Below are 286,616 nucleotides of genomic sequence, written 5' to 3'. Positions count from 1 at the left end.
ACATACCTGCCTCACCATCCCCATCTCTGGCTGTCTTCTATGAGGCCTCCCCCGACCACCCACACCAGACAGGTACGTCACCCACTCAGGTTTGGCGCGCCTCCGTTCCCCAGACCTGCCCCCCCTGCTGTTCCTCGAATGTGCTGCATGCATGCCCCAGGGCCGATGCTCCTGCTGCCGTGTGCCTAGGAGGCTCTTCCCGAATGCCTCTGGTTTGCTCCCCTCGCTTGCCTCAGGTGCTTTCCAGGCAGAATCCCAGCCATGGACGCAGCAGGAAGCCGGAGGACTAGCTGGTGTGGGCGGCACAGTCCAGGGGGACACTCCCCGGGGCACTGGGCGGGGGGCAGGAAAGAGCGCCCAGGCCTCAGCTCAGATGCCCTCTTCTCCCTATTTAAAATGAACCACCTCTCTGGCTCTTCCCATCTCCTTTCCTGACTTAATTTTACACCACACCACTTACCACCAACTGGCATCCTATCTGGTTTTTAATTTTATTTTACTACCTTTCTATTTTAGAATTAAGGTTCCATGCTGGCAGGGGTTCCACACCTTCCCTTGTGTTTTATTTTGGAAAACTTCATCCCTACAGTTGAAAGACTAGTGCTTCAAACCCTCGTGCACTCCTTATGCAAACTCACCAACTGTTAACATCTTGAAAGGCTGGGAGCTTTGAAGCAAATGCTTTAGGGACACACACCTGGGACAGACAGCCTCAGCAGCCGCAGCTTCCGGGTGGGGCGTCCTGACTGCCCCCCACAGCAGTACGCGCCCAGGGGAAGGGCGCCGGGCACGCACACACTCATTACTAATCGTTGAACAGTTGAGAGTTTGAACTTCACCTTGACGGAAGTGATCGTGCAAGTGCCTTTCACCTTGCATGCTGATGTCCAGGCTCCGCAAAATCTTCAAATTGGCTCCTTGAGGTTGCGGTTATAATTCTCCCCATTCTTCAGATGGTGAAGCCAAAGCTCAGAGAAGTCAGGCCATTTGCCCAATGTTGCACAGATAGAAGTGGCTGAGCCCGAGCCAGACCCAGACAGACAGGAGTCCTAAGGCTGCGCTCTGAGCCCTGTGCTTCGTCAGCTGGCAGTGTCGCCTCGTCGCCGTGGGAGAGGTCGAGCAGCTCACCTGGGCCCTGCCCAGCACTGCCACTTCCCAGTGGGGCACCATGAGCTGGTGACCTCACTCTGGCATCTTACTAAGGCACCCATCTGCCCTTCCCACCTGCCACTCGCACCCCGTGCCGACAGTTCCCTTCCCTTCCTGGCTGGTTGACCTCAGTGTGCTCATGAGCTGATGCATCAGAGGGATATGTGTGTTTATTCTTTCTGGTATCTAAGGATAACATTTTTTCATTTTCATACACATCTGTGTTACATGTTCACCATAGAAACATTAGAAAAACCAGAGAAGCAAGAAGAAAAAAGACTATGGGTCATCCCACCACTTACCAATAACTATTCTGAATATTTAAATGACCTTCGTTCCTGCCTTCCATATGTTTTAAAAGCCTGCTTAGCTGCGTTCATTCAGCGTTTGTTCTTAGAGCTTTCCACGTGTTGTGCCATTTATCCTCACACAGGTCTTCGAGGTTCGCATTATTATAATCCCCCTGTCATGGGACTGAGGGGAGGTAAAGTGCTCAGGGTCACACAGATGTCAAGGAGAGAACTGTGATGCAGCCCCGGTCAGCCTGACGGCAGAATCTGTGTGCTAACCCACACAGACGCACACTCTCTCACACACACTCACTCACATGCATGCGTGTGTGCACACTGATGCAGAGATGGGGCCAACCCAGCTTCAATGACCTTTTACGTAATAATAGAACAGAAATGTATTTGCATTTCACTAAATAGAATTCCCTCTGCATTTTCAGGCCCTGCCTCTTAGGGTTGGCTCGCTAGATGAACGCCACCCCAGCGAACAACTTAGGTTCAATTTCTTTGTGCATATCCTTAATTATTTCCTTCTATAAATCCCTAACAGTGGGGAATTCAAGTCTCTGTTTATTCCTACTTGCCATTTTGGTGGATGATACTAAACCACCTTCCAAGAAAAGCTGAAGACATGTACACTTCCAAGAACTGTGTCTGAGCAGGATCGGTGAGGTTTTGAACAACCTTTCTTAACTGGGGATCTGGTGTCTTAGAGGCCTTTTGGCCAGTAGGACCCTGCAAGTATTCCAAGGAGGAATCTTCCAATTCCTTAGGAAACGGCCGGTGCTCCAGGGAGGAAGGAGGAGGGGTGGGATGGGGAGCTCAATCCTGCAGACTTCTCGAGGAAGCTGTTCCTTAGGGGGCATTTGCTATGTGTTTTGTCTTCCAGATTATTCTTGCGTGAAGGTTTATAAGGAAGGGAAAGAATTCACTCTGTCACTGCTGGGAATGAATTATGCCCAGATCACTACAAAATCTGTCTTAAAGCTTCCAAGATGACTTCAAGGGGGCGTGTTGCCGTGACTAGATGTGAACTCCTGAGCTGTCCCCACGTTAGAGCAGGGCAGGCAGAGGGGGCTGATCAGAATGTGCAGCCCCTTTGGCTGTGACCTGTAGCACCCCAGGTCCCTGGGTTCCACAAGCAGCCACACCTCCCTGGATTTCATGGTGGACCCCAGAGCCTTGCTGACAACCTGGCCCAGATAAAAGAGTTTCCAAAGAGCTAGCGGCTCATGGAAGTAACCCGGAGGAAGACAATGTGGTGCCGTGGAAAGGCCCCAGGTTTGGGGGGAACACACCTGGAGTCTTGTGGACCCAGGGGTTTGGGGGGTTGTCCCACCTCTCAGCTTCCTCTTGTGGGGCATGACTCCTACTTTGCACTGCTGTGACAGTGACAGGTGTTGATCTCCTGGGGCCCCACCATAAGCGGTACCCGGATCCATTTTTCTCTGAAATCAGGAATGGAATGAGTGTGGTCCAGAGCCAGAGGTCCCCCTGTTGGAGCAGCTGGAATGTAACTTCAGTTGCGCATGGCTCCTTACTCTGTTAGCTAGAATCGTCCCCCAAATCTCTCTCAATCCCCTACTTTACAGATGAGGAAACAGGGGTCTAAGAGTTCTAAGAGGGGATCAGCTGAAACCCCAAGCTCATTCTGTGTCTGAGGAGCCCACCCACCCCAGAACACCTTTGTACAAAATGGAGATTCAGTCCCTGACTTTGGCAGTGGGGCTGCAGCTCTTGCCTGGGGCACAGGGGTGGGGTGCAGGAGGCAGTGGTGGGGGGGGGTCAGCAGCTCTGTCGATGAGCCCCCAGACGTGCTGTGGGACAGCCCAAGCCCCCAGGAGACAACATTTAACTGCCGAGCTTTTTCTCCCAAAGAAAAGCAGTATTAGAGGAAGCATTTCCTCCAGGCTGTCTCACATTGGGCAAAACAATGGAATGGTTATTAATGTTTGAGATGTCATAAATTTTTTTTCAAATTATAAAGGAGGTTCTGCAAAGCAATGTCTGTTTTTCATAATTGGTGAGTGTTCCCCAGACGGCCATTCAGCCACCTTGAAAGTCAATGTTTTCACGACCCTTGACCCCCTTCTCACTGACGAGTGTCTCTCCTACAGGTCGCTCCCAGGATGAAAACAATAAAAGCAAATATATAACAGCACAGGCCCGAGGTTAATGTCTTTAACAAGATAATGTTACTTAAGGGAGCTGTAAAGCAAATCATTCCAAAATTCCATTTATTCGCTGCGGCCCCAACTGTATTTTGAAGCCATATGTATGTTCTGCCTTCGTGTCTGGCCGGGGATGGGCTCTGCTTGTGTGCTACTCATTTTTTTTAATGGAGGTGCAATCGACGTATAGTATTTATATTAGTTTCAGGTTTACGACATAGTGGTTTGACATTTGTCTGTGTTGCAAAACGGTCACCCCAGTAGTCACCATGTGCCACCTCAGAAACTTAGTACAGTGTTGTGTGAACATGTGACCATGCCCTCTCTCCATTTGCGTGTTGCTTTTGTGATCACGTGTCAGACCATTAGTTTAACACCCTGATCATTCAAAATCCCTAAAAGACAAATGGAAGGTTGTCCGGTGTGATTGGGAATTTCTGCACCATGCGAGTGTTGTTCCTGCCGGCTTGAGTTTTCTGGACTCATCGGTGCCCAACAATCAAGGGAGACGTACTCTCACGGGAATGGCTATTCTCTGTGCGAATGTGCAGTGGGATGCATCCACCCTCAGAGCCCCTGTCAGACACAAAGCCTGAGAGTGGCCACCGGAATGGTCAGCTCAGCAAGCAGGTGCTCGGATACCCGAGGCCAGAAGCCTGGCTCTGGGAATGGGAGGGTTGATGGGGACATTCAGGTTTCACCTGGACGAGGGCATCACGTGGACGCCAGCTCACACCCTGGTAGGTGTGATAAGATCCTCATTGGTGTATCATCTTTGCAACTGTGAAGCGCTGCTCAAGCCATGGTCTTCAGGGCACAGTCTCAGGGGCTGAGCATGGGGGTGTGGAGAACTAGAGAGTGGGTTAAAACTGGCACCATGGACAAGATCATGACCTCATACTCTCCTCTGTGTCATCGTGAGTTGAATACGGCGTAGACCAAAATGGGGAGCTTAATCCGAAGCTGGGCCGTGCAGTCACACATGGTATTGCACCTGCTGGGGTTGCTAAAACGAAAAGCATCAATAAGTGTAGGAAGAGTTGGTCAAGATGTGGGAGGGGAGGACAAGTCCAGGGCAGATGACAAGTGCCACGGGGGGTGCCCCTTAGGCCGGGAAATGCAGAAGGGCACCTGAGCTCAAATTGGAGTGGGGAGGTTTCCCAAAGCAGCTTAACTAGAGTTGAGACCTGACAGTGTCAGCCAGACACAAACGGGCCCAGCTCCAAGGGCAGGTGGGGGCCCTGCGGTGAGCAGCAGGCAGAGTCAGGGCCTGGGCTGGGTGGGCACGGTGCACGAGCTGCGGGTGAGCTCAGAGGGGTGCGTCACCCAGAGCGTCTTCTACAAACCCCGCGTGCAGTTCTGGGTCGTCATGGACATCAATCTAGGCCCAGGAAAATAGCAGAAAGCCAGCCCCAAGCTGAGGACTGTGGTGTTAGGGTCACAGGCAACTTCAAGTTTCTTCTCTGGGCTCTTAGGAATGTTCTAATGTTCCCCATAAACACCCATTGCTTCTGTAATTAGGATTTTTTTTTAAGAGCAACAGAGGGGGCTGTCTTGTGTCCATGAGCCCAACTTCACTTTCTGGAACCTTCCAACAGAATCTCAGGCTTGCCTTGATCTGTCTGTGAATGGCTGGTGACCCTTCTGAGCATCAGGTCTCATTTTTCTCATTTTAAAGGTGAGGAGGTCAGATTTTGAAGATCCACCATGCATTTTAAATTTCTTTTCATGTGCCCAGTTCTTAACAAGACTTCAAAATTAAAAACAAATTTTTTGAAGTACTAGGAGATTTCAGGATGACAAAAATATTAACTTCTGAATGTGTAAGATGCCTTCAAAAGCTCAAGGCAAACCCGAAGCAGATCTCCACCCAGCTCTGAGACCAGCCAGGACCTTCTCCTCCCACGAACAGAGTATTTTTAGAGCATTTTCAACCACTTTTCATGGAATCTCAGTTTTTCCCTCCCCCACCCACCAAGCACCTGAGGTGTAGAAATGAATTTATAACAGGAAGCCTTTGATTTTGGAGCCTTTATGTTTTTGAAGTCTCCAATGCAGGGCTGTAAAACAACCGGCTTGTTTTGAAGGAATGTCGCATTCTCCGCCCAGGGCCTGGAGCCGTGTCTTCCTCAACAAGGGAGGCAGGTCCCCAGGCAGAGAGCAAGGAAGCGCCCACCCGGTGGAGGAAGAGGGTTTCTGGCATGAAGTCCCTGCTCCCCGACTCCTACCGACTGTGCAGGGAGGCTCAGCAGGGCCTGCAGGCCTCCGTCCTCAGCCAGCTGGCTGCTGCCCTGTGCCGAGGGGGATCGGTGTGTCTCTGACTCCTCCTTCCTCCGTCCCCAGCACCTCAGACTGTAAGTGTTCCGTCAATGTAATAACTGTCTTTATTGGAGAAGGAGAGGAAAGGCCCTCAAGTTAAATGTGAGTTTTTATTGGAAGAGGCCCTCTGGTTTCACAAGTGCCAAAATGTGACCTGTGTGCATCTTAGAACTGAGCAAATAAAATAAAGAGCAGCTGAGTCCCCAGATGACTTAGGCCTGCCCGGCCACACTGCGCGCCTTCCCTGTGCATTCACACACTGCCTTCCTCCCATCCTGGGTGACGAAGAGGGCCCTTCCAGCTGTGTGGTGGCCTTGTGCAGAGTTGTGACAGAGACACAGCATCGCTTGATAAGCCTAAAATATTTTACGGAAGAGGAAACAGGTCAGAGAGGCTGAACGACAGGGACCCAGTAAGTGCAAGAAGCTGGGACTCACCTTCCGGCCAGAACGGACGTCAGGTCAGTGAACGACAGTTCACAGGCCAGTTTTTGTCAATAAAGCTTTATGGGAACACAGCTGAGACCACTCATTCACGTATCACCCAGGGCTGCTTTTCTGCTCCGAGGGCAGAGCTGAATGGTCATGGCAGCGCCCGCCGTCTGCCCCACAAAGACTAGAATATTACTATCTGCTCACATGGACAAAGTCGAGCCAATTTTAAAGTTATGATGCCACAGTTTCATGTGAACAGACCAGGGATCCCACGTATCAACAGTCATTTATTAGTGTGAGTTAAATGCAGTTATGGTATGTTTTCATACAAGGGCTCAGGGTCTTGAGAACTGTTTGGGGGCACTGGGAGAGGGCTCCCGCCTCGTGGAACCCCAGCTTCTCACAGGACATGTGTGCTTTCTCCTGCCTCCTGGCCTTGGCATGGAAGGTCCCTCTGCTGAGGCTGCCCCACCCACCCTGCCACTCACCCCATTCTGTCTCAGCCTGGCCTCCTTGGGAAGCTCCCTGGCGCCTCCCGCCTGGGGGCCCTGTTTCTGTCTCCTCAGCAGCTGGGCTCATCTGGACAATGACAGTCACCTCCCTGCCGCCCGTGCATCTGTTCACTGCCCCATTGTCCCTGTGGCCACCGCACTTTCAGAGATGGTGCAACAATGTTCCAGCCCCGCAGGCAACTTTGACATTCTCCCCATTAACAGGTCCTTTGAAACCCAGCAAGCATCTGTGACTGGCCACCAGTGGATGGCAGGGGTGACGGGTCTGTGCTTCCGTAGCCGTGTCAGGAAAGAGAAGGCGCCTCTCTGTTGCTTGCTGGGGTGCTCCTGAAGCTCTCGGCAGCTGTGCTGTGAGAGGGTCCCCCAAATTCGCCTCCAGAGAGCTCACAGGAGAGGGCTAGAGGCAACATGAAGAGGGAACCCCAGCCGCTGCCAGCTGTGCCAGCACAGGCCCAGCTCCCGCACTGCCTGCCCCCAGCCACCTGAGCCGATACTGTCAGCTGCGCCCTTCCTGAGCCCCGACCACAGAGCCCCTGGGGAGAGGTTGATGGAATCGTGACCTCAGAGGGTGACTGAGTGACCTTATTCAGATAGGGTTTTTATGGAGGCAATCAGGTAAAATGAGGTCATTTGGGTGGGCTCTAATCCCGTGGGACAGGTGTCCCTATAAGAAGAGGAAATTGGATACAGAGGCACAGCCGAGATGGGGGTAATGCTTCTCCAAGCCAGGGGAGGCGTGGGCTGGGTTCTGCCTCATGGCCGCAGAGGGCACTAGCCCTGCCTGGCCTTGACCTTGGACTTCCACCTCCAGAACTGTGGGAGAGTCACTCAGTGTGGGGACATTGTTTCAGCAGCCCTAGCAAATGAATAAAGGAGATAATAAAATGATTGTTGCTTCAGCGTGATTTGTTACATGGTGCCAGCAAGTTGGACTACCCACCCAGCAAAGCTGAGACCCCGTGAAGGCAGGAATCCCTGGCACAAGGCACACATTTAGTCAATATTTGCTGTCTGAGCGCATGGGCCAGTGAACAGACAGATGCCACTACCCTCAGCTCATCCCCCTGAGACCCCGCCCTCATGGCCCACCCCCCAGGGACTGAAGTTCTGGGTGCAGCGCGCAGGGCTACCCGCTGGAGGTGAGGTGAGCCTGGGAACCGGAGCGCAGATGCACACGGTGATGCATTTCCTGACAGCCCATGCCGGGAAAACAGGAAAATTGTGCCTGTGCATTTTTATGGGCAGCCACCATGAGATTTTGGAGAATGGAGGTTCTGGAAGCCAAACAATGTGTGTGAGTTGTTAAACAGCAAGTGGGAAGGCCATATGCTTTTGCATTCAAGTGAGACACACAATTGAATGGATGTTAAAGGCAGCTCCCATTGATGAAAAGGCAAAAGACAATTCGGCCGTCAGTTCCGGACTGTCCAGCGCACAGCCTGGAGCCCCAGGGGGAGCAGAGAGCAGGGGCCCCAGGGCTGTGACCTCCGACACCCGCCTCCAGGCTTGGAGATACCTGCCATCCACATGGAGGCACTTTTTGCATCTTTTTTCAAAAGTAGAGTACTCTCTTAAGGTTGAGCACTGGTATTTGACCTCTATGGGAAAGGTCTCAGGTCCCACCAGACACCTGTTTGGGTAATGGAATCAGCTCTCACGTAGCAGGATAAGGGGGTGGGACTCTCGAGAGTCCTGGATGGTGGCTTCGCCAAGACCACACAGCTAGTGGGGCTGAGCTGGGTTCTGAGCGCAGGCCCACCAGCCTGCGAGCCCGGATCTCATGCTGAGCGTACACCCAGGGGCCACAGCGTTGCACTGGCACTGCCCATTTGGGAGGAGCAGCTGGTGAGCACCTGTAGGATACCTGGGAGCTGGGACACCTGCTCGGCCACCAGCCGCTGCCCACCTATTTGACAGTGTTAGTTTAATTTAATTTGTTTGGTGTGTTGAAGTCACACAGTGACCTTATGCTACATTAGTGGCCCTCTAAACTTGAAAAGGATAATTGACTCCCAACCAAGCTGCTTCTATAAGCCAGCCTTTCATCTTTAACTTCTGTTTCCTTACGTTCTTTGTACACAGCCTTATGATATTCTTTAAATGAATGCACATGCTTTTTTTTTACTTATTAAATTATAAACATTGCACTGCTCTTTTATTTTCTCTTTTAGAGGCAGATTAACAGCTAGTGACGTAGTACATCTGCTGCTGGATTTTGTAGGTTTCTCGTTTCTCAGTTATGAAACTCTTGGCACAAACATTTCCACACCTAGACCTAGGCAGTCAGCTTGCTTATTTCCTTGGAATAAGTTTCTAGAAGTGACGTTTTACTAAATCAAGGTATAGGTCTACTCTTTGTAGTTGTTAACCTATTTTTAAGTCGTTTTCCAAAGGACTGTAAGATTCACAGTTTGCATTGGCAACATGGCAGGCTCTCAGAGTCACCAGGCGTCGCCAGCTCTGGGCACCCATGTCGTAAGAAACAGTCGCTTGTTTAACAGGTGTAGAGGCCCACAAATCTGCAGAATCAGATGCTGTGAGAAGCTGAAGCAGGACTTGGTACACCAGCGCCTGTCTCTTCCACTCTAATCTGCTTATTAAAAAGTCATTATTTTTTACTCGTATTTATTTATTTATTTCTCTGTGTAAGAAATGCTTTTCTTCAGCTCAACAGAACATGGAAGTCTGAAAAAACCCTGCCTTTTGCAGAGGATGTGAGCTGGCTCACAGCCAACAACTGGACTTCACCCTTGTAAATACCTCCCTTTCCCGTCAGGAGCCCAAGACAGGCCGCCCAGGACTCTGCCTGGAGAGGCCGGTAGGTACCCCTTCCATCTGCTAAAACTCAGTGGCCCTGATCAGCTATCAGCTGCCATCCAGGCAACCAGGCCCCTGAGATCATGAGCTCCAAGTGGAAGGGGGTCTTGTCTGTCTCCAGGGCCCAGCGTGGAATGTTCTGTAAATGTAGCCTAAGGAGAATCTTTTATGTTTTCTTTCACTTTTCAAACCCCTGGCAGGGTGAGTCCTGGTGAAATCTGCACTTGGCCAAGGGCTGCCCCATCCGCTCTCCCAGTCTGCCGCCCTCCGCTGCCCCTGGTCCCTCCGCACATCTCAGTCCAGCTCCTGGGTGTGGCTCAGGGGTCAAAGGCCAGAGGCAGGGGTTCTGGGCTGCCTGTCCCCCACAAGCCCACACCTCTCCTGCTTCCACCAACCCAGAGGGAGCAGGGTTTCCATACCAGGTACCTCTGGTGTGGAAGTGGGCGCCAACTGCATACCTCCACTCCCATCCCCACAGCCTCTGCCCAACCAGGGCCAGGCCGAGGGCATGCAGGTTTTGTGCAGGCAGCACGCAGAGGGACCCAGTTGGGCTCCAGCTCAAATCTGTGGAGCAGGGGATGAGATGAAGCTGGAAATACACTGCAGGAAAGGGGAGTGTGGTGAAGACAGTGTCTTTGGTGTGTGTGATTCAAGAGTGCGTGTGAGTGTGCAAATGGATGAGAGACTGCGTGCAAATATGTGTCAGGGTGTGAGGATATACAAATGTGTGCATCAGAGTGTGCTTCAATGTGTGAGTGGGTGTGAGTCTGTGTAAGTGTATTGTTGGGCACATGGGTGTACAAATGGGCATGTGGGTGCAAGTCGGGGTGTGTGTGCAAATGGATTGCATGAGTTGTGCGATGCATGAGTCAGGCTGTGTGTGTGTGACTGTGAGTATATGTGTGATCAGTTCATCTTTTAACTCGAACGATGCAAAACATTAATCATGCTTTTCACCTTAACTTCCACTGTGTGTTGGCTTGGTAGGCATTTGTCGTTAAGTAACTTTTCAACCCAAGCAGGGGGTTTAGAAGTGAACCTCACTTTTTGAAGCCCTGACTCCAGCTGCCCTGGGTGCTTTACTAGACTCAGCAGCGGATCTGGGGCCATTTCTGCCTTAACACTGATGTTTTCAGAGCAGGTTCAGCCTGGGGCGGGGTGTGTGTTCATGTCACTTGGGGAAAAGTGTGTGTTGCTGGATTCTAGGGGGCTTCTGTCCAGTGGAAAGACTGCCCCTGAGAAGTAGCATGTTTCCTGGGTGACAGACAGCAGCTTCCAAAGGAAAATGGGCTGCTTGGAGCAGGGTTAGGGCTTTCTGTGGGGGCGTGGCGACTTCTAGCACTTCGAGCTTGGGTGGTCTCAGGGTTCCAAGGCTCAGCATCCCTCTCACTGAGAGGTCCTCCCAACATCACACCCTCTGACTTGACTTCCGGACTGGGCGCTGGGAGGGAGGTGGAATGTGGGGCTGTTGGGTCACAAATGGGCTCAACCTGAAGGGTTCAGCCCATAAGTGTTGCCGGCATCCCTTGGTGGTGGTTGTGGAATCCTGATGCTGCGTGAACAAGAGACAGGCCCTACCCAGAGATTTTTACTGTGATTTTTATAATGAAAAAGTAAAGTTTGTGCAATGCTTACTCTGCATCTGTTGAGATGGTCGTGCTTTCGTCCTCCATTCTGGTAGCATAGTGTACTGTATTAATTGATTTGTGGATATTGTACCATCCTTGCACTCCACTTGGTTATGGTGTACGATCCCTCAGGGTTGCTGTTGAATTTAGCTTGCTAATATTTTGTTGAGGATTTTTATATCACCAGGAATTGTAATTTTCTTTTCTCACAGTGTCCTTAACTAGTTTGGGTACTGGGGTGATGTCGGGGTAATGTTGGCCTCATAAAATGAGTTTGGAGGTGTTTCCTCCTCTTCAGGAATGTACCTCAACATATTACAGACCATATGTGAAAAGCCCACAACTGACATTGTACACATTAGTAAGAAACTAAAAGCTTTTCCTCTAAGATCAGGAACAAGGCAAAGACGCCCACTCTTACCTCTTCTATTCAAAATAGTACTGGAAGTCCCAGCCAGAGCAATTAGGCAAGAAAAAGAAATAAAAGGTACCCAAACTGGAAAGAAAGAAGTACATTTTCTATTTGCAGATGACATAAGCTTATATGTAGAAAACCCTAAAGACTCAAAAAAACACAAAAAAGAAACCCCAACAACTGTTGGAACTAATAAATCAACTAAGCAAAGAATACAAAAACCAGTTGCATTTCTACACGTTAACAACAAACTATCCAGACAAGAAATTAGAAAAATGATCTCACTTGCAAGAGTATCCAATAGAATAAAATACTCAGGAATAAACTTAGTGAAAGGAGATGAGCGACTGACACTACTGAATACTGATGAAAGAAATCAAAGAAGACACAGCTACAAGGAAAGATAACCCTTGCGCATGGATGAAAAGAATTAATATTGTTAAAATGAACATACTACCAAATTGATCTACAGATTCAATGTAATCTCTACCATAACTCTAAAGACATTTTTTTCATAGTAGAAGGAAGAACAATCTTAAAATTCACAGGGAGCCACAAAAGACGCTGATAGCCAAGGCAATCTTGAGAAGAATAACAAAGCTAGAGGCGTCCGACTTCCTGATTTCAAAATAGTACAAAACCATGGTAACCGAAGCAATATGGTCCTGACATAAAGCAGACATGGAGGCCAATGGAACGGAATGGAGAGCCCAGAAATAAATCCACGCACTTACAGTCAACTGCTCTTCAGCAAAGGTGCAAACAATGCACAAGGAGGAAAGAATGTCTTCAGTAAATGGTGTTGGGAAAACTGGATCTCCACATGCAGAAGCCTGAAAATGAACCCTATCTCACATCACATGCAAAGATCAACTCAAAATGGATTAAAGACTTCAACTATAAGAGCTGAAACTATAAAACGACTAGAATGAAACAGGGAAAAAGCTAGTTAACATTGGTCTGGGCAATGATTTTGTGAATGTGACCCCAAAACACTGGCAACGAAAGCAAAAGTAGACAAATGGGATTGCCTCAGACTAAGACGCCTACACACAGCAAAGGAAACCAGCAGAGTAAAAAGACAGTCTATGGGATGGGAGAAAATATTTGCAAGCCATACATCTGGTAAGGGGTCGATATCTAAAATATACAGGGAACCCAAACAACTCAATAACAAGAAAACAATAACCCAATTAAAAAATGGGCAAAGGGCTTTAATAGCCATTTCATGAAGGAAGACATATAGATGGCCAATAGACACCTGGGAAGGTGCTCTCTCACTGACTGTCAAGGAAATGCACATCAAAACCCCCGGGAGATACCACCTCACACCTGTAAGCATGGCTAGTAACAAAAAGATACAGGTAACAAGGTGCTAGCTGGACAGAGAAAAAGGGAACACTTATATCCTATTGGTGGACATATAAAATTGTATAACCTCAATGGAAAGCAGTATGGAGGTGCCTCAAAAAGTTACAAATATAGCTGCCAAGTGATTCAGCAGTTTCCCCTTAGTGTATTTCCAGAGGAGCTGAAATCAGGATCTCAAAGATAGGTCTGCAGTCCCGTTCCTCTGCAGCATTCACAGTAGCCAAGATATGGAAACAATCTAAACGTCCATCGATGGATGAATGGATAAAGAAAGACAGGGCCGTACATATATGATGGAATATTTTTCAGCCTTAAAAAAGAAGGAAATCCTGTCATTTGCCAAGCATGGATGAACCTGGAGGACATTATGTTAAGTGAAATAAGCTAGACACAGAAAGACAAATACTGTGAAACTTCAGACTCACAGAAGTGGAGATGAGACTGTTGCTTGCCAGGGGGAGGTGGGAGGGGACAGGGGAGATGCAAAACTCCAGTTACACAAGGTAAGTTCCAGAGATGCTATACAACGTGGGACCTGCACTTAACAATACTGTGTTCGCTTAAGAGTTTGGTAAGAGAGCAGATCTCTTGTGCTCTTTCCACGATTAAAAAAAATTTCTCCCATGGGTTTTTTCAAAAGGATGATGAAAAAAAACTGGAGTTTGAAATGTCAGCAACGGTGATGTGCTTAGGAAAATTAAGTTAAGGCAACTTGATTTATTATCATGATGCTTTTAAACTATTAATATTAAGATTTAAGTGATGTTTACATAAAACTGTAAAGAAAAATATGTAAAACGTATGTATACTGGGAGGACAGCATAAAACACTCTAGGGAACGGAGAGATTAAGATCACATTTTGCACTTTTCAAAAGTGTCTCAGCTGTTTATTCTTCCCTATGAGTTTTAGAAAACGCCTGTCAGTTCCTCCGAAGGCTCTGCTGGGATCCCGACAGATGCCGGAGGCGTGGATGGTTAATGGGAAGGGGGACGGGAGCGCGGCACACTGGGGGCACCCCGCCCGCGAGCGGGGCCCACTTTTCATTTGTGTGGGTCTCCTTCCTCATCTTTGTGAAGTGTTCAGTTTCTCTATAAAAGTGCTGCATTTTCTTTTTAAAGGGCAATCCCCAGGTGATTTGTGATTACTGACCTGGTGTATCATGTCAGCCTTTGTTTCCACGTGTCTTCCAGTTGCTCTGCACCCCGGCCCAGGATGGCTGCGGCCCTGCGGGCGCTGAGCTCGCGCAGAGCAGCCTGGCTGTGTTTTGCCCCTGGCTTTGCTCATCAGGAATATTTACACACTGGCGCGGATATAAAAGGATGTGTGGCACTCTCCCCACAGTCCTGTGCGCAGCTCATTCGAATAGGGGGCAGGTTTTGTCCCCCTGGGTCTCAGGGACACCCTGGTAACCCGGAAGCAGCCCTTAGCCGCTGGTGGACAGGAGTCAGAGGTAGCGACCTGAAGCCTTCTGGAGGTTTCCAGCAGGGTGGGGCTCCAGTTGCCCAGAGGGTACGACCTACACCTTCCCTTCCAGGTCTCACTTCACTCCCCCTGACGATTTCCTGGCTTCCGAATACACTGTTTGCATTCCTGGCCTGGGGTCTGTTTTTGGGGCAGCCCAGAGGAGACAGCAGGGAATCATTTTCCCTGTGAATACCGCCCCCACAAAGGTGGGCTGGAGGGCGGGGGGAGCCAGGACTGCCCTGCTCTGAGGAGTCCCTGTGCTGGGGCAGCGCTGGCTCACACCTGCTCCTTCGGCGACTGTGTGGTCAGTGAGGGAGCAAGGGTGGGTGCAGGGCGGAGGGGGGGGCGCGGTGGCAAGAGGTGGGCAAGGATGGGTGGGTGGGTAGGGGAGGGAAGGTGGGAGGGAGGCGGGCGGGCAGGGAGGAAGACAGACAGAGGCAGAGGGGTGGAGGGCTGGGGGGCTGCTGCGGAAGACGGGAGGAACCCAGGTCCCCGGGCGCAGCGGCGTTCAGTTCAGGGGCTGACAGCAATTCCAACCGCATTTTGCGTTCCCCTGTGTCTCTGCTTACTTCCATGTCCTTCTTGAAAACATTTCTCTGGTGTCCGGAGATAATCACGCGCACACCACCCTTCCCAGAAACCACAGCACGCCAGGCCTCTGTCCTCCTGAGGACCTTGTTTTGTGGAGTGAGCAAAACAGAAACCTGCACAGCCGCAGAGGGCCGGGGGCCATCGGCTCTCAGCTGGGCTGGAAGGAAGGTGGAGGCCGTCCCTGTCAGCTGGTGGTTCCGACCCAAGTGCCTGATGGGGCATCCAGGGCATCTGCACAGGGAGGCTGGGGACCAGGTGCCCATCTTGGCGCTTCGGGAAGACTCCCTGTCCTGCACCCGCCCCGGCCGCCAGCTCAGACCCCAGACCACCGTCCCAAGAGGCAGGGCGGCTTGCGCCTGGGTGGAAGCCCCGGCCGGGTGTCTCAGCGGGGCACAGGGTCTGAGAGTTCTGAGGTCTTTTCCTGAAGGCCGAGTTTAATGACGGGAGGGAAGTCAGTGTGTGGCCGTGGCTTTGAAGCTGGGAAGTGAGGCAAGAACTCTGGAGGGACGAGGGCAAAGAGTCTGAGCAGGGACATGGGGAGCTGATAACTTCTCGTGGCCTTACAACTGGCTGAATAGCGAGATAATGCCATTAGCTGATGTTTGGGGCTTACTGTGTGCTGATGACGTGGGGTGACCTGTCTGACAGCTGCGCCGGGATCTAGTTGTTGGCAGGTTCCAGCACGACCCTCTTTGGTGAGTGCGGACCAGGGGCACAGAGAGGTTAAGTCCTGTGCTCCAGTCACAGAGCCAGTTCGCTGAGGAACCGGCTCCAATGTTGCTGATGCCGTTTACTGCAACGTTATTGCTCCTCGGCCCAGGGTCCATCAGACCCCACACCTTATCGCTGGATATGACTAATTTATTTCTTTGATCACTGCCTCCACTAAAGCCCCGTGTTCTACCCCCCCCCCCGAACCTGACACTGGAAGAGACAGCCAAGGACTGTGAAGATGCTTGTCTGTCCATGATGCCTTAGATAAGGTACAGAAGATTGGGAGGCTGGAGAACTAACCATCGGCCCTCCAGTGAACTGAGCGGTACCTCAAGTAGGTCACTGGTCCTCTCTGAACTTTGGTCTCTTCATCTGTGAAGTTGGGCATGCTTCATGACAGCAAGAGTTTTTAGCACTAAAATTCTAGGGAACTTCCCTGCATTTGCTAACCGTGTAAACTTCTGAATGCTGTACCGTCTTGTGCCTCTATATCTGCACCAGTCCAGCTTTAATAATAATCAGAATTTCTTTGTGAAGAACTCCATGTATCCTCAGTGCATAGAAATAGAGCTCATGCAAAGCCCGGTAGAGGATGATCCTCCTGCCGCAGCACGGACCCCGGGGGTTAGAGGCTCACACGTGGAAGTCTGTTTGCTGCTTGCGCAGCAGTCTGACACCCACTGGTTGGGTGTCTCTCCCGGGGAGCTTCCCTCCTCCCACCTGCAGGTCCCTGGAGGCCTCCCCACACAGCAGGTGGATGGGGAGGGATGGGCAAAGTTGTGTATGAGCGTTTCAGGGATCAGACCCGGAAGTGGTCCACGCCACATCACATCTACTGCCCCCAGCTCGGCCATGTGGTTACCCCCAGTTGCGAGAGAGGCTGGGCTGTGTGCCCCCGTGGAGAAGGGAAAGGACTTTGAGGGCAAGTTACCTGTGTCTGCCACAGAAATGACAGTTGCAAAGAGGACAGTGGAGCCGCTGCCGTGGGCCGCTGTCTGGAGGAGAAGAGAGAGTCGCCCTCACATGTTAGGGTCAGGAAAGTCTCAGGATAATCACCATGTGCATACATGTGCAAGTGTGTGTGTATGAAGGCATGTGTCAGTGTGCGACTGTGTGTGTTCCCCGAGAAACAGAAGCTTCCATGCCACCCCCTGGTTAGGAGGTGCAATCCCAGGGGGCAGAGGTGAGGGCAAGGAGAGCCATGGGGGGCCCAGTGAACTGACTGCCACGGGGCAGTAAGAGCAACTGATGGCTCAGGTTCAAGGATGAGCAAATGGGTGCAGCCCTGCATTAGAGCTGGGCTGCTCTCAGCCTTCCTGTCCCATAGGGACCACCTTCCTAAAGTCCCCATAAACAACTGCTTCTCGGGACGGTCCCTCCAGGAGGAGACAGGAGGGAAATTTAGCCACTGGCTTCTGCTCCCCGTCGGCCGTGACTCATCCCACGGTGTGTGTGCTCCTTCCTGGTCCTGCGCGGACAGGCCCTGGGCAAGTCCTCTGGCATCTGCAGCAGGCAGGGGGGTGGGGGTGCCTGCAGGATTCAGCCGGAACCCGCGGGAAGGTGCATGAGACAGGTGTCCCTTTGCCAAGCTCACCGAAACCAAGACTGGAGGGCCCCAAAACCCAGGGGGACAACGTGGCGCCTGGCACCTGGTGAGCCCACAATGGCATCCCTCCGGCAGCCGAGCGTGATGTCTGCCTTGCACTGTATCTGACCTCTTGAGAGTTTGAGTGTTTGCTGGGGAAAAAAAAAGCCATGCACACGTGACGCTCTGAGGCCGAGGCCCTGCCATCCTTCACCGGAATGATCCCGTCCATAAATGTAAATACCTTCCCCGTCCTCCCGGAGGCCCATCCTAGCAAGGCCTTGCTGGGCCCCTCGTAACCCCGGGGATTGCTGAAGCTTAGGTTCAGGGGTAATTTGTAGGGCTGCCTGACTCCCCGCACCTGCGGTAACTTGCCTGCGGTCTGCTCCCAGGCGTCCAGTGGAAACTGTGGGCCGGACTCATTCCGCGTAGGTGGGCAGCTCTGCGGCCTAAAGCAGGGGGCCTTCCGCATCTCAGAGTCTCAGGTGTTGCTTGGGGAAGTCTGCAGTGACAAATTTTTGGGGTGGGGGGTCCAAAGTCCGGCAGACACGGGAGGGGACGGCCACAGCCTCCGAGCACCATAATAATCGAGAGGGACCAGAACGAGCATGGGGCCCAAGCCGCTAAGTGGCCCAGCTTGGGGCCCTGGTGGCAGGTAATCATCCGAGTGACCTTGGGGAAGTCAGTCACTCTGCTTTCCCAGCTCCCTCCAGCAGCTTCCAAAGCCAGGGCTCACGAGGCTGTCAGATGGGCTCTGCCACCCCGGCATCGCGTGTGCCTCCGGCCCATTCCGCCTCCCGCTTGCCCACCCCGGAGGCGCTGTGGAGTCTGCCAGTGCCCGCCGGCTGTGCAGGCAAGTGGGGCCCCAGGCTGGGTTCTGGCCAGTGGATATGGGGAGGGGTGATGTGTGCCATGTCCAGCCTGGGCCTGGGACTTCCCCTGCCATCTTTCTCGAGTTCTCTTCCCTGTCCACTGACTGGGTGCTGAGGTCCAGTGGGAGATCCCAAGACCCTAGGAAATGGGTCTTGGGAGGACTGTTTGGAGCCGACTGCCCACCCCACGGTCCCGCAGGACTGTGGCATGAGAGGCAGTCTGTGCTGGGTCAAGCTCCTGTAATCTGGGAATATGTGTTGCAGCCATCGGCCTACAATGACTGATATTCACAGAGTGAATGCCACTCCCTCCCCCGTCATGACCACCTGTCTCTTCTCAGTGTCTGTGAGTCCACTGCTGTCTTGTTCATTTTGTTTCTTGCTTTTAGATTCCCATATAAGTAAAATCATATCGGGTATGTGTCCTTCTCCACCTGCCCGTCTCACTGAGCACAACACCTTCTAAGCCCATGTGTGTTGTCGCAAATAGCAGGATCTCTCCTTTTTATGGCTGAGTAATATTCCCTTGTGTGTACAGACCATGTCTTCTCTATCCATTCATCTGTGGCCGCCAGGGTTGTGTGGGCTCAGATGAGGCAGCCAAGGCCTGGCCTGGAGTCAGACAGGGGATGGTCGGGATTGGGCAAGGTCACGGGGGTGAAGCATCTGGAGACACCCAGCAAGCCCGCAGTGGGCACCCCACCAATGTCCGTGCCTGTCCCTGGGGGAGATGCTACCTCATCCCACCCTTCTGTCCCACCCGACTTGAGAGACGGGAGCAGCTGGGCTCCCTCATCCTCTCTGGATTCTGTCGGGCTCAGCCAGGGGGTGGGGGGGCGGCCTGGGGCCGATGGAGGACGGGAAAGGTGTCAGGGTCCTCCTTTCTCTGGCTCCCTCGCTGAGTTGGTGCAGCCTGGCTGCACTGTATCCCTCTCTGCCTCAGCTTCTCTTCCCCGCAGCTCCGGTGCTCTGCCAGCCCCTGGGACACCGTCTCCTCCCCGCGACCCCTCAGGCCTTCCCGGTGTGGTTTGTTCCCATCTGCTCACACCTCTGTAAAGTGTCCCCCTGATGCAAGTCTCTCCAGAGCGCTGGCCAACACTGAGCTCCTTCCCAGGGGACCTGCACAGGTGCCCCCGGTTGGCATTAGGCCAGGGTCTTGGTCAGAGCAAGACCCTCACTCTGCCTGAGCCAGCGGCAAAGGCACTTAGGAAGGGATACGAGTGAATTCACGGCATTTCCAGAAGGCTGTACAATGTGGAAATGAGAGCCTAGGAAATCATTCTTTGAAGTAGGCTGGGGGGCACAGCTTTGCCTCCAGACTATAGCACACAGGTGCACGTGTCTCGCCGGCTGACTTGCGTCACCTGCCTGCACCCCAGCCAACGGGGGAGCTGTGCAATGGGCGTTGGGCACGTCAGCATGTCGCCAGGTGGTCGGGGCCCTGGGCTGGACGCCTGCCATCTGCCTTTGTCTGCGTCTGTTCCTGCTCTGTCTGCACCCTTGAAGGCTGGACCATGGGATGCTCTGTATGGAGTTTTCCCTGCTCCCCGATCCTTGCTTTGGTTGAACTCAGCCAATGAAAACACCAGCAAGAGATTGAAGGTGAGAGAGGCGGAGATATCCATCTGCCTGGCTACGAGCTCACAGCAGCCTGTCCCTTTGAGAAGGGCACAGCTCTGCCCCTCTGGACAGGCCTGTCTCCACTGAGGCATCCACCTGGAGTTCAGGTAACTCGCCCCTCCCCCCTCAGTCGTGGAGGGTCTCGCAGCTCCTGTTTGTGCTGGGGCGCCACCCCATGAGGGGCTCCTTGGTAGATCACCCCCCCAGTACGCTCCTTCAGGTCCTGATTTGAGAGGACATTGGTTTCATGCTGGCACTCTGACACAGTGGACGAAAATAAACAGGCAAACAAGCAGGTGGGCAGACCGGTGCTCCCTGGGCTGTGGGAGCAAGCTCTCCTTCTAAGCCTCTGGGCTGGGTTGCATTGGGGCACCCCCAGAAAACATTCAAGTCCTAACCCCTGGCACCTGTGACTGTGACCTCATTTGGAAACGGGATGTAATCAAGTTGAGATGAGGTCACAGTGCAGTGGGGTGGGCCCTAGTCCAGTGAATGGCACATCTTTCTGGGAAGAGGGAAATTTGGACACAGACATGCACAGACGCAGAGGCCACGTGACCACAGAGGCAGTGACCGGAGCGATGCGGGCACAGCCAAAGAGCAGTAAGAACTGTTGGTAACAGAAGCTGGGGGAGAGGCAGGAAACAGATTCCCCCCTCTGGGTCCCCAAGAAGGAACCAGCCCTACGGGAGTCCCTGATTTTGAACTTCTGGCCTGGAGAGCTGTGAGAGTGCCTGAGAGTGGGGTGTGCTGTGCATCCCCGGAGGCGGGTCTGATTGGGGTCCCAGCTCCGTCGTGTGCAGGCTTGGACCTTGGGCCAGTTAACCTCCAGGAAGCCTCAGTCTTTACCTAAAGTGGGAAAAGTAATGATACTTGCCTTACGGATCACACTGAGGGCCCCAAGGGTCAGTGTGGGAGAGCTCTGAGCACAAGGCCTGCCTTGTAGTGGGCGCTCGATTAAAACTCCCAGGAGAACGTGTCTGCTGGTTGTTTTGATCCAGCCCAAGGCAAGGGGGGGGCTCACCCCAGCCCAGGGCTGAGGGACACTTTCTTGGGGGATGCAGTGTCTGAACTGAGGCTCAGACTGAGTAGGATGACAGCTGGAATTTGCTCAGAAACCAGCTCGAAGGGGAGAGGAGGACACGGAGGGAGCCTGGTAGGGTGGAAAGAGCTGTGCCCCGGCCTCCACATGCCTGGGGGGCCTGCCTCTGGGCAAAGGCCTCCCTTCCCTGCACCGTGATTTCCCACACCGGATGCGGGCTTTTAGGAATGATCCCTAGCACCCATTCCCTTCCTCATCCATGTCCTACGGGGCATTGGCTGCCCGGAATAAAGACTCGTCTCCCAGCCTCACATGCAGCCGCAGCCAATGGGAGGCGAAGTGTCCCGGGACACCTCTGGGATGTCTCCTTAAGAGGGAGGGGACTGAAGTGTCTGTCACGCAAGAGGAGCCTCTGGGGGTGTGATGACCATATGTCACGTGGGGTCCTGGCTGGAAACCTAAAACAGGAAAAGGACATTAGGTAAAAACTAGGAAAATATGAAAAAAATATGGAGTTTAGTTAATGATAATATATAAATCTTGGTTCATTAATTATGACAAATGTACCCTATGAATGTAAGGTGCTAATAACAGGGGAAACTACATGTGGGGTATATAGAAACTCTGTGCTGTATTCATAGGTTTTCTATTAATCTAAAACTGGTCTAAAAAATAAAATCTATTTTATTAAAGAGGAAGGCATGGCCTTTCTTCTCTCCTTCCAACCTGGGGTCAGAAACTTGGATGTGATGGCTGGCACTCAGGCAGCCTTCTTGGACTATACGGAGACAGGCCACACTATAGGGAGGTTGGGAGGAACCCGGAACCCTGTCAACTTCATGAAAGCACCACACCAGCCATGGAATAACTCCTCTATCTTCCTTCATGCTAAAGAATAAAATATTGTGTGTTTAAGCCACCATTCATTACTTTTGTTTGTTTGTTTTGTCTCATTCAGTGGAATCTAATCCCAGTGGAGACATCTTCTATCTCCTTAAATAACTTCAGACTGCAACAAAATTCCATTTGGGAAACTTTCCCATACAATGTGATCTTAGAAAACGCATCCTCCCGAAGTTCTATTAAGTGTTTGGTGGCGGGCCCACGAGATGCTGATTCACGGCTCCCCGGGTGAATGGGACAAGACAAATATGTTCCATTTCAACTCCTTAAAAAACAGCCAGACCAACCTGATACAGTTTGGTACTTTTCCACTTTGGGGGAGTTAGGATTTATGTCCCGTTCATCAAGATAACGCAAAGAGCCATGCTGGGTGTCTGTGGCCGCCGCCTCCCCGGGGAGCTCAGTCAGCCTCAGGAGCACACGTAGAGTGAAATACATACAATCCGTGCAACGTGATTTACTCCTGTCCTGCTGTCCTGATGTTTAAACGCATGTCAGATGAGCAGAAAACACAGCGGGAGGAACACATTAGGGTAAATTATTGCATCTGAAAAGAGGGAGTATCGTAAAAATGTTAAAAGAGAAAGTAAGTATTTATGACTCTAGTCGCTGGTAATTTTATCTTCCATTTGCCTCCTTGTGTGAGGTAATTAGAGCCTCTTGCACGGGGAAAGCTGCTTGTCCCGACGGGCTTGGGTGGGGCCGATGAGTGTCCCTGCCCGTTGAGTTGTCCTCTGTCTGGAGCGCCAAGCACACGCCATGGGAAGCTCTCTCTGGCGTGGGCAGGAGGGAGGTGGTGGCAGTTCCTGGCGGTGAGTGTTTCTGGTGGCGGGCACCTGGTATTGTGTCTCAGGGGCATCACCACGCTGGGTCCCAGCCTTGCGAAGGCCGTTGTACCCATCTTACTGATGAAGAGACTGAGGCCCCAAGCGGAACTCTGGCTGGGAAGGGGTGGGGTCTGCCCAGCGGCTCCGTCTTCTGACTCGTGAGCTGCGCCTTCCTCGGCCTTTCACTCTGTTAGACATCAAGTGTCTCCACAAGGCCAAGTTGAAAGAGTTGCTGCCATTTGCCTGCTGTTTCGGAAGGCGTGGTGCTGTGGGTGAGGATTGGAGGTGGTGGCTCAGAGGCCGTGGTCCTGCAGCCTGTTCAGGGGTGGTGTGCCATGCAACTCAGAGTCCCAGGCCTTCTGGGGCAGTGCAGCCTCAGGGCCGGGGCCTAGGAATCTGCATTTTAATATCTGCCCAGAGAAACGTCTTGTGGGCAAAGGTTTGAGACCCACCAGCAGGAAGATTAAGAATGCTGACGCGACTTGGCAGCCAGGAGACGGAGCAGCAAGCGCACACACTGCCCCCTGGGGTGATGGCACATCGCTGTGGAGCCTCAAGGAGGGCTGTGGCGGACAGGTTCAAAGCCCAGCCATGCCACACAGGCTCGGAGGAGCCACTTGCCTTTCTAAGGTGTTCTTGGCTTCCTTGGCTGAGACCACAGCGACCCGGGCATCTACCTCCCAGCTGTTGTGAGCATAGAGAGCTTTGGGAGAGCTGGTGCTCTTTGCCTCTCTTCCCCTCTCTTGGCATGGATAGTCTTCTAACATGCGGCGGGTTCCTCCCCAGGAGATGTGCCATCAGTCTGATTTCCCGGAGAAATATCCTTAGTGGAGCCCCCTTCCTTAGATGTGACCAGACCTGCTTTAACCACATATTCCCAGGTGTGAGGTCAAGCCAGAGAGGTGGTTTATCCACTCAGTGGGGCCTGTTGGTTGACAACTAATCGCAGGAGACCTAAGTCGTAGCCTCAGGTCCTTAAGGACACAGGCGTCACGAGTACCCCCTGTGGTACATAATCCTGACCCCGGGGCCGTCTGTGTCACACACGTGAGCGCAGAGCCGTCATCCTCACCATCATCCTCACCAGCATCGTTGCTGTGGGCGGAAAGCGCACATCCCCTAAATATGTGTCGAAACCTAATCCCAGTGTGATGGTATCAGGACGCGGGGCCTCCAGGAGGGGATTAGCACGTGAGCATGGAGCCCTCGTGATGGGATTAGTGCCCTAGAAAGACACCCACAGGAGCTCCCTTGCCTTCGGCCCCATGAGGACACAGCAAAACCAGCATCTGTGGACCAGGAAGCAGAGGCTCACCACACATCAGATCAGTCGGTGCCTTGACCTTGGACTTACAGCTGCTAGAATGGTGAGAAATAAGTGCTGTAGCTCATAAGCCCCCTATGGCATTCTGTTTCCGCAGCCCGAATGGACCAAGATAATCATCGCCACCACACCAGCTCACGTCACACCTCCCGTGAGCCAGCACTGTTCCAGGGGATTTACTTAACACAGCGACCTTATCAATACACAGCATTATGATCACCACGCCCTCCCTCCTTTTATGGGTGGAGAAACTGAGGCACAGAGAGGTTCAGAAACCTGCCTAAGAGCAGCCAGCTAGGAAGTTACGAAGCCCGACAGTTAGACTTCTACGTGTTGGTGCTTAACGTTTACTCCAACCTGCTGTGCAGGACAAGGGGCCTATGGAGGAAATTCCTGTTCATCCCGACAGAAGCATCTCAGGATGGTTGAACACACTCTGATTTTTGTCTTGTTCGTAATTTAGAATTTTTAAATTTCCATTTAAAGAATAAGCCCCTCAAATTATTGGACAAACAGTGCTTAGGCAAAAGCTTCCATGTTGAGCTGAGTTTTGTCTGAGCCTGTTGGCGGGTGCTACTCAGATGAGCCCACATGTGTCTTAGACCTGGGATCGGTTCCTATATATTGCAGAGTCGGATGGGGCTCACGGCTGAGGGCATTGGCGTCTCGTTCCTGGGGAGATCTGTGGGTGGCCTTTTGAGCATCGTTGCAGAACACACTGATTATTTTAATTTTCCCAAACTTTGCAGCAGAATTCTTGCCTATGAAGTACCCTTCTTGCCTTAAAGGTGTGTTGAAAGCCAGCTTCTGATCACAAGTCTCAGCTCTGCTGCCTAAAATAATACTCCAGGATGCTGGCAAGGGAATAGCATGCTTCCTGCGAGTGTTCAGTTCACATTCTCCCAAAAATAACACCAAGACTGTTAACACCTGCACTTCCCAACGCTTCCTCGCTAACAGCAGGGAGATTAATGGGTTCCATTCAGAACGGACCTCTCTGACCTCATCTATGAAGTCGGGGAACTCAGGAAATTGGTTGCTAATCCAAATCTTGATAATCCCAGGATTCTGACATTCTTTTCCTTCTCCCCGTTTGCAGCCTGAAACATGCCCCCATCTGAACTGAATTACAGCTTTCCAAGTTTTTATAAGACACTGAGCAGATTATTTCCTCACAAATAACTTCTAATATGGTTTGTGTGGATTTGTTGAGTGGGGAGCTCAAAAACGATGTGATTTAACAGGATGAGAAGTGGCCTGATTAACCCCAGAGAGTGAGTCTGTGAGCAGAAACAAGGAGACAAGGAGAAGGGGAGCAAAATGAGAAAGCTGCTGTGTCCCCGCCAGCGCGCCTGTGCCCGCTGAGCACGTCTCACGGGAAGGTGGGGCTGCCTGTCACGTCTCCACCCCAGGGGACCAGCAGGTTCCAGCTCCGTCCACATTTGTTCAGCCTTGGCCGCATCAGCCTAGTGAATTCTCTCTGCAACCTCCTACACTCGGTGGAGGCCCTTCACTGTGCAGGTCAGGCTAAGGAGGATGCCCCTGGGGGGATGGGATTTGAACTCAGGATCTGGTTTCCAGTGGAGTTCACTTCCTTCTGGTCAACTGCAAACACCTCAAGGGAAGGACCGGGTCTTATTTAACCACAGGTTTCTATTGCACAGCACACTGGCCCGGCACACAATAGGCGCTCTGTAAATGCTGGCTGAGAAATCAAAGGGCCTGTGCTTTTCCTGACCTCTCCCGCTTGCAGGGATCTCTCCATCCCCTCACCTGGTGGCGTTTCTGGTCTCTACAAGCCACCTGCAACTTGTGCTTACCTTGTATGTTGGCCAACTCTTGGAGAAGCACATTTATACCTTTAGTTTGTGTACAGGCAATATATGCCCATGGTAGAACATTCCAACGTTTAAAAAGGTTTACAGTGAAAAGTTTTTTCTCCATCTGACAATTGTCCCCAGTGTGGTGGTCATTAATGCTGCTCGCCACCTTCCAGGCACACACGGATCTGCATTTCCGGGCCCCCCCTGCGGCTGAGGGGATCGTGTGGCAAGCGCTGACTGAGGAGCAGAGATGACATGTGTTACTTCCAGGCTGGAGTAGATGACTCTCAGGCCTGGGTCTCCAGAGCTCTTCGGTCTGGCGTCCAGCAATGTCTGAGATGTGGGCACTCCATCAGCCTCGATCCCTGAGAGATGTATGAGCAGAGAACACCTGTTGTCCCACAGTCCATGGCTGCAACCTTGCACGAATGAGAAATAAACCTCTGTGACTTAAGCCACTTTGATTTGGGGGCGCTTTGTTAACCACAGCATGCCTCAGCCTCTCCCGACTGACAGACCCAGCCTCTGGGCCCCCCTTCAAGAGGTACTTTCTTGGGTGTCCTTCCAGGTATAACCCACACATAGACAGGAGCATGCAGAATGGCGTACAGTTTAAGCTGCTCTGTCTCGCTTTTCTTTTGTCACATAATAGATCTTGGAGATCCTCCCCTGTCCATATATAAGCATGTGCTTCATTCTCTTTTAACAGCTAAACTACATGCTATTGAAAGTATGTATTTAATGTATTTAAATGGCACCCACTTATTGGGCATTTCATTTCTAATCTCTTCCTACCGCACACAATTCTGCAGTCGACCTCCTTGCACGCGTGTCGTTCCGGACTCCTGCGACGATCTCTCTGGAGCAGTCAGATCCTGTGCTTCTCCGTGTGCAAAATGGGAATGATTCTGGGTCTTGCCTGAGGAAGTTGCTGTGTGGGGTTAGATGCTTTAGTACAGATGAGGTGCTATAGCTTGTAGCAAACACTTTATGAATAAATAAATGAAATATGTAGAGGTAAAAATAAATTCTACTCTTCTTCTTATTGACTTTTGGGTAAACTAGCGAGATAAAAATAGGCAAAACAAAGATCCTAAATGGATCACATTCCGTGGAGAAAGGGACGGAAAATGTTAGTGTCATGTCATGATGCATGACATGCTGCAGAATCAGCTAGTGAGCCACACGCAGCAGAATTCCCTCCGTCTGTCCATCCCCCTGCTCATCCCCTCCTCGGACAAGCTTTGTTTGAGCCTCTGCTGCGTGTCACCCACTGTGCCCGGGGCAGGGAACCCCTCGGTGAATCATACCCAGGAGCACGGGTTCTAGTTATCCCCACTTCACCCCAGAGTCAAAAATAAACTTCATGTTATTTCACGTCACCTGAGAATTTCTCCAATGCTACTGCCTTCTAACAGGTACGTGCGACCCTCATCACTGCCCGTTTTAGAACATTTTATCCCCTCAGCAAGAAATCTGGTCCCCTTGGGTAATCGTCTTCCCATTTCCTCATCTGCCCAACACAGTCAGCCATGGACCTGCTTTCGGTCTCTCTGAATCTGCCTCGTGTGCATGGAGTCATAGCACGTGTGGCCTTTTGCACCTGCCTCGGCACACTGCTGTCAAGGTCATCCCTGCTGGAGTGTGAGTCAGCACTTCATTCCTGTTTGCAGCTGAATAATATTCCACTGTGTGGTGGGACCACGCTTGTTTATCCACTCCTCAGTTGACGGACATTTGAGTTTCTCCCACTGTATGGCTACTGTGGATTATCCTGTTATGATTATTTGAGTACAGGTTTTTGCGTGGGTGCATGTTGTCAGTTCTCTTGGGCACGTAGTCGTGGGGGCAATTGATGGGTCGTGTGTGACTGTACCTTTAAGAGTTCGAGGACCTTCCAGATGGTTCACCCTGTTCACATTCCCACCAGCAGTGTAGGAGGCGTCCAATTTCTCTGCCTCCTCACTCGCCCTTGTTATTATCTGACCTTTTAGAATGACTTCTTTTTCCTGCCCTGAATCCTGAGCAGACCAGGATCAAATTGAGGCACAGCTTCATACCCAATAAAGCCTGCTTCCGGATGTAGTGCCCCTGCCGGCTGCTGAGGTCTATAAGGTGGGACAGTTTGCAAAGCGTCTTAGATACCACGACTCATACTATCCTCCCGGTGTCCCTGTGGGTCAGGCAGAGGAGGTGTGGTCGCTCCTGTCTCACAGATGCAGAGAACGGGGCCTGCACAGCAGGACCAGAAATGCAGGGCTTCTGACCCCAGTCAGGGTCCTCTCCGCTGCACCCCAGGGAGCCCTGGGGGGACCCGCCACCACTCTCTAATTACTCAGAGGAGACAGAGCAACACAAGGCTGCCAGGTTAACACATTGGCTTACTCGGAAGTTTTAAATTAGTGCTGCTAACAGTTTGGTGGCGACCAGGGAGCTGAGCAGCGAATTCCAGCAGCGACGGAAGAGGTCATGCCACAGAGGCCCATTCACCGGCTCTATTGTTCAGCCTCTCAGGGCCCCAGCCCGTCACAGGAAATGCACGGCACGGTGAAGGCCGTGCTCGCCAAGCCTTTGAAAGCAGTTCCTCCTGCCAGCGAGTTCCTTACGGGAGTCACAGTCCACCCAGACTTCCCAGGGCACTTTCTGCAGCACAAAGAAAGAAAATATTTTGGGGACCAAAAATGGCACTGAGGTTGATACTCCACACGGGAGGTGAAGACTCACTGATGCCCCCACTTTGGGAACAAAAAGTAAAGCTGGAAACTGCATGAACACCCAGCAGGAGTTTTGGTTAATAAAACATGGCCTGTTGATGAGATGTGATCCAACCATCTGTTGAAAAATCTTATCTTAGAGGAATGCCTGGTGGTGGCCTGGCAAAATGTTCATGGCGTGAGCAAGTGAGACAAGCAGGTGGCCATAAAGCAGAGGCTCTCCACTGGGTGACACGCCCAATGACACGTGGCCGTATCTGGAGATAATTCGGGTGTGGTGACCTGGGTGACCTACTGGCACACGTGGGGCCGAGGGACGCCACTGGACATCCTGCAGCACATGCGTAGCCCCTCGCCACAAATAATCCTCATGGCAGGTGCCACTGGCATCAAGTCACCAATCCTGCCATGTGGCATGCGTCGTGGGGTCCCCATTTTTGTTGAATAAAGATGTCATATCTGATCAGAGGAGTGGCCACCAAAACATATAGCAGACTTCTTGCACAAGGGAAAAGGTGGACTGTGTGCAAGTGTTTGGCCCTTCTGCAGTTTCCAACCTCTTTAAACAAAAACCATGTATTACATTGCAACCAGTTTAAACAGTTCAACAAAATTAAATGGTGATGATTATAAATCAGAACGGCCCTGCTGATGACAGGCATCTGTGTCTCGTTTCTCAAACGCAGTCTCGCCTGCTGACGACCAGCCCAGATACGTGGTCTCTCTGGGCCCTGGCGGCCCCCCTGCGTGGCCGACTCTTTATATTCACGTTCCCCCTCTTCCCTCTATAGTTGTTCCTCACTTCAAATTCAGTTTAGCAAATGTCACTCAGGCTTCTGCAGTGCAGAGACATGTTGTAGGAGCCGAGGCTCGAGAATTGGAAGAGGGACACGCGTGGGCTGCCTACAACCTGAGAGAGGGGCTGCCATGGGGCAGGAGAGCTGCGGGCAAGGGGCTCAAGCCCCACATCTGTGAACCAGGCCTGGCAGTCGTTAGTCATTTCAAGGGGCTGTCGGTGAGGAGTAATGAACTAATGGGAGTAAATATCTGATACATTGTAGGTCTTCGGCAAATAGTATCATATTTCCCTTCAGGGTATCATACAATCGTCCATGGCAGTGCTTATTTTCGATATAGTTTAATTCATGTGTTCATTCATTAATTCAACAGATATTAATATATATGCCTGCTCTGTGCCAGGCACTGTTATGGTTGCTGACCGGTCAGCAGTGAGGAGACCAGTAGTCCTCTCTGTATTGGTTGTCTATTATTGTGTAATGAATTATCTCAAACTAAGTGGCTTAAAACATTTATTATCTCATAGTTTCTGGGGGTCAGGAACTCAGGAACAGCTCCGCTGGTCTGTTCTGGCACTGAAGGTGTTGCACCAGGGCGCGGCTGGACTGTCCACAGGGCTGCTGTCTCATCTGAAGGTTCAGCTGGGGCCGATGATCTGTCAGTGGCGATTCCCCAGCTTTACTGAAGATCGCTTTATACCCAGCACACTTCGTCCACACTGAGAGAGTAGTGTGCCAAGTGTGGCGGTCGTGTGCACTTATGTAACCACCATCATGATCAAGATACAGAGACTTCCAGAGCCCAGAGCTCCCTCTACCCCTTCCCAGCCGAGGTGCACCCCTCAGTTTGGCCCTAAGCAGCCACCAGCCAGCTTTCTATCACTGCTGACTACTTTCGCTGTCCTAGAATTCAACCTAAATGAAACCAGACAGCCCACACTCTTTTGAGTCTGGCTTCTTCAGCTCCGCACAGTATTATAGAGGTTCACTGTATTGTTACCCACCAATGGGTTTTTGTTTTTTTGTTTGTCTGGTTTTCAAAAATTGCTGAGTGGCATTACATTGTCTGGATATATCACGATTTGTGTATCCATTAGCCTCTTGGTCTCACTATTCATGACTGTTTTCTATGATTTCCCTCTTTCTCTGTCACTCTGTCTGGTCGTAACAACAGATATCCTGTTATTGAACCAACTCCACCCTTTTCCACGTAGCAATGATGCCACCAGGCTCCCCCTTGAGGGTGGGGTTTGGGTGGACCGCACAGTCCAAATGCATCTCTAAGGGTATGTTGGAGAAGCTGTGACAGAAACCACATAACCACAAACTAAAATACTTCCCTTCCAGCCTTTGAGGAAAAGCTTGCCAGTCCCTGATCCACGCTGCTTTTGTGCCTCAAGACCAGCATTAAAAAGATGAACTAAGATAGAAATGATCCAGGTGTGAGGTTAAATGTTACCTCCTGGACCTTTGGTCGGGGTTCTGTGTGACATAAAATGTCCATCTACGATGGGTGGTAAGTCCTCACCTCTGAGTGTCGCACAGCAGAGGGCGGCCCATGGGTCACTTCAGCAAGCTGGACGTGTCCCTCCCGGGTTAGTTGAGCGCTTTGTCGGGGCAGGCCCCAGGGCTCCGGGGTCACCACTTTGCTCCTAGGTACCCCCTGCTCGGCCTGAGCAGAACAGCACAGCCTGTGGCGGAAGCACATGGACGGTGGTTCTCACATCTGGGTGAGCACGGATGCCCTCAAGGGCTTGGTACAAGGCATTTGCCCAGGCCCCACTCGGGGAGCTCCTGATTCTGTGAGGCTGGCCTGGGGTCTGAGACTTGGCATTTCCCGCAGGCTCCTGGGGACCCCTCTCTGAGAGCCACCGCTGTAGACCATAGAGTTCTAGAACGCCTGGACTCATGGTGGCTGCTCATGATCTCACTATGCCTCCCTCTGATGTGAATTCTCGTTCAGTATATATATTTGACTGGACTCCCCCTTTGCTTTTAAAGATGCATCTGTTTTGAAGGAAGTTTAGTATCACCGCTGTGAATAGAAAGTATCTCTTAACAAAACAGAAAGTAACTAGAAAGAGAAAAACTCGAGTCCAGGCTGGGTGCCAGCGCCAGCCTGCTCCCTCGGGTCGGGGGCGGGCGGCGGGGACTGCTTGCTGCTAGAGGGGTTTAAGGGCACGTCCGCGTCACAAGGGGGCTTTCTGCTGGACGCGGTCAGAAGGGTGGAAAGAGGCCTTCTCTTCTGGGGGAAGGAAACGTGTTTTTCAGGGTGTGGGTTGATCTGATTCCGTATTGCCATTGTGTGCTACTGAATGTCACCTGTGGGACCTGCCCACACTGCAGGGCCTTGGAGTGGACGATTTCTGGGAAGGGGACCTGCCCACTTGTTCCCTGTGGCAGCCCCGCCCAGCCCCGGGCCTGGTGCTGGAGAAGTCCTCGCTACAGACCTCCCGTCCTGGGGTGGGTGACAGTGGGCCCATGGTACTTCTCCGGGAGGGGCACTGCTCCCTCCAGCGTTCCTGGTGTCCTTGTGAGGAGGACACCTGGCCTGGGGTTGCTCTGATTTCTCTGTGACCAGGAGGCCCGGGGCCCCCCACTGCTCCTGTTTCTGCTGCATCTGCCATCCCACTGAAGGACGGGGCATCAGACCCTGGTGGGACGGTGAGGGCCTATTCAGTGGGTGACTGTGGAGAGGTTGATAAAGGGGCCATTTATGAAGGCCTGGGCGGCATCCCCAGAAACTAGGGGAAGCCTTTCGGCACCCTGGGACAGAGGGGACAGAGGTAATGGTGGAAGCGGAGAGAGGAGCTGTGCGGCAGGCCCCAGCGATTCCAGCTGAATTCTTTCTAGCAAGTTGATTGTGACTTTGCCGCATGGGGATCTCGCCTCGGCAGTATGTCAGGGACAGTGGCTGGGGCTGTTGAATGGACAGGAAAGGCCCTCCGGGAGGAGAAGGCAGGCAAGCGGAGAGGCAGATTGGTCTGGATACAAATTGGGAGTAATTGTAATATGAAGAATAGCAGCTAAGGTTTTCTGAGCTTTCGCTTCTCATGGATTAGTAGCTTTAACCAAAGAGCAACCCCCTGAAGTGGACACTCTCATGGTCCTGTTTGACAGAGAGGAAAACTAAGACTTGAAAGAGGGTAGGGAGCCAGGCCCAAGTGGCAGAGCCATGGCTGGGACTCGCCTATTCCCAGAGCCCGTGTGCTTGGCCACACCGTGGCACCTGGTTGCCCAGCATCAAACCCTAGATCTGCTCTTGGGGAGCATGCCCAACTCTCCATGGGTTTTGTTAAAGTCTCTGGGTCCCAAACTGGGACTTAGGTCCATGCTTACTAAGTCCTGTATTCCATGGAGCTTGCCTCAAGAATTCTTGGAAATGTGTACAATTTGCTGTCTTCTTTCCAAGTTATAAAAGTTCAGCTAATGGAAAGAGTGGACTCAAAGAATAAAAAAAGCTCTGCAACCTCAGGGGAGCTAACTAGCATTGCTGTCTTGCCTTCCTGACAGAGGTTCCTGGAGTTTGTAACATGTCACCTGGGTGTCAAACAGCACACGTCAAACCCCAGGGGCCTCAGCCAAATCGAGCAGCCCGGGAATGGAGTCAAGGAAGAGAAGGAAAGGTGGAAAAGTGCAAGCCTATGGGTGCCAGAGCGCAGCTCAATCAGAATCAACTGGCAGGATGCACAATGACTGATGAGAACTGACCAGATGCAGAGGTCTCTGCTAAGCACTAACAAATACAGTTTTTCCTTAATCTGTCCAGAAATAGAATTAGGTCTAAAATATCATCCCCATATCCCCATGGTACTGAAGGTGAAGAAGCTGAGGCTCAGAGAAGCTGTGTAACTCACTTAAGGCCACACAGCTGGTGCATTAGTCAGGATGGTCAAGGTTCTGCTGCAGTAACAGACAGCCCCAAAATCTCAGTGGCTTAAAAAGATCAAAGTCTACTTATGCTCATGCCATATGCTCACTGTGGGTTGTGGGGACATTGAAATCACTCAGGGACCCAAGCTGAGGGAACAGTCACCATCTTGGAGGCAGCTGGTAGCTGGGACAGCAGGAACAAGACAACTCTGGTGGGTCCCCTGCCAGAAATTAAGTAGTGTGGTCCAGAAGGGTTGCACTCACAAATCTTTGGCCAGAACTAGTTATGTGGTCCAGAAAGTGCAATGTGCATAGAATCTCAGAAGGAAAATTGCAGACACTGGCAAAAGTTGCCCTGCAGTACCAGTAACTACCATTGTTAGCTAAGAGGTGGACCTGAATCTGAACCCATCTCTGTTTGACTCAAGGTCACACTGTGTGGCTTCTAAAAATGTGGGCTCCCAGAAGTCACTTTCATGCAGCTTCACAGGGGCCCCACCTCAGCCCCTTCTGCCTTGAATATACCAAATTATCTCATTCTTGTTAAGGGAACAGTCATGTCTCAGCAGACTTGTGGATACAAGCGTAACTCCATGGGGCCTCAGCTTTGAAAAAAGCTTATCTCACTTGCCATTATATTAAGCCATTGAATGTACAACAAATTTCCTCCCAAGATAAAAACAAAATCCTTTCAAGATGAGGACAATTTCCCAGGGAGTGAATTTCTAATCCATCCCATGGATGAATCAGTTTCAGGCTTGGCTGCTGCAATGAAGAAACCCATCAGGATAGTGGTTTACACCACCGGAGACCTGTTTCTCTCTCAGCTGTGGGCAAGCCAGGGTGGCTAGGCAGCTGTGCTCCACAAGGTCATGCAGGGATCCAGGTCCCTTCAGTCAGCCTTCTGCTCTGTCATCTCCTGGGGTGATGTTCTTGCCCACAGGATCGAAGCTGACCCTCCAGCACTGTATCTGCTCCAGCCACCGCAGGATGAATGGGGAGCAGCAGTTCCTCCTCTGGGAACGATGTGGCATTGCACACCCTCTTGGTGAGAACATGGGCATGTGGCCACACCCAGCTGAAGGGGTAGGAGGGAGTGGACTTTCTTTCTTGGAAGCCGTGTGTCCTCATAACATTTTGGGAAGAGCTATTATTACTAAAAGGAAGGAGGGAGCCCTGCCTCCCCCTCATCACTTCCACCTGAGTCTCCTGTTGAACCTCTCTGACACCAAATTCTCATCAGCCTGGGTCTCCTTCCTGGCTCACTGCCTGGCAGGGCATCTCCCAATCCTCTATGCATCTCTCGATGGTGTCTTAGTCGGCTCAGGCTGCTAACGGGGACACTGTAGATTGGGCAGCTTCGACGGATGTTGATTTCTCACAGCCTCTTCTGGAGTCCGGAAGTCCAAGAACAAGGTGCTGGCATGGTCAGTCCCCGGTGAGGACTTCCTCCTGGCCTGCAGCCCGCTGCTTCTCCCTGTGTCATCACATGAGATCTCTCTCTCTTCCTCTTCTTATAAAGCCACTAATTCCATCCTGGGGGCCCCACCCTCATACTGTCATTGAACCCTATCCACCTCCCAGAGGCCCCACCTCCAAATACCACCTCAGCAGAGGTGAGGATGTCAACACATGAACTGAGGGGACTCCAGTCTGTCCATAGCAAGGAGACTCTGTGCATGTGACACCCAGGTCCAAACCGCGTTCAGCTCCACTGCCCACGGAGGCCCCGCTGTGCCAGGATCCTACAAATGCACCACGACTCCATTGTTCCTTGAAGATTAGTTGCTGTTTACATGATTGATTACATGGGCAGAGGAGAGGAATGGAAGCCAGCAACCCTGGGGACCAAATTCCACCCTGGCTGATGAATAAACCTCCTTTTCAAGCCCAGCCCCAGAGGAGCAGATATATAGGAATGCAAATTTGTTATAATCCAATGACCAGCTCGCTGGCAGTTCCAAATATCTTGAGGGCTTCCCAGCCCCTTCCAACATCCCACTGCCAAATCAAACAAACGCATCCACTTGGTGAATGTGCACCCAGACGTCCAAGGTGTAAAAATAGAAGAGAAACCAACCCCGGCCCCCTCTCCCAGAGCAGCCTCTCCCGGGGCCGGCCAGGAAGCCCGGGGCTGGGTGAGACGCTATTCATGGGCTCCACCTCCAACAAGACTTGGGAACCTATTTTGGGGGGATAAATGGCTGCTCAGAAAGGTTCCCACTTCTCTGTGTAAATGTGATTTCACACTCTACTCAAAATGCCCCAGGAACTTTCAAACTAAAAATGGGCACTCAGACAGGCTCCCTCAATGAACAGCTCCTTGTGCCTTGGCAGTGGGAACATTTGAAAAATCACCTTTCTTGTCCTTTCAGGAGCTCATCTGAGCAGGCCGGTCCCCCAAAACTGAGCTGAGCACATGCTTGCTCTTCCAGCCAGATCGCCCATTCCCTGGTCACCTCCTACCTTTGCTCATGCCCCTGGGAATGCTGTCCTCACTGCTCCAGAGTCCTTTTTCTGCCTTCCCAGCCTGGCTCAAATGCCACCTCCTCCTGGAAGCCCTCCAAGGTCACCCATTCAGCTCATTCTCATCTCTTGTCCATGTTTGGCATCATCCTTGTTGTTCCACGCAGGACAAACTGCTGGACCAATGCCTGCTGAACTTTTGGGAGAGGTGGGCTATGCAGACTCACATCACAATCATGGAATCCAGGACCAGCTCACTGTTAGCTAGGTTATCCTGGGCAAGTCATATAACCTCTCTGTGCCTCTGCCTCGCCACTGGTAGGAGGGTGAGGCCCTGAGGCCCGGTGTGTGTGTGTTTCAGCTTGTAGTCATGCTGTAGTCCTTGTTCAGTGTCCTCTCCTTCCCCTGTCCTGGGACTGAGGCCCCCCACGGGAGAACATGGCCCAGGATGAGGCAGGAGGGTGTGGGCTCGACAGTCAGGCCTCCTAGGGCTTTGGGGTCCAGGTGAAGGACTTAGGACGTTATCCAGGGAACAAGGCAGACCTGGGCCAGGGAGTGAGGCACCCAGAACTATAGCTGGGAAGGTTGCGGGGGTCTTTAACCTGCTGCTCACACGGCTGCCGTGAGACTGGAGCCCAACCCTGAATGCAGAGTGCCAGGCATGAGCCCCACCCTGACTCGCTGCTCCTTGAACCCCTGCTCACTGCCCCTGATGCTGAGCAGACCCTCCTCACACATCTGCTGGGTGGACAGAAACAAAAGGCCTTGCGCTCTGAGCGGCCAGGGAGGAACGTGGCTGGCTACTGGCCAGAAGGCAATGCCAGGCTCCTTCTGGAGCATTCCTTGGCAGAGGAGAGACTGCACTGTTCCTGGTGCACATAAGACAGAACCCTGACATTTGCTAGGCAGATGCCCAAGGACCTGGGGAGTCTCTGAACTCGGGAAGACCACTGTTTCCAAGGCCTGCAGCTTCAGTGAGGCCCAGGGGAAGAAAGATAAGGTGGCAGGCCCTGGCTGCTCGGCCTGGTGAGGCTGTGCAATCTGGGGCAAGTCCTTTATAGTCTCTGGCTTCCCCATCTTGGTTTAGTCTTCCTCAAAGCAGGCCGTGTGATGAAGATTTGAGCAAAGAGTTTTGGGGGAGGTGGTTGCCATAATCATGGTTGGGGCTGTTTCTGCAGGACGTTCATTTCTCAGCCCTCAGGCCTGCCTCCTGGGCATCAAAGTGGCTGGGGGCACTGACTCTAGGTCAGAGAGGCAGCCACTGGCCCTGGGGGTCAGTTCAGGGTGCATGGGATGGGTCCAGGTGAGGGCTAAGAGTGGGCACTAAAGTTATCTGCGCCAAGCAGAGTAAAATAGGATCAATCTCAGGATTAGTGTGAGAATAAATGAGATAGTATGTCAGATAGGCAAGATGCTTAACAGCGAGTGAGAACTCAAACACATTAGCTGGTCCTGATTTTGAGTTTTGGCGAGTCAGTTGGGTGGCTTGCTCTTACTTGGAAGGTGAGCATTTATTCTCTCCTTAATGGGCCCCTGGGAGCTGGCCCACCACATGCATTCTCCCCTTAGGTTTCTTGTAGCCCCACCACCTGCCCCAAGGGCTGGGCTCTGCACCCTGCTGGGGTTCCCCTGACATACTTTGTAAAGAGCCTCTTTTTATTAGACTCCCCTCAGCTGTCTCCTGGACCCCTGACTGGCCACTAGCTCTCTGAAGCATGCAGACCACTTGTCATTCGTTATGGCTGCCCAGCACCCTATTTGTGTTTGGGGAATCTCCCACCTTTTGCATTGTGAAGGGAGGAGGCAGAGCGCACGAAGGAAGGAGAAACTCCAGGCAGTCACCATCCCAGCCTCCCTGAAGCTAGGACGTGAGCACGTGACCTGGACCCCACCGGGCTCACCAGCACAGGCCGTTCCTGTCCATGTGACACTGTGCAGGAAGGAGTCGAGTTTCCTGGGCCTCTTGCTCATCTAGCAGTCTGACACTGCTGGGCTCCTCGGTGCCACTCAAGGGCCCAGGCTCCTTCTACCTTGTTGCTCTCCCACTGGGCGGCTGGAGTCCTCTGCCTTCAGCACGTAGCCTGGAAAGACCACAGGGCCCGGTGACGGAGGCCTCTTCGGCAGCCAGACCCTAACATCATGTTCTATTGACAAGAACTGGTCACAGAGTCATGTGGCCCTACCTCCTTGTCCGGTGAGCTGGGAAGTGTAGTTCCCAGCTGGCCGCACCTCTAAGCAGCGACTCTAACACGGCAGGAGCCACACACTGAGTTGGTGGCCTTTGCCAGGCCTGAGCTGATGAGAACAGAACAAGAGCCCAGAGGCAGGGGGCCTGGTTCCATCAATCCCCCCAGACATGGGTTCTATCTATGCAGCAGGGGCTCAACACAGATCTGAAGGGCCAAAGGAATGGAGAAAGCCACCAGGCTCTGTTAAGTCCAGGGAATATTTCCAGGTTGTTCTGGCTTTTCGGAGAGCATTGCGGTTCTCCAGTCAAAAAGGAAAAAAGAATTGGCTGGATGAAGATGCCATTTTTCTCTAAGACAGTGGAAGGAAGCATTTTGACTGCTGTCCAGGATGTCCGGGGCTGGGCCGACGGATTCCTTTCCCGGCCAGGCCTCGTTCCCGAAGGCTGTGTGTTTATGTGGAAGAGGCCTGTTTCTGCTGCAAGACAGGTGTTCTGAGTGCAGCCGACGTGATACGGTCGGAGACCCGGGTCCTGCACTAGCTCGGCTGCCTGGAAATTGATGGCTTTTCTTGTTTTTCTGGTGGGAACTGGGAGTTTCCCAGCTAAAGGTAACACAGCCTGTGGAATATTATTTCCTGAGAAGCCCTGGATTTCCCCCATATTAGTCATTGTAGAATGTATATTATTTTAACTTTTGGAGTAAGACTTGGGTTTTAGACCACTGCAGGCAGAGTGGGAGATGGCCAGGAGGGCCCGTGGCTGAGGACTCTGGGAGGGGCTGTTCTGTAGTCCTCCCCTGGGGACAGTAGGGTGCTCCCGAAGGCACAGACAAGCCTTCTCCAGGTCTGGGACTTGGTGACTTCCTGGAAGCGGGCCACAGGCCGCGTGGGGGTGGACTAGAGGGAGGGGGCTCCCGACAGTGCCTGGCTCCCAGAGGCGCTCAGTAGGGCTAGGGGGTCTCACCGGATGACTCCTGTTCTGTGCCAGGCACAGGCGATGCCCTGGAGGTGGGGTAGACAGGCAGTGTGGCTGCCAACGGTAGGCACCCACCAAGTGTTACAAGCCCTGAGGAAGTGAGGCGCGCTCTCGTAGAAGGGCTGGGTCCCTGAGGGTGCGGGTTTTCCAGATGAGAATCAGGATGCATGAGAGCCAGGGTCTGGAGGCTGAAAAGGGCAAGTGTCCTCATAGAGCAGGGCCCTCCCCTCTTGGCGCCCTTCTGCCCCAGCCCCTGCTGCAGCTCTCCATGTCCAGCTGAGCTTCTGACTGCCTTGATGGAGGCCCCAGGCAGCTGACCGACCGCTGGCGCAGGCCGGGAAAAGGCAGTGAACTTGAGTGTCCCCTCTTATCGGTGGGAGAAGGCTGAGGGAAGGCGGAAGGCAGTAGAGGCAGCCGGGGGGCCATCAGAGGTGACCTGCCCTGCTGGACGGAGACCAGCTGTGGGGACAGCCAAGTGCAGCCTGGCCGGGCCCTCACTGCAGCCTCTGAGCCCCCTTTCCTGTGGGGGTCCTGGGGTGGGCTGTGAGCAGATGTGCCCCTCTGGGCGCTGCCACCTTGGTGCCCGGGAAAGGCCAGTTGGCAATTGACAGGGAAGGCAGGAGAGGCTTGCCAGGTGTTGGAGTGCAGGTCCTGCAGTGCCTGGGTCCAAATCCCACTTGTGGTGCCCTAGCTGTGTGCCCTTGAGCCAGGCCTTCTGCAGCCTCAGTTTCCCCATATGAAGCACAGGGTTAATAGCAGTCTTCCTGACGGATGGCGGAGGTGACAAGGGAGCCACATGAACGCTGGGCATATCTGAGCCCCAGTTAAGCTCTTCTCTCTGACGTGCTGATACTTCAGGGTCCCCCATCCTCTGGTCCCACCTCTCCTCTTTCTTTTTCACCTCTCTCCCCATCTTTTGCCCTCCATTCAGTCTCCTCCTTCCCTGCCTGGCACCCTAACCTCAGGACTGAAGTCCCTCCCAGGGGGCTAGTGACAACATTAGGTGCTCCTGCTTCTCCAGGGTTGGTCTGAATCCTCTACCCCGGCCAGAGCAGGGGCGGGTCAGCAGGAGGGGCTCAGCTGGCCCCAGCCGCCAGAAAGGCCCTTCACACCTGTTTTAGAAAGTGCTGCTGAGTCTTAAGGCCCAGATCAAAAGTCACCTCCTCCAGGAAGTCCTCTCAAAGTCCCTCAAGCAGCAGGCGGCTGCCTCTCGTGCTCCCCTCCAATGCTCCACATGGGTGTGAAACCTGACCCCTGAAATTCTGCCTATCAGGCTCCTGCATTCTCTTGCCCGCGTCCATAACAACAGGCGGCTCTCAGATATTCTGCCACTTAGTTAAAACTCAGGTCAAAGGAGGGACCGCAAACCCCAGCCCCCTTTGTACCTTGGGCCAGCAGAACACCGGAGACTAGATTAAAATGACCAAATAAATACAAAGGGAAAACACCATGAAAACATCAAACATAAGAGGATCCTATGCAAGCAGCTGTGGTCCCTTGTCTTCTGCCCGATCAGCTGTGGCCCCAGCCACGTGTGAAGCCGCCCCTTCTTTGAGAGCCATTTCTTCCACCCCACACCTTCTTTCACCCCTGGTCCGTCCTTGCCATTATTCTGTCATTCTGTTCCTTTTTTTCTATAGGAAACGTCGTCAGATGCAATTTATTACTTGTTGAGCACATGCGATATGCAAGCCAAGTGATTTACACGCAGTAACCCTGATAGATTCCAGGGTTGCACATGGCTCAGGCTCAGTATGAAACAGATTTCTAGGAAGCATTGTCTGGCCGCAAAGAGTGAGGAATTCTCACTTTTATTTCAGGGGTCAGCCGACTGTGTCTCTGTAAAGGGTCAGGGAGGAAACAGTTTTGGGCTTGCAGGCCATATGGTCACAGCTGCTGAGCCCTGCCAGTGTCATGCAAAAGCAGCCAGAGACAACTCATAAATGAATGAGCATGACTGTATTCCAATAAAACTTTATTTGTAAGAGCAGACAGCAGGCTGGGTTTGGCTGTAGTTTGCTGGCCTCAGCGTCATATAGGTTTGTCGAAGCCAATCACATTGATGCCGGTTCATCCCCAGCAGCAGCGCACCTCGTAAGATCTTCTCCCCCACTGCCAGTTTTCTTTGGGGTTCTCACAGGTGGGACCACCCAGCACCCCATCCGACCCCACCCATGGGGTTTCTCCTTCCATCCGTCTCTCTCTCATGCGGTCTCCTGGCCTTTTCCATGCAGACCCGGGTGGCCTCTCTGTCCCTCTCTGAGTCTCTCACACACAGGATTTGAGGATGAAGTGGGCCCTGGGGAGGTGGGGCTCTTACAGGTCGATCTGGTTGTCCTCATCATGGCTCACTGACTCATCCACTCACCCGACCTGTGCCGGGACCCAGGATGGCTACTGCTCTTTTAGACAAGCGTGAATGGAGCCCAGGCAGCTTCTCCCTGTCCTTCAGAGCTCATTTCCTCGTATCCTCTCCTCTCAGGGACTTGCATCTGCGGCTGAGGAATGAGCCTCTGTGATGGCCACATCCCAAAGCCCTCCTGGGAGCCCCCAGTTGTACCCCACAGGATACCCCTTCCACCCGACTGCAGACCAGCAGCCGGAAGGCGAGGAGTTGCAGCCAAAAGAGGTGGTAGGGGTGCCTGGGGACTGAGTGGGCCACCCGGCGCCGTAGGCCCCTCCTGTGGTGCTGAGCGCTGGAGTTCTCACCGCTTGGCACTGGTGTTTGCCGTGGGCCGGGCACTGTGCACAGGATGAGCCTCACACCGCATGGTGGCTCTCCGGTCTCAGGCCCAGAGAGGCCCAGGAATCTCAGTGTTGTAGACTGGGGCTCAAACCCTCCCAGGCCTCTGCCACAAGCCCTGCCTGTAGTAACTCTTTGGGTTGGATCGTGTCCCCCCGTTCACGTCCCTCCTGGAGAGGTGGCCTTATTTGGAAATAGGATCATTGCAGACGTGATTAGGTAAAATGAAGTCACTCCGGAGCATGTGGGCCCTTAATCCGAGATGATTGGTGTCCTTATAAGAAGAGGAGACACACAGAGACAGGTAGGCAGGGCAGACGGCCAAGTGACGGCAGAGGCTAGAGGGACGAGTCTGCGGGCCAAGGAGCGCCAAGCGCCGCCGGGGGCTGAGGGAACGGCACGGAGCAGAGTCCTCCCGGGAGCCTTCGGGGCAGCGCGGCCCGCCCACCCCCGGCTCTCAGACTGCGGGCTTCGGGGACTGGGGGAGAGTGAACTTCTGCTGTCTGAAGCCTTCCAGTCCGGGGCCCTTCATTATGGAAGCCCCCATCACGTGGGGTCTGGCTTCCCAACCCTGGTCCACAGTCACTCCAGCCCCCAGCAGGGCCGTGTGGCAGCTCAGCCTTGGGGGGAGGCCAAGGAGACCGGAGAGGCTGGCACTTGGGGCCTTCAGCCTCTCGTGGCATATCCCGAGCTTGATCGTGGGACTGAAAAAGGGGCACAGAGAATAGGAAAGAAAGACAGAAGCCAGAAGGGAGACAGAGCTGGGAGAAAGGGAGACGAGGGAGAGACAGAGACAGGCAGACGCAAGAGGGTCACAGGGAGAGAGAAGGCAGGGCTGGAAGTGAGGCTGGGACAGAGGGACAGACACCCAGATGGGTAGGAGTCGTTGGAAGGTGACTGAGGGAGAGACAGGAAGAGCACAAGACTGGGCAGGGGGCACAGAGGATGCTGAGTGGTAGACCAGAGCGCGGCAGGGGGGGAGGGGACAAAGGAGACGCAGGCCCAGGTGGGGAGAGCGCGCCCTTGCTCAGATCGGCCGCCCATCCGCTCCCTTAGAGCGTCCTTCACCGCAGAGACACCCCCGCTGCACCACGCGTCATGACCGCTGCACGCAGGGCCTGCAGACCCTGTGCACGGGAGGGTGCAGGGCCACAGACAGAAGGGCCCCGGCACACAGAGCTCACTCTCAGCCCCAGCCCCCAGAGCTGCAGGCTCTGTGCATTCCTGCTGGGGCGCCGTGAGCTCCCCACCCGATAGCGGGACGCGGTTAATGTTCTCCGGCTGGGTTTTAATTAGGCATTTAACTGGAAAGGGGCGAGGCCTTCACATGTCCCCACAGATCAGCTGCCAGCTTTATCGGGATCCCTGCAGGACACTGCAGGGAAATGTCTCGAATGACAGAGGAGGAGGAGAAGGGCATGTCAGTTCCCTTGCCCCACGTTTTATGGGAATTGGGAAAAGTATCTCAGCTCAAGGGGCTTCCACAGGGAGGACCGGGCTTTACATTAAGCAGAATTTAACCCCAGAGCTTCCCCAGTTCCTTCTGTGACACATGGGCCTGGAGGGGGCAAGTCACTATGTCACTGCAGCCTTCGTGGCTTGCAGACATCAGGAAGCCCGCCTCAACTGCACTGAGTTGAAAAACAGCATATTGGCTATTGCCTGAGAAGTTCAGGCGGGTCCACCTTCAGGTCCCACTGGATCCAGGTGCCATGCTGTGATCAGCAAGCTCTCTCTCCTTTCCTCATCTCTGCTTTCTTCTGTGAGAAATTCGTCCTCACACAGTCCCTCCCCAGGGGTGGCAATGAGGATGGTGGGTGGCTCCCCTCCTCCTGCCGCCTCAACAGTCCTCCAAAGCCCCCTTCATGTCCCAAGCGGACTCTTTTTGGAGGGTCCTGAGCAAGATATGCTATGAGCTGGAGGCAGGACGGTTCCACCCAACTGCACAGCCTGAGATTGGGAAGGGTCCCCATGGAGAAATCAGTGAGTCAGGGGGAGAATGCAAGCATGCACCTGTCGGGGCTGAGAGCCCGCCCCAGGCCATGCAGCTGCTCTGGCGGGTGAAGTGTCAAAGCACTTCCAGGCTGTTTGTGGCATGTTGCGCCATCTGAGTCCTTCCCCCACCTGGACACCTTGATCCTCAAGTTTGGGTTGCACAGCTGAGGTTTCCAGGAGACCAGTGTCTGCACATGATGGTTTCATTTCAGAACATCCCCCAGAATTCAGGGACCATCAGAACCCTGGGGCTGAGAATGAGCTGGTGGCCTGAGGAGGATGGGGCAAGGGAGCTTGGGCAGCCTGCCAGGCAGGTGGGTGCTGATATTGGGCAGTAAGTAACCGCAGCAAGGGTGGGGCTGTGTGACGTTAGGGGTGGCCAGTTCCTGCCATGCTGTGTCCCCGTCCCTGGCCACGTGTGTGATCCTCACCGCGTCTTCGTTGTGGGCTCCATGAGGGACATCAAACATCAGGGAGACACCGGGGATGTAGGTATCAGAGCCAGTAATGACATCCACGTCCGTCTTGACACAAATTGCAGGGGGCTGCCTACTGCCCCGTCTTTGACTTGGGCTCTGGGGATGAGGCTGGGGCATGGGGGTAGGGGTTGTGGGGGGCATGCTGCAATTTGTCTCCCCCTCGCCACCTTCTCCTCCCTGCCTCTGGACCTTCCAGCACACTTCTCGCTGTCCCTGCTGACCAGGGAACCGACCCTAGCATCCCCGAGACCTGCAGCTTCTGCCCTCGGGACAGTGCCTTCTGTCGGGAAGGGGGAGCCTCCAGGCTATTCAGTCAGTAGTTATAGGAAACAGTTCATGCCCTTGTCCACCAAGTCCATCATCTGTGTTATTTCTGGTTATTTTTGGTGGATTGATTTTTCTTCTCATTATAAGATATTTTCCTGACTCTTAGCACACTGGAAAATTTGGATTGGGTGCCTAATACTGTGCATCTTACCTAAACTTGGAATCCTGTGTAATTCCTACACAAGACCTCAAGCCATGTAGACCACTGAGTTCACCTAAGTCAACAACTAAGTTAATTGCCTTTTGGGGGACCAGGCAGTTTTGTTTTGCTATAAACATTCTTGAGCTTTGTTCCGGGACACAGTTAGGCTACTTGGAAGCAGCTTGATCCAGTCAATTTTGTACTGTCCTAAAGTGGCTAACTGAGATAATTACTGGAGCATCTAGGATGTACACCACAACATAGCCTAAGATTTGTTTTTTTTACAAATAAGAAGGCAGGCAATCAATTTGCATTTTGAAACTCTACTATGTGTGTGACTCTGAATTCACTTATTCTCAAATCTAGAATCGGCTATGATAGTACCCTTCGGGTATTCGCTGAGCTCATGATCTGGGGGTTCCTTTTGCTGGTCAGCCAGAAACCCAAATCATAGCCATCTTTCGCCTGCCTGCTGTGGGCATGATGCCACAGTAATTGTCTCTATTGTCACTGAACCAGCCACCTCCATCTTTTGAGTATCCCCGTGTGCAGGGCATGTAGTGGAAGGCATGGCTTCTCTCCGGTAGACCAGAAGGTGGGCCCAGCCGCATGTCACAGGAAGGAGAGGACTGCCCGACAGCTGCTTTCCAACAGCATAGAGACGGACGTCACCTCGCTCCGTGCAAGGGGTGTCCTGCAGTCCTGGGCTGGAGTCAGCAGGGCTGCATGCACAGCGTTTATCACACGTGGAAAGCCCTTATGTCCCAAAGCCTGTCTGAATCTCACAGGGCCCTTCATTTCTGTTAGCCACCTCTTTGCCTCTCTGCTCCTCATGAATTGATTCAGTCCTCATTGCTTCCCTGTGCAACTACTATTGTTACAAGTGTCACTCTGCAGATGAAAAAGGTCCAGGGAGGGAACGTGTACCCAAGGCAGTGCCTGCCAGCCAGTCGGGACGGAGGCCGCGCGAGAGGTCTGCCTCCGGGGCCCCTCTCTCCTGCACCATCCATCCTGCCTCTTGCCGAAGTGAGTCACAGGGAGGCCTCCCGAGAGCCAGGCGCGGTGGGGAGGCCCCCGCCCCAGCTGCGTGCTCATCAGATGCCGCATTGTAAAAGACCGCTTGGCAAAAGGCGGGCAATAAATCCAATTACTCAGAGCGCACCCTCTGCAATCAAAGGCATTGTCTAAGGGGAGCAGCGCAGCCGCCTCTCCAAGCTGGGCTCAATTAGAAGCCGCCAGGAGACTCCGTGACACGGGGACGGGGCTCGGGAACCCCACGAGCACTCCGTGGGCCACGTCTCCCTCTAGGTCCCTGCCTTCTCTCCAGGCCCCCTCCACCGGCGGTGGCCCCCCGACCTTGGTTCTGAGGGGCTGCAAGGAGGGGACCTGGCTCAAACGACACCCTGCCCAGAAACCACAAGTTTATGAATGCCAGAAGTTTCGCTCGCTCAGGTCAGGCGCAGAGCTTGGCTGACGTTAGAGAAGACATTTTTCTCTGTCAGGCAGCAGAACGCAGCACAAAGAGGCCAGCTGCAAGGCCTCAGAGCCCAAGTCTCTAATTAAAACAGTGGAAACTTAGATAACTTCACCAATCCGTCACTGCCGCCACTGGCTGTCAGGGGAGGGGCCTCGGGGTGACCCCCACCTTTTGTTTATATGCTGAGGGGGTCCCTTCGACGGCATGTGCGTGTGCGCGTGTGCGTGTGCGTGTGTGTGCGCACATGTCTGTGCGTGTGCGTGTGTGCGCGCGTGTCTGTGCGTGTGCGTGTGTGCATGTGTGTGCGTGTGCGCGTGTGCGTGTGCGTGCATGCATGTGCGTGCGTGTGCTTGTGTGTGCGTGCGTGTGTGCGTGCGCGCGCGTGTGTGTGCGTGTGTGTGCGTGTGCATGCATGCGTGTGTGTGCGTGTGCGTGTGCGTGAGTGTGTGCGCGCGCGCATGCGTGCGTGTGTGTGCGTGCGTGCGTGTGTGCGTGTGTGCATGTGCGTGTGTGTGCGTGCGTGTGCGTGCGTGTGCATGTGTGTGCGCGTGTGTGCGCATGTGCATGTGCGTGTGCGTGTGTGTGCGTGTGTGCGTGTGTGCGTGTGTGTGTGCGTGTGCGTGCACGCCCCTGTCCACATCTTCTCTTCCCCTCGCTCTGCCCTTTCTGATTCTCTCTTCTTCCTCTTCTTGCTCTCGGTGCATAACATCTTCAGACTACTGGTCAACCACGAGCAGAGGCGTTCTTCCAGCAGTGATTTTTATTGCCTCTCTGAGTTTGAAGAGACATCACTGTTCCACCTGATTTTATGCAGCCCCTCGTTTAATTTTCCCGACAACCAGGAGAAGTGTTTTTCTCAACTGTCCTACAAAAGAGGAAACTGAGGCTGTGTAAGCTGGGCTCCCGGGGCCCGGGACCCAGCCAGGGGCTGAGCGGGGGCTTGAACCCAGCTCTGTGTGACTGAGGAGACCTTGCTCTTCATCCCTGCCAGATCCGGCCTCGGCAAGGCCTCTGCCCCCCCCCGGGTTCCCCGCCCTGGGCCAGAAATCCAGGGGAGAATCACGGGGTGGTGTGATGCTCACAAACACAATCTGCTTCCCTTACCCAAAACGGCACAGGTTAGGTACCATGAATATCCCTCTATTTATATAAAAAAGAGGGAAATGGAGGCTTAGCTACTGAGATAGACAATGTGGGCCAGCTCCTAGCTCCCTGACCCAGAACCCCCTGCACCCACACCTTTCAGCCTGGAGTTTCCTCTTCAGAGCTCCGCTGGCAGGTCCTACGTCTAAGCCGAGCTGAGCTCCCTCGTGTCAGGCAGAACAACTCAAGTGTGATCTGCGTGATTTCACAAGGTTTTAAGTCTTGGGAGGAGACAGTAAATAAACAAATTGACGTGTGACAAAATGTGGGTTAGAGAGACATGTAGCACGAAGTGGAAAGCAGGGTAGGGGCTGCCAGTAAATGGGGTGGTGCCCGCTTGTGTGGGGTGGTCAGGGACAGCCTCTGGGAAGAGGCACCAATTGGTGTCATGAAGGAAGTGAGCGAAGGAGCCACGGGGATATGTGGGAAAAGAGCATCCCACGCAGGCAGAACACAAGGGCCGGTGGTGGTTACCATCATCATAGTCGCCACGGTCACCACGGCCACTACTACCACCACCACCAGCACCACCAGCACCACTGCCACCTCCACCACCACCAAAATCACCACCACCACCACCACCACCAAAATCACTGCCGCCACCATTGCCAACACCAACACTGCCACCTCCATCCACCATCACCACATCCCCATCCCCACCATCACCATCATCACCGCCACCACCTCCGCCACCTCCACCACCTCCTCCACCACCACCACTACCATCACATCACCACCAACACCTCCACCACCTTCACAACCACTATCACCTCCACCACCACCTTTACCACCATCACCACTGCCACCACTACCATCATCACCATATAACTTAGTTAATTTTAAGTGTACATAACTTAATCTTTAATAATGGCAACCTTTCTAATTTTATTAACATCTAATAGTGCTTGCAGGCTAGTACAAGTTGGTTCCAGCCCTCCACTGGATAGTACTGTGATTAGTCCCATTTTTCAGATGAGGACCGTGAAGCACAGAGAAGTTAAGTAACCTACTCAGGGTCACAGGCTGAGCCAGGATTCAAACCCATTAGTTTGGCTTCAGAGCTTAGCCACTGGGATGAAAACCACCCAGTCTCCTAGGGTTGAATAGTAATGCATATAATGCAAACTTAGACGAATGCCCAACATTTAGTATGTGTTCAATCAATATTGGCTGCTATTTGTTTTGTTCTTGTCAATATGAGCTGGTGATCCATAATTGCATCAAACACAATTTCTGTCCTTGATGAACTGACCACACATGGGGGTGAGACATACCTGCAAGATAGAACAGAGGCATCTATAGCTCATATACTGCAGGGGAACAAAGGAAGAGTTGATCACTTCTTTGGGACAAGGAGGACTTTATGGTGGAAGGACTATTTAAGGTGGGTTTTGAAGGATGAGTAGGAGTTCACCAGGCAGTTTAATGAGTCAGGTGGATGAGCCAAGTCACATATTTAGCTAGAGGAGCCTTTTTTCTAGTTGCTGCCCCTTACCCTGATCTTTCTTGTCATGAGAGGGGATGCAATCTCCATCACCAAGTGGGGTCTCAGGGACTTGCTTGAGAGGTGAGACCCTCACACCTTCAAGTCTTACCTTGCCTGAGATTGGTTGGTTGCATCGCCCCAGGAGGTTTCTGGACTGAGGCAGGGAAGCCTGGTGGTTATGAGTGATGGGCTCTGGGTGACTTTGTGAGGCTGAGCACATCAGGTAATCTCGCTTCATCTCAGTTTGTCCATCCATAAATGGGGAGCCATGAAAGTTCCTACCTTGCCAAGCCACACAAGGGACATGAGACAATGTTCTCACATTTAGCACAGGGTACGGGAGAGAAAGTTCTCAAAACAAGCCAGCCTCAGCGTGCAGACCAGCCCTGGGAACAGTCAACGGTCCACACGACGCACACCTGGAAAGGTGGTTTGGTGTGTCAACCAGGTGAGCTGGGGTGGCACGTGCACCGAGCAGGGAACAGCCAGGGCGCAGCAGTGCCCACCCAAACGCAGCCCTGCGGCCCTGCCAAGTTGGTGTGGGCGTCAGGAAGTCAGGGGCCGGCTCAGAGCCGGCTGTCATTGTGCCTCGTCCCACAAGGTATGTGCATTATGGGCAAAGCTGCCGCGCGCCCCCCACCCTCAGCCCTTCCTTTGAACTCTGACAGTAATTTCACGTGTACATGTGGCTGCCAAGCCAGCGTGTCTGATGTCTTTCCGGCTTTTGTAATGTCATTTCCCGTTGGGGATGGGGAGATGGGTTATTGATGTAGAAGAGTTACTTTAGGCATAAAATTCCCAGTACAAGCAGACTCACATGAGCGGACCTTTGGATTCGGCTCTTGGGGGCAGCTCAGTTGTGGGGCTTTGTCGTTTCTCCTCCTTCCTCCTGGTTGCTTTGGGGTTTATCCATTTGGAGACAGACACCAAAGGCCAGGTCGGCATCCTCAGGAAGCACTCAGCTCCCTGTGCATCAGTGTGGCTTCCAGTTGAGAGTCAGACGTAAAGAGAGAGCAAGGACTCACAGACGCAAAGCCCACGTCCTCTCTAGGAGTGGAAGCGTTTACAGCGAATGTGACACAACCCCATGTGATTGATGCGATTAGTACCGAACCGCACCGCGCAGCTTAGTAGGATATGCACTCCAGAGCAGGGGGGCAGCAGGCATCTTTGGAAAGGACCAATAGGAAGTATTTTAGGCTTCATGGATCCTAGTGTCTCTATAAAATTACTCAGCTCTGCCGTTGAAGCAGGAAAGCAGCCGCGGACAGTACATGAAAGAATGGGTGTGGTTGTGTTCCAATTAAACTTCATGTGCTCTCATGAAAAACCTCCTGTTTCTGGTGGTGTGAACATGATCTGGCTGTAGTCGCAGGCCCGTGAGGCGTGGTTTGCCCAGCCCTGGCCTGGAACACTGGTTTAGGAATCAGGACAAGCTCAATTAAAATCCCGGTTCACTCCTCGCTGCTCCCTGTGAGGAGGAGGCCCCTGGGAGGTTATTTCACCTCTTGGAGCCCCGTGGCACTGGGTGGTGGAGAGGCTGACTGGGTGATGCGTGTGACGGGCCGAGCAGCACCCAGAGGGTAGGCGAGCTCATGGGCATGCCCCTGCGGAGGGAGAGGGGCAGGAGGGGCTGGGGTCTCCGTGGGAGGAGCGGCCTGTGCTCTAGACTCTACCACTCCACCGCCAGCCTGGGTAACCTGGCAAATCCTTGCCCCTCCCCGGCTTCAGTTGTCTAACCTGGCAGGTGAGGAGGCTGGACTTGGTGGAGATCAGGCTTCCCTTCCACCGGTGCCTCTGGGATGCCGCCGGGCCCTCTGTGGTACCGACTCGGACGGTGGGCGCTAGCTACACTGGTGCAGTCTCAGCCACTGGGGCCCAGCCTGGAGTCCAGGGCTGGTCATCCGCAAACCCTGACTTGTTGGAAAGCCATCGGCAGATGCTCTGTCGGCCACCCATCTGTTCTCGTGTTCGTGCACAAACTCCCGAGGCGGCGTGTGAACCACCTGGTTACCAGATAACCAGCAGGCAGGGTTACCAGATAAGCGTGCTGCCCTCCTAGGACTCACTGTCATGAGAAATCTTCTTCTGCGGGAATAACTCTGGTCTGGCTGTGGTCTCTGCAGTGTGCCGCTGAAAGATATGTCTGCATCCTAACCCCCTGTGATCCTGTGAATACCACCTAATTTGGAAATAGGGTCTTCACAAATGTAGCTAAGGATCTCGAGATGACATGGCCCTGGATTAGGATGGGCCTAAATCCTAGGATGCACGTACTTATGAGAGAAGAGGCAGAGACACAGGGGAGGCCAAGCAGGGATGGAGGCTGAGATGGAGGGACGCGGCCACCTCCAAGGACACCTGGAGCCCCCAGGAGCTGGAGGAGGCAGGCAGGACCCTCCCTTGAAGCCTCTGGCAGGAGCATGGCCCTGCCCACACCTGGATTTTGGACTTCTGGCCTCCAGAACTGGGAGAGAGTAAATTTCTGTTGTTTAAGCTCCAGTTTGTGGTCATGGGTTGTGTCCACCCCAGGAGCTGATCCCGTCACCAAGCATGGCTTTTCTGGGGACAGTCAGACTAGCTTCTTGCTTGGAGTCAGTCAATCCTTCCACATGACATCCACGTCCCTTGAGGAAATGCCATCTCCTGATAAATGGGAGCGTTTTTTCAGTAGAGGCATCACAGGTCCAAACTTGTTAATGAGGTTCAGTATTTCATTTCAATGCCTGGGTCAGTGGATGCAGGAAGGATATTCCAGATTCTGAGTGACATGTGTGCACTGTGAGTTCAGCCAAGTACGTGCTGAGTCAAGAAGAGAGCGCCCTGTGTGTCTGCCCATGCATTCATATTTTTTTATTTGTTAGGGATCAAAAAATAAGTTTTAAAAAGTCATAAAACTTGCACAGTGCAATGTAAAATATAAGCTGATACAGTAGATTATAACCAGTTAACTCCCCATATTGCATCTCGCTCCATTTGTCCTTGTTTTGAGGTAGGTTTGGGCTTTATCGTTTATTCAGTTTTGGTCAGCGAATTCTTATCAAGTAAGCCTGGAGACTCAGGGAGCCCATCTGATTACTCCAATTTGGAGAGTTTATTTAGTCTTCAAAGCTGCCATTTCCTCATTTAAAAGTGGAGCTAGTGCAGGGGACCCATGGTTGCTGGTAAGGTAAAGGGGGGCCGAGTCTGAGGGCGTCTCGTGCCGTCCCCGCCCCATAGGTGCCTCATCCGTGTCCTCTCCTGCTGCCGAGTTTAGGATGGAGGACAACGTGGCTTTCCACAAAGACACAGGTGCACCTGTGCACCAGCCCCCTCGTGACGACAGTCCCTTGAATCCTTTGAAACTTTTTCTGATAACAGCACCTCCTTCTTTGTTCCTGTGACACTCCGGGCAGCTGGTCGGAGCCCGAGATCGTCAGCATAACCACTGCCCAAACCAGCAAAGCTTGACCTCAGAGCACTCTGACTTTGGTTCATGTGCAGTTTCTAATAGTCTTTGTGAAATTGTGAAAACAGCTCCTGGGCCCCCATGAATTCTGCTCGGAATGACGGAGAGGCGGCCGGTCCACCTGCTGGCCTCTTTCCCCCTCCCTCCCCGCTGTCCCTCTTCATTCCTGCAGCCAGTCACCCTGCTATAATCGAGTGTGCCACAGGGCCCCCACTCCCTAAGTCACCCGTTCCCCCACCCACTTGTGCAACAAGTCTTTACCAGGTGGACACTTTGTGCCAGGCCTGCATTTGGCCCTGGGGCCGCACTGGATATGCTATGGCCTGCTCTTGTGGGATGCATCCTGGTCCTGGCAACCAGGTGAAAGCCTGTGTGCAGTGACCCACGTTTCAGACCCCTGAGATGGGAAGACAGCCGGGAGGGCAGGGCTAGGGGAGGCGGGCACGAGTCATGGAGGTGGAGTCGGAGCTGGAGCTTGAAAAAGCAGCTGGACTGTCAAGTGGGGAAGGGTGTTTCAGACAGAGGGACCAGCTCATGCCAAGGTGAGGACTGGCAGCGTACGAGGAGCTGGAAGCTGGGGAGTAGTTTGCGGAGGAAGGATGCATACCTGTGGGCCAGGAGAGGTGGGCAGGGACCGGCTGGCACACGCCTAGTAAGCCACCTCGATGAGCCCAGGGGTTTCCCACAGAATCTTTTAACAAGGCTCTTGGCTCTGAATGTGGAACCTGCACACATAGCTACAGGGGCAGCTATGGCGGCACCAGCCCAGGTTACAGAAACCAGACTCTCTGACTTGGCACAATTAAAAAGTTTCTTCCAGCTCTGCCCCATCTAAGGGAGGAATCCCCCCACTGGCCTCGGTGGGAGCTCGCCCCTGTGGTTGCAGTCATCAGGGGTTTCCTGCGTGCCCCCCAAGAAGCCCAGGTTTGCTGCAGGAATGCGCGTGGGGAAAAGCGGATCTGGTCCTCCCGTGCGAAGCGCCCCAGGTGTGTCTCCTGACGGCGGTGTGCGTGCAGGCAAGCAGCTGAGGTCGGTGCCTGAGGGCGGTGCAGGGGATAGGGGGGTGGTGAACCGAGACGCAGTCACAACCACAGCCTTGGTGGTGCCATGGGGGTGCCCAGCCTGAGCGGGCCCTGCAGAGGTGTCCCACTAGGGCCAAAAGGGCCAGGTCCTCATCCAGGAGGGGCTGACACAGGGTGAGGCATGACTGTGATGGCCAAGCAGTATCTGGGGACGAAGTGCCCGGATGGGTCGACTCGGAAACTGAGACTGGCCTCATGGCAGCAGAGCCTGGATGGCAGCCCGGGCCGTCTCCCCCTCCCCCACCCACACAGCTGAGCCTGAGCATCAGCCCTCAGATTCCACCATGGTTGTGAGGCACCAGCTCTATCCCTCCAGCTAAGGCCTGGGGCTCTGCCAACCCTGCACTCACTGTCTGTCTCAGGCTCTGATCTGCTGGGGAGAGGGTCCAATTGGTGCCGAGTCCTCACTGCGCCATGGGGCAGATCCTTTGGGCCAGGACACCTCCACGCTGGCCAGGGAGCTGCCTGGATGGCTGCATATGAATCAGGGGCTGGCTGCCGTTCTGCATCAGGAGCATGCTCAGAGGACGCCCTTGAGCTGGACAAGGTCACAGACCACAGGGCGCTTTAGGGACGGCGGGTGGTGTGGGGCGCGTCTGACGCTAGGCTGACCTGGTACCGTCTTCCAGAATGCAGGTCCCAAACTCCCCTTGCTGACTCCAGAAACAGCCAATTCCCTGCACTTAGAAGCGGCTCACACTTCATACCTCTAAGGAATAGATTGCGCATCTGCACATCAGCAGAATGTTGCCTCCCTGAAATTTGCCAGATCTAGGAAGCCACCCTACATGTGCCCAGTCCCAAGTTTGAGGCCAGTGTAGCAGAGTCAGCAACAGCCACCAGCTGTTCCATCCGTGTTCTTGGCCCCCGAGGGTCACGCCCGTGAACTGGGTATGTAATGCATGTTGCTTCCAGGTGGGGGCATCAGAAGGCCCTCAGGTAACTCTTTTTGGCCTCGCCTCCCCACCCCCTGCTGATGATCAAGGTGGTCACAGTCTCCAGATGGTGCAGCTACTCGGCCGCCCCCAGGACGTGGGCAAGAGGGAGAAACAGACCTGTGCTGTGTTAAGCCACAGGGATTTGGGGCTTAATTGTGCCCAAAGCATAATCTAGCCTATCTGGACTAACACGGAAATGGGGGCCAGAAGGGGATGTCGCTGTAACAAAAACGGAAAACATGCAGCTTTGGCTCAGCCGTCAGACGTGACAACGAGGACAGGTACTGGATTCCAGAAACAGGGAACCTGTGACGTGTGGTGGCAGAATGTTTGGGGAAACCTGCAGTTAATCTGGATGCAGCTCATATGCATGATGAACCTGCAGTTCCAGGGAAAGAGGTCAGGACATAATGCAAAGAGTGTGTGCTGCCTGGCCACACTTCGCAAAGGACACTAAAAAAAGAGGCGAGTGGGAAAACAGCTCGTTTGCAGCAAAATGAAAGGGAATCAAAGGTCTTGCGATGTTGAAAAGCCAGCTGTTTCTCAACCCCAACAACACAAAAAGCAAAGTCGGAAGAACTCTGAGAGACAAAGATCCTGGAAAACCTTTTCAACTGATTCTAACTAATTAAGGTTTCTTGGGGGCCAGGTGCAAACTAATGGCATGGTACCCAGTGAATCCATTCTGTTGAATCAAATGACTCCTAACAGAGATCAATGGTGAGAGCCTCCTGAAGAAGCCCAGCAACTTCCAGGCAGCCCCCTTTTGGTCCAGAGAGAGAAAGATGGAGGACAGAAAGCAAAGAAATATGTCCGAGCACTTGTCTTGAAATGTGCTGCAGTCATGTTTCCTGGCTCATGAGATCAACTGCGATCAAATAGCTAAGCCTGCTGGGTTTGTTTGGAAGAAAGCTTGGCCCCCTCAGCACTGTACAGGCAGAGGTCAGCTGAGAAAGCCATGCAGCTCCCCAGTGAAGGGCAAGGGGGAGCCCTCCAGGGGCTGTGGGGGTGCTGGCAGTTCTGCTAGCATGTGTCCCCACTCCAAGGTGGCACGTCCAGGGCTGCCCAGCTGCCTGTGAGACACGTCCTAGGCCAGTTCCTCTTTCTGAAGGAGCTTGCAAATGGGCATTCTCCCATCCCTGCCCCCCATGCCCCCGTCTCCGCATGCCGCGGGTGGATGGAAGGCAGACGACCTGCCCTTTTAGTCTGGGTGCTCCACTGAGACCCTCCACACCCATCATCGAGACCAGCAAGCATCCCCTCGAGGTCCTGGGCTTTGAGCTGAGGTGGATCCCTAGTAGGACCTCCAGGATATCTTGATGGAGGGGGATTGGATATGTTGTTTGTATGGGAGGAGGGGACAGAGGGGGCATTTAGTGACCAGAGGGCAGACTGTAGCTGAGATGGCAATGCCCACTGTTCCATTTACCTGCTGCCGTGTAACAAGGGACCCCAATGCTTGTGGTTTGAAATAACTCATTATTATTACCATACTGTCCTCTTTTGTGGGGCAGGAATTCAGAAAAGGCCCCGCAAGGTTGGTTTGTCTCTGTCCCGTGATGTCCGGGGCTCAGCCAGAGAGACATGGGCAGCTGGGGCATGAATAGCCGGCGTCTCGCTCTCTCCCTCTCCAGTTGGCAGTTGGCAGACTTGGGCTTCTACACGCACACAGCCTCAGGGAAGCAGGGCTTCTTGGCCATGTCAGGGCTTCCAAAGGATGGAAGGGGGACTTCCGTCCCCTTAAAGGCCAGGCTGGGAACTGGCGAGTGTCCTTCTGCTGTTCTCACTGGTTGAGGCGGTCAGGAGCCCACTCAGGCTCCAGGGCAGAGCCGAGGGCCCCATTCTCAGTGGGAGAGTGTCCGAGTGCCAAACATGTTCTCGGTTGCCCCCTATTTCACCCCCTGATGGTCAGCAGCCTTTGGGCTGCCCTGCGGTTATTCTGTGGAACACACGGCCTCAGTGCAGCTGTGGCGGCTCCACCCCGGGTCCTGGGCAGCACGTGGGCCCTGGGAGTCACCTCCACAGCCCTCCCTTTCCAGGGTCCAGGTGGCAATACAGAGGAACGAAGCACAGATGCCCCGTGGAGGAAACTGGAAACCATGATACCGAGAGGAGTTAGATTCAAGAGGCCAAAAAAATCAAGTGTTTGATTCCATGTCTAAGAATTGTCCAGAAGGGGCAAATCCCCAAGACAGAAAGATTCTCAGGGTGATGGCTACAGACTGGGGGGGGTTTCTTTTGGGGTGATGAAAATGCCCTAAATGGACTGTGGCGATGGCTGCACATATTGATAACCACTGAATTGTGCAGTTACAAATGGCATTGCATTGGAGGAAAACTACTGAACAAAAGGATTGACTTCTTTTTAAAGATATTATCACAGCCTTCATTGCATCCTCCCTTTGGGCCACCGGGGAGCATGACAGTCACAGGATCTTGGGCTTTGGGGGCCGTGGCGGCTCCATGCTAGCTGTGTGGCCTCGGGCAGGCTCCTTCACCTCTCTGACTCTGGCTGCTGCATTTGCATGAAACGGGCTGATAACAGCACCTACCTACACATACAGGTGCTGTGTATGCGACGTAAACACAATCGGGCAGGTCAGGGTTCGACCGCAGGTTGCTCTCAAGTGTGGTGTGTATCGTGCTGGCTGCTTTCGTCGTTTATGGAGGTGAAGATTGAGCCCAGAGAGGTGACAGGATTCTCTCAGGGACACAGATGCCAGCCCTTCCCAGCCTCGCTGCTGGATTCCGGGCACCAGCCAAGTTGGCGAGTGGGGCCCTGGCTGACCAGACCGGCTGCATCTTCCCCGGGGTCCAAGTCGGGCTCAGCCGTGGGCCTGGTGTTCTCGTGATGCGGTGCCAGCTCTTCAGCAGGCCTGCCGCTGTGGTTTGCAGAAATGAATGACATGCTGATTACTTAATCCTAAAACAAGGAGAATTTCCTCTTTTTTAAGGGGCACTGACAGGAAACTGGCAGTGTTGCAGAACTGGCCACATACGTCTAGGGCTCCTTTCTGGTGGGCAGAGGGAGGTGCGGGCGAGGAAGGGGGGCTGAAAGGGAGTTGCGGCTGGCCATCCACTGTGTCTTGCTCTGGAGGCTCGTCTGTCTGTGCTGGGAAGCCACCCTGCGCCACGTGCTGGGCCTCCTCCTCCCAGCCGTGCTGCGTTCCTGTGTCCCTGTGGGAGCCTGGAAATGCTTGTGGGGGCTGCTTCCCTGGTGGCCAGGTGCCTTCCAGGCTCCCAGAAAGTCAGGGTGCACAAAGGAGAATGGTGGCGGCCATCCACAGCAGGCACCCTGAGCTGGGGAGACCTCACCGCCGGACTTCGCTTCCGTCACTCACTGAGCATTCTCCCACTGGTCAGAGACCCACTGCACACCAAGGGACCCATGCCGAGCGCTGGGGCAGTGCTTAGGGGGAGGCCAGACAAACAGGCACAGCCCTGTGGAACGCGGAGTCGGGGGCACTGGCTCAGGACATAGCCCCGCCATCCCAGGAGGAGCAACTGCCTCGGGAAAAATGCAGACATTGGGGCAGAGTCTCTCAAATGCTTTGACTACAGTGCAGTGGGGTGAGTGGTGTCCCCCAAAAAAGATATTTCCATACCCCAACATCCAGAACCTGTGAATGTGCCCTAACTTGGAAATAGGGTCTCTGCAGATGTGAGTAAATTAAGGATCTTGAGATGAGGCCATGCTAGGTTGGGATGAGCCCTAAATCCAGTGAGCATGTCCTTATAGGAAAGCAAAGGGGGATGTGACCCCAAGGCCCAGAGAAGAAGGCCATGTGAGGACAGAGGCAGAGATGGAGGGACACGGCCACGAGCCTCGGAAGCTGGAGGAGCAGGAAGGGTCTCCCCAGGGCCTGAGAGGGAGTGCAGCCCTGCCCACTCTGACTGCGGGCTTCTGGCTGCAGACTGTGGGACCGTGATTCCTGTTGTGCTCAGCCCCCAGGTTGTGGTCATTTGTCACAGCAGCCCCTGGGCCCTCCCGGGCCCAAAGAAGGAGCTCCATCTCACACCCCATGTGGCAGATGTACAGCCCAGGGCTTGCCGATGGCGGCTGCCCACCTGCCCCTGGCCTGGGGCCTGCTGCCCACACCCTGCCTGGGGGTCCTAGGCTGCACGGGGCTCGCTCCTGGGAGGCAAAGCTGGGGAACCAGCCTCAGCCCTCGACAGGCACGAGTGGCCGGGCAGCCCCCCAGCATCCACCGCGTGCTGGCTCGGCTGCTCCTGTCTGTCTCCCTCACCTCTTCCCAGCTCTTCCTAGGGCCCCCTTCCCCCATCAAGTCCTGGACTGAGGATCTGTTTCGGGGGTGACCTCAGCAGGACCGTCTATGCGCACTAACTCCACTTCCATCATTACAGTGGCACCTGGGGACAGCGCATGCTGGAGCCCGCCTGGCTCTGGGTTCAGAGGTGCCATGTCGCTACCTTGAGGTCGGTGAGGTGGGAATTGGGCTCCATGGAGATCAGCCCCTGGCCACATGGAGAGCCAGCCTGGAGCTGGGCCAGCACAGCCCTGGCACCGGGCTGGGGCTGAAGTAAACCAGCACGCCACCCTCCCTGCACCCCTGCACGTGCTGAGTGACGCCCTCCGAGCCCAGCCCGTGCCACCCTAACCCGAGCCTTGTTAAGCTGCCCCAGCCATCGTCGGTGTGGGACAAGCAGGCCGCGCCTGGTGCTTCAGCACTGTTCCCCTCACGTGGGGGTCGCAGAGCCAGCCGTTGTGGCAAATAGGAGTAGGTGACAAGAGGTGACATTCCCTGGGTCCCTCCAGCCTCACCTGAGCCACTGCCCACTCCCGCCCCCAACTCCTGCCTGTCACCCTGCCACCGCCCCCCACACCCTCCAATCTCTGTATCTGGTTAACACTACTTGCCTGTTGGGCTGAAATGCCCCCTCTCTGCCCCCTCCCACCAGGGAGGGCCCCCCGCCCGGTTCTGTGAGCTCTCCTGGTGCAGGGATGACATGAACAAAGAGAAATGTCTGGACCAGTCATCTGCTGAGAGGGCAGGCCGTGTCAGCCCGGGCATGGCCTCACTCAACCCTTGCTCACACTGGCGCCTGGCCCACGACCAGCCGCTGGGAACAGCTGTCAAGTGAAGGGATGATCCTGAAAACGCCAGTGAAAGGCAGCGGCTTTCCAATCCCCCAGGCATGCCCAGCGTGAGAGCGGCACTGTGCCCAGGGGCCCAGTCCGTGCCTATGCAGAGGACGGAAATACAGCTTCTCGGACTTCCTTGCCCTTATCTGGCCTTTGATTTTCTGCCCTAGCCATTTGTGCTGGCCTTGGCTGGCTGTACTGATCTCACAACCTGCTGCAGAGTGGGGCCCCACAGTGAGAGGGAGGCTGGTGTGACGGGGCAACATGTGTAAGTGTTCCTCCCCCTTCTAACTCCATATGAGAGCGCTGAGGACCCCACAACACGGCCCCCCGGGGTCACGCGGCCAAAACAGCAACCAGGCTCTGCCTTCCGCCCCCGCCGCCCGCATCGCCCCTGCTCCATTCCAGAGACTGGCTGTAGACTTGAAGGCTGGAAGGACCCAGCAACGGATGGTCTGGCCCTCATATTTTCTGTATTTTTGGAACAGCAGACTGAAGCTCAGAGAGATGGAGTAGCTTGCCTGGAGCCACTCAACTAAATGGCCAGTTGAGGATTCAGTCTTGCCTCAGGGCCCCACTGGGTCTTGAGGCCCCAGCCCTGTTCCGTCCTTGAATCCCTTGTGGCGGACCTTGAGCCTGGCTCCGGGAGTGCTTTGTGGGCACGCGCTGAGTGGGCAGCTGGGCTGCCCCCCACATGAGCTCTCTCCTGCTCTGGCCTCTCTGTGTGCCGCCTCCTGCAGAGCAGCTGGGGGCCTTCTCGGCTGCACACAGATCTCGGCTTCTTTGACAACCGAAATGCCTGGTGCTGATTGACAAATGAGCTGGCACCTGAGCATCTCAAGAGGAGTAATGACACCGAGTGTGGGCCTGAGGGCCGGCGGGGCAGGCCAGATAAAACAAAAGGCCAGGATGGTCTGGGGGCAGCCTGCTAGGCCCGCCGGCTCAGGGTCTTCATGTGGAGTGGGGAGTCAGCCACTCCGAGCTAAACCTGGGCCTGCACAGGCGCGCTGGGTGGTCCTGCCGGCCGCTTGTCAACTCCTGCTTCTCCCACACCTCGTTGCCCTTCCTTGGATCCTGCTGATGTGACAGTTCCCTCCCGTCAATCACTCAGCAACTCAAGTATTTATTAAGCCAGACATTGCCCTGGGCTTGTAATAATAACAAGGGCAACGTGGACACCAGTAACAGTAAGGATCTTAAAGACTCCCTGTTTTTGAGCATGACTGGCATTCATAATTCATCTAATCTTCACACTTTTTGAAATAGATACCATTTTATCAGTTTTTACAGATGAGAAGCCTGGGTTACAGAGAGGTGAAGTGATTCACCCACTGCCCTGTAGTGAGTGCAGGAGGCAGGATTCATTAACTCATGCGCACATCTGTCTGGCTCTAGGCCAGTGAGCGACACTTGTGTGGCAAGTCCACAATTCTTGCCCTCTAGGCTTTCCTGCTCTTAGAAACAGACACAAAAAGAAACAGTTTGTTTTCTTCCACTGGCCACAGTGACACGTGCAAGTGATAGCTGGAAGTGTGGCAACCATTCTGTGATGCTGAGGAAGAGACTGCCGTGCTGAGGATGGAAGAGCAGCAACAGGGAAGAAAAGGCGCTCTTGACGATGACACTGAATTAACCAGTCCTGGAGACACTGAACCGCTAAACATCTTTTCTGGCAAGACAATACATTTTCCTTGTATAAGCTGCCTTTGTTTCATTCCCGCTACATAGATACAATTCCCTCCTATCCGATTCATGGACTGAAAGGGGAAATACCGTTGGGAGTATCCTCCTGCGGGGGATCTTCCTGACAAATGTAAGTGCTCAGTAAGTGGGGTTTATCATGACAACATAGATGGCGGTGAGGATATCGGTGAAAGTTTGGCTGACGGTTCTGCTTTCCCTGCCAGTCCTGGACACCTGACTTTTAGCGGATGAAGGCAGTGGTTCTGACCCCTTTGCATTCAGGCTTGAACCACATGATCTCAGGAGAGGCAAAGGATGACAGGAGAATTGCTTTGGGTTGATTCGGAATGCCGGGGGCTGCTCCTCCACGCCTCAGAGTAGCTGCCAGACGCTGAACTGCAGCATGCGCGGGGCTCCAGGCTGGGCATTCACTTGTTCATACCATGTCCTCAAACCCATCCCATGAAGTAGGTATTGTCTTTATTCTCCTTTTACAGGTGGGGAAACTGAGGCCCAGAGATGTTAAATGATTACTCTCAGATGACACAGGAGCAACTGGTGAAACTGGGTTTGAATTCAAGGTTGGCAAACTGTTTAATCTGGAAAGTGAGGGGAAACAGGTGCCCTCATCTGCGCCCACAGGAGGGCATGTTGCTGTGGTCTTGGAGACGGCCACAGGCAACACATGCACAGATGTGGCCCAGAAATCTTTCCTCAGAAAATCCACCCCGTTGCAGGAAAAGCTCCAGTGTGTAAAGATACATTTACAAGGATGTCTGTTACAGCATCATACGGTGTGGAAGCAAGAAGACCCAGACAATTCACCAAGCAGCCTGGACACAAACAGAGCATCCCTCAGTGGGGCGGTGGGGAGGTCCCAGCACGTCCCAGCCATTGGCATCAGCAGTCACCAGAGAAGGAGGAGACGGAAGCATCAGGGGGGCCATCGTGTGAGGAGAGAAATAAGCTGACATGCAGGGTAGTGCGTGTGAGTCACTCTCACTCTGGTAAAAACCAGGGATGAAATCTCCATCCGGGCATGTGTGGTTGATTGTGTAGGAATAAGATACATGTGGAAGGCAACATGCAGACTGTTCACACACAGAGGGGGCAAGCAAGGTGAGCGGGGGGCATCCCGAAATGCTCCTCTTAAAAAATGCATGGTCAGTGTTTAAACACATGGAGAAAAATGTTTAGAGAAACCAAAATGGCCATTTCCTGAAGTAAGCGGGATGCGTGTGTGGTAGGCAGAATCAGGAGGGCTCCTGACCAGCCCCCAGCCCCTCGGCCACACCTCTGTGATTCTGTCCCCTAGGGTGTGGGCACAGCCTGTGACCTACTTCTAACCAATAGAATGTGGCAAAGGTGGAGGGATTTTGCAGAAGTAATTAATGTCCTTAATCAGTTGATTTTGAGTTGATCTAAAGAGTCATTACCTTGGGTGGGCCTGGCTTAATTAGGTGACAGCCTATTAAAGAGAGACTGAGACCCTCCCCAGGGTCACAGAGTCTCTCTCCTATTGGCCTTGAATGCAAGTAGCCATGAGTTCCATAGCTGCAAGAAAAAAATTCTGTCCAAAACCTGAGGCTGTTCAGAAGCAAATATTTCCCCAGTTGAGCCTCTGATGAGCACAGAGCCCAGCAGACACCTAGATTCAGCCTCCCAAGTGAGCCCCTGAGTAGAGGACCCTGCAAAGCTGTGCCCAGGCTCCTGACCGTCAGAAACTGTGAGATAATAAGTATGTGTTGTTTTAAGTCATGAAGTTTGTGGTAAATCATTACACAGTAATAAGAAAATAATGCAATGCCCATGGCTAGCAAACTGGAATGGTACTGAAGGGCATAACATACCAAATCCAAGCCTGGCCCCTCTCATCCCCCACATCACCATGGGGTCCCATGCCCTGGGGGCCTCAGTGGTGGGGACAGGGTTTGTCTTCAGGTCTGCGTATGTGATTTCCCCCACTTACCACAATAGAATATGTACACACCTTGTTTTAAACAAACGGTGCTTGTTTTCATTTAACAATGCATCTTACAACCTTTTTTATTAGCTCCCCCAGGCCTCCTGAATTCTCTTTCTTTAGTGAAAATGGGTCTGACCAGATCTTTCCCCCCTATTTTTTCTGGAGAGAGGGACCACAGGGAAGCAGTCTTCCCCATTCTAATTTCCGATGGATGAAGGTTTGGCAGAACCGTGGGTAACTCTGACTGTCAGGTCTCTGAAAATGATTAGGTCAGCTAATGGATGCTTAGAGCCTATAAAATTCATGAGGCTGTCAAATCATTTGCAGGCATGGCAAGGATGAGCCATAGAAGGGTTGGCAGCTGCAGGGCCTCCTCAGCAGAGGAGGAAGATGACGACACTTTATGGAGGCAGGAGACCGAGGAGTGAGTGGCCCCACGCTGCTATTGGGGTGTTTTGGCAGTGTGAATGTATTTCATTGGACTTTTTTTTATTATAAAAGGAATATATGATTCTTTAATAGGCCCAACAATTCAGAGGTAGATAAATAAAAAGATGAGCTAGGAATTTGCTTAGAGATATTCTGGGGAAAGTGCAGCAAGGTGTGCATCTAGATACACCACCAAGAGCAAGCAACTCATACCACAGGTAGCAGTGTGGGTGGATCTCATGTGCACAATGCTGAGCAAAAGCAGTCAGAAACCAAAGGACACTCACGCCCAGATTCCATTTGTGCAAAAGCATAAAAGCTGGCAAAGCGAACCCCCATGCCTAGAAGTCGAGACGGTGACCCCCGGGAAGAGAGTTACGGAGGCAGGAGAGCTTCTGGGGCTGGCACTGTCCGCTTCTCAATTTGGGGGCTGGTTACTGGCATGTTGTTGGTAAAAATTCTTCCCGCTGTTCCCCTAGGATTTCTGCACTCTTCTGGAGCTGTGTTAGACTTTCATGGGAGGCTTTACAGGGGATACCTCTTGTCATGACCACCCATGACCACGTTTGTAATTCAAACACAGCACACTGTAACATTGTAACAAGACAATACATTTAGAAATCCAGCAAAAATGGTTTGTGAATGATGCCAGGTCAAAAATGAAATCATTTCATTTTAAGAAAATGTTTCAGGAGGCCTGCAGGAGCTTCTACGAGAGTTGGAGGGTGGAAGGCTAAACGAACTCTGGGCCGCAGCCCCTCACATCTGCAGGGCATGCAGGACAGGAGGAGGCCGCATCCAGGAAGCATGGGTTTCCTAGCAACGACCACCCGCGGACACCTCATTGGCCAGAAAGGTGTCACATGACTTACCTATAGCTGCAAGAGAGCCTGGGAACCTACTCTTTTGCTGAGTTCTGTTGGTAAGAGAGGACAGAAAGGATCTGAGTGTACATAGAACATCTTTTCCTCCACCCCCATTTCCAGGGGGTCACCGGGATGAAGAAAGAAGGAGCCTTCTTACTGGAAAGCGGGATCTCCTAGGCCTGAGCCTGCCTTGGCCGGCCGCCCTGCCCTAGTATTTATCTGCTCCAACTCAGGGTCATTAAGAATTAAGGCAATTATGGGCAATTAAGAAGAGGCGGAAGAGGAAACGGCCATGTCTCAAGTACTTCCCATATGCAGGGCAATGTGCCTCTCTCAGGGCCGAACCACATCCCGGAAAGTGAGGAATTGTCACTCCATTTCACAGAGGAGGCAGCCCGAGGTGAGGGCCACCCAGCGGCAATGGTAACTGGGGCGGTCACTTTATGCTGGGCATTGTGCAAGCCGTGCGCCTCACCAACAGCCATCTGGGTACAGCTCTGGGGCGGGAGACATGCACCAGCGAGGAAGCCCAGAGGGGCTCAATCACGTGCTCACCGTCAACGGAACTGACCCGGATTCTATGCCTCCGAACCCTGGCCCTTGCTGCCAGATGCAGGTCAGCAGGCCCAGGGTTGAGGCCAGTGACCAGGGCAGTCAGGGGACTCTGGGAGGAAGCTGGGGTCTGAGAGGCCGAGGAAGTTGGCCAAGCCAGCACAGTTGGAGGTCTGCTGGATGCCCCAGAGCAGGCTGTCCCCGCTGCACCCCCTGGACACAGGGTGTCAGCTTTTCCTCTCTGTCCACCCACCCTGCATGGAGCCCAACCGAGCCTCTCTTCAGCCCCAGGGGCCCTGGAGCCCGGGTTCTGTGCCAGTGAGGAACTGCACATTTCCTGACACGGCCCATCCTCAGGAGGCATAGGGGCCGCCCAAAGGGCTTCCCTGAGTGACCTGGGCTCTGAGTTCGCAGCGAGGACATTGCACACCTGTTAGGCTGCCAAGGCCCAGGTGGTCACCTTGGCATGTGTGATGCGTGGACGTCCACGTGTGTGGCTCCTGCCGCCCCCCAGGGCCCTCGTTGCCGAAAGAGCCTCTGAAGCCGCGAGGGAGACCATCTGCCTGTTGGCCGTGCTCCGGACATTCCTGGCTAATGAGAGAGCCTGGAAAAGGCCAGTTTTCTTGCTTCACTATCTTCACTCCTTTTCCAAAGGACCCCATTTCCCGCCAGCGTCCTGCCCTGGCCCCTCCCGGGTTGACACGGAATATACAAAGAAGACGGTGCTTTCCAGGATGATAGATGGGCCCCTCACTGGGGGCCCCTCTGTCTCTATGAGACCCCGCTCCTCAGGCCAGGTACTGCTGGGGTCACGGCCCTGGAAAGGTTGCCAGAGGTCAGATAAGGATGATGCCTAGTCTATCAGTGATTCCTCTGCTGGACAGACCCCTCATGATGGGACTGCTTGAGGAATTAGTGAGATTGGTCACGGGGGTCTGAGGAGGGGGCGGGGTATTGCTGGCTGAGGTCACAGGGTCACTTTGGCTCAGTGACTGAGTGCCTTCGGGTAGAGCATATGTTCGGCGGCTGCACAGTCTCCAGGCTGTATGAAGAAACGAGGGGCAGGCACCCTCAGTTCAAGTGTAGCATAGTGCCCAGACCATAGTAGATGCTCAGCAAATAGTAGTTGAAGGAGCACATGCCCCAGTGAATGACCTTGCCTATGACTTTGAGTGGTGCACATAAACTGCCTCGGGACTGCCTAGCATCCTCCCCCTCCCCTTGGTCAGAGCACTCTGACTCTCTTTTGAGAGGACTTATTTCTTCCAGTAAATAAAGTCCTGTACAGTTGTGGGGTCTGGCCCTCCCCGAGCCACGGGGTGGGCCGGTGACTCACGCTCAGGCAGCAGGTCCTTTCCCTGCCCAGAAACAGGACTGCACAGAGGGCAGGAAGTGGAAAGCCCTGCAGGGTCCATTCCAGCGGAGATGCCCCGGAGGTGTTTCTTGGCTGAAGAACCGCAGAAAGATGTAGTCCGCCTTTCTGGGAGTAGGGAGGGGTCACGGGCTGCTCTCCTACCCTCTCCCTCTCCCTCTCTGGTATTCATTCATTCATTCACTCATTCATTCAGCAAGCACTGGTTATCCCCCGCCTCCCCAGGCTCCACATCCTTCAGGCCCTGGCAGAAACACAGGGGCAAGTGTGAGCCCCATGGTCCTGTGGATGATGGACAGGTGACACGCACTTAGATGGCAGAGGGGCCATCTAGGAAAGAATGGCTGTCCAGGTTCAGGGAGCAGGTGTGGGGGCTGGGGTCAGGGTGAAGGGAAGAGCAGGGCCGAGCCAGCGATGCCCGTCCCCAGGAGGCCCTGTCCCGGAGTCCTGGGGCGCGAGGCAGGTGGGGCTGTGGGGACGGGGCCCGGCTGCAGCTCTGGGCTCTGTGTTCTGTCCCTGAACAGTGGGACCTTCGTATGGAGATGTAATGAAAAAGCATCGAGAGGCCCATGGGTGCCTGGATCTAAATCTCCCCACCCCCCATTTTTGCAAAGCAGAGGAAGCGGGCACTTTTTCACACCCAGTCTGGCCTGAGCACCCATGGGAAAGAATCCTCTCTAACTTTGTTTTCTTCAGGCATAAGCAACCCTTTCAGAGGAGATTTTCTTAGCCAGTTTTGTCACGGGCCATTTTGTGTCCCTGGGGTTGTGGAGGAGGGCTAGGTGCTGGGTAACGGGATCTGTGAACTCACTTCCGTGATAATTATCAACCAGCCCTCAGTTCCCCCGGGGACTCCTGGGGACCCCGGGGGGCGATTCTTGGAACTGTCCAGTTTGCTCCGTTGTGTTACAGAAAGTGCAACGCCGGAGGCGCTCTCTGAAGAATCGAGATCTGAAACTGACATTATCTCACTCGCTTATTGTTGGCGCTCGTGGGCATTGCACCCCTGCCAAGGGAAACATGTCAGACTTGTATCAAGTTCCTGAAGGTCGGAACCTTCAAGACTGGTGAATTTTGGTCTCATCTTAGGAAAAACTCATAATGTAATGCCAGGACACGGTGAATACTTTAAATAACTTTACACATTAAGTAGGAAACAAAAAATTAAAAAAAAAATAATAAAGAGATCGCTGGTTGAAATCCCCCTGCCCCCCCAAGGGTCTAGAAGGCTGAGGAATGAAAAACAAAATGCAGCAAGATCCCTCACAATGCCAGGCGGGCTTGCTGCTCTTTCTGCTCAAAGCAGTCCTACCCTCCACCTGTCAGCATTTTACTTAATCTCTTTTGACCCAGATTAGATGCCTGGGCTCTGTGGCCCCTCCCCAGATCCCTTCAGTCCAAATGGGTTCTCTTCTCTGCAGACTCACACTTCTTTGTTCTTTGGTATATGGTGATTGTCAGGATTATTTAGGTCTAATATCATGGTTATTTCTGGGCACATCTGTCTCCTTCGCTAGACTCTTAGTTTCCTCATGGCAAAAAGTTGTGGGTCTGCATAGCCCTGGGAGCCTGGCATATTGCCAGGTCCTTGGCCGGAGATCAGTACCTACTTGTCTTATTAATGAATTAGCTAATTTAAAAAAGTGGTGTCCTCCATATTTGAGATAATTGTACTGGCCCCCACAGTCAGTGTGCCCCTGCGTGTTTGCACCCATGTGTGTGTGTATGTCTATAATTTAAGGAGATGGAGTTCACTTGCAATCTCAAAACACATAAACCATGAGAATGCGCAGTTAAAAGGCCAATCAGAAATCATTTAGAAGAAGAAAGATCGATTTCCAGGAATCTGGAATGAGTTAGGTGCTGTAATTAAACATAAAATTTTACTCTGAACTTCCTGGCAGCCAAGACAAAATGGAAATTATTCAGGACCATCAGCGTCTTCCTGTTACTCAGTTCTCGGAGAGCTTTAAGGAGTAGGTCCCTATTTAAGGTCGGTGGACAATGCTTTGGACTCCCATTTTGTTAAAGATGCAAAACATGAGTCACATATGAAAATCAGAGGTCGTCCAGAGGCGATGGGAAGAGGAGCAGGGCGCCCAGGGACAGGGGGGCTTCAGGTCTTTCCAGACCAGTGGCTCTTGAAGCAGGTCATGTAGGAGTCACAGGGACTGCTGGCTGCAGGGAAGCCATCCCCCTGCTGCAGGGCAGTGCAAGGTCCTCTTGCTGGTGCACCTGTCCTGTGCAGGCAGTGTCGCTTGGTCACTGTTTCGCTCCACAAGGTCATTCAGGGACCTAGGATCCTTCTCCATGTGGCCCTGCACCCCTGTCACCTCTGTGGTCCTCCTCCTCCAGCTGATGGTTGGGGAAAAGGAGAAAGCACCGGGCACACCCACCTCTGAGCCACTGGGACTGCGAATAACTCCCGTCACACCCACTCGCGTGTTCCGGGGCCACCTTAGATTCAAGGAACTGAGAAATATCATTCCCAGCTCTGCAGATGCCCCAAGGAGCAACTCCTCTCAAGGAAGAGGGCCCACAAATATGCATCAGAACCTCCAAGGTAACACTTTGAAAACCGAAATGCTGAGTCCAGGCCCAGAGGTTAAGGCTCCCTGGGCCCGCGTGGGCTCAAGCATGTGGATTCTGAAGAGGCTCATCTTTCAAAGTGTCTCCTCGGATTGCTCTGCTCCGCCATCAGACTGGTCCGACAGTATGCGCTGGGAAGGATGGTTCTCTCCCAAACTCATGTCCTTCCTGGAACCTCAGAATGGGGCCTTATCTGCAAATAGGGTCTGTGCAGACATAACCAAGTTAAAGTGAGGTCACGCTGGAGTGCGGAGGGCCCCTCACCCAATATGCCTGATGTCCTTGTAAGAGGAGAAAACAGAGACACACGCATAGGAGAAAGGCCACGAGCCAGTGGAGGAGGCCGCACTGCACGAGCCAGGGAGCGAGAGGACTGCCCGCGACAGCCCGGAGTTGGAGGAGGCAGAGGATTCTCCCCCGGGGCTTCTCAGGGGACCGCGACCCTGCTGGCACCCCAAGTTTGGATTTGGGCCTCCAGAGCTGTGGAGAAGGTTTCTGTGGTCCAAGTCCTGCATGACAATGGGGGCAGGGCAGCCCAGGGGGGGCAGAGTTTCCTGAGGCTGCTGCCCAGCAGCAGGTCGGATGCTGGGTCGGAAACCGGAGACCAGGCAGCCAGACTGGGTGCCCCCTGCTCTGGCCGTGAGGACCTAACAGTGCCTTCCCACATGTAGTTGCCTTCCTCTCCTCCGTAAAACAAAAGGTATGGGCATCCTCAAAACGCAGACCATGGACACCGGCAGCAGAAATGCCTGGGAATTTTGGAGATTCAGATGCCTGGGCTCCCCCTGGGGCCCTTTGAACCAGAATCGCCGGGGGTGGGCAGGGCATCAGACTGTCACAGGGTCCTGGTATAAGGTGGTCAGGCACCCGCTCTACCAAGAAATTCAGGGGCACAGCGCCCATGATTATGGGGATGCAGTTCCCTGAAATGCTCCATGTGGATAAACTAAAAGGATGCCCTGATTATGGAGCCACAGGAGAAACCTCCTATTGTATTAGAACAACAGCGAGGGGCCTCGCCAAGCAAACCTGAAAAGGTGCTAGATGTAGACTCCATATCCAGGCAAACAAGTTCCTAGTAAACAAAACACACCAAAGCCAGTGGAATCTAACTCCTTTTTTTTCTGGAACTTCCTTTCTCCAGAGCAGACGGTGGCCATGTGATGTCATTCATCTCTCCCATTCCTGGATTATGGGGTGCTTTTGCCCAGTCTTTATAGTTAGGATTTTTTTCCACGCCAGTTGGGAAAAGATTGCATTTCCTACCTTCCTAACTTTATAGTCAGAGAAAGAAATCATAAAGAAAAAGGTGACTACATTTGACCTTGTGAAGTCTTTCTATCCGCCCATTGCAAAATTAGAAAGTAAACAAAAATTGGGAAAATGTCGGCAACATCTATGAAAGATGGCCTGCCTTCTAATCAGCTTCTAGAAGACTGGGAAAAGGTTAGTTGTCATGAAGGGCTAATACAAATGACGATTCTTAAGATGCAGAAGACATGCGTATGCCAATCAAATCAAAGCAATCACCCCAACAGGCAAAAGGCAGCAGACGTTTCGAGGAGGCCACGGAAGAACTCCAAACGGCTGGCTCACACAGAAACGCCCGCCCTCCTAGCAGTCTGCACAAACTGAGACACAGCTCTTTTCTTGTTGGCCTGCCAAACTGGCTAAGAGGTTTTTAAAAATGGTAATATTCAGTATGAGATTTTTGTTCTGAAAAGTACTCTTACCACATATTGCTGGTGGTAACTGATACAGCCTTCACGGAGGGCAATTTGACAAAGGGTACTGGATGCCATGAAAGTACACCCCCTCCCCCTGCAGTCATTATACCTGCAGGAGCTGGTTCAAAGGGAATACTCGAAAGGCTGTGTACATATATTCATCACAGCATTATTTATATATTCTAGGGAAAAAATGATAGTTACATCCTTAAGTAATAACCAGGAACTGGGTAAATAAATGCTTTAAGTCATGCTCTTAAAAATATACTTAAAGGGTTAAGCAGATACAGTTATAGGACAAACAAAAATAGGTGACGAGGCAGTACGTGGATCATAATTTTTAAGTTATGTCTTTTATTTATTGTCCTTGGGAAGAAAAACACTTGAAATGAGTCCAAATGTGCCTCGACAACCCACTTTACACACTCAGGTTGTTAGGAGTGAGCTGCTTAGAGACACTTGAGAGGCCATTGCTGTGTGTGGTTTCTATTTTAGTTTAGGTGCTTGTATGTTTTTCAGGGTTTCTACAATGAACAGGTACTGTTTTTATTTAAAAAAAAAAAAAACAACCCAGATGTGTGAACTCCTCCATCTCTATCTGGCCCCTTTCTTCGGATCTGCCTGGTGGTTGGGGGCTCAGGGGCCCCTAAACACAGACCTGGACTTCTGAGGTCAGGTGGGGCAAGGAGGCTGAGAGTTGTTGCTTGATGGCCGAACAGACACCTAGGAAGGCCTCCTGCTGGGCCGCGGACCGAAGGCGGTGATGCGGCAGCTGCTTGCTGGAGAGGCTTGCAGGCGAGGCCGGCCCCTCCGCCGCCCTCGGTTCTGCGGACAGGGTGGGTTTTCTGGAATGCAAGCAGGAAGGCTCAGCTCACATCGTGATTCGCAACAAGAAATACGTGGCTCGCCCTTCCCCGTTCCTGGAGCAGAGCTCCTCGGGCCTTTGGGGTTTCCTGAGAGAGGAGAGGATCGAGGTGTCTTTCGGTGTGCGGCTGAGGTGGCTTCCAGAAATGCCCTGGGTCACCTGGCATCTGAAGGGGGTGGGAGCCGCCTTGTGGGACCGAGCCCCCGACCAGTGGGATTGACACGCCAGGCGGGTGGTGTCAGGACTGGGTCAGTTACTTGGTGGTGTGAAGACCAACACCACACACTGGGCCTCTGAGGAGTGTTGCTCCGGGGCATTGATCCGTCCTTGGTCCGCCAGGACACCTGGGCTGCGCCTCTCAAATAAATGTGATGTTAATGGGTTAGGATCTAGAAGCCAAGGTGGGGACCTGGGAGAATCAGAGTGGGAGAATCAGAGGTGACAGGGCAGGGAGGCGACGCTCCGTCTGTTGTAACTGCTGTGCCGGTCTTCACACCACTCCTGGGGACAGAGACTCTGACGAGCCTGCTTTACAGGTGAGGACACAGGCCTGAGTGGCGCAGTAGATGTGGCAAACAGGACTTGAACCTGAGGCTGACTCCAAATGCCCTGTTTGTAACTGCCCGACTGCCCGCTGACCGATGACGGGAATGAGCACCAGGACCTGAGGGCGGGCAGTGCCCCCAGTCCCGGAGGGCATCGCCTCGGTGTGGACAGATGGCTGAACCTGGGAGCCCCAAGTCACTCCCTGGAATTGTGAGCTGGGGCTCTTCTGGGGAGGTGTGGACACCTGCTCAGGTGCAGAGGTGGGTTGGCGGCTCCTGCCCCCAGAACCCGCGAACGTGGCCCTCGGGGGAAAAGGGCCTGTGCTGATTCAGTGGAGGCTCTCAGGGTGGGACCCTCGGGATTACCCAGGTAGATGCTGGCCCCATGACAACTGTCCTTAGACACAGAGACACAGGGAGGGGCCGTGCGAGGGTGGAGGCAGGGGACCCCGGAGCCCCCAGGAGCTGCAAGAGACCAGAAGGACCCTCCCCTGGAGCCCCTGGAAGGAGTGGCCCCGCCCCCACCTGGATGTCACGCTTTAGCCTCCAGCAGTCAATTTCTGTTGCTTAAGCCCCTGGACACGAAGACAGGAGGAGACCCAGCAGTTCCTGTGCCCTTCACATCTCTCTGGGCCGGGTTGTCCCGGCTCTTGGTGCCCAAGGAGAGAGTTGCGTCTGTGTGCGATGACGCTGGGTGAGGCTTCCCGCACGGGGTTCATGGGGCCAGGCCTTCCCGCGCCCTGCCTGCCTGCCGGGACCTAGAAATAGCTCTGGCCGCAGCGCCCTTTTTTGGTTAATGGATTGGACTTACTGAGCCTGCCACTTAAATGGCTTCACCAGCCGGGAGGCCAAGGGGAGCCCGGCTCCCTCTCCCTGCCTCTTCTTATCATGATGGATCGCCACTCCCGAGTGAGATGGGAACTTAAAAATGCCTTGCTCTGCACAGCTCCGGGCAATGCCCTGCTGGTTTTACTAGCAAATCCAGGGCCATAAACTTTTAAAAATAGGCCCAGAGCTGCCAGTGTTGTCAAAAGAGACTCTGATTTATTGAGGTGCACTGTCATCCTTGTAGATGGTTCTGGAACTTGCCGGAAAGATGCACCACTGGTTGTACCGGTCATGAGTTTTGCCCCCAGTTCTTTCTGTCCCTCCACAGCTCTTAGTTTTCTCCCCTACAAAGAGAAGGTGTCATCTTGAGGACTTCCTGAGTACTGTCCATGAAAGGCAAACACGCGGTGCCCTGTAAATGCTTCCCTGATGGGTTGAGCTGAAGAGGTAATAACCACTCTTTGCAGGTAGCTAAGAGGAGCCAGTTACCCAGGAGAAAGCAATGTCTCTGATCGCGTTTTCACGGAGTGTGTTGGAGGACAGCCTCTGTAAAGGAGGTTTGGGAGAAAACAACCAAACAAAAGGGAGGTGGCCCGTGCACCATCCTAAGAACGCTGCTGTTCAAAGTGTGTTTAGCCAATTCTATTTGGGTCCCAGTGGAAAATAAAATTTGCCAGGGATTCAGCTGACCCCTTTACAACTGAAATCAGATCCACTAAGCATCGTGAAAAGGCAGAGGGCGTCCTCACCACCTCATTTTCTCTTTTATGGAGGCAAGAAAAGAAGGTGTCACTTGTGTCCCCACTACTTAGGGCAAATCCCCATCACACCTGGGGGACAACTCTCAGATTTTTGCCATGCGTATTGTGTGCACACTTAAGGTACAGTCTGCATTCTACATGGCTGTTCGTAATCCTCCCCAGCTCAATATATATACTGAACTTTTTTGCATGCAGTACATATTTTGTGGCATCATACGAAGAGAATAGGGTCTTAGTGTGTGGACATAGCATAGTTCACTTGACCAGCTCCCTATTGTTGCCTATTTGACATAATAATCTGATAAGGGACTAATTTTTCATTCTAACAAGTTGACAAGGGGCAGATTCTTTTTCTTGTAGTTTTTTCCCTTTACACTGAGTATGCAGACCACATTTGAGACCAGTTTTTGTCTTCCTGCTGAGATTAGATGTGGTCGACAGGGCACGTTCCCTCACCAAAGTGGTGAGTTCAAGGCTGTCATTTCAGAGCTTTCCAGGCAGGGTTTGGAGCATGCTGGGGGCAGAGTGGCATGTGGGGTTGGTCCAACAGACTGTGGGTCCATGGGAAACTAAAAATTCTTCACCTGATGAGAGGAGGAACAGCATTTCTGAAAGTGGGTTTCTGTGTGTGCAGCAAAAGCCCCAAACAGAGTCTGTCCTAGACAGTTGGCCATAAGGCCCACCCCCTCATGGAGTATATCATGCAGGAATTGCATGTGGCTGCTACTAATGGAAATCTCCCAAACAGTGGGTGAAACACACCCAGCATATTATTTTTCTCAAGTGTGGAAAAGTCCCAAGATGGCAGCAGATGGCATGGGTCAGTACAAGACTGTCAAGAGTTGAGGCCTTTTCAGTTTTCTTGGACTTTCCTTTATGCTTGACTCATGGCATCAAGATGGCTGCCCCTTGTCCACCATTGCACCTATGTTCCAGGCAGGAAGAAGGGGGAAAATGAAGGTCAAACACACAGACTCTCTCTGAATGTTTTGGGACTCTGCTTGTGACTCAGTGGCTCAAATTATGCCACCTGATCATACCCATCTACAAAGGAGTTATTTGTAAGGTCGTGTGCCTTCAGGAGGACACAAGGCATGCCCCTGAGCACACAGTAGCCCATTGGGACCCCCATCTGTTGCTGTGGCCTGCTCTGCTTTCTGGGTACCCATTGTTCTCAGCCACCATCTCTGATCCCCACTTGTCCGCTAAAGGCAGCCTCTTACATTGGCATGGGGGTGCCAGGAGGGTTCCGGTGCTCATTTGCTGGCTGCCTTAACAAGGCACCACACACTGGGGTGCTCCAACCCCAGAGCTTTGCTCTCCCACACTTCTGAAGGCCAGAAGCCCAAGACCAGGGTGCTGGCAGGGCGAGGACCTCCGGAACCGAGTGGAACAATCTGTGCCCGTCTTTCTCCCCACACCTGGAGGTCTGCTGGCAGCCTGTGGCATCACTTGCCTTGTAGAAGCACTGCCCTGCTCTCTGCCCCATCTCCACATGACGTTCCCCTTGTGTGTGTGTGTGTGTGTGTGTGTGTGTGTGTCTGTGTCCACATTTCCGTTTTACAAGGTCCCGGATCTTTTGGATTAGGGACCCACTAACTCCAGTGTGACCTCATCTCATCCTAACTAATTACATCTGCAATGGCCCTGCCTTCAAATAAAGTCACATTCTGAGGTCCTGGGGTTAGGACTTCAGTATGCAAATTATGGGGGGACACAATTCAATCCACCCCTACGCTCCTGCCTTAAAGGGAGGACAAGGAAGGCAGCGCCCCACCCGGGAAGCGGGCAGGAGTCCAGGCCGCTCAAGAAGAGGCGGGGAGTGTTCCAAGCAGAGGGGACAGCAGCGTGCAGGGGTCCTGCAGCCCCAGAGGACAGGAGGTGCCTTCTGGAATGAGCAGGACAGCAGGCTCGGGGAGGAGGCATGGGGAGGGGGCGCGGGGACTGCGAGGGCGAGCAGTTTGCACAAGACAGGCACGCAGCGCAAGCTCATTCGTAAAGTCACAGGCACGTTCCTATGTACCCAGGGCAAAACGGCAGGAGGAAAGGTCCCAAAACGTTCCCGGCACGTTTCCTGGGTGGCGTCGGGCCAGCACCCAAGGCTCGGGCGTCCTGGGAAGCAGGGTGGGCTCTCTGGCTCCCTAGACCACGCTGCTCCCACGAGGATGCCTTTCCCAGTGCGCGACGGCCTGGGCTGAGCAATTACAGAAACTTTTAAAGGCTTATACAGCACCCCTTCCAGAACGCTTCACTTCAGCCGTCCTCGTAAACAGATTGTAAAGACGCAATCAGCCCGGAGCCCACTCGGCTGTGATGATCTGATGTAAGCCAGGCACTGATTTATATGCACCAGTCCAAACAAACATACCTGTAGACCATCAAACTGGAATTTCTTCCATACTTTCTTCTTACGCATTAAGGAACCGCTTTATTCCTCTCTTGCTGGAGGGAAGCGATATATTTATTTTGCGGAAGAAGAAACGCGGAGTGCGAGCTGCCAGGTAGAGTGGCGGGGAGCAGGGCTGAAGGCTGGGAGGGGGCCAGGGCTCCTTTACAGGCAGGGCCGACTCCCACCTGAGGCGCTCAGCAGGCATCACGTCCGGTGTGCTTCATGTTTAAATACTGTGCTTGTTATGTGCCAGGTGCTGGTCTGAGGCTCTGTGAATATTCATCAGGGACTCTTCGCCCCCGTTTCAGGGATGGGTAAATGGGGGACCCGGAGTGTCCATGTCTCCCTAACAGCGAGCTGGGTTTCTGGGTACCTCTGCCTTCTCTCACCACTCTTGAGCTCTCGCGATTCGGGTCTGGATTCGAGTCCTTGGTTCTGGCCCGTGAGAATGTCTGACGGACACGCCGCCTTTCACCTGCCTATTCGCCTCCCCCTCCCCTCCCCCTCCCTGCCCCCTCTTCCCCCTCCTCCTTCAAATGCCATTCCTGCCGTGCCCATGGGTATGACACCGTTGACTCCAGTTCCTCACCACCTCTACCCCCATGTCTTCTGTCATGTGACCTCGCAGCTCCCCTGCCCCAAAGGGACACAATCTATTTCCCCTCCTCTAAAGTTTGAGGTCATCCATGTGATTGCTTTGGTCATTAAAGTGAGGTAGGAGGGACAGCATGCCAGTTCTGAGCCCAAGCCTTAAGGGACCTTGCATGTTGTCCTCTTGTCCCTCTGCCACCGCCGGGAGAGCAGCATGCCCAGGCCAGCCCACTCGTCCCAGGGGCCGGAGGGAGACGGTGGAGCAGAACCCAGCTGAACCCAACCTGGGTCAGCCAGCTTTCAGCCTGCATAGATGCTTCTTAGCACTGCCGAGCATCTGTGATTGTCACGCAGGGTTTTGAGACATCGTAACTGCTGCTGTTCATTGTAGAAAATGCAAAAGATTCAGAGAAGTGTGAATAAGACAAAATCATGTGGTTTTGCCACCCAGAGGTAGTTTCTGTATTTTCTTTGGCATCTTGTCTTCCGTGCTGTGCCCTGGGTGTACACAGATGTGTCTGTGAGTTCACAAAATGAGATGGTACTTGCATGCATATCTCTTCAATCCCAGCTGCCCCTTTCCCAAGCCTTTCTGTCCCTGATAGTTCCAGAAGGCATTTCTTGCCCTCTGCGCATCCTCAGGACCTTTGCACATGCTGTCCCTTCTGCCTGGAAGACTTCCCACTTCCTCTTGAGCTGAGCCAATTCCTGCCCATCTCTCAGGTCTTACTCTGCTTGGATGTCACCTCCCTGACCCTCTGGCCACACTTACCTTAGTTTCCTGCCTTGTTTGTTGTGTCTGGTCCCTTTCCCAGACTGTGAGCTCTGCAAGGGCAGGGCTATGTTGGTCTTTTCAAGTGTTCCCGGGGCAGCAGCCAGCACACAGTAGGCATACATTTGTGAGATGGAGTTGTAACATGATAATATAATGTGACATTGATGGGACATGATCCTGCAAGCGCTTTATCCCACCAGTTTTTCAATGGAAAGTTGTCCTGGGCTTTAAGAGATGCTGGGCATTTCACTGGACTAGAAGATATTTCTGCCTGTTTTCTTGAGCAAGAGCCTGAGAAGCACTCATACGAGATGGTGGAGCTCTCCCCAGATGAACAGCTCTGCGGCTGTGCCCTGGCGTCCCCCGCTCCCAACCGTCTTGGCTGCCGACTCTTGCCGCCTAGAGCACCGTGCCCATCATGCTGCCTGTTCTGCTCAGTAAACTTCACTGGCTCCCTAGTTTCCTGCAAGAGTGTGTTGCCAGGCTGATCACTTGGACAGAAGGTCGGAATGGAGTCCTGGTCAAGGCAGAGCCTGGGAGGAGAAGAGATGAGCAGGGCCGTCTTGGCCCCTTGGTGCCTGGCTCCTGGCCTGGGGTCCCTCTGGGGCGGGTATTCCTCGAGAAAGGAAACAGCCCTTTTCTTCCTCGCCCACCAGTGCTGGGGGCTTGCTTTGCTGGAAAAATGACTGGCTGCCTCCTAAAGGCTCCTGCCTCTGTGCCAGCGGTCCCGCTACCCGCTCGGGGTCCTGAGCACAGCGGAGCTGGAGCCCTGGGTCGGCTCCGGCTGCCCCGCTCAGGCCCCGGTGGTCCCCCCTCTGGCTTTCGGGAGGCATGCACCTAGCTTCCACTGGTCTCACCCTCATTGCTCCTTAACTGGCAACCCCTCGGATCACTGAGTCTGCCTTCCTGGCAGGAGGCTGCCGTCTGCCTCTGACATGTTGGTTTTCCTGATCCCCACACCTCTGAGGGGGAGCCGTCTGGTAGGGGGGTCAGGGCTGGCTTGAACGCGGGCTCTCTGCGCAGGTACTGGGGCCTTACCCGCAATCTCAGTCTTTTCACGTGCTTTCACAGGTCACATGCTTGCCCATCACCTGGGGATCTTGCTGAATGCAGACTCCGGTCCTGGGATGGGCCTGAGACTCCTGTTCCTATCAGGAGGTGGATGCTTCAGGTACCCCGTTACCCACTGAGTGCCAGGCTCTGGCCATCTCCCAACCACCCCTATCCGCACTACTGTGCTTGGGACGTCCCCAAAACCACACAGGGCTGCTCTGCCAACCACCCCTGCCTCCGTTCTGCCCCACCATTGTGGCTCAGAACCAGTCCCAGACCCCCCACACACAGACGGGCTGCATGCCAACAAAACCTTATTTACAGAAACAGGTGGTGGGCTGAATCCGGCCCACAGGCAATAGAATGCTGACTCCTATTATAGACAGATTATTAGCAAACCACTAAAAATAGCGGAGTAGGAGCAACCTAATGTCACCATGGGGAGTCACAGGCCAAGCTTTGGGGCCGTCTGGGGCTAAGTCTCCCCAGAAGCACACCCTGACATAGGATTTGAGCACAAGGAGTTTATTGGGGGATTGAACCTAAAAATCAGTAATGGGAGACAGGGAAGGGAGGGCCAATAAAAGGAGCATTATCAGGAACGTCCCCGCCACGAGCCCAAAGCTCTGGGGCCCCTGGGACACCGCGTCGGCCACAGGACAGCGCTCTCCCTCCGAGGGGGTTGCATCCAGGTGGTCCCTGTCCCTCGTTGCTGAGAACGGCTTTGGTGGCCGTCACTCCAGCACTTCTGTGCGAGGACAAGCATGTCCCCAGAACAGGCAGCCTCCAAGAGGCGCAGGGGTCCCAACCCGCAGCCTTGTGCATGGGGCGGCGAATACTTAGGGAGCATGGTGGGCCCTGGATGTCCATGTGGGATTCCACAAGAGGAGAAGGGAGCTGCAGGAAAAGTGTATATGGTGCGATGCTATTTCCGTTCAAATAACTCATATGTGGGTATGTTTCTACCCAACAGAGAAAGTCTGCAAGGTAGCAGGCATGCACACCATTTAACAAGCAGCAAGCGCGCCTGAGGATGGATGGGTCAGGCAGAGAGGCGCTCTCTTTACCCGCTCCGGCCTGTTTGAATTGCTGGAGGGGGTATGTGCTGTTCTTGTAAGGGAAAAGCCGATGAAACATTCCGGGGATGCTATAGGAAAACAACCAGTGGAGTGGCTCGCGGTATGAAAACAGTATTACGTTAATAAAGTCGGCTGTGAAGCAGTCTGCTGCATACGAGTCCACTTCTGCATCGCTTTGCATGTGCGTGTATCCGCCGCATGTGTCTGTCTAAGCATCCATCATCTATGTACCTGTCTAGGGAAGAGAGAGAGGCTGAGATCTGTGTTTGAGAGGACATACACCAAAATGTGAACTGTAGTTTTTAGATTCTTTTGGGGTTTTTGCATGTTTAGATTTTTCACAGTAAGCATTTGACTCATGTAAATTCCAAAGTTAACTGGCCCTTCTGCTCGGGCATCTGGGCGTGTGGGCATCTGAGGGGCACCCTGGGAGCAGAGAGTGAGGAGATGCTCTGGGTGGACCAGTGCCACTTGATGGGGCCCTTTTGGAGGCTGCGTGCGGCTGTGTTCCCAGCCCGTGGCCCACCCATCTCAGCTGTGTTTCCCCTGCTCTGCTCTCTGCGGGAGGTGGCAGGGGGTGGGGAGGAATGGCGTCTTCCAGCAGAGCTTGTGATAGGAGAAGAGGATGGAGGCCCCAGGGCTGGAGGAGGGCAGGTGGGATGAGGGCCATCTCCTGCGCCCACACTGCTCCGCAGGCTCACGGCTCCCCCCGAGGGGCTCCCCCTCCTGCACCTGTGATGCCCCAAGGACCGTACACCGCAGGGCTGCGGCACCTCCCTCTGTGGGCCCCTCCTCGTCAGGGCCTGGCTGGCTCCTCTCTGTCTGTGGACCTCTGCTGCCCGGAGAGGCCTCCCTGGCTGCTCTGGCCGCCCCATGCCCCCACATCAGCCTCTGTGACACGGCCCTGCCCACCTTCCTCAGCACTGTCACTGCCGTCTGGAACCCGCTGGCCCTTGTTTTGTCCTCCCTGTGGTTATCTGCCCGCCACCAGCAAGGGCGAGGGCCTGGCCTCAGGGCCACACCGTGCTCCCAGCGCTGGGGTGAGTAGGCGCTCCACGAGGCTCAGCTCCCGTCAGATGTCTCTCCTCCCCGTGGGTGACAGACCCCGTGGGGGCGGCTGGGGTCTCAGCCCCACAAAGGAAAAAGATGTGAAAATGGGGAAGCCGGCCCCGCTTACACTTCCTGCTCCAGTTCAAAGTCAGCCCTGCCCCTGGAACTGCCCTTACAAGTTTAGATTGTTCCAGAACCCTGCTGCTGACTGTTCAAACGGCTCCCAGCTGCTATCAGGAAATAGCTCAGGAAGGTCTCCGTTAAACACCGAGAAACTGAGATGCAATCAGCCGGGCTGGAATTCAGGAAAGAGCTGGCTCTGGGGGTTAAGAAAGAAAGAACATGTTTCAGGGCCAGGGGAGGTGGCCCTGCCAGCCCAGGCCTGCTCTCCTTCCACCTGTCAGGCCAGGCCACATCCGCCTGTCCCCGTCCCACCATCACAGCAGGAAGCCACGGGCCTCCAGCCCGGGTGCGACCCGGCCTTGCTGCCTGGCCTGGACCCCGCCACTCGTGGACGAGAACGTCCTATGATGGCTACTCCTTTCCGTTCACTGGCATCAGCCTGTCATCTTTCAGTTGTGGTCTCGAAGGCCAAACATGAACCAGGATTTTCCATTATGGTTGCAATTTTGGCTTGTAATTTTATCACTTGAATCTAAATCCACTTCAGAAATGCCATAAACTAATTGTCACTGAATAAACTGAAACTTTTGAGGAGTTTATAAAAGTGATTTAATGAAAAAAAAAGAAGGGAAAATAGAAAACAAATGTTGCCCACAGAGCTGTTGGCAAAAAGGTAAAAACTCTCTGTTTCTTTTGAAAGCATGCCCTCGCCCCGGTGGGGCCCTGCCCGGCTTCTCTGCTGTTTGTATTGGAGCCCGCCGCGAGGATGTCACGTTCGCCCCGGGGAGGCCAGCTCAGGGCGGCGGGGGCGGTGGGGATGAGGCCATGAGTCGGGGCAGCCCAAAATAACCTGGCAGGGATCAGATCAAGTCTGACCCAGCAGCATGAATCTCATTTCCCTGACTAAAACTACTACTAATAACAGGGTGATTGCCGGGTTAAGTCAATGTGAGTTAATTACTAAGCTGAGACCATTTTCACAGTTTCTGCAGCTAAACACTTCAACGCGCGTTGTCAGTTTACGTTAGGCAATAATCTGAATGACTACCGGTTAGCTGTTTCACTTCATTCATATTAAGAAACAATATACAAAGGGTATAAAGTGATCAGCTCTGTTTATGCTGAGGAGGAGAGTCATCAGTCCGGCTCACAGGCGCAGGGCAGAGGGAGGGATTGTTCCTGGCTTTTGATGGGCTTCTGCTGATTGTTTATGAATGAAAATCTTTGGAGAAACTTCTCAACACTGACAATCTGGGAATGGTCGAGAGAGCAAAGCCCATCAAAGTGTTCCCAGCACAGAACAGGGAGACGGGAAGTCTTCTCCTGGGACGCCTGGCTGGCTAACGAGAGAGTCTGTGAAACAGGCAGGATTTTCTGGGTCAGAAGGGTCAGGGTTTGGGACCTGTTGGACTCCTACAGGAAGAATCTAGCTGGGACCCCTGAGGGCTGGATTCCAGCATTTTCCATGACCACCATGTGAGATAGGGGGTGGGTGGGTTGTGGAGTGCTGAACTTTCTGGTTGGCCAAGGAGAGTGGGATCCAGGCAGGGACTGACCTTCTACCTGGGCCTCAGAAAAACCTAAGAACCTCTTGGCCTCAAATCCCAGAAATATCAGGCTTCTGGGAAAATGAGACACATGGATGTCAGAAATTAGCCTGCTGTTTTTAGGGGTGGTGGCCTCTCACATGTTTGGGGAAAAACAGCAAAAGAGCAAAGCCTGTAAAAAGCAAAAATGTCTTTAGGTAAACCTCCTGGAACCCAGCTCTCTGGGGATGGACCACTGGGTACAGGCACTGGAATATTACTCAGCCGTAAAAAGGGCAGGCATCCTGGCACAAGGATGAGCCTAGAGAACATTGTGCCAAGTGACGTCAGCCAGTCACAAGGACAAACGCTGTGGGGTCCTACTTACAGGATGTCCCCAGAGCAGTCAGAGGCAGAGACAGAAAGGGAAGGTGGTCACCAGGAGCTGGGGTATGGGTGGGAGCCGGTGCCTATTGGGGACAGAGTGACTGCCCTGGAGATGGTGGCAATTGTGCACAGCCACGTAAGTGCACTGTGCCCCTAAGCTGCAGGCTTGCACAGGAGCTAAAACGGCAAATTTTATGTTGTGTATCCTTTCCAGCAATGAAAGAAAAACAATATAAAATAGGTGTGGAGTTGAGATGAAATGATGCATGTCAGCAATTTAGGTTGGGTAGTGAATCGTAGGCACTCATATATTCAAATCATCCTCTTCACCATCCTCATAAATACTTGGGAGATGCTTCATGAGGGAGGGGGAGAGAGAGGATTAACTCCTATTATTGACCAACAGCAGGACACGCCTAGAGTCAAGTAGAAAGGTAGTCCACGTGATCCCATTTGCAGGATAAAGTTGATGAGCCAGGTCTTTAAAACTCGTGAGAATCGGCAGGCTGGGCCCCATTCCGGAAGTCAGAACTCCTCACGTACTGGCGGGGCATCTGCTACATTCCCTAAAGCCCAAGTCGTGACCCACCCGACATGTGCTGCCCGTGAAAGGACAGGACATGGGGCCCCCTCCTGTGTTGCCCTCTTGGGTTTCTAAGATCGAGGCTGTCTTCCAAACACTTGAGCTTTGCACCATGTTCCACAGTGCCTGGGGGCACCGGGCGAGAGCCATTTATGGAAAAGGAGACGGAGACAGCCTGGTCCTCGCCTGGCGTTGCCAGGGCTGTCCCCATCTGGGACACCTGGCCTGAAAGTAGAACTTTCCATTCAGGTTTCCAGATCACCAAGGGGCATAGCCACTTAACGGCCATGTGTTCTTACTAAAGTGCTGCTGATTCGGGTGGGCATTGCCCAAGCCCGGGAGGGGAGGGTGGCCATGCTCTCTGGATGTCCCCTCCTCTGATATCAGTGCCAGGGTCATGGCTGATGGGTGAGAATCCTATAGACGGCTTCCCAGGGAACAGCGGCTCCCTACCCAGGCCTTCCCTTCGTCCCTACTCCCTCCCTCTCCCCCTGCCCTTCCCTTTGGCCTGGAAGAATGTTCTGGGCTGCTGCCAACAGAGAGACCCAAAGCTGGGCACCCAGTCCAACTTCTGTGTTTACTGAGGAGCTAAGAATCCCTCTCTTGGAGGAGAAAGAGCACAAGTTTTTTTCTTTTTTCTTTCATCATAAATATACTCACTTTACCTGTAGCTCTTAAGAGCCAGCAAAGGCCAACTCACTCCTCTGAGGCTTGAGGAGGTTCCCAGGATGCAGGGTGTCAGTGTGAAACCCCGGCCAGTCCCAGGCAAGTGGGACCAGTCTTCGAGTCTCTGGAGCTTCTCCCCCAGCTCGAAACAAAACCCTACAGCCCCTCTGAGCCTGGGCTGTCCCTGGCGCCCCTGTCTGCTCCGACCCCTAATAGGATATCTGGCAGTTAACAACAGCATCTGATCTTATCACCTCCTTCTCTGGCAAGCCTGGCTCCTCAAAATAACTTTTATCTGGAAATAAAATAATGCAATTAATGTCCTGACTGTCTAATGCCCTCTCGGGCGACCTCAGCTCTAATGATTTAATGGGTATCCTCCGCCTGCTAATTACCCGGAGCATTTATTAAGACAAAGGCATGTAGGTCGAAAGCCAAAGCCCGGGTGGACAGGGACCCGCTGGGCGAAGGGAGCCCCTGGGCCGGGGCTTGGGTCTGTGCCTTCCCTGCTTGGCTCTGAGATGGCTGCGCTCCCCACACCCCACCCCTTCCCGGGGCAGGAAGAGTGCCTGCCCCTTGCGAGTGCCTTGACAGCATTGACGTCACCTAAGAATTTTCTTTTTCTGGCTCACACTCTGGCATCGCCCGGCTGAGAGGCTCCAGGGAAATCGTAAACCCTGTTGAATGGCACCACGGTTAACAGCCTGTCCTACTGGAACACGTTGCTGCGTTTGTCTTGTAATGTCAAAATGAACTTGCCGGGAAGCCGTGCTGTTGCCCGGTTTGGCTCTCTGGGTCCCTGGGGGAGGCGGGTCGCAGGGTGGGAGAACCGAGCAAGCCCTGGCAGGTGCCCTGCACACCCCTGCAGAGCCACCCGACCTGCCTTGCCATCTATAAAACCCTGCTGCTGGGACTCACGGCAGACCCTCTCGGAACTGCCTCCGTGGCTCCGTGAGTACTTCGAGAACCTTCTTTTCCACACTTGGGGCTGAGTGGGTCACACAGGAAGCCCTGGAAGAAGATGAACTGAGCTACTGGTTGGCTGTGTGACTGCAGGGAAGGCCTGTCACCTCTCTGGGCTTCCGTGTCCATGTCTGTGCAATGAGGGGAGATGGGACGAGTCAGGGATTTCCGACTTCAGTTCATCCTGGGGTCTGACTTTCTCTAGACACCTTCCCAGGAGGTGACATTTGTAAAGTAGCTGAAAGTTGAGATGTATTTGAGGCAGTGGGCTGGTAGCCTGGCCCCTCTGCCCAGAGCCCCTGCCACCTTCCTCAGGGGGTGTGTGGGGACCTCCTCACCGTTTGATGAATGCATCGTAAATGCTCTCCAAGCGGGATTCAGGCCTGTGATTCTGCATCCTGTGATTTGTCAGCCCCCTGCCTGTCTGTGTGCCTGGTCCCCTGCCTCTCCCTGACTCCCTCTCCGGGTCCGTCACCCTCCCTGGTGACCATTACCCCCTTTCTCTCTCTGTATCCATCTGCTTCTATCCAGCTATCATCCATGTCTTTAATGTTTCTTCATTTGTTCCCAAACTTGAACCTGCCCGAGAATGCCCTGCTGGTCCTGCTCAGACATGGGTTTCTGCCCTTGAAGTCTGGCTCGGAGGTCTGGGGCCATCACAGTCAGAGTCCAGGGGATGCCGATGCCCCAGGCCCTGGCTCACACTGAGGGTGTTCCCGAATCTTCTTCTGCCTCCACTAACACACAGGGTGTCTTTGTTGATTTCAAAAGCCAACTGTGTAAAGAAGAGCAACCGTACTATTTCTTGCCTGTCCCCAACTCAGAAGCAGACCTTGTGCTTGTCACACATTGAAGCTGCTTTTCTGCGACTGGAGGCCTGATAGCATTTGCATCATAGGTCACTTGCATTTACTCAGTGGATTATCTTTCCTCCTTAGGGTTGGTGCATAAAACTCTAACCAGTTATAGTCACATTAAGTGTCCCCATCCCGCAGGACCTGGCCACATGCCGCCCTGGGTCGCATCCTGCAGCGTTCCCACACAGGACGTGGGCAGAGATGTGCACCAAAGTGTTGTTCACGGTCCATCCCTGGGACAGTGGGCAGTAATGGGGTGCCAGTTACAGATAGTGGATTGGGTCCACCCAGCACCATGGATGACCTTAATTCTGGCTGAGGGGAGAGAAAAAGGAGAACAAGACATTTAAGACAAGACCATGCATGCAAATTGCCCACAAAATGTTGCACAAGGACAGACGCAGACACAACACATCAGAACAGTTGCCTGTGTGGCGAGAGGGGACAGAAGTGGGAACCCAGAGAGAGGGGGTTCTAGAGAAGAAAGAGGAGAGAGGAACACGATGTACCCCCCAACCGCCACCAGCTGTGAGGAGCTCAGCCCTCTGTGCCTGATCAAACTAAAGAATCAGGAATAAATAAACATGAAAAGTGGAAACCTGAAGATGAAAACGTTAGCCCTGGGCATCCGCAGACAAGTACGAGGACTCCTTTCTCCGCAGACGTTGCAGCGTCTGTGACTTCCCGGTGTCCCTTCTCATCAGCTGGGCTGCCTGCCGCCTGCGCTCCCGTCCTGTCCGCCTTGGTGTTGGTGGCGGGCTGGGGCGGGCGGGGAGGGCTGCAGGCACAGGCGGAAGAGAGAGAAGGAGACAAAGGAGTGTTTCTTTTGTCCTCTTCAGCCCCCTCGCGATCAGTAACGGGGTGGGACTGATTTTCTTCGTGCGGCGACCTCCCAGCCTGTTTGTGGGCGAGCTCACGATGGAGACTCGTGGCCCTTGGACCAGCTACACGGGATCAACCAAGGCCCACGACTAAAACCACACCTAAATTCCCTGGGCTCTCTGGGACTGGGGCTAAGGAATCTGAAGGTCCTTTTCAAAAAAAGCATTTTTTCCTAAGCTTTCCAGGTGTTGGGGGTGAAACCCAAAGGAGCCCGCCCAACCTGGGTGCCCAGGTGCCGGGATGGGACTCCCCTGCGCCCCCTGGTGGCGAGGACGGCGGGCTCGCAGGTGGTGGAGGTGGAACCACCCACCTTCCATCCTGGAAATCGTGCCCTTGCCCCCAGCCCCCCAGGTGACACAGCTCACGGGCCTGCCGGTCACTGCATTTGACAGTCTCCTGTTGTCACACGGGCCTTTCCCGAGTCCAGGGGGGTGGCTTGCACGGTGGAATTACAGACGCTGTGGCCCAGAGAGGGTTTGCAGGAGCCCTTTTAGCACCTTTCACCCCATCTGCCCAAGCCTACACCCAGGTCCGCTTCTCGACCCCGACCCTGCTCAGAGGCCTCTCCGGCCTGCACTGTGGCAGACGGGAAGGGCGCTGGCACTGGGCCGCAGCACCTGCGCGGGGAAAGGCTTCCCGTTGCATCTTGGAGGGCAGAACCTCCCCGCGTGGGGGGGGTGGGCACCCGGTAGACCATGGGAGTCGGCGGGATGTGCAGCCCCAGCCGTCCTCTGGGCATCGCTCTGTGTGATGGCATGGCCGGCGCGGCGCCCCACTGCCTTCAGGCACACTTCTGCTCCGGCACCCCTCCCTGAGCGGGACTCCTGGCCACGCTTCCCGCACCGAAACTCCCTTTGAGATTAGTGGGGTTTGCATGGGAACCCACAGACTAGCCCCACTCGTCTGACTCCCATCTTTAGCTCTTCCTGCAGCCTGGGAGGCCAGGGAGCAGCCCCTACAGCCCGTAAGGCGAGCCGGAGGGAGGGGGCAGACCAATGAAAACCAGAGAGCCAAGGAGAGCGGGGCAGTGGTGCTGGCAAGGGGGGCAGGGACCGGAGAGCAGGGGCTCCAAGCTCGCTCCGCACCTGAGCCTGGTCAGGGGCTGCCCAGCCCTGCTTGATGGCCCTCTGCGAGGATGGGCTGCCTGCAGGGCTGGGTCAGGAATGCAAGTGTAAGCTGAGAACGCCTTCTAGAGAATCGCCATTCCCCGGGGCTGCCATTCTGGCTCCTGTGTGGACAGAGCTGTGTTCTGGCCGTGGCCGTGAGTGTGTGCTGGGCACCTTTGTCCTGGGGACATCAGCAGCGGGAACCTGCTGGGGAAGTCCTCCTCCCTGGAGAATGTCTGTTCACAGTCGCTGAGCGGGAGCTGCAGCAGAGGGGGCAGGGAGGGTGGTTCGTTCTCTCATTCATTCAACAAGAATCATGAGCTCCTGCAGGTCCCAGGAGCAGCTCTCTGCACTGGGGACACCGTCCAGGACCCCGGGAGGCTTCCTAGGGCAGGAGACTCCCAGCGGCGTAGGCTGTTTGCAGGCACTGAGCTCCAAGGAGAAAAGTCAAGCAGTGTAGACAGGAGGTGGGTGTGGTGGACAGTCCACAGCCTCTCTGACAGGTGCCATCTGATCAGAATGGGGTGGTGGCCATGACTAAGAGTCCAAGATTTCTGCACACCTAGAGGAGTGGGGCACAGAGATGGCCCAGGGCTGGGTGAGCAAGGGGCCATGGGGCAGAAGGGGGCAGCAGGGGACATCAGGGGTCAGCACAGGGCAGGGAGGGGAAAGTGGGGTAGTGTGGGGCAGTGGGGCAGAGGGGGTAGGGGGCAGCAGGGAGCAGTGTGAGGCAGCAGGGGGCAGTGAGGGCAGGGGGACGGCAGGGTGTGGTGGGGAGGTGGGCAGGGGGCAGCGGATGATGGGGCCTCTGGGAGGCCTGAGTGCAGGGAGGGTTCAGGAGGGCTCAGGAGGCCCAGGAGCAGCAGGGGCCTGGGGCCCTTCCCAGGGCCTGGACTGCAGCGCACCGAGGAGGGCTAGAGTCATGCTGGCTGTGGGCCGCCATGGCAATCCTGGGGAGGGCACCCCGCTAAAGATGAGACTGCGGAGGAAGAGCCTTTGTGGGGGGACAGAGGGAGAAGGAAAGGCAGAGGAGCAGGGAAGGGAAGGGAACCCCAAGGTTTTCTCTGGAGCCTCTGATGAGGGTCCCCATCAGCAGCAGTGGGAAAACTTGGACAGGGCAGGCTTGGGGAGATGGGGTGGGGCGAGGGTGGTCAGGGCCTCGGGCTCGCAGGGGACCTCGTTCAGCCACGGGAGGGTAAGGGAAGGTGCAGGGACGTGTCCTGGCCTGGGCAGCAGGATTCTTCAGTGCTGTCCTGTGGGGTCCCGAGCAGAGGTGCCAATTATATATCCGTGCCCGGCCTCACACCCAGGACGGAGCACAGGGCTGGCATTGCACCCCTGAGATGGGGCATGGGGCTGGGGCTGCGCCCCTGTCTGGGCTCTTGCTAACTCCTGGAGGCCCTCACAGCTGGGTGCGGCCCTGAGTGGGGCCTGGAATGCCAGGCTTGCATCCCCATCTCCCTGCTGCCTGGGCTTCCAGTGTGGTGGCCCAAGGGACTTTGCATTTGCCCCTGTGGCCTTCTGTGAAGGCACCGAGCCCCCAAACCAGGTAAAATTTTCATTTGCAGAAGGACAGGAACTGGACAGTCAAATGAACATTGAGATATAAAAACTTAAATATATTTATCTATAAATACACTCATTTCTATATTATTCATAAGTATATAAACTACATATGACATTTAGTATGTTACATATTCTATCAATTTTATTACAGGAGTATTAATTATAAATACATTTATAAATTACATATTTACATTTTAGATTTGTAAATACAATTTTTGTAATTTAATTATTATACTTATAAGTCATAACTGCAATACAAATATCTTATTATATCATTATAAATTTGTTATATAATTATAAATCTATACTATGTAAATATGTTTATACATAATAAACTACATTTATAAATTACAAATGCTATTTTATAGAATGCAATTTTTTTCTATAATTATAGCTCAAAAATAAATGTAAATGCATAAATATATATAAAATGCATACATAAATGCATGTAATTTTCAGAGGAGCTCACGCCATACCTACCTAGATGGTAAGCCTCAGGCAGGCAGGGATGTATCTGTCTTGTCCATCAGCACCTGACCCCCCAGCAAGGCTCTTTTAGTGACTGTTAAGTGAATAAAAGGCATTTTTTAGTGGAGAAGCTGTGACCTCACAGGCTGAATTCTGTCCGTACCCAGGCATGCGTCCTGTGTCCCCGGCTGATCCGAGTCAGTTGGGAATAGCCTCTCACCCCCGCCCACCTAATCGCAATGTGAGGGTCTTTCTCAGGGTCCCTGTTTGTGGGAAAAGCATGTAAAATGGTCCACAGGAGGTTTATGAGCCCTGGCTAGTCCCCTGCAATGCCCCAGATAAGAGACTATTAAAATGTAAAGGAGAACTCCCCCTGGGGCCTCCATCACCCCGGACATGCAGCTCCAAGAGAGAAGGAAACCTCCTTGTCCCTCCTCCAGGTTCTGGTTCCCAGCTGCACCCACTTCTCTAGTGCAGACCTTTCCTGAGACCCCACTCTGGGCTGGGGAAAGCCAGGCCATGGGAATTCATACCGGAGATAAGGGGCTCCCTGCCGTTTGGAATCTAGGAGCCTGGCAGAGCCACCAGTCTGAAACTGGTGAAAATGTGTGCGTTTGCATCTGCTTAGAGAACTAGATAAAAATCGTGGTAGAAAATAACCGTGGTAGCAAAACTTAAAAACGCTGTTTAGAAAAAGCACATATTGAAATATCCAGAAAAGTGCACAAATCACGGGCATGCAGCCTGATGAATTTTTGAGACATAAACACAGCCCTGGAACCAGCCCCTGCAGCCCCAGATTCCCCGTGCACCCCTTCCCGCCTCCCACCCTCCTGCCTGCTGATAAGGCTTATCAGGCCAGGCTCATGAGTGAGTGCAATGACAGATTTATTGCAGGGATTAGTCTGTACATGGTGGTGGGAGGGGCCGGGGAGGGTCAGAGACAATCCTGCGCAGCCTTCCAGAGCACGGGTGCAGTGGGCGAGCACGGCTTGCTGGGAAGTCTGGGAGGCAGGCGCACGTGTGGGTTTCGGGATTCGGAGAAATCTAGGGAGAGGAGCTGCCTCTGCGGCCAGTGGTCCCTGGGCAGGTTCTCAGCGAGCCTGGACACACCCCCCGCCCGCCCTCAGCCAGCCGCAGGTCTGCGTGTCTCTTGCTGTGAACCAGTTCGGCCTTAGGACTTCCGGAGGGTGACGGTGGCGGCTCCACTTCTGTCTTAGGATGGAGGGCGTGCCCCTTTCTCCCCCAGCCCCAGCCCAGGACCACACAGCAAAAAGGGGCTCCAGCTCAGGCAGCTTGACACAGCTTGACACCCACACAAGCCCAGATCCGAGTCACCTGTTTGAACTGGGGTTTGTGCCGCCTTTCGTTGTAATGTTCTGGTAGCCAGACTCATCCACGTCGCCGTGTGCAGCAAGACTTGTTCGTTCTCAGCTTTGCATGATGCTCCGTTGTGTACCTATGCCATAATCATTTATTCATGCAGCTGCTGAAGACATTTAAGTAGTTCCTATGCATTGGTTATTGGCAATAGTGTTGCCTGAAGAGTCTGGGCCGTGTCTTTCGGTGAACGTCATGGACAGTTTACCCGGGGCTGCGCCTGGATGTGGCATCTCTGGGTCACAGCCAGGCTTGTATTCCGCTTCAGTATTCAGCCAGTTTCCCAAAGTGGCTGCACCACTGTATTACCTTATTGTCCTTATTTAGTCTGTGTCTTGAGTTCAGATTTTAACTGTTACTTGCAAGTCCAGCTGGTGCTAGATGGGTTGTGGCAAGGGGCCAGGCACATATGGGAGGAGGAATGTAGGCACACTTATTTTTCATTTCCTTGTTTATTGCTCACCTCTTTCCTACTCCCCACACCGGACTGTGAGCTCCACAAGACCAGAAACTGTGTGCAGGTGATGGTCCCCAAACGCATCCACATCTCTATCCCCAGAACCCGTGAAGATGTCCTCTTATGAGGCAAAGGGCAGTTAGGGCTGCCCGTGGGACTGAGACTGATAATCTATTGATCTACAACTGGGAGATTAGCCTGGATTATTTGGCAGGCCCAACGTAATCATGGGTCCTTAAAACTGGGAGAGAGAATCGAAAGAGAGAACAGAAGGTCACAGCCTGTGAAAGCTTCCACTGACCATTGCCTGTACAGGAGGAGCCACTAGCCAAGGACTGCAGGTGCCCCTAGAATCTGGAAAAGACGAAGAAAGGGATTCTCTCCAAGAGCCATCAAGAGGAATCCGCCTGGTGAACCCCTTGATTTTAGTCCGTGACGCACTTCTGAGCTCCAGGACACTAAGGGAACACAAGTACTATTTAAGTCACTAAGTACACGGTGTTTGTCATAGCGGCCAACAGGAGTCACATACCGTCTTGTTCCCTACTATATCCCCAAAGCCTGGCCCAGCGTAGACTCACAATAATATTTACTGAATGATTAAATATAGTGAAGGGAACTCTGGCTGAGTGCCTATGCTGTGCCAGCTGCTTAATAAACAGGGTTGTCAGATACAGCTGATAAAAATGCAGGCAGATCAATTAAATCTGAATTTTAGATGCAACAGACATTTGTATGAAGGTATGTCCTGTGTTATACTTTTCAAAAAAACCTTTCATTGTTTAGCTGCATTTCAAATTTATCTGGACGTCTTGTATATAATCAGGCAACCCTATGCACACATCTCCCAGATGGTAACGTGTACCCCAAATACACAGCCGCCAGAGGCTGGCCCAGCGCTTGAAGGCAGGCCATGTGAGTCCCAACGCCTCCCGACCCCGTCCATTCTGCTGCACCACAGCGTGATGGCGAATGACCCGGATGCACAGCCCCAGGGTCCCTGCCTTCTCTGGACGCTGCACTGTGCCCCAGAAGGTCCCAGCAGGGCCTGAGGAGGCAGGTTTGAGCTCTGCCCAGCACAAACAGAGACCAGGCAGCCTGAGCCCCACCTGGTCCTCAGGGGCAATGGAGAGATCAGCAGTGGGACCCTCGGCCAGGCCGCAGAGGCTCCGTAAGGCCTCGGCCGTGTGCCTTCCTGCCAAGCCGACATTCCCCTGAGCAGGGGGCTGAGGAAACTCACTAAGGAAACAAGAGGCAAGGGAAGTCCTTCCGTCTGTCCTCCGGGGCGGGGGTGCTCCAGGAGGTACAGCCACTGGGATGAAAACTGGGCAGAGTCAGGCCATTCTATTTCGGGGAAGACCATACAAAAATAGGGTCCACATGGAATTCTCTTCCCTCTGCAGAGCACAGGCGCTCTGAACCGTCACCCCAAACACCTCCGGAAACGCCTTCAAACACATTCACGTACATGCATGGGGCCCAAAAATAACCTCTGAGCAAAGCACCAGGAATGGATATTGAACCCATTTTGGCAAAGGGCTTTACATTTATTTTTATAAGAGAAGACTCCAAACCACCTCAGTTTTTCAAAGGAAATTAAAATGCAAGAGATCAAGGGATTTGCCCAAGGTCATGGAGTACAATAGCCGCTTCCCTGGCCCTCCAGTTTCCAGGCAAGTGCATGCTCTGAGACTCTGGATGGGCTCTCCTTTAAAACTTTAAATAGAGTAAACATTTAAAGCCTCCCCACCCACCCCCGCCCCGCATCCAGGTCACTTGCCCCGGGCATGATTGCTCTGAAACGGTGCCAGCTTCCAGTAGATCTGTGTTTTTGTGAGATCTGCTTGTTCGCAGAGCCGGAGAAGTTCATTTGGAATCATTCCCCACTGAATGAGGTGAGGGGATGTGTATCATCAGGCCTGGGGAGGAGACAGGACGCTGTGGTCCAGCTGGGGAGTAGGGGAGCTGGACCAGTGGGCAACAGACCAAGCTAAGGGTGAGATGCGGGGCCTGGCACAGGCAGAGCTTGCAGCCGGCCCTGCAGGAGCTGTTCCCATCAGGGCTCAGAGGGCAAGCAGGGGGGCCGCCCACCTGGACCCTGTGGGGAGGGAGCCGGGCACTGGCACTGCCATCCAGCCCCTCAGCGGGTGGGGGGGGGCGTGGAGAACAGACTTGCAGAATCCTCCTCCACCTGGGGTCCCGGAAGCTGTCACGTGTCTCATTTATTTGGTAAACGTTACTGGTCACCTTTGCAGGCATCACTGCTCTTTGCTGCCTGGTAGCCAGTGTCTCTAACAACGTTGTCTCATACATCGTGTATTCCTTTCAATGTTTTAAATTGTTTTGGATGCGAGCCATATCTGGTCCCCTTCATTTTCCCCCTTGGTCGTAAGAGGAGGCCACTACTATGGTGGTGGTGGTGGTGGTGCAGGTGGTGCAGATGGTCCCTCTCCTCTCTGCGGCCCTGTTTCCCCAGGGCGTTGGCTGCACCACCCCCACGCCCGCCCTGGCCTTCCGGGTCCCTGTGCCTCTTACCTCCCGGTCTTCCGGGTATGAATGAGCTGTCCTTGAGCCAGAGGCTAATCCTTGAGCCAGAGGCTAATCAGGTAGACCAAGGAAGGCTCCAAACAGGCTGCCCCTGAGGCTGCAGAGACGGGAAGACGCTCAGGGTAACAGGTTCCGGAACTGCGGCTCAGCCCTCACTGAGTCGGAGGAACAAAACCCCGGGAGCGGTGGACACTGCCCTTCCAAACGATTCCTCCGCCCTCACCGCCCGTGAGGGTGACTCCCTCTGCGGGGAGGAACACAGAACAATCCACTCGTAGGCAAGGGCTGCTGATCAGCAATGCAAACGTCCAGTTCACCTGAGCTGGGACGTGCAGCCAGGCCCAAGCCCAAATCTGCCTTTTGACCAATACCAAGAAGTAGAAACTCCACGTCCAGGATCTTAGCAGTATGGCCCCAATCCAGTGCTCAGACTGCATGTACAGAGACAGGGTGCCTGGTGCCTGGCCTCCTACCTGGTTGAGAACAAAACAGACAGGTACAGCGGGAGGGAGATCAAAACGGTACCGGTCAGTGCCGGTCATACAGGATGCAGCCTCTCTCTGCAGGTACATGTACTTTCAAATATTGAGTCTCGTGTTTAGGCAGAGCTGTGCCCCACCTCCAGTCATAGGCAGCCCTGGACCAGCACAGGCCTCTCCTAAAAGGACCTGTCCCCACAAATCTGGCGGCATTAAGGAACAGAAGACAGTGCACACTTCCAGTGCAGCTTCCTCCAGAGAGAAAGAGGGGCGGCTGGCAGGGCTGAGCACGCCAGCCTCTCCTTCCAGCTTCACTTATCCTGGGAAGGAATGCCTGGGTGAGAAAGCAGACAGGCCAGGAGGTTTTCATAAGTGGGTCCCTTCCACATGGAGGGAAACACCAGAAGTGGGAAAGAATCATTCTCCCCCTACAGTAAGAGAAGTCACAACGTAAAGGATTAACAATAAGAGACATTATCTTACACAGAAACTAGTCTCAAGACTGGGTGATTCTCAGGCTGGTTAATTTGGCCTTTTCCTCCTGCCGCCTTTGGTTTATTGGGTTTGTCCTCAGCTAGGAACCTCATGGTCACAAAGTGGCTGCAGAGTCTTTAGATATCACATCCTCACACAACATCCAAGAATGGCAGGGCCATGTTCCCCTATGTCCCTATATTAGGGAGGAGATTCTAGTCCAGTAAGCAACCAGCTGGCACCACACCCTCCCTTCTTAAGTGGCCGGAATCATATGTCTCCTGCCTATCTGAAGACCAAGGACGGACAAACAGAATGAGTCTGATTGGGTTAGACTAGTGGAGAGACAGAAGGAGCCGGGTCACCCCATACCTGAACGTGGCAGCCCCAGAGCTGAACAAAGGCAGGGATCCATTATCAAATCATATGGGGGAGGGAGGCACAGGATGTGGTCATGGGGGGCGGGGGTAAGGCAGGGCAGGTTAACCAAGAGAACTTGTCCCCGCCCCAGGGGCTGACTTACAAACTTTGACTTAGAAGGAGAGCTGCAAACCAAACCTTGTAAATTCGATAATGATGTCCCAGGGAAAATTCTGGAAACTAAGATTCTATGTCATGGTATAGAACCTGATTATGAATAGCAGGTAAAATACGAACACTTGTTTTCCCAGGCGACCTGGCATGTGTAGGACTGGACCACGTCCGCTGAGCGTCTTCCCCCTGTGGCTCTTTCTGCACACCTTCCCACCTCGGCTGGACTGGGGTCCGACAGGAAGTGTCCCCTGAGGGTTTAAGCCTCCTGAGGGCAGAACCAGGCAGCCAGTCCCCTGCTGCAGCCCCGCCCGGTACACGTGGGGATCCAGAAATGTGTGTAAATGGGGGCGGGGACACAGGCGGCCGCCTTACTTTCTTGATGAACCTGAACCTAAGGGAAGCACCCTTTGGTGCTCTAAGGATCTTCCAACTTGGTTTGAAATGAGGGTCTCTGTCTGGAAAGTCTTTGTCACTTATTCAACACTCTGGAAATGCATCAGGATGCCCGCGCCGAGGGAGGGAGCAGTTTCCACAGCGACACAGCTTCTCTGACGTGGTCCTTGCTCCTGGCGTGGCTGAGTCGCTGAAACATGGGCTCCGTGACTCATGTGGGGATCAGAAGTACAGGGAGGGGTGACCCCATGCTTGGGCCTCATTTTGGGGTTCTCACTCCTGAGGATAAGGGCCCTTAGAGCGGGTGCGGGGCATCGGGAAGTTCGATCTCTCTAAGATGAGGGTTTCCCCAGGAGAGGGGGACCAAGGACTGGCTCCAGGGACCTGGGGTAGATGCTCCTGTGACACGCATGGGCTCAGGGTCCTGCCAAGTCCCCTGCTCTCACCTGTAGGGCTGGTGGAAGCACTAAGAGATGCGTTAGTAGACTGCCAGGTAGAGTCGGCGTTCAATGAATACTGAGCCTGGGGACATTTATGTTGTCACATCAGTAGGAGATAACCGTTATTTGTGAAAATCCCCGCCTCTTCATCCCTGCAACTGCAGTCCAGCAAAGATATTTCATGTGTTCATTTCCATCTTCCCAACTAGCCAAAAAGAAAACAGATGCTCGGAAGGGAGCCAGATGCCGCATGATCTGTTCTTTCCCCCACGTGTGACAGCGTCCTCTGTGCAGGGGGATGTAGGGGTGAGGTCTGTGCCGTTGGCATGCCACGGCCGCCCGGCTGTGCCAGGAGTCTGGTCACTGGGGAAACCTCTGGTCGGTTTCCATACGGATGAGGGAATCCTCCAGGACTCTGTACTCAATGCCAAGGAGGGCCAGTTGGCCTCCAAATCCAATTACCTGAGATCATCAGCGGCTTTGGAGGTGTCCCCAGTTGACTGTTCAAATAATCCGCTGCTGGAAAGCGGTTCTGTGAGCGCATGATGCCTCGCGAGCTCTGGGCCTCGGACGGCCGGGCCGGGCCTCAGGAACCAGCTGGGTGGATCAACAGCCCTGCGCTTGGGGTTCTCCAAGCCCTGGCATCGTTGATGACTATTAAGAGAATTACGGTAACATGACCTGTGAAATGGCCCCATCGCCTCTGCAGAGACAATTGTTGGGCTGTGAATCATTAGACCAGCTTGGTTGACGTCTGTTGTCTGTGACCAGAGCGCGTTTGGAGAAGGGAATTGGATTCAACACTGTGAGGACAGTCGGGGGAAGTTGGTGAAGCCAGATGGGTTTCTGAGGAATTCCCACCCCCTCCAGCCTCCAGCCTCCAGCCTCTTGTATTTGGGTTTCTAATCTTTTGCTTTTTGTTTCACGGGAAGGGTAATAGCAAAGCCCCGGGGGCTGTGGTCCCTGACGGTGAACACGGGCGGGCTTCTCATCAGGCATCTCACGGAGACTCACAGAAGCCTGGTGAGTGGGCGTAAGTCTCCGTACAGACGCAGGAAGAAGCGGAGGCTGGATGTGCATGGGCTCACTCAGAGCCAAACAGCCACAAAAGGGCGCGTGAGGGCCCGCCTGGCCCACCCCGGGGGGGAGGAATCGGCTGTTACCTCCCCCTTGCTGTGGACACATCAGCTAGTTCAAAGGTAGCAGGCCTGGCCAGGCAGCTCGCCGCCCTTTAAGTCAAGGACTGAACGTGTGTACGTGCCCCGAGCATTAGTGGGTGGAGAGACGGCCGCGGTGTGGAAGCCCTGGGCCCCCTTAGCTCTTGCAGCGCAGGCCGTCAAAGGAGGGGCCTGCAGAAGCGGAGAGGCTCCCAGTGTCCCAGTGAGTGAGGGTGTCATCACAGGCTGACCCTGGGACAGAGCACCTCAGGGACCAGAGGGAAGGTGCGGAGCTGGCTAGGGAAGATGGCGTGTGTGTGTTATGCAAAATTCTTTGTTTATTTTTTAATTTTTAAAGCATTTTATTTTGAAATCACTTTGGACTTTCAGAAACCTTCCAAAAGGAATACAAGCTGTCCATGTGCACCTCTCACCCAGGGTCCCCGAATGCTGACATCTGACCGTATCTGCTTTGTCGCATCGAGCAGGCACAAGGTCCCTGCACCATTAACTATTCCAGTGCATGTTTCCTAAAAGCAGGGCTACTTCCTCACATAACTACAGTACAGTTGTCAAAATGAGGAATTCATCCCTGATTCCATACCTGCATCTACTTTTAGAGAGCCTCTTCAGCGGGTACCGATTGCCCCATGAATGTCCTTGATAGACAAAGGGAAAAAAATATACAAATATACACCTGTTCTGGTTCATGACCCAGCCCAGAGCCGCAGGCTGCACTCAGCTGTCCTTTTAGTCTCCGTTATTCTAGAACATTCCTCAGTCTTTCTTAATCTTTTGTGATTGTGAAGAAGGAGGACCTGTTATTTTGTTGAATGGATCGCAATTGGGGTTCATCTGATGTTTCCTCAGGATTAGATTCAGTTTATGAATTTGGGGCAGGAACAACCCAGAGGTGATGTTGTGTCTTTGTTGGGGCATCAGAGAAGGGTCCCACCATGTCACCTGTCCCATTACTGGTGATGGTAACCAGTGGCCTGGGTCAGGCGGTGCAGCTCCTCTGTAAAGGTACTTTTACACCTTTTGTGATTGATAAATATCTTCCCACAAGATGCTCTGAGCTTGTGCAAAAACCCTCCACTCACCATACCTTTTCCTACCAGTTTTACTATCTTTGGGTAATTCTTGCCTCAAATAAGTATTACCAGGGTGGCTTCCAAATGCTGATTTATTTTCTTACCCCATCATTGCTTTTTAAGTTTTTAATTGCCAAAAAAAAAAAAAATAGCTTTTCTCCTCTCTTCCATTTATCCATTATTTCAAGACAGGTTCATGAATTCTTCTGTTATTTTCTAGATTATAACCCATTTTTGCCAGTATTTATTCTGTTGCTCCAGGGGTCCTAGGTTTGGCCAGTGGGAGCCCCTCCGGGCTGACCCAGACACGTCATTCATTTCCTTAATCTGTCATGACGAGATGTTCCAGGCCACCCTGGGCCCTCCGTGCCTGTCTCTGACCAAGCCGTTCTCCCTCCACAAATTTCACTTCCTTTCTCCAGGTCTTTCTACCCACCATGGCTAGCTGGCATTTAAATAGCCTGGTTCATTCCTGGTTTCTATCTATATGTTCATGCATCTGCTTGGTTGTAAAACGTAAGGAACTTTTCTCAGGTAAGAGACCCTTCGAGGACCAGCAGTTGGAGGATGGAAGGACAAGGTGGGTCCAGATAGGCTTCTCTGACGGATCCATGCAGATAACCCAGCATGTGGTTTCCATCTAAGGAGCATGCTAGTTACCCAGGGTTCTCTTCAGCTGCACCAATTATTGGCTTCCAGTTTTGCCCCAAGGCCCTTCAATAAAGCCCAGATGATGGACACCCCTATGGTTGCAAGATAGTCATTTAACATGGAGAGTGGAGGATTAAAACAACACTGTTCAAATAAGAAGTGATTGCAGCCCTAAGGAAGGGTATTGCACTAGGTTGTAAGGATGCCTAATCTCCAGGGAGGGCCTCACATGTCCCCGACCTGCTTTCAGGACTTTGTTTTGCATCTGGAAGCCTTGATGAGCAAGAGAGATGGACACTACACAAAGAGGGGGTTTTACTAGCAATTCAAGCCGGCTAGCACCAGCCCATATTGTATCTTTGTGCAAATTAGAGAAAGGTGCTTCCCCCGCAGTAGACACAGCCCTGGGCCAAGGGAAAGGCTTTTGCCTGCTGCGTGGTTTAGCCATGTGCCCCCTCAGACGGGCTCCTTATTCGATGAACAACTTGCACAACTGTATCCAGTGACCCAGATTCCAGAGAGTCTGGGATATTTTCTTTCTGCTCAGGGAGTTCTACTGACATTCTGCAACGAATAAGGAAGGGCAGCTGCGCGGTCAGGTGCCAGCACGTGGTTGTGCATGAATGTCAACTCCTTGAAATCTTTGCTTCCTTGAATCACTGTCACCTGGCAGGCCCAAGGCTTGCTAAGGAAAATCGAGGTTAAGAGGCCTCCTGCTGCACCTTTGCCTTGTCCGTGCCTCTGGGGGGTGGCAGGAGAGTGCAGAGTCCTCCCGCCTGAAATCTGTCCTCACCAGGGAGGTTCTCCCATGGGCGGTAGTGTTTCTGGAGCTGCTTTGATTACTCAGTGGCCAAAGCATTTATCATCTGTCACACCGGGAATCAGGGTTGTTGGAGGGCACCTCGGCAGGCACAGCCAAGCTGTGAAGAGAATAGAGTGGGGGAGGGAGAAGCAGGCACTTGGAGACCAGGCAAGGAGGGTCCCCTCTGTCACAGGCATGTGTCACGTTGGCATTTTTGTCTCCATTTCACAGAAGACACCAAGACTCAGGAACTAGTGAAGAGACCTCCTGTCGTGACTAAATAATTGTATCCCAGTGTAATCATACGACAGCTCTGTCCAAATGGCATAAGTCACATTTTGCTCCTGCCATTGAATGTACTCTTTACCATTGTTACTTTACATCCCTTAACTTTTGCAGGATTCCTATACTTTTAAATAGCTAAGGAATGCAGGTGTTAGGACTAGGTGCAGATACATTTAACAGAAAACCTGAAATAATGATGTTTGTAATATATAAGGGCTTTTTTTTCTCTTTTGCAAAACAAGGTTAGAAATCGGGAGTCCAGCACCCACTCATCAAGGACTCAGATTCCTTTATCTTTTGTTCCACTATCCTTAGCACCTCAGGGTTCAAGATAGTTGCTAGAGCTCCAGCCTTCATCTTTGAATTCCAGATAGCAGGAAGGGAAAAGGGATTCACTACTTCTCTGTTTATTTCTTAAGGGGCTTTCCTAGATGTCCTACCCAATAACATTCACTCATATTTCATTAGCCAACCCCAGCTGCAAAGAGGGCTGGCAAATTACGGTCTCCTCATTGAGCACATTACCTCCTGAGATAAACATGGGGTTCTGTTACTAAGTGCATTAGTCAGGGCAGGCCAACTTCTGCAAGAAACAAACTCTAAATCTCAGAAACTTAATAACATAATGTTATTTTGTGTTCACATCACCTTATGACACCGAGTGGCAGGTGGGTCCTGCGAGCATCCACTCCTCTAGGTCACTCAGAAGCCCAGTCTTCTCTCCTGTGGTCCCTTGAGGGAAAGACAGTGTGGATCGGGCACAGGAGGTTCTCATGGGCCAGGCCTGGAGGGGCACACATCAGCTGCACCCGTTGGCCAGAACACCGTCGCATGGCCACCTAGCTGCAAGGGTGTGAGAAATGCAGACTGGGTACACACAGGAGGAGGGAGCGTGACCACTAGCAAATGCCATGATGCTGGGTACTCACTGGGCAGCAGGCAGGCTGCAGACAGGGAAGCTGCTCACCCCTGCAGAACTGGAATTCAAACCCGGGGCTCCAAGTAGAAAGAGCAGCTTCCCTGCTTAGCAGCAGAGAGCTGGGAGCCCAGGGCTTCAGGGCTCTGCTGGGGTGACGCTCAGGGCCCAGTGGCATCCCTTCCACCATAACGGGAAGAGTTCCTCCCCGGAAACACCGGGTCCGAACCAGCCTCCTGGCAGACTTCCTCCGAAGGTTACAATTAGTAGAGTCCTCCAGACGGGCTGAAAAGCACAGTCTCCCCCATGACCTGAATGGATCATTTGTGGCTCGAATGACAGACAAATGCAATAATTAGGCCTATTTAGTGAAGAGGGGGGTGAAAGGTCAAACTAGGAGGCCAGCCGTCTCCTGTTACCAGCCTGGTGACCAAGTCGGGTGATGTTTGCACAATGAACTCAATGCCAGCCACCGCCGCTTCACCAGACCACTGCTGGCCACTCCCCGGGGCTTCGAGAAGGCTGCCCTTAAAACCTCAAGTGCTTGGCTTGCAGGAGGCCGACCCAGGACCCAGGACCCAAGCCCTGCCCCTCCTGTGGGACTGGGTCCCTGACTTGGGCTAATGGGTCATGCTGGTCAGGTCAGAGAAAATGGACTGGGGTGATCTGCCGGACAGTGGGTCAGGGCCTCCTCCCACCCTGCCCTCTGCATCCCCGCTTATCTCTCTCTTCATTTTTTCTGTAAAAACCTGATTTTGTTTTATTCTAACCCAAAGCAGATGATCCGGCTGCTTCTGAGCCTGTCCTTTGCTCCCTGCCTGGCGGGATCTCTGGGGGTCCCTGGGGCCCGAGGGTGAGAAGGGCAGGAGGGCGGCAGGCAGGCGCAGGACACAAAGGTGCTGGCTCCCACCTCCTTCCTCCGGCTCGTCTCCTGCCGCCCCTCCCCACCCGCAGCTCCTGCGGGGACTGGAGTCTGGGGGATGGTGGGGCAGCACTGTCCCTTGAGCATGCGCCTTTGCCGTGTCCGCCTGCACCTGTGGCTGGGCTCAGACATGGTCCACAGACACCTTCAGACACCTGGGCAGGTGACCAGCCCCTCCCAGGCCAGGGAGCGGGGCAGGAGCAGGGCAGTGCCAGACTCCCCACCAGGGAAAAAGAACAAAGGGGAGGCCGGCCCCCAGCAGGCCTGCAGGGGGGCATTTCTACATCCCTGTGGCCCGAGCTCTGCCCACGGAAGGAGTGCACCTCAAGAAGGACAATCCAAGCCCAATTTTACTCCTAGGTCCTTCCTCAAGGACGGTGGGCTGCGCACAGAACCCCTCACCTCCAGGGTGGTCTCAGGCTCCTGGAGCCCCCCGTGGATGGGCACACCACGGGTGGCGAGGGGCTCATGGCTCTAGGGCCGCTGGCACGTGGTGGGGGCATCAGTGGGGAGTCCCGGCTTCCCCATTAGTAAAACAGGGAGCAACACAGGACCTGTGTCACAAGGTTGACGCCAGGATGGAAGGCAGGTGCCACCTCCAGAGCCCCAGTTGGGGGGATCCCCATTTTCTTGTAATGATGTTGCAAAGCCTCCCAAGACAAGGATCGCTCCTTCCTTCCTGTTGGGGCCCCCTGGTAGCACTCCCTCATTCCTTCCTCTCTGTGCCCTGATTATTCTTGCTTAAAAAAGTGGATTTAGCTAGGGACGAGGCAGTGGTGAGGCTCACAGTCCCTGAGGGGAGGCTTCCTCCGGCCAGGTCACGCAGGAAAAATGACCGTCCCCACATTCTGTCCCCTTTGGCCCTGCAGCAGCCAGGAGACCGAAGGCACCAGGCCAGAGCCTGGCAGATTCTGCTTCTGAATTCACAGAGCCTTCGCGGTGGTTGGGGTAGGGGCAGGGGGGCGAGCAGTTGATTTGCTCTTAGACAAATATTACTTCCTGATTCACAGGATAGGTTTCTTTTTTAATTATTTGTTTTAAAGCTTCCACCTGTTTCCCCACTGTCACATTACTTTATGCAAAGCAATACTGGGGTGAACTAAAGTACAGGGATCAGAAACAGTGGGCCTTAGGGTGGGAGCAGCAAGCCGGGGGGAGCCTGTAGTACATCCTGCCGTGTGGTGCCCCAGAAGCGCCAGGAGCAGAGATGCGGGGCATGGGCGATGCTTGTTCCAGCTCCCTCTGCTGGCCCCTGGAGTCCGGGCACCTCCAGCCAGGCCCTGAGAGCTGTGGGGGCCGAAGCAGCAGCAGATGGGCCCCCACCGGGGAGGCCTGGCCCTGTGTCCACACCTTTGTTGGGGGGAGAGCAGGAGGCCTGACTGGCTTGTGTGTTAGCGGAGGAGGTCACCGCATGTCCGCAGAGTCAGGAGGGATTGCTTGGTTTTATTGTACACATTAGAGCCCAAGCCACCAAAATATACAGCCCTTGAAGATGCAAATGCTGGAGACCAACTGGGGTGCAGAGAAACATGTCCAGAAACACGATGAAATTCAACTCAAGGGGCGCCCGGGACCCGCGTCCAGTCCCCAAAGCACGAAGTTCTCCTGAGGAAACGTTTGTGTCGCACAAAGCTGCAGGACTGTTTTTATACCTGGCACCAAATTAGCTTCTTCTCTCCAGGGATTCACCTTTAATCCTTGTGCAAAACCACAGGATTAAATCACTTCTGAAAGTACCAGGAATCCTTGGGTTTGGGCTTATTTGGAGCCGCAGGCGGGAGGCAGCTGGGCATGGTGAGGACTCAGGCCACCGTCAGCACGGCACCCTCACCTGGGGTTGGCGGGGGGCTCGCGGGGGGCGACCACAGCTCCCAGCCCCCGGCACTGGCCCTACTCTGTCACATCATTTATTCACCACTCCATCCCCATGACATCGTTACTGTCATTTAACAGATGAGGAAACAGGCCCAGAGAAGCTGGTCATACGTGAGGGCCACAAGCAAACAGTGAACCCACCTCTCAGTTGACCTACAGAGATGGCAGTTTTGTGCAGTTAAACGTAACAAGGAGCATCCAGTCATGAAAACCCTTGGGAACTGGGCAGGGCGGGTGCTGTTCCTAGACGGCTACACCGGGCCAGGCCAGCTGGTGGCCCCGTGTGCAGGGCGCGGGCATGGATAGCAGTTGGGCAGACGCCTCAGGAGAGCACCATGACCCGGGCAAAGAGCGCCACATGCAGAGAAAAAGAACCCAGCCGGTCTAGGTGACGGAGTCAATTCGCGAGTTAAGGATATAACAGGACCCTCTCATCTTGGATATTGCATAGAAACGCATTAGTGCATTTTAGAAGGAAAATATGATTTTATAAGGTCCTCTATTTGACTTAACCTAGCACCAGGACATCAGACTTTCCAGGGTCAGTTAAAAAACATTAATACCGATCAGGCAAGCTGCACATATGGATCTGATCCTTGCCTGTTAAAGGAGCATTTGCTCTTAGCCAAGTCTTTGGAATTTTGAGGACATAATCGGATATTTTTTATCTCCATTTTAAAATGGAGGAGCGAGAGAAGGAGATGTGTGTGGAGTAATAAGCCAAGAAGTTACATCTTGAAGTTCCTGATTGCTCATTCCAGTGAATCATAACCATTTTCTTCTCTGTTATGATTTTTTTCCTGAAGAGTTTTGTACTTCCGGTGCGAGGTCAGTGAAACCAATTAAAATGCTTAAACGGGTACCTCTCGTAACCTACTGCAAATCAGATTTAGCAATAATCTGATTTCAACTCTCTTGTAGTGGGTAAAAAAGAAAACTCTCTTTTGTGTGAGATTTTGGTTTCGGCGCCTAATTAGGTTGGTTCCACCATTATTGCGTTTTAAAAGTAAAACATGATTTTATAATGAACAGTGAAACCACAGAAGAGATGGTGTTGCAACTGGAATCATTCAGATAAGCAAGAAAGTCGTACCAGATGCTCGCATGCCTGGCGTGGGAAAGGGAGTGTGCTCGCCCCAAATCAGATTCAGCAGATGTCTGGGGTTGTCCCAAACATTCTATATTTAAACGACTGGCCCTTCCCTCCATCTTTTATTTTATTTGAAGGGCGCATTAGAGATGAGAGGGCAGGGGTGGGTCAAACTAATCAGAATCTTTTCCAGCCAACCTTGGCTGTGTCTTTCTCTTCCAACTTAAAACGCGCTGGGCTGGTTCTTGGCCACTCCCATCCCCAGCCTCCCACGCTTACTGGTTTCCACCCTAGTGCAGACAGAGATGGTCCCCAAAGACCTGAACTCGGGTCCTTGCCGGAGGAACACTCCAGGCCAGCTGCTCCATATGACACTTGTTCTGCTCAGATCCCTGGCCTGGAACGGAAGCGCCTCCTTCACGGCCTTCACGGATGGGATTCTTGTGGGAGGCGCTGCCTGAGAGCTGGGGTTCCCCACTCCCATTGCCAGCGTGCACACCTTAGCAGCTCAGCTCTTTGAAAACACAGAGACAACCTTGCCCTGTGTACAGGCAAAGGTGCCTGCAACCAGGAAGTGAGACAAAGCCAGGCAAAGACTGGGGTGGGAGGTGTGGGCAGGAGGGCATCAGCATGGGAGGCAGATTTAAATTTGCCCCAAACATGGGAATGTCACAGTTTTTTTAAATATGCCATGGCAACCAAATTCCCATGGCTTTCCTCACCCCTCCCCTCCTTCCCTACAGGTAGATCACAATTTTATTCCCCCAAGTTTAAACCTTTCAGAAAAGGAGAAGAAAAGGACTTTAGAATAAAGGGCTTATCAAATGAGGTACATGAAATATATAAATTCAACTTAGGTTCGCCAAGTATCTAGTACATGCATTACCAAAGTAATGACATTACCTAGCTAACAGTTTGTTTGGCAGATACTTATTGAGCACCTATTGTGTGCTAGATGCTGTTAAGGGCTGGGGATAGAGCAGAGAACAAACAGAAATCCCTGGCCCCACGGAGCAGGCATGGGGGAGCGGGGAGCAGACAATCGAACAGATAAACAGGATGCAGATCGGGATGCGCGTTTTGGAAGCAGAAGTCCATAGAGGCAGGGGGGCGAAGGCCGCCATTCAGCCGGTGCTCAGAAATCAGCAGGGCTGCCTGCATGTGCTTTGCGGTGGGGTCACTACTTGTGCCTACGTGACAGGTGAGGGACCTGAATCTCAGCAGGTGGTTGAACGCATACCCTCACGGCAGGATTCAGATTCAAACCTAGATATGCCTGACACCAGTGTCTGAGCTCCCAACTTTGTGCTGATCACTTAATACATCAATTCAACTTGATTTCTCACATCATGGCAGCCGTCTACCCTCCCCCACCCCAGCAGAAATTAGTGTCCCTTTTATTGATGAGGAGACAGAGGCCCAGGAAGTAATTCGCCAGTGGCCCCTGCAGTGCCGGGCAGCTGGCCAGGACCGGCCATCTCTGAGCCCCCGGGTTGCCCCACCGGCTCCAGCCTGCAGGGCCACCAGTACAACTGATAGCAGAGGACCGTCATTTCAGGCCAGATCTTTAAAAAGTGACAGAGTGACCTCTGACATGACTGGGTCTGCAAACGCCAGCATGAACAAGGGCCATAAAGCCGAGAGCGCACAGATTTCAACCAAGATTGGGGCGTTTATCGCAGGAAACCTCCTTAATTGCCGTTAACTTAAACCTCTGCTACCCTGCATGACCGGGGCTGTAGATCTTGATTTGTGCCGCAAGGCTGGGGGTGCAGAAGGCAGACCAGGCCTCCGAGGGTCATTAAGGAGACCGGCAGCGGCCACTTGGTGTCTCTCCCACGCGTCTGTTTGTTTGTTTTGTATTTTTTATTTTTAAAAATCCAGCATCAAAGCGGGCCTGCTGTTGGGCTCACCGGGACCGCGCCTGATGGGCAGGGCTGGTGCGGGCAGGGCTGGTGCAGAGGGAGATGGCGGGCGCCTGTGCTCGGCCGTGCGGACCCTGCTGCCTTCCTCTGAGGACTTCCGGGGGAAGCTTTCGACCTCTCACATACATTCAACCACATCCTCTCGTTTTCACTAGGAAAGAAGAGATACTTGTTTTGATAAATTCAAGCAATACAGGTGAATACAAGTGAATAGCTCAGGTGTCCCTCCCTGATGCCAACTGTTGGCAGGCTGGGAAATAGCATTCAGAATTTTCTACATTCATTCAAAGCTTTTTATCCTGTGCTTCCCCTACAGAGAAGGGATTGCTGTGTACACACTCTTCTTCAGCTTGCTTTCTTATTAACTTAACAAAGTCATTCTTTTCCAACCAGAGTATTGGATTAATGCCATGAGCCAACCAGCCAACATGATTTCTTAAAGTCAGTCTTTTTCTTTGGACCATGAGACTCATGTAACTCAACCTATTTCACCTTTTCCTTTGGCTTCTAGGAAGCTCGAGTTCAATTCCATTTCTAGCTGCAGTCATTAATTTTTATTTTTAAAAATCCAGCATCAAAGCGGGCCTGCTGTTGGGCTCACCGGGACCGCGCCTGATGGGCAGGGCTGGTGCGGGCAGGGCTCCTCTGACCCCTTGTGGCATCAAGCAGGTGACCCTGCCCAGTGCCCTCTGTGCTGTAACATCAGAATAGTTTTATGCAAGTGTCTTCTACCTGCTCTAGATTACAAGCTTCTTGCAAACAGGAGACACTGACTGTTCATCTTTGTGCTTTCTCCCTCCATGTGATGATTCTGTTGAATGATTAATGAAGGTACCTGGCACATCTGGTGCCATCTGCTCCTCTCTTATTTTTCACTGGTTTTATTCTGCTGGAACTTCTCAATGATTTTGGTTTCTGTTCTGCCTTGTTCTAAAGAAAGTGTTCTTTTGGGAAGCAAATGAGATATAAAACCTAACTACATTTAAAAGTAAAGAAAATCTGTCAAAGCAACGGGACTGATAAAGCAAATCCCAAATCACCCCAAAGGGACAGACTTTGCTTCCTCTGCACTTTTTTTCCGTTTATAGAATTATGTCACCAGAAAACAAACAGAATGGTATTTATAAAGCCTTAATTCTCCTATTTTAAAGAACGATTCTTCTTGGAGGTGAGAGAATAAAATTATTCTTCTTTAAAGAGTTATTACAAGAAAGGAAAGGAGATGGGTGTTTCTATTGGGCAAAACCAGCTGATTAAATGCAGTAAAATGATAGAGGGCAATAAATCACAGACGCTACGCAGACGCTAGGGAAACAATCCCGGTGCCAGGATGCCTGCACAGAGGGGACCTGATCACAGCCTGTCATTTGTGCCAGCTCCCGTGTGCCAGGCCCTGTGTGATGTGGCAAATAGGACAGCCCAGTGCCCTTCCAGGACGGGCCTCCCAGAATGTCTATGTCAGGGGAGACTGGCACCTGAGCTTGCTAGGAGGGAGTTGGGGGGAGTGTGCCAATCCTGCCCAGGCTACCTGGGGGGCACTGGGGAGAACCTGTTGAAACGGGGAGTCAGGCTGTGTGTCCCCTAGACCACCTCTTGAGCCACCGGTACTCCAGGACCCTGGAGGCCAGCAGGGGACATGTGCTGGGAGATTCTCCCCAGTACTCTGGCCCCTACTGCAAGGTGGGTGGTCCTTCTCCTGGACAGGCTGGCCTCTGTGAGGGGATCTGGGGCAGTGTCTGCTCAGAACTGCTCCTCCTGACCCCTTCCTCTGCCCCCAGCCCCTCCACAGCCTGCTGCTCCTGTCTGTTCCACCTCACCATGGGCATCAGCTGTACCCATAAACCAAAGCTAGGCCATAGAACCCCCTACCCCTGGGCAGATCCACCCAATCCTGACATACCTCCTCCATGACCAAAGCCCAGAGATGCCCAGGATGCCCAGTGTGCAGTAATGCCCACTAATACCCAGTGATGCACCTTGGAAGGGCCCTTCCACAGTCCCAGTGCCAGCCCACTCTGAGCACTCTGCCCCTGCCGCATCGCCAGGAAGGTCCCGGTTCTGTCCCATCTCTGTTGGGTCTTCCTGTTGGGTCTTCCCTGCTCGAGGCCACAGTCCACCCACACCCGCACGCCCATGTTTCGACCCCCTCTTGTCTTGGACAGCTGTCGCTCTGAGCTGCCCTCATTTGAATCTTGTGAGGCTGTTCAGCTCCGTCTTCACCCCTGTTGTAATTCTTTAAACAAACTCCAGCCTGTTAACATCTCCCAGGATGTCAGCCGGGAGCTGAACCCAGGGCCCAGATAAGGGGGCTGTGGGGCAGTGTCCCTTCCTCGGCCAAGGGGACTCCTCAGCCACGTCCACATTGGAACAGCCAAGAGGGAGGGGGCCGTGGGCCACAGTCACTTTTCTCTGTATGGATAACAGTGTGGTGTCACTGGCCAACACAATGTCCTTTACCCTCAGTGGTCAGAGAGGATACTGAACCCTTACACATTATTCAGTCACTGTATGTTCATCACAGGAAAATGAGGGAGCACGTAAAAGCAGGGGGGCGAGGAGGAAGATACGCCATCCCCCAGATGCTGGCAGAGTGCCCCATCCAGGCTGGGGCAGGGCACGGTCCTTGGTACCCCCCTGGGTCAGGCCATGGCATCTCTCTGCTGGTTCCCCATTTGGAGCAGGCTGCTGATAACAGCACCCCCGGCTGTGAAGGAAAGGGTTCCGCCCTGGCTGTGGCTGGTGACAGGACCGCAGTGTCTCCAGTGCCCCTGAGTCAGTGAGCTTCTCCGTCCCAGGGGGCGTTCCTGAGCATTTGCCATGTAAGATGTTGGATTTAACTCTTTGTAGGGTCCTCCTCAACCTGTTGTTTGGGTTTTAAAATCTTGCAGTATGTCAACAAACACATCCTCGAACTATGTTTACTAACCCATAGTCTAGATGGAAGTAGCGTGTTATTTAACACTTTCCGTATTATTGGCCTCTTAGGCTAGATCCAGCCTTCTGGCAGGTGCAGAGGGCTTTGGTGGCCGCCTCTGCAGACTAACCTGCCCACACCTTAATTATGTCCTGAGGATTTATGCCTAGAAATACACGTGTCAGTGAACATATGGCTGACCTGTCCTTCTGGAAGGTTCTACCCACATACACTCCAGCCATGCAGGACTGTGTCAGTGACAGACTTTTTAAAGCTCAGTTTCCCCAAGTCATAGGCTCTCACTCTGGGCTGCACATTAGAACCTCACGGGGAGCTTTTAAAAAGCAGATTTGTAATAGCTCCCCAGGTGAGCACCTGCGGGGCGATTCACCTGCCCATGCAGTCCCCGTCCATGCAGCCAGCAAGTGTTTACTGAGCCTCTGCTCCAAGCCCCATCCTTTCCTGGGGACTGGGAACAGCCTGGAGGAGCCCTGTGCTTGTGAGGTGTACATATCAGACCATAAGCAAATACAGCTGCACTGCCCGGGGAGAGGGCATCATGCCTGCTGTCGGCGGACAAGCCTGGCAGTGAGCCCTTCTGCTGGCGTCTTGCGTCCTGTTTCCGACCCCTGGGCCCGTCTGAAACACCCAGCCTGCAGTAAGGGATGGCCCATCCTGGAGAATTAGGCCCTTTGGGGTCCCTCAGGCAAGAGCCTGCCATCGAAAGAGCTGAAAGCCATCAGCTAAGGGCCCAGGGCCCAGGCTGCTTTGGGTCGGGTGGCCCGGCCTGCCGTCGCTCTCCCCTCCATCCTGGTGGCCAGGGTGCGCCAACCTGTCCCTTCCCTCCTGCCCCTCTCTCCACCCCTGCAGTTAATTCTTCCTGAGGCTTGTCTCAGATCAAGGCCCACCAACCTGGGACCTACAGGCCTGGTCCGATGGGTGCTTTGGGCCACCAAACTGGCCCACAGCATGAAATCCAGAGCTGATTCCTCTAACCCTCCCTTCCTGCTCTGTGCCCGGCCAAGCCGGCCCGGACTGGTCCAGCCCGCTTAGCCGCTCAGCCGCAGGGTGGGATAGAAGTCCGGCCCCGCAGAGGCTGCACAGGGGCAAGTGCTCAGCGGACTTTGTGAGGTGTCCAGTGGGTCAGCTCATCGTTTGTGTTCTCAGTACTCGGGGACTGCCGCCCACATGCTGGGGACCGAGGGGAACTAGAGGCTTAGTGACCTGGTGGAGCGAGTGGAGAGCCGAGCCCAGATCTGGCTCGGGCTGCACTGGGACCCTGGACTTCGTCAGCACAGCGTGAAGGTTTCGTGGGCCATTGATATTAGCACGTACTTGATTGTTCTCAGATGGAGCAAACAGAGCCCTGCTGTGTTACGGGCTTCCGAGGGTTTTAATTACCCAGTTTAAGTACTTTCCTTCAGGAATTTGGAGGAGCAGAGACCATAAGCCACTCAAATAATTTGCATTGAGTAAAGAGGAGAGCGCAGCCCAGCTCAGGGGGAAAACCAGCCCTTTGGTCAAGCCGAGACGGGTTTTCTGCACTGCAGGGTCCATTCAGAACTGCAGCGGAGCCAGCTAACAATGGGGTGCCAGCCTGGGGTGCTGTCACAGCTCCAGGCGCTGGAGTCACACCTTGTCGGGCCCCCGGGCTGTGTGCAGAGGCAGGAGGGCTCCAGCACTCTGAGCATATCCCCCTGAAGGTACATCTTATTGTTGACTCAAAACAATAAACCATAGCAGGCTCCACATCTGAGCATGAGGGGCAGGTGCAAAAGGGGTCTGTCAGTTGCAGCAGGAGAGATGTTTGGCCGGAAGAAAGGCAGATGTGAAGAGACACACGAGTATGTTCCTTTCCTGTTTACTGTGTCCCTCTCGCGGTGGCTGCTTTCTGTGGCGTGTCCGGGAGACCAGAGCCCAGGCCAGACAGCCTGGGTCTCCCATATGCCAGGTGAAGCCTTGTTGTTTCTGCCAGTGGCCCGGGGGGCTCAGTGTGCTGGTGGCCTGGAGAGTGTGATGAACGCAGGGGCCCTGGGTCCGAAGATTAATGCATTGTCCCAGAGAAGGAAGGACAGACGGGTGGACAGAGAGACAAACTAGAGAGAGGGATGGGGAGATGGAAACTGGAGGGAGAGAGAGCAAGGAGGGGGAGAGGAGGCAAGAGACAGACAGAAGTACACAGGCACTCAGACAGACAGACAGAGAGGCAAACGGACACAAGGCAGGAAGAGGAAGAGATGGAAGGACAGCAGGGCAGAGAGGCAGGGACGTGCGGACGCCACACCGCAGTGGCCGATGCCTGGACACAGTCTGCTCTCCTTTCCCACTGTGCCCCACTTCCCGGGCAGCGTGCCCACGAGCCAGGCCCCTTTCATGTTGAACAGAAAATCCAGGCATGATCGTTAGAGACGCAGAACTTCGTAGATCTCTGCAACCTTCCACAGACGATCCCGTGGGCAGCTCCTTCCAGGAACGTGTCAGCTTGCCTGTCCGCGTCAGGCTCTAAAAACCGAGGTGCCACACTTGAACTCACCCACACAATTTGGGGAGGATCCAGGGCCCTGGTTCCCACCCCAGAGCCTTGGGCCTGAGAAGAGAGTCCAGTGCCCAGTGAGTCTCCAGGAGGGCCACCCAGGTGGACTAGGCAGGGTCCCAGTGGGGCCTCGGGGAGTTATTTGTATCCTCGGACCCTTTGGGGGTCTTCTCTGGGAGGACAAAGAGACAGATCCTGCACTCGGCCACTCTTTGCAGACGGGCAGTTTTCCGCTGGTTGAATGCAGACCAGCACCTAGCGGAGAAGCAGGGCAAGGCCGTGGGCAGCAGCTCCGGGGTCTGCCCGCGCACCTCCTTCCCTAGGAGCTTCCAGAGGGTCGGCCGCAGGAACACCAGCTGGCAGCAGGCACCAGTGTCCCGGAAAGGCTTGGGAGGCTGGTCTAGCCGGAAAACTAAGGCTGGGTATGGACCTGGGCACGTGGCATGGATGAGTTAGGAGGCTTAGGAGAAAGAGGGAGAGGAGAGGAGAGAAGGAAGGTTGAGGAGGAAGAGGAAGGGAAGGAGGGGCAGAGGCCGGGCAGTGGGAGGAGGTGGACGCTGAGGAAGCGGGGAGGGCAAGGAGCCAAGGAGCAAAGGACTCGCAGGAGAGCCTTTCGGGAACACCTGCTCAGCGTTCCCTGGCATCACCAGAAGTTTACAGCTCAGGTGCTCCTAAGCGTAGGAGTGACTGACGTGCAAGCCCTTGGTCAATCTTCCCAGCGAAGGGGTGGGCCTTGATAGACTCCCATCCCTTCCAGCTCTGACAGTCTAGAATTCCGTGAAATCATCCCCATATCGGGTCATACTCCGGCAAGCGACGTGGATCCTATCGCGCCCCATGCACACTGCATTTGCAGTAAAGGAATATTATTTCATTACACGAACAAATCATTATTATTGCCAAGTGGAGGGCAAATGGAGCTGGAGGATTATTAAAACCATACTTCCGAGGCCTCTCAGCTCCTGTACAAAGACACCGATCGCCCCTCCCGGGCAGCTAAGCCTGGAAAAATCCGCTTTTAATCACCAATCGGCACTGACTTAATGTACCATAGCTGTCTTATCACATTTAAAGTACATGTCTACTTAAGATATTTAATTTAAAGTGATATCCTTAATTTCCTCATGGTTTTCAAAGTTTATGTTAACTTCAACCTGCTACTTTGCAAATGCACTCTCGCTCTGATCGCCTCGAGTCAAATCCACACTTTTGTCTCCAGTTACGTGAGTGGTAGGTTTGGCACCAGGGCCCTGTCCTCCTGAACACAAATGATAACGGTGTACTGCATTTGTATGACGCTCTGTGGTCAAGACCAGGCTTTCACACGCATGACACCTTCCATACTGGCTAACGCTCACTGTGGGCCAGGCACAGGGGTACGTTCCAGACACATGATTCCTGGTGTAGAGACAACACACCAGGAGGCAGGTGCCATCATGGGCCTGTTTCCCGTGGAGAAGGGTGAGGCCTGGTCACAGGGCTGGTGGGCAGCAGAACCAGGAGCCACCCTGCATCTGTCTGCCTCCTGAGGCTGCCCTTCTAAATGTGCTCCTCCAGGCAGACCCCTACCAACCACGTGGCCAGGATGCAGTTACGGTGGGCACGGGGTGTGCACCACTAGCCCCCAGCCCTCCCTCCCAGCTTCCAGGGTGGCCAGGGCAGGGTCGCGCGGTCCCCACTTGGCAGAAGGGCATGGCCACACTCTGTGGTGGCCTGCCCAGGTCTCTGAGCTAGCAGGTGATGGCCCATATGGCAGCCCCTGATGGATAACCCATGCCCTCCGCATGCACCTCCGCCCCAGGTAACAACTCACATTCATCGTGTCTCTGCCAAGGGGTACTGCCCTTACTAGGTCTGGCCTGGAGGGGAGGAAACGGGCTTGGGTGCTGGACAGGCAGGAAGATGCAGGACCAGTCTGACCCTAGAGTTTGATTGCAGGGAGCTCAAGCCCCTTGGGGCGCCCCTTGCTAAGACGATGCCACCTGTGTATTGCTCCATCAGCACTGAGACGGGGAGAAGCGAACCATGTGTGGGTGCAGTCGCTACCTCCTGGGCTGTCCGAGGGGCGCCGCGCTTCCCCAAAGGCAGCCTGGGTCACTGGGATTCAGCATGGTTTATCTGACTCCTCATTATCGTCTGTAGGTTTCAGGGAAGGAACTGCCTGTTTTGAATTTCATAAGATTTCATTAACATATTTTTTTTTTAACTTTAAAGGAGAAAATATCTGGGTATTTCTACTTAGAAGAATACAGTGTGTTAGGATCACAGCTTGGCAACTAGGAGACAGACCCTGGGGCCGGACTGCCGGGCCTGACCCCTGGGTCCCCTGCGTACGGGCCCGGCCACCTGAGACAGGCGGGGAGCGTTTCCGCGGCTCCTGTTCCTCTGTGGAGCCGCTCGACAGCCCAGCTGTGAGTCGTTCTGCGTGAGTGCCGCGCACACTCCCTGACACTCAGCAGTTGTCTTGTGTGTGAGGTTTATTATTATTCATCAGCCAAGAAGTATGCTATTTTTGCCAGGTATTCAATCACAAACTGGAGCCCTCAGACACTGCTGGGAAGGTTCTAGAAGGGAAAAGGGAAGCCTGCTTGAGAAGGTTCCTTCCAGATCACTTATTCCCCCACATCGTCGGCTGCCTTCCATGTGTGCATATGTCATGTTTTTTCCCCCTTCTCTGGATGATTGATTCAATTTACGATGTGAAATTATACCATAACTGATTCCCAAACTTTTAGGAATAAAAATCCAGTTACATTTATCTCATCCATTCTTCTCCAAGCTTCCCATCACCGATCTTTACTTTAATGTTCTGTTTGTACCCCAGGATGTCCCGCAAGCACTAACAGAGTATTTCATCGTAAGGAATGTATTAAATGGGCCTATGTGCCAGCCTGCGCCGAATAGTTTCCATGCCTCCCTGATGTTCACGAGTCGTATGAGGCCAGCACCCCATTGCAGAGATGGAGTTCAGCAAACTTCCCAAGTGCACACGGCATCCTGGGGAGCCAGGCTGTTTCCGGGGGTCTCCCTGCTGAAATGTGGCTTACACTCCGGAGAGAGAAAGAACGCAGTGAATAGGCAGGCGCCGCGAATACCAAAGAACGCATTGCGCTAACATTTCAGGGAGGGGAAAGGGGCTGTGCCGTTCCTAATCCCGTCAAATGGTTTGTAATACATAAACCCACAGAGCATAAACGTGTGCCTATTTTAGTCTCCCACTGACTAATGTCTGCTCGGTTTGTGACTCTTTCAAGCGTGCTACATACATTTTCTGCAAATTGACACAACCCTTAAAAATATCTAAAAGTTGCACGTGTTTGTAATTCCTTCCTTTGTGACGCACACAATGTCTTAAGTATCAGAGAGAATTTTATAGTTCCTCAGCTTTTGCGGAAGTAAGTTTTCCCTGTTAAGCCTCGACAGTGAGAGCTCAAAAACACATTCTATGATCTTCCCAGAATTATGAATCAAAGGGTCACAGGGAATCCCTATTTATTAAACCCTGGGGCTCAGGAATTCTGAGGGGGTCACCAAGGGTTCAGGGACTGGGGACCCCTGAAATTCTCTGTGGGCTCCAGAAGCCCCGTCCCAGACACCAGCCACATGCCCATGGCTCATGCCCAGAGAACAGGCCGCCCCAAACCCCCTCCCGAAGAGGGAAGCCACCGCCGCCACCCCCAGCCAGTGTGTTCTGGGTGAGTGCAGAGCAGCCTGAGCCCCACAGGGAAAGGGTCTGACCGCTGCCCTTCCTCTGGTCACTGCTGGGTGAATGTTTGGAATCCACCAGGAAGTAGGTACTTGGGTTAACAAAAAAATGTCTAATATTTTTTACCTGATTTCAGGAAATCACAAATAACCATTCCAGAGCAGCTATTCTATTTTTTCCACCGGGAAAGGAAGTTTGCACACTTTTCAGACTTTTTTTTTTAATCATAGAGGAATAGTAAAATAAATTATGGCACATGCGTAAGATGGCATATTAGGTAACCATTAGAAAGATGTTCCAATGGGACCTTTAATGACTTGGAAAAGCACTTATGAGATGTTGACAAGTGAGAACAGCAAAATATAAAGTTACTGAGACTGGCTTTGTAAAGGACGCACCGTACAACACACACACACACACACACACACACACACACACACACACACGTCAAAACAAAACAAAACAAATTGAAAAGAAATTTACCACCATATTAACAGTGGTTCCTTCTGAGTGGTGAAATTTCATGTCACTTTTATCTTTCTTTTTAAACTCTCTCAAATTTGCCCCAAAGAAAGAGGGTCATATTTATAACAGAAACCAAAGGAATATAATGAAACACTGTCTCTCTAAAAGAAAAAAAACTGTTGAATGAGAGCACAAAGAGAAAATTAGTAGCGACCATGTTGTCAGTAGGAAGGTTTCAAAATTATTTTTGAAAACTGAAATCTAAGACTTTAAATTTAATTCATGCTTTTGAAAAGAAAAAAACAGCAGATCCCATGCAGATGCTCAGTGACTTCACATTTCAGCAGCAAAGTGGAGGAGCGAGAGCCTAGGACCCTGTGTGTCTGCTGAGAACTACGTGGAGGTGGGGCAGGGGGGCGTCCGGATCAGACAGTTGTCCGGAGGCAGCTCCATGCCCCCTCTGTGTACCTCGGTGTAAAAGTCCAGGGCACCGAGACTGACAGGCAGTTTGTGATTGGCCCATAAGGAAGACCACCCCGTCCAGGCAAATCACCTCTTATTGTGTCTAAAAAGCAGGAGAGTTTGAAACTGCTCTTGGGAGAGAGTTTGCAGAATGCATGAAGTACGAAATGGCAGGTCCCCGCAGACCCTCCTTCCGGGATGTTCCAGGCCAGAGGCAAATCCCAGGGCACCCAAGGGAAGGGGCTGACCCTGACCTACCCTGAACAAGGGGCCTCACCCCACCCCCAGAGCGGCCCCTCGCCACGCCAGCCTCTCTCTACTCCACTGTTTTTCCCAAACTGGCCAGTCTAGATGCAGGCCCCGGGGTCAGCGCCAAGGCGGGGCACAGCCTCCTGGAGCTCACGCAAGGGCTCACGGCCTGGGATGGAGTAAACAGACTCTCCTTAAAGGTCACTTCTGCAGGCTCTGGCTCCGGTGGCCAGAGGAAACTGCAATCATTTTTCAGGGCTGTAAATGCCAGAAGAAAAACGCACTGAGTCACAGCTTTCCTCCATGCCCCTGGTCAGCGGAGCGCCTTCTCGCAAGGCATTTCCTTGCCAAATAAAGCTTTTTTTTTCTGCCTGAACCCGGAATAGACCTCAAGTAACCTTTGCTCAAGGGTCTTGGGATGCAAGGTTTTAAATTTAGTTTGCAAAGGATGGTGGCTCCCAGCTAGCAAGCCCTGGCCTCTGGGGGGAACCTTTCGCACTGACTCCATCCTTTCTTGCGCACTGGACCGACTGAAAGGTTTGGGCCCAGAGCAGATGATTCTTTACATTAAAAGGGATCACAGTGCGACCTTTTGTTTTGTTTTAATTATTTTGGTAGAGTTTTGTTTTTGCAACAAAAATGAAAGATTTCATTTCGATGACCTAATCATTCTCAGATTTAGAAGCAGTCCACAGCTTCACCTGTTAGTTGCATATCCTGAGAACAGAGAAGTGCCCAAGCCAGCAGAAAGGGCAGGTGAGATGAAATTTAAGGTTTAATTTCAGTGAAACTGAGACGTCTCCTATCCAACTAAATGTGTCTTCCCCACTGTCCAAATCACAGAAATCTATGTCATGGGTAAACACATCCCCTTCAAAAAAGGCATATGCCTTTGGTAGAGTCCAACTAATTCATACTAAAGTTTGACTGATTGATGCCGGAGCCTTTCTTTAGGGGCCTGAGCACTGCACTCACAGAGAATGAAGTTTTGATGAATAAAATGAAGCCTAGGAAGGTTGCTGGAAAGCAGGTGTCAGGTAGTCAGAAAGGCAGGGCCAGAGAGAGGACAAGCTAGGCTGCCAAGGGTGCCTCTGTTTTGCTTAATGGCATTTCTGCAGGTAGAAAAGCTCTAAAAACAGCTCCCAGTGGAAACAAAATAGGGGGGAGTGCTGTGAACTAATCTGGGGTCTATACCAATTAAATTGTACTTAGGCATTTTTGCCTTCTGTAACCTGCAAGCCAAAAGTTGAGGGACTAGGGACACCCCGAGTCGATGGGCCCCTTTGTGGCTGAGCTTGTGTGCTTCTCAGCAGCCTAGCAGCCACCAGGTGCTCAGCACAAGGGCCAAACTCAACCAAGCATCAGACAGTGGTTCTGGTTTCCCTGGGAGGCTGAGGACCATGTAGAAGAAGAATCTTTCAAGAATCTATCGCTTGAGAAAGTGTTTTCTTTTTAAGTTAGATCTCTAACCAGCTTCGAGTTTCCTTTGTGAGCCTTTTAAGGGGTGTGGTCCCCCCACCGTGATCGAACAGCAGCACAATTCAGCCTCTTGCTCTCCTGCTTTGGAGCCATGAGACCCTCGACAGAGTCCCTCACCTTTCGTGTCTTGGTCACTCTGGCTGGAACACAGATGGGATGAGTGGCACGCTTCCAGTATCGTTCGGGGCTCGGGACTCCGTTCCTAGAAGAGCTTAGTGCAGTTCCCGGGGCAGTGTGGCATTTCCACACGTACCGGCTTTTGTGACAAGGCAGAACTGGGCACTTGGGACCCCCTCAGGCTTGGGGAGCGCCCCCGCTCTGGGAGCATTCCGACACAGAGACAGGACCATCGCTGAGAAAAGGAGTTGAGCTGATCTGAGCGTCCGGTGGTTGGACAGACATGTGGTGAGGTGGGCAGAGCTGGCACTGTTGAGCCTTAAAGATCTTTGCAGCATAAAGATCCGGCTTTAAATAGCTGTGTCACCTCATAGGTATGTCACTGACTGATAAATCTGTGCACACTAATTTTTTAAGACAAAGGAGCCACAGAAGATGCAGTATTGGCAGATTAAAAATGACTGGGTGATACCCAGCATGATATAGGAGTGGAAAAATGTTTAATGAAAATGTACCAAAATATTATTTCTGGGTAATGAGGTTTTGGGTGATGATTCCTTTTATTTTATATTTTGATGATTTTTCTTGCAAATTTTTCTTTAAAAAAGTTTTTTTCAAGTATAGGTGACAGACAATATATTAGTTTCAGGTGTACAATATAATAATTTGACACTTATATACATTACAAAATGCTCCCCATGATAAGTATAGCTGCCCTGTCCCCCCACACACTTTTTACAATATTACTGACTGTATTCCCTATGCCGTACTTTTCATCCCTGACTTATTTCTATTTTACAGTTTTTAGTAAGGAATTTTTACTAGCTTTTCAAAAGCATATCTATGACCTGATTTTGAAATATGAATGAAATAACTAGCCTCCCCAAGCTGGCCACCGAGGCCTGCCCCACCTAATAAAATGACATTCCAGGACAAGCAAGTTTCAGTGACGACGGAAGACAGTTGACGGACGGCAGAGCCCTCCGGCCTATGGGGCTGATGGGATGATAACCCCTCACACGGCCTGGCTCACTTCGGACCACAGGGCTGGCTGCAGCCCCCCCAGCCCCCAGCCTCCCTGAAATAAACAGGAAGCAGGGGCAGCCCAGAGAGCTGGCCGAGGGCCTGCCTCCCGACGCAGAGCTGGAGAGACCTGGCCCCTCACTGCACACGGGCTGAGATTCCCAGGAAACAGGCAGCAGGCATGGACTCTGGACACTGAAGAGTGTGAGTCAAGAGCAGGGCTCCTGAGCTCCCCTTGAGGGGCAGGGACAGAGGGGGACGTGACGGGACAGTCAGAGGGACAGAGACCAACACAAGGACAGACAGGCAGCTGAGCCACTTTATCTCAGGTTCTCTTCCCAGGACACAAAGATGGGACTGGGGATAGAAGTGGCAGAAACCCCGAACACCCGCCAAGTTACTCCACTCAGCTGGGGACACTGGTCTTGATCGCTCACAGCCACACCTCCGTGGATGACACCTGCTCTCTGAAGACGCACGCAAGGCCCCCTCCCAGGTCCACCTGGCTGGGCTCAAGCTAGACTTCGGGAAAACAGAACCCCCAGGGCTGTACTTACCACACGGGGTTTTAAAGTCCACAGAAGAACGTGGGTGTGAAATTATTTTAAAGTTAGAATGCTATGCCAAATACACAGGATCACATTTATATTCTAGAATTACTTTGAGTAAATGAAGTCCTAGGTTACTTCGAGTTTAAAAAAAAAAAAATTCAGGAATTATCTGTCAAAAAAACACCCAGAAATCCCACGGACGGTATCTAATCTGGAAAGCTTGTTCCGTTTTCCATTCATTCATTCATTCACTGCGATGGTTCATTGTGCTGTTCCTCTGTTCAGGGCCCTGTTCTGTCCAGGAGGACAGCGCAGAAAACAAAGACCCTTCTCCCTGCCTCCGTGGTGTGTATTTTCTGCAGGAAACAGCAACCCTTAGTGGGAAGTTTCTAAAAGACGCGGTCCCACCAAGCCAAGGCAGCCACGAGCACCTGAGTAATCAATACTGATTCCGGGAGACAGGACAGAATGGACGCTTCTGGAGGCGTGAAGGGAAACACGCAAGGCCTGGACTCGACGCTGTGATGTCAGGCTTCTGAGTCCATGTATTGCACGCAGGCACACGGGCACTGATGGTTCGGGATGGCTGCAGACCCTCCCTCAAAGGGCACAGCTCAGCCACGTCTCAGGCAGCAGGCTTCATAGTCTTGTGCAGTTGCAGGACGAGCAGCTCAAAGGGCTATTTTGTGACGAAAGACACAAAAACATCCACATATTACGAAAATGTCTTAAAATAGGATTTATCAGATTAGCATTTTTGTAGGGTTTTTCCTTTTTATTATCCATATGTTTGCCATCTATTGTATTGTACAAACTGGGATGTTTGTACAATAGGTATTTTTAAATCAAAGGTTGGAGAATAGCGATTCTCCCTAAAATGACATTTATAAAAGTTAACTAACAGTGGGCCAGTGACTCTTCTCCGCTTGCATTTATTAACTCACATGATCTCCACAACCATCATTATCCCCATTTTATAGATGAGGAAACCAGCCAAGGCACACAGAGAGGTTAAGTAACTTGCCCAAGGTCATACAGCTGGCAAGGAGCAGAGCTGGGATTTGAACCCAACCTCCAGGCTCCATCACTTTACCACATAAATTCCAGCTGGAGTATGAGGGTGCAGACGATGAGGAGAGTCACCAGTATGTGAAGCCTGCACACCCTGCACTGGATTGTCTGTATTCTCACTTCTAGTTAGCCCATTGCAGAACTGAATTCTAGTCGTGTCCCCATTTTACTAGTGAAATAAAGTGACCGACCCAAGATCACAGAGCCAGCGAGCAGCGGGGCCCAGGGTCACATCATGTCTGTGTGACACAGTGGCTGTATCCTTCCACGACCACTGATCACCTGCATTCAGTAAAACAGAAAAACGAAATAGCATTGCTGGGTTAAATAATCGTTTGATGTTGATCCTGTGAGCCCTAGAAGAGGATAAACCTTTGGAGAGAAAAAAAATCTACCCTTGAGAAAGCCCATCTAGATTTTCTCCAGGGGGAACCAGCTTCGGAGGCTTCCCATGACGCCCTGCGACTTGCTAGAAGCCTCTGCACGTCCTCACCCCTCACACACGCTGGCTCCAGCAGGCTTCTCTCCTTCGTCTGCTCGATTACCAGGAGATAATTAATCAAGGACAGTTTACTGAATGCCTACTGGCTCCCCCATGACACTGTGCCTTGGGCCCGGCACCCGGATGAATGCATGCAGGCTGGCAGGAGGCTCCTGGCTTCAGAGAGCCATCTCCTCACCCTGCTCAAAACGCAGCTGGTGAAACTGGGATGTGAGGGGCCGGCCTCCCTCCCTCTCCTTTCTCCCTGTCCCTGCAATGTGCCAGGAGCCTCTGGACTGCATTAAGCTGCGTAAATAACAAGTCCGTTGTCAGATTCCCCCTGGTGAGGAGAGGGCAGATGGGGAAGCCAGCGGGTCACGACCTTCATGTTTCTCAGCGGGAGTCGAACGCCTCCCACGGTGGGGCCAGAGAGGAGGGTCTGTGTTATGCCTGCACGGGGCCCTGACAGGCTGTGCAGTCCGTGTGCACTGCCGGGGTCGTTTTATAGCTGGGTGCGGCTCCGGTGACTGCCCAGTGCCAGACATCTGGTGGGAAGGGAGAAGTCCCAGACCGACCCTTCCAGGCTTGGGCCGCCCCCTGGGTTCTGGCTTTGAGGCGCTCCTTGTGCTTCCCCAGTGGGATGAGGGGCCAGCAGGCAAGCGGAAATGTAAACCCCAGGGTGCCGGCACGGAGGAGGGTCACTGTCCCTCCATCCCAAGGCCCCGGGGACCCTCTAGTGGGGCAGCCTGCTGCAAGGCACCCCGGGCCCGCGTGCGGAGCACCAAGTCGGAGGTCGTGCTTCAGCTCCCGCTGACCCTGGGCGGGGGACAAGCCCTGACGCTGCTTGAAGTAGTTGCTGGCAGTGTCCTCCCTGGCTAGTCCTCCGGTTTTTAAGCGCCTCTGCACTGTATTTGGTGGTTGGTGGGGGTTGAGGGGCTGGGAGGCGGGAGGCGGGAGGGAGGGGCACCAGCTGGGCCCTGCAGTCCCGGGTGAGCGCCGAGTCCCTTCCCGGGAGACTTGGGAACTGGCCTGGTCACACCCCCACGTGGGATGAGCCAGGACCCCCACCTGAAGGCCGAGTGAAGGGGGCCCCGGGCACACATCGGCAGCCTCCTCACCTTCCTCCGTGGCACGGCGGGTCCTTGCTATGGGCTTGTGCCCCCTCTAGAGCCGCATGGCGCTCCTTGTTTCAGCAAGGAGAGGGTGATTCCAGGGCCCCTTTCTTACACCAGTAATTATACACTAATAATTCAGCACCCTCCCAGGGAAGGGCAAAGCATTAGTAGAAGGGGTGCGACCACATCTTCCCCTGCCCAGGACGGCACTGTTCCTCCAGCACCCGTTCGGCTCCTCCTGTGGCTTCCTGAGCAGAGTCTCTGCAGTGACAGGCACCCTGGCCGCCACGTCCCCGGGTCTCACTGGGGATTTGTGTGAGACCTCATTCACTCCTCAGATTGCCTCTAGGAGGCGGGGATGTCCACCACGCCCATTTTCCAGATGAGGAAACTGAGAGCTGGGGTGCCAGGAGGGGTCCCCGGGGGCCACAGAGCTCAAAGGGTCACTCAGAGCGGCAGATGAGATTCTTGCTTGATGGTATTTCCAATTTCTGGGACCTAAATCCAGGCAGAGCTGCTGCTCAGGGCCTCTCTGACGGCTGGCTTGGAAGCCACCTGCCCCATTATCCTGCCTAGTGTCCCGTGCTCTCCGTTCTCTAAGAGCCTCATTGGCATCTCTGCTCCCTGTCCGCCTCTCCCCCCAGGCTCTGAGACTCCTGTCTTCAGTGCTTCACGACGTCCTGTGGGCCTGAGCTGAGTCCTCCTAGTAGATGCTCAATAAAAATGGCCTAGATGGCAGACGGAGGCTGAGTGGGCAGCAGGGCAAAGTTCAGAGCCTCAGCTCACACCAGATTCTCCCAGGGAGGGGGCTCCCTGGAGCCAAGGCACTGAAACCCCCATCCTAGGGGGATGAGCCGGGACTGCAGTGCGCCCCGCTCTGATCTGCAGACCGGCAACCTTGAGGAGGGCTTCAAAGCGCACAAGCCGATGGATCAGACCGAGCTTTCTCTCAGCCACGACGTCCCCCATCGCGCACCTCCCCAAATAAACCTGTGTAATGAAGACAGATGGCCCTGGTCAGCTGCCAGCTGTGGGGAGCAGGGCAGAGCCTGCAGATGGTGCCGTGCGCGGCCTGACGACGCACACCCCACCCCGGTGTGTTGCCCCCTGAAGACTTGCCTGCTCAGCCTACACCCCCTCCATTGCCCTGGGGGGGCAACAGCTCCACTTGATAAGCCTGGTGGGTCTGGGGAAACGGGCCCCCTTCCAAGACACGTGCCTCAAGCCAAAACTACCACCAAGCATGCCTCGGCCAGCAGGCAGGCGCTTTTATCGGCTAACTCCTCATTAGGAAGGTGCCTGGGACTTGGGAGTCCTCTGGGAGCCAGGGGCGTGGGCCAGGGCTCCCACCTGGGAGGGCTTCGGACACGGGTTCAAGCATCCTGGGAGGCCTCTGGGTTTGAAAGTCCTGCGAGTGTAGAGGTGTGAAGTCACCGCTGAGTGGGAGCTGTCTCTGGGCAGGAAGGCGGCACCTCGTGAAGGCAGGGCCACCTTCAGGGCGCTGGCTGGTCTGTGCAGGCGGCCCCAACACCACTCACAGCCACAGGGTGGGCACAGCCCCCTTGCCGGGGGCGATTACAGTAACATGAGAGTCTGAGGGTGGGTGAGCCATGCTCTCTGGGAGTCAGGAGTCCACACACCCTGCACACCAGCTGCTGCCATCACCCCGGCTCCAGACGGGGAAATTGAGGCCCGGGGGTTTTGTGGCCACAGGACGTGTGCCCCAAGGCCCCTGCCCTGTGCTTCCTCCAGCCCCATCTTCATCGCCCAACCTGGTTTGAGGGGCTTCAGCAGGACCCCAGGAAGGCACAGGGTCAGCCACGGGTCTGCAACAGGCAGGCGTTTCTAGATGGTTCTCTGAATCTCCTACAGTGCAGAGGAAGTGCACCGGCCAGGCAAGGGCCAGCCTGTGCGTGCGTGTGGTGTATGCAGGCAGGCCGGGCAGGCGGACGCCTGTGTGGTCCAAGGGGGCTTTGCGTGTGTGGTCCGCCACCGGCCCAACGCTGATCATCTGTCCAAAGGCTGCTAACTGCCTGCCCGATGACCGGTCTGTTTACTTTAGTCCTGTCTGCACCAACTGAGCTTGGAGGCTGTCTCCTTCCAGCTGGGCCTCCTCAGGGGGGAGGGCGAGGGAGGGGGGAGGGACGGAGAGAGGGGAGACTGGGAGGAAGAGAAGGAAGATGAGGGGCTACCAGGGGGGCAGTAAGGACAGTGGGCAGGACTTTCCATGACCTTTCTCCAGCACCTGCCGACCTTCCCCCGTGAGCCTCAGGCCCCCACCCTACCACACCTTTGCTTAGCCAGACCCAGGTCCTGAGCCCGCTGGGTTGAGTGTGACAGAAGCATCGCTCATGTTCACAACCACTGACCTAAACCCACACAGGTCTAGTCCAGGCGTGGGCGCATGGGTGCAGGGAGCCCAGGGCGCCCAGGGCAAGGGCGTCTGTGCGTCTGCATCTGCAGGGTGAAGGGAAGGCTGGTGGGCCGGGGGCTTCGGCAAGCGTGGCGGGAGTCTGTGCACCCATCACATGCGGATTGTCAGCCTCTCCCAACCTCTCGGGGGTCTCAGCAGCGTGGGTGAGCGAATGTCCTCTGGAGGTAAACATACTATGTAAACATTGTGGGGTTGAATTTATGACCCACTACAGCCTCCGGGAAGATTTTCATAGCTTCAGCAGATGCGTGCTAATTATTTCCCCTCTCAAAATCTTAATATTCAGCTCTAATTTATATGTTCCCTAATTCTACACTTACCATTGATGATTTATTCCTTTTTAATATTTATTTCCTATAAATCATCTCAAATATTATATGCAGTGAAGAGGGATGAAAAGGAGAACACTTTTTTTTTTATTGAAATGAAGGTTCTGGAAGGTGTGGTTTCAGTGGGCATCTGACTAGAACTTTCGGAAGTTAGGATCTGCATGGTATATGAGAAAATGACCAGACATCCTATGTAGAGAGGTTTCATTCCTCAGAACAGTCTGAATCCCATTCATTTACAATCCACTTCCCTGGGTAACATGAAAACACAGTCAGAAGTCAGGTCCCTGTACCTCAGGATAAACCAGTCCTCCGACCGACATCACTGTTCCCCAGGTCAGGAAAATTATTCAATACACACCTTGAAGATGACTTGATTAGGTGCCTTGTTTTACAAAGGAGAACCAGGTGCTTTTTTAAAAATTGAGGTGAAATTCACTTAACAGAAAAGGAACCGCTTTAAAGTGAACAATTCAGAGGCATTTAGCACATTCCCAGGGGGTATAGTCACCACCCCACCTCCCTCCACCCTGACTCCTGGAATCTGCTTTCTGTCGCTAGGGTTTGACCTAGAAAATCAGGTAAGTCTTATGCACCAAAAGTGCTAAATGGAAATAGCTCACTGGGTTTTTTTTTGTTATTGCCAAGATTATACATTCTCATGTAGAAAAGTTAACATTACAATAAAAACATCAAGAGGCTACTTTTTAAATTGTCCCCTGCCAATCTCTCACCCTGAATAACTGCAGGCATCGTTTGCTGGCTTCGCTAGTCTGCAGCATCTCTTTGCATAAACACACCCTTTTCAAAACCCAGTAGAATCGTATTAGACTGCTAGTTGGGAACCTGATTTTTCTAACCTAACAATATATGTCACAGACATCTTTCTTGGCTGTGTATGTGCCCGGAGCCCCTTTGTGCAAACTGCAGCCAGGTTGACCACCCCTAGGGTTTTGGGTGATTAGGTGCAAGCCTCTAGTTTTCATTGCAACAGACTGACTTTCTGCGCTGTGTGAATTGATTGGACTTAGGGGGCTTGCTCACAGGTGGAAGGGAAGGAGGAAGGACTTGAGAATCATTTGGGAGTACTCGGGACTTACTCCAGCACACACGAAGCCCAGGTGGCGTGCGGGTGCCCGTGCTCCTTTGCAGGTGTGCATAGGTGAGGACGCAGCCGCGATAATGAACTGCTAGAAAGGACTGCCGAGGTCATGTGGCCTGCCAGCAAGTCCACCCAGGAAGGAGGGCTGGCAGGATGGCTGTGTATGCCCCACGGGGAGCAAGTTCTGCTGTGGGCAGGCTGCAGTTCGGGAGGCTTGAGCCCCGCCGGGCCTGAGGGAGGGCGCAGCAAGGCTCATGGCGTGTCTGGGTGCTGCTGGTTTGTGCCTGTGTGTGTGTTTGTATTTCTGTGCGCTTCAGCCAGAGAGACAAGAGGAATTCCCCTGTAAGGGAGGGATGTGTCAGTTTTCCAAGATTCTCTGAGAACTGTGTAGCTCAACCCTACATTTCGCCTTGGTGACGTAAATTGTCGCACATGGAGGCTGTTTAGGCCAATCCCTTTGTCAGAGTTATCTCAGATACGTGGCTATCTCTCTCCCGGCCTCTTTGGATTCTCTGAGGCCCAGACAAGCGTCTGGGCTCCTCGGGTGGGCCCCCAGGCTTCCAGCCGGTCCACGGGGAGGCCCGGCATGTGCCCCTGGGTGGCCACGCGTGTCACTCCGACACAGGCTGGGGGGCGTCTTCCCATCCTGGGGGTCCCGCTCCTGACGTGTTTCTGTCCCCAGGTGCGCTCAAGCTCAGAAGGCAAAGCTTTCTGACCGCCTCACATGTGTGGCCGAGCAGCCTGGAAGCCCTCGGCTGGGAGCGCTGGTGGCTAGGAGGTCATTGCTGGGGCAGGGACAAGGGGTGGGGGGGATGGGTGCTCAGAAACTCAGTCCTCAAGAAGGGAGATCCGGATTAACACAAAAGTAAATCTATGAGGAGCAAAATATCAAGTTGTTCAATAAAGACAGGATCCAGGGTCAGGATTAAGGGGCAGAGAGGAGGTGAGCCAGGCACGGTAAAGGATCCTGTTTTACTTAAAATTCTGATGTTTTGTTCACTGTGGGTTGTCTGCATTCATTTTGATTTTAAAATGTCACCACATTGTTTGTCCTGATGACTGGGTCTTTGGTGCCCCCTGAAATGCTGCCTCTGAGATAGTGCCTCACTGACCTGACCCTGGCCCTGGCTCTGTGGACACACCCTGTCCAAGGTCCTTCATGGCGGAGCTGGGATTTGAAGCCAGGGCTCCAGAACCCTGACTGCCACTGACTCCCGAATCTCTCGGTTGTATCAGTGTCGATTCACCTGGCACCCTGGGCTCCTCAGGAGAGCACATGGAGGGAGGGATGAACTGGGCTCACGTGTCCAGGAGAACCCAGGGAGCCCGCACACTCCAGCTGTGCAACAATCAGTCTTTTTCTGCCTTTGTCCCCCAGACCACCAATGCCAAGACGTCTAGTAGATGTCTGGGGTTAGTAATGCCCTTAAAATGGACTGGCGTCGCATGCCTATCCACGCAGGACATTGTCACCCCAGGCGTGGCACTGGTCCCACTTGAAACTCATACATTAGCAGTCCTGGAACAGAGCTTTACACAGAGGCGGCACATATTTTAGGGGAAATACACACTTCATCACAATGTTAATGACAAACATTTTCCTTTTGTCACTGAATGTGCCATATTTTTTAAACAAAATGTTCCCCAAAACCAGATCCTCAGAATCTGAAGAAGGGAAAGTTTATAGGATACATGGGAAGGATCATTTATAAACTGATTTCATTGTTGACCAAATAGTTTTGCCTTTTTTTTTTTTTTAATGAAACGATGACATTCTTCAACCAAGGCTTGTTTTGTACCCACCCCCCTCATGGCAGAGCTCTGTTTTGCAAACATACAGGCTTGCCAGACCAATGGCAGCTGCCTACAGTCCTGGCAACGAGGGGCTATCAGCCTGCTGGCTTTAATTAAACCGATTGACCAATTCAGTTAAAAAAACAACAGTGTAATTATTTGGTGGCATTGAGCAGTTTTTTGAGCTGAATTTATCTGCCGTTACAACAGATGAGGGAGGATGGGGAATAGTGACAGGGATGGTGGCAGAGCTGCTCCATCCCATCCCGGCTGTGGGACTGCAGGAGCCGCCTCGAGCTCCTCAGAGCCCCGGCTTCCTCTTCTGGAATGCGGAGCCCCCGTACCCTTGGTCCAGAAGGTTCTGATCAGATGGGACAGGGCACGCAATGTATCTGGCTCATGCCTGTTACGAGAAGGTATTCCTGTCCTCTGGCCCCCTGCCTTCTCTCAGGCCCCCAGTTAGAACAGACACCGTGCTGAGAGGGAAGTGCTCCCCGCGGCTGGGCTGGGAGAAACTGCCTGCCTGCCCTGCACAGAAGGCATTTGTTGGACTTTGATAAGGCCGGGGAGGCAGTGAAACCTCCTTCATGAAAAGTCACCTTTAATGACATGGGTCGATCATTGAGTCTGGGCAAAAGCCTCCGCCAGGCTGCAGGAAGGAACCCCCAAACCAAGGGCTCTGGTCCCAGAGGTAACAGGCAGGATGCCAGCTCATCCCGGGGGGGCTCTGGGGGCGAACCGGCAACCTTTTTTTTCAGGGCTGTAATTTCCATTACCAGCATCTTCACCTACAAAGTCAGGGTAAACCTGACTTCTCATGCTTAAGGAAAAGGGTGTAGAAATGATTCATAAAAGTAACATGTATTTATTGTAGAAGATATTGTAGAACATCTGGAAAACATGTAACAGCACAAAACGGGGAGAAGCATATTAAAATGCCACCAAGAGATAACCACTTTTCATGTCTTGGTGTCTGTGTGTGTAAGTTACACACACACACACCCAGTGGGGAGCGGTGCCTGGCATGGACAAGCCAGTCAGTAAACATTAGCCACTGAGATTTTACTCTTATTTATTTTCTATTGTCTTTAAGAATCAGGATTGGATTGTGTGTGTGCTGGTTTTGCAAATCACTTTATTTAATTGCTTGAACATCGCCGCAGCCCTTCAATATTCTTCTGCAATACAATTCTTCATGACTTTGGAGCAGAAAACTGCTTTAAAACCCTCAGCTGTCCCTGAGTTCTCCTCCCCTCGGCTGCACAACTGGCGCTCCGAGTAGCTCAGCCTTCCCTGGAGAAGCCTAGAGGAAGGGCGGGTGTCCCCGGCCTCGGAGAGGCCATGAGGATGAGGCATTTTGGTGAAGTCCACATAAATCGATGCGGTTTCATGAACACGGCTCTTTATTCTAAGCTCCGTGTGTCCTGCACCGATGCCGCCCAGGAGGAGGGAGAAGCCAGAGCAGGCACCTGGGAGTGCAGAGGGCTGCGGGCTTTGCAGCTCCCAGTGGGGGTGAGGGGAGCTGCTTTCCTCTTCCAAATCGGATGGTAGGATTGTCACAGACCCAGGTCAGGAGGGCCGACATCCCGAGCCGTAGACAGCACTTCCTGCAAGTCTCCTCCACCACCTGGAGGCAGCAGGCGGCTTGGACCCAGCGCAAAGCGTTGGGGACATGGAATTCGGGCTCCCGCGCGTGCAGGGTGGGCCAAGAGGGGGATACCCAACACCTGCGATACCCATGCTCGCTGCTCGCCAGGAGCCAGGCAGCGCTCTACATGTGGGTCCACCAACCCACTTACTTGGGCAGCCACCCTTTAAGGTATAGTACCAGCTCTTCAAGGCAGCAGAGGCTCCCTGGACACAGCCCGGCCAGAGGCTCTGTACCTGCCCAGCTTGCCTGGGAGTCCAACTCCCTCCTCCCCCACCAGGGACCCATTCTTGTTTATTTGACTTGAGAAGAAAATATTTAGTCTTTTGTCCCTTCTTACTACAAAAACAGTGACTATCATCCACATTTCAAGCGTCACAGAGAAATGACTGTAAAAAAAGGCCCCGCATGGACCCAGAGAGGAACCGGGACAAAGCCTGGAGACGCCCCTTCGTGGAGAGATGGAGTCGGACTCGTGATTTCGTTACCCCAGTGGGGCATTTCCATGCCGCTGCCCCGGAGCTGGACCTTCTCCGCCTCCGTGTGCTGGCCGGCCTGTGTGTCTCTGATGACCAGTGGGTTTTATAAACCCGGAGAAGGCAGGGGGCCGCCCTGGTCCGGCGCTGATGCGCTGACGACATTTGATGGGGAAGTTTTGCCTGTTGCTGGTTTTCTGCGATGTTAAACCTGACCCCCCTGGATGCCCTGCCTTCCCCAGCAGGGAGGAGGTCCTGTGAGCAGGGCTCCAGAACAGGTGCCAGGGGGCACCGGGGACCCAGCCCTGTGGCCGGGCAGGTCCACGTGTTGACTATTAGTACTGACGCTGTCAGGGGGTCTTCATTCCCTTCTCGCTGAGGGTCCCCAGACCCGAGGGTAAGAAACATCCAGATTACAAGCCGATCTTCAGGGGGAACTGCGGCCCTCGGCTGAGTTAACTGCTACCTTTCTTCTTTCTAACCTGAAACACAAATTCCCACCGAAATGACCCTTTCTCCTCCGTCCTTTCCAATGACAGCACCAGACACAACGGGACCGTTTGTAACTTTAATGCTTCCTTCTATTTCTCTCGTCTACTTTTTAAATAAAATCTTCACATCACACGCTTAGACCGTGAATTGAGTAAAGGTTCGATTTGACCGCCCACACACACCGCGTTCTTTTTATTCCGAAGGGGTCCGGGGTCATCGTGCGGGTGAATAGGTGGGAGTGACGCGGGTCACGCGGAGGCGGTGGCCTGGGCTCCCCTGGCCGGGCGTGTGGCGCGCATACGCGTCTCCACGAGCCCGTCGGGCCGAGCTGCGCGGGGCGGGGAGGCCCGCCCTTCCCGTCCACCTGCCGCGCCGCCGCCCAGCAGCCCTGGACGCCGCCAGGGGCCTCCGGGGCCCCTGGGTCCCGCGGAGCGGCCTGCGGAGAGGGGCGCGGGGAGTGGGAGGCAGGGACCCCGAGCCCAGAGGGTGGGGCTGGCTGGCCGGGGACCTAGCAGGGAGCAGGGCATGGAACTTCAGACCTGGGGGTGGGGAGCCCCGCGAGGGGGGCGCAGAGCCCGCGAAGAAGGGAGCAGCGCGGCCAGGAGGCCCCTCCGGCGGGAGGGAGGTGGGCTGGGACCCGGGGGACAGCGAGGGAAGCCGGGAGCGCGCGGCGAACGCGCTTCCCGCGTGCAGGGCTGACCCTCCAGCCCGATCCGGCCTTCCTGGGTGGGCCCCAGCGCCCAGGTCCTGGGGAGGGCCGCACTTCCCACCCGGTGCTCCAGGCAGCGCTGGGGAAGCAACCGTTGCTCCAGCCCCCCGGCGGCTCCCCCATCCAGGGCCGCCAATGAGAGCGCGCTCCACTCGGGTGGATCGCTCAGCCTCCCCCACCACGGGGTCCACGCTGCCCCAGGCCACTTTCACAGGCGAGGGTCTGACACCTGGGGGTGGGGGTGGAAGACATAATTCCAAGTAATCATTTTCCTGCAATTTAAAGCCGCCGTACCTTTCCCACTGGGAAGAATGAACATTCAACAAGAGCTGGTACTTTGGCTTGATGGCATCCGGCTTTCCCACATCCAGTCTGTAATTTATGGACTCACTTTGTGAAGTTATGGATTTCCTTTACAAGAAAAAACATTTATTAATGAGAAGCATAACAATTCTAAAATTTTTTTCTTTTTTTCTAAATTTATATATGTATTTTTATTTTGGTATCATTAATCTACAATTACATGAGGAACATTATGTTTACTAGACTCACCTCTTCACCAAGTCCCCTCCACAAACCCCATTACAGTCATTGTCCATCAGCGTAGTGAGATGCTGTATAATCACCACCTGTCTTCTTTCTCTGTGTTGCCCTCCCCATCCCCTCCCCCCCTACACTATACATGCTAATCTTAATGCCCCCTTTCTTCCCCTACCCTTATCCCTCCCTTCCCACCCATCCTCCCCAGTCCCTTTCCCTTTGGTAACTGTTAGTTCATTCTTGGGTTCTGTGTTTCTGCTGCTGTTTTGTTCCTTCAGTTTTTTCTTTGTTCTTATACTCCACAGATGAGTGAGATCATTTGGTACTTGTCTTTCTCCGCCTGGCTTATTTCACTGAGCATAATACCCTCTAGCTCCATCCATGTTGTTGCAAATGGTAGGATTTGTTTTCTTCTTAAGGCTGAATAATATTCCATTGTGTGTATGTACCACATCTTCTTTATCCATTCATCTACTGATGGACACTTAGGTTGGTTCCATTTCTTGGCTATTGTAAATAGTGCAGTGATAAACAAAGGGGAGCATATGTCTTTTTGAAACTGGTCTCCTGCATTCTTAGGGTAAATTCCTAGGAGTGGAATTCTCTGGTCAAATGGCATTTCTGTTTTTGGTTTTTTGAGGAAACTCCATATTGCTTTCCACAATGGTTGAACTAGTTTACATTCCCACCAGCAGTGTAGGAGGGTTCCCCTTTATCCACATCCTCACCAGAACTGGTTGTTCTTAGTCTTTTCGATGCTGGCCATCCTAACTGGTGGGAGGTGATATCTCATTGTGGTTTTAATTTGCATTTCCCTGATAATTAGCAATGTGGAGCATCTTCTCATGTGCCTGTGTCCCTGTTTACTCTTATGCTTCAGGAGACCCAGAAATCACCTCCTCCAGCCCTGGGGAGGTGTGGGAGCCAGAGATGCCCCCCTCGCCTCTGAGCTGCTCAAATAGGCACGCCCTGCTTCACAAGTGCATAAAACAGCACTCCATCAAATCCAAATGTAAGCCCCAGGTCATTTCAAGTAGATTTCTGGTGTTTGGAGTCCACGTGTTGACTATTAGTACTGACGCTTTACATGTAGTGTCTCCGGGAGCTTTGGGGACCTGGGGATAGGGGGAGATGGGCTGTTAGGCACCAGACTTAGGGCAGGCTCTGTCCTAGCTGTCTACTCTTGGTCCCTGAGCCTGGCGTAGTGAGGGCTTTACTGGCCATCTGTGGAGAACATTCAGAAGTGAATTTTTATTTTGTCTTGACCTTATTTCTAGCTAACTGTGCCATCCTGGGCAAGGTGGCTTACGCTTCCTGGACCTCAGTTCCCTCATCTGTTAAGTGGAGATTATCACAGGAAGCAAGAGGCGTTCCCAGACATTGTGATTTGATTCACTGTGAAGCGTAAAGGACCAGAACCCCTGGGGAGCAAAGAGCTCCCCCACCCCATCATTCAGCATGGACCCTTCCCTCACACATGTGCCACATATGCCCCGTGTCCCCTCCCTCAGGATCATCAAGAGTGGGTTGAGAAGGATGCCACCCCTCCTGGGCATTTCTATTTGCTCCCAGTGGAGTCCCGCCCACAGGGCACAGCAGTGACACAGGCGTGCGTGCTGTGCTGCATGGAGAGGCCCACATACCTGATGAAAGGCACTTAAACCAAAGGCGTCGTGTGTCGTGGTGCAGACCGCATTTCAGGAGGTTTTACGCTTGTCGGAGCCTCTGAACCAACTTCCCCTGGGGTTTTTAAATTTGATTTCCTTGGCTGAGAATTCAGCTCTTGGCTTGACCACAACCTCATGAAATATTAACAATTTCCCCACTAGAGCGCATGATGGCACATGCCTGTGTCTGAGTATGTGTGTGTGTGTGTGTGTGTGTGTGTGTGTGTGTGTGTGTGTGTGTGTGTGTGTGTATGAGAGAGAACATAACTTTCTTCTAGAAAATTCTAAGAGCACCATGGTAATGTGTGCCAGGACCTTCTGAGCATATCTCGGTGAACCTTGTTGATAGCCTGTCAGGTTGGGATTGCTTTCAGTCCCTTTTAGAGGTGAGGCAATGGGTCAGATAGGAAACCTGGGCTCACCCAGGTCCCCCGGGGGGTTCGGGGTGAGGTCAGCCCTGTCCCAGGGATCCAGCGGCCCCTCAGTCACAGGGCAGAAGACCCCCCAGAAGGACAGCTCCAGGAGGAACCTGGAACTTGCCCCCGGAGGCTGTCTGTGCAGGGAAGCACCTGCACCTTCCTTCCTGTTAGGTGAGGACAGGCCCGCACTCCCTGCTTGTCCTTGGCCAGCCCCCAAAGCCCACCGAGGCCGCCTTCCCGCAGTGAGTCTGGCCACTTCCTCCTGCAGGTGTGGCTCCCGGCCGCGGGACCTCAGGGCTGCCTCCCGCTCTCCTCCCGTCGGCGGCTGCAGGGGCAAGGCCGGCTGTGGTGGCCCAGCGCCACTGCCTCCAGGCGCAGGTGGCACCTCCCTGGGTGGTCTTCGTACCCAGACAGGCCATACAGAGGTTCCCCCTCACCAGACCCTCAGCTTGGAAGAAACTTCCAGGATCTAAGTTCATCCTCTCAAGGGTGGGAAGAGTCAGTCTTGAGGCTTCGAGGAGGGGTTCTGGGTCATTTCTCTGGGTGACCCCTTGGTGTCATTTCCCTGGTGTCATCATATCTGAAGTCTGGGTGGACTTCCTTCCCTTCTGAAATCAAGCCTGGCCTGGGTGTGAATCCGGCTCTGCCCCCTGTGTGGCCTTGGGCAAGTGTCTCAACCTCTCTGGTCTCAGGTTCCTTGCCTGTGACATGAGGCAAAGAACAGTACCTGCCTGGTAGGATGGGTGTGTGGACAGTCAGGGTCAGGCGGTGCACACAGGCTGCATGACCCCTGCACGCAGTTAACACCAAGCATCTGCTGACACTTCTCTTTGTCCTCAGCAAATTCAGTGTTCGAGGGACCCAAGTGCCTCTTTGCAAGTAGAATTGACACAGTAGCTTCAGAGCTTCCGTGGCTGTTAGGGCTCAAGTTGAGGCATATCTGAATTTAAACCCTAGATAGCGCCCCACTTAAAAAGCAAATGATACGGAAACCAAGCTCCTTGCGCCTCATTATTACACTACAGCGGGGGTCTACTGCAGGGAAGATGGTAAACCCAATCAAATCATGTTCTTCATCCTGCAAACGGAAGTACCAGTCATCAAAGGAAATGTGGGAATTTTCTGGCATTAAAATACTATTGCTCAAAATAAACCAGAGACTACAGATACCAAGGGCTTCTGGTTGAGTTGAGGTTCCAGAAGAGGCCTTGAAAGGCTGCTTCCCAGGGTCACTGGACTCAGTGAGCCTGTGGGGCTCAAATAGCTCTCCAGGGCTGACTGAGACTCTTTCCTGTGATGCCCAGCAGGAGAAAACCCCACTGGCTGTGGCCGTCCAACTCCGGGAACAGCTCAGGTGCTCCTGAAGTTCAACCATGAGCTGGTATCCCTGGGTATAAATGGAAAGAGGACATAGGGGACGTAGTAGGAATGCTTCAGCAGAAGATATGAAAGGGCCGGGAAACGGTGGCTGGGAGTGGGGGTTGTGGGGAGCCTTTGTAACCCCACAAGCAAGGCTGATGGGGCATGCATCACAGCAGTTCAGTGAAGGCACTGGCCACAACTGGGCGACCGGACTGCCGTCCCCTAACACCGCCTTCCCAAGGGTGAGATGCAAAGCCAGGAGCCCAAGGTGCCTTTAGGTGGTAAAGGGCACAAGGTTTATTGGCTCAAGCAGAAAGACTTTCTATTTCATATGTGTGTTTAAGTCCAGGGTGAGTTCCTTACAGTCCCCCTTTGCACAAAGTGACCGAGCTCGGGTCGGAGGCAATATCCAGGGAGAATTCAGTTTTGTTTGCATTCTATTTATTTTTAGGGGCACTGGTTTTCTGTTTATTGTAGTGGTATTGAGTCTCTAAATACATTCATTAAATGTGAGTAGTTTATTGAGATGTGGGTTGATTACCAGGCAATATTACGTCAGTCAAATCACAGGTAAAGCCCTGAGCAGGAGCCCAGGGCCTGGAGCTTGGTCCAGTTTTCAAGTTCAGACCCTCCTTGCCTTCAGGTTCTTCCTTTGAAAAATGAAGGTCCCATTGAGGTGACAATTTTTTCGACTCTGGAATCTCCTCCTGAGGATGCAGGAGGAGCTGTGGAAGAAGAGAATGGAAGGGGGGTGATATGGGATACCCCCTGAATGGATTGGGCAGCCGGGGTTGCTGTAGGAGTAGGGGGCCGGGGGGACATGGTCACCAAGCCCTGCCTTCTTAGTGCAAACCTTAGCTGCACAAGAAATCGTCTTTCATTCTTTATGACTTGACCCAACCCCATGTGAGCCTCTGTTCCCCTGAGCCTCAGCCAATTCCAGGGCCTTCCGCCTTCGCCAGGCAGGAGGTGAGAGCTGTGGGGCCCCCCAGTGCTGATGACCCTTCTTCCAGTCTCTTTGCCTTTTGGGGCAGGGTGGTGACTATTACCATGCCAAGCTTGGGGGCCCTGGAATTCCATGGTGCCAACTATTGCCCCACCAGCCTGGGCCACACCTCGCCATTTCCAGTCTGGGTCTCACTGCTTTTGCAAGAAAGATACAGATTCTCATTTGCATCATTTAGGAAGAAGGTTCGGCTTATATAACAGAGACGCATAGATCAAAGGTCCATTGCCCAACTCTAACTTGAGCAAGAGTGAGGGGTGTCAGAACTGGGGAGGTCAGGTCACTGGGAGGCCAGGAGGTTGGAAGGCTCCTTAGAGGGAGATGGGAAGAACAGGGGGACAGTGGAACCAGGATTAGAGCCCCTACAGCTGGTAGAGGAAACCCAGGGATGGTCTCCAAGAGCAGCGAGATGTCCAAGACGTGGTCAGGATGGGAGACGATGATTTGCAAAAGGCAGAGGTGGATGAGGAGCGTGACTAGGCAAGCATTTATTTCTCTTTGTACATGATTACTGAAAGGGGTGGAGCCAGCATTCTCCTTGGGGAGGGGTCCTCAGGGAAACCATATAATCTGGAGATGCACAATTTCATCCTTAAAAATCCCCAACGTTTTGGTTCAGTTCAGGCATTATCCCTTCCTTCTCATACCAGCCGGTCCTCAGACTAAGCCCACAGCTGCCTTTGGGCTGAGCTAAAAGATGCTCAGAATATTTCTGTGGCTGCCCCAATCTCTTAAGCCCAACTGCAAACACTAACTAGGAGAAAAAGAAGTGTTGGTTTCCAGATTTCTACAATTTTACCTCCTGTGGCCTCTATTGTTGATGACCGGGAGGCCTCGGTTACTGGAAGAAACATCCTCTCTGTAAATATCGCTGCTGCATCCTGATGTCATGGCCTGGGATTTTATTACTTCCAGTTTCGGGGCTCTTCAGTGGGACTTTCCAAATTCGGCTCCTTTTCCCAAACTGAATGCAGAAAAATGAATTTGAAGTACCAGGGATTTCACTGAAAGAAGACATATGAGGACCCTAGGTTATTTGAAAAGTTTTATTCTGTGACAGCATCGCTGGGGGACCAGGAGGGAGGCATGTGCCATAAAGGGCGAAGGCAACAATTGGTGATCACAAAGGCGGTTGTTGGGGTGGCATGGGCCTCACTGGTGGGCAGGCACTGTGCTCGTTAACCCGTACATGTGACCCATCCAGCTCCCACCATGCTGGGACCTACTTGCTGTTATTGGGTCCAAATTACAGACAGGGAGATGGGAAGACGATATTTATTTTTAGGGGTCCTCACCGATCGATTGATTGAGATAGTACTCAACTTCCATGGAGAACTCACACCTGGTGCATTAAAAAACTGGGTAGAAAGAGGTGAATTGTCCCTGTTATGGTCTGTTTCTGTAGCTTCTTACCAAATAGCCATCAGCCAGGCAGTGACCTTGACGCTCGGCTCTTTACATCTTTCCTGCCTCCTCCTGGCCCCAGAAGATCACCCTCAAGGGATGCCCTGGAGACCCAGTGAGTCTCCTCAACCCTGGTCAGCAAGGGAGAGCTTGTGGGGAAGGCTGGGTGACTTACTCGGGAGAGTCCCAAGTGGGGCTGTGAATTTGGCACCAAGAGAGAAATGTCCCTGCAGCCTGGGTGACAGAGGCCACTTGTGGAGGGACAAGGTGGAAAGCAGAGATTCTGGAAGTAGACAGACTTGGTTCAGATTTCCCTTTGGTTCCTGGTTCCTGGCAAGATGGAGGAGCTCTCCCTCTAGGCCCTCCCTGCTGCGACCAAAAACCCCAAAGACAACACAGCAGGCCTGCAGAGATGACGACCCAGGACGGCCTGCAGGGACCACTCGGCAGTGAGCTCCCTGTGTCCCTGTTGCCTCCCAAATACCCTGGACGGCACGCTGGGGCAGCCCGGAGTCCAGAACCATCAACGGGCCAAGGCAGAAACAGGCCCCAGGAGAAGCTTGTTTCTCCCACAACAGGTACCGGGAAAATGGGCGGCTGCACAATAGAAAACACAAAGGGGCAGTGTGCAGTCTGTACAAAACTCACTCCACATACACTGGTTTAAATGTTAATTTAAAAAGGAGCAACTGTATTAATATCAGATCAAGTGGACATTAGAACAAAGAGGGTCATTATAATAAATGTAAATGATAATGATATTTATAAACAATTAAAATAGTCAAAGGGTCGACCTACCAAATCTCACTGCGGCTGTTTGCTGCTCTGCTGACAAGCAATTTAAAAACCTCTTTGGGCCTCAGCTTCTCCATCTCTAGAAAGGACACAGTAAACACTCAATAATAGGAAAACTAACTTAGTACAGATTAGCACAGGGTGCATCTCCACAAGCAATAGCCCTATCATCATCCTAAATAATGTGTATCTCATCATCACCATTTAAAAAATGTGCATCAGCCGAGAAAACAGGAACCACAACAGTGTGCATGTGAGATTAAATATACTTAATGTAAAATATACAATTTTAAGCATTTTTAAGGTTACAATTCAGTGGCATGAGGTACATCCCCATTTGGGGTAAGCATCATCACAACCCATCTCCAGAACTTTCTCATCTTCCCAAATTGAAATCCCATACCTGCTAAACGCACCTGTTACTTTAACACAGAGAACTTAACAGAGAGAGTTTTTAAACCAGGTCCTGGAGGACTGGAAAGGCCAACAGGCACCTGGGATCCAGTCAAGGAGGGCAGTCCAGCAGGAGCAGATGTCTCACCTGTCTGGTGGAGGCACAAAGGGAAGAGGTGGGAGCTTGGAGGGGGGTTCTGGGGAGCATGGACCCAAGGGGACAAAGCTGCGGTCTGGAAGGGTGTCCCAAGACTGGCCCAGCCACGGTGGGGAACAAACGTGGCCAGCAGATCCAGCCAGCCCTGCTGGAGGCAAGCACCATGGGAGGCCGACAGGGGCGGGAGTGCATGGCAAGGAGCGACTCTGGCTTGGTCCCCACCGCAGCCTCGCCCTCAATCTCCAGGCTCTGGGGCAGATTGCAGAGCCCAGCCCTGCTTCCCAGTGCAGAGAGCAGAGCGCGTGGGGCAGCGTCCCGGGGGTCGGACAAAGCGTCACACACACTGGACGCTTAAATGACAGACGTGTCTCCTCTCATCTCCTGGAGTCAGAAGTCCAAAAGCCAGGTGTGGGTGTGCCTCCCAAGGGCCCTGCCTCCTCTTGTAGGTCTTGCAGGCCTCGGGCGCCCTTGGCTCATGGCTGCCTCCCTCCATCTCTGCCCCATCCTCACACGACCTCCTCCCTCTGCGTGTGCCTGGGTCCAAATCTCCCTCCTCTTACAAGGACACCTGCCTCCTTGGTGTCCACCCTGATTGACACACACAGCCCGCAGTTCATCCCCAGCAGGTAAGTTTGGAGCTGATGCATGATAGTCTAGCAACCAGAGCCAGCACTGATCTGAGGGTCGGGCACAGGCCCACTGCTGCCCCCACAAGCCACTCACACCATTCAGAGCCTCAGTTTCCCCATCTATGAATCAGAGGTGTTCATTAGAAAACAGGTGGAGGCCAGCTAGGTGTGGGGCTCCATGTAACGTTTGTGGGATACAAGGTGCTGAGACCTGTGTCGTACTCTTCCCCACCTGGTGAGGAGTGACGGCTGCCCAGGACCAGTGGGGAACAGAAGGTGGGGGGGCCACAGCCGTGAGCGCCTCCTGGGCCTCCTGGGCCAAAGTCCCCATTCATTTGACCTGGTGAGGGACGGCTACCCAGCTGGAGTGTGAATGGGTCTTTGGATTTAGAGGTTTGCAATACCTTTCCTGGAGCTTTTGATGGGATTGAGGGATCCCAGACGGGGCACAGAGCTTATGTACACGATGCAAAGAGGTTTTCAAAGGGCCGGTGCCGCGGCTGCATATTCATCTGACCCAGAATAATGTAAACTGCCTTCTCCAGGAGGCCTACGGTTTATTTGTACAGTTTGGGCCATTTCTGTAAATGTTTGACCCGTTTGGAAATCCAATCCAAAGGGAAAGCAAATGAGGGCTTTTATTTTGTGCAATGGAATTCCTGGCCAGTGACGGTGACATTTTACCTATAGCAATTCATTGAATGCCACCTTCAGCAAGCAAGCTAAAGAAAGGACCTGTACATCTTTATTTTGTCTTTTTTAGACATCTCAAAACCTAGGGAGAGAAAGAAAAATGCATGGAATGGGGGAGGGTGCAGTGGTCTGACACGGAACCTCCTCTCCGCCGAAGCCCTCCGCCCAGCACTGCATGTGGTGGGCGCCTGGTACTCCTTGGACAGGTGGGGAGCCCCTGGACAGACAGTCAGGCCCTTCCGGGGAGCCCTAGGAGGGTGCCCAGGGAGCGGATCCACTGCCTCATTGCAACACAACAAATCCTTCTCAAGCCACCCACCATACCTTTCACGTTGTTCACTGAATACACTGTAAATTTGCCAGGGTGCCAGTCAAGGAATACATGTGACTTTCGAATAAAATGACTGATTGCTACCAACTCCTCTTTGTAAAAAATTAGCATGGATTTCTATAAAGTAGGACTTGCTCCTGCTAATATATTAGAGAGAGAGAGAGAGAGAGGGGTGGGGAGGGGGAGTACTGTAAGCGTATGCAAAGCAAATCCCTGGTTTGTAAATAATAACTATTGTCATTCTGTGTTGCACGATCTTCGGAGACGGTGGATACAAGCAGCCAGAAACTACATGGAGAAGAATGAGCACATCGGCTAGCTCCTTGCTTAAGAATTCAGGGGTGATTTTCCAAGTCTTTAACCACTGGCACAGATGGCCTGGGTACTGGTGGGCCACGTGTGTGCTGGCCATTAGGAGGACCCAGCCCATGATGCCATTGTGCGCATGCCTGATGGGACACCGTTCTGCTCCTCTGGAGGTGGTGTGGGGAGCCGGAAGCACTAGCCCGGGCAGCTCTGAGCACAGTCTTCCGCCCGTAGCGGGGGCCAACCTGCCCTGGGCTCAGGAACCCCTGAGAATCATTAGGATTTCAGACTCCGGGGCCCCTGCCCCACAGGTTCTGATTCACTAGGCCCAGGCTGGGCCCAGGAATCTGTATATTTACCAAGGCCCCAAGATGCTGCCCTGGACTGTGCGGTGCCTCAAACCTTCACTGTCTCTTGCCTGCTTTATTGTCACAACTTCCCTGTGGGGACGGGGAACCACCTGCATTGTTCCCTGCACTGTGCCTGGCACACACGTCTAGAAACAGCAAATACCTGCGAAGCTCCTCAAGGCTTCAGAGAAATGCACGCAGCTTGTGTCTCAGCCAGGGTCCCAGTAGGAAGAAGATGGGCCCCTCAAATTATAATTCTGGGAGGATCTGTTTGCAAAGGGATTTTGTGTGTAGGTGGGATTGGGGTGCAGGGGTGAGGTCACTGGAGAGCAGGGATGGGGCATGGAGGGGATGCCACCCCTGGGTCCTGCGCACCAGGGGAAAGAGATGGCAGGGCTCAGGAGAGTCTGTAAAAGTGACTGTGTGACAGGAGCAGTGGCCCTGGACTGAGGGACGTGCCAGCCAGAGCTGCCCTCGGGGAGGGACCCCAGGAAGAAGAGAGCACAGCTCCGATGCCATGTCCCCCGCCCCAGCCTCCCATGGCTTTCCACGGGCCGAGCCTCGGGAAGCAGAGGCCAGGAGCCCTGGGGTGCTCATCACAGGTTCACCAGGGCCAAGGCGACGGTCTGCAGGGGCCACGGAGGGAATGGCCTCAATCCGCCCCCAGCCCCTGCTGTGCGTGTCCACCACACCTGCCTCAGACCTGCACTGTCTGTTGCCTGGTTTATTGTCACAACTTCCGACCTGGCTGCTTTGTTCCCTGTCAATCACCTCCCAGAGGCCAGGAGACCCACATTTCTGACACCCACCTGGTCATGCCTGCCACAGGCCTATTACAGCACTGCCAGGGCCCCACTGCCTGCAGGATGGAGTCCCATCCCCAGGCCTGGCCCCAGCTCTTTCTCCAGCTCCCCATTCTCACCTCCTCAGCCTCCCTGCCCGCTTGTGTGGACACCACCCCGGGGGACCTGGGGATTCCCAGGAGGCTCCCACCTCTGTGCCTTTGCACACCTGCTTCTTGTGGCTGGAATTCTCCCTGCTGGTCTGGGAGGGTCCCCACACCTCTCAAGATTCTGCAGCTGTGCCACCTCCTCCAAGAAGCCTCCCCTGACCCCAAAGGCTGAATCAGGCCTCTGTCCTCAGAGTTCCATGGAATCTTGGAACCAAGGATCTCACGGAAATGAAGTTTGCATAGCAGCCGTCTGTCTGCAGGCGGCTGTGGACATTCAGGGCCATAGGGCAGATTGCTTTTCCCCAAATGCTGGGGAGAAACGAGACGTGGGTCAAACTAACAGCATCTCTAGCATCAGATCCTCTCACGCTGGTGTTACTGCTGACAGTCGGCGCTCCTCGTGTGCCAGCTAGGAGTCAGGCGCCCCTAAGCCTCGCCGGCGTCGGGTGTCCAAGCAGGCACGTGCAGAGAGCATGCGCCAGGCTCAGTGCCGCTCCTGAGTGTTCCTCTGGTTTCAGTGCATGCATTGTCCTTTGGGCCATTTCCCCTCTCTCCCAGCACGCTCGCCAGCAGTGGGGCGCCCGGATCAGGTTTGGGTCGGATCCTGATTTGGAGCACAGTGCAGCCTCTATTCTGTCTGAGCAGCGAACCAACCCATTCTGGGGCATTGGCGTGTCAGCTGGGTTTGTGGTCACATCCAAGCTGGTCGATTTCACCTAAATCAGCAGCCCTTGGGGTGCCGATCTCAGCCCTGTGGGTTTGGTGACCATCAGTGCCAATTACATGAAATGCCAGTTGCCAGGGCAACTCTACCTTCACACAGACCCACAGAAGGAAAAACAATGGCTCCTCAAGTTAATTGAAAACAACCCCGAGACCACATGGCTCCTTTTGGGGGAACTGACCCTGGCCCTTTCTCGTCTCCGCTTCCTCCCCTGGTGTCAAAGTCGATCCCACCCAGGGCACATTCTGATTTTTGTACAATTCACCTTTGTTAGGATCCAGGCTTGATTTCTTGAAGTTTTTGGCTGAAGACAGCCCGTGTGGATACTAGCATTTAATGGGCAGACTGGATCGTTTCTCTGCTGGACTGAAGGTGTGTGCTCTGAGGATTCTCACCTTCACGGAGGCACTGAGAAGCTCCGGGATTATTCCAAAAATCAAATCATAATAACTGAGAGGAGCCAGCACAGCGTCTGAGTCAGTGGGGTATTGAGTTACTCCTGAGACCAGTTGATTTCTAGGACCTGTCTAACTTTCTTGCATGTCGGTAGTGATGAAATTGATTGTGAATCAATTGGCCAGAAGTTTCTCTGGCAAGACTCTGAGTCCGGCCCTTTCTCTGGTGTACCTGTGATTTTCTATTGAGCAAAGGCTTGGTGAATAGAAACAAAAATGAGTTAAGAGCATGGCATTCATTCCCGAAATGTCTGTGAGTGGTAGAATTTTGTCTTACTGTCTGGGCTATATTATTAAAAGATATCCTTTTAAAGCCTTATTCTTGTTTATTTTTTAAACAGCTTTATCAAGATATAAATTTAGATAGATAATTTAACCATCTAAAGTGTTCAATGAGTTTTGGTGTATTACATTGTTAATATTTTTTAAATATTGTGGTAAAAAGCATGTGACATTGGCAATTTGAGGCATTTTTAAGTACACAGTTCAGTGGCGTGCATTACTTTCCTAATACTGTGCAACCATCCCCTCTATCTCTTTCCAAAACTTTTACTTTACCCCAAAAAATATCATTTTCAAAGGAGTCTGTTAGCGACCCCGTGGACTGTGAGACGATCCAGATGAAAAAGTGAAAAAATATTGTCCAGTTTCCCAAAGGGATAAACCCCAAAGTGTAAGGCCCCGGCTCAGTGGTTCCTACAGGCTCAGAAGGTACTGGTTCTCGACCTCAAGCTCCATGGACGAAGGCAATCAGAGTCAGTGCCTCCAACATTAAGATCAGTGCTTGGCTCATGAAGGTGAATAGTCAATGACAGGGATGTTCGGTTTTGGAAATGTCTTAAAATTAGGGTGTTGTGTTGGAAACACCACGGTGGGATGTGGGGTTGTTGGCCAAGGACTCAGGAGTCTGTGGTGCCCTGGGGGAGGCACCTGGCAGCTCAGGGTTCCAGCTGGCCACCACCTACCCCTTCCTCCACCCCGTGCAGCAGCCAGAGAGACTTATATGTTAGAACACTTTATGTTTTTCTAGGACCTCTAATACAATGAGAATTAATAAATGTGAAACTGCATTGCTTGGGAGGTCATCACTTGGTGTGAAAAAGCTGGTCATTCACAGATACGAAATTCGGGCCATTTCCCTGAGCCACAGGCCCCACGCCCTCCGCTCACCGGCCGTGACTAAGCCTCCTGTTCTCTCACAGCTCTGGCCTCACCAGCGCCCTGTCCACTCACAGGTGCCTCGAGCTCACCTCCACTCCGCACTGGGCATTCCTGCTTGCTGGCGTGGCCTTGCCCACACGTCCACAGGCCGGCTCCTTCTCAGCAGGAATAGCCACTCCTCTGAGAGTCCTCTCTTCTCACCAGGACCTGGCATGTCCCGGTTCATGGACAGGTTCTCTTCCATCCCCCTTGCCCAGTTAGACAGAGAGCCTGTCCTGTTTGCTGCTATAGCCCCAGTGCCAGGCACATAGTAGATGCTCAACTAATATCTGTGGATTGCTCCACAGTCACCCAATGAGCCAGCAATGGGCAGAGTGGCCTGGAGCCCCACCCCACGACTTCTCAGGTCCTGGCTGTGCTGGCCACCTCTCTTCCCGCCCCTCCGACCCCCCAGGCCCCTGTTCCTCATCCCTTGCCTCAGTACTAGGCCCTCAGTGCTGGACACGATGCTCCATCCACACCAGGGACTGGTGACGAGGGGGACCCAGGGGACGGAGGCTTGGGGCATCTGGACTAACAAAGAAACCCATGAATGGCCGCTGTGGTCAGGTTCCAGCTCTCCCGCGCTGGCTGGGCAGTGATTTATTTTGTGGCCAGGCTGCAGCCCTCTCAGCAGAGGTGCCTCCAAAATCTCTCCAGCAGCCAGCTCTACTCGAGGCGAGGGGCCATTCATAAGTCTGCGGCTCCAGCCATGACAAGGTAATTGTCACCGAGCTCCTGACTCCAGTTTCTCCTGTCTTCCTCCTGCCTGGCTGCCTGGAGCCTCGGGTTGATGGAGAGACCCAGCTTCCAGGCTTCCGGCCTAGCTGTGCCACGTGACCGAGGGACCCAAACCTCGCACGGCTGGTGTCAGCAGCCTGATGGAAAGCCGCCCGCGCGTCACTGGAATTAGAATGTCTATAAAAAGGATTTGGGGGACAGTCAGCATAGCCCCTTGGTTATACAGGGCTGACGCCTTGTGGGGTGATGGCTCTCGTGTGGTCTCATCAAGGAAGCCGAGAGTCCCGTGCACTGTGGCATTTGCCCACTGGCCCCGCCTCCTGGGCAGGGGCACGAGAAGCCTTGGCCCCATGACACCCACACTATGGGACATGGTCTGTCTTGCTAAGTGCCCTGAGAAGTTAGCTGCTGACACGTACCAACCAGGAACCCAGGGCCTCCCAGCATCCAGGCAGGGTGGGGAAATCCTGCTGACTCAGGCATCTTGCTCAGAACAGGTGGGCTGGAATTTGAATAACAAGCCCTGAGTGTGAAATTCATGGGGAGGAGATGCCCGGGATGCAGAAAGTCGGCAGCCAGGGCCCCTGCTGCTCTGAAGTGCATGCTGCCCACATGCCCGTCCCTTCTCACCAAGTAGTAATACCAGGAACGACAGCAACACCTGATGCTTGTGCTTTTCACTTCCGTCTCACTCCCAGCATCCCTCATGCAGACACAGGTGGTATCGCATAACCATCATATCAGGCAGCAGTGTTGCCTGCTGTGCCCAGGCCCAGGGCACAGACCTATGTGTGCTCTGGCCAGGCTCCGTACCTGGAGGGGAAGCAGTGGGCCTAGCCCCCCATCACAGAGAGCTTGGCATCTACGGGGGAGACAGACATTGACCAGACAACTCCACAAGCCATGGCGGGTGCAAGGTGGGGGCAGTCAAGCCTGTGGGGTAGTATTTTATGCCCCATTATGCCAATGGGGCATCTGAGGCCCAGGTAAGTCGGTTTGAACAGGAGAGCAGCTGCAAAGGAGGGAACTGGCAGCCCCTGAATCTGGGGTGTTCTGACTGGACCCCTCCCAGGCCCCCTCCAGGGATGGAACCCAGGGCTCAGAAAGGAGGTCAAGACACTTGGTGCCCAGCCCCAAACTGCCACTGGGATTGAAACTCACGTGGATTTTAAGAATTCATCTTCCCATGTTTCTCCCAGTGAATGTGTTGTGTATATGTGCACATGTGTGTGTGTGTCTGAGTGTGCACAGAGGGTTGTGAAGGCATGCACACGTGTGTGAGTCTGAGGTACACAAAGGGCATGCGAAGGCTGCACATGCGTGGGTGTCTGAGTGTATACACAAAGGCGGTGTGTGAAGGTGGCACACGTGTGGGAGGCTGTGTGTGTGCATGAGTGCAAGCAGGTGCAGACGTGTGCGCAAGTGTGTGTGTGAGTCTGGAGGCAGGGCACCTCGGTGAAGGGTTTAAATGTAGATTTGCTCAAAGGGCCCCCATGCCAGCGGCCTGGGTGCTCTGGCCCCATCGGGGAGCCGGGGACATCTGGACACCAGCGCAGTGTCAGGGCCCATGCCGAAGGAGCTGCTTCCTGCCCGGGGAGAAGACAAAGCGGGCACCTCTGTCGGCCTTCAGGAGGTGCTGATTCTGGAGATGAGGGCCCATCTGTCACCAGGTGCTCTGCCAGGGGACTGGGGCTCTGTGGGCGGTGACCTGCCCAGGGGACAGAACTGCCTTTCCTTCTAGATTCAGAGTGCTTGCAGATCTCTCGTTCACATGTGCAGAATGCCTTTTCTCCCTTTCCTCCACTTCCCTTCACAGTGTCCCCAGAGAGAGGGTGACAGCGGGGACATATTTCCCATTTCTTGCCGCAGAGCTGGAAGCTCCATGAGGCCCAGTGACTTGTCCAACGTCACAGTGACTGAGGTGGGATGAGACGCTCGGGCTCCACGTTCCGCGTGTAAACCCCCCGAGGCTCGGCAGAGCAAACCCGGCCATGTTTTCCATCACAAGCATGAGGTTCACCTTCGAATCCTCTCCTCCGGCCTTTTGACATCCTGACCGTCAACATCCTTCTAATGTCACAAGTTGCCTATGTTGCTGACCGCCGATCGCCTTGTTTCTTCCATTGCCCATCCCGAATATTTACCTGCCTGTTTGAAGCAGCAGTTTGAAAAATGCTTTGGGATGAATGTCCACTGTCTACACCCCTCGGCTTCCCTCCATCTGGACTATCTGAAAGAAATCTGGGCGGTTCAGCCATTTGGATGGTTTACCCATGTATCACCAAAACTGTGGGGCAGGCTGGGACCCTCCTTTGCCTTCAGGAGATGCAGCTGTGTTGGGGAGGCGGTTGGCTATTTATTTACTGCCATCCTTTGGGTTTTACTGGGGTCTCCCTAAAACCTAAAAACTGTTGAGTCAGAGGTTTATGACCCAGGTTGTGTTCTGGGGATTTCAGATTCTATGTGTTTGGTTTGTCATTTTGAGAAAAGCCACAAGTTTTTGTTTTGTTTTGTTTTTGTTTTAAACAAAGGAGTTTCAGGATTTCTGGGGAAGCTCAAGAGAGCCCTACGTCCTGCAAAAAGGAAGAAAGCACTTTCAGGGGCATTTTGAAGGCAATCAACACTACAAAGATTTGGGACAGTTCAGCTGGTGTTTCTCAACCCTCCCTTCTAAAATTCTTAAATCTCTCTTTTTCTGTCTCTGTCTCTCTTTTAGACAAATGCTCACACCCTAGTGAAATAATTAAATGAGATAAAAAGGAAAGTTTTGGGGAAAAAGTGATCTCCATCAAGTTTCTGAAGACTTCACCATCCTCATACTTACGTACAATTCAGACTTGTTTGCCAGGGTGAAAAGGGCATGTTTGCGTTCAGCTAGGGCACCATCTACCCGTTATAAAGGCATGCCTTTTTTCTTCCATAAAAATGTAAATTTTAAAGCTAACAAGGTTTTTTTTGGCTCCATGTCATATTTCTCTTAAGATTCAGAAAGAAATCAAAGGCACTTACTTGCTTCCCATAAATAACAGCCCTCAGTTTCTCTCAAGCACCCACCGTGTGCGCATCGGAAGTGAGCAAGAATCTCCACACGGCAAAGTGGCTTCCCCTCTCCACCTGCTCTGCTCCAAACTCTGAAGTAACCCGGGAGCAACGCAGAAAAGCCCTTCCTGTCTCTTTTGAACCTCTGAAGTATTCCTTCTTTGCGATTTTTGCTTTCAACCATAACTAGTAAAGGTAAAATTCAATTCACACAGAGACTGTAATGCTAAAAGCAAACTGTGAGAGGGAACGTCATTCTGAAAACTTATTTTAATGTAAATGTCACTCAAGAACTATTTCATCTGTTTGTGTGTGTATGTGTATTAAACATGCAAAATTACCTTTGGCAGGTGCCGAAGTTTCAGCAGTACATTATACTCACCAAAATACATGAGTAGCTTGGCTATAGATATAGACACAACACAACCCAAAATGCATGGAAAGAATTTTCCAATAGCTCAGACTGAATAACTAATTTTAATAGGATTAGTGAAGACATCCTCATTTGAAGTCCTATGGCTCAAACATCCTTTTTTTTGGCAATGGGGGAATTGGTTCATTAAATAAAAATACACACACAATAATGCAGCTCTCCTCATCATTTGAAACGGATGACCCGGGTGGGGGGGGCACTGAATGATCACAGAGACCCTTTTGTGCCCCCAAAAAGACCAACATTTGCAAAGGACCCCCAGAATAACTTATAGCAGGCTGTGCTCCTGTGAGGACGGCTACCCCAATACCTGGGGGCTGATTAACTGTCCCCAGCCACACGCTGGACAGGAACAAGGCTGCTTAGCAGATTGTTTTCCCCCGATGCCAGGGAGGGAGCTGCTGGCTTGACAGACTCCCATCCTGCCAAATGACCAGATGTTTACACTGTGCAAAAGCCACGTTCCTCCACTCGGGGTGATAGGAAAAAGGAGAAATACTCAGGAGTCTCAACATCAGGATTTAAAAAATCCATGTCGGGCAGAGACTGTATCTTGTGGCTGACTTTATTTTTACGCCTTTAATTTGGATTTCCAGCATCATAGATGCAGTCTGAAATATTTCTGCATTGTGTCAAGAATGCTCGTAGTTCAGTGACCATCCTGCCCCGTTATCTCATGAGCCTCCCCTCCACGAGCTGATGAGAAGTGGGCTGTCTACGGCTATGGCTTCACTGCCAGGGTGGCTGACGACAGCCTGGCCTTGCTCAGGCCCCAGGCCTGCTAGCTCTGGCTGGGCTGTGTCCCCCGCACACCACTGCCTGTCACACACGGTCAGATAGGATAGTTCAGGTTATGTCCTGGTCCTGGCACCATTATTAATGGCACCTGTTCCCTCTCAAAAGTGTCCCGACTCAGGTGATAATGAAATGGGCACCCTACACATACATAAATGTATCAGTAGACATCTGAGCAGTATGTGTGGGTGGCTATACCCACATGTGCATTTGTTACAATCTTGGGCAAATGAAGCGAACCCAGGACCCTCCCCACCCCACCCCACCACACACATGTGCACACACACATTGGGGGAAGAGAGGAGAAAGGAGGGGGACAAGGAACAGAAGACCCAGCCTTTGAACCCCGAGCGCCCACGACAGCAAAGAGGGGAGAAGTCTTATCTCTTCAACTGCCTCGTGGGCAAGGCTGCTGACAACGGAAGCTCAGACTCGCCTGCCCGACCCGCCGCAGCCCGAAGGAGGAGAGCAGAGGCAGCCAGCAAGAGCGGGCGTCCTTGGGGCTGCACCTGCGAAGGGCAGCCTGGAGGGAGAGCTTGCTAAGTCATAAAGTGTGGAATGAGGGTCTGGGGTGCAAGGCAGGGAACCTCTGGTTCTGCCCAGGGACATGTTTTTCCTGCCATCTGGGCAGGCCGGGGCGTGGGGGGTGAGGAGAGAGGCGCTGAGTCTGGGAGGCAGCCGTGGGCAGTGGCCAGGGTTTGGACCACCGGTGGGGCCCACTGGCTGGCCCTCAGTGACTGTGGGCAGGTACCCGTCCCCAGGCAGCATGGCCTGAGTATCGCCCTTGCCCCACCTCCCCTCACATGTGGGTGGCCTGGGGGGAGGGGTCTGTGCACCGGTTCCCAGGCCACCCAGAGAGAGGGTTGTGCCTAAAGCAAGCCGTCTTCCCTCTCTTAGTGGACCCAGGGCTGGTAGGGACCACGTGTAAGGCTGAGTTCTGGTCCAGTTCCCAGTGTGGGACAGGTATCGGCCCCCACAGCCCCCACCCAAGCCCCCACTTGCTTTGGGTAGCCTGGGCTCAAGGCAGCCACCCGCCCCGTGACTCAGTCCTTACAGACAGACGTGCACAGTGCGAAACAGAACCCGTACAAGTGCCTTAGGACTGGGAGCCACTCCCCAGGGCCCCGCTGTAGGGGGCCGTCCCGGCGGCCAGTCTCTCCCGCCTGCAGGTTTGCGGACTGAAGTCAGCACATGATTGCCCCTCAAGACCCCTGGACAGAGCCTCAGGTGCAAGGGAGGCAGGCACAGGCCCTGGGCTCCTGAGCCAGCCCCCTGCCTCTGACAGGAGGGTCACGGCCCCCAGGTGACGCCCTCACCACAGCCCTGGGCTGGCAGCATCGGGCTGAGGCCGGCATCGGCTCTGTGCGCACCATGGGGTCAGGAGGGACAGTGACCAAGGAAAGCTCTTCAAACAAAAAAATGAAAGAGCAGGGAAGTTATTGTTTAATACCTTAAAATATTGTGTGCCCTTGCCCACCAGCCGAGCTAGAACTGAACACTGGCAAGGGTGTGAGCAGTGGTTCGTGGGAGGGTGGGCTCGCCCTGCAGGACATGGCTCGGCGGGCTCTCTAAAGCGGACATCGTGCCTACTGGGTGGCTCAGCAATTTAGCCCCAAGGTGCACACACAGGAAGGCAAAACACATGCATACACAAGGATTCCGACAGCCCAGACCAGAAGCTGCCCAGCGGTCCCTCTGCAGCAGGAGGCACACATGGCAGCAGGTGGATTTTCACAGCAGGCATCTACATAGCCGTGAAGATGGACCCCGTGATATGACTCCCCGTGGTGTGGCGTGAAGAAGCCGCATGTCACATGTACAGAGTGTGCACTGTGTGAGTGCATCGCATGACGTTCCAAACAGGCAGAAGCTCCCGACAGCAGGGCCAGGAAAGTGGCCGCCTTTGGAGAGGTGGGTGTCCAGATGGGGAGGGCCTCCTGGGGCGGGCACCGTCTCCTCCCCAGTGGGTGTGGGCATTACACAGGTGTGCTTACTACACTCCACATGTGCCACCTGGCACTTTTCTCTGTGTGTTTCATGCAGAATAAAAAACTCAGTAAAAATTATTGAAAAACGTATTCACCCGTCAGATGGTGGAAAGGAAAGCAGAGGGCTGGCTATGGGGACTGAGGCCAGATCCGTGTCTCACTTGCTGGGTGGCTGTGGCAATCTGCGTGTTTGCCTCTTTCTTGAAAAATGAGGTGCACAAAGGGTCTTCACCTTGGTCAGAGCGTGGACCCCTCTGAAACTCTGTCGCTCCTTGTCCGCAACATACATGACATTGTGGATGGACCTCCCAGAAGGGTGCCCAACAACACACAAAGGGGCCCCCAGGCCCCAGGCTAGGGACCACAGCATGGATGCCAGGAGGCAGGTTCCAGAGCCCGACAGCCCGATTTGGGCTCCACCACTTCCTGCTTGGCAGGTCTTGAGCGACTGGCTTGACGTTTGGGTCAGTTTCCTCATGTATCGCATGGGGATGACAAAGGCTCATGGAGAGAATGGTGGACTCGTGGAGATAAGGTTCTCCAGGGCTTAGCTCAGAGCCAGCCCTGCAGGAAGAATGCTATAAATGTCAGAGGCTGTTAGGAGGTGGCCTGGAAGCCTCCGACCAGCCCTGACATTCAGGGTCGATTATCTAGGAAGAATTCCACCCTGAACTCGCAACTGGGAGACACAAGTCAGCCCGTGTCCTCCCTGTCAAGGTCAGCTTTCCTTTGCAGAGACGCAGTTTTGGCATTGTGCTCTCTGGAAACTGAAGTCAGCTTGCAAATGAGGAGATGTGACATGCGCCCCATGATGGCATCACAGGCCTCCCACATGCACAGACTCTTCCAGAAAGACATCCACTCCAGCCCCAAACCTCTGGACAGCCCTGTGTGTTCCCGAGCTGCCTGACTCCGGGTTTACAGCAATCAGCCTTCAGCCACAAGACTGCCTGGAGCCTCCCTTGAAGTCTGCTCTCTGCAGTTGGGAAATGCAGACCGCATGCCTGGGATTCCCACGGGGCTGGGAAGGGTGCATGTCCTGGGTGGCCCCAGCTCATCCTCTGGCCTAGCTTATCTCCTTTCGCACCAAAAAAAAGAGAGAGAGAGACAGAAATATTTGCTGCAATAATAAAATAGGCCTGCGATTGACTGTATTCTTCCCTTCGATATTAGGAAAATGTGGCCTGACAGGGAGTGGCCTAGGCATTGGGAAGCCCCTGGGCAGAGCCGTGGGCTGAGAGGAGAGAGGATGCTCGAGGGAGGCTGGACGCCCAGCAGGCCAGTCTGGGGGCTTACTCTGCCCATCAGGTCCAGGTGGGCTCTGTCCTCACCTGCGCCAGCATCACAGGACTCCTCTGCACCCCAAACCCCACTGGTCAACGGAAGGGGTCACATCTATCCCAGCTGTCCCTGGCACAGGTGTTTGTCACATCAGGAGCCATCGAAGTTGAGGTGTCACTGTGCTCAGAGTCACACTGAGCTCCCACAGCAGCTTCTGAGTGAGGGACCATTTATGCCCGTTTTACAGAGCAGGAAACTGAGCCTCAGGGAAGGGAATTATTGACCACAGTCCCCATAGTGGGTACCGGGGCTCGGATCTGAACCCAGGCCATGCCTCTAGCCCTTCCCACTGGCACACACATTTCTGCGCTACAGATATGGGGCCACTGTCTTCAGTCCCTGCTTGACCAAAAAGGTTGATAAGCCAGCTAGGACCTTGGTCAAAATATAGCGTGGCTCCCAGTCTAACCATGTGCGAACAGCAGACAAATCCCGATAGAGAGACATTCTGCAAAACACCTGAGATGCCCCCAGACTGTCAAGGTCATCAGAAAAATGGAAAGTTTGAGAAACTGTCAAGCCAAGGGGAAGCCTAAGGAGACCTGATGGTTAAACATCATGTGGGATCCTGGATGGGACTTTGGAGCAGAAAGAGGAGCAGTAAAAACTAAGGCAATCTCCATAGAGTACAGACTTCAGTAAGTAGTAATGTAGTCATGGCATGTCAGTATTGGCCAATTAATTGTAATAAATATACTATGCTAATGTAAGATGTCAACAAAGGGAAACTGGGTGTGGAGTGAATGGCAACTCTATAGTATCTGCTCAATATTTAAATCTGAAACTATTCTAAAAAACAATCTACTAAAAAGAATAAGATGGCAGACTGGGAGGATGGGTGGGTGGATGGCAGGGTGGAGGGAAGGCTGGATGGGGGATGGATGAGTGGGTGGAAGGAAGGAAAAGAGGGAGAAAGAAAGGGAAAGTAGTAAAACAGGAGTCACAGAATATTGCAGAATCTCAGTGTGGACTATCTGGGTATTCACTCTGGGTGACGTCTCTGTGCGTTTGGAGTGTTTTATGGTATAGTGTTGGAGGATAAAGCAACCATAGGCTAAAGGATAAATGCATGTCTCCCCATCTGGCTTCCTCATTCCTCTGCATCTTGTACTCCGCTGGGACTAGGTGGCCACATCCTCTCGTTAAGGAAGTACCCATTCGATACTTGTGACAATGTCAACACCACGCAGCTGCCTGAATGCACCCCCTCTAGGGTTTGGCAACATGGGCCCTTTCTACTTCCAAAGTGGACCCAAATTTTGACAGGGCAGGTGGCAAAGCTACACGTGCCAGGGTAACCTGGGGACTGGAGAGCAGAAACGAGGGGCCCTGCCCTCCCAGGCTCCCAAGGCAGAGCAAGGTGATCACATGGAATGTGTGAGGATGAGCATTGTGTCACATACCTCGTCCTCCACGAGAGGAGGTGAATCTCACGCCTGGGACCAGGAGCCTGCCCGCGCTTTGGAAAGCGCAACAAAGAGGGAAACGCATGTCTGATGACAGCAGACAGTGCCGGAGATGGGATCCAGCATGTTGCCCCCGTGGGAGCGGCCCCGCCCCTGCCTGATTGAGGATAGGCCGCACAGACAGCCCCAAATGCTTCCAATCTGCTCCCCGAGGAGAAAGGATATTTGTGGTAACGGGGAAATCTGCCACCCAGCGCTGTTGCTTTTGGTGTCGTGTTTCTGTGGTCGCGAGTTATTCATCCCAAATTGATCTCCGCTAGGAAACAACAAGAAAGAGTTCCATGGTATAAAATGAGATTTGAAGTCCTGCTTCCCAGGGCTGATATATGGGGAAATGAAAAGAAAAACCATCAAAAGAAAATGGATTGGGTCAAAGAAATCCTCTCACCTCACCTTTGAAAGGTGTTTCTCGGGTTCTGATGTCAGGCGATGGGCTTCCTTTTGGGGAGCAAGGTTGAGCTCCTGCCATACCTTGGAAGGTCTCCGTTGAGCCCTAGCGTGGATGTTGGGGCACATCCACAAAGGGCTGAGGGCTAAGGGGACACCCAAATGCAGACGCCGATTCAGACCCCATAAATGTGCTGTGGAATCTCCATAGATGGCAGAACTCCCAAGATGCCCAGAGAGATTTCAGATCTCCTGAGACTTTTCTTCCCTACTATCCTGTTTCTTCTTTGAGAAAAGATGTTTTCCTTATCAGCCTTTTGGTCCAGGCCCTGGGAAATCCTGTTGATCCACACCATGGCAGCCTGCTGCCTGAAAGTGCAGATCAAGGGGCATCTGGCCAGCTCCTCTGCCCCAATACCGGCTCCAGGTTCTCCATCTGCAGACGGAGCCCAGCCCGCTCCAACCTGGGGAGCCTCGGCCCTTTGGGAGCTGACCACCCCAGCCACTTGCCACCCAGCCCCACCATGTCTTATGCAGACGGGTCCAGTCCTGGCCCTGCTGTGTGACTGGTCAAGTTGCTTGAATTATACTAAAGCCCCAGCAGCTTCATATATGGATTAGCAATGTGACAACACCCACCCCTGGGACTTTATGGGGGGAGAGCGTGCCAACCCACGCAGAGTTGGGCCAAAGCAATCATTCAATAAATGCCCCCAAAATAATCATGCACAGTCCTGGAGGGGACCTACAGTTTATCCCCAGATCTGGAGTCTCGCCTGCCTACCGCTTCAAGGGGATGGAGCCAGCGTTGGAAACCAGGGAGTCTGGGCTCACCAGCTTCATGGGGGAATCGTGAGCAAGGGTGCTGGTGAGCCATCCAGCCTGGCCGGGAAACACCCTGGTCAGCCCACGGCTTCTCCATCCTTCCCACACCTCAGGGCATGGGGGGACGGGGAGAAACCCCGCACACTGGTCCTGACTGGATCCTTCCCAGGCCTGCCCCTGTCCAATCTGTCACCTGGTGTGACATGGAAAGAGGCATTGAAAATTGTCCATTTAAATAAGCTAAGCTTCCCCTCTCAACATGCACACAGGATCGCGGGCCAGAGGCAGCAAAGCGGCCCCAGCAATGTCAGTGCGGCTGTCGCTCTCTGGGCTCACAAGCGTGATGTGACCGGCTTTTCTTCTGATTGTTCCTCTGGATGATGGGCTTCCTGGGACATGCTGCGCTCAGTGGAGAAGAGAATGAAAGTAGCTGGGACGGGTGGCCCAGCTCCCGAAGCCCTGCCTGGGATGTGGGCTGACAACCAGCTGGCTTGCCTGGAGAAGGAGCCCCTCACCACGGATGTGGGATTTTCTCGGGAAGGGCCCACGAGTGTAGGAAGAATGCATTCCCCAGGCCCCAGCCAGCACCACGTGCCCTTAGGAGGGGCTCTGCTTGTGTGGGAAGGCACCTTTCCACACCACCGCCCCACGCTGACTCTGCTGGGGAGCCTGGGACCTGCACACAGAGCCTAAAGGATCAAGACATCAGAGGCCAGAGGCAGCGACTGGCTGGGGCTCCTGGAACTGGTCTGCCCGGACGCGGTTCCCTGCCTTACCCGTCGTTCCCTCATTCGTTCCAACAGTTAGCCACGCAAACATGCCAGGGAGTCGCCCGCGGGTCAGGCTCTGTTCTGAGATAATGGGTGCAGAAACTCCTCTGCATCCTCAAAGCCCCTTCCAACAAGGGCCTGGAACCTGGTGGGAGAGCACTGGAGGGCTAGACGGGTGGGCAGGTGGGTGGATGGAATGACAGACATGTGGATGGTCTTCACCCCCAGGAAGGTGATCTTTGCTGGGTCCGCATAAAAACAAACAACAATCCTTGTCTTTCCCGTCTTTCCACACCGCCAGCCTGCATGGTGGGTGTGCGACGAGGTGGATGTGGCCCGACCGCACGGGAGGCGCTGAGCCAAGGGCCCCACAGACAGGACTCTCCAGGTCCCCAGAGGGGAGGCCATGGTGATGCCCTCATCGGGCAGAGGGGGGACTACAGGGCGAGCAGCTGGGAAGTCTGCCCATTCCCGCCAGCTGGACCCGAGGGAGGACATGAACCCAGAGGCTGGACTGTGGAATCAGCGCCCTGACCGCTCCCTGCCTGTGGCTCCTGTTCGCCCTCGGGCAGGGGCCCTGATGGTCTGCCGAGTGCGCCAGGAGAGACCCTCAGCCTTGAGCCCAGGACTCAGCCCTGAGCACACCGCAGCCAAGCGGCGGGCCTGAGCTGTGATCCCTGCAGCTGATTCACGGCTGCCACGTGCCACCTCCTGCCTGGAAGCCTGTTTCCCTGGGCCTGACTCCAGCTTGACTTCTCTGGGACTCAGTTTCCCCACCTGCGAACAAGTGGGTTCAGTGAAAGCAGCAGCTCTCACACAAGGGGGTTTGGCCCCCAGGGGCTCTCAGCAGTGTCTGGAGGCATTTGGGGTGGTCACAGCCTCTAGGGGGAGGTGTTCCACACCTCACGGTGCACAGGGCGGCACAGGATGTCAACGAGCAGAGAAGACCTGACCCAGCAGGTCTCAGGCTCCCAGAAACTGACCAAACCCCAAAGTGTCTCAGAAATGGGATTCCCACCCAGGATCCCTAAAAGACCCTTCCCAGCTTTCTCCTTCCCAGCTCCAGCCCCAGAAAACCAAGTCTCACACATGTGAATCCTTGCAAAGCTGAGCGAATGCTTGAGCATGATTGTGATCCAGACAGAAAAACGACGTAATTCCCCAGAATGGACCCCGATTTTATGACCATTGAGTATCTGCATATGACTGCAAACCCTTCCTCTCTGCTGCTCTGCGCTGGGGCTCGATTTCCTCTTTTCTCTCTCCCCCTCCCTGCTGCCCTCAGATTGAAGCGTGGTGAACTCCAGCGTGGCTTGTAAGAACGTTTTTATAAAGGGTTGCATGAGATTTCTTACTCTATCGAAGCTCCTGAGGATGATGTATCACGTTACTAATTCCCTTAATTGCATGTCTGGGCTAAAAACAGACTTTCTTAGTTTTCCTAAGAAGTTACATTCTTAATGACATTAAAACACTGTGGTAAATGAAGCTAAATGTTAACTGGTGCACTTAAATCATGAATCAGTATACGGAGTGTTTACCTAAACTTGTTTACCCTTCTTGGTCACTCATTTTGTAGATTTTGCCAAAACTGAGAGAGGAATCATGGTGTCAGATTCGGGATCTGGAAATGACTCAAGAATTTTTGTTTTCTTTCGATTTTTAGCCCCAGACTGAGTGGTTGCTGCAATCATGTAGTAATCAAAGAATTAGAAAGAGCAAACGGCTGCAGGCTGATTCATTTCCCTGAATTTTTGCAGAGGGTGGGAAGCATGGTGGGGCAGTGGGGAGAAATGACGTTTTTCCCCCAAGGATGAAAAACGTAACCTTGCCTGTTCGAGTCTCTCCTATTCAATTAAAAGAATAAAATAAAAAGCAAAGCTGGGGAAGTGTGTGATGTATAGCAAGAGACAGCAGTTAAGGGGCACCTCCTAGATGCCAGATGCTTTTCTAAACAGGTAGCGTGCTTCAGCTCACAGACCCCTCCCTACAAAGCCAGGAAGCAGGAAACAGCATCCGTCCCAGAGGAGGAGGCCAGGGCCCAGAAAAGCTAGGCTACTTCTCCAAGATGACACAGCCAGCCAGCAGAGGGACTGAGATTTGAACCCCAGCAGGTTGGTGCCAGCACCCCTGACTTTATTATGCTTCCTGCCTGAGAATCAAGCTAGGAAGTCCCCAGAAGGAGGCACAGGTTCTGGGGATAGAAACAGTCCCTAACTAAGGCCCATCTGTAACAGCCTTTATTGCCCATAAATCCCTCTCCACTAGCTGAGTTATCACATTGGCCTCACGATATCTTTCCTCTCTGTGGGTTCAAAATGCTATTTTGGTTTCTTTCAGTTTCCCTCTCTCTGCCAGTCAGATTTTACTTGTAGATAATTAATATTTTTAATTAGATAATGCATTGTCAAACCATCAAACACTCAACACTGTATTTGACTATGTAAATTTTATCAAATGAAAGAAACCAGCAGACAAATACTGAACTCTAATAATGACACACATGCAGAAGCGTGTAGGGGAAGGGCGCTGATACCTCCAGTTTACTCAGAAGTGCATCCAAAAATTAAAAAAACAGATTGACGGACAGAGAGAAGGATGGGTGCAGGGATGGATGGAGGGTGGATGATAAACCACATAAAGCAACATGCCTGTTACAGAGCCAAGGTGGTAGGTACATGGATATTCACTAGGCAATTCTTCAACCTCTTCACATGTTTACAAATTCTCATTAAAAGTATTGAAACAATAGACGACAGATTCTTGATAGAAATTCAGGACACAAGGTAAAAGTCAGTCTCTGTCTGCCTCATCCCGGCCGTAGTCTTCCAGCTGCCCTGGCCCCTGTGGTCCCGGGGTTTCTCCCAGGGGTGTCCTATTCCCAGGGGTGTCCTATTCCCAGGGGTGTCCTATTCCTGCTTTCTTCTCAGTAATGCTGGTGCTGTTGGAAGACCAATGATCCGCGATCATACAGTGCTTGCTACATGCCATCCACTCTCCCTGCATGTTTGACATCTATTGAGCCGTGAAGTCTCTTCGGCAGCCCTGAGAGTAGCCCATCCCTTATGAACGAGCACCTAGTTTGTCTCCAGACTTTTGGTCCCACAAACAATGTTGCAATAAATAAACCTGTGCAAGCTTCTGAGAATTCACGGCGCTGTAACTGCCAGACAGATTTCCCCAAGTGGAATTACTCTGTCCAAGAGAAAATGAGTTTCTCATCTTGATAGTAATCATTGTGTCTTTCCAAAGGGGTTGCACTGAATCCCCCTCCAGCCAGGATTGTGCGAGAGCATCTGATACCCGCACCGGTCCCAGCAGGCACTGATCCCTGCTAATGCCATACGGGAAGGGTGCGGCCGTGACAGGAATGGCACCCCCAGGGCTGTGCAGTGCACAGCGTGCGAGGTCACAGCAGCAGTCCTGACCCAGCGGGAAGACTATCTAATTGTGGTTAGAAGTTATATAGGACAGAGCGTCATTTTATAGATTTAAATTCATTTCTACTGCTTTTCCTTTGATTAGACCTTTTCTCCCTCCCACAAATTGTGAACTTAAAGGGCCGGTTGGCCAGTAGGCTTATTCCTATCTCCCAGTGATCTCTTTGAAGGTAAACTGGAAAATAAGATTCACCAAAAAGAAGTTTATTACAGTCCTGAAGGAAGAAAAATAAAAAAAAAACTATAAAGGACAGGGGACGAACACGAGAAGAGAGAAGAAACTGAAGCCGGGTCACGGAAGGCAGCAGAGGTTCCTGGGCCAAATCACCCACTTGAATCTCATTATGGTCAAACCCTGTTGCAATATTTTCCAAAAGTCCGAGAAAGGAAATACGCTGGAAAAACGGATGGGAAATACATGGCGTGCATGTATTTGAGTGTGTGTGCGTGTGCACGTCTGCACACAGACTGTAGACCTGACTTAAAAAGAGAGAATTGAGTAAGAAAGAAAAGAAAGCAGGAGCATTATTAGAAGGACAGCCCTGTGTGTTTTCTCTCGAAACTCCTCCTCAATCTTCCCCCCCCACCAAGGCCTGCGGTTCTCGGGGTGCCCAGGCAACTCCTGAGCCCACCTGGTCAGGGAGGGATGATCCGCAGGCCTCCGATAGGAGAGGCAGCCTCCTTTTATTTTTTAATTGTGATGAAATTGCAAACTTACATCCTGAGACTAAAATTAAATGGAGGGAAGTTCTGACATGGTGGGTGGTCTTCCCCAGGCGTTGGGGGGAGGGGCTGGGTGGAGCGGGAGGGGGCGCTTAGCAACATTTCCAATGGGGTAATGACAGCAATAATGATAGCTGTCCCACTTGGGAAGGGGAAATCGCAAAAGCCTACACAGCGACAAAAATAAACAAGCGTGCAACGCTGGCCAAGGGGGCCTGGGTCCATTCTGAACTTGAAAAACATCAAACGAAGCCAGTTATCGGGCTGTCTAGGCTCCAGGCTCCATCATGTTCTGCTCAGTCTTTTTATCAGTCTTGGAGGAGCAGAGGTGGGGGGACAAGCACGCTGGCCCAGGGGTTGGGAGGAGAGGATGTGGCAGCCCGACAGGAAAGAAGCTGAGACTGATCGGAGGCGGGGAGGGGGACCTGACGACCCCCTGCAGTTGGTTTCCAGCAGTGCTGCCCGGGAACCAGCAGGGAGGCCAGGAGGAGCCCAGAGGCAGGCCGTCTGGAAGAGGAACCCCAACCTGCTGGAGGCCGGCTGAGCCGCAGCTCCCTCATCCACAGAAAGGGGGGGCACAAGGATGAAATGCACCCAAGCTCCAGCCAGTAAACACATTTTGAGTTTCTGCCATGTGCCTGGCCTGGTTCTGGGCACCAGGAATTGAGTGATGAGGAGATCAGATTTTGAAGAACCTGTAAAGAAATCTGATTCTTAAAAAGAAGAGAAAACTTCTGAAGAAATCAGATTAAAACACCCTTGTGGTGATGGTGGTGCTCTGTGCCATGATGGTGGGGGTGGACACAGGGACCTACATGTGTGATAAAGGTACACAGACAGACAGACAGACACACCCACAGGACCAGACGAAACTGGAGCACTCGAGTAAAATGGCTACATTGTGTCAACATTAGTAGCCTGGTTGTAACATTGCGCTAGAGTTTTGCAGAATGTTACCATCCAGGGAAACTGGACAAAGAGTATCTTGGTTCTCTCTGGGCCACTTCTTGGAACTACATGTGAGTCTGCAATGATGTCACTGCAAGTTTGAATGAGACCTACACAAAGCCCTGGTCCCCAGGCACTGCTCCTGTGCGGCCCTTCCAGGCTGGACGGCGGGAAGTGAGAAGATGTTCGCAGAGCCCAGCCTTGTGTCAGGGGTCAGGAGCATGAGCAGTGGGTGACTGGTAAGGCCATAGCAAGGCACAGGATCCGTCAAGGGCTGCTCGACTGGAAATAAATGGCCACACAAACTGGTTTTTAAATGGAAGAGGCTTTAACAAAGGCAGTGCGGACAGGACTGATGGACTGGACATGGGCAGCCAGCAGTGGGCGCTGAGGGATGAGGGGACAGGAACCGAGGCAGGGTGTGTGCACGGACAGGGCCCCTACAGGAGATGTGACCTCAGCTTGGAGGATGCAGTCAACCAGCGCCCCGTGGGGATGGAGCTGAGAACACCCAGCCTCTCAGGGGGGGCAAGCGGAAGGTAGCAGAGAAGCCATCTGTCAGGACGGCCTTAGACAAGACACCAGACTGGTGAGAACACCCCCTTTCTGCCCAGTCTGGGCCCCCCTAGGGCGAGCCACCCGACTGCAGTGAGGCAATGGCTCAGCAAGGGTCTCCGGGTGCCCCTCAGAGCAGGGGGCCTCCCAGGGGTCGCAGGGTTGTCTGTGGCCGAGGGCCCTCGGCATGGCGGGCAGGAAGCCAGAAGGGCACAGCAGTGATGGGGACACCAGGAGAGGGCCCTGCTCCCCACGGGACAGGCTGGTGCCATCACCCACACCCCCCAGGCAGAGTGGGGGAGATGCAGCACATACTGCGCTGCTCCGGAGCGTCAGCACCCCCAGGGCCCGCTCCCTGGCCGGTCGGGTGGGGCCGCGGCCGCTCAGCACAGGCCTGGGGCTCAGGGAACCAAAGCAGCTCTTTGCCGGGGTAAGAGTTTTCCCTGTTTCAGGCAGCACAGCAACACCTATGAGTGGCACACGCAGAGCCCACTCTCCAGGCAGCCGCGGGCAGCCCTCGGACAAGCCCTCCCCTCGGGAACCAGAGGGGGAGGTTGGGGGGCGTCGTGGTCTGGTGCCGCCATGAACAGTTGCCACCGGTGGGCGGATGAGAAAAGCCAAACGGGCCCTCCCAGTCTGGAGGCTGGAAGTCTGGGATCCCGGTGTGGGCAGGGCTGCACCCCCTCCAAGGCCCTACGGGAGGGTCCTTCCCGCCTCTGCCAGCTCCTGGGGCCCCCAGGCCTCCCTCGGCTCAGGGCCACGCCCCTCCACCCCTGCCCCCACCCTCACCTGGCATCTCCTCTCTCTCCCACTGTCTCTTATAAGGACGCCTGTCACTGGATTTAAGGCCCACCCAGGCCCAATCCCAGAGGACATCATCTGGTCACACAGGTTCCAGGGATCAGGACATGGACATGTTTGAGGGCCACCTTTCACCCCCCGCAATGGTTGCAGGCAGTGGCGAGCCCGACAGACAGAAAGGCAAGAGGGAAAATGTCTGGACCAGGAGAGGCCAGGAGAAGGGTCAGCCGGCATGCAGCCGTCATTCCTCAAAACAGCTGTGGCAATGGTTATAATCAGGCCTGAGCCAGGGCCCGGTCCTGCCCGCCTGCCCCTCACTGCCCAGGCTGACGGTCGCTGCCTGCCCAGTTTCACACTGCGGCTGGTTTTGATTCTCTGCCCTGGGTTTATTCTTTTGGATTGATCACCTCGTGCTGTATAACCTACAATCTGTGTTCTGCAATGTCCAGAAAGCCCACGCTGGCTTCGGGCACCAAGTCAGTGCCTGGGCCTGTGCAAGGAGAACCTTTCCAGGCAGGGCCAGCAGTGTGATCCCGGCTCTGGGTCACCAGTCTTGGATTGCAGGACAGCAACCTCCGGGCATGAAACCCAGCACAGGCCCCTCCACCAGGCTCCCAGGACGTGGGGCTGCCACCACAAGGACCTCACCCTGCACGGCAAAGGATTAGGGCAGAGCTTCTGAACCCGGCTGCTGAGGGTCACCAGGGGCAAAACAGAAGCAGACACCAAGCCGGCGAAGACTGATGTCTGGTCCTGTGCAGGCAGGTGACATCAGAATGTCCGGGTGGCCCAGACAGCAGCTTGTTTTATAGCTCCCAGTTCCTTTCTTTAAAATGGGAGGCATTCTGTGCTGCAGAGGCCGGCTTTTCCTCAGCCAGTGGTCAGTGGAGTTGGCACGGCGAGGGGACAGTCACTGGCCACTCAGTGTGTGCCTGAGCTGGAGCCTGGCCCAGCACCTTGATGCCTGGGGCAGCATCTGAGATATGGGCGAACCAGGGCTGGAAGCCGCTGTTGCAGGTGGGAGGGTCGCAGGAGTTCGTTCAGGTGGAATTCAAGCACTGCGCATTCCCTGGTAGGCCCCGTCCTGGTCACGTGTTTAGCTAGGCACCCCATGCAAGCAGAGCTCACACATCACAGCTGTTCAGCAAAGGCCTGTACGTGAGTGAGGCCCAGGCACAAGCATGAGGGGAGGAGGGTGATGTCTGAGGCACGGGCACCCTGGGGCACTTCCCTGGCTCCCTGTCTGGGTGTCCTGCTATCAGCCAGGGTCAGCTGGAGCCACTGCACCAATCAAAGACCCACTTGCAGCCCCTCAGAAGGACCCGCCTGCAGCCCCCATACACAGGCGCTTATTGTCTTTGCTGTTCACACTTCTTCCTTCAAAGTTCCTCTGATCCTGATGCCAAGACTCCCCTGATTTTGTTCAGAGACCAGAGCCTAGCTCTGAAGATACTCACGTAGTCTTCCTGGGATAGGAGGATGGGTGGGACGGAGGGCAGGCCAACATTGGGCGCCCATGGGGTATTTCCTGGGGCCTACCATGCGGGGCCTCACAGGGAGACACAGAGAAGTCAAAGATGTGGAAGGAGCCCACCCTGCAAAGAGCCAGCAAAATGATGTACAGGAAGGAGTCCGTGGTCCATGCGGTCCCAGGAAGGAGCCTATGGTCCTAGTGACGTGGGGGAAGGAGCCCGTGGTCCACGTGGTTTAGAACCCGACTTCCCGGCTCCCAAACCAGGGCACCATTGTTCACTAAGAGCATGAGCCCAGCCAATCACTTCACTTTAGCTATGTTCAGGTCCCTTGTCTATAAACTGGGGATAATAAAAGGCCTCGTTCGTCAGGGCCCTTGTAGGGTGGAATGAACACGTCCATGAGTTAGTTCCTTGTTCATGAAGATGCCCGGCACAGGCAGGCCCCTTGGGGACTTGCCGCTCTCACTGTGTGCTGCCGCTTCAACTCAGCGTCGGGTGCCCCGGGCAGGTGTCTTCTCCTCTCTGGGCTGCAGTGTTTTCATCCGTGAGGTGAAGACAGACAGTGCCAGCATTTAACAGATGCTCAGCACATTTTTTTCTATTTCCTTGAAGTTGCTCAAGTCTCCTGGAGACAGGATACCCACAGAGGACCTCTCAAGTTGAGATGAGTCTGGGTGAGGGTCAGATGGGGATTTCAGAGGCCTGGTGTTGTGGGATCTCAGCGAAATCACAGCACCCTTCTGATGTATGGTCGTATGATTCCTCGACCCCCTTTCCATCCACCCACCCTGAAAGCTGGGGTTGATTATTACAATTCCAATACTTCACTTTTATGTCTGAGAAGTGCTGATTCCTCAATTAACACATGTTTATTGTGGGAAAATTAGAACATACAAATAAAAAGAGGAGAAGCAAAACAGCCACCCCACCAGCCAGAGGTACTGGGTCAGCAGCTGGTTGAGGAGCCATCCAGATTGTCTTGCTTAAAACACAAAAATGAGATCCGCTGTTTTCTAATCCACATCTTAATTGAACACACCCCTGTCTGGCTTCCCCCTTACCACGTCGCTGACCTGCCTTTCAAAGTCACTCGTTGCCTCCATGTGACCCGATTCATGGCCACCTCTCTGGCTTCCTAGCCACCCAGCAGTTTATGCCCCTGATGTGTGGCAGTGAGCCTGTTCCATGTCCACCTGCTCCTCTAAAGGACGCTGCAACTGACATCTTTATTGCTAAGATTTGTCATATATCGTATTTACGCACAAACAGGTTTTTAAATTAACTCTCTCCCCAAACATATAAAATCCAAAAGATATGGAAATAGCAAAGACGGTGTCAAGGACCTAATTGACCTCCACCTTTGTGCCCCCACCCACCTCGGGCATTGAGGAGCCCACAGACGCCACATCAGGACCTGGACTGAACCCCCAGCCCAGACAAAACAAATTGGTGCTGGTGATGGGACGCAACAGGAAGTCCCGCCCTCAGAGCTGGGACTTCCCGTGGCCTGGAAATAGAATGGTCTAGATCAGCTCTGGCCCGGGGTGGGAGTCCCCAGGCACCGGGAGCTGTGGAGCCCTCGGGATGTGGCTGGTGTGGGCTGAGGCACGCTCTAGGTGTAAAAATCCCGCTGTATTTTGAATAATTACTATAAAAAACTTAAACATCTCAATAATTTATGTTACTAGCAGGAAGATATATTCTGCATCTTTTGGGTTAAAAATAATTAAGAAATCAATTCCACCTGTCTCCTCTTAACATCTTTTTTAATGTGGTTGCTAGAAAATTTTTAATTGAACGCATAATTGAGTTGCCGTTTATCAGGCAACATTGACCTAAATGCTTCCCTTTTTCACACATGCAGAATAATTTATGCCTCTCAAGGAGCACCCGCTGGCTTCCCTTGCTGCAGTTGCTCCCACAGTGCTGTAAGGCAAAAATTATTCATCAACATTTTACAGATAAAAATGTAACCCTGGGAGAGATGGCAGATTTACCCAAGATCACAATTGGAAGCAGACCCCTGTCCAGCCGGGACACGGCCCTGTCCTCCTCTGAAACTCCATCCGCCTGGATACTCATCAGGGGCTCCGTGCACCCCAAACCTGGGCCGCCCTGCGAGGCTTTGCAGTGCACCCAGCCTCGGAGTCCTCGCACAGGAGTCTGGACTTCCAGGGATGCCTGGCTCTGACCCCATAGGCCTGAGGAAGCCCTGCCCCACGGCCCTCCCCTGCCTCCCCTCCCTCCCGCCGCACTGCAGCACGCCCTCCCCATCACTGCCCAAGGAGCGGAGGGCAGTGGGGAGGAGGGGATCTGCCACACTGTCCTGCCGAGTCCTGTTTCCATCAGCGTGACTGTTGACAGGAGCGTGTCATGGCAGAAGATGGATGCTGGCTTTGTCCCATAAGTCCTAAGACCTCAGTGCCAGAGGTGGCCCCAAAAGGCCTTTTCTCAGTAAATTACTGCATTTATTCAGCCTTTGAAGGGTTGTATACAGAGCCCACCAGCCAGAGAGGGAGCTGCTTCCAGTCCCTCCTGGACGGCCATGAGTTCAGGGCAGGCACCGCTCTACCCGGCACCCTCTCCGCCAAAGGCCTTCAGGACCAGCGGGGCTCAAATCCCCACCTTTTGGCATTTCCTACACATTAGAATCACATTTTTTATGCTCTTCAGTCTAAGTTAGAGATGGTTCTAATAGTACATTTTACAGGATTTGTAGCCACATAGATAGTGAAAGGAGCATGGGCTTAGGGGCTGCAAAGTCAGTTTAACTCTTAGAGACCCCCACACACTTTCCAAGCGTGACCCAACAGCTGCCCTTTGCAGAATGCCACCAGGTGCCCTGCACTGGGTCAGGAACAGCCCTTCACCTAAGACTCAGTTGCCTTATTTTCTGAGGCAGGAGAGGTGGGGCGATACAGGAAACGGTGGCAGCGGAAAGTAAGAGGCGGAGGTCTGCCTTGCGTCGTCTATCAAGCACCAACTATGTAATGACGCAGGAGGCACCACTGGCCCCCTGGCCCCCCGTCCCACGCTGCATTACCATGTAGACCAAGAAAGCAGGATGCAAGTCAGCAAACACGCTGTTACAAGATGCCTGAGCTAGAGGAGCCGGACCCTCTTGCACTGCTAGTGGGAATGTGGAATGGAGCAGCTGCCGTGGAGAACTATCTGGAACACCTCTAAACGCTGAACACAGAGGCACACAGGACCCAGCAATTCCACTCCCAGGTACGCATCCAAAAGTCTAAAAACAAGGACCAAGCAGAATCTCACGCGCACGCGTCCAGAGCAGCACCGATGCTAGAAGCTTTATGTCTAAGGCCTTACGTTCACAGTAGCCTAAAGAGAGAAACAACCCAGGGCCCATCAGCACATGAGCGGATAGCCCAGCGTGGTCCATCCACACGACGGAAGAGCAGCTGGCCGAGGAACGGAATGAAGTGCCGACACACCCTACGCTTTCCAAGCTTGTGCTGGGTGGGAGGCAGCTGACGCAAAGGACCGCAAGCTGTGATTCCGTGTAGCCGACCTGCCCATAAGGGGCAGACCTACGGAGACAGGAAGCGGATTCCTGGTTGCCCAGAGCTGGGGGACGGGAGCCTGGGGAGGGACAACTCATGGGTTCGGGATTTCTATTTGGGGTGTGGAAATACTTTGGCATTAGATGGAGGCAGAGGTTGTACAACCTTGTGAATGTCCTAAATGCCACTGTATATTTTCAGTGGTTCATTTCAGGGCATAATTTCACCTCAATATTTTTAAAAAGTCAAAATGAGCCAGGCAGGCAGAAAGCCAGCCCCCAGGACCGCGGGTTAAGTTTGCTGACTCTGAAAGTGCGGATTTTCCATGTGATCTGGGGGCGGGCAGGCTCGGCGCCACCCACCAGACACTGGAATTGTCTTTCATTTTTTACAGGGCAGGGTTCTTGTCCCTTCTTCTCCAGGCCCCATGTCATCTGGGCTGAGACTCACTGAGCAACAGACGGGGCGGTCAGGCACTGGGGCTCTGGCTGGGGGAGCCACTGTCAGATTCACAAATGGCCAGCTGCTGAAGCCAGACCTGCACTGCCCCTGTGTTAGCACTACAGGCTAATTCTCCAGGCTCCAGAAGGTTCTGCGTGAGACCATTTGCTCTTTTAAAAGGGGCAGGCTCCTTATCTCAAGTTTCTTTCAACAACGGGGAGAAATCACTAGCCATGTCCCACCTATGAGTCTCATCAGAAGCCTCTGGCCTCTCCAGCAAATTCCCCACAGGCAGACATGATTGATAACTGCCCAGAGAGGTGGTCCCAGGCCTGACGCCTGAGCTCTCCAAAGGGAATTGGATGCTTTCCAGAAGAAGCACCCGGTTCTCCATAACATTTCCATAAGTTGCTCTCCGACGGTCTCCAGCTAATGGTTCAGAGCTCCCTTCAGAGACTGGGTTCAGGATTAAGGTGTTAAGAAGTAGAATCAGGAATTTTGGAACCAAACTGGTGACTCGAGATCCTTGCTCCTTAAGTTGGCAAAATAAAGTGAAAGGTCTTAATACTCAGAGTGACAAAGGCATAGGGAGACAAGCACTTGCATGTACTGATGATAACCGGTAGATGAATTTACAACCTTTCTATGGGGTGATTTGTTAGTATATATACCAGGAGCTTACAAGTGTCCACACCGTCTGGTCTGTAACTCCTCTGTCGGGTACTTACTGAAGGAAATAAACAGACATGTTCACATAGATTTATGTCTAAGGATTTACACCCACATCATTACTTATAAAGGTGAATATTCAGGAACAACCTAAGTGCCCATCAATAGAGGATGAGTTAAATAGATATGCAGTGAACCGCAAAGGAGACAATGGTATGTCCTCCCCACATTTTTGTCCTTGCTTTTCTGCTCACTGACAAAATCTTCCTTCCCTGGCCTCTGCCTTCTCCATCTTCCACCATAAGATTCGATTTCTTGATTTTAAAATATATATGTTCCCAAATAATACTAGAAGAAACGGAGAGATTTCATGATAAAATAATCATGAGAAAAAAACAGGATCTAAAATTCTCTAATAATTCAAACTGTATGATAGTGAGAGACAGAGACGAGAGAGAGTAATAAAATATAGCAAAATGCACAAAGCAGTTAATTCCAGGATGGCAAGATTAATTAATAAAATTATTCCTTTAACATTTCCATTTTTTAAATAAGTGTTCTACATGAATGTTTTATTTTATAAGAAACATGATCTAATACCAATTTGACAAGAGAAAGAATCGTATTTGTTTTTCTGTCCCTGCCCATCATGACCCACAAAAGCCATAAAGGGTCCCCTGTGGAGCCTGGTCATCCCGCGGGCTGGTGTGAGGTTTGGGGAACTCTGCCTCTGTGGGTCGGGAGACCAAGCTCCAGTCCAGCCCTGCTGTTTGCCGGACATCTCAGGGCCTCACCTGATGTGGAGGTAAAATGCTCGCTGTTATACTGAATCCTAGCAGGGTTCCGGGCTGAGGGCCGACTTGGTTTACATTAGCCCCCAGAACAATAGAGGGTGTTAAGCTGTTTATTATTTCAAGTCAGCAGAATTAGCAGACTTTGTGCATAGTACTTAAGACCCATGCCACCTCCAGAAACCCAGCTTCCTTCAAGTGATGCAAATCGTTCTCAAATCTCTTATTAGCACGTTGCTCTTAACTGTTGAAAGATCACAGGCCATTTCAGGGCCAGACAAACCCCAGAGACGATGGAGAGCAGCAATGGGGCTTCCAGAATGGGCAGCAACCCAGGCTGGATATGCAGAGGGAGTCTCCTGGGCTATCTGGGGGGGACGCTCACCAGGCTGCACCCCCACTGGATATGGTGCTGGACGCTGGACATCCCACTGCCTAATTCTTACCACACCCTGAGGGGCGGGGGCGGCATTCAGCCTATTTCACAGAATGTTTTTGAAAGAGAGCAAAGAAAGGTTACCTCTCTCTGTGAGAAAGCATCGTTCATTCGTTCATCCATCCATTTAAAAATATGTCACAAAGCTGTATGTGGCAGGCACTGTTCTAGTACTGAGGTCACAGCAAACCCCATAGACAGAACTCATGGGCCTCACAGAGCTTACCTCCTCTGGAGGAGTGTCAACATCAGATACACGCATGTCAGGGAGGCAGGTGGTGAGAGGTAGAGGCGAAGAGGACGGGCTGAGCAGGCCCCATCCAGGTCCCTTGGGACCCCTTTTTGCCAGTTTTGCCTGAATTACAGGCTATATTGATGTCACATCCTGGCTGTGACATGGCACTGTAATGGTGCAGGATGTCACCACCGAGGGAAACTGAAGCACACAGGAGTCTCCCCACATTATTCTTTGCAACTGCCTGTGAATCTACAATGATGTCAAAATAAACTGTCTTTTAAAAATAAGAAATTATCTTTGACCAAACCCCAGAAGAGATGATCATAATGAATAACAATAACTGCCACTGTCAAGTGCCTGAAGGGACTGAGGGCCGACAGCCCTGCAGCCAGATGGCCTGGGTTCAAATCTCAGCCCCACGTGTGAGCTTGGTTTAATCTCATAACTGCTCTGCACCTTAGTATTCCCATCTGAAAAGTGGGTTCACTGGCAGACAGATCCCAGCTCATCCCAACCTGAATGCTCAGAGCCCAGAACTGGAGGGGATGGAGGAGGAAGCGGGAGCCCCTGCTTGGGGAGGGTGGGAGCCTCAGGGCAGGACCTGTTTGGGGCAGTCCCGTTCATGCTCTCAGCATGCATAGGGAGGCCCCAGGTCAGAGGCGGGTGCATAGGTTAACGAGGGGCTCCTGAATTTCCTTCAGACCCAAGCAGCCAAGGGGCAGGGCGGAGGCGGGCATCTGGGAAATGGTCCCCACGCTGTGTGTCTGCCCACCACAACCCAGCCCAGAAGGCGCCACCTCCCCCGGGCTCTGGGACCTGAAGGCGATGTGCCCTTGAGGATGCCGTGGCCACTGGGCTGAGGCAAGCCGACCGCCCGGATGGAGAGTCCGAGCCCCAGCCACGCAGATAAAACCTCTGAGTCTCCAGGTAGACAAGCGGCAGCCCAGAGGAGTTTGACTCTGAAGCTCAGGTTCAGGGCCGGGGGGCCCTCAGCCCCTGAGGGCACACTGCCTGCCTGGAGCGGGGTCAGCACGGAAGCCAGCCCCCAAGCCCAGCCCCACGTCTCCCATCTCGGGGGTGTGGGCACCTGTACTGCGGGGCTCTCTAGGGGGGCATAAGGGACAGTCAGGGCTGAGAGCCACTAGGCGGGGACGCAAGGTCTGAGGTGGGAACAGGAGGAGACAAGACTCAGGCAGCTGCAAGGGCCAAACGGTGGCGGCGGGGGGTCCCTGCGGCCCCCTCCCTCCAGCCTTCCTCACCTCGTTCTCCCCGCCTGGCCTGGGCTTCTTTCCCGCCTCCCTCCCCAGGGGGGTCTGGCCCTCGGGCTTTCTTCCTTGCCTCCTGCCCATCCATCTGTCCCACCTTCCCTGACCTTCCTCGCCTCTCTGCTCCACACCCAGGAAGGCCACGCAGCCAGTCCCGCAGGGATGCCCCTTGGGTCTCCCCTGCTCTGACCCTCAGAGGGCTAGGCCGCAGCTGCCATGGCGGGTCCTATGACCCCATTCACTGAAGCAGCCTGAAAGGCTCTCCCATAGAGGCAGTGTCCCTGTCTGTCCCACTCCCGGGAGGGCGCGGTGAAATGCCAGCCAGCCCACCCCAGAGCCCCGCTCCCATGGCACTGTCCCTGTGCACCCCCCTCGGGTGCCTGCGACCCGTGCTGCTCAGCATCCATCCACAGGGCTGCTGGCCGCAGGGGCAGCAAGCACAGCGGGTGGGAGTGTCTGCATAGGGGGCCGATGACACCTTTCCAGAAAAAAGGGAGGGGATGTGTGGATGCATGCAGGGGCTCTCGGCCATCTGAGAGGACGCTTTCACTTGTTGCCCAGACCATTGTCCAGGGAAGCACCGGGCTGAGTAGCTGAAGTGGGTCTGAGCTGAAGAGTGACCTGTCCCTTGGTCACGTTGGGGGAAGGCGACCAGGCTTCCCTGGGAGGGGTTGGGTTAATAAAGGGAACCTGCAGGGTCTTGCATGGCTTGGAGATGATTCGTGAGTACATTCCCGGCAGATAAGCGGACTGGGTCTGGGGGCCGTGGGTTCCCTGTAGGATCTGTGCGCCGAGTCAATGAGAACAATAAAGTGAATAAAAATACCAGCTTGTGTTTCTGAAAGACCTTTCAGTCACCCCCATGCAGCCTGAGTATTCGCCCTGAGGATGAAGGATGAAAGGTTCATGCCAGGGCCTGGCTTGGAGCAGGTCCGCAGACCCTGTGCCTTGTGTCGGGGCTTGAGAGGGGGAAGGTCACGAAAGGCCAGAGGATCTCCTTGTCCTGACGAGCCTCAACACTTTATCAGCCCCTCCTTCTTACAGAAGGAGAGGATGCGGCCCCAAAATAGCCAAGCCTGCAGTGACGCATAAAGTGGGCAAAAATGCCCGTCTCCCACCACCCTGCCCTCTGAAGACACCAGACCCAAGCTCCCCATCAGCTTGTGTGCACAGATGCATGGCAGCAGGAAAGCGCACATATCTAATTAGCTAGCAATTGTGGGGAGGGGGTGGGATTTTATATTCCAAACGATTTTTTTCGTTTGAATGTAGACATCTGGTATCCTATAAATAAAATTGAAAACATAAATATTGTAAAACCCATTAGAGAGTGGCTTTAGGCTTGGTTAGAGCACGGGTCAGCTGCTGCCCCACTGCACCGTGGTGGGAAAACATCACCGCACACATGGGTGTTCCCGGCACGTAGCTCGGCACCCATGTCACCGAGGTGGCCGGGCTGCACTTTGACTGACGAATAAACATTAAAGCATGGGTCAGTTGTCTCAGATTTATTATATTGCATTAACAACTTTCAATAGCTACCTAAAAACCTTCGTGCTTTCATTTTAGACATGGAAAAAAATACTTGGGAAAGACGAGAAGAATATCACTGTTTTCTTTATAAGAACACAAATTCCCGGGCACGACGATGAAAGCTTCAAGACACGCACTCGGCCAGATTTCTAATATCAGGTTTAAAACGTTCTCCAAAGATATTTTCTGTTCGAGACATATTAAACAAGCTTTATTTAATAATGCTGGATTTGACTTATCCAATTTAAATATTTGCTCTGATCAGCAACCATTTGATCCTGGTTTCGTCTCGGGCTGCAGAATAATTTCTCTAGGTTATTTTTCTTTGGCGCAAGTTTGATCCGAAGCAGAGGAACTGCTCGCCGGTTCTGTACGTTTCTGTAATCTGTGGTGTGGGCAGAGAGCGAAGGAGCCCTAAGAAGCCCGCACCGAGGCGGCTTTCTAATGCTCACGTTACCCATCCTCACGTCTGTCTGTCTGAAGACAGAAGATACCATTGAAAAGACTCCCCTTAGCCAGGTGATTATAAAGGGAGATTTTTTTTTTTAAAGCGGAGCATCAGGATGTAAAGAATTCCGAAAGAGGTGGTCTTAACTGAGATGCGTTCTGCCCGCTGCCTGCTGCACTCCCGTTCGGGCATATCTGTGACAATCACACCAAACGGGTGGCTGTCCATTAGTGGTCAAGGATTTTAAGACAGTGGGGAGGAGAGTTATTTCAATATCTCAACTCAGGATGTTTTCACACAGGGAATGCCGCTTCGGTTTCTCCGTTAAGGCATTTCAGATATATCACTATTCTGTTCCACTATTGTGATATTAAAAAACACACTTTTTTTTTAGGTTTTATCTTTGCATGCTGCCCTCCAGCACAGCCACCCAGCAGCCGTAGCCCTGGGTCCCTCTCTAGGGTCCACAAAGCCCATTCATAACAACACTTCCCCCCTGACCCCAGCACAGGTCAAGTCGGCCAGGGTAAGGTGGCAGTGTATCTGTACCTTATCTGAGCGACCTCTGCCGGGGCACTCTGCCCCCAGACTCGGGGGTCGCCCTGGGTGGAGGGAGTGCTGGCGAGTGCAGGCCAGCCTGGTTTATGGTGGGGGGAGGACGGCCTGAAGTGTTTACTGAGGGTGATTTACACCATCCAGGTGTTCGCTGGGGAAATGTTGGCTCAGAGAGTAGGCGCAGCGATGGCCCTGGCTTTACAGATGGGCATTCTCCCGTTCATAACGATCCAGGAGCCACAGAAACTGTTTTTAGAAAGGTACTGGCCCAGAGCGGCTTGTCTCCTGCGGTGCTCACCCTGGAGGGCCAAGGAACGGCTAAGTCCGCCCCGGACCGCTGGGCTGCAGGAGGGCGGCTGCGACTGCCCCGGGGGCTCTGTCCTCTCACATTGATCCTTGCTGGCTTCCTCTTGGCCTTTCCGTGTCTGCCTGGACGTCCCGCCTGGCTCCCTGCTGCTGCCTGAATGCCCCGGGGCTTGCTTTCCGAAGGGCCCCCAAGCAGTGCCGGTCCTCCGTGGAGAATCAGGGTTCTCTGGTGGGCAGCCCCGCCGTGGGGAGCGCGTCTGGGCTGTGTTGCTCCCCTCGGATGAGCCTCTGCCGGGATTCAATGCAAATAGCATCATTCCCGGGTTCCTGCTGGGCGTCCCGGACACCTGTGCAGGGGGAGCCTTGTGTCATCTGAACGCCAAATTTAAACTGCCCCCAAGAAACCACGATGGCTTTCTTTGTTTGTCCAAAAAACATACATTTAAAATTTTGTCTTATCAGGTTCACCCCACCCTCATTTAAAGAAGTTTGGACATTTACTACAGATTCATTTTTACACTTGTACTTTTTTCCAGCCTCTTTTAATAAATCTGATGAAAAAGAAAACAAACCTTTTTTGTTTCATAATATGTAAAACGTACATATATCTGGGGGAAATCAAGAATGATTCTTTGTCTGTTTTCATTTTTGTAGATACCTTTTTTTTTTTACTGATCCAGAGAATACTGAGCTGATTCTAAGAGCTCATTTCAATTTTGCTATTTCTCTCTCCTTGATGAAACGTCTCCCCAAACCACCATTCGCCTCCTTACACGGTCTGCAGACATAAAGCATTTGGTCAAATGCAGGCGGTAAAGAGTAGGTGCCATCAGATCCGGGTTCAGCTCATGATAGAATTCCTGTTGCTTTGGGTTCTATGTTTAAAACAGTCTTTTCAGCCCGGGATTTGAAGTCTAACAAATTCACTTCAAGTGCATTCGAACCTCTCATTCGGGCTCTCTTTGATTAGAAATGCGGCAACCTCCCCAACATAGATTCGCCACCCTTAACAAGGGCACATTTTTTGCCAGCGATGACTGTTTAAAATTACCAGCCCTGGGGCGAGGGGAAAAAATTCCAGCAATAGAACAAAAACCTTGGTTTCCAAACATCAGGTTGAAGGCTTTTCAAGTGAGTGTGGCCTCCCTGGGAAGGGCTCTTCTCTGTTCCGGCTCAGGGCTTCATATCGAGGAGGAACCAGGGGAAATACGCCAATCCCAAGAAGAATCTAATGTTTAAAACAACTATTTTCTTTCTCTGGAGATCTCTTAACTGCATGCATTTGTGAATCTCTATTCTGAATCTAAATAAGATGCTTGAGCAGACACCTATTTGTGGATAGTTTTAAAGAATTGCCTAAAAGTATGGAATTGTCAAACCCGCTGCATAGCAGCAATGCCCCTAAGAGCACAATATCACTAAACCACTGGATTCATTTATTTTAACCTCCGTTGGACGTGTCCCAGAAAAGCAGGTGACTATGGAAAGATTTTCTTTTTAATTCTAAATAACAAGAGTGATAAAAATGAATGTCATTCTATGAGGTCTGAACATGAAGATGTAAGAGAGAGTTAGCCAGGGTCTGGTAAATGGCTAAACAGATTAGTAGCCTTACTTTTTAACATATAAACATCTGAAACCCGTTTCCTGTTTAAGAAGGGGGAAAAAAAAAAGTCTAGGTGGATGACCTCGGGCACTTTTTTGATTAACAAATGTGAATTGTACATCATGGTGGAAAAAAAAATGGTCCACACTTGGTGGTCTTTCTACAGTCTGTATATGGGAGAGAGAGAAAAAAATACAAAAATAAACGTTACCTTCTCGCTTTCAGGGTGGGCGATGCCATTTCTACAGCGGCGTCCAGGGCTCTGGCAAATGTTAAGGCTGTCACCGCGGACAGAATCCCCATGGTCTGTGTGCCTCGATAGAGTCCGAAGAAAAACATTCTCTGCATTCCTGCTGGCCGGCCCTATCTCCAGGCCCCGCAGACCCATGTCACCCCGTCAAGCGGCGCAGGACACGGATAACCTAAACCCACGCCTTCCCCAGCCAGCTCTGAGCAGGGTGCAAACCGGGACCGAGAGAGGACAGACAGAGCTGATTCTCAGCCCTGGGGATGAACCGCCAGCTGCAAAGCATTCGGCCAAAAAGAGCTTAGTGGGTCTGGCACATTCTGACAAGATACATTTTATAGGGTTTGTGCTAAAATTTGATATTGGAAGATGGGATTCCAATTTTACGTCTCGAACGATAACAATAGCAGCTGGGACCTTTAAGACGTGTGTATTCCTTCTCTTTAAGCGTTACATAGTAAAAACTATTTATGTCAAACACCTTATAAGGGAAAGATTTAGCCTGAATGTCAATATAAAATATAATATTTTTATATCCAGATAGGGAAAAAAGTTCATATTATTTTTGTTTTGGACTATGAGAGATCTAGGAGCTTTAAAAATGTAAAGTAGGCATCCCCTTGCTTTAATTTAAAAATTCATTGAATGGCTTTTTAAAAATATTATTTCTGTATTTAAAAAGCAACAGCTGATACATCATTGTTTTCAAAAGTCCTTCTGTTCTGATGAAAAGACACAAAAGAAGGGCACAATTTTATGTTGTTGGATTTGATTTTTGTAATTTCCAAGCGTGCAATATGAGCACTGCTGGCTTTAGAAATTGATGCTGCTTCTGTTCCCAAAAAGCAGTTGTGGCTTTGGGGAGGAATTGGCTGGCCAGACCTTTCGTGATTCTGATGAACAGACAGGTCAGCAGCTCAGAAGGAAAAGCTGTCCCGTAAAGGAGCAGCGACTGCATGGCTCAAAGCAAGCTCTCAGCTAGACGGCAGAGGGGCTTACAGTCGCCTCCGGCTTTCCTCGCTGCGTTGCACCGAAGTTTTTAGGAACACAATTCCACTGCCAAATAGACAAGGATGCTTGCTGACGCTGGACACTTGGAAATGACCACATGGCCCTGCCAGGCGGCTCATTAGAAAACCCCAGCTTCCTTCTTATCTTGTCTGCTCAGACAAAGAGCAGACCCTAATTGAGATGACAAGAGACCCCCAATTAGCCAAGCAAGAGACTTGTATCCGTCCCCATCCACACGTGCGGGTCCACTTTCCTCTCCGGCTTCCTTTGACTTATGGGATGGCTGTGGCCGCGGGTTAATGAGAAAGGCCCAGTTGGGTGGTGGCAGAAACAGCCATCCGGCTGCCCTGTGCTCCCACCCTGGCCCCTGGCTTCCCCACCGTGGGACGGCAGCCCCATGGGAGGGGGGATGCGGAGGCCATGGGGACAAGCATACTGCTCCCCAGGCCCCGTCAGAACCAGCTGCCACCAACTTAAACTCAGCAAAATGCGTTTAATTTCCTTTGTTCTGGAGTCACATGAATGCAACAGCTCCTTAGCAAATACGACTTTAAAAAATAACGCCTAACGAAGCCTCTCCCTCTGCTTTGTCAGACGCCACTTCAGCCTGGAGGGAAGATGGCGGGCGTCCTTTCTTTTAGCACGAGAGGCCCCCAAGCCTCGCTGAGCTTCCTCCCCGACTTCTCCCTCCTGCACCGGCACTTGGACAAGCAAACACGTTTCACACACTGAATTTTCTGTTGGTCACCTGGTGACGGTCGGAGGGAAACATACCTCCACAAGGACCAGGAAGGCCCCTGAAGACGGTGTGAATATTTGAAATAAAAACATGCTGGTCCGAGATCTCTGCGGACACTTGGCGTCTGACACATCAGCTTCAACCACGTCTCCCATCTCCTCCTGGATGCCCACGCTCACTTCACTGTCCACTTTCACACGTGACAATGAAGGGAAAGGGAGACTCCCTTGATCTCACGGCAGGGATGATAGATGGGGCTCGGCCTCCCTTGATATAATCGGGTCTGTGACAGCTTGCCTTTCGAGGGGCTGCCAGATGCCCAGAGCTGTGCGTCGTGGTCCCAGCCCATGGCAAGGGCCAATTCCATGCCTGCAGCACCAACAAGTAGGTATCTTTACTGCCTTCTCTTTGCAGATAAGGAAACTGAGGCAGAGAGCAGTCAGTCACTCTGAAGACCAGACTGCTGGAAAGTGACAGAGTGACAGACAGTGTCAGGAGCCAGAGCCATGCCTCCTGCCCGCAGAGACCAGACTGTAGCCTCTGTGCTGCTGTCAGGGGATCGATACCAGCGTCAAAGCCCAGGCCACTCCTGGGGTCACACCCTAGCCCATCTCCTGGGCAGTCACTTCACCACCCTGAGCCTCCGGGCTCACCTGAGAAGTGGGGTGGCAGTGGTCCCACCCCCGCCTCGTGGTGGCGTTTCAGGATTGCATAACACAGGGCCAGGAGGTACATGTCCCATCGAAAGTGCTGGACACCCCCCCGTGCTGTGGACCTCACTCGGCCGCTGGCCCAGAGCCCCTCTCCTCATACCGAGTGGGTCCCCAGCTGTAGGCCCACTCCCAGAATCCATCTAGGAACTTCAGCTGCATTCTCCAACACCAGGATAGCCCAGCCCTTGGGAGTTCACAGTGTGGTCCCCCAGCAGCCAGGTCTCAGCAGGACAGACACCCCCACCTGGGCAGGTCTGGCAGGCATCAAGGCCCTTCCACCCAAGGGAGGGTGGGTATGGCCCCCCCAGGGCCCCAGGCCTTGCAGGGAGGGGAGGTGTGGGCAGAGGCCCAGACTGCTGAGACCCACAACATGTCATCACATGACACAGGGGAGCTGCGGCCACCCACCCACTAGCCCTCGGGCCATCCCAGCCGCCCTCTGGTTTCTGCTGCATCTGTTTGGATGCAAACCCCTCTGGGAGCCCTCCCTCTCCACTCTTCAAAGCCCCCCAGCTGTCGTCCTGCCAACAATGTGGGGACGGTCACAGAGCCACAGGAGGCATAAACTGCACCCGGAGCAGCCGGCCGACACCCTTCCATCTCACTCTGCCTCCTCTGGGCTGGGTTTGCTCAGGCAAGTCGCTTGCCCTCTCTGGATCCCAGTTTCTCTGTCCCTGAAAGGGCAGCAGAGACAGGCAAAGTGCCCGTTTGCCAGAAATGGCCATTACTGCGTTGCTGTTGAACTCAGACTGTACGGGAAGATGACGGAATGTGCTGCGGGCAGTGATTCATCCTCAGATATGCGATGCTGCTCCCTCGCAAGGAGGGCCACCAAGGAGGCCGTCATGAGACGCAGCGACATGAGGCACCAAGCCCTCGGGAAACGTGGCTTTAGGGCTGTTTGGTCTGCTGCCACGAGCCGCTGTGTGACCCGGGCACACCGTTTCACATTCCTGGTCCTGCCCCAGCACTTGCCTGCCTCTGACAGATAGTTTAAAATGTGTGGACAACATCCTAATGGCGGGCCACTCTCCCGCCTGTTGTTGGGCATTTACGTTATTTCGCACTTAGATTACACGTTTATCTCTGTAACAGGAATATTTTACCCATAAAGCTTTCTGCCATATTTGGGTCTAGGTCTTTGGGATAGATTCCCAGTAGTGACAAAACACAGTCAAGGGCTGTCAGCTTTTGGTGACCCCTGGCACATTTTAATGGCATGTGAGGAAACCCCCCAAGGGGACATGAAGCACCTACACCCAGGAAGCTCTCATAGGTCAAAGTTCAGTGGAAATGGCCCCAGGGAAGTGAAAGAACCTGCGTGAACCCAGACTTTCTCAAGGAAATGGACTTGGTAGGGACGACTTTTATTTTTATGTCACGAGCTCATTGGGGGTGAACAGCTTTATAAATGAGGTTAGTAGTAAGGGAATTATTTAGAGATGATGGAAAATCCATTTCTGCTGGTTAAAGGCCTATCTAAAAAGTAGTGACAAAGGAGACATAAACTGCCATTAACATAGGAAAACTCACTAGGCCACATCATCTCTTAAAACTCCACCCATGAGTGGGGGTGTTGGGGGTGGGCGGTGGAGACAAATTACAGGCTGCCAGGGCTGCAAGGCCCCTCACGATTCATCACGTCCAAGGCCCTTCTGCGCAACGTGCTCAGGAATCTGGGGTCTGGCTAACGTGCAGGTAAGGATTCAGCAGGTCCGGACGGGGCTGAGATTGCCCATCACTGACCAGCCCCCAGGAACCACGTCACTGGCTCGTGAGCCACTCCCTGTGGCCGGGCTTAGAACAGAATGACCACTGAGCTCACCTGCTGGGTGGGAGTGGCTTCCCAGGCTCCTTGATTTGGAGCAAGAGCTCTCCACTTGGACTGCACTTTAGAATCACCAAGGGAGATTTCTAAAAACCCTACTGCCCCGGCTGCACCCGAGACTAGTTATATCAGGGCCTTTGTGGGGTGGGGCCCCAGCGTCAGGATGCCCCCCGGAGTGCCCGTGTGCAGTGACAGCCGCTGGCTTAGACTCTTCCTCCATCGGGGCTGCGTAGGAGGGAACAGAAAGGGGGTCAGTGTGTGCAAGTGAGCCCCGCTGTCTGGGGTCCTGGAAGCTCACAGGAAGGGCTCAGACCATGGCAGACTGTCCAAAGGGCAGAATCCAATCAGGGCATCCGAACCAAGAACACGGCTGAGGAATCTGAGATTTTTCCAAAGGCCTGGAGGGTAGGAGTCAGAACAGAGCCCATCTCTGGGGAAAGAATAGGCCGAGAAGAGGCAGAGCTAACGGGGCTACGGGTGGGGGTCTAGGGGTGGGGGTCTAGGGATGGGGGTCTAGGGGTGGGGGTCTAGGGGTGGGGGTCTAGGGGTGGGGGTCTAGGGATGGGGCTCTAGGGGTGGGGGTCTAGGGGTGGGGGTCTAGGGGTGGGGGTCTAGGGGTGGGGGTCTAGGGATGGGGGTCTAGGGGTGGGGGTCTAGGGATGGGGGTCTAGGGATGGGGGTCTAGGGGTGGGGGTCTAGGGGTGGGGGTCTAGGGATGGGGGTCTAGGGGTGGGGGTCTAGGGATGGGGCTCTAGGGGTGGGGGTCTAGGGGTGGGGGTCTAGGGGTGGGGGTCTAGGGATGGGGGTCTAGGGGTGGGGGTCTAGGGATGGGGGTCTAGGGATGGGGGTCTAGGGGTGGGGGTCTAGGGGTGGGGGTCTAGGGATGGGGGTCTAGGGGTGGGGGTCTAGGGATGGGGCTCTAGGGGTGGGGGTCTAGGGGTGGGGCTCTAGGGGTGGGGGTCTAGGGATGGTGGTCTAGGGCTGGGTGTCTAGGGGTGGGGGTCTAGGGGTGGGGGGTCTAGGGATGGGGGTCTAGGGGTGGGGCGTGGGTGCTGGGTCTCTGCTGACGGGTACACCTATGCAAAATTCATCCAGCTATACATTTAAGATTTGTGCACGTTGTGTACCTTTCTGGATGTAAGTTAAACTTCAAGAAAAATATTTTAAAGTCAAGAAAGATAAATTTATATAATAACAAGTAAGATGGTATACAAGCATAGAAACCCAGAAACAGAAAGAACTTTTATAGATTAGTAAGAAAATGACAAACCAGTAGAGGGGGAAATGGGGACATATATGACCAAAAATGTTAGAAAAAAACAGAAGATGAACCAAAAAAGCCAATCACATTAAATATGCCCAGTGTAAAACATAATCATAACCCCAGCTCTTTGCCAGATTGCCTTACTTTTGGGAAGTCTAGAGGGAATCCTCTATGGATGCGAGGTTTCAGAGGTTTTAAGCAAGGAGAATCCACAAAGGGATGGATTAAGCCAAAGCCCTAAACAAGGCTGACAAAGGTTTAACTAAAAATAAAATCAGCACTAAACTGTAAAGTCAGAATTACAGGGAAGCTTTTCCCCATCTCTTTGATGTACCAAATATCAAATCCTTTTTTTTTAATTAAAAAAAACCACAATGAATATTTTTGGAGGACAGCAGCCAGAGAGGGGCCTGTTTTTCCAGGTGAGCTAAGCCCAGGTCGCCCCGGGAAGTGGAATACAGGTGACGACAGGGGCGCTGGTCAGGGAACCGGGCTGCAGAGGCGTGAAGGGGTCCTCAACAAGGCTTAGTTACCTTTACAGACCCCAGGTGTGTTCGTAATGGGAATGAGAGAGTAAAGGTGGCTGCCAGGCAGGGGAAGGTTTTAGCCGGGAACCGCCCTTGAGAAGCAGGTGTGGCTACAGGGGCCTGGAAGCCTGGAATGCTGGGCAAAGAACTCAGTGCTCCTTAAGAAGGGCAGCAAGTAGGCCGAATGCTATCCCAGGCAACCTAGAAAGCCACTCCTGACCCTGCTGGCTTGCGTGAGATGTTTCTCCTGAGGAACAAGCCTTATTTTCATTCACAATGGGATGTGATTTATAAAATCCCCTTCACAAAAGGGATAGACAGGCAGGGACAGAAACTCATACCAGCGTGTAAATGACTGCCGGAAGGCCCCCTCCCAAAGCCAGGGTTGACGAAGAACTTTGGGAAACTGAAGGAGGGCTCGGAAGGAGGGAGATGGAGGGCCTTCCGGAGGAGGAAGAGTGAGCCCAGGCCAGATGGGTGCCCACTGTGAGTGTGCAGCCCGTGCAGCCAGCACGGAGTCTGCGTCAATGTGTGTTCTCCGTATTATGAAAGAAGGTGTCAATGAATTTATGCAGCGTTACAATTTTTCTGTCCCTTTTGGCCGGGTGCTGAAGGAGTGTCAGAGACTTGTCTGCCTCCCAAGTCCACTGCAACCAAACGGAAAGGAACTGTTAACACAGGTCGTGAGAACCCAGACCGGAGGGCAGACCCTCTCCAGACAGTGGTTCCTCTTGGGTTATGCAAGGCAGGGGGAGCCAGCACAGCTGTAAGAAACCATGGGGGCAGCCGCTTGAGCAGCCCTGGGGTAGACATGGTGCTCGCCCCGCCCCCAGGGCCCTCTCCTGGGTGGCGCCTGTGCTGCAGAGTATGCCTATACCAGCTGCGCATTCCAGAACCAGGAAAATAGCCACAGGACGGGGCTGGGGATCCACTGGGCCCACCTGGGACATACTCAGCTACATCTCCACTGATACCCTGACCTGCTGAGTCCCCTGGGACCAATGTCAGTTCAGAGCCACATCCAGGAATCCACCCCAAGTTCTTATCAGCCCCTTTCCCATCAACGGCACAGCAGCCAGAGCACCCTTTCACTCCACATATGGGTGGCGCCAGCGTGTGATCACCCTTTCACTCCACATATGGGTGGCGCCAGCATGTGATCCTTTCGCTTCCAGCCCCTCCTAGAGTGCAGGGACTTGCTCAGACTGGACACTCTGCAGTGAGGGGGGAAGGTTCGGTTATCAATAGTCACAGTGGGACAGGCCAGCTGGGCGCACAGAACGCAGCTCAGGATCACCGTGCCGCTCCCAGGGCTCCGACTGTCGGGTGGTAGCCCCACACCTGTTGTCTCCCGTCTCCAGAGCCCCGGCCAGTGGGCCTTCCCCCCACTCACCCTGCCTCTGAGCCACCTCACATGCAGGTTCTGGCTAGCTGCCTCCCTTCCTCACTGGCGGCCTGTGATTCCTGAGCCCGAGGGTAGCTAGGCCCCGACTGTGATGCCCCCTTCCTACCACCCTCATCACACTGCGCCACCTCGGCCAGACAGAGAGGGCAGGGCCCCCACCTGTCACATCACTGTTGACCTTCGCTGCCGGCTGCCTGGCCCGCAGTAGACAAGCTCACAGGATGCCTCCTAGAGGCAGTAAAAAGCCAGTAGCTTCAAGTCTACTGGGAGTTTCCGCAAACATATGCAGTTTGATGATGTTTTTTGCCACCAACATTTTCTGATTTTGAAAGACAGCTGTCCAGTGGAGAAAAATGAAAAGTCCAGAACACCGTACGCTAGGAAATTTCCCAGTGGGGAGCAAGCCCATCCCCTCCTGCTCAGAACTGCGTGACCAGCTACCCAAGGGGAAGGTGTGGAGAGGGCCATCCTGGGGCAAAGCGCAGAGGTGAAATCAGCAAAGAGCATCAGGGCTGGACAGGGGGTGGACAGGGCACCATGACCAGCCTACCCAGCATGGTTGTGAGAACTGCAAAGATGGTGCCCGACTCTGGGCAGACCCAGCCCTGGGCCGCCATGAGTGGCTGGGCCAAGCTGCGGGGCAACTAGCAAACCACGCAGCTGCTCACAGTACCTTGAATGTGGAAGCAGAAAGCATCTAACCCAGGGGTGCCCTTGCCCTGAGCTAGGGCTCTGCACAGAGCCTCCCTTCTCCCCTTTCCTCCCCTGAACCCCAGCCTGGGCCGCGGTGGAACCACAGCTTGGCAGTTCTCTGCAGAACGGCTGCCACGGAGAAGCCGCGTCTTCATCTGGGGTAGCGACGGCTCCTCATTGCCCTATGTCATACCAATGTTATTTCCTTTTATTATAAATAGGAATTTCGCTCAAAGGGGCGCAGCCTAATACCCCTCGGCCGCTTTGTACTTTAATCAGAGCTTTCCTGCTCAAAATGTTTATCTTGCAGCAAAGAGGTGCTAATTTTATCTTGCAGAAATGGATATCTGCTTACGTCCCTTCTACCTTAGAGGAAGATAACCAAAAGCGCATTATGTCATCTAAATACAGCATCGTTGGAGATCAAAAGGCATAATGTATACATCTGCCAGAGTTGATGGAGCGGCCATTGGCGGGCCCTTCCGCCCCGGTTGTATGCACTTCATTGATAGACGCACTTTGCCATTTCTATGAAAGAAACTCCCAGGCGCTCTGTTTGTGCCAGTTGATTTGAGCGATATTGGGAGGTTTTGAAATGAGAATCCAAAATAGATATGCCCTTCTCACCCCTCTGTGTAAGCCCTCGCCACAGGAAATGGCACAAGTTCAAATCTTTGTAATGGAAGCAACGGGGGACTAGATAAGGAGTACGTCCCTGACAGTGACATTGAATGTTTGCAATATACTCAGGACGATCCCTCGCCAAACCCCACCTGAGCGCATGCGTCTTTCGACCTGAGTCTTCCTTCTGGTTCTAGTTGAGTGTTTCCCCCTTTCTTGGATTCCATTTTATTATAAAAGTACACAACCCAACACAACGCACAGACAACACACACTGGAAAAAAATGTTCAAAAACGAGATGTAATCTGCAGTATCACGGCCCCTGGTGTGTTTGGTCTACGTGGGTCTAGATAGACACCTCGTCCCGTGCCTCTCCAAATGTGGCCTCTGCACCAGCTCCACCAGCGTCACCGGAGAGTCAGACAAACAGCACCTGGGGCCCCCACCCCAGCTGCACAGCAATGACAGCAACTTGCCAGTGCGACAACTGGACTCCCCACGCATCTGCCCATCTGTGCTGGTGACCCGGGGTCTGACACGTGTGCCTGGATGCTGACAAAGGATGCTCAGGGCTCAGTGGTCTTGTTGTGAGAAAAAACTGATGCTTACGGACACCTGTCCTTGCGAGATGCCTTCCCCAGGCATCATTCTCGACTCCAGAGCAGGGAGGGACTGCCCCAAGCCCTTGCTCCCCGCCCCACCCCCATCCCTAACCCGCTGCAGCCTCCTCCTCTTCTTCCTTCTTCTAGAAAACTCTAACCATCCTGCAACCCCCACAGGTCCCCAGAATGCGCAGAGATGAAGGTGTCTGGTTACGTCAATGCTGCATAATAACCAGCCACGAGCCCTCTGTACCCTGAGGGTGGTATGTGTGCATTGCTCATGCACCCGCAGTGAGCTGGGGGAACAGAAAGCATGCAGCCCGGTGGGGCCCTTGCTCTGAGTTAGGGCTCCTGGCTGGCTTGCTCACACCACGAGGACTGAGGGCTGTGGCTGATCGAGGCTGGCAACGCTGGGATAAATGGGATGTCAGCTCAGCTGTACGTGTGTCTCACCTCCAGCAGGCCAGCTCAGGCATGGCCACGGCCAAGACACGAGAGCACACGTCCCAGCGCTGAGCCCATGCCAAGCAGCCACTTCCATCATGGCTACAGCAAGTCACGTGACTGGGCTACAGTCTGAGGGTCCTGCCCACAGTGGGAGAGCTTCTCACAGTTATATGGAAAAGCAAGAGTGAGGCGGGTGCCCAATCTGCCGCCCTGGGTGTGTGACCATCTCAGGATTCGGTTTGCTCACCTGTGACTGGGGAGTTCTTGGAGTACTGGTGTGACGCTTGGAGCGGATGGAGAGCATAGTGCCTGCCACAGGAGAGACTCCCGATGAGGAGAAGCCCTGGCTTTAATGAGACAATGACTGGTGACAGTAGCAGGTCATTTATTCCACGCTCAGGGGCCCAACTCTCATATTCCTCCTTGCTGCAGAGAACACATGAATCTCCGTGTTCTGTATTCGGGGGCTGTGGTTGAGGGTGTATGTATGTGTGAGCGTGTGCGTAGCCAGACTTTCCAACTCTCGCTTCAGAGAAGCCCATAGTGACTTTGAGGCTTGAGCAAGCCCTGACTGCATGATGCAGACACATTTTCCCAGAAATAACCACATTTGAAGCTCTTGCCTATCACGCAGCTATGACCCTGAAGTTGTCCCCTGGGGAGGTCTCAACTCTCAGTACCCCTCCCACAAACATTAAAATAATGTTAGGGCATCTTTCCAGGTCTCCCAGACTACCTCTCAGCATCCTGAATTTTTCCTCATAGCCATGGTCCCAACTAAAATTAGGTAAATGATTTGCTATAATCCTCTTTCCCTTCACGCTCACTGAAGGCCCCCTGAGCATGGGAATCTGCTCTTCCTGTTGGGTGTCCAGTGCATCAGAAATATTCAGCACATATCTTCGATTGACTGAATGACTGGTGAATGGTGGATGGATGGAGGGATGGATGGATCGAATGGCACTACCCCCAACTCGCTGTGTGACCTTAGTCAAGTCACTTCTCCCTAGTAGGCGGTAACTTTCTCCTGTGTCATAAAAGGAGTTGGAACTAGGTGGATTCTAAGAGTCCTTCCACTGCCAACTCTTTGTCATATTAAATCCAGATGCTCAGATGTGGCTTTGTTTTTTCAGTTGGCCCTCCCCCATCTATCCATTTACTTTCCACCCCTGCTGGTGACCCTGCAATTGTCCCAGGAGCTCATTCCTTATAAGCATGCCATGCGGGACAGCTGGGGCGGGTTGCCTTGACTACCCCAACATGCCTGGTACGGTTGTTTCCAGACATGGAAGGCTGCAGTGTCTGGTGGATTCTCTACAATGCCTGCTTCCTGGTCCCTTTGTTCTGTGATGGGAAGGCAGAATTTTGGGTGGGTTGGCAGTAAGTGTCAGATTGACAGTCAGCCAGTGCATTTCCCTGCAATGCCCACAATGGACTTTAACATCTGCCTAGCGGGGGCTCCAGGTGCATGATCCTGAGCATGTGACGGCACGTGGAAAGCCGCCCCCGAAGTCCACAACACACGCACTTGTGGATTCAGCCCCTCACCATAACCCACAGAGGAAGCAAAGGCTAAAACAAGGCCCATCACGTTTATTTGCTCTTTCTTGTCCATTCCCCTGGGGGAGAGTCACCACCTCTTCTGCGTGTTCCCTTCCTCTGGCAAAAATCATGCAAGAACTGACATTCATCAAGCCCTTCTGTACCAGGAACAGTGCTGGAGACATTTCATACTTCCTAATTCCCACATTTCTGGTTGTACATTCTCATACCCATTGGATATGTGAGGAAACTGAGGCTCAGAGACATGCTCAGACTTGCTCAAGGTCACAAAAGTTCAAGATCTGAGATTTGAAACCCAGATCTGGGTCTCCAAGGCTGAGCACATGTACTACTCCTGGTTTCCTATCCCATAATAATCTGTGGCAGGGGCTAGATAACGAGTCAGAACGTGGAATCAACCAGGCAAGCCCCTGCCTGTAGGTGTCCCTTGCCTGCGGGTGAGGCAGGGACAAGCATTGAGACATACAGGGGGACCTCTGGGCTCCTGGCCGTCACTCCAGGAACCTTCAGTTGAAGCCAGTTGTCTGCCCTGAGACTGTCATGGATCTCTCTGAAACAGAGATGATGGAATCTCTTTTAATAAATGAAAAGCAGATGCTTAGTAGAAGGAAATTGAGGTGGGCAGGGAATGTGAAAATAGGATGCTTGGAGCTGCTGCAACATTTTGGGTTGGAAACTAAGAAAATCTCCAAGATGCCACCTCAGAGCACTTATGTTGCTTAGCTAACTGCTGCCTTGAGCGTTCTTGACCAGCAAGAAAAATAACCTCTATGTTTACCTTCTATTCATCTTGAATAAGTTACTTGCAGCTGACAGCATTCCTGACATACAATTTAAGCCACACACCACCTTTGACACATCCAATCCCTTCAGTAGCTTGGGTCAGCGGTTCTGACGCCTTAGCTTTCAGAGCCCTTCTTAACCAAACTTCTGAACTTTCCCCCAGATATCTCAGGCAAGCCACCCAGTATACCCTTTCCCCTACAAAACTCCACAGAAACTTCCGGCTCCTGCATTGGCCAGGGACCCTTATCCAGTGGGAGCAGCAGCCACTGTCTGTTCTCTAGCTGTATTCCCTAATTAAAACCAAAATGAAACTCAAGAGAGAGTCAGCCTCCTCACATCCCCAGCTCAATAAATACAATCAAATGATGCAAGATGGAAATCAAACAGCCAAGCCTTGCACCCTAATCAGGAATCTGCAGCCCAGATCCTCCTGGGCACAGCATGCCTCCCACCACCACATCATTACCCAACCCTGCCATTAGGGAAGGCAAACCCATACTTGCAATCAGAATGAAGGTGATGTGTAATCGGGAGGCAGCTCACGTCCCGGAGGACTCAGAGCCCGCCCCACTCCCCAACCTGCCTCTCGGTCCCCTTCACCTCCAGCTCTTGGTTCTTTGCTCAGCTGAGATCCCTCTGACGTCAGAGACACGGCAGCTCTCTCTCTCTCCCTCGGTGCCGTTCTCGTGCCTCCTGCAGGAACAGATGTGACTTTCTCCCAGCATTTTGCTTCTATCTGTTGCTGTGCTGCCTTTCTGGATGAGACTCACTCTGATCTCAGTGGGACTGCAAGAGGAGGTCTCAGAGCCAAAGATTTTGCATTTTACAACAGAAATGCACATTGCTGGGCATGGTGCAGGGTAAAGAGAAACCATGAAGGTTTTATTTGGCTTCAAGGAGTGTAAATTAGTGCAACCATGTGAACCCATTGGCCCAGCAAGTCTACTTCCAACGATGTCACCTAAGGAAAAATTGGGCATTATGCACAGACTTTTATGTACATGGATGCAAAATGCAGCATTATTTTTATAGCAAAGCACCAAGGGCGACCTAGATGTTCAATACAGAATTGTTAAATCGATAAATGAGAAACTGGTGAAAAGAAACAGTACACAGCCATTAAGAAACATCCTTGTGAAGAATCATGAATGCCAAGAGCAATTCATGATAATTCACACAGGAATGAAGCGCGCTAAGTGAAACAAGCACTAGAGTGACATTCATAAACGGATGCCCCTCAAATCATCTAAGAACAAGACGTCCCTTCTGCAAGAATGCACTGGGTAACTAACTCTCTCTAGTGCTTACTATGCCTAGGGTACTGTCAGAAGAACCCTAATCTATGTAATCCTGAGCACACTCATGCATTCATTCAGTCATCACAGCCACACTCTAATGTAGGATCATTATTAAACCCTGAGGCTCCAAGTCACACAGCTAATCAACATCAGACCTGGGATTCGAAACCAGCTTATCATCTATGTGACAAGAAAAATGTTTACATTGAATGTATTAGAATGATGGTCAGAGGAGAATGGAGGAGATAGGGGACAAAGGGAATAAATCAACCAACCAACCAGAGAAGGTCTTGCACAGTAGATAATCCACAGGAGGTCCAAGGGAGGGAGGGAAAAAGGAAGAGAGGAAGGGTGGGAGAGAAGCAGGAAGATGTACACAGATGTCTATGTGGACATAGATGGAGACACAGACATAGAGACAGAGATAGAGACGTGGATATGTATCTATCTATACACACTCTGGCACGCCCCAGAAGGACACGCTATAGCTTGGAATCCTGCATCCAACACACACCCACTTCCTTACCCACGTCACAGCTACCTGTGTCAGGGCTCAGCACTTCACCCATAGGAAAAAATCATGCATGAGCTGGCCAGCAATCTCTAACCTCAAAAATGCTCCAAAAGGCTATTTGATTGACTCAGGGTCCAGAGAATTTGAATGTGGAAGGAATTTCCCAGTGAACATGGGGCTGGAACAGAGAGAAGGCAATGGGGCAGGAATGGGGGGCCTCTATGGAGCAGTCCAGGGGATGCGGTATACCCTCCACAGGTGCTGTGTGGTGGGCTGGCAGGGCGGAAAGAACAAGGGTCGTGGGCGGTGCAGTAGGTGGGTTGGTTCCCTCCTGGAAAGGGGCCTGCATGTCTCACCGCAAGGCAGCAGGCTTGCAAGTGGGGGCATTCCAGCTGGGGAAGCAGAAGCTCCAGGCTTCTTCAGACCCAGCCTCAGAAATGGCACCACAGCTCTTGTGCTGCACCCTGTGGGTCAGAGGAAGTCACAGAGCCACCAGTGCCCATGTAACTTTGATGCCAGAAGTGTGCCCATGGTCTTTACCTCCTGTGTCCCGCTGGCCCTGCTCTCATCCAACAGCCTCCCTCGCCCTGGAGTGGAGGTGGTCGCCTCCCGTGGGGAGAAGGGACAGCCCTCTCCCAGGCCCCTCGCTTTCCCTTCAGCCTGGCTCTTCCCCTCCCCCCAGCCCTGCTGGCAGGCCTCCTTAGGCTTATTTCTCCTTTTTCTCTTTTTAATTCTTGGGAAAAATAAAGTAAATGTGAACTTGAAAACACAAAACCCTTCACCAGTATTAATAATTTGTCTCTATCAACCAGTGAGCCCTGGACTGGCGCTCCCAAGGGGGTGCGACGCGGAGCCATTGGGGTGGCCGGCCTGCATTCTGGGGCCTCTTGTCCTCGCCGTGGGTCTGTGTGGTCTTGAGGGCCACTCATCTGTGACCTCAAGGCCTCTGTTTCCCAGCAGAAGTATAAATACCAATGTCCTTTCCTGCTTGAGGCTTCTGTCCCCCGGAAACTCAAATGTGGGACTAAAAATATCTGTTTAAATGTGAAAATGAAACCATATGAGAGTCAGCTACTCACAGGCTCTCTGGAGTATCTCTTCCTGTGTGACTCCCATAGAATCCAAGAAGCAGTGATCAGTAACTGGGAAATCAGGGTTCTAATCCAGCCTGGATGTGAACTACACGGCTTTACAAAGCCACCTGACCTCGCTGGGCCCCAATTTTACATTTACAGAAGGAAAATGCTGGCCCAGGTTAATGCTTCTCAACCTTAGGGGCACATTAGAGTCAGCTGGAGAGATTTAAAAAAACGCTATGTGCACAACCCACCACGGACACGTTAAATCTGAATTTCTGGGTATAGGGCCTGGGCCTTGGGATGCTTTTCAGTTCCTTAAGTGACTCATATTGTGCAGCCAGGATTGGACTGAGATCCTCTGAACTGGGTTCATGGTTTTACAACTACATTAATCAGACTCATTTCTTAAAACAAACCACACACAAGAGCCCTGTGCATGGAGCGAATACACACGCAGTCGGTACGTTTGAAGCAGGAGAAGGGCCCAAAGCCCTGCCTGTGCGGCCTCTCCTCCCTGCGCCTGCCAGCCTGGAACCCACCCTGGGACCCCGTTCAGCCCCTGGAAGCCCTTCCAGGGCCTGGAACACAAGTGTTCTGATGGGCAGTTTAAAAACTGCTGGAGACTAGACAATGTCCAAGACTGTTTAAAGAACTAAACTTCCGAAGTCACGTGAGAACAGTCGACATCTGCAGCACTATCTGGATCATAAATATCCTCGCAAATCTATCTGCTCAATGAAACCTTGTTTCCGCCCAACGTCGTGTCTGGTGGTGGGACCACAGGCCAAACTCGGCTGCAGCAGGGAAACGCAGCCAGCTGCTGACTGCCTCGCTGCTCGCACCAGCCAGGGTCCCAGGGTGCTGGGAGAAGGTTCACCAGCGCTACGGTCTGCATGGCAGAGGTAAGGGAGAGTCTCACCAGAAATGCCCCCCGAAACCACAGAGCTGGGGCCCCGGAGGGAAGGGTGTTGGTGTTACACAGAGGATACATTTTCAGACCCAATGGGGAGCATTTTTGTCAAAAATCGGACCTCAAACCAAAGTCCCAGTTCTAGCCCTGAAGTATTTAAGCCAAACTTCCCTATTCTCTGCACTAGGTCAGAAAACACAAAGGTGCCCAGCAGCCCTGAGGGAACAGGGCCGGGGTCCATGAATGAGGCTCAAGTGGCCTGCAGAGGAAGATAGCGTGCGGCCATCAGATGCCAAGGAAATCAGCCGTCAGAGTCCAGGGCCCAGGTGAAGCTATAGGGGTGCTCACCCTGCCTGTACCATTTAAGAGACCACCCCAAAACTCAGTAATCAAGATAATGCAATATTTTCATGCCATATTTCAAAAAGTTAAAATTAATGTGAAATATCTCTCCATGATAAACAAAATATGAACATTTTCATCGAAAGGTCAAAATTTCTGATTTTCTCTATTGCCATAGGCTGCAACGTGGCTGGCTCAGCGTGGCACTGACAGAGCCCTTGGGAGGGAAGCAAAAAAGCCTCATTCCAACGATGATTCGGCTGAATGTAAACCAGACCGAGGTCACCATGTCCCCATGTGGCCAGCACCACCAGCAGCTCTCAGGACCGAGCACATGCCATGGCCTAGGCCCTCTCCCGGCACCCTCTGCACTCAGTTTCCCAACCATCCTAAGAGGAAGAACTGATGGCTCTTTTACCAATGAAGACGTGAGGCCCCAGGAGGACAGTAACTCACCCAAGTGTGAGAGAAGGAAATGTGGGCCCCAGAGAGCCGTCTGCACAAGGAGGCGGCCTCCAGGCCAGACGAGAGGAGCGTCATCCTGGCTGAGGTTTCCCCCTGGTTTTTCAAGCAAGAGTAGCTGGACCCACCGGGTGGCACTGGAAGTGGTCACTTTTCATCATGATTATACTTTACAGTCAATAGGACACAGCGTCTACACTTGAGTCTGCACTGGGGCAACCCAATGTGGCTCTGCGGGTCAGTCTGCGCGGCTGTCTACCCAGGAGGAGGGCCCGACTGATCCCCAAGCATCTCAGGATGGTGAAGAGAGGAGTCCCCCGCCCCCCACCTCCGTGTCTGCTCCCCCCTTGGAGGTGGCAACTGGCCATCACTTGGTCCTCTCCTGGGGAAGTAACTGCCCCCAGGCCGAGGAGGAAAGCCCCTGCTTCACCCTTCATCTTCCGTGACTTGTTAGGCGATCTTCCCAGCGCGTTGTGGGAGCGATGCCCTCCCCGCCTTGGCCAGCCTGCATCCCGGCGGGCGTACGGTGCAGGCAGCCCCTTGCTGGATGCTTACGCAGGGGACATTTCTGACTCCAGCTCCTGCAGGAGACACTGGTCTTGAGCACAGCTGCCCTTCCCCCTGCCCCCCCCCTCCCCCCGTTCTCCCCTCCAGTGCAGACCTGGAGACACGGAAGGTGCAGGGACAACAGAGGGATGGAGAGATGCTGTGCTCAACCCAGGGACCCTCATCGTCAAGAAGAGAAGGGGACAAACACTTGGGGAGAGCAGTTTCTCCTCCCTCAGGTCCTACCCAAACCCACTTTATTTAATTGTTTGAGGAATTTCCAGGAATCTGGGTAACAGGCCTGACGCCTAGGGCTTGGAAATATACAAAAGCAAATGGTCTTGAAATGCACGGAAATGGTGAATGCTACTTAGCTCAGAGCCTAAGCCTCAGGTAGCCGAGCATTGTGCTTCCTGAGAATGTTTCTGTTGCAAGTATCAGACAGGAGCTGGACAGCTTAGAGGAGGTGTGAGGGGCAGCATGGACGATGGTGACCACCCATCCCGATGGCCGCCTTCTCCCCTTCCTCCCAGACCCAGGCTAGCCCCTTGCAGTTAGATGCGGTCCCTGGTGTAGGAGCAGAAGTGATGGACTGTCCTGCGTGCCTGGCTCATATGCACCCCGACGTGCTACCCTTCCCTTCAGGTCCCAGAGAGGCCAGAGCCACACGGTGCATTCAGCCTGGTTTCTGAACACGGCCCAGAGCAGAGCACCTTGTCGGGGGAGTGAGGAAGAAAACCAGGTCGGGTTTAGGCCCTGAGACGTCAGTCGTGGGTTAAAGCAGTCAGGAGCTCTGAGCAGGGCAGGCAGCAGGGGGCACTGATTTGAAAGAGCCCAGCTGGGGGAAGAACCAAGTACCAGGGGAGGCAGGAATGAGGGCGCCCCCTGAGCTCAGGACTGCGTGGATCCCCCTCTGGAATAGTCCGTTAATGTGACTCTGTCCAACCCCAGATCCTGCTTCTCTCAGTTCAAACTTTCAAATCTCCAGGAAAGAGATTCGAGGTGGCGCAGCCTGAGTCAGTGATCACCCCTGAACGATCAATTATGGGCAGAGGGAGCCAGGGTCCTGCAGGTCTACTGGGGCTGCTGGGGCCCCGCGTTGGGTGCCGAGGGCTTTCCTTAGGGAAGCAGATTGCGAGTCACCAGCCGCCCTAAGAGGGGTCTGTTTCCCACAGCATCACCTGGGGATCGCCAGGAAGTTCGACTGAATCTGCAGGACCCCAACCTCCCTGAGAAATAAGTTAGCCTAAGAGTAGCCATCTTGAAGCCTGAAAACCATTCTGACATATGCCTCAGAGGAAACAACCGAAACCGGGTAACTCCTCTGGAAAAACAAGTTAATTAATCATGACTGCTGGCGGCGCTAACCTTTCGGTTAGCATAAAAGCTGACCCTACCTTGCTACACCCCCAGGACGTGGCACTAACCCAGAAATCGTAGGTTTGAAAAATTACTGCCTTTGTAGTATTGTTATCTTGCTATGTAGTATTGTTATCTTGTTACTACAACATAATCTGTAACCATGGTAATCCTCTAGGGCTGAATGCCTCAGAAAATCCTATATAACCACTTAGTTGTAAGTGCTCAGGGTCCTCGTTGAGACCCGCTGCGACGGGCTGACTTGGACCCCAACTAGTTGGCTTCTGAATAAATTCCTCTTGCTTGTTGCATCAAGAAACGTCTTTGGTGAGTGATTTGGGGCGGCGCCTTCCTCAGGGGAATCCAACAAATCCTTGTCTTCCCCCAAATCCGTTCTTCCTTCTGTCCTCCTCTGCCTCCTGGATTCATCCCCACCGAAAGTAACAACGGGACAGGAAGCTTGGAGACTCCAGCTCTCTCCCCCTTGATCCCCGGAGCCGCCTGGTCCCAAGACACCTGCCCGATTCCCGCCTCACCCGAGTCCCCACCACGCAGCAGCGCTCTCCCAGCAAACTGGGGCCCTGGCTCTGACCCCTCCAAGGACCCGTGTTCCCTGTGGTCAAGTCCAGCCAAAAGGAGGAAAATGTGTGGCCCCAGGATGGCTTGAGCCGGGTACACCAGGACAGGGCAGGGACCCTCAGAACAAGGCCGACTGTACACCACAGTACGGGCACATCGGTGACTCCCCACCAGATATGCTACTTAAAGATGCCTCCAGCACGCCCACTATAGCTGCGTGAACAGGTATCCAGGGCCGGACTGTCCTCTCCCGGGGAACACCCAGAGAAGTGAAGGCCTCTGTTCACCAAAAGACATGTAAGCATGTGTCCAGCACCTCTGTCCACAGACCCAGCTGGAAGCCTCCATCTATGGGCGAGTGGATAAGCCAGCAGCGGTGTGCCATGCCATTGAATAAATCGCTACTACTCACAGTACCGTGGCTCGGTGTTGGGGAAAGAAGACAGGAATACAAGGCTGTGCACTGTATTGAATCAGTTCACTGGCATATGAAGGTCCAGGACAGGCACAAGTAAGCCATGATTTTGGCTAAGTCAGAGTAGTGGTTACCCCTGGGAAGTTGAGCATCATAGAAGAGAGGCCCCAGGGAGCCTCTCCGGGGTGCTCAGAAGGTTCTGTAGCATGACCTGGGCATGTGCATATTTAAAGAACTGGTCACTTCATTATATGGATGTAACCCTCCAAGTAAAAACAATAAATGATGCGCCTTCCCTGTTCCACCAGCTTCAGTGGCTCCCAGGAGAAAGGCCACTTTCTTTAGCGAGGCACACGAAAGGCTTCCACCAGCCACCCCTCCTGCAGCCACCCTCATCACCCACGTCCCATCAGCACAGAGCTCGCGTGTTCCAGAGGCGCTGTGCTCGGCGCCGTCTGGCTGCCTGGCTGGCTCCTTCTGCAGGAATCAGTCCCTGCTCCCATCTGCCCAGGGGATTTTCTGCCATCTCGGGGCTCAGTGTGACTGCCACCTCCTCCCTGAAGCCCTCCTTCATCCTCCCGGAGAAGAGAAGCTGCCCCACTCCCATGCGCCCCCGGCCCTCATGCACCTGTGTCCAGTTCCTGTGGACACCTGCACAAATGATCACACCTGGTGGCTTAAACAAGACACATGTATTCTCTCATGGTTCCAGAAGCCAGAATTCTGGAGTCAAGGGCTCAGCAGGGCTGTGCTCGCCCTGGAGGCTCAAGGAGGCCACCTGCCCCATGACTCCCGCCTGGCTTCCCACATAACTGGCAGTTGTGGAGTTCTTCACTTGCTAGGCACGCCATTCCCTCTCCACTGCCACATTCCACGGCCTGTGTCTTGGGGTGTCCTTTTCTGTCTCTTATAAAGTTGCTCCAATGGAATTTAAGGCTGACTCTAATCTAGGACGATCTCATCTCAGTCCTTACCTTCAATCTATCTGCAAGGACCTTATTTTCAAATAAGTCACATTTTGAGGTTGTGGACAGACATGAATGTGGGGGGACATTCGTCAGTCCACCACACACCCACTTTGTTGCAGTTCCCATGTGTGGTCATTGCATGTCTGTTTCAGGTGACTGTCACCTCCCATCCTCACCCTGTGTCCTCGGCTGCTGGCACGGCGCTCTGCAGCCCATGTCCTAGCTCCAAGCAAATGCCTTTCAGGCACGTGAGGGAGGGATGCCCAGAGCCCACCCCTCTGCATGTGCCCGGCCGTTAAGCTCTTCTAATTGTGCCTCCTTCTGACTCGAAGGCCTGTCGGTGTACTTAGACGCTTTGACAGGTCATCTGAAGGAGCTCTGACGGAGCTATGAGAGGAAACCACGTTGCTCTAATGGCCATTCGGCTGCCTTTGCTTGACTTGGATTCCAGAAAGCCTCAAAGCCAACAGTCAGGATGATTTAGCAAACCTCGGGAGCTCCAAGGCCCTGCCACTGAGGAGCCTGATGGGAAAGATCGGATCCGTGCCTCGCTGTGTGGGCGGGAAGGGCCTGCTGTGAACGTTTTCCAGGAAGCACATGGAGGGCAGAAGCCGGGGGCCTTTTATGAGTGTTTGTTCCAGCTGTTGGTTAGCGATTTGGTCCTGAAGCAGCTGGAACCAGACAGCGAGGCCTCAGAATCCCTCCTTTGCAACCTGCTTTGCAATTACCAGGAAATTACGTGGCCTACAAATTGGGTAATCCCTATAAATACAAATTTTGCCAGGAGCAATGGCAGTCCCATCAGGGTCAACACCCGCCCTCACAGGTCCGCAGGGCTACCTGCATTCCTGAGGACCTCAGCTTGCCCACATCCCCAGGGCCTGCAAGTTCTTTCTGGGGGTCTGCAGGGGTGCGTTACATGGGATCGCCAACCAGGCCTCTCTGTTTCTCTATTCTGGTTCCCTCACTGATGCAATTTCCTGTCCAAGGCCTGTCTCCTGACACCCCCAAAGATGAGCAACTCCTGAACGGTGGCCAGTTTTTACTGTGCCATCTTCCATGCAGAAAAAACAGGGATAGGCTTCTTCCTCTAGCCTCCTGTGTCCTCCAGAGACCAGATTCGGTCCATCTATCTAGTTGGGCCACCAGCATATGTCCCTGTCTCCTCATTGCTGGGGAAAGACAGGACGTCCAGGAAGGCAATTTCCTCAGAAGAAGAAGTGCAGAAGCTGCAGTTACTTCCACTCAGGTCCTAAAGGTGCAAACTTGGTCACATGGCCACCTAGCGTCAAGGGAGGTTGTGGATGGGTGGCCTGATTAAAACTTGAGGCATGGACTTTATTAACAAAAAAAGAGAAGTAGTACTCTGAGGGGCAGTTAGCACCATGCACAGCAGACCCACCTCCCCAGCAGCAGGCGCTGTGGGGACTGAACGCAGGGCAGCTGTGGAAGGCTTGCTTCCCTCTGGCTCTGGGAGCGGAAGGAGGCCACCGGCATCATGTTCCGTTTTAGGAGTCATCAAGGAAATGTCTGGGAATAGTCTGGGACAGGTAACCCTGTGTACTATTTATTGTAGGGCTATAGTTTGCAACAAACTATACAGTTTGGAAAGAGCTATCAGGATTTTAAATGTACACATGATTTGACCTACCAATTAAATTTCTAAGAATTTACTCCACAGCTATGTTCACAGAAGAAGCAAAGATACATGTTTAAAATATGCTCACTGCAGCATGATCTGTAATACAGCAAAACTAAAAAATAGCCTGTGTCCATCAATAGCGGACTGGTTTAATAAAGGACAGTATGTCCATAAAGTGGAGTACTATACAGCCTTCAAAAAGAAAAGCCCTATCTGTGTCTACTGACAGAGAATAACCTTCAAGATAGCTAGATAGATAGAGAACTATAGCTATAGCTATCTATAAATTAAGAGCCAGATAGAGAAGAGAGCAAAGAATATATTTCCATATGTGTGGTTGGACATGGGGCGGAAGTGGGTAGGATGCATGCTCGCATGTGTGTGGCCTATGGCCTATTGTAACATTGCAAAAGGATCTGGCACTGCTGGTGGGCTCCAGGAAGGATACAGAGTCTGGGGAAAGAGGAACATTTCTTCTACTATCTGCTTCTCTTTGTGCATGATAATTTTTGTAGTCTTCTGCATCAATTCTTTTATTTTAAAATGCCAGACAAATAAATGACTAAGTAGATGAGTGGGGTGTAAAGATTTATGGGGGTGAAGTCTCATGTTTCAGTAGCCCCCCTCCCCGCCGGGGCTGACCTGTCACCCACTGGTCTGGCACCAGAGCAGGCCCGCAGCCCCCTGGGGTCCCGCCAGCATGGATGCTCAGCTCTGGAAGCCACCGTGGTGACCCTCCTGTTTACCGAAGCCGCACTCAGCAGCCGCCCAGTGGGAACCTCCCAGAGTCCTGGGCAAACTTCTTTCCCAGCAGCAATGTTACTGCGTCTTCACAGTCTAATTAGATCAGTTCTGCCGAGAATACAGAGATTTCAAAGACTGGTCCAGACACAAAACACTGTCTATACTATGATTGCCACACATTAAAAAGCAACATGGACAATGAAAACAAACCAAAAAACATAGAAGAATGAAATAAAACACTAAAACTGGTATGTTTGGAGGCACAGGGGCCAAAGTGTCTGTGTGGCTGATGTTTTTTAAGCCGTGGCTGGTATTTTCTATTTTCTTCTTTTCAATGATCCATATTTTTCAATTTTTCCAAAGTGAACAGATCGCAGGAAGAAGTAATAAGAGAAGCAAGCAAGTTTACTTTCGAACAGCTTTCCTGAGCTGTAACTCACACACCACACAGTTTGCCCGTGACAGCGTCCGGAGCCGTGGCTCTGACGTCTTCAGTGACACATGCGACCATCACCGCACTCGACTGGAAATATTTCATCACCTCAGAAGGAAAGCCCGACACTCAGCAGTCACTACCACGTTCCCCATAACCCTTGGCGGCCGCCCATCTACTTTCCGGGCCTGGGCATTTGCTCTTCTGAGCATCTCCTATCAATGGGATCCCACACTGGGCAGCCTTCTGCATCAAGCTTCCTCCACTGAGAAAAATGGTTTCAAGGTACGTCCGTGCTGTGGCCTATGTGAGCACCTCATTCCTTTTTAATTGCCATATAATAGTCCGTTGCATTAGCCACTCCACTGATTTTTTTTTTAATCTCAAAATTTTAACAGTGACTGTGGAGACAGCAGTCACCATAATGCACCTGGCCAACCCCTCTCAGCTTCCATAAGGAGGGCACAACTGTTTGCCTGGCTCTCCCTCTGCTTGTGAGGGTCACAGCCCAGCTCTCCCCTCCCAAGGTTTTGGGGCACGGCAGCTCACATTCCACCTTTGGCTGTGGCGTCCAGTTCAGGTAAGTCAAGGGACTGGATGGGGAAGGAATTCAGCTTGGAGGAACAATATTATGAACAATAATGGGACAGCTGGGGAGCTTGTGACCCACCCACCCTGGCCCCCTCTGCTGCAGCTCTCAGCTGAGAGCAGGAGGGAAGCAGGATGAGGAACCCAGTATGTGGGGGACATGGAAACCACAGAAGCCAAGAGAAGTCAGGGCTGTCAGGCACGGGCAACACGTGGGGAGACGGGTGCCACCTGCCTGAGAAGCCTTCCCGGACTGTCCTCGCACGCTGTGGTCTGGGAAAGCAGAGAGGGGGGCCTGGACACGAGCAGAGGCTCACATACTGGCTGAGTCACCTGCACCTCTGTGGCCTTCAGAAATTCACTTCCCTTCTCTGTGTCCAGTTTCCTCCTTTGTCATCCAGCTTACATTTCCCACAGATGACCATGATATCTTCCATCCCTCGCGCTTGTCTGCAGTGTGACCCTCCTCCCAGAAGGATGTGGGGTCCATGTCCCCTCCCTCTGACTCTGGGCAGGGTGGTGACTCACTTATCATAACTAGGACACAGCAGAGGTGATGCCACATGACTCCCGAGGTCGGTCAGAACGTCAAGGCTGCCTCCGCCCTGCACTCTGGAATGCTCGTGGTTGGGTCTAGGCACCATGTGGATGCTGGACCACAGACACTCCTCAGAGATGCCGCGGGTTCAGTTCCAGACCCGGTACTAAAGCGGGTATCACAATAAAGTGAGTCAAATGAATTCCTTGGTTTCCCAGTACATGTAAAAAAATCTGTGAAGTGTGCAATGGCATTACGTCTAAAATACAATGTGCTTACCTTAATTTAAAAATGCTTTGTTGCTGAAGAAATGCTGACCATCCCCTGAGCCTCCAGCGAGTCACAGCCATTTTGCTGAGGGAGGGTCCTGCCCCCCCGTGCTGGGGGCTGCTGACCACTCAGGACGGGGGCACTCAGGGTGGGGGCAGCCGTGGCAGGTCCTTAAAGTCAGACAACGGTGACGTTGGCTGTGTTGATTGACCCCTCCTGTCATGACGATTCCTTAGCCTGCGATGCTGTTTGGTAGCGTTGCACTCATAGTAGGACTTCTTTCAAAGCTGGAGTCGGTCCTCTCAAACCTGCCGCCGCTTTACCAGCCGAGCTGACGTCGGATTCCACATCCTGTGCTGCCATCCCAGCGTCCTCCGCAGCCTCCTCGGGACAGACTCCCTCCCAGGAAGCCACCCTCTCTGCTCATCCTCCTCCGGGAAGTCTGATCCCAGGAGGCGGCGGTTCAGTCCATCCTCAGCCCCCTCACTCTGGGTCTCCTGCTGCTCCCACCACACCTGCAGCGACCTCCTCCCCTGAGGCCTTGAACCCCCGCAGTCACCCCACGAGGGCTGGAACCACCTTCTTCCAAACGCCTGTTGATGGTGATGTTCTGACTCTTCCCATGAATCATGCGTGTTCCTGACGGCATCTTGAATGGCGAGTCCCTTCCGGAAGGCTTTCCCCCACTCTGCCCAGATCCCTCGGAGGAATCACTGTCTACGCAGCTATAGCCCTAGAAATTTTATTTCTTAAATAATGAGACTTGGAAGTCTAATTCACTCCTCGATCCCCAGGCCACAGAATGGGTGTTGAGTCAGCAGCACGTCAACAGCACCAGGCTCGCGGCCCGTCTCCATCAGAGCTCGTGGGTGGCGGGGTGCACTGCCCGTGAGCGGTCATGTTTTGAAAGAAGTCTTTTTTCTGAGCAGTGGGTCTTAACAGCTGGCTTAAAATATTGCGTAAACCATGTCACAAACAGATGTGCTGTCATCCAGGCTTTGATGCTCCATTTCTAGAGCACACGCAGAGTAGATGCAGCATCCCTCTTGAGGGCCTTAGGATTTGCAGGGTGCTAAATGGGCCTGGCTTCCCCTTGAGGTCTCCAGCTGCATTAGCCCCTGACAGGAGAGTCAGCCTGTCCTTTGCAGCTTTGACGCCAGGCACTGACTTCTCCTCTCCAGCTATGAAAGCCCTAGGTGGCAGCTTCTAACGTAAGGCTGCTTCGCCTGCACTGACAATCTGTGGTTGAGTGCAGCGCCTTCATTAGTCATCTGAGCTACACCTCCTGGGTAACTTGCTGCGGCTTCTCCACCAGCACCTGCGGCTTCACCTGCACTTTTATGTTGTGGAGACGCTTCTTTCCTTAAACCTCATGAACCAACCTCTGCCAGCTTCACACTTTTCTTCTGCAGCCGCCTCCCCTCTCTCAGCCTCCGTAGGACTGAAGGAAGTCAGGGCCTTGCTCTGGACTAGTCTTGGCTTAAGGGAATGTTCTGGCTGGTTTGACCTTCTGTCCAGACCACTAACCCTTTCCCCATGTCAGCAAAAAGGCTGTTTCACTTTATCATCCGCATGTTCACCGGAGAAGCACTTTGAATTTCCTCCAAGAACTCCGTCTCCTTCACAACTCGGCTGACTGGTGCAGGAGGCCACGCTTTCAGCCTCTCTTGAGTTTGGACACGGCTTCCTCACTGCGCTTAATCATTTCTAGCTTTCGATTTAAAGCGAGAGACGTGTGACTCTCCCTTCCACCTGAGCACTTGGAGGCCACCGCAGGGTACTAATCGGCCTCATTTCAGGATTGTTGTGAGGCAGGGGATAGGGAGGCCCGACAGGAGGGAGAGAACAGCTGGTTGGCAGAGCCATTAGAACTCACACATTTATTGACACACATATAAGTTCACTGCCTTATATGGGCACAGTTTCTGGTGCCCTGAAACCATTACAATAATACCATCAAAGATCATGATCACAGGTCATCATCACAAATGTAATAATGAATCATTACCAAATGTCAAATTACCAAAATGTGACACAGAAACACAAAGTGAGCAAATGCGGTTGGAAAAACGACACAGATAGGCTCGCTGGATGCAGGGTTGCACAAATCTTCAATTTGTAAAAAAACACAAATCTGCAAATCTCAGTCAAGTGAGGTATGCCTGCACGCTGAAGCCGCCATGCTGTGAGGAAGCCCAGACCCTGTGAGGAGGCCGCAGGAAGGGGCGCCAGGGAGCACCTGAGACTCGGGGTCCTCCCAGCCCAGGCAGGAGTCCCTGGGTGCTTGCAGCCCCCAGTCACTGAGTCGCCCCAGCTGAAGCCCCAGCCGACAGAGAGCAGAAACAAGCCGTCTCCACTGTGCCCTGTCCAAATTCCTTCCCCACAGGAATGAGCCTAGGAAATCATTGTTTTATGCCACTAAGTTTGCAGGGTTTGTTCAGCATAACAGCGCATAAAAATGCAGTAGGGGGAGGTGAGAGCTTCAAACCACAGACCTATGTGTGGGCAGGCGAAGTCCTAGCTTCTTCTCATTCTCCTGCTGACTCCTCTATGTCCTCTAAGTCACATCCTGGACCATAAGTCTCATGAGCACTAAGGAAAATTCTAGGCAAAACATATCCTGTCCTCAACTGAACTATGGGCATTGTAAAGGCAGGAACCAAATCTGACTCATCTCCATAGAGCAGACCTGGCACACAGTAGGTCTTCCATTAATATTCAGTGAACAAATGAACGAATGTCTTGTCAACTAGAGACACTTAGAAGGCGGGGACTTGGCCTTGGTTATTGCTCTAATCCCAGTGTCTGCACATAGTAGGTGCTCAGTTAGCTCTAGTCTATAACTTGACCATAAGCCACAATCACTTCTCTTCAAGAGCTTTGAAATTTTCCCTCTTAGTTGGATTTTTTCTTTTTTACTAAAACCCTTTACTTTTTAAAGGATAATGTGGCAACACAGGCCAACCCGGACTATCTAATCTTCTTTCCCCTAAATATTAGCTCGGAGGGAACAGGAGCCTAACCTGACTGTATGTTTTTCTTTGTGTATACTTTTGGCCAGAAGACTGGAAAAACCAAGACTAAAGCAAGATGCTTAGAGATTCAGGGAAAAGATGGGGACAAACTGCCTGCCAGAGGAAAGGAGAGGGGTGTTGGGGCAGGAACAGATGGGGCACATCTCTCTAGAAGGGCTGTCAGGACTTGCGTGTCATTGGGCTGAGTGATTCTCAACGAGAAGCCACGTGCCTCTCCATGAGCCCACGGGGGGGACAGTGTCCAGCTGTGAGGGCTGCTGGCACTGACCTCAGCCAGGCTGGGGAGCTCTGCACAGACCCGAAGGATGCTAGCCAGAGCCCTCCTCCAAAGGACACAGCCTGGACCGAGTGCATGGTCGCACGACGTGGCCAGTTTACTGAAGATCGATGATTGCACACTCAAACTGGATGGACTCATGGTATGTGAATTAGACTTCAATGAAGCTGTTGAAAAGAATATGATTAGGAAAATGAGGTATACATATATACACATATTTATATGTGAGTATCGATATACACACATATGTACATCTCCACATAGACACACACATCTGTATAATGTGTACATATGTGTTACATGTGTCTCTATATACACATGTGTACACATGCACATATGATTTAATGTATCAAGAAAGGCCCTTCCTAATGGGAAGAAGCCCAGACTGGGAGGCCAGAGACCTGACTCTGGACCTGGCTCGGCTACTCATGTGCAGGGACCCCAAGCAGGTCACCTTCTCTCTCTGGACCACCTTGGTCAATCTCTCCCTTTTCTCTCTAGAACTGTTCGTCAGCACAGCAGCCAGAGTGACCTTTTGAAAAGGGGAGTCCTGCAGTCAAAACCCTCCAGCAGTTTCCCAAGTCTGTCAGAGTAAAAGCTGCTGCTCATACGAGAACCTTTGCAAGGCCTTTTGAGGCCCTAGAGGAGGGCTGCCCAGTAGAACCTTCTGTGGTGATGGAATGTTCTGGATGTGCGCTCTTCAGTACGGTAGCCACCAGCCACAGGTGGTTACTGAGCACTTGAAACGCAGCTAGTGTGGCCGAGGAGTCAATTTTAGCTTGGTTTTATGTGCATTAATGTAAACTGTGAGAAGCCCTGTGAGACCAGAGGCTCTGGAACTGCCCAACTGCAGCCTTAGCCCATCTGCCTCCCCCACTCCTCCCAACATGATTGCCTCCCCCCTTTCCGCTCCAGTCACACAGGCCTCCCCATTGCTCTCGCACCTCTCCAGGCCCAGTCCTGCCCCAGGGCCTTTGCATCAGCCATGCAGCCTGTGCAATTTCCTGGTTAGACACCCTTCCTGCTGACTGCCCTGCCCCTGCCCCTGGAATGCTAGCTCCGTGGAAACAGAACCTCTGCCTGTTTCATACTTACATGCTTCCAAAGCCTCTAGAATAGTGCTCGGCATGTAGCAGGTGCCCAAAAAACATTTGTGAAATAAAAAAACAAAACAGTGACTCCCGCCGTGGTTCTGCCATTGGAGAGGCAGTCTGATCATTCAGGGCACCCCACCCAGCCTTCCCAGGCTCTCTCTGGCTCACAGGAGCCCAGATTCCCTAGTTTGCCCATGTCCAAGCAGACGGGAAGCTGTGGACTGAATCAGCAAGCCACTTACTCCCAGGCACCTGGCTCTTTGTGACTCAAAGGGACGCTTTTGCTGCTGATTAGACTGTAGTAGGCTGGCGGGTGGTGGGGGCTCAGCCCGGAGAGGCAGAGCCCCACTTTGGTGGCTGAGTCCCCTCGAGCCCCTCTCCCCAGCCTTCCCCTGCACCCACACTTCCTGGACTCTGCTGCCCTTCTGTGCTGAGTGGGGAAGCTGGGATGTGAATGCGTGTTATTACAGACGCTTCCAACTCTCTCTGCTGCCCCTCCCACCCTTCTCTGAGAGAAGGCTGGCTCTTTAGTGGGAAGCCAGGGCTTTGGATTCCCACAGACACATGAAGAAAGGGAGGCAAGAAATGCTTCCCCTCCTGGAACAACTCCCACGTATGTGTTCTCGGCCTGTAGGTCGGCCTAGTTTCCCTTGAAATAACTGACCCTTTGAAACTCTCTGGGAACCTGAATGCTCCCAAAATAAAGATGCATCCTAGACTGTCCCCTCTAGAAATTCTGTGTGGCTGTCCTCTGCACCGGAGCACCCTGTCCACATAACAGTACCCAGATCTCCCGAAATATTGGGAAGGCTGTTTGTTTCCTGGCCGATAGACCCCTTCCCCCGGGCTGCAGCTCCCACAGCAATTTATAAACGCATGGCTGCACCGCGCGCCCGAGCAGCGCTTTACTCTTGTGGCCAAACTAAATCTTTAAATGGTAGAGAGGCATTTAGATTTCTCTTCTGCCCAGCTGACAGTAGGTTTACAGTTTATAATCTGGCCTTTGTAAAAGCATTTGTCAGCCTGGATATTTCATTTTAAGCCCGACCACCCATGCAGAGGGACAGGCAGGAAGCGGCCCTTCATTTGCACCAACAGTCAACTTGGAGGTTGGCTGCAGAATCACAGAATTCAGTCGCAAAGGGGGACTTTTTTGGCATTATCTACGTTGCATCTCACAGCGAAAGCAGCCCTTGTTTATAAGAAGTGATGCCTGAATGCTAAATTTGGAAATTCTACGTATTCCTCTAATCCACCAGGCCCCATCGGGGCCTCCTCTAAGAAGCTTCTCCACTCCCCCAGCGCTCCCCTGGTCTCTGGTTGAACCTCCCAGCATGACAAGGAAGCCTTAAGGGCTGCGGGCTGGGCAGCCAGGGGCCCACGCAGCGCCCGACCTCAGCCCTTCTCCGCCAAGGAGGCGCTCCGGCCGGCCGGCGGGTTTATTTTTAAGTGTCTGTGTACAAGTGTATATACTATGGCTCCCTGTGGGCCGGCCCAGCCCGAGCTTTGGCAGAATCTCAGGGCCTTTGGTCCGTGGGAGTGGACCCATCAGGAGGCAGAGGCCGCACAGAGGGCCTTAGTGGGCAAGGCAGCTCAGGAGCTCGAGCCGGCGTAATGGTGAGGAAGGAATGTGATATAATGAGTAACACTCACGTTTTATCCATGTCGCTTGAAGACATTTCGGGGGAGGAAGTCACACCATTTTGGGTGACAGATAAAGGAGACAGAGTCAGCAGTGGTTCATTTACAGGGCACCCCCCCACCCCCACCCCCAAATCCCCTACCTGGGAGAAAATGTTGTAATTTGGCTGTGAGCCTCCTGCTGCCATTGCAACATCTTATCGCATACCAGCTGCCTCCCAGGCCCCCGCCTCTCTCTAAGCACCCCTCCTGCCTCCCCCACCTCCCCTCACGCTGCCAGGCCTCCCCCCCTTACAGCGCACCCCTCTTGTACTTGAATTCTCCACGTTCCCGCCTTCCGGGAACCGATGGTGATGGCTGATGGGGACCCAGATGCGTCAGCCTGAAGCATGGCTGCCCGACTGTCTCCACAGCTCTCCTTGCCCTGGAGCCCAGTGACCGGGCATGTCCCAGGCTCCTGGACTTACCCAGAGACAGAAGGAAGAAAATGCTCCTGTGTTGGGAGCGTGGACTAACTTCTGTGGGGTCACTTCATCCCTTCTTGCAAGCAGAGCCTGAGGCAAGAATTCTCACACAAGCAGGGGAGGATGCAGGAGGCATTCGTAGGGAACACCGGCAGGGGAGTGCAGAAGTGAGGAGGGGAGGGAAGGGGCCAGAAATGCAGCCAAGGAGAAGTTGCCACAGGAGCATAATCTCTCGGGAGCCCCATGGAATGGCATATACCATGAACCCCTATGGTGACGGGGAGCTGGGGGAGATCCCACCAATTGCTAGTTCCCATCACCTTCGGTGGAGGGATATTCCCACTGGGGGGCCTTTCCCCACCTGCCTGTTGTATGCACGGTAGACCCAGTTCTTAGAGCTGGACAAAGCCTGCACACAGAGAAGCACAGGTGCGGGCAGCTGGAAGCCAGACTGGCACTTGCTGAAATGGCAAGGGTGGGGGGGTGTGAATGAGCTCAGGGAAGCCAAGACTGCTCACCCAGACGGGGTGGAGGACGGATTCCAAGCCAGCAGCTTCTTACCTTCTTAGCCAGGCCTGCCTCACCCATCAGACACGAAACCTGGTTTCTCTGGCACAGAGCCCTCTCTCCAAGCCACGCTTTACTTTTTCCTCATGCGTTATCGATTCAAGTGGATGTCCATGGAGGCTTCCTGGTTTCTTACAAGGGATATATTTTATTTGGATAGATTCCTCATATGCCACATTGTGAGTACTCCAAAACCCCAAAGGCTAATGTTACCCTTAAAGTGGCTATAACCAAACCCTGTTGGGAATATTCAAGCTATAACCAGATTCAATGGAAGTGTTAGGCCAAAACATATTTTACCCTCCAATAAATTAAGCCTCTAATATTTAGGAGAGCTGTGTGGAGACTAGTTTTTACTGAATGACTACACGGATATGTAGATGTACATGGACTAGCTTCAGATCTCCTAGAAAAATAATGACCTAATTCAATTTCTTCTCTAAGAATAGACAACTGAACATAGAATACAGAATCCACTAACGTCGCCAATAAAGCTATTACAAATCTGAGGTTCAGAGTACTTGTCCAGGGGTGGATAAAAGTGCTTCGCACTCACTTATCCAGGGGAGTAGGATGGTGTTACACCACTACTGGTTTTTACAGTGTGAGATTATTTTATACATTTTTCAAACAATGTAACATCCCTCTTAATCAGATGATCAATTTAACTCATAAAAGAATTTATCCTTACACTTATTTTGATAGTAAAGAAGCTCTAAAGGGATGCCCTGCCTTCAAAAGTCATTTGCTAATAATGTTCACATAGCCCAACCCACTGATTTTGCTCATGTTGCATGGGGTCCACACATGATCTGGAGATACTTGTATAATGGCTTCTCACATTTTTCATTTAACAAGTCTTCCTATGAAGCCTTACATAGAACTTCAATATGTGAAACAGATAAACATGAAGCTGTTTTGATAGAAATCAGGTGAGGGGTTCTGCTAGAAGCTTCTGTCTCCCCTTCTCCCCCACACGGTATTGGCTCATATACCTCCATGCAACCCGAAAGACTGAACAGAACACCATGAAAACCACCAATCAAGACCAAATTCTACACCTGACACAGGAAAAAAGTAGAATCAACTGCTGTTAAGACCTTTAGGTAACACAGCAGAGGGAGTCTGACGGCAGGACCAAATCGGAATTCAGCCGTCTTAGCTCTGGGCTGCCCACCGGAGGCTCATGCCTTAACAGTAGGGATAAAGGGGCCCTAGAGTAAATGCTATTCTAGACCTTTCCTAACAAAGATTAAAAGCAAGCTTCAAAAGGATCAAGCTGATTTCCAAGTAACAACTCCCTGCCAAAATAAATGTCAGCCCCCTTTAAAGGAAGACAACCAAGTCCAGCAACTCCATAACTAACCTTTGTAATGTTTGGCATCCAATCAAAAACCACTAGACATGTGAAAAGCAGTAAAATGTGACCTACAACCGGAATAAAAATCAGCCAAAAGAAACAGACCCAAGTGACAGTAATGTTAGATTTTGCGTGGAAGGCCTTTAAGCAGCTTTTATAGATATGCTCAAGGATTTAAAGAAAAACATGAACATAATGGAGAAAGAATTGAAAGACATAAAAAAGAGAATCGAACGGGCTGTGTAGAGCTGGAAATACTATATGTGAAATGGGAATTTCACTGGGTGGGTTTATGGAAGATTAAGTATTGCCTGAGAGGAGATCAGGGACCTATAGGCACAGCAATGTAAACCATATGCAAGGAAACACCGTTTCATGGGCTGACATCAAACAGTCTATAATAGGCATGTACTTGAAGTCCCAGGAGGGGCTAGAGAGAGAGAGAAAGGGGTAGGGAAGTGACTGAAGAAATAATGGCCAAAAGTTTTCCTAATTTGATGAAAACTGTAAACCTATCGATCCAAGATCCATGAAACGTAAGCAGGATAAACACAAAGAAAATCACACCAAGTCACATCATGATGACTTCACCAAAAAGCAGTGATAAAGAGTAAAATGTAAACGCCAGAGGAAAAAAGACACACTGAATTCAGGAGAACGAACATAAGAGTCCTCCGAGACTTCTCGTCAGGAGGGGTGGCCACCGGGGCTGCCGGAAGCTGATGCAGGAGGAAGCCACAGCCCAGCTTCCCGCTGCAAGGGTGCCGGCCAAGGACGGGCCTCACATGCTGCCCCTCGCGTGATTCAGCCCCTGTGGTCGGTCAGATCATCGTTCAACAGATATTCACGCCCTGCCCCACCCCAGCCTCCACGGAAGGAATGTGACTCTCCACCGCTTGACTTTAAGCTTGGCCCTGTGGCTTGCGTTGGTTGAGATATTAGGCAGACATCCCACCCGCTAAGGCTTTTGAGTGTGTTTTCACAGCTGGGTTCTAAGTCCTGTGTCTGCACTTCCTGTCCTTGACCATGAAAAGAGCTAGAACGTGAGCTGGGTAGCCGACCCGCCACTCGGAGCCTCGCACAGCTGAGCTCTAGGTCAGCCACCCTTGGCCAGTGTCAGACAAACCTCAGCAGATGCGTGAGCAAGCCGTGAATGCTCATTCGCGTGTGCCGTTCGTTGCCTGGCCTCCTTTTCGTTCAAACTGTTTTTGAAACATGTTTAAGTGTTCATTCTGTTGTCCAGATGTGGAACCCAAGACAAACTGCTTAACCACTCTGGGCTCAGTTTTCCTCTTCTGTCAAATAGGGATGTCAGATTTATCCGTGGGTGCCAATATTTTCCCCACACAAGACATCTTTTAGTTATTTTTCCACTCAAAGCACATTGGGGACGCTCTCTTTTTACATGAAGAAAACTGACTTTGTTGAATTGCAATTGATACAAATAGGAAAATAAAATGAAGCTACATATAATTAAGAGTTAAATGAGCTCAAAGATACGAATTACCTGTTGGGGGTATTTAATTAGTACAGGCAGAAAATCACCAGAAAGGGCAGCTTGCATGGGTTCTTGTAAAACAGTGGAGTGGGACTGAGGACCCTTCCAGACCACCTGCAAAGGATCTGTGTCGGGTTCTCACGGGCATGCGTGTCTATAAGCCCCTCTCAGCTCATCCGTGTTCAGAGAGAGGTGCCTGCCGCCTTCTCCAAACAGAGAGAAGCCCCTGCCTGGATCTGTGGGCTGGCTGCACCCACGCTGCCCTGACATGCTGACCACTGTCCCCACTCTGGCCCTCAGCTCCTGGGCCAGCCTCCTGGTCCAGGCAGCTGTGTTTTCTTTGCTGCCATGAGTTAGCTTTTCCATTGTTGCTCTCGAGCTCTTCTGCATCCCTTATGCTCTAGGTTTCTCGGATTCTCATTTCTTAGCTCAGAATTTGGCCTACTGCCTGCGTACAACAGCTATCTCAGTGTGAGTGCCCTAAGGGCTGACTCCGAGTCGAGGATTTGGGGTGATTCCCTGAAAGCACATGTGGGACAACAGGGTGGAAGCCCGGGAAGGGAGAGAAGCCCACAGAATGCATCACTGAAGGGGCTGCATGTCCCCAGCACCAGCCAGGGACCTTCGGACGAACCACGTGGAATGCACCTCATGTTTTTCCCATTGACGGTGGGGGATCTGGGGCATTTTTCCACCACCCCCCACCCCTTGGTGACTGTGGATCACTCCTGGAGCTGTTAGATCCTGGCCTTTCTGGGCTGCCCTGCGCCTGAGCTGACGAGGTCCCCACAGAGCTGGAGAAAGCGGCCAACTGGAGGGGAGGAGATGCAGGGGGCTGGGGGGGGGAGCACTTGAGGCCCTGCAAGATGGCTGCAGAAGAGGGCGTCACCACCAGGTGCTCACCACCACCAGGTATGCACACGTGTCAGACCCATGCTACACGCTTCCTGGGTGCTATGGGATTGACCCTACACTGTAGGCGTTAGTGTTCGCCCCATTTCAAAGATGGAAAAGGTAAGGCCTCCAGAGACCACGTGTCTTGCCCAGAGTCATCTGACTTGGAACTGACGAGGTAGGATTTGGACCCACCCCCCACTGCAGCCTCATGAGCCCCGGGACACGTGCTCACGTTCTCCTTCCTTTTGGCCAAGGCTCCCAAGGCACTGTCAGCACTGACCTCTGACCTCCAGCATGACTCAGCTTCACCCTCACCCTCCTCTCAGGCCCTCTGGGCACCGTCAGAGCCCTTTGCTCGTGCAGGGACATGCACTGCCCTCATCCCAGAGCCGTGGAGGATTCCACGCGGCCAGCCCCACGGGCTCTGCTCGGATGGACAGACATAGCCAGGACGCTTCTGCACACGGGGGCCCAGCAGATGTGCACAATTAGAGGGCAGGGGAGGGCCCGCGTTGGAACCGTGATCTGCCAAGGACGCCACAAGGGCTTTGTCGAAAACACCAGCCACATGCGATTGGTGCCCGGGGAGCAGGGAAGCAACCATACCGCCTCCTGGGACAGGACTAAATCCTCCTCCAACCGCTTTCGGAGGAACAAAGAGCCGGCTAGCGGGCTGGACAACCCGCGTGATCCTGGCTCGGCTGGTTAGGGTAATTCCAGGACAGACAGTGATTAAACTGCTTATGGTTTGGCTTTGAACCCACAGAGCTTAAGGCGAAAGGAGAATGATCTAAGAGGCTGGCCCATGTGAAACCTTCAAAAGGGACCCAAAAGCCATGGCAAGGCCCACCCACCACCCATCCTTCGCACCATCTGCCCTCGTTGCCCTGGGTGGCCCATGGCTGGGCGATGCCATAGGAGAAGGGGCCTGGTTCAAATTGCTGCCTTGCCATTAACTAGTTGTTTTCCTAGGGATTCCATAACTAAGTACCCCAAATGGGGTGGTCTGAAAGAACAGGAATTTATTCTTTCACAATTCTGGAGCCCACAAGTTCAAATTCAAGGTGCCAGTGGGGCCACACTCCCTCTGAAGGCCCAGGGGAAGAATCCTTCCCTGCCTTCTCCAGCTGCTGGTGTTGCAAGCGATTCTTGCCTCCCTCGGCTTATAGCTGCAGGACTCCAGTTTCTGGCTCAGTCTGAACATGGCCATCCTGTGTCCATGTCCGAATTTCCCTCTTCTTAGAAGAACACCCATCGTTGGATTATTGCCCACCCAAAGCTAGCATGACCTCATTATTTAATTAATCTGCTCACACCCTATTTCCAAATAAAATCACATTCACAGGTACCAGAGGTTAGAACTTGAACATACCTTTTGGGAGGACACAGTTCAACCCACGATAGTGACTTTGCATAGACAAAAGTTCAGACCAGTAATGCTGGTCTGCCTAGAAACTCTTAAAGCAATTTGAAAATTGATGTTCCAGAATGATCTTTGGTGAAGGACTAGATTGCCCTACTGCCCACGTCTAAAGGCTCGGCTCTCACTGCCTTACAGCCACCTGGTGAGCTTGACTGACAGCGCTGGGGCTGGGGCTGGCTGTTCAGGGAGATGAGCCTGGAATGGGCTGCCCTGGGGCTTTGGCACACACAGACACACGCGCACACACACACTGCAGCTTCCCCTACGAGAGCTGACCTGCTGGTCTTTATCCAGAGCTCCCTCCCCCTTATGCCTTTCGGGGCTGCGGAGATATGCCTTTTCCCCCCTCTAGTAGTGTCAATTCTCTGAAGCTCTGCATCTTTCCTGTGGAAAAGAATCCAATCTTGTCAGGGACCTTCACAGTCAAGAAACTAGGTTTTAGAAACACGTTAGAAAAATCTATGAACTGGGCTGTGACGAGATCTTATGATATATTATTTCATGCCCTCAAACTTAAGCTCAAGAAGCATCCCATTGATAAATAGAAACTAAACAGCTCTTCAAGGAGAAACCTGCCGCCTGAGCCATCAGCTCATTTTTAATTACACCACATTCAGCCTTGTAAAAAAATCGCAATGATTGAACACATGCTCCCCAAACCTCATGGAAGATGGCACGCAGTAATAAGCCTCCGAGGGAGGAGACCCAGTGAGCCGAAGGTTGGCCAGCCCCCACCCCAGGTGCCGGACTAGACGACACTCGGTGGGTCGGCGCAAGGCAGGTCCTTACAGCTCGGCAAGAGCTCTGAGTGTCACCGTGGCCACGCTGCTTCCCTGAGCCCCTGGGGTGACACGATGAGCCCAGCGGTGGGCATGCATGCGGCGCGTTGTACCCGGGACCACGGGCTCAGCATGCTTTATGACAGACCGTGAACAAGGTGTGGTCATCTTGAACTTCTTAACTGTCTGCATGACCAGCCACAGAAATGGCTCAGTGTCTGAAGGTGGCTGGGTCCTGCATTTTGACCTGACCCTCCATGAGGCCAAGCAGCAAGCCTTGGGGCCCACCGTGGACTGGTTCCTAAAACAGAGCCCACACCCCAGCTTCAGAAATGATGTTTACAGATACAACCACAGCTCCCTGGCTGGGCTGTCTCTTGAATGGTGCATCCATGTGTCTATTAATGATGTACAGTTGAGTTTGACATGTTTCTAGACTTCGTATAAATAGCATAATACTGGGCATCTCCTGCTCTTGCTCTGTCACTCAGGATTAATTCACAAAATTCCCCCATGTTGATCTGTGTAGCTAAAATCCATTCACTTTTTACCGCTGTGCAATATTTTATGCTGTGAGCATAGGACGATTTATTTTTCCTCCCACTGAGGGGCATTTAGGTGGTGACCGTTTGTTTGCTATCACAAATCATCTTACTATGGCTATTCTTGCACTGGTCTCCTGGCACACATTTGGGACCTTCTCTAGGAAATGGGTCTCAAAGTGGGGTCCCCAGACCCACAGTGTCAGCATCACCTAGGGACTTATTAGAAATGCAACTGTTCTGGCCCCCCCCAGACCCACTGGCAGCCCTGCCCCAGGCCCACTGTGAAGGGGCAAGTGAGCTCATGAGGGAAGCTCCAACCTCAGCCTGCAAGGATCTCCTAGGTAAGCAGGGGTGAGGAGAAGGAGACCAACAAAAAGTCACCAAGACAGACGGCCCGATGAGATCATGAGCAGAGGATCTGAACTGACATTTCTCCAAAGATGAATTGTGAGTGGCTGATAAGCACACAGAAAGACGGTTAACATCATCAGTCATCAGGGACAAGGAAATCAAGACCCAAATGAGGTAACTAACCCTTGATATCCTCTAGAATGGTTGGAATCAAAAAGACACATAGTAGCCAGTGCTGGAGAAGATGGGGAGAAATTAGAACCCTGATATGCTTTTGGTGGGAATGTAAATTGGTACAGTCACTGTGGAAAGCAGTATGGAGGTTCCTCAAAAAACTAAAAATAGAAATACCATTCCACCCAGCAATTCCACTTCTGGGAATTTACCTGAAGAAAACAGAATCACTCATTTGAAAAGATGTATGCACACCTGTGTTTATTGCAACATTATTTACATAGCAAAAGTTTGGAAGCAACCCAAGGGCTCATCAAGAGATGAGTGGGTAAAGAAGAGGTGGCATATAAACACAAGGGACTATTACTCGGCCATAGAAAAAGAAGGAAATCTTTCCATTTGCAACAACATGGATGGACCAACAGGGCATCATGCTAAGTGAAATAAGCCAGGTGGAGAAAGACAAATACCATATGATTTCACTTATTTCTAGAATCTAAAAAAACAAAACAAACAAAAAAGAAATAAACCCATAAGTATGGGGGGGGGAATGCGTGAAGTAGGTGAAGGGGATAAAGAGGTACAAACTGCAAATTGTACAATAAGTTCAACATAGGAATGAAAATACAACATAGAGAATATAACCAATAATATTGTCATATCTTGGTATGGTAATGGGGAAATTCACTTACTGTGGTAAACAGCTAGTAATGTATATAGCTATATAGTCACTATATGCCTCAAACCAATATAATACTGTATATCAACTCTATTCCAATGAAAAAATAAAAGTATTTTTTAAGTTAAGCATAGAGCTACCAAATGAGTCAGCAATATCTCTAAGTACATACACCCAAAAGAAATGAAGATACATGTTCACACAAAAGCTTGCCCACAAATGCTCATAGCAGCATTATTTATAATAGCCAACAGTGGAAACACCCCTAATGGCCATCAGCTGATGAACAGATAAACCCACGTGGTCCATCCTCACCATGGAATATTACTCGGCCATGAAAAGGAATGAAGTTCTAACACAGGCTGCAGTGTGGATGAACCTTAAGACATTATGCTGAGAGAAGGAAGCTGGACACAAATGGCCACATAGGTGTGATTCCGTTTATATGAAATGTGCAGAAGAGTAAATCCATAGAGACAAAGTAGATTAGTGGTTATCCAGGGGGGAGAAAGGGGAAAGGAGTGAGTGGCTGCTAACGGTGTGGAGTTTCTTTTCGAGGTGATGGAAATATTCCAAAATGGATTGTGGTGATGGTTGTAGAATTCTGTGAATATACTAAAACCTGTTGAATTATACACTTTAAATGAATGAATTACATGATATTCCCTTACCTCACCTATGAATTAATTACCTTAATAAAGATGTGTGCACATGCACACACGCACACACACGTGCGTGCGCGCGCACACACACACACACACACACACATGCACAGCAATCCCACTGGAAATGTTCATGAGCCACTTTCTCTGTGTTTGGGGCAGAATGGAGAACAGGATCAGTCAGGAGAAACTTTGTGACAAGTACAGGACACAGTCCCCGAGTCAGACGCACCTGCAGCCTAATCCCCACCAAGTCACATCAGCCAAAGAGTGTCTCCGTTTGTCCACTCTTCACTCCTCGTCCTTCGCAAAGTAGGCACTATGGCAGCAGTGGCTGCCATGAGGGTTCAGTGGGATCATGTGTTGTCACTGGCCACAGGGCCTTGGCATGTGCTGGAGCTGCCTCCATACCACCAGCAGCTTCCTGTGTTGCCACCCACAGGCCGAGGACCACTCAGGACCCACAGAGAGCTGTACCTTGGGGGTGCTAGCCTGGGAAATGAGGAGTTGGGGTGGAGGGGGTGTCAAACCCCAGTCATGGGCATTGGGGTGCAGTTGGAAGGAGGTCCTGCTGCTGACACAGAGACCGACCCCACTCCTCAGGTCAGAATGGGGAGAAGGATCCTTCTAAGCTAAAGGTCAACCACAGGGAAAAAGACAAAACACAGGGGCCATTTCCCTCCAACTTCAAAAGGCCACATCTGAGCAGGCCCTGGTGCTACCAGGGTCTCCCACCCAACCCCCACCTCTGCCTGGAGGAAAAAAACAATCCTTGGACAGGATCCATCTTTAACTCACTTGCTGTGTCTGAGGCCCAGACACACGCTGTTTAGACAGCCTGTTTCGGTGGGTGGTCAGGCCTGGAGCCCCGCGTGCAGAGTTTACAGAAGGTCCTGGCACAAATGAACTGTTGACGACCAATTGGAAGGGCTCAGTGAAATCACAACATGTAAAATATGAAAAAGGGGCCCTTTTCTGTGCAGGGGGGGTGGTGGGGGGGGAAGAAAAAAGGAAAGAAAGGCCCATTTGGAAAGAATTCAAACAACCACAATAAGGCGACGTACAGAAGTCTGGCCATCAGACACATGCGCCCTCCACTGAGCGGCCCCCCTTCCCTCCCCGCCAACACACACAGCCTTTTTTTTGAAATTTCATAGATTTAAATCGTTTTTCTGCATCAAATACAAGAAACAGACCGACATTTTCTCATCCCCTGTTATGTGGCAGGCTAATATTTGGCCATTTACGCTCCATTGGAGACCATTTCTGGGAGAACACGGCCGCCTTCCAGGTTGGTGGCCGCCTGCCCTGCCACCCCCACCCACCTTGACCACCAGCACTTGGCCGAGGTCTGAGCAGGGAGGGGCCACCCCCCACATACACCAGCTGGTGTGGGCACAAAGGCCTGGCCAGTGCAGTGCAGAGCTCAGCCCCCCAGCCCATCACCCATACTCACCCTGATGTCGGTGGAAGATGTGGGAATGTCGTCCCTGCGGATGTGAGTGCCGCGCCACAGTTAGGACGGTAAGAATCAAAGTGCATATCCTAGAATTTCCCATAGCAGCTTCCAATTCCTTACGTTTTAAGAGAGCATTCCAGCCCTCTGAAGCCCCTGGTGTCCCCACCCCTTGGGGTTGTCCCTCCCCAGGCCCTGCTAACATATCATCCCCAGGAGTTCTGTCATCTTTACCATCACATGTATCCAAGAACAACCCACAGCTTTATTTTGTGTTTTTTAACAGGTTTTTAAAGCGTCCTATTGGTATTCCCTTTTGGAATTTTTAAATTTTGCTCCAAAGTCCGCTCTTGGAGTCTGCAGATGTGGATGCAAAGCTCTCTGCAGGGGAGCTGTTTTGCGTTCCTGCCATGAGCAGGATGACCAGGGACACTTCTGCCCATTTGCCTCGTGGAACACTGTGTTGTCAGCAGCCCCGACTGTCAGTGGTGCTATGAACACTGTCCTGGGCACATCCAAGCACATGAAATGCATGTTCACGAGAATCTCTCCAGGGATGGAAGTGAATCAAGGTGCAACTCACCTTCAGTGTTACCAGCAGGTACCAAACTCCGTGGACCGAGAGTGCTTGGAGGGATTTCCCACCACAGTAGACGTGCTTCTCGCTGCGCAATGTCCTGAGAAATCTGGCATTGCCGAACTTCCAAGTTTCATCAATACAATGAGTCTGAACAGTTATCTCGTTGTTTAAATTACCACATTCCTAGTTATTGGTGAGATAACCCCCTTTTCAGTATGGCAACATTTGGCTTCATCTGAGAGTTGCCTGTTCATAACCTCGTGTACTTTTCTTTGAGGTTGTCGTTTACTATGTATCGACTTGCTTAAAAATATTTTTACCAACTTGGAGAGGCACAATACTGGCAAACCCTAGTGCCTTCCACGCTTTAGGCACTGTTCGAAGCACACTGCCCGTCCCTCTCCTATAACCCTGTGACAATGTCTAGATGAGAAACAGAGGCTGGCGAAGTGTGAGCTTGCACCCGGCTGCCGTGAGGTGACGCAAAGCCGGGAGCAGCCATTTAAGATGAAAACATTTTCTTTTGGTCAGTGCCTTCACCCCCTGCCACATTTTGTTGATGGTGTGTTTGTTAAGGAAAAGAGAATTTCATGTTTTAATTTCAATGTAGTCGTCAAATTTACTAAACCCCTTTAAGGTTTGTGGTGTTCATGTTAGAGAGCTCTCCCGACTCCGGTGTCAGGAAGTCACTTTCCTGTAGTTTCCACTTAGAGTTTTAGTGGTTTATTCTCCACATTTAGATGCCCATCTAATTTTGTTTCCATAGAACTCTAATTTGATTTCATCTTATTATGTAAACATCCACCCTTACCTTGGGAGGCACGGACCCCTTGTGACTTGCTGAGGCAGCTGCCAGGCCGCCCATCAGCCCAGGGCTGGGCCGTGGCAGGGCGGGAAGTGGAGAAGCAGACATGCTCGTATAATTTGGTCATAAATCCACACCAAGAACCCGCAATCTGCCACCAGAGTTTATTGCCACTGAGATTCTTTGGAGGAGAGAAGGTTACAATTCCACCAAATTGCTTCAGGCCTCCTTTGGCCCTATTTACAGACCAACCCTACACCCGCTGGCTCCGAGGGATGCCCAGGTTAAAGGGCTCACAAGGTCCGTAGCCTGCAGCTTAGACTTAGGCTCTGTGGAGACCTGTCTTGTCCCTCCCACCTATTCCCTCATCTCTGCCTGTCTCTGAAGTTTGGGACCCTGGGGCCCAGGAGGTGACAAGCCTTTGCCAACATCCCCAGCTGGAATTCAAATGTAACGTAGATTCTAAAGATTTTCTTTTTCTGCCACCGAATTTCCTACAGAGCAAGCTGTCTGCTTCCATCAGAGTGCAGGGTGATTTCCAAGGCATGAGGGGACACCTGCTTGTTTCCATGGTTACACATTGACTTTTTTAAATGTGAATGGGGAGATACAACCAGCGCTTTGGCACATCACACCGTTTAGGTACAGCCACCAGGGCCCAGGGATCTGGGTGTGGTGGTTGAGTGCTCGTGCCAAGCCCACCCCCGCTGGCCGGCTGCGGGGTCTTGGCAGCCTGCCTCCCCTGGCCGCTGTGCCCCTGTGTAAAACGGGACCAGTGAGGGGGTTTATTTCAGCTAGTGGCTGCAAAGTTTAAATGCCAACATACATAAAATGTTGAGAACAGTAGCTCCTAGCACCAGTAAGCATGTGTAAGTGCCACATAACAGGTAAGATGTTTAAAGTGATCCTATTTAAGTAAAGATATTACTGTTCAAAGTAATTTAAATATGGCTGCTTAACATGCTTTCTATTCCAAGAAAAATCCTACCGGCAGTTTGTGGATGTGGAAGTAATGGCCCTGTCATACCCAACCTCCTCAGTTGCACTTGTGTTTTCAGAGCATGATGTCCACCCTGCAGGTCCCCAAGGAAGCTGCAGGACCCTCTAAGGCAGCTGGGCCCCATATCAGACCTCTTTCCGGGGTGCAACCTGGCCTTTGGGGTGCTGTGAATACCCTGTGGCCACAACATGCAGGAAGGGTGGGAAGCACGGTTTCTGAGCAGCTGCCTTCCCCTGGGGCAGGAGGACCCGGGGCCCAGCTACCCCCCACACAGTGCGTCTCCTCTCGCAGGTGCAGAACAGGACTTTGGGTGTGACAGGGAGACCAGCCCCCCTCTCAGGGTGCCGCATTAGCAACCACGAATCTGCTCTCTCTCTTTCTGTGGACTTACCTGCTCCGGACATTTCATACACACAAACCACACGCTGTGTGGACCTCTGCATCTGGCCTCCTTCACTCAGCATGTTTCCAGGGCTCCTCTGTGCTGTAGCATGTGTCAGTCCTGCGCTCCTTTTCATGGCAGAGTAATAGTCCCAGTATGGCTGGACTCCTTTTTATTCATCCATTCATCAGCTCATGGACACTTGGGCTGTGTCCCCCTTTCAGCCGCTGTGGCTCGTGTGCCGTGCACATGCGTGTACAGTGTTTGCATGGACAAGGGTTTGCATTTCTCTTGGGCAGATTCTCAGAGTGAATTGGCAGGTTGTGTGCTCACTCTTGGCTCACGTTTCGGAGTCTTCACACAGCTCCTCCCCAGCTCACTGGAAGGACGATTATGCCCCTGCTTCCTTCTCAGAGAGGCGGGGGGTTTCTGGGAAGGAAAACTGGGGCATGGATTACGTGGCAGCAGAAAGTCCTCTCCCAGGAGCATCTCTGGCGAAGAGGGCTGTGACTGAGAGAACCAGGGGGGCTTCCCCACCCCCAACTGTCCCTCCCCCATCTGTTCACTCAAGAAACTTTGGTGGAGCTGCTCCTGTGCAGTTGCTGCACTAAGTACCGTTTGGGCCACACTCCCTGTGGGGAAGATCCCACTGGCATACAGATGTACAGGACACGGGGGGTGGGTATGGACAGCTGTGATGATCTGAGGAAGGCTAGAGCACTGGTGGCTGGGGGAGCATCCAGGAAGACTTCCTGGAAGAGGGGGCTTTCCTCTGCTGTCTCCCTCCCCAGCCCACCATACAGGCAGCCAGCACCAGCCTGGCATCTAGTTCTCCCACATCTAATGAGGTACACACACCCACAGGCCTTCCTCCCTCCTTTGCACAGACAGGGTTGGATCGGATTCAGGTCTCAGCATCTTGCTTCTCCCATTCAAGAGTGTGAAAAAAAATCCCTCCACCAGAGAACTCACTCTCTTCAACAGCAATAATCAGAGCTGGCCTTTTAGAATGTCCTCATAGCAGGCACTTTCTAGACATTTTCTGTCTCATTTGATCCTCAAGCAGCCCCGCGAAGGGGCCAGGGTTAGCATTCCCACCCAACGCCGGAGGATTGCCTGCCATGACCGAGCCAAGGGGCATAGGGCAGGGTGGGCCACAGGCAGCCCGGGGGCCCCTGCAGAGACCCCATACCTCACCTATTGATGTGGTGGGAAGAGGTTGGCTTCCAGGCACCCCAAGCAGCCGGGAGCCCCTGTGTGGTGCAATGGATGAGGGAGGCAGGGTTGGAGAACCATCTGGAAACATGGCATCGGTTAGAGTCAGTTTGGGCAGGACCTGAAACCTGGGGTGGCTGCGGGAATGGAGGGGAGGGGAGGGACAGGCACACACCTAGGTGGCCAAGGCAGAGAAGGCCTCGGGTCCACAGGGCTCAGCGCCCAGTGCTCCCAGTGTGCCCCTCCCCACGCCAGACACGGCCAAGTGGCAGTTCCTGGCCACTCCCTGGGAGGGCCCCTTGCTCCCATGACAGGAAGGCCCCTCCCCTGCACCCCACAGTCGGGCCCCGGGGATTGCCACCAGCCATACTGCCCATCTGCACCTTGTAGAAGAGCAGTCAGAGGCCAGGAATTGGTGGTGGCCCAAGCCTGGAGGACAGGCCACTTCTGAGGCCTGCAGTCCTGCAGCTCTGACTGTCACCCTGGGCAATTGGATTGTAGATGCCAGAAGGAGTGTGGGAGGCCCAGCTGAGGGGCCCTGGGGCCACGGAGCCCAGCTGCCTGCCATCTCCCCCTGTCACGGGAGGCCATCGGGCAGGAGGCTCTCTGAGGACAGTGCCAGCTCTGAAGTCTGCTGCGCGGGCCCCGTGCTGGCCTCACCTCCCCTTCACACCCCACAGGTGCCGCTTCCAGGGCCCAAGGTCATATCCCGGCTGGGTGACAAGACTCATGTGTCTTGTTTTCCTCATTTGCAAAATGAAGATGACCAACATGCCCGACGCCTATAGCTGGTGAGGCTTCCGTGCACCAGGCCGCCCCAGAATCGTGCGCTCAGTGCGTGCTGGCTTCTCCATTTGGCCACCAAAAGAAGCAGGCATCTGAATCTGAGTGGAGGCGGAGAACACAGAGAGGGGAGGGCCTGAGAGGAGGGGAGAGGGACTGAAGGTCAGGAGGTGGGCCGAGTGCGTGAGAAAGGGGCCCCTGGGTCTCCGGTCTCCATTCCAGATTCAGGGTTCAATTGCACATACGGGGCTGGCAAAGAAAAATAGGAACCCCCAAGAGGGTCATGACCTCAGAATATGTTTTTAAATACACAGAGGAAATTCCCAATTTGATGCTGCTAGATGGATAATGCTTTTATTCTTTCCCCTCACTAAGATCTGCTGCATAACCTCCAGCCAAGGAGGAGTACTGCTACCTTCACACCCTGCTTCTAACCTCGGGAAAGGGTCCGGGCTGGTATTTGTGGCTACGGATGAGATATGTGCTGGGGTGACGTGGTCCTGCCCCCATAAATCAAGCAGATCACAGCAGAAGCCCCTTCTGTTCAGATAAGAACTACAGAGCCGTCCTAGGGAGAAGCAGAGAAGACGGGAGAGAGAGAGGGAGAACGGAGCCAAGCACATTGGCAATGGCCGACATCAAAAATGAGGGCATTGGGTCTTTTTCCTGTCAAAAAACCACATGCCAGGTTCAGCACCTAACTTACAAACAGAGTGCAAGCTGGGCCGCCAGGCCTGGTGGTCAGCTTCCTAGACAGCAAAACTGTCTGCGGCCACGCCGTAGCTAAGCGAGCCGCCTGGTCAGGGCCCCACATTATCTGTGCCGCTTTAATCAACATAACGTTTTTCATTTCAAACATTTTTATGGAATTTTTTCCCCAAAATGACTCGCACATTTCTCAGAGGGTCTGAGCCATATTCTGAGTGTCTCAGGATGCCTCAGGCCACCGCGGGGACTGAGGATCCGCAGGCTGGCTTCCCCGGCAGCGCCTCCTTCCTCCCTGCCACCAGGGGCAAACCAGCCAGAGCCCTGCCCCCAGGACCCTGACACCCTCCAGGAGAGAGAGAGGCGCAGGCCTGCCGTGCTCGCGTGAGAGGAAGCCAGGAGCCCGGAGACCAGGGGGCACAGGCACTGGGCAGCGGCGAGGGGATCGGCCACAGCCCTGAGTCTCAGGGCGCTGGCCTCGATCCGAAACTGGCACAGCCTGCCAACCCCTTCACGATCCTATTGATCATGAAGATTATAATATTTTCTTTCTCCAGTTGTTGTCATCCTCAGATAGGAACTTTGGAGCAACCAGAAGAGCCGCACGCCGTCCGGTCAGCGAGCTCGCCCCCAGGTCCTCCCCAGAGGCTGCTGACCTCCGCTGCACACAATGCGAACACGTCTGCCTGTGGCTCTGAGTGTTGGGGTGCGGTGGAAGCTGGCAGGGGGCAGACCGCGCAGGAGGGGACGCAGTCAGCGTCAAAAGGCAGAAGCTGGATTTTCAACCCATCGTGAGGGCCCCACAGCTTTTTAAACTTACTTCGAGATACTTGACTGGGAAGGGATGTCCTTGCCTTTAGGGCGTGGCTTTATTTCCTCCGCTGTGTTCAGCTTTGGGCGGGTTGTGCTGGGTTAATGAGCCCTTAAAGCTTATGAATGGCAGTGATGGAGGAATGCTTTGCTTTGGTGGAAATAACATGGTCTCTGCGGATCTTTCTGCCCCGGCTTGAACCACTGGTTGCCGGGGGCACTGCAGCTGGCCAGCCTGCCACGATCCTAAGGACGGATCTGCAGTCTCTGGGGAGCCCCCTCCCCAGGCCTGGAGCAGGGATGCCGTGGCATCAAGGCCAGTCTGGGCTCCATCTCAGCCACCGTGCAACCTGGGGCAAGTTACTTAAGGTCTCTCTCCACCTCAATGGCCCCATCTCTAAAGTGGGGATAAAAATGGCCTTTGCTCCCTAGCAGTGCTGAGACAAGTAAATGAGTTTATCTATGCAAAACAATCAAAAGGTGCCAGGATATAGTAAGTGCCTAATGATTTTACCTGTCATTATTATGATTAATGTTCTGTTTGGGAGATGTGTCAATCAGGCCTTGAGACCAGTCCTGGAGTGCCCACAGCTGATAACCCAGCACCATACCTGGCCTGCCAAGACATATCTGGACAGGGAATGAATCCGCAGTGGGTCTCAGTCGGCAGCGTGCTAGGCTCACCTGGGGGCCTGTAGCCCTCCTGAAGCCCCAGAGAGATCCCAGCTCCCAACTAGACATCTGAGCATGCGATCCAGGCAGCGACACGCACAAAGATCTCCAGGTGATTTCTGTGTGCAGCCAAACTGGGGACTGTTAACCCAGAGCAGAGGCTCTCAGAGTGGGGTGCCCAGACCAGCCACAGGTGCATCACCTGGGAGCTTGCTAGAAATGCAGGTTCCTGGGCCCAGACCCGGCATCAGAAACTCTGGACTGGGGCCCAGCGATCTGCACGTTAACATGCCCTCTCGGTGCTTCTGACAGCACTGGAGTTTGAGAACTACCCATCTAGAAGGTTCTAAGGAACAGAAGGAAACCCACCCTTTTCATTCCAGGTTTAGCTAAAAACCATTTTCACAATGTGTTTTGAAACAACCAAGCATTGAGAGAGCCCAGCAATTCCTGGCACCCTGTAGGGAGCCGGAAGACTGTAAGTTGCAGAGTGGGTTTCCTGGGTGTGCGGAGAGGGTGCCTGAGGGGCTCACTGAGGCTCCTGTGACTCTCTCCTTTCCCCGCTCCCACACCCCATCCCCACACGCCCACCAGCTCCCCAGGAAGCAGAGCGTGTCGCAGACAATTTTCTCCCGTCTGGGCTCTGGCCTGTGGACGATAAAGGCGGCCCCAGCTTGCGGAGACTCCATGGCTAATGAGATCCAGATGCGGCCTCATTAGCCAGCGGCCGGCAGGAGCACCGGGCCTGGCCAGCACTGCCCTCCCGGCTGCCCAGGAGGGCACATCTGTGGCGGGGGGAGGGCACGGTCCCTGTCCAAGGCCTGGGATAGTGACCGCCATGTGTGCAAGCCACCAGGAACGGGGCTAGGAGCACCTGCCTTGTGAGAGGGGCGCTGCTTAAACAACTCTGCTGGAGGGGTCACTGGGGCAGGGGAGGACCCCCAGGGCCTCACAGAGGGGTGCTGCCTCCCTATCACTGGCATGGGGGCCCTGTCCCATCTGCCCTTCCTCCAAGCCCGTCAACTCGGCTCCCCTCTGAAAACCCCCCTAAGAGGACCGTCCCACAGCATCCTGGTCCAGCTGGGGTCCCTGGAAACCACTTGACTTCCTGGCCCGCTCACACCTCCAAAGGGCGTGCCTCCTTCCCCACCCCGGCCCCTTACTCCCAGGCTGGCTCTGGAATGAAAGGGTGTGTTTCCCTCTGTTCCTTGGAGCCTTCTAGATGGGTGGTTCTCAAACTCAAGCACTATCAGAAGCCGGGGGAGGGCATGTTAATACGCAGATCGCTGGGCCCCAGTCCAGCATTTCTGACGTTGGGTCTGGGCCTGGGCCCAGGAACCTGCATTTCTAGCAAGCTCCCAGGTGATGCTTCTGCGGATGGTCCAGGGACCCCACTCTGCTAGCCTCTGATCTGGATTAACACGGGGTCCCAAACTTGGCTGCACATAGAAATCATCCAAGAGAGCCTCAAGGTCCCACGACCCTCCACCCTCCACCCTGGAAATCAGGGAAAGGTGGACTTTGGGGTGGCCTCTCTGGTCACTCCCTCCCTAAGTGTGGAGACGAGCTTCCCGGAGGACAGAAGGAAACCCTGTGGTGCCCAGGGACTCGCTGGGGCTCATGGAGCCTCACACACGCTTGCCCCTGGCCTCATCAATCCCGATCTGCAGGTGAGGAAACCGAGGCTCAGAAAGCTCAAGACCACATGTGGGGCCACTCCCGGCCAGGCCCCACTGAGCCCACATGGATACTGTTTCCATGAAGCGCTGGGACGTCCCTAGGGGCTCTGGGTCTCGGCTTTGTCCTTGCCTGGCGATGGTCTTGGGAGGAGTTGGGGGGGGAAGTGAAGCCACACTGAGGCACCACTGCAGGGGGACGTGTGCCCTCCCGGGCACTGAGTACGAGATGGGCAAGCCTTGGTCCGGTGGCCCTTGTCTGAATCGTGGTCCGAGACCCAAGCTCCTCTGTCTTGTGGCTTCTGATGCCATTGCTCCTCAACCACTGGCTCCCGAAGCCAGGCTGGCAGAAGGGCAGGAAGGATGGTAGGCAGGTAGGCCTGGAAGTGGCGTCCGTCTCTCCTGGTCCCCTTGCACTGACAGTCTGGCCCGGGGCCTCACTAACTGCAAGCGCTGCCGGAAATGCAGTCTAGCTGTGCGCCCACGAGGGAAAGGGAATCAGCTGTGAACAGCAAGCTGGTCTCCACCTTGACTCTAAGACTGAACTGCAAGTAACACCCGGTGGGTCCCGGGCATGCCAGGTGTGCTAGGAATGAAAGAAATGAGAACATACAGAAGGCTTGTCACAAAAAGCTCCCGACAAAGATTCCCAGGCTGGAGATGACCAGTGTCCATCTGGTGAAGGGATAATGTGGTCTGTCCATCCAGGGGAAGACTACTCAGTGATCTGAATGAGTGAGGTCCCAGCGCACGCATCCGCATGCATGAACCTAACCAGCAATGAGGGAGCACATTCATGTGATTCCATTACATGAAATCCAGAGCAGGTCAACCACTTTCAAGTGGCAGAAGGCAGACTGCGGCTGCCTGAGGCCAGACCGGGGAGAGGGCCGTGCTGCAGGGGTGGGCGGGCCTTCCAGGGGGACAGAAATGCTCGTGTCCCCCTTGGGCATGGGGTACATGGATGTGCACCAGCATCAAAACCCATTAGACTGGGCACATAAAACGGGCGCATTGTATATGGTGGGGAAATGAGTCCTCAAAAAAGTTGATATTTTACAAAGAAAAAAATAAAGTATGTATGTGTAGGTAGCTACCTGGCTCCATGGGTAGCTATGTCCGTGTTTTCTGTCCCGGGCCCTGGGAAGCTCCCTGGTGAACCTTCTCTCCCCCATGGCCGCCGTGTGCCCAGCAGGTCCTGGGACAAGATCAACCCGGCTTGGGCTCTCGCAGATGGAGGTGACTGAGGGAGACCCTTGACATCAGGATGGGGGTGGGGGTGCATTCCAGAGCCTGACCTCCCAGAGAGCTCAGGAAGAATGGGGCACCGAAGCTCTCCACTGTCTTCTAAGCCTGCGGCCCAAACATGCTCCTTCCACCCACTGGACACCTGTCCCTAGTCTCCAGAGCAGCCCAAGGACTCCCCAGCTCCACCACGTCCGTTCCCCCACCTCTTGGGTTTCTGCTCTTCCCCACATCTCACCTGACACTTGGGTTCCTCTCCCTTATTTCCCCCTTAATCTTGAGCCCCCATACTTGGTGTCGTCTTTTTTTCTTATTAGTTTCCACTTTGCATAATAAACGTGATGCCATCTGCACGCTCACAACGGCTCGGGCTCTCTCCCCTGCACATATCAGCACAGCTACTCTGCACTGCTGCCTCCCAGACTCCCGCACAGATGCGGAACCCTGCCCGGCACCACCAGCTAACAAGTGGCAGGGCCAGGGTTCGAGCCCAGGCAGGCTGACCTCAAGGACTGGCCATGTTCCCAGTAACCAGTTTCCTACAATCCCTTAGAGACATTGGACCCACAGCGTGTCAACATCCACAGAAAGCTGATGACATAGAGCCTTTCACCATCCCACCACCCCTGTGTCCCTGCCTGGGAAGCCCAGCCTCACAGAGGTGGGTACCTCGCCGTGGCCACACCACTAGTAAGGAAAGGGGACTAGCTGTGAACCTGTCTGCTGCAAAGCCACTGCCCTGGCTGGGTTTTCCCAAAGGACAGGGGCTCTGTCTCCCGGTTCCTCTCACTCCCGGCCCCTCCCGGGCAGCTGCTGCCGGGACCCAGGCCCTAGCAACCCACCTGGCGGGCATCCTTCCTAGGTTCCCCCTAGGCTTCCTCGAGGCAGGCCCCAGAGGCACCCACCGCTGCTCGCCCACACGCAGACCTCATGAGCGGGACAGACACATCTAAACTAGGTGGTGGCTCCTGTCCCCAGGCAAAATCCAAAGTCATGGATGGCCTAAAAAATACCTCACCTGGGCAGAAACGATTTGCAAGGCCCAATTGATCAGTCTGAAATCCAAATTGGGGTCCTTGAAGATGAGCCAAGGACTCAGGGCATGTTGGGGATACCGTTCGCTTGCCTGCCCAGCTCCCCCTGTGTCCTAAGGACCGCTTTCCTCCCAAGTCCACACACTCCTAGCAGGTGGCAGCACGGCCCCCCGTGACCTCTCCCTTGGGCCCGAGATGATTGGACCAAGGATGGGAACCCACCCTACGCTGGCCAATCACACGGCACTGCCACCTGTCCAACACCACAGGTTCCAGGTGCACAGGAGTTGAATATCCAGAAATGGGGGGGCCAGCACCCCAATTAGAGCATCCTCTGAGAGGAAAAACCGGTCAGAGTAATAACACTGATAGCAGTAGTGGTAACAATACTTTGTCAAGGCCGTGCTGAGCATTATTTGTGGCCTGCCACCCTGAGGGTGCATCAATGAGGGGAGAGTATCTTCCCCGTGAAATTTACCTTCCAGCCCGGAGACAGACAGCGACACCTGCCGCCTGCTGGACAGGAAAGGGCTCAGGAGGAGACTGGCCAGCAGGGCACTGGACCGGTCGGGAGGGAGGGGGCGGAATCTGTAGGTAGGGTGGCCAGGGAAGGCCTCGCTGCCAAGAGGCCACGAGGGGCTGGCAGATACCCGGGAAGAACATTCCAGACAGGGGCCAGCCTGGCACACTGGAGGGTCAGCAAGGCCGTGTGGCTAGAGCAGAGCGGGGCCAGGGTGTGTGGGGTCACACAGGGACCTGATGGTCCCAGCAGGTTTGCTGGCATTACTCCGGGTCAGCAAGGAAACACTTGGAGCGTTTCGGGAAAAGAATCCGGGCCCTGACTTTTCACCTGGGCATCAGGCTGATGTTGGGAAGCAGCCACTAAAGGAAGAGCCACGGAAGGGAACCCAGGGAGCCGATATCCCGGGGAAGCAGGGGGCTGCAGGCAAGTGGGAGAGGGGCGGGGGCCAGGTGCGATCTCAAGGCAGAGGCAGCCCGACCTGCGACATGGCTGCCGGCTGTCACGGGAGGAGAAAGGGGCCCGGGGCTGGAGGCCTGAGCAGCCAGACGGCGAAAAATCAAGGACTCGCTTTGGCAGCTGCCTGTGAGCACAGCATAAGGCGCCGGCCTTGCTGGACCGTCCAGTCCGTGAGGAAGGAACTCTTTAAAAGCGAATGACAGGAATAGAAAATGCATGTAAATTATAAGGGCTGTAGAGAGCAAAGGGAAAATGCATTCCACACGAATGGCAGCTCCCGGAGGCAGGAATGCCTTATTATAGTCCCCACCATGTCCTCCGGCCCTTGAAAGCACCTGGCAGTGCAGCCCCTGAGGGTCGGTAAATACTTGCTGGAAACCAGGGACATGTGGGGGCGGCGGTCATGGAGCCCTGCATCTGTGTCGGGCCTGTGCTTTCTAGTCAACATCTGGTAGTCCTCCCTATAACCCTTGAGTTACTGTGTTACTACATTTTACTGATCAGAAAATGGAGCCCAGAAGAGGCTAAAAGTTTACTAGAGGTCAATAAACTACTAAATGGTAGAGGTGGGATTCGAACCCAGGCAGTGAAGCTTCAGAGACTCCGCTCTTCACAGTCACGTGATTCTGCCTCCAGGTAACCTTCTATCCAGCCTCCCGTGCCCTGGGCCACTCCGGCCAGCCAATCATCTACCATCAATCCACCCACCTACCCATCCACAGAGCCATGCAACCAGGCGTCTACTCAACCCCCATCCACCAGCCGTCCAAACAAACAGCACTAACTGAGCACCAGCTGTGTGCCAGCACCGGAGAAGCGAGAACGAACAAACCGTACGTGCTCTTCCTGCTCGGGAATTCCAGTCCCCAGGAGGAGACAGACACGCCACCGACCCCCAGAGGGTGAGTGGGCGCGAGCCAAGGAGTGTAAACAGATACACATCTGTTGGTCAGTGAACTCAGCTCCGCCTGGAACGAGCCGCCCTTGCACATGGAAGCCGGGGCCGGGCCTGGAGTGCCTGAGAATCTGCTCGAAAGTTCTGCCGTGACAGGGCTGACACAGGAGCAAAATTGTGAAATCGTGCAACTTGTCCACAAACTTCTCTCTCTGTTTGGAAACTTCCAGCTCCTGCACCAGGGGCCCTCGCACCGACCTCCCACCCGGACTTCCTGAGCTCCACGAGGGTCTCTCCCTCCTAGCTCATCGCCTCCTGCTTCAGGACCTCGGGGCCACGCGTGCTCAATGACAGTGGTGTCAGTGACTGCGGTGTGATCCCTGTCCTTGTCGGCCTGCCGATGGTGAGCGCCCATTCCAGGAGCGGAAGGTTAGGACCAGTTAAAATGTATCAAATGGTGGCATTCAGGTACTGTATGCAATAGCCTTTGGCTGTCCAACGCCCACGACAGGGCTTCGGGGGCCTCAGTTTCCCTGCGGGAACTGCCCCTTCCCCACCGTTACTCCATGAGATTCAGGTGTGGATGGTGCCACGCCCCCGGATCACCCTGGTGGGTGAGCACAGGGCCCAGGCCCAGCCAGCCCCGTCAGAGTGATCGGTTCAGAGATGTTACCCAGCCAGGCCAGCAGGAGTCAGCCCCCGGCGTGTGGCAGGAGCAGCTGAGCCTAAACCACCCTCTGCGAGTTGACCTTCCTGAACTGGTGGGGAGCAGGTCCAGGGCTGCCAGAGGCCAGTTCATGGGGAAAAGCTTCCTGAGAATGAAACCAACCCAGAGCAAAGCAGGACCAGGGGACGGGAGAGAGGCAGACCACCACGGCTCAGGCGCCGGGATCCGCCTCAACTCCTCTGAGGGGGTCCTATATTATAGGAGTCATAAATCCTTTTTTTTTACTTAAATGTGAAAGGAGTCTCTGTCACGTAAAACTGAAAGAATCTTGACTACTATGACATGAGAGGGATCCCATGGTACCACACAGAGGGTCAACCCCGTAGGAACACCATGTACAGATTGAAGTCCTGGTGCCAGTTCCTCCAGGAAGGCCCCCTGACTCCATCCTCTCCTCCCCCAGGAAGATGCGAACCCCCTTCCAGGTGGGCCTGGGGACGGCACTTCTGGTAGCTGTCTGGCCCTGAGCAAGGCTTCCCCCCAAGGCTCCACTTCCTCATCTATAAAAGGTGGATAAAAACGTCAGCGATGCGAACACCGCACGCCCAGTGGAGACCCGGCTGGCAGCTGGCCGGGTCTTGTGCAGGGCTCACCTGCAGCCCCCACCTGCAAATGGTGAAGGGAGGGAGGGCCACCCGGGAGGGAGGGCCACCCTGGCACCTGACCTGCTCTGGGCCCCAGGTGACAGCACTGCTCTGTTTGGGTTCTCAGCCCCTGGCCTCTCATCTTCTCAGTGACACCATGGACTTGTCATTGTATTTTTAAATGAGTGAAATGAGGAAATGGGCCATGCATCGGTCAGCTTCCTCTCCCAATGTCAAGAAGACATACATGTGCCTGAAAAGTGCAGGTGGCCAGGCGGGATCTGGAAGGATAAAACCCTTGGTAAAGGTGAATTATTCCCGGGGTGTGGGATTTCAGATCATTTTCCTTGAATTCTGTGTGCCTTTTTGTCTAGCGTTTTACCAGCTTTCTAACACGAAGATACATTCCTTTTCTAATCAGACCCAAAGAGGGTTTTATTTTAAAGGAAAGAAGGAATTAAAAACAGAAGTAACTGGACTTCAAAGTTGGCAGGAGGAAAAAAGTTGGCTGCTGACATAATGGAAGCAGGGTGGAGGGGATTTTCCTCTGAGCAACACTAAAGTGCTGCCTCTCACGCTGTCCACTGGAATGTCAGCCCCTTGGGCCTTTATCTAAGAAGGCAATGAGCAGGCAGCTCTCTTGCCAAGACTGCAGAGAAAGACCGCTGCTGAACTGTGGCGTGGCCTGGGAGGCAGGAGTCAGCAAGGGCCCCCAGCCGGGGTCATCAGTGTTCCGATGATAAAGGTTTCTTAGGTGGAAGGAAAAATTTCCCCCTAAGTCTAGATTGCAGACACTGAGCCAGGGGCTCCGAAGCTGTCCGCACCGGACATCACCCACTGGTCACCGCACTCCTCCCGCTGAGCCCAAGGAAAGCTTCGTGGCGCTTCTTGGTGAGCCACCCCAGTGGGTGGTGTTGATGTAGCGGGTGCGGCCTGCGTGTGTCTCTCCACAGCCTTGAGGAGTGGCGCCTGCATCGGAACCACCCAGAAAGCTTGTGCACAGACGTGTTACTGAGTCAGCAGGTCCAGGTGGGACCCGAGGACCTGCACTTCTAACATGTTCCCAGGGGATGTGGGTGCTGGTCCCGGGACCCCACTTTGAGAACAGCTGGATTAGAGCACGAAGAACCGAAAACTACTTAGCAATCGAGGTTGATCAAAGGCCAGTGGTTCTCAACATTAGCCGCACTCAAATCAGCTAGGAAATCTATAAAATAATCCACCCTGACCCCCACCCCCGAGATCTCCACTCAGTTTGTTTTAGGTGGGGCCAATGTGCATATGTTTTTTTAAAAACCCTCAAGTGATTCAAATATACACCTGTGTGATTTGCACCCATACGTCTTGCTCCTTGTAATGTCTTTCTTCCTTTTTATTCATTTATTTTTGGTATAAATTAGTTGTAACTGTTCATGTCTATCACTTCAGCTCTTAAGATGGGGCTTGGTAGGCACTTAATAATCGCCTGTTGGTGACTCGTTTCTTTGATGAGTGACACAGGAGTCCTAATATGGATCTAATAGAATCTGCTGGTCCCAAGGGCACAGCTGAAATCACAGCAGGAAGCCTGGGGAAGGAATATTCAGTCCTGTGACTCTGGACCACACATTGGGTCCAGGAACAAGGTAACCCATGTGATGGGAGAGCGAAGGGAGGGGAGGCAGGGAGGCAGGAGGCGGAGAGGAGGGAGGCAGCACCGCCGGAGCATCAACACACTGCCCCCTCCTCTCTCAGGATCTCACAGATGAGGAAAATGAAGGTCCCAAACATGCCAGTCGGCAGAGCTGGGTGAGAACCTGCTCTGGTTTGATTCTGAAGCCCAGGCTCTGTGCATAAAACCAAGCCAAACGGGGTCCTGCCTCCCCAGGAGCCCGAGTCCCAGTAGCCAGAGCCCTGGGCCCGAGCCAGGCGCTACTCCTGGTCCCCAGGCAGGGGCTTTGGGCCGCTGGGATGGGAAAACGCTGCAGGCTGCAGACGCAGGCGAGCTGTAGCGTGTGGCCCCAGCCTCTCCCCGGCTGCTCTGTGACGCTCTGGGGCCCCCAGGGATGCAGAGAGCTGAGGGTGCCGGCTGTGGGATTCTGAGCCAGCTTCGCTCCTTCTCTGTCCTCACCGCGCAGGCTACCTGCATTCCTGGACTGCTGTGGGAATCAAGGCGGCCAGAGGCTAAGGCCAAGATCCTCCTCAGCGGGAGTGTGCCCAGACCGAGGAGGCGGGAGGAGGGGGCTGGCAAGTTCCACGGCCCAGCCCCGAGGCCGCACATGATTGCAGGGCTATTTTGAAAAAGATACCAATCTTTGTACAAGGGCCTTGGCATGGAGGCCCCTCCTCCCACAGGGCATCTTTGCAGGCGGGGGAAGGAGACTGCTCCGTCCCAATCAGTTTCTGGGGTTGAGTCGTCTTTCTCTAAATAAGTAAATTAGCTCTAATACCCTTATTTGCTATCAACCTTATAAACCTAATGCAAACCAGATGGGCCTGGCTTCCCGAGCACCCCCAAGCTGATGGCCCAGCCTCCCCAGGTCTGTCCCGGCTAACTGGCTTCCTTAGCCCCTGCACCCCTCCCTCCTCATCCCCACATAAACAGCCCCTCCAAGAGGAAAGTGCATCTGCGTGGCTGCCCATGCGAGAGGCTTCCTGGGGTCCTCCCAGATCTTCCTGGGAAGCCAGCTCAGGGGCCAAGCAGAGAGTCCTCATTTGCAGAGTCAGCCCCAATGGCACCTCTTGCTCCCGTATCTCATAACTTATTATTTTGTAATAAAAAAAACAAAGTACTGATGATCGTTCTTCCTTGTCAAAAGTAATGCTTTCATTTCTGAAACTTTAGAAAAGACAGAGATGGAAAAAGAAGAAAATGTAAAACTGTCTATGATCTCTCTGCAGAGATGGTCCGTTCTCTGGGAACCAGCATCCCAGTACTCTATCTAGAGCAAAGGCCAGCAAAGTTTCTCTGTAAAAGACCAGTGAATATTTTGGGCTTTGTGAGTCATATAGTCTCTATTGCAACTACTGAACTCTGCTGATGTCGTGTGAAAACAGCCATGGACAATATGTCACGGAATGAACCGTCTGTGTACCAATAAACCTTCATTTTCCAAAAAACAAGCGTTGTGCCACAGTCAGCCCTGGAGCCATAATTTGCTGAGTCCTGGTCTAGAGTGGTACTCTCACGTATTTTATGTTATAGAAATAAAGTCTGAGCCACATACATCATTTAACATTTTGGAAAAAGTAAAAAGAAACAGGTGAAATTAGCATTCATAATATATTTTACTTAGCCCAACATAAACAAAATACTCTTTCAACATGAAACACGGTATTTCTAAATTACCAGTGAGATGTTTTCCATTTGGGGGGTACCGACTCTTCAAATTCTAGACCTTGTGTTACACTTACAGCAGACCTCATTTTGGATTTTCATATTTCTGATGCTCAGTAGCCATGTGTGGCTAGTGGCCACCATTTTGGGTGGCCTCCTACTTTATTTTTGCAAAGAGCATCCTCCATTCGTGACATACCTGGCTGTGATCAATTATTTAACCTCTCTATGTCTTGGTTTCCTCATCTGTCAAGTGAAGATCATTAAGCCATATCTCATAACACATAACACATTATATGAGCTAGAATTTCTTGTTACCAGTTACATTAGAAAATGCTTAAGAGTCTAGCGTGGGGTCTGGCAAACAACAGATATTCACTAAGTGTCTTAGATCATCTGTTAGCATAAAGGCAAAGCTGCAGGAAAGCACGGCTCTCATCAGCACTCTCGTCAGCCCATCAACAAAGCAGCAAAGGACCTTAGAAAACAAGCATCCAACCCAACTCCCAGTGCAGGCAGGGGTCAGACTGAGGCCACGTGAGAGGTCAGAGAGGCCAGGGGACTTATCCAAAGTCACTCAGTCAGAAAGGCCTAGAAGCCATTAGGAAAAATGGGTACATAAAGCATTTAAAAATACCATTTTTTGTTCATCAAAAATTCAATGAATTTGAAAATTAATGAATGTTATTTACCTACCACATTAAAAGATTAAATAAGAAAAACCATGATAATCTTAGTAGATGTAGGAAAAGCATTTGACAAAGCTCATCATCCATTCACAACCAAAAAGAAACTCTCAGAGCACTAGGAATAGAAGGGCACTTCCTTAACCTAACAAAGGGATGTACCAAAACCCTACAGGTAGCTTCAGACTTGATGGTGAGAAACTGAATACTATTCCTCCAAGATCAGGAATGAAGTAAGGATCTCCTCTTTCAGCACTCTCATTCACGTCAAACTGGAAATTCTAGCCAGTGTGATAAGGTAAGAAAAAGAAATAAAGGCCATGGATTGGAAAGGAAGACATAAAGCTGTCTTTATTTGCAGTTGCCATGATTACATCTATTCAGAATATCCCAAAGAATCATTTTTTTAATTCTATAATAAATAATCAAGCTTAGCAAGGTCACAGGACACAAGGTCAAGATACATAAAGAACTCTTAAAACTCAACAATTTGACACATACATGGCACTCTATTCAAAAGTAACTCAAAATGGATCATTAACCTAAATGCAAGATGTAAAACTGTAAGTTTCCTAGGAAAAAAATATGACCAAATCTACATCCCCTTGTGTTTGCCAATGTGTTTAGATACGGCACCAAAGCATAATGCATAAAAGAACAAAACCATTAAATTATACTTTATCAAATTTTAAAACATTTGCTCTGTCAAAAACACTGTTAAGAGAATTAAAAGACAAGCAACAGACTTGGAGAAAATATTTCTAAAACACATAGCTGATAAAAGGACTTGCATCCACAGTATATAAAGAACTCTTAAAACTTAATAAGGAAACAAACCTATTAAAAACAGGCCAAAGATGTAAACAGACACTTCACCAAAGAAGATATATGTATGGCAAATAAGCATAAGAAAAAATATTCAGCATCATTTGTCACTAGTGAAATGCACATTGAAACCACAATGAGATATCATTCCATGACCATCAGAAGGACTAAGATCCAAAACCTGGTAGGAATTCTCAGTCCCTGCTGGTACCATGGAATGGCAGAGTCACCTTTGAAGACAGTTTGGCATTTTCTCTTAAAAGTTAAACGGGCAATTGCTGCACAACTGAGCAATTCTACTCCTAGTATTTACTCAAGTGAATTGAAAACTCATGTCTACACAAAATCATTTATATGAATGTTTATAGCAGCTTTATTTGCCAAAAACTGGAAGCAACCAAGTGGTCCTTCCACAGGTGAACGGATAAACAAACTGTAGTACATCCATACACTTAGCGATAAAAAGGAACACGCTGTCGATTCATGCAATAACATGAATTCATCCTAAACATATTTTATTAAGTTAAAGAAATAAGACCCAAAAGCCTACATATTGTATATCCCATGCACATGGCAGTCTGGAAAAGGAAAACTTACAGGACGGAAAACAAATCCGTGGTTGCCCAGAACTGGGGAAGGCGAGAGTAATTCATTACACGAGGATACACACAGGAATTCTGGGGGTGCTGGAACTATTCTGTATGGCCCTGGGGACGGGGGGGGGGGTCAGAAAAGAGACATTAATGGAGAAATGGGCGAGAGCTAAATAAAATATGTCATGGAATTAAGCCTTAGACCTTCAAAACTCATTTACTTATTCTAGAATTTTATTGTGTTTTAAATGATTCTTTGGGATTTCCTAAAAGTTGGAATCAGTCTGTCACTGAATAAAGTCTGTAGTTATGTACCGGTGCCAATTTCTTAGTTTTGACAAACATCCCATGCCTGTGGAAGACGACATCAGCGGAAACTGGGGGGAAGGCATACGGGGCTCTCCGCACTATCTTCAACATTTTTCTATAAATCTGAACTTACTCCAGAATGAAAAGTTTCCCTTTTTTTTTTTTTTTTTTAAGCCACTGAGGTTTGTTAGTCATTCCTTTCATTGTCAAACCTCTACATTAATCGAGGCCATTTCCACTTTGGAGACTTGTCACAGATCTCATCTTCCATGCCAGCGAGGCTGGGCAGTTTGAAGCATAGAAGAGGGCAGACCCGACTTTTCCCGTTCCCAGAGTGGTCAGGGGCTTGCCCGGCGTCACAGGGGCTGTGAGCACCGGCCCTGCTAATTCCAAGCTAGTCTTCCCTCCGTCCCCATAGGAAATTCATTAACCACCGATTTCCAAAATACTGGGAGGGACTCGCTTGCGTTTATACAACGAACATAGCGGCCGTCAGTGCCCCTGCTTCCCGGGGGACATGGAGGCCAGGGTCACACTTCTGCCCCCATGTGATTGGATGGGTCGTTTGACTAGTTCGGGCAGTAGGTTTTAAGCAGAAGTGACGTGTGTTATTCCAGAGCTGTGAGACCCTCCAGAGCTCCCACTTTCCTCTGGCGTGGGGACTGGCAACAGTCAAAGCGGCAGCTGCCCTGTCAGCCTGAGCGCCAAGTGACCAGAGGTGGGAGCCCATGTCCTGCACTGGGCACGTGGGGCAGGTGGGAGATGGGCCTGGTTTGTGTGAGGCACTGAGGTCTGTGGGTCACTTACTACTGCAGCACGACCTAGCTCACCCCGACCGGCGGAGTGGGTGTTCCGTCAGAAAAATGAGGAGGGCCTTCCGTGTTAAATCAGCTTAGAGAAAGTGGGTTAAGCAGTCTTGACCCCCATTCTTCTCCCATTACCTGTACAGGTGGGGCAGGAGGGGAATGTCAGCAGCTCACTGCTGCAACAGTCAGGAGAGAGCTGGGCCTCCCTGGGATGGCCCAAGGGCTCCCGGGTAGCATCCCCAGGGGCTGGCAAAAGCCTGGGTGTGGTCGGCACGCTCAGCGGAAGCCGGCGCACTGCTGCAGCCAGATTTGGGCCTGTCGCCACCTGTGTTTGCTCGAGGCCTCAGAGCCTGCCTGTGAGCCAGGCAGCCTGTGTCCTGGTAGGAGGGGTCACCTGAGGCCATGGCCTCATCCAGGACCCTGCGCTATTCCTGGGCGTCAAAGACCCCAGGGCAGCCCCATCCGCCCAAACCAGTGGAGAAGGGAGGGTCATCCAGTTAACACTCACTTCCCTCTGGCAAGAAAGCCTCCCCGTCAGACCTATTCTAGAAGCACACCAAAGGGTGAGGCATGGAATTCTCCATGAGAAAAGTCAGAGGTGAGCAAACAGCTCCCAGTTTCCTCAACTGTGAAATGGGACTGAGGGCAGTGCTCACCTCAAGGGTCACTATGAGGGCAGGTGAAGCCCCACATCTTACTACACTGATGGACAGTGACTGCAATGGGGCATGGGGGGGACATGATAATATGGGTGAATGTAGTAACCACATTGTTTTTTCATGTGAAACCTTCATAAGAGTGTATATCAATAAGACCTTAATACAAAATAAATTTTAAAAAAGAAAGAAAACAGGCCCCAGAATTCCTCTACATTTGCTCCTAGTGGAATTATTACTGCTTTAACAGTGACCATCACAGCAAACTAATGATAAACAACATGCCCACATCCTGCCAGCGCCAGGCACAGGCTGAGATGCATCCTCACTCCAGCCCTGCACCTGGCCTGCGAGGCAGGACCGAAGACCCACAGTTTCCAGGGAGGAACAGACGCAGCTCAATCCCACCACAAGCCACCCTCTTCGCACCCCCACCGCCTCCCAGCCAGGCCGTCAGCTCCCCTTGCTGCTGCTTGACTGTTGCTCAATTTTTCCATGTGGAGGAGGAGGAATTCAAGAGAAATCCAGGCGTCCCCACCTCCGACATCTGTCTCCATCCTGTGGAGGCCCACGAGGGCATCTGGGGAGAAGGCAGCCCGTGGATGAACTGACTCAGCCTCCCGGACCCAGGCCCCGTCTGCTGGCTGCCTTGTGACCTGGGGCAGATCCGGTTGCCTCCCCTCACATGGAGGACCACCTTGTTGTCAGGATTAAGAGTTTGCACAAAGAGGGCTTAGTCCGCATAGGGAGCTGAGGACCCCCAAAAATATACGCCCACATCCTAACCCCCAGAACCCGTGGATGTGATCTCGTTTGGAAAAGGGTCTTTACAAGTGTGACTAAGTTAAGGACCTTGAGATGAAATCATCCTGGAATATCTGGGTGGACCCTAAACCCAGTGACATGCGTCCTCGTAAGAGAACCAACTGACCCACAGGGACAGGCCAGGTGAGGGCAGAGGCCGAGCTGGAGCGAGGCAGCCACGAGCCGAGGGGCGCCTGGGCCCTGGGAGCTGGAAGGGGCAGGAGGACCCACACCGGGAGCCTCCGGAGGGAGGGAAGCCCTGCTGCCACCTGGACTTCAGAGCCCTGCCTCCCAGAACTGAGAGAGAGTGTGTTTCTGGACCGTAAACCCCTGGCTGTCTCAGCAGCTGTAAGAAACACAACGGCCCAGTCCTGGCCCGAGGTTCACACTCCCTGGAGGCAGCTACTGATACACCAGTTCAATAGGTGTATCTCCAGTACCTGCCGTGGGACCCCCGCTCTGGCCCTGGGGACACCCCAGCGAACACCGTCACATTATCATCAACAGCATTGTACAATATTCTCACTCATCCTCAGGACTTTTCACTGGACTTCCTCAGGGCTGTGTCGGAAACAAAACAAACCTTGAGCACATGTCAGCACAGTGAGAACGAATGTGTCTGTTTCACCCCCATCTGGATCCTCCTTTGTCTCCGTTCTGAGGTCTCTACACAGTTTGCAGACACCTCCAACCTGGGATTCTGGAATGGGCTTCTGACTGTCCCCACAAAGGCGCTCAGGCCCCAGGAGGCGCAAGCGCTGTTCGCACAGGAAGCGAGGTCAGAGGGCGCGTTAAACCCCAGGGTGACGTCCCAGCCAGGTGAGCCTGGTCCTCCAGGTCAACAAAGAACTCTGGGGGCTTCAGTTAGGATTCCAAGCTGTCCCTTCAGACTAAAGAGCTCAGGCAACCTGAGTCCGGACACAGATCCTCATTACCAAGGATGAAAGCAGAGAGGTGAGCGTTCCCAGTAAAACCCTGCAGGCACTCATACCCCTGACCTGAGCCAGAGCCAGGCTGCGGGACCGCTAACTGCCTCCCAGGCCTCGGTTAACTCATCTGCAAAGCAGGCTTATTAGGAGCAGTTTGCGTGCAGTGTCTGCATTAAATCTTAGAGTCAAGGTGGACACCAGCAATCTGTTCACATTAAGGACATCCTGATGCCACGGGAAGAGTCACCAGCTTTTCACCCCCAGAAAAACATCAAGTCAACCCTCTTAGGTCTGAACCCTGTGATTAGAGGTGACTTCCAGGAGGCTGGCACAGGGGTGCTGAGTCCCCCCTCGGGCCGCCTGCCACCAAGCCCAGTGGTGACTTAATCCATCCCACATGGAGCCCTGGTAGGCACTGACCTTTGCCCATTAACCCTGAGACCCGGCTGCCCCAGCTTGGAACTACCGTCTGTTCCCTGATAACCTCCCCGACATAATTCAACTGGCCTCGCACAGGCCGCAGAGATGGGCTGATAAGGCCGCCGTGTTCCGGGGTCAGGTTAGCAGGGCTCCGCGGACAGTCCTGGCTGCCTGTGAGAAAACAAAAGACTCAGGTCGCCAGGCCTGAGAACAGATACCTGCCGCTGCGCTCTGAAGTGCTGTACTCTGGAAGAAGAAATAAAGAGGGGCCGTGCAGGGGCCCAGGGCCTCCGTCCTGGCAGACGACGGCTGAGCTGCCAGCCAGGAAGGGCTCCTAAGCCTTGTGATCTGCTTGTCTTGTTCAGACTTTTTAGAGGTTGTGGAAATGGACCTAGGGGCCTAAGGGGGAGCTCCGGGACCAAGGCCAGGGTGTCAGCCCTGGGAAGCCCAGGAGCTCAGGCAGCTGGCCTGGGAGTGCAGGCGGCTTCCTGGGTACGGAGCCGAGCCTTCCCTGCCAGGCCTGGGTCCGAACCCCAGCTCCACCACTTCCCACGTGAGCAACCTTGGAGGGTCCTGTATCTACAGATGGCCTTGGTTTTCCCATCTGTAAAATGGGAGTAAGGGTGGGGGCCGTGGCCAGGATTTGGGGAGATAATGCTCCTAGAAGCATCTAGCACAGTACTAACAGGAGGGAACCATCCAGTCGGTAGCATCTGCCACGCTTCCTGGCCACAATGATGCTTTAACCATATTTATCTCCTCACTAGGAAGGCAGGAAAGTCAAGGTGAGATCCTTCCAGGCCAGCTAAGCCCTTGGGCCTCCGTCCCTGAGTCCTGCATCCCACACCGTGCGGGACCAATGTCTCCAGCCCAGTCCTGCCCTGACCTCCCCCCATCTGGGCCCTGCTTCCTTCCTTCTAAAGCCGAGATCACCCCAGGGGTCCTGATCCTCTTCTACCCTGAGACGACCCCATGTGGCCCTGCCCTGCCTTGTCTGGGGAAAGTCTGGTCTGGAGAGAAGAGAGTGAGTCCACCAGGCGTGACTCAAAGTCCCAGATATCTGTGTACATTGAGGGGGAGCCATCTGGGGGTCCCCCACCTCTGGGAGGGCCTGGCTTCCTCACCTGTGCACCAAGCTGGTCACCGAGGCCGGACACTGAGGCTGGGGCCGACACTGGCAAAGGGCCGTCTGGGAGGGTGCGGGCCGACCCAGCCTGTGGGCCTCCACAGGCACAGGGGCTGCCCACAGCCAGGGGCTGTTGAGAACCAGAATCTTGTCTCAGATACCTGGATACGGGAAGTGCTGGAAAACCACCTGAACATGTGAAAGTGGCTCTGGAACTGGGGAGTGGGTCGAGGCTGGGAGAACTCAGGGAGCACGAGATAAAGGGAGTAGATTGCCTTGAACACGGGAGCTAAGCTCAGGACTCAGAAGCAAAAGGCACTGGTGGAGGCGCCTGACTCAGCCGAGAGCACCCCACCCAGCAGGCTGTTTGCATCCTCAGAGCCCGCAGCCTGCCCGGCTAGTGCCCTCTGGGCTGCCAAAGCAGAGAGAAGGAAGGAGGGGACCATGGGCCAGGGGACGTGAAATGCTGTGCTCACACGAAACCGCAGACGGGGAGTCTCCACTTGGGAAGCATGACGCGCAGGAGACTGACAGTGAGGTGTGTTTGGCTCGTTCTGGCTCCGAAGTCGGGCCACAGTCTGGGTTAAGTAGTTTAGAGATTTGCTACTCAAACTGGGGCCCCTGGACCAGCAGCAATACCTCCTGGGAGCTTGGTAGAGATGCAGAGTCTTGGGCCACCCCCCAACCCCCTGAATCAGAGACTTTGGGGTGGGGCCTGCCAGCTGAACAAAAACTGTAAAAAATCTTTTAAGATCCCTCCTGGGGATGCTAACGCCACCACGTGCTGAGCACCTGGGCTTCAGAGGTCGGAGCCTCAGGGAAGGTGAGGGCACCCATCCCAGGGGTCTGCTGTTGTCCCTGTTAAGGGCTGGGTTTGCTTTTCCTGTGTATCTGTAGTATATTTGGCAATAGCCAATATATACACTTAAGCATATATGTGAATACATATGCATAAATATTAATACATATATTCCTCTTATAAATCCAGTATTCATAAGATGTCTTGATAGAAATGTTCTCTTTCCTAGTGGTTCAACTTGTGAGTGGTCTTTTCAAAAATGCAGAATAGCAATGTTATTTTTCAGAAGCCACATATTCATTTATCTTTGCTTCTTTATAATCCCTTATTGAAGTACAAAATACATATGGAGAAGCTAATTAGTCAGGAGTGTGCACGGGTCAACAAGCTCTCACCAAACGAACAGGCTGCGTACCAGCCCGCAGGCCAGGCAGCAGAAGGTGACCGTCGCCCCCGCCACCAGCGGGAACCCCACCCTGACTTAAAACAGCCTCGCCGCTGCCCTCTCACCTTATCTCATTCAAACAAGAAAAGCGTAAAGTACAACACACTCTGATTTTTCCCTCGTGACTGTGTACACACTGTTCTGTCTGGTAGAAAGTCGTTGCAAAAGAAAGCAACTGCCTCCACTTTGCTGAGCACCCCATCTGTCCTTGTGACCAAGGACCCCGCTCCTGGCAGCCCCTCCCTCCTAGCCTGCACTCTGTGTATCCAGAGCCCCCCTCCCCAGGTGTTTCAGGATCCCTGGGCCAGGATGCAAACCCCATCTCCTTCCACTGGGATGCTGGGTGCCTTGACTCAACTCAACTGCCCTGAACCTCCATTTCCTGACCTGCAAAATGGGCATTGATACAAGCCTGCTTCCAGGGGGCTGTGGAGATTAAAATGAGCTGGTGTGGCGGGGAGACCCCAGACCTGCAGGCGGCCCCGGGAGCTGGGCCTCTGGTGCCTGCTCAGAGTCCCGCTGTACCGTGGGCTTGACCACAATGGCCCTGATGGCGTGAGGGTGAAGAGAGAGGTCCGTAAAGGGCCTGGAGCTGTGAGTGAGCCCTGCTGCTGCTATTTGTTATCATTATTATCATCACCTACCTGGCAGAGGAAGGCCACCTCTTTGAGGCAGGTGGAGGTCACCCACAGGGCAGCTGGGGAGGTCTGCCCCCCTTTCCCTGGGAGATAAGGTCCAGTGTGGACCATCTGGGCCCGGATGTGTCTGTCATGCCTCTAGGAGAGCAGTGCCATCGGCCAGAGGACAGCTCCCCAGGCTGCAGATAACCCAGAGACCCCTCGGGGCCGGAGCTCACCCATGGCGGGGCTGGGAGACCCCACCAGGCCGTCAGCCTGCTCACCCCCATTCCCACTGCCCCCACCCTGCCTTCCACCAGCCACGCGAGGCACCAGGGCACGCAGAAAGATGCTCCCTTCATGAGTGACCAGGGAAGCCAGGTCCCTCGCCACCAGCAAATTATAAATCACCCACTCCCCCGATAACCCCATCTTCCCTCCGCCTAGGATGCTGGCCCCCGAGAACTCCACCTGTCTTCTAGGATCCGCTGATTTGTGGCCAGCAACCCCATCCAGCTCGGGTCTCAGGAATTCTTCCTCCAGGAAGCAAGGCTTGTGGTCACCATTGCCAATCTCAACATAATTTAAGGTGCAAAAAATAGTCTGACAGGGCCTCAGTCTTACAGTGATATCAACGATGAGAATTATCTTGCCCATTACCTAACGGGGAGCCAATCCGCCAACAATTAGCTTAAAAAACAATACGGCTTTGTTTCATTTGGTTATGTACTTCGACTCCGGGGAAGCGCTGGAAGCTGGGCACAAGGGCACCCTCTGGCCCTGCCTCACCACAGATGACCACGTTACTGTTTAGATGCCAAAGCCTGGCCAAGAGCCGGAGGTGACCGGGAGGATGGGCCGAGGGGCCGAGAGGAGCAAGCGTGTCTGGGCCGAGCGAGGGCAGCGCAGCTGGTTTGACTAATGGATGGGCCCCCACTCTGACAGGCCTCACAGGCTCCAGGCCAGATAAACGCATCGCCTGTCCGGGCCATTTTTTCTCTGCTATCTCCCAAGGAGGCCATGCTAACACCCCCCAGCCCGAAAAGTGATGGATGGCCTTGGGCAGCTGCGCCCACCCGGCCCCCGCGTGCAGACCCTCCGAGGGGCTTCCAGAGCCTCCTGCTCATCTCCCAGACTGGTTCTCTCTGGGGTGAGAGTGAGCTCCCCGGACTGGGGCTCCACACACTCTACCACACCCATGCACACACACATGCACACATGCACACACGCACACACACACAAATGCACTGCTGCCTCCAGTCGGCTGACTTTTAAAGTTTGCAACTTAGCAAGCCCTGCTCCCAGGAACTTGCCCAAGGTTAGGCAACCAGCAATGCAGCATCTTACTAACTCTCTGCAAGTCTTTACAGGCAGGGGTCACGCTCAAGTTCCAAAGGGCCAAGGTGCCAAGCAGCTAGATTTGGGATGAGGGGTCCCTCTGGCCGCCACCTCCTTTTACAAAATGACTCAGACCCTACTATTCCCTGGGAAAAGCTGGCCAGTGGTTCCTGTCCCTTCAAACCCTCAAAGGCAGTCAGAGGCTGGAGTGATTATGAAGCCTCATGCCAAACACTCCATCTTCAAGCCATAAACTTCCTGTGAAGCAAAATAGAAGGAGCTTCGTGTGCTCCAGCGATGCAGCGAATGTGGGCGTGCCGCATGGCCAGGCGGGTAAACAGCGGGCTCTGCGTTTGTCCTGACCTCTCCTCGGACACATCCATGCCCGTCTCCAGCCCCACCCCTCACCCCCGGCCGTCTCCGGGGAAATGACAAACACCGGATAGAACCAAGGGGACCCCAGAGGCCGGATGCCCACTATCCAGCACTGTTTATGTCGAGGCCGTCCTGGAAGAAAAATGTGAGAACGCAGTTTCAGAACATGGTGCCAGGCAAGGCCCACGGGTGCCAGGGACGCACACAATAGGGGCAAGTGCGTAGCGGAAGGATAGGGCTGGGCACAGCCACTGCGGAGGGTAGATCCGGGCAGATTCGCCCCTTCTCACCACCTCCTGCCCAGATGTTACAGAGAGAGAGGCCTCAAACCCTGTTGCCCACCTGGCACCCGTGTTTGGCCTTCCCCTCAGGCAGCCAGGTCATGTGAGCCAGATCCTCGCTCTCTTGCATGTAAAAAGCCACAGGTGTTTGGGCAACAGACATTCAAGATGGACACACAGGAATTTCCATGGAGAGTTACTAGTAAAAGTCCTTTTAGACGGAGACCTTTTAGTTTATTCCAGTTCAAATGTTCTCACTGATTCAGGGGCAGGGCAAGTTTTCCTGAAAGAGAAGCTCTCTGAATTCCAAGGTCCCATTGGCTGCTCTGAAGATGCTCTTCATGAAACACACTGGCCTTTCAGCAGCAACGAGTATGGGGCACAGAGCCTCCCAGGAATGTCCAAGACAACTAGACTCTTCGGCACTGTTACCCTTCCCCCTTCTTAGTAAGAACCATTTCTTGAGATATCAGCCTGGTTGGGAGGAAACCCATCAATCGATGTTTATTAAAACCCCACCAAGAGCCAAGGGCAGCTGGCTGAAATCTGCCAGCCACTGAGGGAAGAGCTTCCTGCTCTGAACGGGAGAGCTTGACTTGGAATCTCAGAAGACTGCATTTTGGGCAGATCTTCAGAATATGGGTTTCAAGTAAGCATTAAGCCTTTTTATTCACTACATGACTGCAGGCAAATTATTTTGCCCCCCCCTGCCTGGGTTTTCCCATGTACAATATGGAGACAATGATGGTGGCCACCTCCCTCATGAGTGATTGTGGAAATTAGATGAGATAAGACACATAAAGTCTTTGCAACTGCTCTTGGCCACCAACCTGCCCTGGAGAGGAGGCAGGTGGAGCTGGGTCTGCAGCCCTAGCAAACGAAGGGCCATTTCCCTGAATCACAGAGTCCGAGGTCTGCTCGGCTCAGTCCACAGGGTCCAGGGGCCCTCCATCCTGGGGCTGGCTGCGTCCACACGGCCCAGAGTGGCTCACAGCTGTCCGCAGGGCTCCTTGAGGGGAGCAGTAAAGATGATGGGCCGATCCAAAATTGCATCATCACCGCCCATTGGCAGCACCTGGTCACTGACCACACCTGGCTGCAAGGGAGTCTGGGAAATGGAGTCTTTAGCTTGGGGAGTCATTTCCCTTGCTTAAAACTGGGGTGTTATTATGTCGAGGAAGGAAAGACCAACATTGGGAGATGACAGTCTCAGCCATGCCCCTAGGAGTTGAGCACTGCTGTCTCCACTTCAGAGATGACACAGAGCCTCAGAGAGGTGACATAAGCTACCCCAAATCACACAGCTTCTTAAGCCCACCAGCCTTACCCACTGGGTGATGCTGTCTCCTAAGCAGTGGCCAGAAAAGGCTGTGTTTTCTCCAGGCCAAAAAGGGAATCTCACCTAATGACAGCGGGGTCACCCGAGGGCAAGGGCGAGCCGGCCTCTGCATGTTGCCGGGGCCTCCCAGGAGGAACCCGTAGCCGCCTGGGTGGGGCAGGGCACGCTCAGGAATGCGGCTGCTCCAGGGTGGGAGGCACTCAAGGAGGCCCTTTCCACACTGGTCATTTTTTTTCCACCGTCTCAAGGGATTAAGATAGCAGAGACGGAGCCTCTCCCAGGAGGCCGAGGCCGCCCCCGCCTCCGGCCTTGCTTGGCAGGGCCCACCGGGGGGCCCGGCAGTGGGGCCCTCCACCCCCTCCTCCGCTCCGAGGAACTGGCGCTGGAGGGGGCCCCTCCTGGGCCCAGCTCAGTGCTGCGTCTTCACGCACATCATTAGCCACAACTGGAAAAGTCCAAAGAGGCAGGTACATCCCAAGTCCCCAGTAAGGAAACTAAGGCCCAGAGGCGTGAATCAGCTTGTGCAGGTGACAAAGGTGGCCCAGGAGGGGCTCAAAACCCAGGTGGCCCGGTGCCACCCCACCAGCCTGGTCCCTCTGCAAGCCAGTCTTCTCAGGCTAGCGAAGGTCAGTGGAGGTGGATTTGCATCCAGAAGGAATACTGTTGCCACACGGGTGTCGGACCTGGACTGCCTGAGGGCAAACCTTGGCTCTGCCCTTCCTGGCTGTGCTTCCTCTGCCAAGGCACTTCCCCTCTCTGGGCCTTGGTTTCTCCATCTGGGATACGGGGAGGAGAGAGACCAGTTATTGGGAGGTTGGGAGGAAGCCACCTAATGAGTCCCGACAGCAGCCAGCATCATTATCCTGATTTGTTTTTTTCTTTGCATTTGAAATTAGATCAAAAATTAAAATAATGAAATGCAAGAAAAACAAAGAGATGGAGAGAAAACTACAGACTACAGATTAAAAGAGAGTTAGAATCTACTAAGGTCAATGGACAAAGATCCTCCATCAGCACGCAGCACTGTTGACCACACACCCTCTTGTGTTCCTGTCTGTCGCAGAACCGAAGACACATATTAAAAAACAAATGCAGTTAAAGTTTGAACACCTCCTAAGTATTAAAGCATGGCTCTTGCCCTCAGAGAAACTGGCCTGTCAGTATCTGGACCCAGCTTCCTTCCCACCAGGCCCCCGTCTTTGGCCACACAGCCCCACCTCCCCCACCTTGCCTTCTCAGACACCTGTGGCCCATCGGTGACACGTCATTATAGATTTGAACAACTACTGGTGTCCATCAGCAGCCTGAGGCCATCGGTGTCCCTCTGAGATAACCCGGTCCTGACAAGGTCCCCTGTAGATAGAAATTCCTCACTTCTTGGTGGTTGGGATTAGACGGACCCCAGTGCAGGAGCTGACTTTTTCATTCTGGTACATTCAGATTAATATTAAGGCCTTTCCTGGGAAGAGGAATCCCCTGTGATGCAGTGAGCATCTGGGCTGCTTGGGGACCTGGGGTCCCACATGGGGACATGAGCTCCCTGCCGCTCCCAGGCTCCGGCTAACCTGGTAATGCCTCAGGCCTGTGGGTCTTCACGCCTCCTGAGGCCCAACCACCCAAACGTGGACTGTCCACCCACAGCCTCCAACCCCATGTCACACAGACAGTCAGAGGAGAGGGCAGAGTGGCAAAAAGTTTGCACCCGCTTCTCTCCCTCTTGCTGCTCTGCAACATCTGACCCTCTCACGGTTTCCACCTGCATCCCATTGAAACCCACTCTCAAACAAATGCCTTACTAGTCACCTGCACCCCTTGCACATCAGCTGCGCTAAAGGCTGATTGCTTTGGGCATAAAGGGTCATACTGGGGGTCTTTAAAACAGCCTAAATAACATGTGGCAACTTCTACTACAGCTAAGCATGTGCTCACCCTGTCTCCCAGCAAGTGTGCTCCTGGGCACCCACCCAGGCCACATGCACATGTGCAGTCACAGAATTCCACGTGCAAGAATGCCCGTCGCAGCACCATTTGTAATAGCCAAGACCTGGAAACCACCAAATGCTTGTCACCAGGATCGTAGAAGGGGCAACCCCAGAGGCTGGTTCACAACAGGGAATCCTCTCCAGCAGCAAGAGTGAGGCATCAGGCTGGCCAAGAGAACCCTGGTGAGCTCCATGGCAGGCCTGGAATACTGTCTGGGCATTTGCCTTTTGTGCCAAACCAGGGTCTTCCCCTGAGCAGCAGACATTTAGAGCCACTTCCTGGTTTCTGTGTCTGGAGGACAGAGACTGGATTTGAGACCCTGCAGGAACCAGTCATGCTGTGTGACCTTGGCCAAGTGACTTGCACTCTCTGTGCCTTTCTTTCCTCTTCTGAGAAGTGAAGATAATGATATGTTCCAGATGATAAATGAAAGCACACATAATCTTGTAAATGTAGGAATGCAGTCAGCAAGGTTGCTAAGTGGCAGGTGTGGTGGCTGTGGTGGGGATGATGAGCACGGATGTAGAGCCTTACAACATGGCCTGGCATCCAGACAGCAGCCTCAAGTGATTATTATTATTATTGTGTTATTATTAGCCAGAGTACTGAGTAGTAGGAAGAGTATAGCTTTTGGGCACAGATGCCCTGCTGGGCTGGGGTGACGGAGTCTCAGGAAGTGGGGCCGCTGTGCTGATGGGGAAGATGGTTTCCAGGCTCCTGGACTTCGGAGTATAGTCTGGATGCCCTGGTCCCAAACCTCTAAGTTACATGAAACTGGGCAAGCACGTCCATCTCCCAGAGCCTCTGTTTTCCCATCTGTGAAATGGGATAATGGTGTCCACTCACCGGCAGGGGTGATACTCAAAACATTGCGCAACTCACATAGAAAAGGCATCACCATGCCAAGCAGGGCCAGGCACCAACAACAGGTGCCGTGGACCCAGCTCCAGGGGCTGAGCCCCAGCCTTGCCCGCTGCCAGGAGAGTTTGATGACAGAATGCACTTCAAACACAGTGTGCTTTTAAGCGGTGGCTCCCATGAACTGTCATTTCCAGCAAACATCACCGGGTTTCACCACAGCGCTAAGGGTGAGTCCCTCAGCTGGATATAAACTAGGCCTCTTAAAAAGCAGGCTCTAGCTTGGATACCCAGAAAATGAACTAAGATACGATATGAGGAGGAGCTTCCGGCATCAGCACTCTCTGGAGGACTCGTGCCGGGGGATGATCATCAAAAAGCCTCACCGGCAGGGGTGATACTCAAAACATTGCGCAACTCACATAGAAAAGGCATCACCATGCCAAGCAGGGCCAGGCACCAACAACAGGTGCCGTGGACCCAGCTCCAGGGGCTGAGCCCCAGCCTTGCCCGCTGCCAGGAGAGTTTGATGACAGAATGCACTTCAAACACAGTGTGCTTTTAAGCGGTGGCTCCCATGAACTGTCATTTCCAGCAAACATCACCGGGTTTCACCACAGCGCTAAGGGTGAGTCCCTCAGCTGGATATAAACTAGGCCTCTTAAAAAGCAGGCTCAAGTAATGGCCCAGAAAGTAAGTCTCTGATTCAGTGGCTGGACAGTGCAGCCGGAGCCAGGGCAGTGCTGGAGGGAAAGGCAGATGGCGTTGGGCCACAGCTCCACAAGTCTGGTCTTACCTTGGGAATCAGAACGCATCTCACTTGAGGCTCACACCAAATTGCTCAACTAGAGCCTGTGGTCTGGGCCTCCGCTTGTCGGGAGGTGAGTCTCTGAAGGCACGGTGCCCAAGAGGCCAGGAGGGTGCCAGGACGGGGCCACTGGCCCACTTATCTTGGAGGGGAGAGTGGGGGGGCGGGCTGCTGGCCTGGCTCCAAAGCCTGGTAGGATGCAGGGCCAGGTGACTGGGATGCTGGAGAGGCCGTCTGCGTGCTCCATCGAGCTGAAGCCAGAGCCTAGCTGTCCTGGCACCTGTCAGGGCACACAGACTCTCAGAGGCCCAGCCTGGCCAGGAGACCAAATGTGGGAGAGTGCCACACACTGAGTCGCTCCTGGGAGAGAGCAGCGGGGACCACATGCCTCACGGAGGGGCCTTTGCACAGGTTTACAGCCCGTCTCGGGCCTGCGGGTAGATAGGATGGGTTGTAGAAAGAGGGCTTCTCCTCACTTCAGGGATCGTGGTGGAGAAACAGGGCAGAGGAAAATAAGGGGTGGGACCCTGCTTCACAGAGGCAGTCCACCGAAAGGACCCCCCTGCAGAAGGCCCCCGGAGGAGGGGCAGAACTCAGAGCCGATCCCACAGCTCTGTTCACAAGCAGCTCAGAGAACTCAACCTCCGAATCCACAGTCACGGGACAAGAGCCATCACTTGTGCCATGGAGCCCTTTACATACAGTGTCTCATTTGAGCCTCACGGTAACCCTGCAGGTAAGTACATCCATGCCGTTTTACAGGCAAGGAAGCCAAGGCCCAGAGAAGTTAACTAACTTGCCCCAGGACACATAGCCAGTCGGTGGTGGGCCTGGATTCACCATCTGGTCTATGAGATGCTAAACCCCCTTCCCCAGGCAGAGCGGGGAGAGCTGTGAACATCCAGTGCGTCTTGCAGACACACACTCAGTGGAGCCTGATCACTGGCATTTACCAAAGGGAACCGAGAACATGGTCAGCCAAAGAAGCCATCTGCTCAAAAGCGGAGATCTTTCTGGAAGGAGATCCTGACACCAGAGCCAAGCCCTGTGACCACTGAGCCCCCAGATGAAGTGCTGGGGTTTGGTTCCTGGTCTGAGTGGACCCCAGAGAGGCTCACCCCAGGACCACCCCTTCCAGGGCTTGAGACGTCCACCTGCCGGGGTCAGATGTCTGTGCATGGGAGCGTCAGGGTGTCCCCTCAAGTGCGTGTCCATCCAGCCCCTGTGACTGTGGGCTTAGCTGGGAAAGGGTCTTCGCTGATGTCATTAGTTAAGGTGAGGTTACACAGGGTTCCAGGGGGCCTGAATCTAATGACTGCCGTCCTCACAGGATGGCCAAGTGAAGACACACAGGGGAGGAGACCACGTGGGCACGGAGGCAGAGATAGAAGGGAGGTGGCCACAGGCCACAGAATGCCAAGGATCATCAGAAACCACCAAAAGCTAAGAGCGAGGCAGGGAAGGAATCTTCCCTAGAACAGGCAGAGAGAATGTGGCCCTGCCAACACGTGAATTGCATATTTTTAGCCTCCAAAACTATGAAATAATACATTTCTGTTGTTTCAAGCCACCCAGCTGGTAACAGCAGCCCTAGACACCTGAAAACGGAGGCTCTACCCCAGCACAAGGCAAGCTGGGGGTGCTGGGGTCCACTTCCCACAGGCATAGCCCAGGGCTGGTGACAGAAGAGAGGCAGTGGACAGACACCTAGCCCTCACCCTTGGGGACATCAATGGGAGCATGGGTCACACCTCCTCCCAGAGGCCCGAGCAGGACCGGGCTCCAGGAGCCCCCAGGGAGCTGCCAGGATTGTCTCACCTTCCCCATCCTACAGGCGTCACCTGCTCCTCCCAAACGCACAGTGTGCCCTCGAACCCCAGCCTCGGGGTCTACTTCTATAGGAAGCGAAATGAAGACCCCCATCTCTCTCCATCTGCATATGACCACCAACGACAGGGGCTGAGAACCTTCAGCCAACCTTCCCTAAATACTTACTGACACCTGCTGGGAGCCTTGTGTGGGACACAGCAGAGAATTAGGCCCAGATTCAAGGTTGTTTGCCGGCCGCCTCACTGATGGACAGATCGGCTGCCCGACAAAGGAGGGGCTTCACCCCTGAACATTAGCACTGAACGTTTGCCTAGGATGGAGGTCTCAGCTTTGCACATCAGGACTCTTGACCAACCCAAAGAACAGAGACTCATAATAGCTCAACTCACAGGAGACTGATGTATATATCATAGCCCCTATGTAGTGAGGGCCCTGCCTTTCCAGGGACGGGAGTTGCCCAAGCTCCCAGGCCTGCTGACACAGATATCAGAAGGCTGCTGGGAGAACACGGACCTATCTCAACAATCACAAAGTCCTGACGATCCCATTGCCTGGGTTCTGAATGTGTCCTCTTCTGTCCATCCCCACCCAGGCACGGACCCTCTCTGGCTTACAACAGTATTTCCAGGGCTGTCACAGAGTAACTGCATATTTTAGAGTAACGTAAGTGCAGAAGCTGACAGCCGTGCATGTGACAGTCCAATGTGGAATGTTCTTGGTCCGCAAACTGTCTTGCCACATGGTGATTCAGGAGCCTGAGCTCCTCCAGTTAGTGCCTCTGATGTGGTGGGGTATGTGATTCTTTGGCATCCAGGCAGGAGATGGGGGCCGACTGAGAGCATGGAGAACACGACCCACTCCCTAAACACTTCGGCAAAGAACAGCAACCAACTTCACCACTCACTCCTATTGGTGAGAACTGGTCACATGAGCCCACCTGGTTCCAGAGAAGTCTGGGAAATGTAGTCCCTGGGCAGGCAGGCACCCTGGAAAGGCAATTCTACACGTGTACAGGGGAGCAGAGCTTTGGGAGGACACCAGCCACAGGTGCATAATAAATATTTGATTCATTAATCAATGTATTAACTAGTGATCAAATAAGCCACCACTTGGAAAAGAGATTACATAAATGGTGGTTGAGATGTCAAGCTGATTCAGGGCCCCTAGAGATGAAGCAAATAAGGATGCACAGACCTGGGACAGAGTCTCTGCCATCCACCCCCAGAGGCCCCACCTGCTTCCCCCTCCCCCACACCCCCACCAGATGCATCACCGCTCACGGGGCCCCGGGGGGGTCTTGAGGGCCAGCTCAACAGCCTCAGCCTTTCCCACCAGGAGAAAGAGGCCCAGGGTGGTATGGGGATGGGCCCAGGGTCACACAGCAGGTTTGTCATGAGGAGCCAGGCCCCCGGCCACCTGACCCCCAGGCCAGTGCCGAGGCCACTCAGTAGCCACTGGACCCTCATTGTTCAGCTAATTACTGCAGCCCAGGCCTGCAGAGTGTCTGTGTGGGGATGCTGTGTAAACATTTCCTCTTTGGCTGAGCAGGAAATGAAGGGATGCTGAGGTCAAGTGACTTTACTCGGCTCCTGCTGCCCTGCCCATCATCCCGGGCCCCCACCTGGGGCTCACCACCCTTCCCACAGCTCCTGAGCCAGGTCAGCACGAGAGCCCAGTGGCCGTGCGGCCCCCGTCACCTCCTGTGCCCGGACCAGGGAGCCCTGGGTCAGCTCCCGCTCTGCCATTTCCCGGCTGGGTGCTCTCAGGAAAGCTGCTCAGCCTCTCTGAGCTGCCGAGTCTGTTCCTGATAGAGCTGTGAGCATCGAATGACACGAAGTGGGCACAGCACTGGGCCCAGATGCCGACAGGCACAGTTCTCAGCACGGTTATCCTATTTCTTTCTTTATTTTTTAAAAAACCATAAACTGAGTTGTGTACTTTAAAATGGTCATTTGTATGTTATGTGCATTTCACCCCAATGGAAAAAAAAAGATTATGTATTAGACTTTTTCTCCACTGTCCTCTCACCATCACACCCACACTTATACACACATGCACACTCACATTCACACACACACTAATTTGTTATTGCATGCAAAACTCACAATGCCCCTAGCCTACAGATGGGTAAACTGAGACTCAAAAACAAACCATTGGATGTCCATGTCCAGTTAGTGGCAGGGCCGAGAGTTAGCCTCAGTGCCACCCAAAGTCAGAGATAAATGCCAGCCACAGAGCTATCTGGGTCCACCCCAATGTCCCCACATTTCACCAGCACTTATGAATTGGCCCAGGCTAAGAACCCTCCCCTCCCTACTGACTTTTGTGCTCAAAGCAACCTCAAGATGAGTTAATCCGGCACCCCATTTAACATATAATGAAACAGACCAGAGAGGTTAAGTGATTTGCTCAAGGTCACACAGCTAATTGGTACCAGACCGGACACAGCCTATGCCTCCTGCCTCCCCAACCCAGGGCGGCTCCTGGGCTCCCTGCAGACATCTCCAGGGGGACTCTGCTCCAAAGACAGAGCTCTGTGACCGCAACACCAACAGGCAGGCCAGCAGCAACAGGCTGCAATAGATTCGTCAGACTTTTAAACATCTTTCAATACAAACTCCATTCCTGAACATCTAAGACTCCAGCCACAGGCCCCCCCAAAGCCCTGGAGAGAGAAAAGTTGCTTTGAAACTTAGGAAGAAACCATTTCCCAATTGCCTGTGCATCAAATCAAGTTATTTCTCCCCCTCATGTGGCCTGTGGGACTCTAAAAAATATATATATATTTCAAGCTTCAAATATAAGTTTAAAGAGGAAAAGAAGAAACAAGCCCTCTGAGCACAGCAAGAACTCCAAGCTGCTGGGAATCGGTCGCCCCCTGCTGGACAAAAGGGGCCGAGCGTCGGGACAGATTTGGGTCCAGGCGCATCGTGGATCCAGCATGATTGCAGTTGTGCCTTTCATAAGTGGGTTTGCATTTTCCCCACAACCGACATGCACTAACCCAGAAATGCGTTCTGTGGTGTGTTTTGCTCGTTCCCTCATGGAGCTTGTCCTCTGCTGCGGTCTGTCTGGGACCGGACGGAGAAAGCCCTGCTCTATGCAGCCCACGCACTGCATTCCGGTTGGGGCCGCAGATGATAAGCAAATGAACAAATTAGCAGACAGAGCAAATCAACACGAACAGCCAGGCAGTTGTAAATGCTGTGAAAACGAATCATCAAGGCAGGCAAGGGCCTCCAGGGGAGGGAGCCAGGGCAGGCCACTCGGAGCACAGACCTGAAAGCTGGGATGGGGTCACAGGTGTGAGGGGGATGGTGGTCCTGGCAGAGGGAAGAGCCAGGCAGGCTGGGAGGATGGGGTGGGCTCACCTGGCTGGAGGGAGGGCAGGGGGGTGGCCGGGCTGGGCTGGAGGGGTGGGGAGGAGCAGGAGGAGATGCAGCGGGCTGGGGCCACCCAGCAGCCCCACGGACACTCGAATCAGAGCAGCGTCCCGGGAAACGTGCAAGAGAGCCTCTCATCAGCAGGAGGCCATCAACGGGATTGGGCCTCCAGCAGCTTGGGCCCTCGAGCAGGGCTGCACATGTCTCGCCCGGGGAACTCTGGGAACTTCCAGGGAACCAGAGGAACCTGGGGATGTGCTGCTGAAACCTGCCTCTCCGGTGGTAGTGTGGGGGTGGCACTAGCTGCTCACGTTTGGGAGAAATAACTACATTCTACACCCTCGTGCGGGGTTGGGGGCCAGGTTACCCTGTCTTCTGGTTCCCACCTGGTCACCCGGGTGGAGGTGTCCCTAGGGGGAAGCATAAAACCATCAGGAAGTTTCCAAGCACTCGAGGACAGAGGCAGGCCTCTCTGGGCTGGGCTGGGCCCCGGGCACCCCTGCTCACCCCCTCACCCACCCCACAGTCCAGCCAGGCTGGGCCTGTTGTGCTGAGCAAAAGCCTGGTGTCCAAGGCCCCCACTGCCCCCACTTGGTTTCCTCTCAGGAAGGGCCTACCTCCCTCTGGCTTAAGTCATGATGACGAGAGGAGGAAGCTGACCCTGACCCTGGGGTCAGAGGGCACCAGCATGCACCCACAGCCAGGAGACCAGCGAGCCTGCACTTGTTCAGCCTGTCGGTCCTTCAGAGGGGCAGGGAGGCAGAGTCCCGTCACCAGCCTCCTCTGAAGCCTCCTTGCCCTTAAAACAGAGGCAAGGGTACCTCGGCCACTGTGCCAGCATCGCTGGGGGCCTAAGAGAATGCAGAGTCTCAGGCCCCTGCACACACCAGGCTCTCTGGTGCCCGATGGCCACCTCCCAGGCCCTGGTGCACAGGGGAGGGGAGGCCCAGCCTGAAGTCTACAGGGAAAAGACCACTCTTGCCCCCACGAGACTGCTGCCAGCATAGTCATCCAAAGCAAGGCCTCTCTCTGTGCCTCTGCCAGCAGCCCCTCCATGCAGGACACGAAGGTCAGCCTGGGCTAGTGCTGGGTGCCCGCCCCGGCCCAGCCCTCGGCCCCACCCCACCGAGGGTACGGAACTCCTGCCCCCCACCTCCCTGGCCCTGGCCTTCCCAGCTGACCTGCAGCCCCAGAGTGCGCCCACCTCCCCAGCAGGGGCCATAATTAGCTCACACCCATCAGCAGTTTCCAGCACGCCCCCAGAAAGGAAAGCACTTCTCAAGGGCTGACATGTGAATGTGCCGGGAGGAAGAGGACAGGCCGCACTGGGAATCCCGGGCTCCCGCCCCAGGGCCCCAGCCGGCTCCTGGGACGGCTGCGAACGGTAGGAATGAGGCATGGCTGAGGCACTCAGGCATGGGGACAGTTTGAAATCACACACTGGATCTGGGGACCCCGGAGGGCAGGACTGGGACCCCAGGCAGCCTGGCCGGCTGGGACCGGGCATCAGAAGGACTGTGGTCAGCCAGCAGCTCGGGAGGCAGACCACCCAGTCGCCAAGCACTTGGCACACACAGGACCTGCCGGAGGGTCACCTGCCCTCACCCAAGGTTTTACATTTCATTATGGAAATTTTCAAACAGAGAGAAAATCAATAATAAAAGCAGACAGACATCCGGATACTCCCACCCTCCGTGTGTAGAAGGCAGCCCCCAAAACAGGAAGATGCTCCTCTGGGCGATCACAACGCTACGAGCTCGCCTGGCGGGACAAGCAGTGACTCCCAAACATCACAGGATGCCCCGAACATGCTCCAATTCCCTGGGTATCCCTGACCTGGCCTTCATGCCTGGCTTTTAAACCAGGGCCTGGCCAAGGGCTGCTCCAGCATCTGACTGTTAGGTCATCTCTTTGCTGTAGAGCAATGTCCCCAGCTCACCCCAGTTTTACCCCAAGCTGTGGACTGCTTGCGGGACTGGCCAGGTGTGCAGAGCGGCCCATCTTTGTCCTGGGGGTGAGCCCAGACCACAGACGAGGAAACTGAGGCCAGCACTCATACCCATACCCGTCCCTCCTGGCAGAAGGGGCTCTGGTGACTCCCTCAGTGTGTCACCCACAGACACAAGCCAGCTGAGCAGGGCCTGTCCGGGACAGGGCCACCACCATGTTGAAACAGTGTCCCAAGGGGTCAGTCGGAGCTGCCAAAATCCCTCCAACTGCTTAGTAGGTGCTTAGTAGGTGCTCAGAAACGTTTGGGGACTGTGGGAGTGAGCGAACGTGGTAACGTGACAGTAATAGCCAGCGCTCACATCACACTGTGAGCCAGGCTCTGTTCTAAGCACATGACCGTCCCAGTGTGCAGGTGGGGAAACCGAGGCCACTCAGCAAGCGAGTGGTGTGGACGGTGGACACCCTTGAGCTCCGGGGGCTCACCGACCGGGAGGGGAGGGGGCAGGAGGTGGCGGGGCAAGTCTATGTGACATGCTGGGGTGTGTCAGCAACAGGTGCAGGGGTGGCAGAGGGGCGCCCCCACACCCACACCCGACCGGGGACTTGGAAGGAGCAGGCGGCTGGGGGCAGGCTTGAACACGGGGAACGGTGTGCAAGGACCTACAGGAGAGTTCTCAGCTAGGGCACAGGGCATCACCAGGCCCCACCCCCAGGGAACCCCACTCATCAGGTCTGCACCTGGCCGGGGGCCCTTGTTTGTTCAGCTCCTGCAAGGGAGGAATCACTGGCTTTGGGGGACGGTGGGAATTGGCGTTGGAGCCAGGGTTCTCTTCTCCTCTCATCTTCCCTGACGCGCTGAGCCGGCATATCTCCGGGACACCGTCCCGTGACACCTGGCAGAGGCGGGAGCAGACTGCAAACTCCCCGAAGGGGACCCCAGGGCCAGGCAAATGGACACGACCAGAAGGGAATCACGCAGGTGCCGCTGTGCGAACCCTGTGAGCCTCAGCCGGGGTGGGGGTGGGGACCAAGCTTTAAAGGAGACATTTGCCCAAGGTCACCAGCCGGTTGTTGCAAAGTGAGCCCTGGCCACCCCAAGTTCCAGCTGCAATCTGCAAGCAGGTGGCAGGCGAGGTCCATGCTCCCCCGGGGGGGCGTCCCATTGGTGTGCTCTTCCCTGGGGCAGCCCTCAGGCACCGGCTCACCTTGGGGACGTATGCAGCCCTGCAGCCTCACTCACCCTCCCAAACCCCTGTGGGACCAGGCTGAGGCAGGGACTTGGCCCACTGCTGGCCTGGCGTCTCCCCACTCCTGCTCTCTTCACCCCTCCCTGGGTCCCCCCCAGCGCAGCGTGCTGACCACTGCACACAAATCCTGCCTCGTATCTGTTTATAGGGAACCTAATCGAAGGCAACCCCCTGATGACCTTCCCAATTAGCCTCTTGAGAAATCTTATATAAAATCAATGGAGCTGCTTCCCAGGGTGAAATGATGCATATTTAATGAACTTGCAAACAGTTCTGGATCCCCGGAAGCCTGCTGCCTCCCTGAAAAGCCATGAGCTCCAGAATCAGATCCACTGCCTTGACATGCACGCACACTGGACAGAGATGGAAGGCACCGTGGCTGCCCACCTGCAGGTTCAGTAAACTTGGGCGACTTTTCCCCATCTCAGCTCTGTTTCCTGATGCAAATGTGTAATGACAATAATGCCATCTTCGCAGGATTCTCACGGTGACTGGTCATAAAAATCCACACGTGGCGCTTAGCACAGTAACCAGCACAGGGTAAGCGTGGTGTGGATGCTAAATGACACTGTTGTTATTTCACCTTTACCTGCTTCAAGTCCTTCCTGACTTACTCGTTATTCAAATAATTAAACATGCTGAGTCTCATAGATGCTGTTTAGAAAGGTCTGATTCATTTCCAGGATCCAGGCACTTGAAATGTAAGTAGTAGCCTCTTTCTACGTACAATCTCAATTAAATCTGCAGGCAAGCCCCACAAGGCATGAGATTTCCAGGCAAGGCAGCCCAGGTGCAGAGGTCCCACAGCTGGCAGGGGTGTCCCGTGGGTCCTTGGGACTGGCCCCAGGCTTGCATCCCCCAAAACCCTTGGCTGCTCCCATTCCAGATGTCATTGGGAGACACGGGTGCCACGGGCCATGTTTGCCACTTTTCTGGAAAGAGTTACTGAGGGCCGGAAATCTGGGTGTGCTGTCTTAACCCCCATGTCTCCCGCTGCTCATGGACCTTGGAAGCAGCTGCTGAAATATGGTTTCCCCTCGTGGGTTCCCATGCAGATCACTCCCAGAGCCGGGGAAAGTGCAGTGCCTGCACCATCACGACCTTTGCCCTTCCTTCTCCTTCCCAGGGCAGGAACTGAGCCAAGTTCCTTTCTCCCTGACCCTGCAGGAGACGAAGCAGCTTCTGCCCGCCGCAGCCTATGCAGGCGGACACTTGGGTGGGCTAGTGGCTTCCTGCCCACCCTTTGCCCCCTGCCACCCCCTGCCCATCCCCCACCAATGGATAGGCTGTCTTCAGCCACATTCCCACTGCTCCTGTCAGGCAGCCCGCCTGGATTTCACCCATGCACCGGACAAGAGCAGCCCCAACCCTTAGCCCTTAGCCAGGAAGTTCCTCTGCAAGTGTTTCCATGAGCCTGGAACACTTCGGAGTCTCCCAAAGCCCCTCTTGGAGGGCTGAGAGCCTGAAGAGACAGACAGAGGGCCTGGGGAACTGATGGAACGTTCTCCACAACAGATGCATGTGCCTCTTTACCCTCTGTTCTTTTTCAATGTTTGAAACAAGCTCTGCCCTATATAATTATTACCTCTTTGAAATTTTTTTAAATGGAAAACTTAAATAATATAAACCTCTCGAGGGCAGAGACCATAGAATAGGTGCCAATCCCCCCCCAAGGGAGTCAAGGATTTACCACCCACGTGAAAAGACGAGCAGAGATAGAAGCACAGGGAAGGAAGGACCCTGAGACAGCCTCTGGGAAAACTTTATCCAAATGTCATCACATGTAGGCATCGGGTGCCCGGCCGCCGTGGGGCAGGGAGGCCCCCGCAATGAGCCGGCAAAGGGCTGGAGACCGAGGCCTGCTGTGTCGCTTCAGCCGCCGTGCAGATACGGTGGACACACGACTTAGGAAACCTGCACCTTCCTTGCTGACCACAGCAACCATTTCTCAGATGCCTGCTGGATGATGAGGGATGCTTCTAATTTGGGGTGAGCTCTGGCCTTTAGCCACCAGCTCCTCCCCAACGCCCGGCTCCAGGCGACATCCCTGGGCAGTGCCCAGCTCACACTGCAGGAATGACCTGCTCCAGGTGGCATTTTCTCGGGGAGGGTGACTTGGGGCTTGGCCTGCTGCCCGACCCTGCCAGGCAGAAGGGCCTCCCTGAGCACCAGAGGGAGAAAAACCCTCCCAGCAGCTCATATACTTCTCCCTGCAGGTGCCAGCTCCTCCCCCTGCACGCCCGCACTCCCTCGCCCTCCGGACAGCAAGGGCCACGGGTTTTCATCAGGTCTCTGTCTCCGATAAAACCGAGTGGGCAAAGCAAAGCCCAGAGACAGGGAACTGACAGGAAAGCACCGTCTGGCTCCTGGAATTAGGGCATGTAACCTCTGATGAAGGACATCGGACCGTCAAGTGCTCTGGCCTGGGACTGCTGGGACATTATAGCAGCCTCAGTAATGTCCATATCCTTGACCCTGCTGAGCCACCACTCGGCACTCAACCAGGGCAGCAACTGATGAGCGCAAAGACACACCTGCGAGGAAATTGTGGCAGCAAATAATGGGGAACAGCCTGAGCGTCCCACAGGCGGGGCCAGGGGATGTAAGCGAGGGCGCAGCCACACGATTCGATACCTCCACGGCCATTCAAAGGGTGGGCATGGAAGTGCTTTTGTGGACGTGGAAATATGTTTTCAAGATGCTGTTACATGGAAAAGAAATTACAAAACGGTAAATGTAACATGACTCTGATTCTGTAAAACACTACGTATACGTGAATATATCCAAAACATTTACAGAGTTATTTCCAAAGGGTAGGATTACAGGTGATGTTTATTTTGTATTTCTGTTAACCTGTGCATTCTAACTTTTTGTGAAATGATCACTGTTCTTGAATTAATTTTTTTGATGTATAACTTGCATACAATAAAATGCACTCGTTTTAATTGTGTATTTTGACAAGTTTTGACAAATTTATGCCACCCATGTAAACACCACCACAAACAAGATATAGAAGATCCCATCACCCCACAAAGTTCTTATGAAACCCTCTTCATGCAATTCCTAACTCCTCCTCCAGCCCCAAACCACCACTGGTCTGCTTTCTGTTCGTAAATTGGATTCATCTTTCCTCAAGTTTCATGTAAGTGGAATCATACTGTATATTCTCTGCATTTGCCTCCTTGCACTAAGCATCATGTTTTTGAGATTCATGTATATTCAAGTATATGCATATGTGTATCAGTAGGGTTTTTTCCCTTTTCATAGGTGAGTAGTATTCCACTGTATGGACATGTCACCATTTGTTTATCCGCTTACTGGGCATTTGGATTGTTTCCGGTTTGGGAGTTATAATTAAAAAGCTGTTATGAACATTCCTGTTGAAATCTTTCTATGGAGGTATGTTTCATTCCTCTTGGGGAAATGGGTTAGGAACAGAATTGCTGCATCATCTGGTGGATCTATAAGAAATTATGAAACTGTTTTCCCAAGTGGTGATGGGACTGCCCATTCTCACCCCCAACAGCATTCGAGTTGCTCTAACTCTTGTCAGCAGTCGGTACCCTCAGTCTTTTTAACGTAGCCATTCTAATGGGTGTATATCTCACCGGGGCATTAATTTGCATTTCCCTGATAGTGAGTGTAGGTTGAACCGTCTTTAATGTACTTACATATATCATTTTGTGCAAAGTCTTTTCTAACATTTTTCCCATTTTTTAAGGGGTTGTTGGCTTCATATTACCAAGTGGAACAGGTTTGATTTAGTTTGGATTTTCAGCACACTGGATACAAGTCCTTCATCAGACACATGCATCATGAATGTTTTCTTCCACTTGGTGACTGGGATGAGCTTTCCCATTTTCTTAATGGTGCCTCTCTAAGATAGTTTAAGTTTTAAATTTTGATTAAGTTCAGTTATCAATTTTTTTATGCTTTTTGGTTTTTGTGTTTTGTCTAAGAAATCTTTGACTATCCCAAAGTTACTAAGATTTTTCTCCTGTATTTTCCCTCTTGAAATTTTATAGTTTTGGCTTTTATACCTAGGTCTATGATCCATTTCAATTTAATTTTATAAATGGTGTGAGATAATATTCAAGGTGCATTTTTGTCCATAATCTACACTGCCCAAAATGGTAGCCACTGGCCACAGGGAACTACCATGCACTTGAAATGTGGTTTGTCTGAATTGAGATGTGCTGTAAGTATAAAACATATAACAGATTTTGGATATATATATGTTCTTAAAATTAATTTCACTTATTTCCTTTTATTTTTTTAATATGGCTACCAGAAACTTAAAATTACATATGTGGCTTGCATTATATTTCTAATGGATGCCTTGGTCCATATGCATATCCGCTCCAGCATGGTTTGTTGAAAAAGCTACCCTTTCCTTGGTTTTTCTTAGCACCACTGTCAAGAATCAACTAACCACACTGATGTGGTTCAGTTGTGGACTCTGTTCCGTTCCACTGACCTACATGTCTGTCCTTGTACCAATCCCACACTGCCCCAATTACAGTAGTTTCACAGTAAGGCTTGAAATCAGGTCATATAAGTCCTCCCATTTCTATAGATCAGTTTGGAGAAAACTGGCATCTTAAAAACAGTGAATCGTCTGATCCATAAACATAATATACCTCTCCATTTATTTAGGTCTTCCTTAATTTCTGTTAGTAATATTTTACAGTTTAAAATATCCCTAAATAGGTTAGGGTTTTGATATTATTTTAAAAGTACTTTAAAATTTTTTTCCAACTATTAGTTGGCACTCTGTAGAAACGCAACTGATTTTTTCTGTAAACTGACCTAATATATCACTATCTGATCACATTCACTCATTACTTCTAGCAGTTTTTTGAAGACTCCCTGGGATTTTCTATGTATACAACCATGCCATTCATGAAAAAAGACATTTGTCTTCCTTCTTTCCAGCTCATCTTTCTTTGTACTGCCTTCCCACATTGGCCAGGACCTCGGGCACCAAGTTTAATATCCGTGGTCAGAGTGGGTATCTTTTCCTTATTCTTGATCTCAGGGGGAAAGCATTCCGTATTTACTATTAATTATGATGTCACCTGCAGGCTTTTCATTTATTAATGAACCTCTATCAGGTTGAGGAGGTTCCCCTCTGTTCCTAGTTTGCAGAGAGTTTTTATCATGAATTGGTTGTGAATTTTTGAAACGTTTTTTCTGGATGTATCAAGATGACCCTATGGTTTTTCTCCCTTACTCTGTCAATGTGGTTATTTTCACGTGTTTAACTAACCTTTGCATTCCTGGCACAAACTACCTGATCACGGTGTCCTCTGTGCCAGGCACATCACAGGCACTGAGCAGTCTATGCGGCCCCATCAAGGCTGCTTCCCTGTCCTTGCCCTTTCCCCTTAGAGCCCAGGAGCCAGTGAAGGGCAGGGGGCCCAGTGGGGCTGGGGTCACCTCTCTGTGTGTCTCTCTACCGTGCTTTTCTTCCTGCTAGGCTGGGAATACCCCCAGTGCAACTAGAGCCTTGTTTCAGGGAGAAAGGCTGAGTTCCTACACTTGTGAGGATCCCAATGGGGTGGCCCTGCCTCACGGTGCTGGGATCAATGGCTTTGGCTGTCCCCGTGGCTGTACAAAACCCTCCATGTCCACTGATGACTCAAAAGGGGCCTCCTGGAGCGTCAGAGCCTCGGCACAAGGTGGCAAGCACAGAGCTGACTCGGCAAGATGCTCACAGGTGTCCAGTCCAATGCACTTCCAGGGGAGCCCTGGGGCAGCAAGATGCCGTGGTGCTGGGGGCCGCTTTCGCCACCAGCACCCCGGTGTCCACACAGCCCTGCAGGGAAAGGGGCCGTAGGGCCGTGATCACCGGGGCACCGGCAGCACAGCCCGGCCACAGGAGCATGAAGCCGCTGCCTGTCATCAGGTCCCTCTCATCGTCAGAAAACATTACCATCTGGAGCATCCTCGGAGGGACTGCGGACATCAAGCATGATTTACGGCTGCAGCATGTCCTTCTGTGCTTCCACTCTGCCTTGGGGAGCAATTGCTCACTGTGTCAGCACTGCCTCAGGAGAGGAGGGAGGGGGAGAGCAGGGAAGGGGGAGATGGGAGAGTGCACATGCCCCTTGGCCCAGGACCCCCACCCGGACCGCTGCTGACCATCCCAGGCCAGGAAGGCGTCTGGCCTCCAAGTTCTCGGGAGGGGCCTCTGAGGACCCTGGCGTGACCCGGGCCCTGGGCCCACAGGAGGAGCCCTGGGTCCTGCGCACTTCCTGCCCTCCCTGGCCCAGCTGCCCTGGGCTTATTAGAACCAGTTGCCGATGAGTTTCCTCGAAACAAAAAGAGCTGACCTCATCTGCCACACCCCGAATGGAGGAAATGCCAGACAAAGCCTTTGCCTGGGCCCGGGTCTTCCAGCAGCCCCACCCCGAGCACTCACAACCATACAGGCAGTTCTCTTGGGACCACCACTGTCCACGAGGGGAAAGAGCGCCGAGGGCCCAAGTCCTCCGCCCAGGGTCCTGTGGGCGTTCCCCACAGGGCCTCCATGGCATTGCTGCAGCATCAGCGAGCCCCCAGCCTGCCCCTCTGACCTGGCACCTTGGGGTCCTGTCCATGTCTGCCCAGAGGGAGGAAAGCCCCAGGATATGCAAGCCCACATCATGCGGCCTCCGCTCACCCCAGGATCCCAGTGAGGGGCTCCTGATGAGTGACAGCCAGCCCTGCATGGTGGTTCATCACCTTCCGAGGCAGGCAAGCCACCCTGGAGAATAGTAATTGGACATTAGCCACCATTTGCCAAAAGCCTACTCAGCACCACGAAGGGTGCTGCTGGCTTCCTGGGCACCATCCCTGGTGGTCCTAAGGAGGTGACTGTCTTCGTGGCACAGACGGAGCACAGGGCTTGACAGGTCAGGGACCTGAGTGTAAGAGGCCGAGCCAGGACTGAGGCTCAGGCCCACACGTGTGCCTGCAGCCCTGTGGCCCCCAGGAAGAGAGCAGCCCCTCCCCCAGAACCGCGCAGGGTGCCAGAAAGCCACACAGACCAGCCTGCCGCCTACCTCCCCCCTGGACCGTTAGTTCCCCAACTTGGTCTCTGCTTGTCCCCAGGGGCTAGAATTGTGCCCAGCACATAGTAGGACCCAACAAATATTTGTTGTATAAGTGAATGATAGGGATCCTGTCCAGGCAGGAGACAGACCATCCCCAGCTAACCGCTGTCCAGGAGGGTCAGGCTCTCGGCCACACCACCTGGGAGCCGACTTTGTGGGCCAGAGAGAGAGGGACATCAGGGCCTGGGTGCCCTGTCAGGGCTCTACTGAGGGGATGTGGCGTTTGGCGGGCTTGGACAGCATAGGTGACATTTGGGGCCAGGTGCCTCTTGTCTTGGGGGCCACCCCGTGCACTGAGGGATGGTCAGCAGCATCTCTGGCCTTACCCAGGCACACGCACACCACCACCTGTGACAACCAGAAATGCCCCAAAAGGAGATACGTGATTTAATGTGGCCAAAATGGGACTATGGGTAAGTCCCAGGGACACAGCAGCAGTCCAGGAGCATCTTCTGCAGGCCCTTCTACTGTCCCACTGCATGTGGCCTTGTGTCTGGGCCCCACGAGGCCTGGGGGGGTCTGCGGCATGGCCAGGAATGGGGCCAGGGCTTCTTCATTGCTGCATGCCCCACATGCCCAGCTCTGTGCCTGGCATGGAACTGATGCTCAGAGAACACGCATGAGTCCAGGCCGCTGCTTAGCCCATTAGACAAGTTCTGGAACTAGTCCATAAACACACCCTAGAAGACAAGCTTATGCAAAGCTATGTGAACAGTCAGCGCCTTTTTATCCATAGGAAGAACTCTGAGCCTCTATATCTGTCCCTCAGAGACCCAGCAGGGCCTGAGGGTTTGGAAAAATGTGCCCACACGGAAGTGGGGAGACAGCATCAGCATGAGCAACTGAGCCAGGGAGAAACCCCCTCCCTGCCGGGCAATTCTAGCTGAGGAAGCCCCGCGTGCTGGCCCCGGAAATGAGCTCCTCGCAAGCACTTGTTGACTGACTTTTTGCCGCTGTTTTCCCCCGGGCCTGCCTGCTCTGGTGGGTGGTGTTTAATGATGGCTAGGTGAAGCTGTTGCTGCAGCCAGGCAGCGGAGGGCATGAGACCCAGGCCTTCACAGGGACTAGAGCCCGTGTTCCCACTGCTGGGCTCTGCTGACCCCCAAAAGCTCCTGGGGTCTCCCCAACACTGGTCCTGGCACCCAGGGGGCTTCAGTAGCATCATTCCATGACTCAGGAGCTGCCCACACACTCAGATGTATTAAACCATTTGATGCTCTCAGTATCCCCATTTTACCAAAGCACAGAGAGGTTGTATGTCTTATCCAAGGTCACACAGCTGGTAGGCTGCAAAGCTAGAATACCCTGAACTAGGAAACCACAGATTCTCATACATCATGTGTACTCAGCATATACTATATTCATGTATAGTGTAATAACCACAGTGACTAGTTGTGGTGACCACAGTCACCACCACCACCACCACCACCATTACCAGGCCTCGGAGTTATGGGCAAAGGGAATGTCCTTCTCAAGGCTGATGAACAGCAGGGCAGGGCTGGCGGCAGCCCCTAGATGCCCAGGCCAGTACTCTGCTCCGGCCAAGCCCCTCGCGTGCCCAGCACAGCTCCCCCCGAGGGTGGTCACCCTGCTGAGTCCTGGGCAGCCCTCCCTGCACATCCCTCCTGGGAACCCCCCAACTCCACATCTCTTCCCCACAGAGCTGGACCAGTGCCACCCTCATCCCCCGCCTGGGATGGCCCCAAGGTTAAAGCGAGGCAGGGCCAAGAGCGAGGCCCTGCGGGGGGGGGCCCTTCACCGCACGCGCACTGCTGGCTGGGCCTCCTCCTCTCCACTTCCCCATCAGGGTAGTGTGGACAAGAGCAGACCTCCCTTGCAGGGCCGCCACCACCCTTCCCCAAACCAGTGGTGCCCACCTTCAGCGTGAGGCCTGACAAGCTCCCAGGCAGGGCACAGATGCCCGGGCGGCCAGGCCAGGGCAGAACAAAGCACTTCATCGGAGCCAGAGTAGGCCATCGTGGTGCCCGCAGCTCAGTGGGCTGCAGGGAGGGCTGCCCAGGACTCAGCAGGGCTCACCCCTCTGTGGCCCACATCACTGCTGCAGTCTTTTCCATCGTGCGGCAGTGTTCCGCCGTCTGAATGTGCCCCAGTCCCTTCCCCCATCCACTCTGCACGGAAACATGGGCTATTTTCTGGGTGGACCACTATCACTAAGGCCACTGTGGACACTTTCATACAAGTCTTTGGGGATGGTGCTCCCATTTCTCTTGCGCATTGGTCAGAATTACTGAACCTGTCTCCCCACGTTCTTGTCCACGTTAGACCCCCCGGCAGCATACAAAAGTCCCAGCAGCCCCATGCCATCTCCAACCTTTGATATCCTGGTGAGCAGAGTCTCGTGATTTTAATCCACATTTCTGAGATGAGCAACATGCTTGGTGGCATTTTATATATTCCTGGGCCATTTCACACCTTCTTTTTGGAAGTGCTGGTTCTAGGTTTTTTCCCAGTTTTAACAGTTGCTTATCTTTTTCTTATTGATTGTGGGAGCTCTTTATATATTCTGAATGTGGGTCCTTTACTCGACACATGTATTTGGAATACTTTCTCCCAGTCTGTGGTTTGTCTTTTCACTTTCTTCTTGGTGCGTTTGGTGGACGGGAGCTTTTCATCTTGCTGAAGTCCTACACCAACTCCCTCTCAGAAGGCAGTGCCTTTGGGTCGTGTTGAAGAAGTCTCGGCCAGCTCCCAGGTCCTCGGCGCACTGTCAGCAGGCGTTTGCCTTCCCTATTCCTTCGGGCTCGGCCCTGCAAACTTCAAAGTCCGAAAGGTCTCTCTTGTCACCGTACCCGGGGCCCCAGCACAGCACCCGGCTCACCGTGGGGGCTCCCTGGATATGTGGCTGAAGGACACATTGGGTTTCCCAGTCAAAGCCCGGGCTGCTCCTCTCAGCCTCCCGCCTTGCCGCTCAGATAAGGAAAGATGCTGCCCCTGGGCCGGACCCGGACCCCGGGGCATCCCGGGAGCTCAGATCTCCTCCGAAGGGAAGATCAAAGGCCCAGCTCCACTTAAGAGGAAGGTTTGGACTGCGGAGATGCCTGAGTCATGGGGTGAACAGAGATAACAGGGGAGGTAATTGGAACCTGAAACCCTGACTCCTGGGGGCGCATGGGAGACTCTGCCAGATCCTCACCTCCCGGGATCCTGGCTGGATTAGAAGCCCCAGCTTAGAGGACTCAGAGCAGAAAAACACTCACCTAAAGGGCGTGGAAAGAAGTGGGGACACTCATACACTGCGGGAGGGGTTTCATGCCGGAAACCGCCTGATGGCGTTTCCAGAAGCTGAGCAGAAATGTGGCTCCCCGTGCGGTAATTCCTCTCCTAGGAGCACACCCCACAGAAATGCACCCAGGCGCTCATTAGGAGTTCAAAGTGCTAATACTAACCCCCTGGAAACGACCGGAGCGCCCATCCCCTGTGGGACCTAAAGCAGGGTGCGCTCCTGCACTGGAACACGGAGCGGTCACCCGCCATGGCACCAAAACAAACCTCCTACGGCAACACGCAGCCACACGGAGGGATCTCGCAGACTTATGCCCCGTGCGTCCTCAGGCCCAGGCACAGAAGAGTAAGTGCTCCAGGATTCTATTTTATTTCAAACACACACACCTCATGAGTGCTGTTAGAGGTCCAGAGGGGTCGCCCTGGGGTGGGGAGAGCCTGAGGGGGCCTGAGGAGTCAGGGCCGGTCAGGTCCGTGCACTGACAACGTGCTCCTGGCTCCGTCTGCGAGGCCACCTGGCCGCCCCTCATCTGTGCTTCTGCCCACGGGTATGTTACACAGCTGCCGAGGGGTTCTTTGTAAAAAGGGCGGGTCAGCTGCAGCATCAGAAAACCGGGCCTGGGCAAGTAACTCTGCCCTCCGCCCCTGACTCCTGCCCGCAAAGCTGGTGGGGGAACACCCCGTCTCCTCGGCTCGCCGTGGATGCTGAAAAGAAAGACCGCCCTGCGTGTGTCATGCTGACCCACAGAAGCGTCAGCCCCAGCAGGAGGAAGCCAGCACCCGCCGAAAGGAATTAAAATAAAAGAAATGTACAATGTTTGACAGGGTCCTCGGGGTTTCACTCAAGGACTGAGAACCGAGGATTAAAACAAGGAGCAACGGAACAAAGGCTCTCAAGTGGGGAGCAGGTCCCCCCTGAACCCGGAGACAGGCTATTTATTTGAACAAGACTAGCACAGGCCTCTCTTTATCCCCTTTGCAGCTTATTTTATGTCGCCAAGAATTTCATGGCTATTAAAAGCTGCAGAGAAAAAATCCTTTTAAACTGCCTGCAGCAAAGGGTGGGAGGGTTTTCAAAGCAATGAGTGGCAAGGCGTTAGAAACTTTTAAAGTAGACCGTCAGCAGCATCTACGGATCGTGCACCCCGACCTGGAACCCCGCAGGGCCACTTCTGAGTCTCCCCCAAGCACAGAAGGATGTGCACTCACCAGACACACCCTGGATGTTCATGGCTGCCCCACCTGAACGCCCACTGATGGCAAAACGGGGAAGGAATCAGGACTCACTATCACCATGGGGCACTCGACGGCCACACACGTACACACACAAATTGGGCTCAACAGGTGCCAGCCCAGAATTATGCACGCAAATATGACCACGCAACGAAGCTCAAAATCAAACAAAACCGCTCTGTGGGAATCAGCAGTGCAGCTCCCAGGAAGGGGTAGTTGTGGGAATGGAGCAAAGTGGGGCCAGGTGTGTTCTATCCCTTCACCTGGGCGCTAGCATCACAGGTGTGCACGCCTGGTGGTGGTCACTGTGTGCCGCATTTACGATGCTATGCTTTTCCATGTGTGCATTCGGCTTCAATAAAACATTAGCACAAGTTTAAAGCACACTTTTAAAATGCAGCCTGACCATACCTTGAATGAAGAGCTGGAGAATCACCCCCGCATAGCTTCCTGAAGTTTCTCTTAGAAGGAGAGCTGGTGAGTCCAGGCCCCCAGAAGACAACGCACTGGAAATGCGGTGGTAGCACCTTCTACTTCACGCACCAGCCCAGCCTGGGGTCCAGAGCCACACGCCCCGAGGTGGCCAGTGAAGACTGGGTGCTTCCAAACAGGGCTCTGTGTCAAACCTGCCTCCGGCCCCGAGGGAGGAAGCCAGCTTAGCTGCAGGCCGCAGAGACCCGGAAGTCTGCAGCCGGAAGCAGCTGTCCCAGGTGGCCCCCCGCCAGGGTCCAGGGCAGAAGGGAGGCTCTGCTGCTGTGTAGCATGCACCTGGTCGCTCACCAAGCGCTCGTCCAGGGGTTGCTGGGAAGACATCCTGCAGAAGCAGTTTAAGTCCCCATCCATTTGCTCTAAATTACAATTACCTTGGGTGGGCCTGCTTTAAGGATATGGAACAAAGGTCCCAGTGATCCTGAGGAGAACGGCTCCTCCCCCTTTGTCAGGGATCCTCCTTCCTCCACGACTGCCGCCTAGGGCACCCTCCCCTGCCCACGGGATCCCAGCCTGCTCACATCTCCCCTACCTGACTGCTCACCCCCCACAAGGGTGTGAGACAATGCCTCGTGATCAGTCTATGGATCCATCCGCCTCTGTCCGTCTGCGTCTGCAGGTGTGTGCCTCTCTGAACCTATATGGACACCATATGCATAAACATAGGAGCAGCTGTAGCCGCCTCTCTATCTGTATCTTCTACTGCTGGGCTTCTCCAGCCAGCCCCAACCCAGACACCTCTGTCCCCACAGCTGATGGGCAGACCCACTTAACTAGGTAATAATTCTAAGCAGGTTATTTCACCTCTGTGCTCAGTCTCCTCATCTGTAAAATGGAGACAATAATAAAGTACCTTCCTCGCAAAGTTATTGTTAGAATAACTGAGTTAGCAAATGGAAGGTCCTTAGAAGAATGCCAGACATAATAAGCACCGTACAAGAATTAGCTATTACTTCATGCAAAATGGAGCTTAAAAAACCAGCCCATTTCTCCATTCATGTCAGAGTCGGGGCAGAGCTAGATCTGTGTTCCCTAATCTAGCACATTGAGGTGACCCCCTGCATGCCACTTGTATTTTTTGCTTACTGACCATGTTTGTTTTAACCAACGTTTTCTAACTTAAAATTTTATTTACAAGGAAAACTGCATTATCACCAAGATAAATGGGAAATAAGCCCCCAAATCAACACAATTCCACAATCCCTAAACCCAAAGGCTCTGAGAAGCATGAGATTTTTTCTTGTTTGTTGTTTTCTTTTGTTTGTCTTCATAAGTTTAGTGCATTCTCATTTGATGCAAAATCTGACCTGCTATGACTCAGTGTATTTATCTGCTTCATGAAAATCATGCTCTGCTAAAGAAACCGAAATAGAAAAGAAATAGAAACCACTAAAGATGTTAAATAAATCACCATATAAGCACCAGATTGCCTTTCTAAAATTCAAAAGAAATACCGATTTCAAAATACACCTGACTCACAATTTTGGCTAAGAGAAGATGCTGAGTAGACATTCGTTGTACAATGAAGGTTTGCGTGAACAGATGGACACACACACACACCACACCAAGAAGACAGGGAGGCCTATGCCTATGTTCTCACAAGGTTCCAGGGCCACAGGTCGGCTGGCCGGGACCTCCACCCACCCCCCTCCCAGGGCCAGCTGCTGATGCTGGGAGCTCCGTGGGCTGTGGACGGACACCCAACATGGCCACTCCAGTGTGGTGGCCTCGGGGACACTAGATGCCTGACATGGCAGCCGCCTGCTCACCTGGCCTCCGAGGTCACTCAGCCTCTTTCTGCTGACTCTGTCCGCCACATGGTCACAGAGCCTGCCCAGATGTCAGGGGAAGACCCGGATTCCATGTGACAAAGAGGAGAGTCAAAGAAGGCGGTGGTCATATTCTAAATGCGCCATATTATGGAAGCTTTGGTGTTTGAATGTATACAAGCACGTGCCTTCTTGTCTAATTAAAAAAGAAGACATTCGTGGATCTGTTTTCTTTGTAGCATGGGCTACAGTGTCCACAGGTCACAACTCTGTCAGCCACTAAGGAGGTGACCCGATGAGTTCCTGGGGCTGCAGGGGCCAACTTCCCAACCTTGACCCACATTTCACCATTGATGTCACCACCTTCATGTAACTGACCGTCCTTTCGTATCTCCGTCAGTTACAGTCATGCCCCCACTGGAGGATGGAACGCTGGCGGGACGGAGGGACCCCACGGAGCCCCCCAACCATGCTATGCGGGAATGGTGGCCCTTTGGGGCTCTCCGCCTGGCCCTGCCCAGTCCCCTTCCTTCCCCGCCCACCCCTGCTCCCCCCAGCTCCTGCACACTGGGAAGTCCAGAAGCCCCCAGCATCCTCCGTCCTTCCTTCGGTGCCAAACAAGGGCCCAGAGGGAGCAGGAGCGTCAAGGCCGAGGGAGGACGGCCATCCCGGCTCCTGGAGGCCAGCAGTGCCTCTGAGACTCGGCGGGGACAGTGCTCGGCAGAGCGGCTTTGGACTTCTAGGTGGTTTCCATGGCTTGGAACTTATAACCTTATTTTCTTTTTTTCCCATGTAGAGAAAATGCCTTGGCCCCCAGCCCGCCTCTGACCAGCAGCTTCTAATTACCCACGTGTGGAAAAGGAGGGCAGGCAGGAGTCATGGGGAGCAGAGACAGGAAGCCCAGGAGCTTACCTCTCCCCGGGCCAGGAGGAAGCTCCCAGGGGAGGTCAGGCCAGTTTGAGGAGACCTGGACGTTTCCACTGAGGCCACACCAACTCGATTCCCTGTGACCTGGAAGTGCAGCCTTCTAGGGCAAGGGAGACCCCTGCCTCCTGCAGGACTGTATTCGTCAGCACGCCGCCTGCTGTAACAAACAGGCCCTGGGATCTCAGGGGCGTCACACCAAGTTCGTTTTCACTCTGGACATCATCCAGGGGTGGGTCGGCAGGGGCGCTGCCCCACGCCCTCATTGAGGGACCCTGGCTCCTCCCTCTGTGGTTCTTTGTCCCCAGGTGTGTCCAATGTCCCTCTCGGATCCTCCGGGTCCCACCAGCAAACAGCGGAGGAGGACACGGTGGGGGAGGCACACTGTTCCTAACCACTGGGGCCTGGAATAGCCCACTTCACTTCTACTCCAATTCCCTCAGCAAGGGCCAGGCACCTGGTCCCCCCTACATGTGGGGTACCATCCTCCTGCACCCCAGAAGGAGAGAGGCTAATTGTGAGCCTCGCCCATGGGTGCCACAGGGCGCATTAGGGAGACATCAGCCGGGTGCAGCACTCTGTCAGCTGTGGCCACACCAGGATGAGCACCTCAAGGGTTCTGGAGGAGCAGCTTCCGATTCCGAGGGCCTGAGACTGCGTGTTGAAGGCTCGAATCTCTATAAAGCCTGGGCCGGACGGGAGCGCTCTTTTCAGCCCGCCACAACCAACGACGACCTTCCCGCCTCATCTGTGAACAAGTTCCTCATCCTACAGGCCTTCCTTCCTTCTTAGGTGGCCTCAGGAAGCAGCAGACCAGGACTCTACTCACATCTAGATTACAGACAGGTGCTTTACATTGAAAAGGGCTAGGCTCATATTATTTTATTCTTCTCAAAAAAAATCTCAACATTCAACTTCATGCAAACCAGAAAAGGCTTTCTTGTGCAGTCAGCAACCTGAGCAATGATGCCCGGCAACCCTGTTGTAAGTTCCATCATCCACCCAGCCTCAAAGTAGGAACAGTGTGAGCTCGTCCTCAGCCCAACCACAGAGTCCCAGTGAAAAGGTACTGACGTCATCTGATCTGGTGATTCTGAGGGTGCCTCCCTTCAGTCTCCCTCTAATACCTCAAATTCTCTGGTCCAGGCCAACCTCCCCAGTATGGTAATGGGAGCCTGAGGCTCAGATGGAGCTGGGACTTGCCCAAGGTCACAGAGCCCTGTTTTCAGTCAAGATTAGAGCTTCCAGTTTGGCCATCTCTACCAGCACTGGCCCCCAAAAATAAAATTCAAGACACATGTATAATTTTAAACTTGCTAGTTGCCATATTTTTAAACATAAGAAAAGGGGGAGAGAGGTAGATATTAATATTAATAATATACTTTCTTTAACCTAATATACCCAAAACATCAATATGTAATCAATATAAAAATATAATAACATAATTTACATTCTTGATTTCACTCTGTGCCTTCAAAATCCACTATGAATTTTACTCTCACACATCTTAATTCAGAAGCTGAACTTTCAATGGAAATACATAACCTGTATTTAGAGTTCAAAATATTTATAGTGGAATGTAAGAATTTGTCCACCATGTAAGAACTTGTTCGTTATGCTTCAGAAGATTGGCGACTGATGAGAATTAGGCTTGGGGTGGATTAATGATTGTGCATTGAGTCCCCTATACAGAATTTAATTGTTGTTAGCAACCATTTGATCAATAAATATGAGAGATGCCCTCTCAAAAACAAAATATATTTATAGTGGAAAAGGTAGATTCACATAACAAATTGGTGCAAATACATTTAAGAGTTTTCTTAATAACTGAATGAAGTATCCATTCTCAAGTTAAAATACATTAAAATGAAGTAAAATTGAAAATTCAGCTCCTGGGTCACATGGGCCACATTTCAAGTGCCCAGTGGCCACTTTTGGCTCATGGACACCATGGGTAACAAGGCAGTGCTAAAACTCAGGCCACATCTGTAGTGAGCCCTGGGACCCTGCGTCACAAGGAAAATCTGTGAGAATTGCTTGTTCCCAGGCCCACCTCCCCTCTTTGTGTGTCTGTATCTGAATGTCCCTCTTCTTACAGGGACACCAGGCGTTAGGTTGGGCCCCACCTCAATCCAGTGTGACCTCATCTTAACTTCATTACGTGTGCAAAGACCCCATTTCCCACAACGGTCACATTCACAGGAGCCAGGCTTAGGGCTTGAACGTGTCTCTTTTGTGGGGACCCCCACCCACAACAGGTTTTTACATACATCTGTTTGTGGAATCTCAGCACGCCCGAGGAGGTTAGCATTCTGGAACCCCCATTTCACAGACAGGAAACAGAGACGGGGCTTGTGGAGGACAATCCTACGACTCAGGGCTGGTCCGCAGCCTGTGCTCTCCAGCACCCCCTCCAGGCCCTGCGTGGGACTGTGGCTCAGGAGCTAGGACACTTGTTAAGCAGGACAATCTGTAAAAACCAGACGGTCAGTTTCTTGCCTCCCCAGTTAAATGACCCAGGCTGACAAAGCTGATCAATTATGACCATTCTCCTTAGGAATTAACCAGGATTCTGGAAAAAGCAACTCGATATCTCTCTGCTCCTTCCAACCTCCATGAACCTGGAGCACAATATGGAAAACTCAGACACACCATGTGAAATGAAATTTTCCTCTGATTAGGTAAGGAGGGGAGGGCCAGGGGTGGTTCGTCTTACAGCAGGGGAAGCACCCCACCCTCCGAGGCCCCTCACCCTGGTCTCAGCTCACAGCACCTACCTGGCCCACACACAACTCACCCTCTGCCAAGTGACAAAGAAGAACCCAGGAAACAACCCCAGGAGAACAAAAACCACCCCCAGGAAACCGTGTGCTCCGTGAGGGTGGGGGCAGGATACCACATGGTCACTGCCCCCCGAGCAGAGACAAGGGGCAAGAGGCCCTAGAAATGTCCACAAGATCCGTCCTCAGGCCTGGCCAGGCGGGCTCTGGGGAGAGCGCGGACCCCCACAGGGACCATTGGGAGTGTCTCTGTTGCCAGGTCCCGCCCTGCAGGCAGAGAGGCTGGGACAGCAGGCAAGCTTCCCCAGAGCCGCTGGCGGCCCCGCGATCCCTCTGCGAGCTGCAGGCTCCCCCCAGGTGACAGTGTGGAGGCTCCTCCAAATGCACACACAGCCCGATGTTGGGGAGGCTGAGGCTTTGATCACAGCCCTGCATCTGCCGGCTGGATCGGACCATTTTTTCCTGCATCTCATTACGGGAGCGCCAGGCCGCCAGAACATCAGACAAGCCCAGCATTCTCTGTTTGACCTAATAAAGCCTTGCTAAATTGCACTGCTCTCGCTCCCGGAGAAATGAGGCCTGCTCCGATTACTCCCATAAGAAAAGCCTCTTAGAAAATGCCAGAGTGCAGGCAAGGGAAGGCTCTTCCTGCCTGCTTGGGAGGGGGCTCGGAAACCCCAGGCGCCTTCTCCAAACAGACCGTGAGAGGAGCCTGTGTGGAGCTGTGGGTGCTCTGGGAGAAGGTGGGGCCCTCCAGGGGTCTCTGAAAGCCAGTGCTTTCCTCCCACAGGATAGGGGGCTCTTGTCTAGCAAATTGGCAGGTGAAATTGAGCATTAAGGGAAAACTGGCCTGGCCAGGTCAGGGTGGAGGTGGAAAGAATTTGGGTCTGGTAGGATATACAGTGAAGAGACAGGGAGGGAGGGCGCCGTTCACAAGGTGCCGAGCTTGCCTGAGTTAACGGTGGGTTGGAGCCCCCCAGGGCTTGGTCTAGGACGCCCAGTCCAGGTCTGGCAAACAGGGTGCGATGAGGTCGCTGCTCAGAAACATTCGCTTCCACCCCACTTCTAAGGGAGGAGGAAGACACCCCTTCCAGCAAGGGACCTTAGGAAGTGCCACGGTGGGACCTGGGAGTCGACTCCTGGTCTGCAGGAGGGTCTGCAGAAGCCCCCTGGGAAGGGAAAGAAAGGGGGGTGGGCCTGGGCAGTGGGAAGGCAGGGCTGGGGCACCACTCCAGGAGAGGCCTCAGGTGTCCTCACGCAGAACCCTGCAGACCTGAAAACCCCCCACCAATCAGTCATCGGAGGTGAGCAGCCCCACGCCACTGTGGCAAAATGCTTTAAAGTTATGCAAAGCCACTGGACACATTGGTCTAAGAATCAGCTTAGCGTTGTTGGCATTATACATCAAAGTTTATCAGGCAGCATTTTTTAAGCAAGCTTATTTTGATGTTTTTGTTTTTTAAGATAGAGGGCCCAGCTGACTCTGCAAAGTCAGTCCGTTTTAAGCATTCACTTTCCCAATGCATGGCTCACTCGCCTCCACGCCTCAGCCACGGCAGACATCACCAATCCATCAAAGAGCACCTCAGGCGTCCTCCAATCACAGCCCTCCGCATGACAGTTCTCTGCCTGAAGCACCCTCCCCTCCCTTCTCTGGGCTAGGTTTAAACCTCAGGTTACCTTCTCTTCCAAACCACTTTGCTGGCAATTGCTGAGCTGGGCCAACTCTCCCTTGTCCACACCCTCTCCAAGTACGTGTGGCACACACCACATGTGTCTGCATTCTTGTCCATCTCTCCCACCAGCTGTGAGCTTTGGGAGCAGACAGGTTAATGTCCTTCACCAGGAACCCCCGCGGCCCAGCACAAAGCCTGGCACGCAGTAGGGGCTCACAGCGAGCATCGGTGAGGTGACCCATGGCCCCTCCATCCTGCCACTTTGTGATTTAGACATGGGGGTGGAGGAGGGGCTGATCCAACCCCAAGATTCAGGTGTGAATTCTTGTCACAGAGACCAACCCAGGTAAGTCAGGCCTAAACCAATCAGAGCACGTCATTCCTTTGTCCAGAGGGGCTGGTTCAGGAGTGGGCACTGAAGGGCCCCCACCAGTAAGATGGCGAACTTCCGGCTTCTCTTCCGGGTCCTCCGTTCCCGATGGCGCCACCTGAAGACCAATCACCTCTCTCCCCCTTGCCACTCCCAGCACCTAGCCAATAGCCACCAGCCCCATAGAAGTGACACCTCAATCAGCTCGTGCCCCTTCCTATATAACCCAGCACCTTTCCCTAATAAAGCGGAATTCTCCGGTGAATTACTGCTGTGTGTCGCTCCTTTCCTTTCAGGCACAGGATCCATCTGGAGCCAGCAAGACATGAGACGGGGAGCTTGCTGGAGGCATCTGGAAAAGAAGATGCCTCTCTTAGGATCCAGCTTTCGCCTCATGAATGGCATGATGTCTGGGGGTGACCCCTGGAACTCCTGCAGCCGTTTTGCACACTAGAGGGAAGCCAGCCTGAAAAGGAGCTAACATTGCAGAAGAAAAGAAATTGATCCTTGGGGACATGATCGGGTGCTAAACCAGACCAACACTGACGCCCACCCCATCTCTGGAACATTCCTTACATGAATCAAAAAAATCTCCTCCTTTATGTGTCAGTCACTGTGATTGGGCTCAGCCCCTTTTCCCACCTCTGGACTCGGCCACTTAGTTGGAGCCACTCTGCGTCCTGGTCTTAGGATCCACAGGTCCTGGAAGCACACAGCCTAAGCTCCAACCCGGGCTCCAGCCCGTCCCACAATGGGGCCTTGGGCAAGGCGCACCACCGACTTGATGGTTGGCCTCTTTCACTGTGAAGTGCAGTTAATACGAGGCTCCTCGGGACCAGGTGTTAGGCATCCAGTTCTCTCTTCCCGCCATCTCCCTGTGCCCTCGCGCCACCTGGCCATGGCTGGGAGTCCCAGGAATGCACAGCACCCCGACTCCAGCCAGGGAGGGGCACCACCGGGCTCCAGGGCCTTGTGCTCCTCACTCTCTCTGCAGTAGTTCGCCTCTTTTTTTGAAACACTGTCACAGCACTTACTCAGTTCCACAGATGGCAAAGCCACGTCTGAGAAACAGGGAAAAGCCTGCATGCATGGGTGGGCAGATGGGTGACGGTGAGCCAGACCTGGTGAGCAGCCTTGCACCCTCCCCGCGTCCCGGCCGAGAGTCGGTCAGGAAGTTCCAGTTGCCCGTGGAATGTGCCCTTGGGACTGGGAGCCTCATCCTGTCTGGGGTCCCTGAGAGCAGCCCTGGGCTCCGAGTTCCCAGTAGCTTCAAAGGGAGCCCGGAGCCAGCAGAGCTCCCAGGGGGCGAGGCCAGCAGGCAGGCTGGCTGGGCCCCGCAGCTGCAGGCTCAGCCCCACTGCCAGACGTCAGAAGTGCGAGGCGGCTTTGGTCTCCGGCCTCGGCGGATGGAACAGGGCAGCGCGGAGCCAGGCGCTGCTGGGAACCGTGCTGGCATTTCCTGGTTCTGTCAACTCCACCAAAACGCCCCAGAAACCACATGCAGAACAAAGCCTCCGGGGTGCTGCCTGGAAGGCGAGAGGATTAGAGAGAAGGACAGGACACGGAGGCCCGGGGCAAGAAGCCTCCTCAGGGCCTGGGAACTTCCCCGGGCCTTCCCTGAAATGCAGCCCCACCGCAAGGTCTCAGGGACCTCGCGCTGAAATAATCACACACCGGCCCGGCGTGGGCCCCTCAGGCGGGTGAGCTGGCCAGGTGTGCTCCAGGCATCGTGCGCTCCCGGGCCTGGCTCTGCATCTGCAGACCCTGGGGTGTAGACGGGATAGCCCAGGCTCAGGAGGGGGTGGGTGGTGGGTGATGAGGCCAGGTTTAGACAAGTTCCCCTGCAGCCAAGCCTGGGACTTGTCGGCTTATCTGTCGGTTTTGTTTTCATAGATAACACGGTTCCAAAATGAGAAAGTAGAAGTCCCACATCCCTTACAGGTGGGGAAACTGAGACCCAGAGAGGTGAGTGGCTTTCCTGCAGGCTCCATCCTCAACTCCACTTGGACACACCTCCCAGGTTGGAATCAGAGAGCTTTGTGCCAGCAGAGCCCTCGCCACGCCTGGGCCAGGGTCCCAGGGAGCCAGTCGGAGGCCCCGCACGGGATGGCCACGCGGAGGGGGTGGTCCCGCCGGTCCACCAGGGCCATGGTCGCCTCAGTCACCAACCCTGTGCTCAGGCTGCGGCTGCAGACCTGGAGCCCCTGAGCCCCTGCCCAGCCAGCTCCCCAGGAGGGGCACAGACAGGGGTGGGGAGAGGCCCAGGGATGAGGGATGGTTCTCAGGATGAGGACAGGAGCTCCTCTAGCAAGGGGAGCCAGGATGCACGCCAGTGTGTACGACCCCCAGCTGGGCCTACGTGCACGTGCACACACACACTCTCTGTGCACACGTAACCCAGGGTTCCCCTGGCGCCCCAGGCAGGGCAGGATGAGGGGCTTGCGCTGGTCAGCGGGCAGTTCTAGGCGGGCTGCTCCCCCCAGACCAGCCTGGCCCACACACAGGGATGCCCTCCAGGGCCCCGGGAGAGGCTGGCTGTGCCTGTCCGCCCCCTGCCAGTGCTCCACCCTCAGTGTCCCTCGGGCACGTGTGTCCCCTTCCGTGTCTCTGCAGGCACAGCTCCCTCCTGCTTCTGGTTGGCCTCTGACTCTGCGGCCTCATTCTCTGAGTCTCTCCCTCTCCCTTTTCTCTCTCTGTCTCTGTCTCTGTGTGTGTGTGTCTCTCCTCCCTCCTTCTCTTTCCCTCCCAACACCCACTCCAGAGGCCGCTTGGGGACGTGTCCAGGGCTGGCCCATCCATCCACTTGGGGACCTGGCCTCTCAGGGCCCTGGGAGCCTTGCTCAGAGCCCCATCCCTGGAGCCGAGGTACGAGGAAGCAGGGTGGGCCCTGGGCCCTGGGGGGAGGTCTCCGTGGGGACTGGCAGGTGGCAGGAAGCAGAAACCAGCTGGGCCCTTCTCCCGCCACCCTCATGGGTAGGGGGAGCCTCTCTGGAGGGGCTGCATCTCATCAGGGCCGCTCCCCCCCACCTTTCCCAGGCCGGGGGCTCCTGGGAGCAGCGACCTGAGTCCCCCCAGAATGAGGGCAGGGATCACTCTGCTCTCCTGGACATAAACTATGCCTGGGGTGGGCCTGGGCCTTCAAAGCTCAGACGGACCCCAAGCCTGCTTCTCTGTACTTCCAGAACATGGCCTTTGTCCACTTCCACGGTCCTGAGCCTCCTGCAGGAACGGGCACAGAGACCCTGGTCTCTGCTTGACTGGATATTTGACCAAGTGTGCCTGCTCACGATGAGGCCTGCCGCACCCTGCGCCCTGGCCTGCTGGGGCCGTGAGCCGAGATGGGGACACAGGGCACCACAGAGCAAGAGACACAAGGGACAGCAGAGATACCGGCAGAAAGGAGCCCAGAGACCAGCAGACAGATGGAAAAGACAGGGGACAGGTTAGTCAGCCTGGAAGAGCTGAGAGGGCAGAACCCAGGCTGTCTGCCACGTGGCTCCATCAGGTGGTGGACATGGAGTGCACCCCTCAGGCATGCAGCCATGGAGCACACAGGCCTGCTAGCTGGTCACGTGTCTGCAGCTTCCAGGACGTTCTCCCAACAGCTAACAGCCAGCCCCTTCTCACTGTCCCTCCCCAGGGGTGTAGAGACACTCCTGGTCAGGGCCTGGAGGCAAACACACTGGGTGAAGGGCTGCCGCGCTTCACAGGGTGCCAGTTGCTCTCCTGGACTTTTCCGCATCAGCCCCTCCACTGCAGGAGCCACGGGTGTGGCCTCTGGAGCCAGGCAGCCCGCACTCAAACCACCACTCTGGCGTGTACTGGCTGTGTGACCTGGGACAGGTGGTTTCACCTCTCTGTGCCATCGTTTCCTTAGCTGGAAAACAGGGGTGACCATCTACATCATGGGACCCTCGTGGGAATGGAGTTCACACCCTAAGGCCATTAGGGCCTGGGGTGCACTGAGCGATAATCAGGTCAGGTTGGCGATGTGCACTGGGAAAGTACAGGCAGCTCTTCCGCAAGTTTGAGATTGTTTCATGATTTTACTGACAGATGAGAAAGTTAAAAATAATAAATTTGTATCTGCAACCAGCCAGAGTAATGATAAGCCCAGGAGAGATGAGCAAAGGCAAAAGGCAGGGCCGGCTCCTGACGCTCGGAAGGCAGGGAGGCAGCCCATCCCGCCCCGTGTCCGAGGGGGCAGCACACCCAGGGCCAGCCGGCCCCACGCACCCTGCACCTGGGGGCTCTGGGGCCCTGGGAGGATGCTGAGATGCACTATCAGGCTGACCCACCCAAACCCCAGCCCTGCTCTCCAGCTGGGCCGCCTTAGGTACCTTAGTCACCCTCTCTGAGCCTCAGTTTCCCATGTGAAGAAGTGATGCCAGTGCCTAATGTCAAGTGATGGACATTAACGGAGGCCAGGATCCAGCCGCAGTGGAAAGCTGGCTCCATGTGAGGCCACTTTAGGAGCTATTTTAATGTTGCTACTCAAAGTGGGGACCCCCTTTGCTTTGCCTGAAACACGGGCCTCCAGGCCAGCAGCCTCCTGGGCTAAACACAGGCCACCTCCTGGCTGGATGAGGTCACCTGTGAGCCACTGAGCTCCACTCAAGGCCTGGTGGAGAGGGGACCATAAACCTCCTCCCACCCTCCTGTCACTGGAGATCAAACCGTTATCAGAATCAAAGCCACCCAACTGATGGATGACGGTTCTGGGGCCGGGCGGCCAGCCTCCTCCTGTTATATGGCCTCAGGGCCCTCCAGCTGCCCTGCCAGGAGCCTCCGTGCAGTTTGATTTTGGCCAGAAGGTGACTTGTCACCTCCTGGGGAAAGATAGTTATCTCTCTCTGCAGGGACAGTGGGGACAGAGGTGTCAGAGGGGGGTGAGGAGGCCATGTGATAGGGAAGACCAGGCCAGCGGGCCCCCACTCCCCCAACACTTACTCAGCTCCAAAGCAGATGGCCAGAACCCCCGATGGCTTTCAAAACCCAGAGAGCCCTGGGTTTAGCTTTGGCAGCGACCAGCCAGTGTACCAGGCAAGAGCACTTTACTGCAGGAGACTGTGGGGGTGAGAGACGAGGCGTGGTGCCTCCCCCACACCCTCAGGTCTCTCGGCCTTCCAGAACGAAGACCTGCCCAGGGTCAGAAGATCCCAGACGGGCCTGGTCAGTCTGGAAGCCGAGCAAAGCGACCCCTGAAGCCAGGGGACCCCTGAAGGAATTCCCAGGGCTGCAGGGGTGTAATTTTGACCATGTCAGGCCCCTAGAAGATTTGGACCGTGAGATGACAGGGACTCACTTTGCTATAGCCGCAGACACCAGAACAACACTGTGTGGTCTGCCACCCCCCCACCTCCGCACTGGGGCTCGGGTGCTGACCACAGCTGGGCGACTTCATCTGTAAGAGAGGATGGGGAAGAGGCCTAGTCACATCGCCGGGCGGACCACGTGAGCTACTGATGTAAAGAGCGTAACCGCACCCGGCCCATGCCCGGCCTGTGCCCGAGCCTGTATGATTATTAGGCTTGTGATTATTAGGAGATGGTTGTTACATAATGGCAAATGGAATCCAAGGGACAATACCTGGGGCTGGGAGCAGAGTCTGTAAAGAAATGCATCAAAATGCCAATGGTGATCAAATTTGAATGTGCAACTGAGACTTTATTACTTTACATGTTTTCCAAAGGCTTTTTAATGAACCTGCATTCCCTTTTGAAACAAAGTTCTAAACCTAATCAATATTGTAAGAGACACCCCACAAAGCCAGGCCTCAAGGTGCCTACTACTTCCTGGTCTGCTTGGAGAGCCCCGAGTCCTGTGGGCCCCGCTCCTCCAGGCCCTGCCAGGCATTTCCCGCAGGCAGAAGCTACCACCTAAGGTGACACGTGGGCTGCAGCTCGTGTTTACAAGCAGCCTGCCCGCGCTGTGCCTGTGGTGACCAGCCTGCAGGACGTGCTGTCTCTGTGCTCCGAGACAGAGCTCCTCCGGGCAGAGCCACCAGCCCAGCAGCCCCACGGCCAGTGAGCCGGCTGCCTGCCGCAGGTCAGTCTCCCTGCAAAATCAACTTTCGGCTTCATCTCCCCAGGCTTAACAACGAATGAATGGAGCTGACAACATGGAGCCCTCTGGGGGAGCGCTGTGGGGTGCAGTGTGTTGGGAGGACAAGTCTGTGCACCAGGGAGACCAGT

General features: G+C 53.2%; 2 long non-coding RNA genes across 2 annotated transcripts; one reads left to right on the top strand and one right to left on the bottom strand.

The window, feature by feature from the left end:
• Nucleotides 1–136,520: 136,520 nt before the first annotated feature.
• Nucleotides 136,521–273,090, bottom strand: LOC140847164 (uncharacterized). The gene is made up of 4 exons (XR_012126852.1): nucleotides 272,826–273,090; nucleotides 139,265–139,340; nucleotides 137,862–138,066; nucleotides 136,521–136,781 (listed from the first exon to the last, which is right to left on the bottom strand). It is a non-coding gene; the product is annotated as an uncharacterized lncRNA (long non-coding RNA).
• Nucleotides 273,091–277,767: 4,677 nt separating this feature from the next.
• LOC140846954 (uncharacterized) lies at nucleotides 277,768–280,999 on the top strand. The gene is made up of 3 exons (XR_012126519.1): nucleotides 277,768–277,899; nucleotides 278,154–278,277; nucleotides 280,719–280,999. It is a non-coding gene; the product is annotated as an uncharacterized lncRNA (long non-coding RNA).
• Nucleotides 281,000–286,616: the final 5,617 nt, after the last annotated feature.

This window comes from Manis javanica, chromosome 17 (assembly GCF_040802235.1).
Source record: "Manis javanica isolate MJ-LG chromosome 17, MJ_LKY, whole genome shotgun sequence".
Taxonomy (NCBI): domain Eukaryota; kingdom Metazoa; phylum Chordata; class Mammalia; order Pholidota; family Manidae; genus Manis; species Manis javanica.
Note: the sequence above shows the minus strand (reverse complement) of the source record. Positions and strands in the feature narration are given on the sequence as shown.